Genomic DNA, 243,793 nt, shown 5'->3' with positions numbered 1-243,793 from the left:
AATGACAAAATTATAGAAAAATGGAGGACAGAGTAGTGGCTGCCAGGGGTTAAGGACGAGGGTGTGGAAAGGAGAGACGTGGGTGTAGTTATAAAAAGGCAATGTGACCGATCCTTGTAGTGTTGGAACTGTTCAGTATTTTGAAGGATACATGAACCCACTTGGGTGATTAAATGGTATAGAACAATACACTGTACAAATGACTACAAGTCAGACTGCAAAATCTAAGTAAGATTAGTGAATTGTTATCAAAGTCAATGTCCTGGTTCTGATATCATACTATAGTTTTACAAAATGTTACTTTTGGGGGAAACTGGGCAAGGTGTACAGGGAATCCCTCGGTATCATTTCTCATAACTGTATGTGAATCTCCAATCTTCCCAATAAAAATTTCAATTAAAAAAATCTGAATGTTTACTATATCCCATAACATGAATAATGTCTATCTTACAGATGAGAGAATTGAGGTTGAGGAGGTGGTAACTGAGCTAAGATTACAGAACTGGTAAGAAGATGGGCCCGGATTCAGACTCAGAAGTCTGTCCAGCTCCAAACACCATGAATTTAAGCACAAATCTATTCTATTTGTTAGAATATAATGTAAGTGACTTAAGGGTCCAATTAGTTGATTAAAGTAAAACAAAAAAGTAACTATATGAGGGTACTTCAAAAAATTCATGGAAAAATAGAATTGAAAGATAATAACAAGATTGAAAAATAGAATCTTTCCATGAACTTTTTGAAGTACCCTCATATCACTTCAAGGGTAAGCAAAGTTGTGCTTTCCGCTAAGATGATATAAATTAAAAAGCTTTTGCTTTAGAATGTGATGTCAGAAATTAGGTAACAGAGCACAGTATTAAGACTACTGTAAGTATAAGGGATTTCATTCTCGAGTTCCTAAAAATAAAGTTTTTGTCTAATAACTATAAAATTGAAGTATGTCGTCAACAGAAAACAAACACCATAAAGTGCCCATGCCTGCTTGGTACTGTTGGCTTCAAGCTAAAATAAAAACATCCTAAACCAAGTTTCAGCAAAATAATTTTATTTCTAACACACGATAAACATATACATCCAGTATGTGCTCATCATGCACATCTATTCACAAATGACTTCCAAATTACAGCTGCTTTGATATTTAGGCATGTACTGAAAGTTATCTTATGATAACAGATATGAAAAATGCTTTTACATGGATGACATTTGAATATACTGGACCGGTCACAGCAGAATTTGCTTTAGTTAGATGAGTTCTATAAATTTAAAAGCTTTAAAAAGTGACTACTTTTGCGTCAATTCTTCCAGATGAGTAGGATGCAGCAATATCAGCCTGTATTCCAGAGAGATCTTGTTAGTTTTTCTGATGGTGGAACCATTTATCCACTGTATTCAGAGAAAAGAAACACAGGTTAGAACCGCTGTTAAGAATCAAAATTACACCCAACATGTAACAAAGAATAATATACTTGCTTTAATGGATCCTACTGTGGATTATCTTAAAACGAGCATAGACAAATGCAAAGTTTCACTACTGCAAAAGCAGGCAACTTATCAAAGTATTTTCTTTTGGGCTTCTTCACTCTTAACACTAATTGTATAGTGTGAGTTTTCACAACAGATTTTTAAGTGGCAGAACTCTTTTCTTACCAGAAGGAACTTACAGAGAATTCTAACATCTAAATGGAGAGAGAACAGTTTTCTGGGTGAAGCAGCCTGTGGCCAGATGGGGATATGGAGCCCAGGAGGCTCAGGGTCCCTCGCACAGTGTCTATGAAGCATCTCACAGTGGATCATGGTTTAGAAAACAATGTGATAGAGAGGGCACTAAAGGAGGTATAGAGCAGCCCATCCCTCTCCCCACATACACTACGGAACTCTAATTTTCTCTTCTCCCCTTTCTTTTCTCTCCCCTTATGTATATATGTATATGGTATGTGAAAATAATATATGTAACATGCATGAACCTGCAAAACATTATGCTAAGTGAAATAAACCAGGCACAGGAAGACAAATACTGCATGATCTCACTTACATATGGAATCTAATAAAGCTGAACACACACGAGTAGAGAGTAGAGTGATGGTTACCAGAGGCGGAGGGGGTGGGTAGGGATGGAGGGAACAGGGAGTTGTTGATCAATGCCTCACTAAGGAGGAATAAGCTTATATATAATATATATAATAAATAATACAGCATTGCATATTTCAAAATTGCTAAAAGAGAAGATTTTAAATGTTTTCACCACAAAAAAATAAGTATGTGAGTGATGAATTTGGTAATTAGCCTGATTTAATCATTTCACTTTGTAAACATATATGAAGACATCACATTGTGCCCTATAAATATATACAATTATTTGTCAACTAAAAATAAAATTTATGTATATATATATATATATATATAATTTTCCCATACATACACATAATTCCTTTTTTTTTTGACTGGTAAGGGGATCGTAACCCTCGGCTTGGCATCACCTGCACCACGCTCAGCCAGTGAGCGCACCGGCCATCCCTATATAGGATCCGAACCTGCAGCCTCAGCACAGGCAGCACCACACCCTCCCGAGTGAGCCACGGGGCCGGCCCCATATACATAATTCTTAATGTTATTTTATTGGGATGTAGATCTTACCATCTGTTGGTATTGTGCAGGCAGATTCACATGGTGGTGGTAACTAAAATAAAATATTACAATTAGTCTAATCCCAGGAAAAAAGCTAAAAAAGTATACTGACAAAAATTTAAAAGAATTTGAAAAGAAGACTATCCCAATTTAGGGGCTCTAATAACTTATATAGGAACAATGCAAGGTTTGCTCTACTGCTAAGAGATGCTAACAAATTCAAGCCTCTTGACTTTTAATGACACACAGGAAAATAATTAATAAAAGTAAATGTTTTCTGAAATGAATAAAAACTGACATACATATATAATGACTTTATGTATACATCCATATATAAAATGAGGACAAAATGTTTGAAAAGTTATGATATGAATTTTTCTTATTCATCTCAACTTTGTCAGGATTCATATACAAATAAAAATAAATCTAAACACACTGGTTTCATCATTAAGTTGTCCTTTTACCCTGGACTGCCCCATTAAGGCAGTAAAAAGTCAGACCTCATTTTGTTTTCCTTATTTAATATTGTAAATGAAAATAATTTAGAACGATCTAGTTCAGTCTTTTTGTTAACCCAAATCAGATCATTAAAAACAGTACAAAAAACAAAATTATTGCTTTGATGATGGTTTACTACCTCACAAGAAGCCTCTTCTAGTATTATAAATTATTCTGGCAGTGACACCTAAAATTTGATAACCTAGCAAGAAAGGTTATATTTCCTTGCTATAACCAAGTCAAGTAAATTCCCGTTGGTTCTTTTGTGAAAAATGGTTTACGATAGATAATAGGCACTTAGGTTACGAGGTACATTCTGGAATCATTTTCCTTTTTAAAAGTTATACTACTTTGCTGTCTGTCCAACTTATGCTTGTCTAGGACCCACCTCTCAGCTTCGCCCCTCAGTCAAATGTCTACTTGCACTTGTTCACGGTTTCTAATTTCAAGGCTCCACACAGTAACATGCATGTAGGAGGGACTCAAATATTTGTTGCAAGAAGTACTTCTCCCCATTTAGCACCGTATATTTTAGCCACCAGGTATTTTCTTTTTAAAGGAAAAATATACATACAGCATCCACAATGGCTTTGGCAGCATCAGGATCACACTTGAAAGGGCTCTCAGACACCGTTGTATTCATGCTATTAAATAAAACAAAAGTAGCCATATAACAAAATCACAAAAATTCTCTCAAAAATTAAAAAATAAGTTGAAGATGGTAGACCAGATGACATCCAAGTATGGTTTAAATGAAAGTTTCCTCACCTATGTTAAACATCTTAATTATTTATTTAGGCAAGGTACAGCTATTCTTGTGGTCAGTTTTATTCAAATATCTTAACAAGTTCAGATTTAAGAATCTAAGATGAAATACTTTGTAATTCTCACTGAAATAGCTAAGGAATGCAAATTAAAATGAGAAACATATATTTTCTAATCGGAAAAATGAAACAAACAAGAAATCTCAGTTCTTATCAGTGGTAGAGAAACATCTGAAACAGACACTCCTGGAAGGAGTTCATCATTTCCAAAAAATAATTCGGTAAAATGTATCCAAAACCTTTAAAAAGTTCACAGGCTTTGATAGAGAAATTCCGTCTCTAAGAACCCAGAACAAGATTAAAACAATGATGTACAAAGATGTGCACCATACCCTATTCACGATTAATAATAGTGAAAAATTGGAAGTAATCAATATGACCAATAATAAATGATTAAAAACAGCTATCCACAAAATGGAATATTATACATAGATGGAATGTTATATAATATTATGAAAATATTATATTTTTAATTACATGGGGAAATGCTTATAGTGTTCAATTTTAAAAAATCATAAAACAGTATATATATAATAATATGATCTAATTATTTTTTAAAATATTATATACTTACATAAAGAACTGCAAAAAAAATCCTCCAAATATTAATAGGGGTATTTGGAAAAAGTGTGATTATGGGTGATTTTTAGAAAATATGTTTTCTTTTTGCTTAGCTGTAGTTTAAATTTTCCTATATATTAATTATTGTAGTATTAATATAATACGTGCATAAGCAGAAATATTTTATTAAAATGAAATACCTAGGGTTATCTGCTACTTAACATACATTAAGGCCATTTCCATATAAATAGTAAGATACTACAAAATAGAGAAGTTAACTTAGAAGCTAAGTCTTATGATTGTACACTTTCACACAAAAGTGTAACTCACTCTCCTTGCTTTTTCTCGTTTGTGGAAGGACAATGTTTTCATTTTAGAGGACGTTATCCTGACACAGAATAAAAGATTCCTGAAAGAATTATTTTTATTCATTAGGATGTTCTCACACTCAGAAAAAAAATCTTAACTGCCTAGATAATTTTTGACATTTAAAAAAAACTGAAAGTATTATATAGATAGAAAACTCAAAAAGCACAGCAAGTCACAAAATGAAAGCCTTTCTCTCATCTCCAAAAGGATGTCTCCAAAGGCAACCATTATTGATATTCTTGTGTTTCCCTCCAAAAAAAAACATTAAAAATATAAATAGGTAAATAGATGCTGGGATGTGTGTGAGCGTGTATTTACCTTGCATAAATGGGATCATACTAAATACACTACTATGGACTTTGCTTTTCTCACTTAATATATTTTGGACATCATTCCATGTCAACACACATACAGATTTTTTTTAATGTGCCACATAGTGTTCTACCATATGGATGTACTTAACCATAACAATTTGGTTTTGCTAACTTTCTGCTATTATAAATGATGCTGTATTGAAAATCCTTATACATATACCTTGGTGAAGGTTTTGGAATATATGTATAGGATACATTCATAGCAGTGGTGCTACAAAGAAAAATACCAGTATATGCATTTAAAATTTTTGAACTACATTTGGCAAGTTGCCCTTCACAAAGGTTGTACCCATTTATACTCCCACCAATTATAAATGTTCTTGGCATTCCTGGCTATCATCTATTTTTTTTTTAGTTTTGCAAATCTTATCGGGTATAACATTATCTTGCTGAATTACATTTTAAATTATGAGACTGTACATCTTCTAATTGAACTGCCTCTTCCTGTCTTTTCCCCATCATCTACAGAGTTGTTAGTCTTTTTTTCTCATCAACTTGAAAATGCTATTTATAAATTAAGGAATTTAGCAAATTAACAAATTAAGGAACTGATGCTGGTTTTAAAAAAAAAAAGAAATGGGGAAAAATGGTCTTCTGATACCTAAAAAATAATATTAAATAAAACTTTCTTCTATGCATTTTGAGTTTTGTGCTCTGTTTGGAAAGGCTTTCCCTAATACAAGTTAATAACTACATTCATCTATGCTTTTTCTAGAATTTTTTAACATTAAAAATTTTTCATCTGTCTGGAATTAAATACTAATGTAAGACAAGGGTTGCAAACTCAAATGCCAGCAGAGAGCACCAAATTAACCTAAGGGTGTAAAATGGGCTGTAAAATAGGATGGAAGAAAACCAGCGCTGTGCTTCTTTCTACAGGGAGCACATGAGCCCCTGCCTGGTTATGGTTACAGCATCTTTTTTTTTTTTTCTTAAAAGATGACCAGTAAGGCGATCTTAACACTTGACTTGGTGTTGTCAGCACCATGCTCACCCAGTGAGCTAACCAGCCATCCCTATATGGGATCTGAACCCATGGCCTTGGTGTTATCAGCACCACACTCTCCCGAGTGAGCCACGGGCCAGCCCCTACAGCATCTTTTAAAAACAAAACAAAACAGCCAGAATGTGATGGTGGATGCCAGTATGCATCTCTGGTATAAGGAGTGTATGAGATAAAAAATCTAGTCTTATTTTCTTCCTAAACAGCCAGTTAGTCCAAAACAATTGTTCCATCCCTCCTCCCACAACCAGGCACACTGCCAGCACTGTGGGGCCTGCCTGGGTTCCTGAGGTATGGAGCTGGGAGCCACCAGCAAGTAGGTAAGGAGCATGCCAAAAACATCACCTCTATGTGGGTTGTGGGTGGCCCACCACAACCACCACAATAACCACGGCTGCGGCAAAGGGGCTAGACGCCACAACCACCATGCAGATGGTCTGCCAGCCACTGGAGTGCATTAACACAAGGAGAGCCACCAGCAGAGACCAAAGAAAAGAAGAGGATGTCTCTCTCCACAAAGCCCATTCCAGAGAGACAGAAGAAGCATCTGCTCAATGACAATATTGGGGGACCTGAACACACCTCTCAGCATTGGACAGATCATCTAGGCAACAAATCAACAGAGTAACCATTACTCTTTCAGAAGGAGAGAAGAAATCTAGGGTTATCAGAGGTGGGAGGGGGAGGGAGAGGGCGATGGGGGAGATTGGACAAAGGGCATAAAGAATAAGTACGATTTATAACAATATATATGCAAGTAATATTGATTTGATCAACATATGTCAACATTGAACCCCAAAAATATGTATAATCAAATCAATTATGATTCAATTTTTTTAAAAAAAGGTTAGGATGGTTAAAAAAAAAAAGTGTAACATTCCGTGGCCTACTATACTATTTAAAAGAAAAAAATAAATAAATAAAAACCAACACCAAAATGAAACAAAACAATTGACCCAAAATACCTTCTTTATTATAAACTAAATTCCCATTTATCTTCAGATCTAGTTTAGGTCTACGAAACTCTAACCAAACTCAATAATTGGACTTTCTTCTTTAATACCAAGCTTTTAGTAAAACAATAGAAAGCTACTAAAATAATTAACCCTTCTCTCTACCACCACTACCTTCTTTTTTTTTCAGAATTTTCCTGGCTATTCTCACATGCAAATTTTTTAAGGTGAAACTGAATGTTATTCTTGAACAAAAAGTATATCTTTCTATTTAATATATTTTATATTCCTCAATAGAATCTTAAAGTTTCTTCTCTGGGTCCTACAGATTTATTGTTTATACCTGGGTGTTTTTAAAAACATTCTATGTAGGATCTTTTCTCCATTACAGATTCTGTTATAGTTTATTTAGAAAGCGATCAATATTCATACATACTCATGTTGTCATCAATCACCTTGCTGAATTCTTTATATTTTTTTAGGGCTCGCAATGCACACAATCATATCATCTGCAACAATTTGCTCCTCACTTTCCAATATTCCTACATCTTACTTCTTCCTCTTAATAACTTCATTTACTTTCTCTTATTTACTTCATTCTATTTCCAGAACAACATTAGTTAAGTGATGACAGTGAGCATCTTATAAATCTTTAAATATCTCTTATAAATCTTTAAATACTTAAGAAGTAGTATATCGTATTGATTAAGAACAAGGGTTTGGGGGCCAGACACACTTTGGTGTAAGTCCCATCCCCAACACTTATTATGGGGTGAATATGGTTAAGTTCAGTCTTCCTGTATCTCTGTTACATGCTTAGCAAATATTAACTGCTCAATAAAATCAGCTATTATTGTAAGTAGCAGTAAATCCAGTGTCAATGGTAGATACTGGTTTAGCTGCACCAGAGAATAACAGCCCTTGCACTGAAACTTATTTTATACATTACGGTCCTAGCACCCTGATGCTAGGAGCCTTTCCCAATCACCTCACACAGCTCTGATCTTACTGTCCCCTCTAAAGTTTTAGTTTGTGCTTGTTCAGAGAGTGTCTTATGGATACTGTTCAGCTGTTTATTATATAGTTACCTTCCACTGACTGACAAAACCAGTTATCTCTTTTCTAAGTGAATATAACAGTACAGAGTTTTATGGTTATTAAAATCTTTGGTGCAAGCTGGTGTTAAACATGTAGAAAAGAGTTAACACTTACCAACTGATTCCTTTTCCGTCTGCTTTCTTAGTCACTAATGCTTTCCAATGGTCATGAGTACTTTTAACAATATCAACTGCAAAGTCCTACAATTTGAAGAAACACGCATTAAAATGATAGAAAGGTGTGCTTTTCCTATTATCAACATTTTCCCAAAGCTTGATACTTTGTTTTGAATCACTTCCTTGTGTTAAAAATGGAACAAAACATTTAAATGAACAAATAAACACTAAGACTGTCTTATGTCTTTAGACTTTTATTTTATCAATCTTTAGATGGTAATAATACGATTAAAATTATAAGTCTCAATACAAACAGGCCTAAAGCTATAGTTCCGAATGACACATTACCTTATCTTTAAATTCTGCGTTGAAAGCAAACTCATTTTCTGGTTTTCCATCAGGAACCTTGTACCTTCTAAACCAGTCCACGGTAGCTTCTAGGTAGCCAGGTTTCAGCCGTTTGACATCATTAATATCTGAAAAGAGAATAAGCAGACTGCAAGATACATAAATAATTTTCCATGCATTCAACCAAAATATCAAGTATTTAATTTGAGAAAGCTATGGGATAAACTATCAAGAAAATTCAAGGCTTTATAACACCAAGATCAAGGGTTTGGATCCCCATCCAGGCCAGCTGCAAGAAAAAAAAAAAAAAAGTTCAAGATAATGTTAGAGCTAACCATTTTGTTGAGACCCATACACATTAAAAAGAAATCATCTGGTGTCCTAGAACAGCTCTGACATTAAATACTAAGAGAACGATCAGTACATACTAACTTCTATTAGATAAAAGAGGGAAAATGACCAGGGGCGACGTAATGAAAGAACCAGTTTGGCAGTATGAGTAACTCTATGAGGAGAGTAGAAGATACTAAAAAAAGACAGGTTCAGGCTGTATTTCAGAGAATCACACCCCCATTACATACTAAAAACAAGAAAAATGGATCAGCCTGATATCCACTGATAGGTTACATATTAAATGTGACTAGACTTTGCTTGATAGTACAGGCATTCTACATCATAATGCTTTAGTTCTAGCCAACAGAAAAGTGTACTCCTTAAAAAACTTTTAAAAGTTTCTGTATAGCCATCACCAATGGCTAGCCTCAGTGTCATCAAACTAAACTTTAAATGACCAAACTCTGCGTAAACCCAGCAAATAGAAGATAAAAGTGCTAAAAAGTCAATCAGGAGAAGTATTAGTTGAAAGAGGAACATTCAACAACAGCAGCTTATTTATATCTGTATAAGATAACATTGCTTCAGTCCAATTTATGATCTACTTAAAGAATTATCATGCATTCTATTATCACAGTACCACTAAGAGTACAGAAAGTTTACATAGTAAACTAGGAAATGTTTAAACACTGATAAATTTCAAAGAACTTATAATTAACACAAAATGTATCACCTGACAGTAATAATCTGAAAACCCAGAATTGCTAACCTGTACTAAACTGAGAAACAACTTCATCAATGAGTACGATGCTTATGTGTAGTTTTTTGCCTTTAGTTTTTACTGACTCCACTCATTTCTAAAGTTACTTAGGTCAGTACCTTTCCTCCCCATCCCCTTCAGTAAGGTTATATCATATATTTGTAACACAGTTAGATTCTTTTGTCACAGTCTGCATTCCATCCTGGAATTGAGCTCGTAAGTGATTTTTTTTAATGTGCATACATCAAGATTCACTCCTTGTGGTGTGTATTAGTTATCTATTGCTGCTGTAACAAACTACCACAAACTTAGTGGCTGAAAACACAAATTTATTATCTAACAGTTCTGTGGGTCAGAAGTCCACATGTCTCACCAGCCTAAGATCAAGGTGCCAGCAGCGCTGTGTTCCTTTCTGAGGGCTCCAGGAAGACTCTGTTTCCTTGCCTTTTCCAGCTTTTACAAGCTGCCACCTTTCCTTGGCTTGTGCCACCCCCCACCCCCAACACTTTTAAAGCCAGCATCTTTGCACCTCTCTGACCCTTCTCCTACCATCACATCTCTCTTTGACCGTGGCTGGGAAAGGGTCTGCTTTCAAGGACTCGTGTGACTGAACCGGGCCCACCTGGATCATCCAGGATACCCTCCCTATCTCAAGGTTCTTAACCTTAATGTCTGAAAGTCCACTGGCCACATAAGGTAATATATTCACAGGTTTTAGGGGTTAAGAAGTGGACATCTTTGGGGTGGGGGCATTATTGTGCTATTGAAAAGTTTTATGAGTTTTGACAAATACATAGTATCATGTATTCACCATTAGTGTCATATAGAATAGTTTTCCCTCTTGTGGTGGGCAGAATATGGTCCTCCCAAAGATGTCCATCTCTTAATTCCCAGGATCTGTAAATATGTCATGTGTCATGGCAAGGGGGAATGAAGGTTGCAGATTAAAACTAAGGTTGCCAATCAGCTGACATTAAAATTGGGAGATTGTCCTGGGTTATCTGGATGGGCCCAATGTAATCATAAAGGTCCTTATAATGTGGAAGAGACAGACAGAAAAGTCAGAGTTAGAGAAGGAGCTATGACAAGGAAAGCAAGTTTGGAGCGATACAATATAAAAACCCAACTTGCCAAGGAATGTGGACAGCCTCTAGAAGCTGGAAAAGGCAAGGACATGGATTTTCTCCTAGAGCTCCCAGAGGGACACTTTGATTTCAGCCCAGTGAAACCCATTTGGGACAGGCAAGAGAAGACTAATTCAATAACTAGATAAATGAATTAGATCACAATCTAACTAAAAGCAAGGTTGATATAAAAATAGTCAAGATAAGTTAGACAGAGTAATAAGGTATAGACATTGCTTTGACCAAAAGGACTTCAGACAACCAAATTATAGCATTAGCCCACACATTTATGGTCAACTGATTTTCAACAAGGATGCCAAGACAACTCAATGCAGGAAAAAAAAACTTTTCAACAAATGTTGCTGGGACAACTGGATATCCACACGCAAAAGAATGAGGCTGGACCCCTATTTCACACCATATACAAAAATTAACTCGAAATAAATCAAAGACTTCAATGTAAAAGCTAAATTTATAAAACTCTTAGAATGAAACATAAGGTTGATTTTTTAAAATTTATTTATTTTTTCTTAAAATAAGTCTTAATACATTTAAAAAGATTAAGATCATAGAAAATATGTTCTCTGACCACAATAACAGAAGGAACTTAGAAAACTCACAAATGTGTGGACATTAAAAAACACTCTGCTAATTAAACAATGGGTAAAAAGAAAAATCAAACTTAACCTGTAGGAAATTAGAGAGTACTTTGATATAAAAATCAAAGCACATGTGGAAATGTATAGGATGCAGGATTTATGCAGTGCTTAGAGGAAAATTTATACTTGTAAACACATATATCAAAAACAAGAAAATCTCAAGTCAGTAAGGAAATACAAGTTTAAATCTTTGTGACCTTGAATTAGGCAATAGTTTCTTAGATCTGACATCAAAAGCACAAGCAACAAAAGAAAAAATAGACAGATTGAACTTCATCAAAATTAAAAACTTGAGTACTTCAGAGGATGCTATGTAGATAATGAGATCTACAGAATGGAAGAAAATATGGGCAAATCACCTATCTGATAAAGTCCTACTATCCAGATTATATAAAAATGCTTATAACACAACAATAAAGGCATACCCACTAGGATGGCTATAATCAAAAGGATAAATATAAGTGCTAGTGAGGATGTGGAGAAACTGGAACCTTCATGCACTGCTGGTGAGAACATAAAATGGTACAGCTGCTTTGGAAAAAAGTTTCACAGTTCCTCAAAAGGTTAAACGCAGAGTTACAATAAGACTCAGCAACTCCACTCTTAGATACATACCCAGGAGAATTAAAAACATATATCCAAACAAAAACTTGTACAGGAATGCTCATAGCAGCATTATTCATAATAGCCGAAAACAACCCAAATGTCTATCAACTGATGAATGGATAAACAAAATGTGGTACATCCACACAATGGAATAAAATTCATCCATGAAAAAAAAAGGGAACACTGACACATGCTGCAACATGGATGAACGTAGAAAACATGCTAAATGAAAGAAGCCATGAAACATCTAGAATAGGCAAATCCATAGAGACAAAAAGCAGATTAGTGGTTGGCAGGAGCTGGGAGTAGGAGAGAATAGGAAGTGACCTGAAGAAATGGGGATGGTTGCACAATCTTGTGAATGTATGAAATGCCACTGAATTGTACACTTTAGTTAAAATGATCAATTTTGTGATGTGAATTTTACTGCCAAAAAAAAGGGAATGAAGTGCTGATACATGCTACAATGTGGCTGAACCTAGAAAACACTATGCTAAGTGAAATAAGCCAGACACACAGGCTACCTATTAATGATTCCATTTATATGAAATGTTCAGAACAGGCAAATCCATAGAGACAGAAAGTAGATTAGTAGTTGCCAGGGACTGAGTGCGGGGGATACAGAGTGACTGCCAATGGATACAGGATTTCCTTTTGGGGTGAAGAAAATGTTCTGGAATTAGATGGTGGTAGTGGTTGTACGACTTAGTGAATATAGTATTAAAAACTGCTGAATTGTATTCTAAAATGGTGACTTCTGGGGTGGCTGGTAAGGTCACTTGGTAGAGCGTGGTGCTGATAACACCAAAGTCAAGGGTTTGGATCCCTGTACTGGCCAGCTGCTAAAAAAATTTTTTTTTAAAAGGTGACTTTTATGGTATGTGAATTATACCTCAATTTACATACAATAAACATACTCAACATTTTTTTAAAATAAATAAACATAGCAACTGATTATTAGTGTTTGGGGAAGAAAAGGCAAAAAACATAAACTACCAGATTCTTTCTTTTCTGAATGAAGGAGAAGTGTACCCCAAGTTCAGCAGTAGAAATATCAATGCTTTGTCCAATGTTTTGCTCTGCCGTTCCTTAGCACTTTGAAGGCATAGGCTTACAATTCCATCATTACAGGTTAAGTTTGGCGGTGCTTACGAATTAGTTAGAAAGATTTCACACTCTTCAGTTTCTTTTTTATTTATTTATTTATTTATTTATTTATTTATTTATTTTTTAAAGATGACCGGTAAGGGGATCTTAACCCTTGACTTGGTGTTGGCAGCACCACGCTCAGCCAGTGAGCGAACCGGCAATCCGTATATGGGATCCGAACCCGGGGCCTTGGTGTTATCAGCACCGCACTCTCCCAAGTGAGCCATGGGCCGGCCCTTTTTTTTTTTTTTTTTTTTTTAATTTTTTTTTTTTTTTCACAGTTTCTTACCATTATAATTAGCTGCATCAGGATCATCCACGTTAATGGCAATGACTTTCCAGTCAGTTTCTCCTTCATCAATCATAGCCAATATGCCCAGAATTTTCACCTTGATTATTTCACCTCTTGCACATACCTGAGAGTCAATAACCACAGTCAGGACAACACTACAGAATGAAACATTGGAAGAAAAGTTTTACTTGGTAGATAAGAGGAAATAAGGAAGAAGCCAAGTTTCTGCAAACTTACCTGAAGATTGTTCCTTTAAGCACATTTTTAAAAGCTAGACAAGTAAATGCTTCATCAGTCCTATTAAAGGTGAAAATAGGATGTATATGTCCTGTTTCCTTATAGGTCACAAGAAAACCAGTAACATAGTTCAGGGTAATTAAAGTTTTTTACTATATGATTGGTTGTGGGGAAGAATAAGACCTCCATAATTTGTTTCAAATACATATCTTAATGTACTTCCTTTACCTTTATTTTATAGAAGCCACTGAGTTAGCAAGTCACACAATATGACTTAAAAATTTTATGACAAAAAGATGGAATGACAACTTAGTTTTTAGTTGTTTGTTTCTACTTTCTCTGAGCCTGAGAGAGGTCACAAAGAAATAACTATTATCAGAATCTTAGAGCAACCCACTTGACAGAGGAATCCCTACAAAAAGTCTCCAGCTCATGAGATTATTTGGCTTGGGTCAATTCACTGATCACTCCAAATCATTAGGCAAGGTTTGCCTTAAACTCGTATTGAGACGAAATTTGCTTCCTATCCTTCAACTATTGACTAGTTTTCTGTCTTCTACAGCAATGCAGAACATGTCCACTTCTTCTACATATATGTTCAGTCATACACCCATTATATACACATTTTTTTCCCAGACTAGATTTAAATGTACAGATTATAATATACAAATACTTAGAATGAAATTGAAGCTTTTAATTTAATCACCCAGAGACATCATTATTTCACTAAAATTCATATATTTTATTCACAATATTTTTTAAAGTATGAACTTTGGTATATTTAATTAACATCATCTCAACACTAAAGAAAAACTGTCAGATTTCCTTACCTTGCTTCCAATTTCACACACATCAATTGGATCATTGTCACCACAATAGCCAGTATGTTTGTCATTGTGTCCTGGGTCTTCCCAAGTCTAAAAAAAGAAAAATAAAGTTTAGAATATATCATTCCTACACATGCTGACAAAGTGGTTCATGTTGACACTAACATTCCATGAACATTTCTGCAAAAATATGAATCTTCGGCTATTTTTTTCTCATTTTTTAAGTTCTTTATTCACATTTAAGAACCTTAACTGCACACAATAATTTAAATTAAATGCTGGAACTCCTATTATACATATAATACTAAACTAAAGTTTAAAACAGATAATAATCCTATTTAAAACAAACAAAAATCAACTACTTAATAACTGAGACTAGGCAAACACAAATATAGACCCAAATATTTACTATAAAAATATATCAAAAGAAAATGACTTTGATAAACTCTTCTAGGTACCTACTATCTGCTACTAACTAGATTTCTTTTACAACAACGTTCTAAAACAGAGGTAGGTAGGCATTAACATCAAAATGGAAATGATATGCTCTGATGGTAAAAGTGTCATTGCTAACCAAGAACCAAGGCTGAAAAGTTTAATCGGGATTTTCTGAAACTTTGAATGATTGACTTTCTTTCCTTGCTAAATTGCAAGCCAGAGTCCTTGCAGAGCATCTCACAAGAGAACTGACAGCCTGTGCTTGCCAGAAAGTTAAGTTTAAAATGGAACTTTTTTTGGCACTTTTCTCCCCCAATCAGAACATATTACTTAGATTTGTTTGCCTACTCAACTGGAGTAAAGGCAACAAGATAAAAGCAAAGGGGGATAAAGGAAGACCACATCTAACAAAGCCAACATTAAGAGAGCAAAATCCAACCCACAAAAGAATAAGTATTTCAGTAATGTTTCCCAAAGGGACAATATTTCAAGGCTAAATACTACATCAATTGAAGTACAAAGTAAAGCGCTATAATTACGGCAGACAAATGACTTTGTGATTACCTAATAAACTAGATGAGTTCTAGTAACTTACGGATCGTTTCATAGTAGATTACACTTAATGAACTTAATGGTTAATAAAAACAAACCATCTATCAACAGGAAAAAAAAATCTAAATTAAATATTTAGTAAGTGTCACAGCATTAAATCATAACTGCCACAGTATTAGCCTAGCCAAACCAGAATCAAATATGTCATTTACTCATAACAGGCACGATTCTAGCGATTCTTCATTTGAATATGAAATAACCTATTACATAGTGGCATTGTGCTGGGGATAAATTGGTAAACAATGCAGATACACCCTTTCCTCAAAGGATAGACTGTTTAAGAAAAAAGGATCTCGTCACTACTTTATTACAAAGAGCTTGATCTAAAAAAGAAGGAATTAGGACTCTAAACATAAAAGTCAACAGCTATGAGAACTTGTGGTTGTCAGGTACTAAGGGCTTGATTTCTCATGATAATCATATGAGCTAAGGAATATTAATATCTCAGGGAGGAGGCATTAATGTCTTAAGGAGGAAGAAAGGGAAGCAAGTTAGTTAAGCTAGGAAGTGGCCAACTAGAGATTTGAACCCTGGTCTGTCTGGTGCCAAAAATCAGTGCTTTTAACCACTACCATACATTGTCTGTCTTTACTTAATAGACTTGTCACTCAATCTGTAAAGAAAGAATTTATATAGCTTATAAACAGTCCAGAGAGGAAAAAAACAGTATTTAGAGAGGGAAAAAGAGTATTCTAGAAAAGGATAAACTTTCAAATATGAATTTAAACATTCTAAATATTTACCTTTCAATATTTATCTTGCAAATAAATTCTTCAAGAAAGCATTAAAATGAGTTAATTACCCCTTGTAATGCCTTTAAAATCTACTATAGCAAAAACTTTCTGAAGGTGTTTAAATCTTTTTTTTTTTTACAACACCAGTAAGTTAATTTTTAGTAAGCTTTTTTAAAAAGTACATTTTCAGCAATTGCATGAAGACATACCTGAGGGATGGCACCATAGTTCCAGATATATCCCTTATAAGGGAACAGATTCGCAACATAACGAAGGTTTCCTTTTTTCACGTCTTGTTTAATTGGGTTTAAAGGGTCCTTTGTAGCAATCTGAAATTAAAAATTTCAAATCATTGTATATTTGGAATGTAAAACACTACTCAAATAAGGATTTGAGGAAATGAATTAAGGTATGCATGTGCCCTGATTCCACCTTAATGATAGACTTGATCCCTAACATTTTTATGATTTGAACTAAGAGTGTTACTATAACCATCCATTAACTGGAAATCAGCCATATACTTGAGGTCTATAGGAACTATAGAAGGAAAAAGAACATTTACTAATTCCAGAGAGCAAAAATTTAATTAATTGAAATAAATCCTAACATTTGAAAAATAAAAGTACCACGATTTTAATTAGAAGGGCAAAATAAATATTATCCAACTTCAGTTTTCCTTTAAAGTATTTAAAATTATTCAAATATTTGAATGCTTATTACATGCAGAATGTGGTTACTATAGGAAAGTTTAATTAAGCAATGTGTAATAAATAACCATAATGAAAAGGCAACTATGTTAGGTGTCATCAGAAAGAAATTAACAAAATGCAACAGAAATTCCAATGAGATTATCTGTGGCTGGGATAACTATGAAGGAGTCCGTGATGGATTTAAAGAGAATAAAAGGAGAAAAAGGTAGTTCTAGGCTTTGGGAATGTCAGAAGCAAAGGTGGGGGGAAGAAGAGTTTGGGGCATATTTGCAAATAGTAAATGGTTGGGTCTAGCTAGAGCACAGAGGGAAGTCTGGCAGATGCACTGGGAGATGCAACTGGAAAATAGATTGGAATTAGACCAAGGAAAACCTTGGAGTTTAGATGCTTTATCCTTGAGCAAATCAATGTGGCTAGAGCAAAACAAATATCCTAAGTATGACTGTAGTGGAAAGAGAAACATTACCTCCATCTTTGCATTAGACCAGCGTGGTACTTCAACTACCATGTGGAACACATCCTGAAAAGACAAAGAAAAAGTGAGATGGTTATAGAAGCGAATTTGTTCTTTTACTTCAGGGAGAGAGCCCTATTTCTTCCAAAGTTAATCTATTCGTTGTAGTGGATATTTGAAGTCAATGAACTTTTAACAAAAAGCATCAAAAAAAAAAAAAAAAAAAAGATGGAATGATAGATGAAGAGATAAGGCAAATATAGGAAAATATTAATTGTAGAATCAAGGTGCTGGGTATATGGCTATTCACTGTATAATTCTTTTAACTTTTCTATACGTTTTAAGTTTTTCATAATAAAATATTGGGTGGGAGGGGGGAAAAGAATGTTTCCAGAAAAGAAGGAAACAGTTTTAAACAAACATAACAGAACCTGTATCTCTGAAGAAGGCCATCTTCAAAACAATCATCTAAAAGGGCAGGTGTCATTTCCTCTGGTGACACTGCAATTACTCAAAATGTTCTTGGAACTTCTATCCCAGAGGCAGTTTATAAGACATACCCCAAATTAGCCTAATTACTTGGTTATAGTTTAGTTTTAGCATCAGACAAAATTAATCAGCTCAATACCCACATTAACCTCCCAATTTGGCTGTTTTTAAAAATCAAGTCCCATGGGCTGGCCGGTTTCTCAGATGGTTACAGTGCGGTGTTATAACACCAAGGTCAAAGGTTCAGATCCCTGTACTGGCCAGCCACAAAAAAATAAATAAATAATATACAAATAAAAATCAAGTTCCCCTCAAGAGGGCTAGAAGTTTGACAGTGAAGATAAAAGAATATGTTCCAAAAATATCTTAACCATTGGCAGTTCTACTATAATTAGTTTACGGCTTTAAATTGATTACTGCACTTTAAAGTGGATATATATTCGGGGGGAAAAATTCCCAGATGCTTACAGTTTAAAAACACAATGAAAAAAAAAAAAAGCATACTTTACCATCTCATTTGGCAAACTGGAGTTAAATATGGACTTGACATAGGTTCTGTAATTAAAACTGAGCTTTAAATAGTCAGAGTATTATTCTTACCAAGGAATAAAACTTTAATGCAGTTTTCAGTTCATAGCCTCTAAAAAGGGCACAGATCTGCAATTACTAAATCTACAGTAACTCTTTCATAAAAAGTATAATTTTAAAAGTTGATTTAAAATTAATGTTTTAGAATTAGCTCTTTTCTACTTTGCATCATAAAACAGGAACTGATAAACTACAAGGATATAAGTCAAAGGTTTCAAGCCAATAATTACCTTGCTGCTACTTTTAACCGAGCAGAAAAGCTACATAAATTTATATTCGAAAGTTCTTTCACTTATTTAAGTTCTTCAAACCATGGGAGACTAAAGCATTCCATGGGTTTCTGCTCCAAACCTCCTGACACCTACTTGATATAATATAAAAAACAAAAGAATGGAGATATTACTAAACCGAGGACTACATAAACCACTCCAGCTCTTTAAATAACTAGTTGGTTTAGAAAATGTAATTGTTCATGGGTAGAAAACCTTAGAACCAATCTTCGATCAAAGTTCATTTTGCATTATAAGTTTTCAAGAACAGTGTCTATCTAGTACCACTTCTCAGATATGAAAGATCTGTAGGTCTGTGATACAAGAAGTCAAGGCTTTAAAAAAGTTTTCAGCAGCAATATCCTCAAGGTTCACAAGGTGGAGCTGTTACAACACGGAAGATTAACTGAGACGTGAAAACCAAGGAGACTGGTTAATATTTTAGTTTTTAATGAAAGTTCTATATAAGATTACTTTATTCCTGTCTCTTCTCAATTGTTTCTTTCTTATATTTGAAAAATATGGAACACTTCACGAATTTCCGTGTCATCCTTGTGCAGGGGCCATAGTAATCTCTGTATCTTTCCAATTTTAGTATATGTGCTGCCGAAGTGAGCACTAATTTTTTTTTTTAAAAGAAAATGCCACCAAATGAGTATATTCCTTTAATTAAAAAGCAGGAAATATCAGAGCTCATAGAGCTGAAATCACTAATTCAAAGTATGGAAACTATATTGAACGCTTTAATGGAATTAGATGATAATTATGTAAGCCTCTCAAAACAATCTTACCTAATATTAGAAACCCACATAATTAATAGGGAGGGAAAAAAATATTACAAGGAAGAAAACATCCTTCAGAAAATGGTAAGAGAATTCTACTACAAACAGAACTATGAAAGCGTGAAGGTTTGGTGTTTTTTAGAAATTAGATGGGTCAGAAATAGTAAGGAGTACCTGTAAAACGTCACAGTCAATTCATTCATATTTTTCAGCAAATACTTATTGGGCACCATGACTATATGCCAGATACTTTTCTAGTCTCTGAAGACTAGCTGTGAAGAAAATAAAAGTTCTTTAACTCTGTAAGAGATGGATTTCCAAACCAGGTACTTCCAGCTTGCAGGCCTCAGGCTACAGCTTGGGGTTCACAAACCTAGGGGAGTTATTAGTCTATAAAATCAATGTTTGGCACATTTTCAAATGCACGTAGATGCTGTAGTAATTACTATACTTTTTTTAAGCAATAAATTTGTAGTAGCCTTGAGTCATTCATTACTCCATCAATAATTATCACAAAGGATACTTTTAAATATTTTGATATTTAAAAAAACAGCATTCTCATCTTTTTTTTTTTTTTGCAGCTGGCCAGTATCATCAAACTCTAGAAAGAACTACTTTCAGCAGGAACTACTACTAAGAACAACTAATTTCACCTAGACTTCATAGCTACAATTGAGGGAGTTGCCACTAGGTGAACAGTGTGATATTTTGGATTTTCAGGGCAAGTGATATAAGAAATTCAGCCAATTACTCCATTGCTAAAAAACTTCCATGTTAAAATATTACATATTCTAATATTTCCAATATTTATGCACTTAGAAATACTGAGACAACATTTTAAGAAATTTAATATCACCAGTTACAAATTCATGCCTTCTTTCTCTAATCCCAACTAGTTTATTGTCTTATTATCTTCATTGTTAGGACTGCCTAGAACTCTGTTCCCCACTTCTCCCATGCATTGGATTCTAAATCTTTGCTCTGGTATAAAGGCTCTCAGCTCCCTGTTTGTTTCAGAGAAAGAAAGGAGGAGGTTAGTCTCCTTAGAGGAATAATTTTGATACACCTCTGGCAGGTAGGGAAAAAGGCAAACTATAGCTTTAGCTCTGAATTCCCAAAGTCAGAAACATAAGAGTTAATCTCACTTCCCAAATTTATAATAATTTCATCAAATAGTCAAGAATGTTTTAATGTTAAAGATGTCCAGATTCTAAGGAAATTAGAAACTTAAATCTAAATTATATCATTCCCTGAATCAAAAAGATTTAAAATAAAATTGTTTCAGGGACAGAAGAAATATATTTTATATCTTGGTTAGGCTTATACTTCACTGATTAAACAGGAATATTACCATAGTACGGTCAGGATAAGTCTCACATCTAAACTGACTAGTGTTCTTGCAGGCCAAGTCAGTAGTATGACAAGGCATTTACTAATGAATAGGTGATGGTGATTTGGTAGGTTATTATTACTAATGTAGTTAAGTACATATATATAGGGAACATAGTCTTAATTACATACCATCTCTGAATCTTAGTAGTAAAATTAAATGTGTCTTTACTGAGAGACATGAATGCCTCATGACTTCTGATCTGTTTCCAACACTGGATCTGAAGCCTAGTGAATACGACGTACTGTGCTGCAGAATTACACAAGTGGCTGAAATTAGCATTTTCAAGCTGACTCATCATGTGTTTCTAGATAACTTCAGAAATCAAGTAAATACCAGACTTAGAAAGAAATACAAAGATCACCCTCTGATCCCACTACCCATTTTTTTTCTTGCTGGCTGGTATAGGGATTGAAGTCCAGACCTTGGTGTTATGAGCACCATGCTCTAACCAACTGAGAACCTGCCAGCCCTCACCACCCATGTTTTAATTTAATTGTTTTGCAATAAAACTTGGAGAAAAAGTGTGGTTTAATTTTCTTCTAAATTCATCTAAAGATTAGACATAGAACAAGAAGCTAATATAAAATAAGAATAAGCTCTACCTTTTTTTTTTTCCTGTAACTTCCAGAGTAGATTTGGAGTATAAAATACCTATCAGAAGAGCTCGTGTAATTAAGGAAATGCTCCACTCCCATAGAAGTGACGTGAAAAGGTGCACCAGATTTCATCATTTCCAAGAATATTTTACCTTAATCAGTGCTTACCAAGTGACAATGGCTCTTAACCCTTATTTTTAAGTTTTGGCTTTAAAGTTGGTTATATGATCATAGAAGGATATACTCTAAGATGTTAAAAGTAAATGGATTCCTGAATTATTTCCTTGACAAATGGCCAAAGTCTATTGGAGGAGGTAATAGAAAGAAATATGATGAGCAAAGTTCATCTCTTATACTTCTTATTCATTTAGAATTATAACTTAACAAAGAGAAACATGATTTATACCAACCAAAAAAAAAAAAAAAAAATCTGCTCAACAAATTGTGTTGAGTGTCCAGGGGAAATAGGAAATAGTTAAATCCATCAATGTAAAAAAATTAAAAACACACACACACAACTTTCAGTAATACCATTTTCCAATTACACAGATTTTCTACTTATAGCAGGTCAAACTCCTGTATTTACTAATACACACTGCCATATGTATCTATATAACTTAATAACGTAACTTGCCACGTTATAACTAAGAACAAGCTCCTATTTTTTCTCTTCATATAAGCTTTGAGATGACTAAATTTTGAAAACAGGTATTCTAAACATATTCTGTTTATTTTCTACTCTTTATAAAATCAAGCAAAAGGGTCTGCATTTCCAGTTGTCAAACTTTTCTATGATTTGCAATGATTAAGTAATTTGACCATGAAACCTTTCCCAAGAAAAATGAACACTTATACCAAACTGCAGAAAATATTTCGTTAAGTCTGAAGCATCAATCTGTATGATTAGAAGCCTGACTTTCTTTTAGAAGGGAAGAAAAGAAACACAGTTCCATATTTATATGAGCTCCCAAGAGTCACCAGAAAAATAAATAGAAGCCTACATTGTCACAACAAGTATTTAACATGAAAGTTTAAGACACGGAATAGAGGGCTGGCCAGTTAGCTCAGGTGGCCAGAGCATGGTGTTATAACACCAAGGTCAAGGGTTCAGATCCCTGTACTGGCCAGGTGCCCATGGAATAGAAAAATATTAATCTTCTAAAATTAGCCATGCTATTCAAGCACTTTAAAATTTAGGTAAAGCTTTTATCTACCACTGTTTCATACTGTTTATACTATGTTCTGGATTTTTAAAATTTCTGGTATCACAGAAGTCCAATAGAAGATACTCTTATCTTAAAGTGCTTTTATATTTGATCCCAAATTAGACCCAGAGCAAAGGACATCTGTACAATTAAAAAAAAAAAAAATCCAGTGAGTCCTTGACCTTTGCTTTCTCGACCCACTGGATTTGGAAATAATCCAAGCAAGGTATCCGAATCACAAGAATTTCCAGATCTGATTACCGAATGGCATATATTAAATGTTGTCCACACTGAAAGGTCCTGACATGGAGTAGAATATAAGTCCTTGGACATTTTTCCTTAGGAAAGCTGACTGAGTTGTTTTATCTATTTTATAAAAAGATGACCGGTAAGGGGATCTTAATCCTCGACTTGGTGTTATCAGCACCACATTCAGCCAGTGAGCTAACCGGCCATCCCTATATGGGATCCGAACCCGGGGCCTTTATGTTATCAGCACCACACTCTTCCGAGTGAGCCACGGGCTGGCCCAACTGAGTTGTTTCTAAACATTCTCACTTGACAATGAAATTCCCTTGTTATCACCCCTCAAATGACTGACCATATTAGAGATAAAGTCTATGGCCATGCACACAAAAACGTATTTATGTAAATTTAGTTGCACTGGAATAAAAAAATAAAAATGAAAGAAACTCACACTTCTGTAACAAACTGAATTAATCAGATCTTTTTGGGCTATAATCCAAAATAATTTCTACCACACCGTTGCGTTTTAAATAAATAACTTCCTTGAAAACAAAACAAAAGAACCCTTTCTGGCCTCTCACGCAGGAATCAGAAGCCTGAGGTCTGTTGCAGTCTGGACCACTCGTGAAATCCAGAGTTGTCACAGGGCTTATGCTTTTGAGCTGGAACAGGATGGTATGAGGACAGAGTCTTCAGCTGAGTAATCCACATTATAGACACAAACAGTGCCATACAAGACTTCAGTGTCTCATAGTAATCTGAATGATGATGTTTTACATGACACCAAAATGTAGTCTGTTTCCTATTTTGGAGTAACTTAAAGTAGCAATATGAGTAGTGACCACAACTTCTATGATCATTCTGGTCTTTGGCTAGAATATTGTCCAATTGATAATAAACACGAAAAAAACAGCTTTTCCTTCCTTAACACACCTGTATGCGAGGGTACCACCAATAAATATAAAGTCGTTGTTTTATATCTCTTCATTATTCAAAATATTCTGGGACATTATTATAAAGTACTTTACAGTATGATATCCATACTATTACACAACAAATAATTCAAGCCAACCAAATGAGGCCAATTCAAGAGAAGAGGATTTTGCAGTTCATATTAACTCCCAGGAAATCAGAGGTAACAAATTAGTTTCTGAATAAACACAACCTTGAGACTCCCACAGGGAAACTCATGCCAATTAGAGGTCCCTCCTGTAACTGTGGCACATAATTGGCCTCGGGCTGCTTGCTCCATTGCCTCCAGCTGGAGCCCAGAGCAGGCAGTCTCCTCTGAAGCAATGTGTAAACTGGACTCTCTGCCAGTGTTGGTACAGAACTGCAGCAAACTTCCTGGTAGAAGTACAATGAATTTGTCTATTTCTATCCGATAGTCAAGCCCTTTGTCTATTTCTATCTGATAGTCAAGCCCAGAAAATCAGTAAGACTCTGCACACACAAGGACAAAATTTCATCTTTACTTTTATTCTACACATGCATTGGAATGTGATGTTCACATGTATTATGTATCGACCTCTAGCTAAGGAAGGTCAATAACCTATGTAGCTTTTACAATTCAAAAAGCTTTGTATTCAGTGTGAATCAAACTTCCTTAGTAAAGAAAAAAATATGGAAAGGTGTAAAAAGAATCAGATATTTGTCCTGTGAGAAGTTCCTAAATACAGTACAATCGTTCTCCCATTGGGAAGGAGGTTAAAAAGACCTTTTTTTTTTGGCAGCTGGCTGGTAAGGAGATCCGAACCCTTGACTTTGATGTTATCTACATCATGTTCTCTCAAATGAGCTTATGGGACAGCCCTCAAAATAACCATTTAAAATTGTACAAATAACACATGCTCTTTGTAAAAAGATTAGAACATATAAAAAGGCAAAAATGGAAATAAAACAAAGAGTCACAGGTAATGCCACCTCCCAAGAATCATAAAATATTCTGGTATATATAGCTGTAGACTTTTTTTCCTAGAAAAGTAAAAATTCTTACCAATTTGTGGTCAACCTACCAATCTGCGCTAAAATTAGATTTCTTCAGCTCACGGGTATGTAGGAACAGATGTTTCTTTTTGGAACTCTGTGTACTTACTTTTATTAACACCATTTGCAAATCCTAACTCTATTAGCCTATTAAAAGTACTGAATTTTCCTGTACTCAATGAATAATCTAGTTTATTTTTACTGTTTAATAAACATCCCACAGCCAAAATCCCGTGTTGCCTACCTAGTTTATTTTAAAATCACTAATAAAGTACTAAGATTTTAGTTCCAAATTCATATACAGAAAAGACCAACGTGATTGTTTCAACCAAAGCACCTTTAAAATTTTTGCCTTTATTTTTCTACTCCTTCCTCAACTTACAGTTGCTTCTTTAACCAAATAATCTGGTTTTAAGACTGACTTTTTATTTAGTCAATGAATTTTTAACTCATAGCACAGTGAGACATTTAAAGCACTTTTAAGAGACATGTAAGAAAATTCATATGTAGAACTAGCTGATGTTCAAAAACAGAGATGCCTTACCTTATCTGCATAAATTGGAATATCATGAAAGGGAGATATATACTGTCCTTTTTCATTTTCTGCAAAATAAATTAGAAAAAGTTATTATGATTAATGATATTACCAAATGCATGAAGTACATGATTTTTATACCAAGATTTTATTCCTGAACCAGAGAAACTAGTTGTATATTCCACTTTTCCTGACCCTCCTCCAAGACTGGGTTTAAGTTTTCATTCTATGCACTCCATAGGCATCTAACCGGTAGTAACCCCTATAATGAGAGCAGAGACTGCCTTACACACCTTTGCATCCCCTGAGCCTAACAGTGCCTAGTACACAAAAAGCGATCAAAATGTTTTGGACTGATCTTAGTTAACAGTCTACAGAACTATTATGAAGAACTTGAGGAGAATTGGGGTGGCCAGTTTGCTAAATTATAAACTACGTTGCTTTGAGTCATGATCCAGAAAGATAGAGCCATCTTAGATTCTGATTTTTTCATAAATACAATCAAGTTGCCACAGCACCTTCACAGAGACCCTCTATATTCCAGAGACCTAACTACCAAACCTAAAAAGTAATTTTAAAAGTCGCTCACTATTCTGTAGGAAACCTAAGCGTTCATCCACACTGCAACCCTTCAAATTCAAAAACCAAAGTGGAACAGAAAAAATTGAACAGTGACCACTCCCAATCCCATAAAGGTCCCTTCAGAGTCAATTGTGACTCTGCAGTCTGTCCAACCCTTATCAGTTTTAAGGAGATTGACAAATATAACATTACAAAGGTAAAAAATTTTATTCCTCCTGTTAAGAAAGGATGCTAAGAAACCTGTGATTTAAAAACACACACACACTTAAAACTAGATAATTCTATGGTTGGTTCTAATTATTGGTATTTCTTAAGTCCCATTTGATAAGAAAAAGTTACTTTACCCAGTGACGAAGTCAAGGAGTCCCTTTGGTCTCCCATAATGGCCATCAAATAATGCCAGTACATAACATAAGTAAAAAACGGCGTGTGTGTTCTGCATATACAGCTTGAAGACAGTTACTTAGATGATCTCCTCACTTTCACACTAGAGTCACCTCTCTAAGCCCCTCCTATAGAGAAATTGTGGAGCCAACACTGTTTCCAGAAAACAGTTCCTGCACCGCCCTTGCTGCTTAATCCAAAATTAAATAAAATAGGGAGTCCTACCCTTCCTGCATTTTACCTGGTAATTTAATCTTCAGCTAGATGTGTAAGCTTAGGGTTCACTCCTCTCCTCCCACACCAGCAACTTCTTGCTAGGAGCTTTGTTCATTCGTTCTGTGTTCCATTAGTCCCCTCTCCTCCCGTTCCTTTGCCCTTCATACACAATTCACAGAGTCCGCTGCATCTGCCCATTTCCTTCCAAATAAAACTGCAAGGAGGTTCCACCAGGAGCGCCTTTGGTGACACACTGTCGAATGCCACCTTTATTGTCAATAATCTCGGGGGTGGGGGGTGGAGCCGTGGTAAGAGGGTAAGGATAAACCCCAGGTTGCTTTCCTCCACTTACAAGGCAAAAGTGGAGGGTGCGCCAAGGAACTTGGAGAGCCGCCAGCCTGCAGCCTCCTCGCTTAGGTGCAGCTCTAAGTGCAGGACTGGGGAGAGGTATCCCCTAGACGCCGATTCCTGCACAATGGTAAAAACTTGGCTCTTTCTTACTCATGCGTCCCAGACTGACGTCACCTGTTTGACTGGAGGAGACCAGCTTTCTGTTTCATATGGACCATTCCTAGCATCAGCGCTGACGGGAAAAAGGCGGCAGGAGAGGCAGGACCGCTATTGGACCCCTGAGGATAGGCCCAGCATCTCCACTGCCGGCTCCTGATCCTGGCCTCAGTTTCCCCGTCTGCAGAACGGAGGTGGGGGATGGACCCCGCTCAGCAGCGACAATCCGAGCTTAAGCGGCGGAATTAAGGTCTTAAGGAAGTCACCGCCCCCCCCGTCCTGTCCCCCGTTTCTTCAAACTGAGCAATCCTCTTACTGGGATTATTTTACCTCCAGGCACCTTTCTAGGGTGGCTCTGGTTTTCTTTTCCCGTGAGACCCTGCCAAGCTCGACACCTGCAAAACTAGCGTGGCCCAGGTTCGGTCCTAGCGAGCGTGCGAAAGAGGGTATTCCCCTTCAGCACACAACGATGGCCGGAGGCCGACCCCGCCATCCCGCCCACCGGCGGGAAGTGTGAAATGTGAGGGCCGGCCAGGCCCGGGGACGGGCCCGAGGAGCCCGGCCCATGACGGGGACAAGGGGCCGAGAGCGGGCCGCACCCGCCCGCGGGACGCGAGGAGAGGCGAGGCCCGAGAATGAATGGGCGGACGGGGGAGAGGGGCCGCGGACCGCCGACACTCACTGAGGAAGACTCGGTACTCGAGGGTGAAGGGCGCAGCGCGCTCCTCGCTGCTGAAGCCGCTCATGGTGCCTGAGACGAGCCGCCGCCGCTGCCACAGAGCCACCAGCCCGCACGCGGCGCCGACTGACAAGGACAGAGTACCGCGCCTGCGCACTGCGAGGACAAGACGGGCCGGCCGGGTTGGGATCCGCCTTTAACACCGCTCCGCTCGCCTTCTCATCCCGCGCGCAGGCGCACTCTTCCCGGCCGCGCCTCCGCGCGACCCCGCCCCGCCCCCCCCCCCTCCCCCGGCTCCGAGGCCGGGCCACGTGGCTGGCCGCCGGCTCTGGCTCTGGTCTCCCGAGGCTGCCCCCCGACTTTACGCTCTGACCCGGCTTGGGCTAGGTAAGAGCTGGCCGCTGAGCTCTCCATCACGCACCTAGGGAACTCACCTTTGACTCACACACGCCTCCCGCACAGCAGCTCCTTATCTCAAAAGGCGCCGATAAGTCATCTGCTTCCCCAGACAAGGCCTGCTTGCGGCCTTAAAGGTGAGCGTTTTTCTGATCCGTTTTAGCAAATTGAGGCATATTACTGACCCCCCTTCTCCACTTCCTAGTGTATGACATCGGGCAACTGCTTTTAACCGCCTCGAGTTTCTCATCTGAGAAATGGAGATAATAATAGTAACTATCTCATGGGTTGCTGGGAGGTTAACGGAGTTGATCCACGTCAGGGGCTTGGAGCAGAACCCGGCTCATTGTTGAACGCGGCTCATTGTTAGCACGCAGGAAGTGCAACCTTGTTATTCCCACCCTCCCCAGTGGGGGAGGGTGTACTCTGCCAAACCCACCCCAGGTCCCCAGGGACTTCAGATTGAAGCACTGAGAAGGTCCAGAGCTCCGAGTCCCCTGAGGGCATTTCTCTCAGGGATAGGCTCCTTGGAGCATGTTTTCTTATTTCTGTTCCATCCTGTCAGACCACAGACTCCAGATACTAAAGTCTAACTGAGGCTGTGGGAAGATAGTTGCCTCACTTCCACATTTTGTTGTGGTTGCTGTTGTTTTTGGTGGCTGGCCATTACTGGGATCTGAACCCATGACACCTTGGTGTTACAAGGCCACCTCTAACCAACTGAGATAACCAAATTCCACAATTTTTTTAAAAGTATATTCAAACTCCTAATTATAAATTAAGAAATTATTATTCACATTTCAAAGAATGCTTACTTTTATTTTTTAAAAATCTGATGGATAGGGTTTCTTTTAATACTACTGTTTTTCTAGAGCATTAAAGATAATGTGCCTTAAAGATATTTTGATTAAATTTTTATTTCCAGAACAATGTCTGTTGAACTGTAGAAAATGAGTATTAAATGAAAACCTAGTAAGAAATTTTCTAATCAGTGTCCCTCCCTTTGTCTCCATCCAATTCCCAAACCCCATTGACACCCATTAATTTTCAGAACGCTATGACTCAGTAACTTTTGAACACTGCACCACACTGTTTTACTATACTTAGGACACGAGGGCAGGAAAAAAAATAGTGAAGCAATAGTTTAGTCAGTAGTACAATGTAGGCCTGAAAGTTAAGGGAATCTTTGCAGAGTGAATACTAAGTAGGATCAAGTCTCGAGAATGTCTTAAAGGGGTTCTCTTAATTAAACTGTTCTCTGATTTTTCTGCCTTTGAGCAGATGGAATCCATTTTCTTGGAAAAAACCAGAATCTCATTTCTGACTGACTTATGTACAGACAGAAATGATGCAATAATAATGTGCTACACACACTTTCCCTTTTGCTTCCTGCCAGCTCAGAGCAAGATAATAAAGTCTGGCTGACCTCTAGACTTGCATGCTCTTGTTTCATTGGATGCGTTCAGAGAGCCAATCAGCAGCAAAACCAATAAAACACCCAGCCTTGGTGCTTTATAACTTTCCCTAGCAGGCAAGGGTAGTGAGCCCCACAAGCCTGAGAGGACCTTGTTCTATTCCTCATGTCTCCCTAGGGCCTAGCACAGTACCTGACGTAGAGTAGATGTTTTATGAATCTTTGCTGGACCAATGGATAGAGGAATTAATGAAAAGAGGGAAAAATAACCTTCTTTAAGTATCTTTGTTTGACGAAAGAGAAGTCCAACTGTTCTCAAACATCTTTCTTGCTCTGTAACAAATCCAGTGGCATTTCTGAGTTCATGTCCTGCCCTCTTTGCTGTGGGTAACCCTGTTGGGTACCTCCAGTTTCCTGATGCTCTCTCTTCTTTGGCTTGTGACTACATTTTCTTCTGAGGTTCCTCCTATTTCTTGGGCCACTCATTTCTCATTCTCCTCCTTAGCCTTCTCATCATCTCTTTATGTTAATCATCGGTGTCTGTCTGTCTGTTTTCTCATGTGCTCTCTCTTTCTAGAGATACCTGTGTCTAGATTATCTCACGTATATCTTTGGTGTCACCTACCACCTGGAGGTCTGACAACACAAAAACTTTCAAATCTGTAACTTAGTTTTATTTAACATGTATTGTAGCCATGCTTTCTGCTAGCACTTAGAAAGACAAGACCCTGGCCCTCACAGAATTTATAGTCTAGAAGGGAGACAGACTTCCACAAGTAATTACTATAAATGTGGATGAGCATAGTAATAGAAGAAGTACAGGGCATTGCATTATGGAAACAGAGACCTCTTCAAGGAACTGACCCCTAACCTGTGAACTGAATGAAGAGAAGGATTAATAAGTAAAGGGGGCAAGGCAGAAGCCAGAAAATGATTAGTAAGAGATGAAACCAGAGAAGTAGTCAGGGTCCAATGGTAGAGGGTCTTGGAAGGCATGATATGGGGCTTGAAGTTTCTTATATCTTATAAGGAAACTATATCTTATAGGAAATCTAAGAAGGGTTTTTAATGGGAAAACGACATGATCAGAATTGCTTTAAAAAGAGGCTCTGTCAGCAGTTTGGAGCCTGGATTGAGATTTAGCAAGACTAGAGGCAGGGAAGCTAATGAGAAGTCTGCAGTGGCCCAGGTGCAAGATGATGGTGGTGCCATGGAATTGGGTGGTAAGAAGAAGGCTGATTACAGAATTATGTTCAAGATAGAATCAGTGGAACTGATCATTGATTGGATGTAGTCGAGAAAGAGAGAGATGGAGATTTGAGGATGATTTCCAGGTTTCTGGCTACAACAACTGGTAGAGTGGTGTATCATTTACTGAGATCGTTTGGTTGAGATCGAGCGTGAGTATTATAGCAGACACTACTAGTTGCCTGCCCAACGGCCATATTACCTCTTTCTAACAGAATCCTAATTTTGTTCAGAAAGCTATTCCTCTGTGCACATCCTTGTTGCAGGGCAGCCAGCTCCTTCTCCACCTTCAAGGAATGAGTTTTAAATGAGCTAGGACAATCATGGTTGCCAGTGATTTTTTTAGGCATGTAAATATGAGATAAATCTATCCAATGGGATGAAAGGAAGGCTGCTAGAGCGTTTCTGGAAAAGTTGTTCTTCACCTTAAAAAGCGTATAGTTCTGTATGCTTGTTGATTGAAGCCACAGAGATGTGGGGGGTTATTGCAATAGCATAGTGTAGCAAAAGCTGATTAATGCCAACAGCTAAAGCTGCTGCAGTCTTCTTTTTGTTGTTGTTGTTGTTATTGTTGGCTGGCCAGTAAGGGGATCTGAACCCTTGCCCTTGGTGTTATAACAGCATGCTCTAACCAGCTGAGCTAACTGGCCAGCCCTTGCTGCGTCTTCTTATGAGACATCAGCCATGAAGAGAGTTGGCCTGGGAACCAAGTTGACATGCAAAGATCAGAAGACCGGGTATTTGGAAAGAACCTGAGTTTTTAACATATCTTTGAGCTCCTGATTTTACCAACCCTAGAGCTACTTTGCCTCTGAACTTCTTATTGCATTCCTTATAGTTTAAACCAGTTAAAATGGGAGTTTCTGTTACTTGAAACCAAAAGGGTCTTGGCTATATCAGACTGGTAGACTGAAAAAGGAGTGAAATTGCCACATATGCTACAGCATGGATGAACCTTGAAGACCTTATGCTAAGTGAACTGAGCCGGAAACAAAAGGACAATTATTGTGTGATTCCACTTACATGAGGTAATTTGAATAGTCAAATTCATAGAGACAGAAAGTAGAATGGTGGCTGTCAGGGCCGGAGAGGAGAGAGGGTTGAGGAGTTACTGTTCAATGGATATGGAGTTGCATTTGAGAAGATGAAAAGTTATGGAGATGGGTGGTATGACAGTTGCTCCACAGTGTGAATGTACATAATGCCACTGAACTATATCCTGAAAAATGGTTAGGATGGTTAAAAATTTTTATAAAATCAAATATATCTTTCTTTTCAAACAAAAAACCACAAAGTTTAAGACACCTGTGATCAGTTGTTACTCCTAAAGTTGCAAATAGGGTGTTATATCAGCTAGAGTTAACCAACCAAACAGAATCTACTCAAAGTGTTTAAAACAGAGGGACTTTAATGCAGGGAATCCATCAATAGAAGATAGAATATCTGAGAAAACGAATAGACATTAGCAACAGCAGGAAGCCACTACCATCTCTAGGCCATAAGAGAAGATGCGGTCACCTAGAGGAAATTTACAGAGTTACAAAAAAGCAGAAGGCCTGGAGTAGAACCCCAGAGAATCCCAATATTCCAGGGATGGATGGCAGAAGAGATGCCAACAAAGAGGTCTGAGAAGGAATGCCACAGAGGCAAGAGATAAAACAGGGCAGTATGATGTCTTAGAAGCCAGGGGAAGAAGGGGTTTGGAGAAGGGGGGGGTGGCCATCCCTTATATACAGCTGCCTTCTGGTCTTTGTCTGGCTGGCCCATGAATCCAAAAGTGAGCTTATCATCTCTCCCTAGAGTCTTCTGCCTGAGTTAATGATGCTAAATCTGCACAGTCAGCCAACCTGGAAGTTCCTCTGCAGCAGCCACTGGTAGCTGCCCACCCAACACCTGTTCACTCTCTCTTTCTCCTTTCTGATAGGACTTTGTTCAGACATGCATCCAGCTACCCCTGTATGTCAATGCGCTGTGGGAAACTTGGTGCCATTCTCAGCCCTAGGAAAGAATCCTGATTAGTCTAAGTTAATCACAGTGGTTCCATTCCCCTTGGCAATGACTGGTTTGGTCGTGGGTATGTGACACAGTTCTGGACAAAACAGTATGAGGGGTGTTGTGATAGAGGCTTCTGGGAAAGTTTCTCTTGCTTCTATGAGAGATAAAGGAGGAGGCCGGCTTTTCTTCCATTAGACATTGTCATGGAATTTGCCAACCACTGCTTTACAGTCTGGAGAAGAGGTAGCCTGTAGATAATATTGATACGCCTATAACGAAGATGCAAAGTGGAAAATCCTTGATTTTTGATGATCTCATTGAACTGCTGAATTAATGGGCCCTAGAGCTTCCCTGCGTCAGGTCTCCTTGTTATGTGAGATAATTGACTTCGTTGTTGTGTTTAAACCACTTTGATTCAGAGTATTCTGTTTCTTGCAGCTGAAAAACGTTCTAATGGAGACAGCTTCTCAACAGACACTAAGCTTGTTGAGCAAACACAAGCTAGAATCAAGTTTCATCTAAACTGTTACATATAGTTATAAATGGGGAGTTAACCAAATAGGTAATTTGGTAGAGTGTTAAGAAGTGGACTACAATCCACAAAACCTGAAATTTTGTTTTGATGTCAACACTTATGAGCTGTGGGGACCTCAGCCTCCATGCACCTCAAGTTCCCATCTGCAAAATGGGAATACTGGTTATGTTAGTGGTAACATAGCCTATTGTCCACCTTTTTGGAATGGGTAACTATTTTGCCTGAAAATTTTTCATTTACAGTGAAGAAGCAAAAGTAGAAAAACTACTAATGCAATGGGAATTAAAAAGTAAACACCAAACTCTTTCATAACGAGTTTATTTTCCATAATTTATAGCATATGTAACAGGATTATTTTGCAAAGACATGGACTAGAGGAGAATAAAGGAGGTGATTATTATCATTAGAAGTGGCATCAAAGGACCACCAGTCAGCACTACAAACAAACAAAATACACTAGACAAAGTGCTCCTCCTTGGGGGCAGTCAAAACACATAAATGTAGGTTGCTCAGTCACTAAAACAGATTGACTTGGCTGTTCTAACCTCCACACAGAAAGGAAGACAGAGAGGGTGGTGGTGGGGGAGAGTGATTACTTCTCAAACAGAGAGTGATTTAACACCATCACTGGCTATGTGACAGATAAACTAATTTGCCCAAATCACTAAGCTTGGGTTTTTCCACCACATTAATTTGGTTGCTGGCACATGACAACAGCAGCATTTGTTAGTGACAGGATTCAAAGCATTGCAGCTAGCAAGAGAACACAAACAACTCAAAGCAGGACCCTACAGCCAGTTCAGCACCTTGTGCTCCTTCAGTGACCACAAGGGCAGGAGAGCCCATGGCTGCCTTGAGGGCTTGATGTGTTGTTTGATCAAACTAAATTTATACCTTTTACCTAAGCTGCTGGTATTCCTTCCATCTCAAATCTTTGGAAGCCATTGAATGTGACGGAAATGTGGTCTTATGGCCAAGACAGCAGTCTGGAGCCTGTGGCTGGCTGGTTTTATTTTTAGGATTATAGGAGACCTCCATCAAGACTTTTTCTTTTATTCCAAACCTCAGTTTCCCAGATGTAGGAAGGAGAGGCCACAAGCTTGGGGAATGGCAAAAACCTGGGCTTCGTGGTCATATGGGCCAAGATTTGAGTCTCAGCTTCAGCACCTCCTAGTTATATGACCTTCAGTAAGTTACTTTTTGAGCCTTGCTTTCCTCATCTGCAATATGGGAATAATAACAGATAGTGCTCACTTCGGCAGCACAGATGCTGAAATTGGACTGATACCGAGAAGATTAGCATGGCCCCTGTGCAAGGATGACATGTAAATTCATGAAGTGTTCCATATTTTTTAGTAAATAAAAAAAATTAAACTGAGGGAAGAGGCTGCTTATTAAAATAATAATAAATACCTGATTATTTCATTACTTCATTATTCACCAGACATTTACTGAGTGCCTCTTATGCATCAGGCACTATCCTAGATCTGATTTCACAAAGATAAATGAAATAACTCCTGTCTTCATGAAGCTTATGGTCCACTGTGAGAAAGAAATAACAGGCACAAAGCACTTAGTATTAGGCCAGGCTTTTAACAGGCATTGAATATGTGTTTTGAATTGATTGGAAATTTAATTATTGAAATTCAGTAGCATTTTGATATGTATTAATTTCTTCATTGTTCCCACTCCTACCACAAGGCCTTTGCCTATGATGCTCTCTCTGTCTGGCTTGTTCTTTCTCTAGATAGTCACATTGTTCCCTGTCTCACTTCATTCATATCAGTACTCAGATATCACCTCCTCAGAGAGGCCATTCCTAACCACCTATTCAAATAGCCCTCCCACTTCTGTCACAGTCTGTCCTCTTATCTTACTGTAAACCCATTCTTGATGGATTTAAAAATCATCTGTTAGTGACAAGTACTTCTTAGATTTAGGGCAGTTTTTGTGCTGAAGTCTCTACAATATAATTATATTTTTAAAAGATAGATTTGAAGACACTTTACAAGGAAAGGTATAAGAATGGCCAATAAGCACATGAAAAGATGCCCAGCATCACTAGTCATAAGGGAAACTTTAAATAGACCGATACTACTAAGTATTGGCAAGGATGTGGAACAACTAGAACTCTTATACTCTTCTAATGGGAATGCAAAATGGCACAGCAACTTTGGAAAACATTTTGGCAGTTTCTTATGCAGTTAAACTATACGTTTACCATTCAACCCAGCAGCTTCACTCCTAGGCATTTACCCAAGAGAATTGAAAACATATTATATATATAAGGACTTGTATATGATTTATCATAGCAGCATTATTCATAATAGCCAAACAGTGAAAAGGAATGAACTACTGTTACATGCTACAACATGAATGAATATCAAAAAAGCACATGCTAAGTGAAAGAAGCCAGACTCAAAAGGCTACACACTGTCTGATTCTATGTACATGACATCCTGAAATCAGATGGGTGGTTTTCTGGAATCGGGAGAGGATTGACTATAAATTGGCACAAGAGAACTTTTTAGAATGATGGAAATATCTTGAGTGTGGTGGTGGTTACACAACTGTCTACAGTTGCTAAAACCCATTGAACTATATATTTAGGATGGGTGGATTTGATCATATGCAAATTAAGCCTCAATAATTTCAAATATTACAAAAAGTTTCAAATACACGAGTGTAGATTTATGTGCATAAAAAAGGACTCTATGCTTATCTCTTGTGGTGGGATTTGGGTGCTTTTCATTTTCTTGTCTTTGCTTATCAAAATTTTGTAAAATTTCCACAATGATTATGTAGTGCTTTTGTAGAGAAAGAAAAAAACCAACAATAAAATGCCATAAACGATGTTCATAGTTAGGTTATTCAACAAGGAATCTTGTTGATTCAACATCATTTGCTTGTCATGAAGCCCATTTGGGTCACTTCCTTCTCATCTGTCTTTCCTCAGTGGCACTTCTGAGGGGTGAGCTGAGGAAACGGATGCAAAAAGGTACAGAGCTTAATAGCAATGCTTTGTCCATCCAGCCCTGGTTTGGCTCTCACCTTGATTTTTGGATGAATACACAGTAGGCTAATGATAGGGGGGCTCTCGCCCTACTTTGCCAACTCCACCCTCCATTCCAACCCAAATCAACTCATGCGTCCTCTAGGCCCCAAGAGAAAGTCCTCAGCATAGGGCTGGGCAGACTGTGGTTTGTGGGGGCCGGGCACCCGCCTCAAACTAACATTGGTCCTTTGGGTGCTGCGTGGTCTTGAAGTCAAGAGGAGGATAATGCTATAATTATAAAAATAGCTTCATAAAAATAACATTCCATGGGGGGAACATACAGTTTTCCAGCCACTCTGGTCAAGAAGTGAAGCCCAACAGCAGCTCAGAGCAGTTGAGGTGGGCATGGGGGAGTGAGACAAAGGACAGCTGTCCTTGGAGCCTCTGTTTTGTCACATAAACACTAAGTAAGGAGAGATCCCAGGTTCCCAACCTGGGGTCTCTGTCCCCAGGGTTCACACAGACACTATTTTCAGGAACTACTTCCAGCATCTAAAAACTTCACACCTTATTCACAGTAACCAAAAGATGAAAACAACCCAAGTGTTCATTGATGGATGAACAGGTAAAATGTGGAATATACATGCAACAGAATATTACTCAGCCTTACAAAGGAAGGAAATTCTGACACGTGGTACTATATGGATGAACCTTGAAGACATCATGCTAAGTGAAAGAAACCAGTCACAAAAGGGTAAATATTGTTTGAGTCCACTTGTGTGAGGCACCTAGAGTAACCAGATTCAGAGACAGAAAGTAGAATCGTGGTTGCCTGGGTCTGGGAGGAGGAGGCATGGGGAGTTACTATTTAATGGGTTCAGAGTTGCAGTTTGGGATGATGAAAAAGTTCTGGCTAAAGGTCAGGTAGTCCTAATAAAAAGAAAAGAAGTTCTGGAAATGGATAGTGGTAATGGTTACACCACAATGTGAATGTGTTCAGTGACATTGAACTGTACCCTTAAAAATGGTTAAAATGGTAAATTTTATGTAGTATGTATTTTACCACATACGCAAAGACACAAACTCCACACGTACCCCAAGGCCCCATTGCTTCATTAAAGCATCAAGTTGTGCCTGTTATTCAGATCGAGTTTCTGAACAGGCAGGTATAGCCACTGATTGATTTTTCATTTTTTAATTTTTTTGGCAGCTGGCCAGTACAGGGATTGAACCCTGGATCTTGGTGTTATCAGCACCATGCTCTAACCAACTGAGCTAACCAGCCAGCCTGGACTGACTTTTTAAAGAAGTAAAAATAACAGCAAAATATATGAATTGTGACCTATGCAGTTTTGGGGGTTGGTCACAACCTTCCAAAGCATGGCATCTTTGAGGGAGAAATAAAACTAGGGGACCTTCATGGAAAGGCTGGCTTGGGTGAGTACATTGCTCTGCCCCCACCCCTCGCTGTAAAGGCAGTGATTTTGTGCTTGGAGAAGCCATGCTAAAGGAGAAACACATCCCACTGGAGTAGACCAGATGGTGTCTCCAGACGGATTCCACCCAGCCACAGGGACAGGCATTTTGGGTTTGAAATGGCCCTTCTTCTGGCCTATTTTTAGTGCTTGGAGTCAGAAGTCTTCACAGTAAATAGAACTCTCTGGCCCATGTGACACGTGACACTGATACAGCACCAGAAATGAGGATCGTGCATGGCACCAGCTAATTCCACTGAGGAAAAGGATGGCACACTCTCTTCTTAGACCCTCATCCATCACCACCAAACTCCTAGACCAGGACAGAGTCATGATGGATCTTGGCAGCCTGCTCAGCACATAGGTATAGATATTCACAGAACAGCTCAGGCTGGAAATTACAAGAGTAAACACAGTAGACTCTCAATTCCCAGACCAAGAGCCTGGGCGCCAGGATTCTGGTTCCATGAATATTCTCGTTTGCAGTTGGGCAGAAAACCTTTGGGGGAATTTCCAGCTCTCCTCCCTGCCATGCCCACCTTCCTTGAAAAGCAGGATACAGTGTTCGAGGAACAATCAGAAGACAAATCCTGGCCCTCTGTACTCTGTGACCTTGGCCCCTTTGAGCCTGTTACTTTGTGAAATGGCAATAACAATCTCTTCAACCTCATTTGTATGGATTGAATTATTATCTGGGGACTTCCTTGGAGAACATATTATAAAACTGCTTGGGAATTATCTTCTGCCCCTACACTTTGTACTTAGAGTGGAGTAAACAGGATTCAGTCATTGTGTGTGGAAGGAAGCAATTGAACCTCAGAGCCCTGACCCCTGGGAATGTTTATTTTTTATACACTAATTTCTTAGTGATACTGTTTTCTATAGAGGTGAAGGAAATATCCAGTTAACTGCAGATTATTGGCACTGTGCAAGGATCACCTGAGGCAATCCCATTTCCTCCCATCTCCTGGAGAGGAGTCTCATTTTTTTCAAGGTGAGGCAGGTGTGCTGGGTGACAGTGGCATAAACAAGGGGCCTCGTCCCCATGCCCTTTTCAGGTACATGAGTTATCCCTGCTGGAAGGGGTTTAGTGTTTGTCCTTCAGGAGTCCCCAAAGGGCACCCCAGCTGCAGCTTGGGTTGGCCAGCTTCTCCCTCCCAGGAAGCAAGAAGAGCCCTCGGAGAAGGCTTTGTGCTTGCAGCTCCAGTGAACAGATGTTTCAAATGCAGAAAGTGGGCTCTGTGCTTTCCCTTCCTCCTTGTTCATGAGTAAGTAAACAGACACCTCCATGTGACCTTGCAGTCTAAGTTCTTGCCTGGGTCTGGGTGACAGAGGTGGAGAGAGTCCCCTTCTCCCTTCTCTAGGCTCAGACCCAGAGGGCAAGACCCAGAGTGCCCTGCAACTGAAGCAGGCTCCCCAAGGATCACTCTGCAGCTGCTCAGTTGTGACGTCCTGGAAGAGAATGACCCTGGACACCTCTTGTAAAGAACAAGACAAACCAACACATTAAGAGCTGGCAGGAGGGGCACACTATGTTCTCCTAGGAAAGGGTCAAGGGGAATGGCTTCAGTAACGAACATGAGGGACACAAAGCATCAAAGGACAGGCTGGCTTTGCCCTTTTGCCTCTTCCCAGCTGTCTAATTAGGACTGGCACATTTCACTGTGCTCCACCGTAATGGGTCCTTTTGCAGACAGCAGGCATTGGAGTCAGATGCGGCTTGCATGGGATTTCCAGCCGAGAGACATTGGGCTAGTCACATAGCCTATCCGGGCCTCAGTTTTTGCATCTGTAGAAGGGGCATAAGAAAAACCTATTTGCAAAGCATGCTGAGAATTCAATGAGATGGTGTTTGTCAAGTCTACTACACAGAAGGGTTTCAGGGAAAGTTAGCTCCCCCCACCCCCCATCCCTTCATTTGCCGATGAGGATGAAGGCAGTAGAGAAGACGCATTAGCGGCTGCCCACTGAGAGGGAGGCACCGTGGCACCCCTAACCGCACACTAGGCTGCCACCATGTGCAGACGTCATATGTCCAAGCGGGCCCTCACCACCTCAGACATCCCAGGCTGGTATGGTGAGCGGCAGATGGGAGCAGCCGGGACCCTTCCCGGGCGCGTCATGGTGGGCCACCCGCCCACTCCGCCGCGGGAAGCGGCCAGGCCTGGGCGCGCCACTGCTGGGGCCCGACTCGGAGGGCAGGCCCGAGTCGCTGGGCCGCACCTCCACGAAGACGCGCCGGCGCACGAGCCCGCCGGGCCGCTGCGAGTAGGCCTCCCGGTGGCTGCCGCAGGGCTGCGGGCAGAGCTGGGCGCGGAAGGCGGCCTGGAAGCCGCGGCGGAAGTTCTCGTTGAAGTAGCCGTAGATGATGGGGTTGACGCTGCTGTGGAAGAAGGCAAGCCAGTGGGCGACGGGGAAGGCGTAGGCGGTGACCGGGCGCAGCTGCGGCGCGCTGAGCTGCCCGTAGTCGAGGAGCAGCAGCAGCGCCCAGAGCGGCAGCCAGGACAGCGCGAAGAAGAGCGCCACCACGACCAGCATGTGCACCACCCGGGCCCTGCGCCGCGCCGCGCGCCCGCCCTCCGCCGCCTCCTCGCCGCCGCGGGCCGGGCCCGGGGCCCGGCAGAGCTTGCGGGCGATGCGCGCGTACAGGCCCACGATGAGCGCGAGCGGCGCCAGGTAGATGTGCGAGAAGAGCACGGTGGTGTAGGCCTTGCGCATGCCCTGCTCGGGCCAGGCCTCCCAGCACGAGTAGAGCGGGTAGGAGCGGTTGCGGGCGTCCAGCATGAAGTGGTGCTCCTCGCGCGTGACGGTCAGCGTGACGGCCGAGGGGCACATGATGAGCAGCGCCAGCGCCCACATCCCCGCGATGGTGACCAGCGCCTTCCGCAGGGTCGGCTTCTCGCGGAAAGGGTGCACGATGCAGCGGAACCTGCGGAACCCGGGCGGGCGGGAAGAGAGGCAGGGTCTGCGCGGGGCCCGGGGACGGGGGAGGACCGCGACCCCGGAGGGGGGCGGGGGACGGGGGCTGGACTTTCATCACTGCACCGAAGGCGGCGTCACAGAACAGCCCATTCATCGGGTGAGTCTGCCAGCAAATGCGTTTCTCACCCAGGAGGGAGTCAGCTCAGCCGGCTGAGTAGTCAAAGGATCAAAGGCAACTACAGGATTTACGGGAGAAAGCAGGAGACTGCAGACCGTGTGGGAACAGTGAAGCCCGCGGTGCACTCGCAGCCAGCAGAGCGCTCGGTCTACGCACTCTGTGCTGGAGCATTGGGTACCAAAGAATACAACTTTTAGCATTCTGTATCAAAGAATAGTTTTTAGCTGTAGGCCAATTAGGTGTATCAAAAAACACAATTTTTAACTTTATGGATTCTCCAGAGAGCCTTGGGAGGTCATGTGTGGGGACTACATTACAGGCTATCCCTATGTCATCTTGGCCAGTGTCCTTCCCTCAGTACCTCCACCTTAGGACAAGTCTGCACCTTTATTATTGCCTCCTTAGAATGTCTCAGCCTTATTATTACACCCTTAATTTACAGAGGAGGAAAGTGGGACTCAGAGGTGTTAAGCAACTGGCTCAAGGTTAAGCAACACAGCTAGCAGGTCTCAAGGACCAGCCTTAAACCCAGACTTGACTTGCTCCTCTATGCCACATAAACCAGTAGCTGTAAACTCTCGCTGCACGTTAGAATCTCCTGAAGCATTTTAAAAACTGTATCTCTGCCTGTTTCTCCCAGCCAAAGATTCCAATCTAATTAGTCTGTGAAGGGGCCTTAGCATCATGTTTTTTAAAAGCTTCTGGGTTGTTTCTGGTGTGCAGCCAGGGTTGAGAACTGCTCGGTGGGCAGAGGAGGTGAAAACCTCCCGGCTGCATGTGAATCAAAGGCTACCGCTCAACTGCAAGCTCTTTGAGGGCAGGTGCAATGCCTTTTCATCTCAATATTCCTAGAGTGTGTGCAGATAAAAGCATGAATGAACGACCAGAAGGGCAAATTACTCAAAAATCTTGCTGAGTTTCCTCATCTGTAAAATGGGGCCAATATTATGGCCTACTCTGTGGGGTTGTTGTGAAGATAAAGTGAGGTTACACTTACCACACTTGAGACATTTCCAATAGGGAGAAACAGGAAGGGCTTCTACTTCCCAGAATGTCTTTCCTCATCTACTGATGCCAGAAAATAGAAACCTAAGGACCATCTAGTCAAGCTTGCTTGTTTAATGGAAGGGGAACCTGGCCCAGTGAGGGGAAAGGACTTTCTTATAAGATCACATGATTATTTAAGGGCAGAACCTTCACTAGAACACAGATCAAGAGCTGACTCCCAGCTGAGCACCCCTTCTCATTCACTACACTGTGTCCTGCCCTCCTGCCCGCCCACACTTCCCCTGGCCTGACAGCACCCTTTACCTCTCCCGTGGCCTGACTCAAGCCTTGCTGTCTCTACCTGTATGATATTGACCTACTGGCTTCATAGCAACACACACTCAAGAAGTCTGCAGAGAACAAATAATTCTTAAAGTGCACAGTACCGACTATAAGTGCAATAGGAGTTAATGGGTGGAGGAGAATCCTGGGGCAGTCCAGGAAGGCTTTCTGGAGGAGGTGGGACTTGAAGAATACTGCAAACACCACTGGGAGAGGGTGTATGTTCTCATATCATTCCACCATGATAACAAAACAAAGGTCAGTGAAGGGAAGGGACTTCTCCTAATTACCCAGCTAGTTAGTGGCTTTTTTGAGAGAGGAACCTGGTTCCATCACCCTAGATGGCTACTTCACTGTGTTATAAAATACTGAGTCTGATGTGGGTAGAGGTGGAAAGAGGATAAGAACATTAGATTCTAGAAAGGGCAGGGCTAAGAAGTGCCATGTCGAAGAGGGAACAGAGAGAGCGTTTGAGTGTAAGGAAGAAGTAAAATAATATTAACAGCTGACATCTAGACTCTGTGCCAGATACTGTGCAAAAGCTTTATAAGCAGAAGTTCACTGAAGCCTCCCAACCACCCTGTAGAGTGTTTACCATTTTACAGATAAGAACAGAGGCTCAGAGTAGTTAAGTGACTTACCCAACATCATACAGCTAGGCCGTGACAAGGACAAAAGCCACCTCCAGCTTACCTGCCTGCCTCCCATGCCCTGGGGAAAGCACCCACATGGAGCCCTTACCTTATACCACTAAAGATGCTGGGGGGAGCAGGACTTACTGCAGTGCCATGAGGAAGACTTATTGGTTCAGTGCTTCATTGTTTGCAAAGCCTCCTTGACCCCTGGCTCCATTCCATACCTCTGGCCACATTAGCAGACCCACGTTTATCAGAGAATCTGATGGAATCTGAGGCTGAAAGACCAGAAGTGGCCAGAGATGGGGAGTGAGTAAGACCTGGACTGCCAGGGACCAGCAGGTGATGGGGTGGAGGGAAAGAACAAGAAGTAACCCTTCCTCCCAGCCATACCAAGGCCTACCTTGTGGGTTCGCTCCCCTGCTGGGACTCACACAGGTGGCAGGACTCCTGCCACTCAGGAAACAAGGACTGCTCTCAAGCCCCTGGCAGGCCCCAGGAATCCTTATTAACCTCCTCAGGAGCTGCCTCCAGACCTTCCAGAAGTAAACTGTGGTGTCCTCAATATGCCCCTCAAGTCTAGGGAGCAGCTGGCCCACAACCCTTCACTTTATGGCTCAGGATTCAGCACCACCTACCCCAGAGCAGCCCCAGCCCTTCAGCCAGCCCAGCATTGGAGACAGTGGCTCCTCTTCGTGCCTGGCCCCAGATGGCCCAGGGATAATCCAGCTGGGAAAACTCACCTTTCCACAGCGATGGCCACCAGTGTGAAAATGGAAGCTGACACAGACATGCCTTGCACCAGGCCGCTCATCTTGCATGTGGCATTGTCGAAGGGCCACCCTGCAATGACAGAGGCCCCCACAGAGTGAGAGATGCCCACCAGCCAAAGGCCAAAGACCTCAGCCTGTCTAAGCCAGGTCCACTCTGAAGCTCGGATCTTCCTTCCATGTCCTGCTAAGGGTCACCTGGCCTCAGCTTACACACTTCCAAAAATGAGGAGCTGACCAGCCCATACCAATGTGGACAGTTCTATTAGAGATGTTCTTTGTATTGACCAATGATTTCTCTCCATGAGCTTTAGATCCATCCAGCCCTGCCTGGCTTTCTGCTCCTGTACCCCAGCCCGAGGTTCTAGGCCAGTGGATTTCAACCCTGGCTGCTTATTAGAATCAGCTGGAGAGCTTTGAAAAGAACCAAAATCCAGGCCCATGACAGACCACTTATGATCAGAATCTCTGGGGATGGGACCTAGACATCAGTATTTTTTTAATCTACCCAATGTATTTGAGTGGCAGCCAAAGTTGAGAACCACTAGGACAAATTAATCCTTACTACCAGGAAGGGAGATGTAAAAGCAGCTCCAGCCCCTCCTACCTAGTATCCTCACTCTGATTCCAGGGCTTCTGCTTTGTCAGAAGACCTGGGTCTCACCTGCCCCTAGGACTAGTGCCAGGTCCACATCTAGGTCCCTGAGGCTGTGTGTTGGTAACTGCCTGGTGTCTCTGCCCCTCTAGGCCAGGGGCCCCACCTGATTCTTGTCTGTCGTGCCTGGGCCAGGAGTCCTCTCCCAAGGCTGGGGCCTTCCTTCCGCCAACAGCCTCCTGCATGCTGACTTTCTGCCTACACACTTACTAAGTACCTGGCACTGTCTCATTCAGTCCTCACAACAACCGCTGTCATCGTTCCCTTTTTTATAGATAAGAAAACTGAGGGAGAGATTAACTTACAGTCTGTTTGCCCCTAAATCACTACAGGTTTATGGTGAGAGTCGGGTCCAGATGTTGGGGAGTTTAAGTGTCATGGAAAGTCAACACTGCTATAGAGAGCAGACTGGTTATATTTTGGAAAACTGTGTGCATGCAAACTCTCTGACCCAGCAATTCCTCTCCTGGGTTCATATCCTTAAGACATTCCCTCACAGTCCATAAGGATGTTCACTGTAATATTATTTGTAATGATGGAGAGTTAGAGGCAGTGGTGTACTGGTAAATTACCTCTTCGAAAAAAAAATCCCAAACAAAACCAAAGAAACCCTGGTTTATAGCATTTGCCAATTTCTGTGGTGTAAAACCCCCTGCATGGCAAAGTTCAAACTACCAACTCGACGTCACTGGACACAGAGAGTTGGGAAGAAATGTGCATGACTGGCTCTCAAGAGCTGATATAAGCTGGCTCTAGCTCACCACTCAGTAGAGGCCACCCTGGCGTCCACCAGACCGTAGGGTAAAATGTGGTAGATGCACACTGTGGAGTACCAGGCAGTGATGAGAAGCGACATCAAATGTACACATGGCAACATGGGTAGAAGGCTTAGCAAAAAAATAAGAAATAGAATGAGATCTATAACACAAAAACATTCATTTAAATTAACAATTTATCCAGGCACTGAAAAAACACCAGGGGGAAGTGTGAAACTGTGATCATAACTTATTCCATCTTGAAAGCCCTCCCCACCGTGCTGTGTCCTTTGTGTGAGCCCTGCCCACAGAATTTACATGATAACTAGATAATGAAGTTAGAACCATAGGCAAAAATAGCTTGCTGAGTATAAAGAAGGGACCTAATGATTAAGTACTGGCATGGTAACAGCTGTTCTGGCTACCTGCATCACAAGACCACCAAAGATAATAATCGTTGTCATCAATAGTGAAGTTAGCTTGTATCTTAGTTAACAATTGCTTCTTGGCTTTTTCCACTGCTTTGTGTAAGTTGACTGTATAAACTTGGGCTCAACCAGGGTGGTGTCATGGAGAAACTTTGCATATGCTCCTGGGTCACTGCCCTCCCGATCCATTACCCTATAAGTAAATTACCCTCTTAATTAAAAAATTCTTTTCCTTACTGCATGGACATGCCTGCTTCTTTTTTTGGTCTCAAGATACCCTCTCAGTTTGGTGGGCATTTTGTCTTTGCTCTACCTTTAGACAGGTACCAGCTCTACTAGACATTAAAATATACTATCAAACCTCTGTCATTAAAACAGTGTGCTACTGATATGTGAATAGATACACAGACCAGTAGAATAGCATAGAAAGCCCAGCACTACACCCAGCTACAGTTGAAATTTAATACATGATGAAGGTTCTGAAACCACTGTGGGAAAGAATGACTTTTTAATAAATAGTGCCACATCAACTGGGTAACCATTTGAAAAAATTAGATATATATCACACCATACACAAGAATAAACTCCAAAAGGATTAGAGAGCTAAATGTAAAAAATGAAACCGTACAAGTACTAGGGGGAAAAAAATGAGTCCTTCTTTAAACTATGTATAGGGAAACAAAATCCAGAGGCAATAAAATAAAAGATTGGTAAATCTGACTATATAAACATTTTTTAATTGCATAGCAAAAATTTCTATAAACAAAGTCACAGACACATGACAGAGAGAAATTATTTGCAACATATACCACAAAGTGATTTTACCCAAATATATAAAGAACTCATAAAAATTGAAGAACAAAGGACTAAAAACCTGATAGAAAAGTGTGAAAAGATACAATTTACAAGAGATTTGAAAACTGCCCCTAAACATGAAAAAATGTTCAACCCTCATTCATAATTTAAAAAATGCAAATGACCACAGCAAGGCTGCAGAGAAATAGGTACTCTCAAACACTGCTGGCGGAAATGCAACCTGCCGCAGCCCTTATGGAGGGGAATTAGGCAATACCTAACAACCCACATAGGGACTTACCTTTCGATCCAGCAATCTGACTTCGGTAATCTACCCTAAATATATACCTCCAGCAACACAAAATACATATGCCCAAGGTTATCCATTGTAGCATTGTTTGTAATTGCGAAATATCAGAAACCACCTGAATGTTCATAGGAAGAAGTGGTTGAATAAACTGTGGTATTATACGGCTATAAAAAAGACTGAAGAAGACCTCTATGAGCTGATATGTAATGATTTCCAGCATATATTAACTGGAAAACACAAAGTAGGAAGAGTATCTATAGTATATGACCCTTCATGTAAAAAAGAAGTAAATATGCATTTATCTTCTCATTTGTTCAAAGGAAATACAGGAGGCATAAATCAGATAATAATGAGATTGTCTGCATATATAGGGAGGGGGTAAGAATAGGATGAAAATAATGAAGGAATGTGGTAGTTGAGATGACAAGGGAGTGACACTTCTCTGAGTATATCTTTTTGTGTGGCTCTGACTTCTTAGAACCAGGGCAATATTTCATATGCTCAAAAAATAAATAATTAAAATCTATCAGGATGTGGGAGAACCCAATGTGGAATACAAACAATAACAAGTAAACCTAATTGTATTATAAATGAATAATATAACCACATTGGAGGGGTTGGGGGACCTAAATAACTTTGGAAAACAGTATTTTGACTGTACACTATAAGACTAAAGACAGAAAGAACTATACATAAATTCTGCATTCTCATTTGTGATGTTTTTGACAAAAATACATAAACTGGATCTAATTGTGGGAAAACATCAGGCAAACTCAAATCACAGAAGTCAATGCTTAGCAATCCTTATGTGTATACAAAGATTCAACAAATAAGTAAATATATTTGTGGATAAATAGAGCTAGATTTCTCACTGTCTGAGAAAGAAGTTACAAATAAGAGAAAGGGGAAAGTTAAAATGAATCTTGTGAAATTGGATTGGTATCAGAGGTTATTAGTATGAACTTATGGTTTTTAATATATATACAGATGGACAGATATAGAAATAAAGATATGTGTATTAAATATCTCTTGTTAGTATACATATATTCCCTAGCTCTGTCCCTTGAGAAGGCCTAGAAACAATGACACCCCAGTAGCGATGAGCACAACTAGAACCCAGATCCTGTTTTCTAAATATTATTCCTCATTTTTTACAAAAACCAGGGCTCTTTAGAGAAATCATTAATTCCAGGGCTGGAGCAGGGAAAAATACAAGATGAGCCTGGAACATTTTGTGGTCCCAGAAACTAAGGAAATATTCAAAAAATCATGATAGCATGTTGGAAGGACATAGGAGCCAACTGGAAAGAACTCCCAGTAGTCAAATCTGGGGCAATTTAAGCAAAAAATAATAATAACAATAATAGTATTGTTGGATTATAACCCATGGAGTAATTGTAGAAGGAATGATGCTAATAGAAAATCATCACTGAGGAAACAGGACAGCAATTATTATTGTAAGCAGGAATCATCGAGGGAGTGTAAAATTAGTGGGCAAAGGTGTAATGAGAAACATCTCCTCATAAGATACTTATTAATTACAAAGGGAGAAAAGGTAGCTTTACAGTGGAAAGCCCTGAGAGACAACACCTTAACCAAGTGATCAAAATTATCACCAATATTACTAATACATACAGATATCATGTGTCTCCTCAACATGTCTTCTGTGGTATTCTTGCCAAAAATGTATAAACTGGATCTAATCATGGTAAAACATCGGGAAAACCCGAATTACATGATATTCTGCAAAATAACTGATCAGTACTCTTTAAATATGGAAGACAAAGACTAAGCACCTGTCCCAGATTGGGGGACACTAAGAAAACAACTAAATACAGTGTGTGATCCTGGGTTGGATCCCGAACTAGAAAAGGACATTTGTGGGAAAACTAGTGAAATTCAAATAAAATATGCAGATTAGTTAGTAGTATCATATCAGTGCTAATTTCAGGGTTTGGGTCATTGTATTATGATTATTTAACATATTAACATTAGGGAAAGGTGGGTGAAGAGTACATCGGAACTCTCTGTACTAGTTTTGCGAATTTTCTTTAAATCAAAAATCATTTCAAAGTAAAAAAGGAAAACAAAACAAAAGCCCACCAGAATCAAAAGGCTACATACTGTATGATTCCATTCATATAACATTCTTACAAAGGCAAAACTATGTTTTCTGTCCCTGCAGAAAACAGCTTGATGGTGCCAGGGGTGGAGGGAGGGGCCGGCTACAAAGAAACAAGGGGGAGCTTTTTGGGGTGCTGAAATTGTTCTACATCTTGATTGTGGTGGTAGCTACATGACTGTAGGTGTTCATCAAAATTATGAAACTGTACACTAAAAGAAGGTGAATTTTATGGTTTGTTAAATTATAATACCTTAACAAAAATATTTAAATGTAAAACATTCACACAGTAACAGGACATTTTCTAATGCATACAAACAAAAAGGCACAAATTTAAGGGTCAGAGAGTGGAGAAGGGTACAAATAAATAAAAAAATAAACCAAGGGCTTCACAACACAGTGAACTCACATAGTGCCATGAACTGCGGACATGAATAATTCAATTCTCTGCACCTGAGTTAAAAAAATAAATTAATAAAAGAAAAAGAGAAGAGGTATGAAGTTTTATTTAATTGCAGAAGATTCTATTAGAAACAACCTAAATACCCATTAAAAATAAATTGTGGTACATCCATACAATGGAATTCTAAGCAGTTGCAAAAAGAATGAGAAACTCTTTTATTTATTAGTATGGAATAACTCCGTTTAAATTGATTTTAATAAATCTTACAACATACATGATATGTTTTTAAGCGGTGAAAAACAGTAAAGGTGCAGAACTGACTGGAAAGTTAACATTTCCTTAATTTGCTTGTACTCACCTAAAATATTTTTGGAAAGAGACATAAGAAACTGGCAACACTGGTTGCCTCACAGGAGAGGAGCTGGGAGGCTGGAGGACAGGGCTGGAAGGGAGATTTTTCTCTGGATACTTTTGGTAGCTTTTGACTGCTGAACCATGTGAACATTTTACCTGTCTGAATAATTTTAATATTTAAGTGTGTGAAAAGGACTGGCAGACACCACCCTACCCAACTAGTGACCTCACCATATCACTATTGACTGGTGTGTGTGTGTTGATGTGCATGCACGTGTGTGCATCTCTGCGTGTGTGTGTGTGTGTGTGTGTGTGTGTGTGTGTGTGTGTGTGTGTGTGTTGGGAAGGAGAAGGCTGTGCAGTTTATGTTCAGCATTGCTGAAGGCATCTGGGACTCAGCAGGGAGTAAAGGTTCCACCAGGCAGAGCCACTACTGCCAAGGGGAGCTGACTCCACCCTGGCTCCACTTCCTGGGTCCTAGCACCTGTAGAAACTCGGGCTGCAGCTCCCTCTGCCCAGAGTCAGGTAAGTTACGCCAAATGGGGTTGTTCAGTCTCCAGATTCCGCTGTTGGGAGCTCTGAGCTCAGACTCTGCAGGCTCAGACCTCTAGGGGTCTCCACAGCTCTGGAAACGAGTCCCACCCCACCGGGAGTCTCAGGTGAGGGAGGGAGTCTCAGGTGAGGGGAACCCGGATTCCAAAACAAGAAAGGCCCGATCAGATGAGAGAGAGAGATGACAGTGGTGTCATTCTGACAACTGTAGGATGCACAGGCAGGAATTTAGAGGCCGGGCAGTCTAGCTGTGCTCGAATACCTTCTACCAAATCCCGTCAAGTGCCTGGCCAGTCCCTATTTTAGATAGTACCAGTGACAGGGACCTCATTCCCTACAGGGCAGGATTCTCTCCTGTGGGAGAACAGCTCAAATGAGTGGATTTTTAGGTCCTAGTTCAGAGGAAACCTGCCTCCCTACCACTTATTCCCACTGGTTCTAGAACCGTCTGTGGGAATAACATGGAAGACTGAGGCTGAATGGTACAGTGATTAGAAATATGGGGTGAGAATGTGGACCTTGACACTTATCAGCTGCATAAATTCGAACCAGTCCCTTAACCACTCTGAGCATGTTTCCTCAACCATAAAATGTGGATAATAATAAATCACCCTCCATTGGATTGTTGTGAGGATTAATTAAGATACTGCATGAAGAGTATGTGACATAAGCCTGGCACAAAGAAAATGACCAATTCATTGTATCTATTATTTCTAGTGGACTGTATTGAGAGTTTGAGACAATGGAATCTTGGCCAGCGGCCAGCCCAGCGATGGTTTCCAATTTCCAAGATTCCATTTCAGGCCTTAGCCAAGGAGTGTGGGACACTCCCCATGGCCCACACTCACCAGTGATCAGGTTGTCCACAAGGGTGGTGGGCATGCAGAAGATGCCCACCAGCAGGTCACTGACAGCCAGGTTGAGAATGAACATGTTGGTGACGGTGCGCATGTGCCGGTTCTTGAGCACGATGAAGCAGACCAGGGCATTGCCCACCATGCAGAGGAGGAAGATGAGCACGTAGGCCACAATGATCAGGGCCGCCACCGGGGAGGAGTGCTGGTAGTAGGAGGAGAAGGTGAGGTTCACAGCCAGGGCGGCCTCAGAGCTACTCCCATTCTGACTTGGGAGCCAGCTGTCATTGGGAGGCTGGGAGGGCTCCCCTAGGACCAAGGAAGCATAAGGATCAGGACCCTACCCAAGGAAGAAATGACTAACTTCTCACCACTGGTGAGACCCTTCTGTGTGCCAAACCCTGACCAAATCCTAGGACCTGATCATGTGCCCAACTCCAATTGCAACTGGATGCACTGACCTGAGACTTTCAGCCCACAACCACTCAAACCCCAATCTCACACACCCCATCTTGCCCATGACTCATTCCCCAATGTTGGTTACTTTCCATTAATACCTCCCCAACTCCCCCACCCCCCACTGCCAGGCTCCATCCTTTGTGGCCCTGCTTGGTGCCCCTGAGGCTAACCTCTAAGGACTGCATCACCCATGTTCCCTTTCCTCTGGCTTCTGGCTGAATGGGAGACACTAAAGGAGATGAAAGGGCAGGGGAAGAGCGAGGTCACGTGTTTATCCTCTGACTCCCTCTCTCCCTGGCCCACTTCTGCCAGCAGCTGTTTTCTTCTATGGCCCCAGCTTGATCCTACTGGCTGACTCCTCTTCCATGGCTCTAGCCCTTGACAGGCTACAGTGGCACTGTTCCCTCTCCTTGCACATCAGGCCTGCAGGAGGTAACAGCTTCCTGGGGTTGCTAGTCCCTGGGTATGTCACCATTCCTTGCTGGTTTGCTTACCCCTTCCCTCCCCTCCCCTCTGTAAAGTCTTCCATTAAACTCACTTCAGTTAAACCCTTTCTGAGTGCACCACGGTTTTCTTCTGGGACCTGACTGTTACACCCTCAAAATCTTTGATGTCCCTCCTCCTCACCTCCACAGAACTGTAGTTGGAAAAGGCAAGAAGACAGTAGAGAAAAAAAAAAAAAAAAAAAGAGGAGGATCTGAACCAGGGCTAAGGAGCAGAGGCCCATGAAACTCACCAGAAGAAAATGCAAAGCCAAGACCTGCACCCATCCTTCACCCCCTCTTGTGACCAGCTGCTTCATCTGCATAGCATTGAACAAAGCACTTCCATATCTATTTATTTTATCTCATTTCATTTTATTTATTCTTTTTTTGGCATATGAAAATGTATTACTACTGTGTTTTCACCATCATAATTTATGATCTTGGTCTTTCCTTCTTGCCTTTGTTTAGGGCCAAAAGAGAGACACTGGTTACTCTGACAACCTTAAAGGAGACTCGGGGAATGTCACGAACAGCATGATCTTTTCAACTAAATCCAGCAACCAGAACTTCATTGTTTACCTCAATAAAGTTCAAGCAACCATCATCGGGTACAAAGGCAGTGATTTTCTTGCTGTGCATGGTCAGCTGGGCCCTGACACACTTCCTGATGGTAGAATTTGGCTGTTGGGCTTCAACTCCTCCGTTTTCCAGCACAATTCCCTCTCCGTGGGAAGCACCTCCAAAAGGGCTGGCCTTCAGGGCTGTGCCCAAATGGGCTTTCATGTACTGTTCCTTGTGCCACTTTTGGTCTCACTGGTGACTACAGAGCTTCCTGGCAGTACGAAGATGGAGACACTTGCCCCACCTGCCAGAGTCACGGGCCTGAACTACAGCACTTTATTATTTTATTTAACCCTCCAAGCTACCCCAGGATGTGAGCAGATTGAGCATTAGCCCCATTTGAAATGGGGATCAGAGAGGGCCTGTGACTTGCTCGAGGTGCCACAGCAAGTAGGCAGCAGGGTTGGCCCTGCTCTGTGTCTCTGAATCAGGACCCAGTGGCAGAGTGTGTTTCCCCAGCCATGTTTAGAAGGGAGTGGCACAGCTCTCCTGGGAAGTCATTAGTTGTGGTGACCCACGATGTTGTCTCATAAACTCTCCTCCTGCCTTTCTCTGGGACGGAATGTGATCTGTTCCAGAAGATGAAGAGACTCTGGGGACTATTTTTCTGTCTCACCAGACCTCAGCCACCAGCCTGGAGGCCGGCCAATGAGCTGGCACCATCAGGGTTTGCATTTAAAACACAATCCACGCTCTTTACCATGGCCTCCAAAACGCTGCATGGTCTGACCCCTGTTGACATCTCTGTGGCCTCACCCAGTGCTACTCTCCCCTTGGCCATCCTCTTAGCTTCTCAGGCAGTTTTGCTTTTCCAACCCCAGGGCCTTTGCATTTCCCCTCCATTAGCTCTCAGCTTAAATATTGTCTTCCCAGAGGAGCCCAACCTGATTACTATATTTAAAGTAGGTGCCATCCTATTATCTTTCACAGCATCCTGTTTATGTTCTTTAATGTCAATATTTTGTTTTCAGGTTTATTGTCTTTTTCCCCACACTTGAAAATAAACTCCTGAAGAGCAGAGATTTTTCCCTGTCTTGTTGGTGGCAGTGTCTCCAGCATCTTGTCAATGTCCAAAGTAAATGGTTCAATAAACAATCAGTGGTAATGGAATGAATAAACATTTGTAGGAAGGAAACAAAGAAGGCAGGGTAGATACTGACACTAGGTGACAGGGTCCTGCTTAAAGCAGGCAGTGCTGGGGCTGGAAGGCCTTCTCCAGGCCCCTCCAGTAAGAACCCCCATGAGAGTTTTCACTTGTCACAGTGCCTGTTGGGAGACTCCACAGGCAGCTAATCCCTGATAAGCCTGAAAGTCAACTCTGAACCAGTCCCCATGACTGGGGGAAATCTGTGGGTGTGAGTGGGCAGAAGAAATTGCCAGAACCTTTCAGGCTAGACTCCAGTCTGTCTGTGTCCCCCACTGCCCTTCACTTGGCCCACATGTGAGCTCATATCCCAAAGTCTGTCCCTGGGGAGTGCCTGGGAGCCACCCTGCATATCTCTAGAGACTCAGCTGAGCCTGGGCACCTGTCTCCAGACTCAGCCCAGCTTCCAGCACAGCACAGTCATCTCTTCTTGAGAGGAAAAAACCCTTCCTATTCTTGGCAATTCACTGGGCTGGGGGGAAGGGACGGGTGGAGGGGGGCAGGGTGAGGTGGAGGGGGACAGGTCTCCCACCCCACCTGGCTCCAAGCCAGCAGCCAGAGATCTCATTAACACCCTTGACTTGTCCTTTCTGGGATTCTGACAGGTGCCCTTGTGGTTACATCCTACAAAACTGTAGTCCTCTGAACCCAATTAAGCCATTCCCCTACTCGGGGAGCTTCCCAGAGGTCTCAGAATATAATAATAGTTGTCTCTAGGACACTGTGATGATCTCAGAGATTGGCTCTGAGCCACTGAAAGCCCTGGGCTGGAGATAAGACAGGGGCACACTGGTTTGACTGCACTCAAAGCGTAGTCCCCGGCCAGCAGCATCAGCATCCCTTGGAACTTGTTAGAAAGGCAAATTCTCAGACCTCATCCCTGACCTAGGGAAGCAGAAACCCTTGGGGCTGGGGCCAGCTCTCTCTGTTTTAAATTTCAAAGCATCCTCCTCCAGATGATTCCAATGCGTGCTCCAGTTTGAGAACCATAGAGCTAAAGGACTTTGACTGAAGGCTCCAGTAGTGGATACACAAAGACTGGGCAGTCCCAGCCCTCCTTCCTGCATCCTTACTTCTGTGGGAATTCAGCATTCTCATCTTTAAAATAGAAACACAGCCTGGCTGGTTAGCTCAGTTGGTTAGAGTGCAGCCTTGTAACACTGAAGGTTAAGGGTCTAGATCCTCGTACCAGCCAGTTGCCAAAAAAAAGAATAGAAACTCCAAACATTTCCTGGCTATGACCTAGGGTAGGTCATGTTACCTCTCTGGAAATCAGATTCCTCACTGGTCAAATGAAGATAAGTTACCACATATAAAAGAGGATTCGATGAGATAATGTGTGAAAAGAACTTGGAGCTCTTTGGTGCACACGGCACTCAGTATGAGTTAGCTTAGAAAATTACACAATGGCTGTGCACATAATATTTCTATAATATTCTTGGTTGGGGCCTCCCTACAAGCCTGAAAGATGTGAGAGAGAGAAAACAATGCCAAAATGTATGACTTAGCCCAGAATTGGTATGGGTGTTTCCCTGAGTTCACAGCCTTCCAGCTCATAGTTACCTTCCTGCCTCATTGTTATCGCCAGCTGCCTGTTTGTCCGGGTAACACATGGAGCTCAGCCCAGACTGGAGACCTGGGGCCCACCCATTCACCACCCACTTCCTGAGAGCCTCAGGGTAAACACAGGCCTAGATCGGCTGACATGAGGGACTGCCATGTGCACAAAGCACAAAGGACAAATGGCTATAACCACACGAAACAAAAGCTCAAGTTCATTTGTAACCTAAGAAATGCAATTTTAAATAAAATTTGTGGTTCTCAAACTGGAGCGTACATCAGAATTATCTGGAGAATGCTTTAAACAGGTTAAGCTTTTCCTCAATCAGACTGGCAAAGATGAAAAGTAAGGGCCAGAGCGTGGCTGCGCACTGAGGATGTGAGCACAGACCCGCTCAGCCTTCGCAGCAGAGGCACATCCGTCCAGCACCCTAACAAGGGCCCACTCCCAAATCCAGCCGTTCCACTTCTAGGGCTTTCTCCTAAGGAACAGAGTGAGGTCTAATGGCATGGGGGAAAATATTGAACATGCACTGTAATGCTTACAAAATAGTATGTGCATGCATTATAAATCCATATTCCATTTAAAAAGTGTGTGTGTGTGTGTGTGTGTGTGAACTGTAGATGAATAAAAAAAATTAAGTGCTTGTCAACAGGGGTGGTGTTTCCTCAAGTGATTTTTATTTTCTTTTTTCTTACTTGTATTTAACCTTTCTGATCAGAAGGAAACACTGATACATGTGATAAAATACTGACTACGTCAGTGCTTCTCAACTCTGACTCATATCAAAGTCATGTGGCTTTTAATAATACAGACCACTATGCCACCCGCCCCCCATCCCCACCCCAACTGGATCGGAATCTGGATCAGGGTTGGTTTTCAGGTGCTGGTATTTTTTAAAAAGTTCCCCATATAGCCAGATTTAAGAACCACTGAATTTACAGTCCCTGCTTTTGAGGCACTCACAGTCAGGTTCAGTGGGGCTTCACATTTTGGGGGTCAAAGTCTTTGAGACTCTGATGCATATTAATTCATTTCACAGATGCTACCTTAAAGGTTTTCTGCTGATGTACAAAGAAATGGTCCTTGTCCAAACGAATTTATGGTCTTCAAAAGCATTGGATTCTCTCCCCAAAAGAGCATCAGATGTTTGACATGCACTTTGAGGGGAGTGGTGGGCATTCGGGATTTTGGCTCGGTCTGCATCCATTACCCTCTAGCAAAGTGATTTTTCCCTTGAAAAGTTAGTCCTCCTCCTTGCGTACAATTTTTAAAGGACCATCAATCATGAGTCTGTACCCACCCCTGGCCAAAGGATAGCCAGTCAGACATCTTCTGCTTTGGATTTGACTCTGGGTCCTAGTAACATGATTTTCCTTCCACTGGATGACCTACCCACGTCCTTCCAATAGATTCCCACTGTCGGTTAAGTTAGCCAGCACCAGTTTTTGTTGCTTGTAACCTGTGTCTTGGCTAATATAAAGGGATTAAAGTTAATCATCCTTAGACCTCCAGGGGGTCTGCAGAGTCCAGGTTCAGAATCCCAGGGACAGCAGAAGGGGCAGGGGTGGACAGGGATAGCACCACAGAACCCAAGTTTCCTCCTCCCCAGATTAGATGCTCCCCACCTCCCCACTGCCTCTTAACAGGCCATATTATCTTCCATGGAGACTGATGCACAGGGAATCAGAAAGCTTGACCTTGAGAGTGGCCCAATGGTGGTCACTCACTGCATATAAGAGGGGGTAGGGGAGGGCAACTTGTTTTGAAGGAAAAGCTTGGGACCTTGTCTTAAAGTTGCTTTTGCACAGTTTTTACAGAAAAGTGTATTTAGTTTGGGGTGGCTCAGGGACTGACAATAGGGGACCCTAATCCCCCATGCCACCCCTTAGTACTCCTATGTGAACTGGAGAGAAATCCATTTCATCCCTGTGTCCTTGACTTTCAAACATGGATGACCTGGGCTTCTTGCCCCTCCCCATCTCATGGGGTTGTTACTAGGCTCAGAGAGACACCAGAGTATGTTACAAAGGGCCTCACAGACGTACAAGCTGCTTCTTGACTGCACTATCTGCCAGGCAGTTGTGGGGAACCAAGGGGTCACAGTGAGGAACCAATTCATTTGTGTTTGTTTTCAGAAAAGCAAGCTTGAGCAAGGCCTGACTTAGGGCTGCTCAGGAGAATGAAAGGTGGATGTGTAGCAGGATCCATGAGGAAGGAACTTTCCTGAAACCTATGACCTCCTACTGCCACTCCTGCAGGCTGAGCCAAACCTACCCCATCCAGGTACCCCCACAGCAGCATGGATTCTGCAAGCCCATTCCCTTCTTGGTGAGTAAGAGCAGGTAGGCCTTCCAAGAATCATTCGGTTGGCAAAGGCCAAAGATTCTGAGAGCTGAGTTCCCAGGGTAGCCAAAGGGAGCCTCAAACAAGCTTCTTTTTATACTTCCTCTTCTCCTACTCTGAGGCCTTTTTATTTCTCCTTGCCTCCTCCAGGAGCACTCAGGTTTCACCCATCAAAACCTATATTCAGGAAAGGTTCTGATACAAGTCATTTAACTGTCAGTGAACACTGAACTGCCTTTATCACATATTGAGCCTACCCTCAGCCCATTTAAAGGAATTCCAGGCCTTAGGAAATGGGGGTAGAAGAGATTTAAGGAGGGGAAAAGGATGGGAGTGAGGGATTTTCCTCTCTCATGCTCCTGGTAAGGCTAAACATATGCCCTGGAGCTCCTTTTCTGGGTTCTATTGCTGCCTGTTCAGTCTACCTGCAATGTGGTCACATGTCACTTTGTACTTCACCTATAAGTAGAGTTTTTTGTTTGTTTGTTTGTTTTTTAATTTCCACTAAGCTGGAAATACTTTAGGGACAGAAGCTATGCCTAATTCAGTTTGGAATGCTCCCCACTATCTGGCAAAGGTCCTATTCATGTTGATAATTAATATAGGTACTGAACGCTATGAATTTTCCTTTAAGAACTCCTTTAGCTGTATCCCATAGGCTCTGATAGACACACTATTTTCATTATTGTTCAAATACGTTTTATACAACATCAAGCTATCTCTGACAAGGGAAGGAAAATTATCTGCATTTCTCAGGAAAGTCAAAGCTCAAAGACAAAGAGACTTGCTGTCAGAGTACAGAGTGCAGCAGTGGCAGTGCCCCAGGTTTTGCTTGACTCTAGGATTCAGGGTCCATCAAATAAGCCAGAAGACCTGGTCTGAGTTTGAAAGCTCCTGCTCTGGCTCTGCCACTTCCAACCATTTTCTCATTCTCTCTGGGTATCATCAAGTCACCTACAAAAATCTCCAACATCTATTAGCAGCAACTAGGGATCCTTGATTTGGGGGGAGGGGAAACCTTGGCTCCCTGAGGCTCCTGTTACAACACTGACACCATGAATACTGCAGGTGTCCCCTAAAACCTTTCCCGAAGATGTAGGCACATGGTGGTCAGAGGCAGAACCAGGGCTATTCTGTGCTCAACTGAGAAGTAATGGAAAAGGACACCTGACTCCTTTGGGATTCATTCTTCCTCCACCCAATACTTCCAAAGCAGGCATCACCACCTAAAGTCTTAGCATCTCTGTCCCACGTTACTTGTTTTCTCTCTCCCCATCCCTAGCAGGATCTTCTTTTACAAAAGGTTATGATAAATTTGTTTACATGGATGAGGAAATTATTCACAACACCTTAAGTGTTGTTTCTTTTCAGTGTTTGTGTTTCAAAAGATGTAAACGCTTAAATCAGAAAAAGCAAAGGTCTAATGGTACAATTTCAGTTATTAATAAGAAGGCAACAAAACCTTTTGAGAAGGAGAGACTGAATAATTCTTTCATATTTGTATCTTAAGTAAATCCGGTAAAAATTAGCTGTGTTTTCAGTTCCATTCATGGGGCCTTAGTTTCCTCATTTGTAAAATCAGGGTTGAGCACCTGCTTCCATAGGCCTCTCCCGCCTCTAATAGTCTGGGGTCTGCAATAGAATGGGCCACACATGATTGGAGCAGAAATACTTACTGCATTTCTCCTCAACTCACTGCTGGAAGGATGACAAATGCCATCAGACAGACCATGTCCCAGAGAGAACCAGACTTGCACCCACCTAGCCTCTGCCTTCCCAGAAACAGCTGACACCCTTCCTTTCCCCACTCCCAGCAAGACAGGAAAAAGCAGAAAGTCTTCAGGACGAAACTGGATAGCTGGACTCTGCAGAGGCTGCAGCCCCAGAGTATCCCCAGAATCTAGGCCATTTTGCAGAAAGAGCCAGCAGACCTGCTATAGTTCAAACCAGGGCTAGTTGTACCTTGTGAGCCTCAGTTTCATTATCTGTTAAATGGGGCTGATGCTGTTTCCCTGCCCACCTTTCAGGCTGGTTGGGAAGCTCTCAGATGATGAAGTGCTTTGTAGAAAACAATAAGGCACAGTGACTCTGGCAGCAGCATTTCCAAGGGGCATGAACAAGCAGCAACCCCCTGGACCTCCAAGATGCTACTGTGTCCTGTGCTAGAGAGAGACGGGCTGGCTTGCTCCTCTGCCCTCCTGTCCCCAGTGACCTCTTTCCTCTGCATGGCTCCTTCCCCACAGGTGTGCCCACCTCCAGCCAATGTGGGCACACTCCTTCCCAGCCCATGGGACTCTCTCAGCCACAGAGCTCTCCAGCTGGGGAGATAGCTGTGGAGGCTGCTAAGGGCTCCCAGGAAGCCACTAGACTGGGTTTGGGCTAGGACTGGAATGGGGAGTGGATCTGATTTGCTGACTTATCCCACAGCGTAACACCACAGTTAAGGCCCAGTGGGGAACAGTGGAAGGGGTCACTGCCCAGCTGGCCCAGCAACTCCGCAGGGGGCTCAGCAGACCGAAGCATCTGTCATTAGGTGTTGCGAGAAGGCTCTGGACCCGCAGAGGGCCCTCCAGGCCGTAAGAGGGTACTTCAAAAAGTTCATGAAAAGATTCATATTATCTTTTAATTCTATTTTTCCGTGAACTTTTTAAAGTACCCTCATATTTTTGGTACAGCCACCCCAAAATTCCCCTTTCTGTCCCCCAGTCGTAATCAGTCCCCCTTGCTCAAGTTGGAGAGTGGGAACTGGTGGGGAGACAGATTCCGTGCCAGCTCTGAGTGATAGAAAGTTCTTCCTGATGTCGAGTTGAATTGTCTTACTGCAACTTGTTTCCACCAGTCCCGGTTCTGCTGCCGGGAGCCACACAGAAGAGTGAGCCCCTGTCCCCGGGATCATCCCCCTCTGCCTGCCTTTTCCCACTCCAACATCCCAGGATTCCCAGTGAGAGGGGCTCCGGGCCCATCTTGTCACTCATCAGCTCATTTTGACAGGCCCCTCCCCCCCAGTAATTTTTCTCAAGAATGCAAGCCAGCTCTCCCCATCTGAATGTAAGGCATTGATTTTTAGGACCTAAATTCAGGACATTACATTTCACTTACATTTACATTTCATTTTCTGGATTTAAATCTGTCATTCCAGTATGTTGAGATGACCTTAAATCTTGAACATGTTGCCTTGTGGCTGTTATGGCTCCTGTCCATGGATTTGAAAAGCATGCCTCGTACTTGCCCTCCTAGGAACCTCTAGACATCAAACCTTTAAGGAAAGCCCTGTTGTCAGTCCTCCAGCCTCCTTCCCACTGCTGTCCATCAACTTACAGGTTTTCATGAGAGATCTTTGCAGTGTCCTGCTGAACTGCTGTAGTTCATCTTTTTACCTCTCAGAAACCCAGTCCGAAAGAGGAAATTTGGTACATTTTAGCCTCATTTGTTCTTAGGGAGCACTAATATCAGCTCCTAATGAGCACTATATCTTTCTTTTTTTAAATGTTTTGATTTGTTTTTATTTTAAAAGATGTGCTTATCATAAAATAGTTCAGAGCACCACAAAGGAAAAGAGTAAACATCCCTGAAATCTCATACGCAGAGATAACTGTGTGGCTGATGTGTTTGTGATGCTTCCTGCCATGTCCCGTTGGCCCAAAGATGTCAGCTGGGGCAGGCAGATCCTTGCACCTCCAGCGCACCATCCAGCCTGAACCCAGGGGTCTCTCTGCTTTGCTTTCTCAGAAGCCATGAACAGGAACAACCCAGAACTCCAGCAGCAGAGCAACCCTCAGCTAGTGGGGCGGGGCAAATAGCAGTCGGCGCCCATCTCATGTGGGACAAACCTTGGGTTCATTCTGTACTTTTCCCAAAAAGTCCTCTGCAGGACAGAAACCCCAGTTACCCACAGCTAAAACGAGCCCATTCACACACCCATTTCTTAACCTTTCTCCCTTTTCTATCTTACTGCCCTCTTTTTTCACCATGCTTCCTGTCCTCACCTCCCAAATAAACTCCCTATACCCAAGTCCTTGTCTTAGGGTATGCTTTCAGAAGCAAGAGAATCCAAATGAAGATGTTAGTGACCATCTCTTTGCATATATTATGTATGTATATCTCCAGTAATAAATCTACATAATTTTGCATAAAGGGGATTATACGACAGACATATTCTAAAACCTGCTTTTTTTTTTTTATTACAATAGGCAGTGGACATATTTCCATGTCAATAAACAAAATCCTAAGCACAGTTTTTGCTTTTTCATTGTTTTTGGTGGCTGGACAGTAAGGGGATCCGAACCCTTGACCTTGGTGTTACAACCCTTGACCTTGGTGTTACAACACTGTGCTCTAACCAACTGAGCTAAATGGCCAGCCCCTAAGCACAGTTTTTAATGTCTGCATGACATGCCATTGCAGGCGTGTCTCATCTTTAATTTACTGAATTTATGGACATTTAGATAGTTTCCCATTGTGCACTGTAATAAACACACTCAGGAACACATCTTCGCAAGTGTGAAGGATGACTCCCTTTAAAAAATATTCTAAGGTGTGTGATTGCTTTAGTGTCTCCTAGGCGCGCACTGTATGTTTGATGATTTCTTCTGGAATTTTAACAGCGGTTGATCTCAGCAGTTTAGAAGTTTTTTTTTTAAATCTATCTTTCCTCCCTTTTGAAAATCAGTACATTTGCTCATCTTCAGTTTTCTGGCATTTGCTTTGTTCTCTGTAATTTCCTCTAGAGCAATGATTATATCTGCAAATGCCCCCAGGACTTCGGGCTGTCGTTTGTCTGGGCTTCAAGGGGTGAGTTTATTGGAGGTGGCTCAATGTCTTATTCCTCTCATTCACCTATCTTGGGTTTCACTTTCCTCTGTATGCTCTTCATTCCACAATTTGAAATGAAATTGCCTGAGCCTTGATCTGACTGCCCTTGTGTACCAAACCCTGAGGATATTCTTTCATGTTATCTTTATTTAGACTTGGAAAGCTCTTTGCTCTGTCTTTTCCCCGGCTTCTGTTGACTGGGGCTTTGCTAACACTATTCTTACAGATTTTGCCAGTCTTCCAGATTCCTGCTGGGTTATACATTCCTCGTGCATCTTTTGTGTGTGTACTTTTCAAATCCTAGCTCATTGGAAAGCTACAAATGCAGCCTGCTATGGATTGAATTGTGTCTCCCCCAAATACAATGTGTCAGAAGCTTGGTCCCCACAGTGACAGTGTTAAGAGGGTAGGAAATCCTATTGTGGTCATTGAAAGGTGGGGCCTTGAAGAGGTGATTAGATTGTGAGGACCTTGCCCAAGTAAATGGATTAATCCTTTGATGGTTTAATGGTGGTCGTGGTCATGGTTCTGAGGGCTTTAAAAGGAGGAGAGAGGAGTTAGCTCTGTCTCTCTGCTTCCGCCATGTGACACCTGCTTTGCTGTGAAGAATCACGACACAGCAACAAGGCTTTCACCAGATGTGTTACTTGGACTTTGGACTTCCCAGCCTTCAAAACTGTAGGCAATAAATATTGCTTCATTATACATTACCCGGTTTCGGGTATTTCTGTTATAAGCAACAGAAATGGACTAATACACAGCCTCCCAAGATTTTCTATAAAACTCCCTTTTCTATATTGACAGCCGGGTTTGCAATTACTTATTGGAATTTTAGGGTTTTATTACCTCTTGCAGAAGACTTCTCTTACTGAGATGAATTTGTACATGTCTTATCTTATTTTATCCTCCCAGCCACCCTGTGAAGCCAGTTGAATGCAAGTTCCTCATTCAACAGATGAGTAACCAGTGGCACAGAAAGGTTTAAGCACCATCTCAAAGACATACAGCAAGCCAGTGGACCAGCCCTCAGTCCTCCAGTTTCTTAGCCTAAATGTAGTTCCCTTTGCCCACAATGGCTGAGGGGTCTGGACCCCCACCTAGTAATGTTGGAACAAGCAGCCTTACCTTGGGCCACTATCCCTTAAAGTACTCGAGGTTAGGTCCATAGTTCCCTCCCCTTTCTCTAGGGAGAGAAATTCTCTCTGCATGGAGATCTCTGGAATTCCATCTCCCCCACTACCTCCACCCCTTCAAGTAGGCAGAGTTGGTGACAATTCCTCTAAAGCTAATAGCCATACTGTTCTCACCTGATCTAAAATGATCCTCTGTTCAGGCACAAGGGACGGCGTGGGTGCACACACACACAACACGGGCATGGAGATATCCAGGTCTTTCTCTCCCGGTCTCACAGTGTCTCTGTCTCTGTCACACACTAGAGTTGCACGGTGTCTGGATCTGGACAGCCGTCGTGATCAGCCACCCCTGCCCCCTTCCTCTTCCTTGGCCCACGGCTCCTGTGTCCATATCCCACCCCACGCCCCACCCCCAGCCCCGGGGTCACTCACCCTCCATGCTGCCCACTCCTTCCAGCTCTGAGACGGTGTCCAGTGAGGAGGGGCTGCGAGCCCCTTCAGGCTGGCAGAGGCGAAGGGGCAGTCTGCAGACACTGGGTTGCCCTGCCACACCCCTGCCCCCACGCTGCACAGCCGGCGGTCCGGCGGGGGCGGGCACGGGGCGTGCGCTCCCAGGCCCCGGCTCCCGGCCGGGTCTTGCTCCCCTCGGGGCCCGGGGCTCAAGACTGGCGCGCAGCGCTGGTGGCCACTGGGCTCTGCCGCCCGCCCGCCGCCCTGCGCCTCCGGCCCAGAGAGAGGGAGGGGGCTCGCGCGGCGCCGTCGTCATGGCACCCGGCACACCTGTGCCCGCCAAGCGAGGGCGCCCCCGGCCCGCCTCCCTCGTGGCACACTCGTGCAGGGACCGAGCACCCCTCCAAAGTAGGGGACACACCCCACCGTCCACTGCAGCCTTGGCAGCCACGTCCAATAACCCCGTGCCACTCTCTCCGTGCCCCACATTCCCAGCCTCTGTCCCCGCTGCTCGTCCTTGTTCCACCCCAGCCTGACCCCCAGCCACCCATGCGGGTGTCCAGGACTGTGGGCCCTCCTAACAAGGGGATGAGAAGTAGCTGGGAATACAGGGGAGGGCCATCAGCTCTGAGCTCTCCCAGGAGAACAGGAACAAGGTGTCTAGCAGATGGCCACTGGCTTTGTCATTAACCAGCTTAGGCACTCACGGGACGTGTACCTTTGGGCCAGCTTCTCATCCACACCAGTCTCAGTTTCTGCATTTGTAAAATGGTTTTGAAGGGAGTAAATGTGATGATGTCAAAGTTTCTGCCCAGCACATAAAAGATGCCCCAGAAATGGTCCCTTGAGCTGGATTGGAGACTACTCGCCTCCCACCGTCTCTAGCCGGTCAGGCACCCAAGAGACACCACCATAGATTTTTTTGTCATGTGAATAAAGATCCCAAGTTCGAGGCAGATAGAAGAAAGTGAATGGTCCATTCCTTCCTTTATTGAGAATCAAGGGTTTGTTCCAGGGGACTCTGGGGAAACGGTTCACACCAGGCTTCTTCCTGGTCTCGCTTCTCTCTAGCTCCGTCTCTGTTCTGAGCAGCTGGCAGAGTCTCAGAGCCGAAAAGGCCTTAGAGGTCACTGAGCCTAATCCTGACCCAGGGCAGGTGTCCTAACACACTCCCCAGCAGTGGACACTTCCACCCTCACATCACTCCCTCTTGCCCCAGGGCGAACCTTTGGAGAGCAAGAGGGGGAAGGGTGCCCCTCAGGTTTGCCCTTCTGGGAGAAACACCTGAGTTTTGTTGGGCTTTTTTCCTTTCTATAAGTTGCCTCAGTTTCTTCATCTGTAAAATGGGGATAACAATAGTACCAATCGCCTAGAGTCGTTGTGAAGATTAAAGGAGTTACTATATGTAAAGCACTTGGAGCAGTGTCTGGCACATAGCTAGTATCCAATAAACATTATTCATATCGTCACTTCCTCGAGTACACCTTCCCGTGGAAGTGCCAGCATTTCTTGAAGTTCCTCTGACAGTCAGGACCCAGAACATGACATGTCATATTAAGCCCCCTTAACCAATGCAGAGTTCATGGCACTGTGTTGTAAATTCTGTATGGCCCAGCACTGCCATTTACTGTATGTGTGACTTTGGGAAAGTTATATAACTTCTTTGTGCCTCAGTTTCCTCTCATCTGCCAAATAGGGATAACAGTCCCTACCATGTAGGGTTGTTGTGAGAATTAAATATATGTGAAGCACTTATGACAGTGCCTGGCACTGTAGGTGATCAATAAATATAAGCTGTAATTACTGGGGTGCTAGACTTTGAATAATGCAGTCTCACTTTTTCACTTTTCCCCTCCTTTCTTTCTCCTTCCCTTGCTTCTTTCCTTAGCAGCCACACATTTTAGTACCTTGTGGTCAATACCCCACCCACCCTCCCCTTTTTTTTTTGGCAGCTGGCTGGTACAGGGATCTAAACCCTTGACCTTGACTTTATAACACCACACCCTAACCAACTGAGCTAACCAGCCAGCCCACCACGATCTTTTTTATTTGAATAGTTCCAGATCACAGGGCCTCTTTTTCTTCCTTCTACAGACTTTCTTCTTCCATCATCAGAACCTTTGTACAGTGCCCAGGTACATGTGGCACCATGCAAAACAAATTCAGGGGATCCAGCCTTGGAAAGCAGGAAGGGCAGTGCCATGGATAGAAAGGCCTGGGTACTAATTCTGTCCTCACTATTCATCTGTGTGACCCAGGTAAGTCACCTAAGCCCTGGAACCTCATTTTCCCCACTTATAAAATGGAATTTATAATGTCTCTTCTCAAGGCTGTCATGAGGATTAAAAGTCAAGTGCCGCTAAATACAGTGCCCTTCCTCATTCCCAAGGTTATGACTGAGGCCTAAAAGATACGTTGGGTAAAAGTCTCTCAATGCAGATGAAGAAAAGTCATCCTCTCCTTGTAGACTGTGTTCCCCTTGAAATCCACATGTTGAAGCCCTAACCCCCCATGTGACTGTATTTGGAGATAGAGCCTTTAGGAGGCGATTAAGGTTAAATGAAGTCGAAAAGGTGAAGCCCTAGGTGTATAGGACTGTGTCCTTAAAGGAAGAGGAGGAAAGGTCTTGTGAGGACACAGCAAGAGGATGGCTGTCTGCAAGCCACCCTCTTTCAGCACCTTGATCTTGGACTTCCAGCTCCCAGAAGTATGATAAAATAAATTTCTGTTGTTTAGCCCACCCAGTGTGTGGCATCCCTAGCAAATTAAGACACCTCCCTACCCGGAAGGGTCTCCCAGGCAACCCGAAGCACCATTATGCTCCATCTCAGACCATGCTTTCCTCCCAGGTTCACCCGACTGCAGGGCTGGGCACTTCTCAGGCTTGAACCTGGGATCCAGAGCCCTTCAGTCAAATAAGGCACTAATGCCCCTATTTTATAGATGAAGTCATGGGGACTCATGCCTTACCCTTATTACATAGCTGGACAGTGGAAGATAGAGGCCAAGAACACTCCCCTGGACTTCTTGGGGCACCGGCCTTGCCATGTCTGTCTCCCCCTCAGGGATCTGGTCCTCTGGGAGCATCTGAGAAAGTGAAGGATACAGTCATCCGGGGCATAGAAGCAACCCCTGTCCCTCTTGAGGAGCCCCAGAAGTTCTGTGGCCTACAGGGCTTCCACCTCTGTCCCCTCTGGCAAGCCTTTGGCCTGGCCCTTCATTCTCAGGGAGCTGCTCACCATCCCACCCCACTCCCATGTGCTCGGGACTAGGGAGACTTTTTGCAGAAACCCCCACCATCCTGGAATCTGATTCCCATCTGAAAAGCTGGAAGCCAGGAGGTGGCAGGATGGAAGTGGAATTGAGAAGGTCCTTGAAGGGACAAAAGCCTCCTGTATGGACCATGTACTGTACCATGCCGACACCTGCTTGGAGAAGCGTCTAAGAGGAGCAGGGAGGAGGCAGAGGGTGATCTTCTTAGAATCAAGCTTTCTGGGGGGCAGCAAGGGAGGTCAGAGTGGATGATAGCATGACTGCAGGACTGCCTTTCTTCCTGGAGAAGGCAAAACAGTAACTGCCACCCTAAGGGAGGGAAGGTTTAATGGTCTGTGGTAACTTGGAAGAAACCGAGGCATAGCAAAGGAATCCAGCTGCGGTCCAGAGCTGGCCAGTGGGCCACATGTTGGGCTGTGTGAGGTCATGTCTGGGAGCCTCCGGTTCTAGAACAAGCCCTTCTTATTGAGTAACCTTGGGCAAGTTGTTCATCCTCTCTGGGCATCAGTGTGAAAAGGGAGGTGGGATTAGAATCCAATCATTTGGTGATCACTAATCTGTTCTCATGGGATTCTGTGAATGCCACTCCCACCTTTAGCTTCCAGTGGACACAACCCGGAAGTCAGTGATCCTCCTAAATCATGAATCTCATCGTGACCTTCCCATTTCCATTTTCCTGGTTTAAACCTGAACTCCTCCACAGCCATGCAAGCTGCCCATGACCTTGTCCTTGTCTCCACCCTCAAAGCCTACTGTTTCACCCTCTACAGCCGACACTTTCCTTAGTGCTCCATGTCTTTGCACATGCTGTGCCCTTGCCTGGGTATCTTTTGGTGCTCACACTCCTGTCCACCCTCTTCGCTTGCCCCTCAGCCTGTCCTTTGTCCCATCCTCTCCTCTCTGCTCCCACATCTGTAGAATACCTCTTAGACCCTCAGACCAGCAGTTCCCAAACTTTGCTGCACTTCAGAATTGCTTTGGGAGATTTTAACACTTGCCCCTCCTCCTGCTCAGGTCACACCCCACACCAATAAGATCAGAATGTCTAGGCATGGGAACCAGATCAATAGTTTTTAAAGATCCCCAGGTGATTCCAACGTGCAGCAAAGTTTGAGAACCACTGTCTGTGACATTCCGGTCGTATTTCTCTTCCTATGCCTGTCTCCCCAGCTAGTCTATATCCCTTCCACTGTGTATTAGTTTGTTCAATCTGCTGTAACAAAATGCCACAGTCTGGGTGGCTTAAACAACAGAAATTTTTTTCTCAAAGTTCTGGAGGCTGGGAAGTCCAAAATGAAGGTTCCAGCAAATTGAGTTTCTGGTGAGGGCTCTCTTCCTGGCTTGCAGACACCGCCTTCCCACTGTGCCCCAATATGGCCTTTCCTTGGTGTGTGCACATGAGGGAGGGTGAACCCTATAGTGTCTTTTCTAACAACACTAATCCTAGGAGATCAGGGCCCCACCCTTATGACCTCATTTAACCTTAATTACCTCCTACAGGCCTTATCTCCTAGTATAGTCACATTGGGGCATTAGAGCTTCAACGTATGCATGCATGGGAGACACACTGTCCATGGGCAGAGACCCTTCTCACTTGCTTCAGTGTGTCCATCCTAGTGTCCTTCCTGGCCACAGGCCGTGCTGGCCTCGCACACATGCTCCCTCTCCTCTGAGCAGAGTTGGAGGCATGTTCCGAGATGCCTGAGAGAGTTGGTAGGTGCCCAGGAGAAGGGCTGGTGTGAAGCCAGAGTATCCTATGGGATAACTCCTCTGTGGTGGGAAAGCCAGGTGTCTCTGGTGGGAGGCTTGGTCTATGTTTCCCTGGCTGGAAATGCGCAGCAGCCTTTTGGACAAGAAAGGCCATTGGTGTAGTTGCCATTTTGAAAAGGCTCAGAATCCCCAGGGCAGGAAAAAGGGATCTCAGTGTGATAGAAATATGGCCCCTGGGAATCGGACCTCCAGCACACTGCTGGTGTTCTCAGCATCTGTATGTTGATGGTGGTGGGGGAGGAAAAAGGGATCTCAGTGTGGTGGAAATATGTCCCCTGGGAATCGGACCTCCAGCACACTGCTCATGTTCTCAGCATCTGTATGTTGATGGTGGTGGGGGAGGAGGGACTGTCTCCTTGAAGAGCAAGGCCAGGGGAGCTACAGATAGGAGCAGCTCCCGTGGCCTAGACAGGAGTGGGGTCCCTTCCTGGGAGCCAGGAGGCACTACTACCTCTCCTTAACCAGCCTCTGAGGATCATTTCCTTCAAAATATTTTAAAACACTTACTAGTGAGCTCTCCCCAAAGATGTAGGTCAGTGTTGTTATTTGCATTTATAAACAACAAGCGAGGGGCCCCAATGGCTGACTTGCTCCCACAGCACAGCCCAGCCCAGCCCAGCTAGCACAGCAACGGCCAAGGATTAGCAGCCAAGAGTGCCGGGCAGACGAGCTCCCAAACACCAGCACCCAGCAAGGGCCGCGCAGAGAACCCATGGCAGGCAGCCCCAAAACCTGGGCACCCGTCTGCCCTCTGCCACCGACTCTGGCACATCCTTGGGTAAGGAACTCCACCTGCCCTCTGGAACATTCTGGAACACTCCCTCTGGAACTCAGTGTTCCATCTATAAAGTGGGAGGGGTTTGGGCCAGAAGAACTTTCTTGTGCTGACAGTCTACCTTCTCCTCTGGAGAATGCAGGTGTAAGGAGTCTTCCTGAGGACGCATGCAGAAGGCCCCACTGGCACTGGGGGGACATGCTGAGGAGCTTCCCCTCTCTGGCTGGGGTCCTGCACCCTGGGTGGGGGCAGTGAGGGCTTCTAAGGTGAGCACTAGACCAAAAAGGGTTCAGGCCACTGTGTCAGGAAAAACACATCTCTAGGGAAGCTGGTGAAGCCTCTTTGGAAAAAGTGGGCAGCTCTCCAGGACAGGGAGGGGATGCGGCCCAGAAGCTTCCTCCAGCTTAAGTGGGGCCTTCTGTAATCCATTCCCTGGGCCCTGGACACCGATTCTGAGAGACATGGACTCTGACCAAAAGGCCCGGGTTTGAATCCTGGTTGTCCTGTCCCCACCTCACCCCTGACCTTGTCTGACCTTGGCCAGATTCTCTACCTCCTCCAATCCTCAGTTTCTTCATCTATATAATTGCAATAAAAATAGTAGCTATCTCCTCTGTTGCCGCAAGGGTTAAATGAGATAATAAGTGGAAAGCACTTGGCATAGTCACAGATACATGGTGAGCTTTTCATTTTAACTGCTTTTCACCTCCTCTACCCCTTTTTGCACCTGGGGTTCTTTCCTTTTTCCCCATGCTCTGGGTGGCTCCAGCCCTTTCTCTAGCAAAAAACGGAGATAGAAGCACAGAGCAGCTGGTAAACTTGGTCCCAGGGATGTGAACACTCAAGAGCCACCGTCCTCAGGGCGGCGAGGGGGCGGTCCGTGATTAGGAAATAATACCCCAAACATAGACACGAGCCAAGATGATAACTGCATGGTGAAGCCCTGTGTAACAGGCCCTCCTGTGAAAATGAACCTTTGTTATTTTGTTAGTTACTAGTAGTTAAGGGCACGGACTCTGTGAAGTTACATGATAATTTGTGGATTTGTCTCCAGTAGAAAAGGTAACCCCAAAACTCACCATTTATCACCTGGTAGGACATTCATGCCCACAAATCGCAAGGGGACCTTGTCAAAATGCAATTCCCGATTCAGTAGGTCAGGGAAGGGACCTCAGCTCTGCATTTCTAGCATGCCCCCATGTTCTGTGGATGCTGATTGTCTGAGGACCACTTTGAGTAGTAATGGCCTGGTGCAACCTCTCAACTTTGTCTCTAGGAATCCTCTTCTAAATCCTGACAGGGGTTGAAATAAGAGCTCAGGGAGAGGGCAATGCTTAACCAAAGGTAGTGATCCCATCATGGTGGTATTTCAGGCACAGCAGGCAGGTTGGGGGATCCCCTATCCTCTCCCAGGTCATGCATACGGTCTCCCGGCCACTCAGGAAAAGCCCCAGCCACAATACCATGGCTGGTGAGTGTCTGGAAAGACCAACATGAGAACAACTTCCTACTGTTTTCCAGTCCTACGGAAACAAACTCTCCTGGTGGGGAAGCACAGGTATTTAATATGGGATCTGAACTTGAGCTCGTACATGGCTTGTCAGACAGCAATTGTCTTAAAAGCAGAGGTCCTCAAACATCAGTGTGCCTCAACTATCCATCTATTCAGTCATTCAGTAAATATACATCGTGTATTTACTTAGTGCCAGGCATTGCTGCAGGTGCTAGGGCTATAGCAGAAACCAAGACAACGATCCCTCCGTGAAAATTTTATTGTAGCAGAAGTAGAGAGACTATAGCATATAGAAAATTTGAGCGTTAGATGATAAGCACTATGGATAAAAGAAAAAGTTGAACAGGTTAAGGGAGATAAAAGTGCTGGGGTGGAATGGGGCAGACAGTAGTAGGGTGGTTATGGTAGCTTTGATTTGAGCAAAACTTGAAGGAAATAAGGGAATTGGCCATGGGGATATCTGGGTACGTGGGGAGCAAATGCAAAGACTGAGGCGTGAACACACCAGGGGTGTTGTAGGAACAGCCGGCAGCCAGCATGTCTGGAGTGCAGTGAAAGAGCCAGAGAAGTAACAGGACAGATGACACCAGCCCTTGAAGACCATCATAAGGCTTTGGCTTATATGTTGAACAGACAGCCACTGCAAGATTTGGAACAGATGAGTGACTTAGGAGTTAAAAGGATCCTCTGCAGCTGGCTGGTTGTTTGGTTGGTTAGAGCATGGTACTGATAATACCAAGGTCCAAGATTGGATCCCTGTACTGGCCAGCCACCAAATACATAAATAAAAGGATCTCCTGGATGCTGCGTGGAGGATAAACAGGGACTCTTTAAGATGCAAAGGTGTGTGCCCTACTTCCAGAGTCTGGTTTACTGAGGGATCAGGTGCCTAGGAACCTGCATCTTAAAAAGCCCACAGGGGATTGATCCTTTTGTAGATAGTCAGAGATGCAGTGCCACCCCTTGCACAACTCCAGGGGCCCATTCTCATTGTTTTCTATGTAAATGGTGCTAGTTACCTTGACACATTGTGAATGACACTCCCTGGAGTTGTGCACTGAGGCTGTCCCACAGAGTCCACTCTGGCAGACATCCTAACTCAAGTGCTTCCTATATACAGGAAAGAGGGTGCCCAGGTGCCTCTGCTGGTATGAATTTGAAGGTACACACATAGAATAGCACACACCCCAGCTGGCTGCTGGCCCAGGCCTTGAATGCCTCATCATCCTGCATCATTAGTTATCCTTTGAAGCCTGAGACAGAGCCTTTGGAGAGTACTTTACTATAAACGTGGGTGAGCAGTGAGCTGTCAGTCTTCTCATTCCCTGTGGGACTAAATCTTTCATCAGCATCCAGGTGTGCTCCAGGGACGTGTGGCATGCAGCTCTGCATTGCCCTGGGAGAGGCGAGGTCCTTGTGTGAGGGCCAAAGGCTGAGCCCACACAAAGGCAGGCATAAGCAGATGTAGAAGCACTCCAGTGTGTGAAATGGGTGTAATGCTGATGTGCTTACCTACATCATCTGCTGTTAACCCTCCTAGCATTAGGGAAAGAAGTGCCAGCAACCATTTTATAGATGAGGAAAGAAAGGCCCAGAGAGGCCCTTTTCGCAGGAATATGATGGGAGAAGGAATGTTTCGGGTGGAGAAAGGGATCAATCACTCTGTCCAGGCTGGCCTCCTGAGAGGTCTGGAGCTCACAGCAAAGACCCTGGAGTTTTAGTTGCGAAGAAACCCAGTTTAACCAAAACCCCAGCTCTGCTCCTTTCTAGTCACGTGCTAACCTCCGAAGCTTGTTTCCTCATCCACAGAGTGGGCACCAAGAGAGTGGTTGCTGACAGTAAAGGAGAAAACATACAAGTGCTTGCCTAGTGCTGATAAACACTAGCAGCTCCACGAGTGCTCCTGCCTGGACCTGAAGCAGCTGGGCTTGTAACCCTTTTCTCAAGGATAGGTCCAGTCTGCCCGGCCTTGAGACGCATACACAGGTACTTCAAAAAGCTCATAAAAAGATTTGCATTATCTTCTAATTCTATTTTTCCATGAATTTTTTGAAGTACCCTCATAGTCAGAGCCTGGTCTGGCTGCCCAGCAGCCCGGAGGCACACTCTTCTCCCAGGCCCCCTCTTCCCGGCCTCGGCATCTCTGCCAGGACTCTGCCCTGCTGGAACTGCTCCCGCTCCCTATGGCTGGCTTTCTGAGAAAGGACAGGCATATTTCATGTAAAGAGTAGCTCAAAAGTAGGGCTCTGGGGTACAACATGGTATTTCAGGGAAACTCACAACCAAAACCCTCTAGCCCGCACAGCTCACTGTCCATGTTAACTTCTTTATTCCACTGTCTTCTTCAATATAACCATACTATTCCAGGAAACTCTTGCCCAGGAAATAAAAGTGGTAAATACTTGTAACTTTACTGTTTATTCCAGGAGCTCTCTGAAAGAATCATTTAAAAGGAACAGCAAACTGCTCAACTCTTAGTAGCATCAAAAGAGTTTACACCCCAAGTCTCTTTGAACCCTTTGCCTCAAAATTCCCTCCTTGCTTTGTCGACCCATACTAAACCCTGTCATGATCTGTACCGACTCCTAATCAAGGCTTCCTCCCCTGCACTGAAAGCCCCATCTAAAACCAGATTCTGAAATCTCTAACTTCTCGACTGCCTCCCCTACTCTGACATTCCAAGGAAAGCTCTGTCGAGGTTGAGATCTCCCTCATGGTAAGAAGAGTAGGATCAGCTTTGTCTGAGTAACAGTTTGATCTGGTGATATTTTGGTGAGCCAGCGTTGGACAAGAACCACACAGGTGGCATTCCTCTCCCTGACCTTTGGGGTGGGGGAGGGCAGCAGCCTGAGTCTAGGCTAATCCACAGGGGACACTTAGTTATAAGTGATAGCAGGGCCCTCAGAAATAGTGACAATGTGAGTTCTAGAAGGGGCCTCGGGGATCTCCTGGTGCAGCACCTTCATTTTACAGACAGGAAACACGGCCTGGAGAAAGAAAGAGCTTTGTCCAAATCACAAAGCAAGATAGGATTGTCACAGGGATGAAGTGAGTTAATATCTGTAATGCACTTAGACACAGCCTGGTACCCACTAAGCTGTATGTGCATTTGTTAAATAAAAATAATGGAGTATCTGGCCTAAAACTCAAAGCAAACTCAAGTTGGCCTCTCAGATTTAAAAACAAAGCCTGACTTTAACCTCGAACCCAGCACAGTGGTTCTGCTGATTGAGCATGCATCGGAACTGTCTGGAGGGCTTATTAAAATAGTGCTAGGCCCCAACCCCAGAGCTTCTGATTCAGTAGGGCCGAGAATTTGCATTTCTAACCAGCTTCTTGGTAGTGCTGATGCTGTGGGTCCAGAGACCCCTCTTTGAGAACCATGGACCCAAAGGAACAAATTACTAAGGGAGTCATTTCCAGCGGACTTGGAGACAGCTGGCCTCTTCATCCATCCCCAGGTATGCAGTTTCGCCCAGGGCTGCTTTCTGCTCTGTAGCAGCAGCGCAGCTTTGGGCTGTGCATCAATTCTGCTTGGCTGCACCTGTCCTCACCTGTGACTATTCTGGGTATCACCCAATCTAGCTCCCTTTACCTCGTGCTTTCAACAAGAGCAGCTCCTCTTCGCATGAGGGCTGGCTTGCCACCAAGGTTACACGAGGTCTGTGCAGTAAGAATGAATCAGACACCAAGCAGGCAGATGAAGCCAGTGCATTCTTTATTGCAGACAGAAGCTAAGGGGCTCACTCACACTGTGAGCTCTGATTTGGGGGCTTCTCTGACTTCCCAAGCTTTCCCAGAGAAGCAAGGGCAAATTCTCCAAGCACAGTAGAAAACAACTTCCAGAAGCAGCCTCTTCAAAGGGCTTATGGTGAGGCCCTGAGGAAACAGGCAGCTTGGCATACGGGGGTAACCAGAAAGGCAGGGTCTGAGGGGCCAACAAACCCAACCCTCATTTCCTGATGACCACAGGATGCTTCCACCACTGGGAGTGTCAGGAAGACTCTGGAAAGATCTAAGAGGCCAAAGGTCTCACAGGGCTGGGTTAGGGTGGGGGCTGAGCACAGACTCAGATCCCTGGAGGTAGCAGGGGGAGAACTGAATCTTCACCCTCTACTCAGAGGACATCCCCAGGGTCACCCCTGGTCCCTCTCTTCTCAAACTGTAAAGTGCTTGTAGGAATCAGCTGGAGATCTTGCTAAAATGCAGGCTCTGAGTCGGTAGGTATGGGTGAGGCCTGAGACTCTGCATTTCTAGCAAGCTCCCTGGTGATACTGTTGCTGCTGGTCCACAAACCGCACTCCCAGTTGCAAGGCTCTGATCACACAAAACGCCTTTGTGCTTAGCAGAAAGCATGCCTCTTCTTCCACAAGGAGAAATGCCATTCCAGGACATGGGGTGGGTGAGGCCAGCCCCTCCTGGACTGGACTTCAGTTCCTACTTGCCCCTGACATCCACAGCTGAACTTGGTATCCTTTGAGATCCTGCCTTGATGCCTCATCCTGAAAAGCTCTTCCCTGGAGTTTTGCCAACTAGGCTCTGGGATATGAGCAGAGTGAACAAGGTCTTTCCTGGGATACTGAGTGCTCAGTGACAGGCCAACTATGGTCCAACCTGTCAGCTCCTTGCCAAGAGAGAGGCGGCCTGCAGAGGGGAAGGAAATTGGGATCATGTGAGAAGGAGTGACTCCTCTGAGCAGTGGTAAAGTGGCCACTGGTTCACAGGACACAGGATTTGGGTGGCCATGCTTTGCCCCAAGTCCTAGGGCATCAGGTGCCTCCACAGACTCAGAGGAAGATGCAGACCAGGTGGGGCACGGGGCAGCTCTGAGTCTGCTTATTCCACAGATGAGAAGGTTGGAGGTAGATACCTGGGGGATCAAGAGGTCAGAGGTTCTCCAAACCACAGGTGTTACCAGAAACCAGGAGCCCAGGCCCTCTCCTGGCAGGGAACCAACCATCTCTGCTTGCCTGGTACTGTCCCAGTTTTAGCACTGGAAGTCCCACCTCCTGGGAAACCTCTCAGTCCCAGGCAAATCATGATGGCTGGTCACCCTATTGCTTGGCCATATCCTAGACCCCACATAGATAGCACTGAAATGACTAGGTCATCAGGGCTTTGGGTGGTGGCCAGGGAGCTGGCTGGCTGTAAATGCAGTGGTCCACAGTGCCTTCTTCCCCCAGGGGGGCCATGACAAGGCAGCCAAACTGCTGCTGGAGGGAGACTGCAGCAGTTTGGCTGAACCAGAGCCACAGGCGCAAATGGCTTTGTTTCTCTCTGCGCCTCTTCTCCTGTAGTTCGGGGTGTAATGCCAGGCACACTGGTCACCACCAAGGAGGGATGGAGCACTCAAAACTTCCTACCCCACCAATTTCTTAACCATGAGGAAGGACAGTGCTGCCTTGATTTACTCCCCAGTTCCCTGCCTGATGGTCCTTGGGCTCCTACATAAACGTTCTCACCCTGCTACAGGGCCAAGCCACACTCTCTCTGCAGCTCTCTCAGGACCCCTGGTTCAGGCTCCTGCCAGTCCAGGGACCCACAGGGCTGAGGATGGGGCCCTGCGAAGGGCCTCATCCAGGTTGGTTCTCAGGAAGCAATAAATATTTGGAAGTAGTTTTCTACTCCTCTCAGGGCAGCGACTGGCTCTCAGCACTAGAAACAAGGCCTCAAACCCGCAGGGCCCAGAGAGTGCTAGGTGATGCTCACCTGGGGGGTCAGAAGGTGCGTGATGTAACGAGGCTCAGAGAGGGCAGGAAATCTGCCCAAGTTTGCACAGCAGCGATGAGTGCCCAGAGTCCAGGCTCCAGCCCCCACCTCACCTCCTCCCTCGGGGCGTTCCGGAGCCCACTACTGCTCAAAGCGATCCATCCCGGGCCGGCTGCACCCCTCCCACCACGCGCTGCTCGGCCCACCCACCCCCGCTCCCAAGGGCCCATGGACTCCCTCCCCTCAGCGAGCCAGGCCAGCGGCCTCTGTCCCTTGCCGGGTGGGCACGAGGCGGGGCTTAGGATGGGGAGGGGTGTGCGCCCTCCGGCGACGTGAGCATGTCAAACTTGATGAGCGGCGGGGCGATCACGCGCACGTCGGCGTTGAGCGGGTTGAAGCGGAGGTTGACGCTGCGCAAGGCCGGCATGGCCGCCAGCTTCTCCACCGGCACGTCTGTGGGGAGAGAGGGGACAGGTTAGAGCGCCGCGCCCAGCAGGGGCGGAGGCGGGTGACAGGTTAGAGCGCCGCGCCCAGCAGGGGCGGAGGCGGCTGCACGGGAGGGGAGGCGGGCAGCTCCCCGTCCCTGCTGGGGCCCGCCAGGGTATGACAGCCACACGGAGGGAAGCATCTTTGAAAATAAGGGCCAGGCTTCTCGAAAAGTTACACATAGGCTTGCCGTATAACCCAGCAATTTTACTCCGAGGTCGAAGTGAAAGAATTAAAAGTAGGTACAGTTGTCCCTCGGGGACTGGTTCCAGGACCCCCGAGGATACCAAAATCCACCGGTGCTCAAGTCTCTTATGTAAAATTTCATAGTATTTGCACATTACCTACATACACCTTTCGGTATACTTTAAATCAGCTCTAGATTACTTATAATACCTAATACGATGTAAATGCTATGTAAATAATTGTTATTCTGTATTTCTTATTTGCATTATTTTTATTGTTGTATTGTTATTTTATATTGGGTTTTTTCCCCCGGATATTTTCCATCCGCGGATAATGAGGGCCGACTCTAATACGTTTACATGAATGTTGGCAGCAGCACTATTCACAACAGCCAAATGCCCATCAGTGAATGAATGGATAAACAAAACATGGTATACACGTACAATAAAATGTTATTCAGCCATAAAAAGGAATGAATTCTGCTATGTGCTACAACATGGATGAACCTTGAAAATACCATGCTAAGGAAAGAAGGCAGGCACAGAAGGACAAACACCGCATGACTCCACTTCCAAATTCACAGACATAAAGCAGAATAGCAGCTGCAGGGGTTGGGGAGCGGGGACTAGGAAGCTAGTGCTTCATAGTTAAGAGTTTCTGTTGGGGTAATGAAAAAATTCTGGAAATAGGCAGCGGTGATAGTTGTACAGCACTGTGAATATAGTTCATGCTACTGAGTGGTACACTTCACAATGGTTAAAGTGGCAAATTTTATGTTATATATATATTTATCACAATTTTAAACATTAATGTAATATACCAAAAAACACTGAATTGTATACCTTAAATGGATGAATTGCATAGTATGTGAATTATATCTCAAAAAACCTTTTAAAAAACAAAGATTATGAAGTTAACATTCTAGCTGAGAGAGGAGGAAGCACATAGCAACCCACGGAAATTCTTGCTAACTCTGGGAACGCCACTCTATATCACATCACCTGGTCATCGTGCCCCCGAAGAGTCCCCGAAGGAGGAGGAGGCCTGACTATCCCGGCTCCATCAAAGGGAGTTTAGTGAAAATTTTAACTTATCAAGACTTTTGATAATGTGTCCCTCCCATATCGTAAGAGCTGTCTGGAAAGTTCTAGATTAGATTAATTGAATCATCACCCAGAGATTAAATGGCCTCTGGAATCAAAACAAACTGATTTTTTGATACAGTTCTAGTTTCCAAATTTTAATGTGTAGAAATTAGAAATCAAGTTCCAAATGGTCATCCACTTAATTTATATAAAGATACTAAAGCATTTCCCAAAACTCATTAAAAATGTCACATTGTGGGCCGACCCCGTGGCGCACTTGGGAGAATGCGGCGCTGGGATCCTATATAGGAATGGCCGGTGCGCTCACTGGCTGAGTACCCGTCACGAAAAAGACAAAAAAAAAAAAAAAAAAAAAGTCACATTGTAACAAATATAGAGTTGGTAATGATCTAAATAATTCAAAGTCCAATATACTAAGTTATAAGAGGCAGAGCAGCACAGCATCCCAGACATGGAATTCAACAGACCTAAGCTGAAGTCCCAGCTTAAACACCGACTAACTTAATTACTTCTCTGTACCTTGGTTTCCTAATCTTGAAAATGGAAATAATCTTTTCTCAGACAGGTAGGGAGTGACTACTTAATGGTATGAGGTCTCCTTTGGGGTGACAAAAGTGTTTTGGAACTAGATAGAGGTGATGGTTACACAGCATTGTAAATGTACTGAATGCCACTGAATTGTACACTTTAAATAGTTAATTTAAGTGGTTCATTTTATGTGAATTTCACCTCACTTAAAAAAAGAAAGGACCAGAATAGGCAGCAGCTACATTACCACTTGACAACACTTTATAATCCCTCACACCTAACCTTTAGGATCACTGTCTTCAGGTTAAGTCCCAGGTCTGCCATGTAACAGCTGTGTGGCCTAAAGCAAATTACTAAATTTCATATCAGGGTAAGAACATTATAGTACATACCTTGCAGGGTTGAATGAGATAATATATGTACTCCACACAATATTCAGTGAATGTTAGATATTATTATTAAAGGAAACTGAGGCCCCGAGAACTTAAGTAACTTGCCTAAGGTCACAAGCTCATAATTAGCTGAACCCCGATTTGAATCCAGCTCTCAAAAAGCCTGCAGGAGTTCTGGGGAGGAGTGGCCAGGCTGGACTCAGGGGTGGCAGCTGAGTTAGGCCCTGAAGGATGGACAGCATTTGAATGGTCGAGGTCTTGTGGTTGGAGAGAAGTAGAGGCAAAGTGGAGGCGGGGGGAATGGGCAGGATGCCAGAGAAACAGCAGGAAGGGGAAGGGCTAGAGCGCTGTCTCAATGGCTTCTAGAGCCTTCCAGGTTTAGATCCTGAGGGTGTAGCCCTGCAGGTAGTTTGGAAAGCAAGGACTACGAGATCTCTCAGCCCAGGTTGCCAGGCACTCCCATCTGGTCCCAGGGAGCCCCGAGGACCACTTTGATCTGCTTTTCTGTTCCCCACTTTGGACCACCACGTGAAGGATTCTCTACTTAGAGGATGCATATTGTGGCTTAAAGAATGATTCCAGACCACCCATAATACATCCCAGCTCTGCCATTTTCCAGCTGTGTGCCCCTGAGCAAGTTAATCAAACTCTCTGTGACTCAGTTTCCTCATTTGTGACATGGGGCTACAACAGCACCTATCCAATGGGGTTGCGGTAAGGATTAGAGGACCTAATACAAAGCATTCAGGACAGGGGCTGGAGAACAGACAGTCGATAACCAGGAGTGAATGCTGTGAGATGCAGCCCTGTCCAGGCCTAGGTCCTTGCTGTCTTCCCTCTGTTCTGACCCAGTTCTGTGAGCAGCCAGGTCCCATATAACCTCCCACCCCAGCCCAGCACAGGGCCAGGGTCTCCCTGCCCTGAGTCCCGCACAACTCAGGCCAACAGTGATGGCAAGAGCCAGCTTCTGTCCTCTGCTGGCACCATGTGTCGGCCAGAACCGAGGGATTTTTTGTTTTTGTGGTTGTTCTGTTCTTTAATTTTGGACCACAATGGTGAGTCTTATGCTCATATTTTTAATGTAGGTAAATGGTGTTGTGCTACAGATCTTGTCCCATTTCTATATTTTTTCACTAAGCACCATTAAAAATCTTCGTTTTTTTAAATTTATTTTTAACTTTTGGTTATGGTAAAATAACACATAAAAGTTTACCATCTTAACCATTTTTAAGTGTGCAGCTGAGTAGTGTAAAATACATTCTCACTGTTGTGCAACCAATCTCCAGAACTCTTCATCCTACACAACTGAAACTTTGTACCCATTAAACACTGACTCCGCATCTCTCCCTCCCCCCAGCCTCCAGCAACCACCATTCTACTTTCTGTCTCTATGAATTTAACGACTCTAGATGCCTCATATAAATGGCATTATACAATATTTGTCTTTTTGTGACTGGCTTATTTTACTTATAATGAGTACAATGAATCTTGAGTATAATGTCCTCAAGTTTCATCTATGTTGTAGCATGTGTCAGATTTTCTTTCCTTTTTAAGGCTGAATAATATTCCATCGTATGTGTGTATATACTGTATTCTGTTTATCAGTTCATCTGTTGATGGACACTTGGGTTGCTTCCATCTCTTGGCTATTGTGAATGCTGCTGCTATGAACATGGGTGTACAAATACCTCTTCAAGACCCTGCTTTCCGTTCCTTTGGATGTGTACACAAAAGCGGAGCTGCTGGATTCATATGGTGATTCTATGCTTATTTGTTGAGAAAACACTACACTGTTTCCCACAGTGGCCACATCATTTTACTCTCCCACCAACGTGCACAAGGGACCCAATCTCTCCACATCCTCACCAGCACTTGCTATGTCTGCTTTTCTTTTTTTTTTTAATAGCAGCCATCCTAGTGGGTATGAGGTACTATCTTACTGTGGTTTTGATTTGCATTTCCCTAACGATTAGTGTCATTGAGCATCTTTTCATTTGCTTGTTGGGCTAAAAAAAATTCTAATCTGAGATACACATACAATAAAATGCTTACAGTACAGGTAGGTGTACAGTTTGATTTTTTCCGTATATGTATACACTCATGTGACCTCCAACCAGGTCAAGATATAAAACATTTCAAGACCCCCATAGGGTCACTCACTTCCCCTGTGACCCTTTCCAGTTTCTACCCCCTGATTTTCCTCATCATTAATCTGGCTTGAACCTAATATAAGTGAAGCCATACAGTATGGGTCAGGCTTTCACTCAAACATCTTTAGACTTTCAGTTTAAGAATTTTTTATTTAGAACATTTGAATATTATTTTAAGTCTCTCTCCCCCCTTCCCCTTTTTATTTGGAAATAATTTCTAATTTACAAAAAGCCACAAAACAGCAGCATCTAAAACATCATATACCCTTTACCTAGATTTAGCAATTGTTAACATTTTATTGTATTTGCTTTATCATTTGTGCATGCATTCTCTCCCCACAACCACACGCACTTTTTTCCTCAATCATTTGAGGGTAATATACACACATCACAGCCCTTTCCCCCCACTTCAGTGTGTATTCCCTAAGAATAGGGACATTCTCTTACATAACCACAATTCAGCTATGGATTTCATGAATTTGCATTGACAGAACACTTATCTAACATATGGCCCATGTGTCACTATGGTCAGGTGACCTTATAGCACTTTCCCCCTCTAGTACCAGACCCAGGCTACGATCAGGTATTGCATTTAGTTATCGTGTCTCTTTGGGCCACTTTAATTTGTCTTCTATGACATTGACATTTTGGAAGAATACCACACTACCACCCCTGACTTTTTAATAGAGTCCCTTGTTTTGTGTGTGGCGTTTCCTTGTGTTTCCATTGGGATTATGCATCCTCAGCTGAAAGACTTGCACAGGTGGTGTGTCCTTTTCGGGTATCACATCAGGAGGCACACAAAGTCCATCTTTAATGTTAATTTCGATCACTCGGTCAAGGTGTTACTTGATTTCCCACTGTATAATGACTGCTGTGTTTTTTCTCCCTTGCAACTAACAAGAAGTCTGTGGGATGCACTTTAAGAGCATGCAAATACCCCGCTTCTCATCAACATTTAGTTTCCGCTGCCCCTAGATTTCGCATCTGCTGATGATTCTTGCCTGACCTGCTTGTTATGATTGCTGTGAAATGATTTTCCAATGCCAACAGTCCTCAGCATTCTACTGTGAGTAAGAGCCTTCCCTTCTTGCCCATTTATTTATTACCCACATGGACTCCCATATCTCCAGTAATTTACAACTCATTATTGTATTTAATTACTTTGGTGCTCGAATAGAGCCCCTTCAGTCTGGCTCCTGTGTCTTTTGATACTGCCCAGCATTCTGTGATGTATTTCCTGACTTTCCAGTAAGACTCACTTGAACCTTCCCTGCCTCAGCCCTGGAATCAGCCATTTCTCCAAGAAGTCCTGGTTCCTCTCAGTGGGGAGGGGTGTTAGTGCCCAATAGTATCAGTGCTACTGACTAAGTCATGTTTTGCAATCCATCCACAGGCTGCATACATCTAATCCACCTGCTTTTGACCGCTGCCTGGCATACCATGCCGTGTACCCACCCCACTCTACCTCTTTACTCTGCCCGTGACGCCCGAGGGGGCCCCTGTCTGTACTTAAGGGCTGGTGTGAGAATGTCTTCAGATGTATGCTCAGGAGCAGGAAGCGTTGCTCCGGCAGAGGATGTGTGTTTCCTTCATCTAACTGTTCTCTAGAGCTCCTGCCAAGTCTACCTGAAGCTCTAGTTATCCTGCGCCCCCACCTCCAGGCCAACAGACTCCAAGCCCTTGCTGAACTTCAGCAAGGTTTCTTCAGTCTCCTTCCCTTCCCACGCCTTGAGCCCTGTGGTGAGGGGTGGGCAGGGCCTGGGGCTTCATAACCCAGGAAAGGGTGAGGAACTCCCACTGGGCTCTGCTCTCTACCCTCTGGACAGAGCCCACACAACTGAATCCTCTAAAGACAGATCCCCTCCTCTCCTCTAGGCTTGGAAACTAGGCTTGGAAACTAGGGAGAGCTACCCCCTAGCTCTCCTGGGGAGAAGGAGAAGCGGAAGCCACTCGCTCCCTTAGCTCAGGACAGTTCCTCACGTGCACTCACACACACTTGACTTTATAAAGCACTTCCATGTTCGATCCTCCCCAGATTCATAGGGGGACAGCAGCACAGGTGCCCCTCTGCCCACTTTACAGATGAGGAAACTGAGGTTCAGAAAAGACTGCTGCTCAAGTGCACACAGCTATTAAGCAGAGCTGGGGCCTGAGTTTGCGGCCTTCTGGTTCGCAGCGTGCTCCACAATGTCTATGCCAGCTGGGTGAGGTGGACATGGGAGGGGAGAAAGCAACTCAAAGGCTTCAAACCTGACCAGCAGGAGGCTCAGCACCTGTGTGAATCTCCAGGGGCCTCTCCTCACCAAGGCTGTCGGCACAAAACTGGCAAAGCAGGAGCTTGCAGGGATTTGGGCCCTCAGGATCTCTGTGCCAGGCCAAGTTCTGTTGTTGATGGTGGTTTTTAAATAGCAGGTACTGAGTGTTGATGACTTAAGTCTTTAATTTATTTAATCCTCACAATGGCCATATGAGTGTTGTTATTATCTCCAACTTATAGATGAGGAAGATGACGTGCAGAGAGGTTAAGTAACTTGCCCAAGGACACACAGCTGCTGGAGCCAGGATATGAAGCCAGGCCAGATGGCCCTGGAGCTGGCTCTCATACCACCTCCCATGTTGCCCTCCAGCCTCATGTGCCTTTCCCCATCCTCCCCACCCCTCATTATGAGAGCCCTCCAAAGTGTTCCCTTAGTTAAGGTAGATAGAAAATAGTCTTCCTGCAGGGCTCCCTGGGACCCAACAAGAGTGCCTCCACAGCACAGGGACCCCGCCTCTGACAGAAGGCAGGGGGCACAGGGCAGGAGGCAGAACAGAATCTCCAGGCCCTGTAAGGTCCCCATGGCACGCATTTCCTTGCTGACCTGCCTTGAGAGAAACAGTTTACTGGAGATGTTCTCAAATTGATTCCAGAATCTTCCCTGCCCCCTTATTTTACTCTGGGTCACAGTGCAGAACAAATTTGTCCCTTCTTGTCCATGATGACACTTCTGAAACCTATAGCCTAGCAAACAGCACCACCTTCTTTAGGCAAACACCCCCTGATCTTTCATTTCATATGATACTTGAGGGAGGGAGAGGGGTAGTGGTTTAGATGCACAAGCTTTGGAGTTGAAAAGATAAGACTGGCTTTTCCAGTGACTGACTGCACTCCCTTAGGCAGGATCTCTGAACCGGAGGTTTCTCACCTATAAAAGAGGTCATACTGCCCACCCCGTGCAGTGAGACCACAAAAAACGGACGAAATGCCTGTATGCAGTATGCCAGTACCACGCTCCAGCCACATGCATCCAACAAGCAAAGGACAGGCTCCCTGCTCCCTGTCACTAGTCTGAGACCTGCATCAGCCGAGCACCACCCCAGACCCCTGAGCACAGGCCCACAGAGCTTGGCCGGCAACCTCTCAGCCTGAGTTTGCCAATGAGATCACCTAAGTGTCAGATCATGTGGAAAGGGAAGAGGTGTGGAGCCTCAGACCTCTTCTGAAAGTGCTACAGCTCCCCATGCCCCTCACCAAAAGCCTCAGATTTGGCCTCTACTGAGAGCTGGGAGAACCAACCAGAAAGTTCCTCCAGGCACTCATTTTCATGGGCTGTTAGCCAGGGGCTGTACAGATCATGGCAGAGAGACCATCGGAGTTGGAAGAGCCCTCAAAGTTGACAAAACCGAGGCACAGTGGGAGGAAGCAACTTTGCCCCCGGTCACCAGCCATTGGGTGGCGGGGCTGATGCTGAGACAGAGAAGATTCATTGGACCAGACAGTAGTGATGTGCAGGAGTCCCCAGGTCCTCCCAGGGGGAGCTCGGCCACCCTTAGCCCTTGGGGTGACCCAGCCTCTCAGCTCTCTGAAGGCAGGACTCTGTGTGTAGACAAGGGGCCCAGTCCACAGCCCTGAATGCTATGGGACACAGGAAACTCTTACACCAGGATCTGGTTCCCCAGCAAGAAGACTGGCCACAGGGCAGCCAGTGGGACTGGTCATTACCTGTCTGGCCAGAGGATCTATGTGACAGGTAAGAGGACAGGAGTGAGCCATGAGGAGGGATGGGAAGGGACCCAGAGTCCAAGGCAAACCTGGGGGGCTCTGACAGGGAGAAAAGCAGAGACAAGGCTGTTTCCAGAATGCAGGGTTATGAGCAGGCATTGCTCCTGTGAGAAGCAGAAAGGCAAGATTAACTCATTTGAGCCTCCCCCTCTACTCCCGCTTACTCATTTGGATGTAAATGTCACATTACAAAGCGGCTCACTCCTCCCTGCCCCTTACTGGGTGGCCGCCTTTGGTAGCTCTTGGCTCTCTGCTTTCAAGCTGGGCTCCCATTTTCCCCTACCAATAATGGCTGGGAAGAAAAGGGCTAATTCCAAGGAATCTTCACACAAGTAGCAGCTTTGTAATGGCCACCCCTAACAGCACAGCCAACAGTGTGGGTGGGGGACAGACATCATCCCCTCTGCCCCGACCTCCCAAAATAAGAAAAACCCCTTGGATTTGGCTTTTAAGAGGTAATGTCATGTCATGGGGTTTCAACCTCCACGGGCCACAGAAGGAAATCAAAGCCCTGGGAGGTTCAGCACCTTCTCTAAATGGGCCCAGTAAAAGAGACCACTTCTGGGAACCCATGATTCCTCATAATAACCCATTTTGCAGATAAGGAAACTGATCTTGGTGTCCAAGGTCACCAAACAAATAAGCAGTGGAGGCAGGACAGTTTCTGATTCCAGAGCTCATGTGCTTCACCTACAACATGGAGAGCCAGGGCCAAAGCCAGAACCAAGTCCCCTTGAACTGGCCCCTCAGTCCACATAAGTAATCATGACAAGCAGGTTTTACCCAGCAACTCAGTAAGGAGGACCTGTGCTGAGGGCATCATAACCTTGCTTGTCAAGACATTTCTGCTTCAGAGATGGGGGCTCAGAGCTAACTTACCCCATCTCCTCATCTGCCACTGGGGACTACTGGTACTGCCTCAGTTTCTCCAGAGGAAGCTGAACTAGGGATTGCTATGGGCCCTTCCCACTCCAGACTCTGACTCCCCCATCCCTCAGCCAGGGAAGCCACTGGCTTATACAGCAGCTGGTGGTCCTGAAGGTGGGAAGAGGGTCTCCCTGTAATGCTGTTGCCATAGCTTTGCTGGGCACAGCCCCAAGACAAGCTGCAGCCCAGCACTGGAGCGAATGCCTGCCACCGCAGGCCTAGTGAGAGCAGTGCTACCGGGGTCTCAGCCTGGTGTTTCCATGTCCCCTGCCGAGCTGGCTTCCCTAGGGTCTTCAGCATTCTCCAAACCACCCTGCTAAAAGATAGCGAGAACCTTCACAGGTACAAAACAGGAATTAGGTGCATTTCTTTCCCCTGATTTAACCACTAAAGCCATTACAGCGGCTTAGAGGAAGGAGCAACGCAGCCATCAGACCCTGTCAAAGCTGGCAGAATCAACAAACCGGAGCAGTCAAGCTAGCAAGTGACAAACTCAAGAGGCCAGTGGGGAGTTCCTGGACAAAGCTCAGATCATGTCTGCTCACAACATCCTGATGAGAAGGGGAGATGCCTGGAGGGTGGAGAGGAGGATACGAAATGATCTGCATTTTGTGAATGGGGAAACTGAGGCTTAGAGGAGTTAAATAAGCTTCCCCGGGCCACACAGTTCATTGGCAGCACACTGGTAACAGAAGCCAGGTGTTTGGGCTTTGACACACCTGCAGAGGTAAGCAGCCTCAGCTTTTCCTTCAGCACTGTGGGCCATGCCCTCATGATCACTCACAAATGTCCTGCTGCTCCTCGAATTCCTGCTCAAAGGCGACCTCCTCTGTCCCTCCTCTTGGTCCCCCTCCAAGCTCTCATGACACTTTCTTTATACCATGCAACACGTTATGCAACCTGTGAACAGGTTTGTTCAGTCCTACAAATGTGGTATCTCGTACAGTGCCCAGGGGTGCTCAGCAACTGCTGGATGAATGAATGTTACCTCCTGAGCTAGGTCATAAGTTCCTTCAGACTTAAGACCACCCTGGGCTGGGCACACAGTGGACCCACCAGCAACACTGCTTAATCAACTCCATGTCCACAGCTACATTCAAGAGTTGGAAGTCATCCCCCAGCCTGACCTGTTATGTACACATTTGCCAGTCAGGGCCAGGTCTCTGTGGACCAAGGCTGTGATAAGACTCTGACCCTTTCACACTAGTAATCCGATTCAGAAAAAGAGAAAATAGGGTCACTGCACTCCCTCCCTGCCTCCCACACCCACCAAACTTGATGTGACCCCTGCCCCTCTCACCGCCCCCTGTGCCCCTACCTCCACCCTGTCCCGCACCCCTGGAGCACACCACTCATGGCACTTGCCTTCCTCGTTCCCTCCCTCTTCCTCTGCCAGCGCCACCCCCCTCCCCACACACCAAGAGCAACCTGAAGCTGGACCAAGCTCAGCACCAGCACGGGCACCAGCACAGGCAGGGGCTCCAGTGGAACCCTGGAGGAGGTCCAGATGCTGTTCGTCAGTGGCCTCTCTGTGGACATTAAACCCAGAGAATTCTACCTGCTACTCTGGCCATTCAAGGTGTGTGAAGGGTCCCTGATCCGGCTCACCTTGAGACAGCCTGTTGTTTTGTGATCTTTGACAGCCATGCAGGAGCGGCCAAGACTGCATTGAATGGCATTCCCTTTGATCGCAAGAACCCGCAGGCCCTGAAGCTAGAGTTTGCCAAAGTCAACACCAAGATGGTCAAGAGCAAGGTAATGGCTGCACTGAATCCCACCAATGCTCGCCCTGCCCTAGGAGCACACTTCATCACATTGGACCTCTATGACCTGATCCTTAAGGACCTGCTCTCATCCTTAAGTCCCCAGTGGCCTGGGCCCCTTACCCTCCGTACATCACAGAGCTGACCCCAGCAACTCACATGCTCCATTCACCTACCCAGCTGCTTCTACCACTGTCCTGCATGCTCAGGGGCACTGGCACCCTTCCTCTGATGCCACCCAGCAAGGATAGAAGTATCGGCAGTTCTGTTAGTTCTTCAGTCTTGTCACCGGGATTTGGTTCTGGGAACCTGTGTGATGGCACCCGAATAGAAGCCCTGAGCTTCCACTGCCCCCAGGAGACCTGCACAGAGCTGCCACTTCCCTCCAAGGACTGTCAATCTTAAGCCTGACTCAGTGGACTGCTTCCTGTTTCCTTTCCCTCCCCTTCCTCAGCCCTGTTCCACCCCAAAGCCTTTCTCCAAGGCCTCCCAGGAGGATGTGGGGGATTCCTCTCTGGGGTACCCACACCCAGCACTGAGGCCTCAGTGGGATCTAGCCAGGCCTGACCTCCAACCCAAACTTGCTTCTGCAGCTGTGCCTCAAGGAAACAAGGCATTGAACTCTGCATAGTTTCTGCCATGAATGAAGACACTTGTATATATGTGGGTGTACAGTTTGTTCTCACACTGTGTCACTGTAGCAACAGGTTCCAGCCACTAACGGTTCATCGTGCCTGGTCCCTCTCCACACCCTGCCCCTACATGCCCCCTGCTCAGGGAGGACCTAGCCCTGCAGCTGGTTCTGCCCTGATGGTCCAGCGCCTCCCACAGCCCCCACACACTTGCAGGCTCAACCATAGCCACCATCCAGCAAGTACATAGTGTTTACCTTTTCACTTCAAATAGGGGCCCTCTGCTCCCTTCCCAGATGGGCCGGCAATGGTCAGAAAACCCTTTCTCTGCCTGTTTCGCTTACTTCTCTGCAGCATACCCACCCTGCCATCACTCTTCTTTCTTTCTAAGCCTTGAAACCAACCAAAATGTGAAAAGTATCATTGTACCCTGTGTAATATAATATTTATGCATCATAAAGGACTTTGTGTGTGTCTGTGTGTACCATTATTAAAGAGACCTCGTTTGCCCTGTCAGGCAAGTTTAATGTTTAGTTTGAGGCATGAAGAAGAAAAGCATTTCCACTCTTCAGCAATGAACCTTTGTGTCAGGGGTCAGTTTAAGAAAAATGAAATGAAGGAAAAATTGTGCAATTTAATTTTGTTTTGTGAGCATATCAGTGCTTTACCGTTAGCTGGAGCTGTGGCTGTCTTGCCATTTCAGACTTGGGAGACTCGGTGGCTGTTGGAATTGCTGATCCTGTGAGAATGTGAAACTGGATAACACACGAAATGCAAAATGTAAAAAAATCATTCCCCCCCAAAAATAAGAAAATGAGAAAATACTGATGAGCAAAAATAAAACACGATGTCAATTATATAGAATGTCTCACTGTTAATGTGTTGATATATGTCCTTCCCAACTTTTTTTTTTTTTGGCCGGCCAGTACAGGAATCGAACCCCAGACCTTGGTGTTATCGGCACCATGCTCTAACCAAATGAGCTAAATGGCCATCTCCTTCCCCAACTTTTTAACATGTTTGTGTGGGTGTATTGATATATCTATATATACACACATATATTTCCAAAATCGCCTCTTAGATTCCATGCCATAACATGCTTTTCTTCATGATATGTTGTAAATATCTTTTCAGGTTACAAATTAGTGACATTTTTATGGCTGCATTATAGTGCACGGTATGGATATATCACTTTGGTTCCTGTTTCTGTTGTTGGATTTTCAAGTTATTTACAACTTGAAATATTCCAGATAAAAGGCTATGAGTCTACAAGGCATTCTGGGGTTTTTTCCATCTCTTTCGGCCTATGACTGTAGAATGTAGGATGTGAGGTCCTAGATTCCTTGTATGAAGCCAGAGTAATGTTCCTTTAACTTTCCCATGCCCCCAGGTGTACAGTGGTAGGGATGGTGATAGGCTTCTATTGCAAGGCCTTGTGTCCAGGGTGGAGGCTAAAGCCAAAGACCCAGTGGCCCATGGCAGGGGAGAAGGATCCCAACCAGGATTAAACACTACACCCTGTCTGACACTCCTCTCACCACAGCCAGCCACTCCAGACTCCCACCTACATCTATAAGAGGCTTAGAGTAATCAATAGCAAAGTGGAAGTGGGCAGTATTTACAGAAAATTACTTCCCTGAAGTCAGCTTGACTTCATCCCACTAATCATTAGCATTACTGACTGGTAAACTTCATGCCAGTGGGACCAGCTGTGAGGCAAGATGATTAAAAATGATTGCTCCAGAGCACTTTTCTTCATCTGTGTGGCACCCATGGTTCAAAAGGACATGGAGAGGAGGAGGGGTCGGGGACCTGGGAAGTGACAAAGGGTTAGTGAGCTCCCAGCACAGAGGTCACCCAGCAGACACCAGCGAGCCTCTGATGCCAGCATTTCTTGAGAATCTGGGCCAGTCCTGGGAGCCAGGGCCAGCCCCATCCTCAGCCTAGAAGCAGCTCTTGGTGCCTGGAGACCAAAACAACTAAGATCAAGGATGCTGAGCTGCACTGAACTGAGCTTCACGTCCCCATTCAAAATGCCACAAGACAAGCAGACCAACTACGGTAACCTGGTGGAGACAATGAAGCGTACCTGTAACAAGAACGCACCTGGGCCACCTTGCACACATCCCTCAACTGTACTCGTGGCTGGATGGGAGCCAGATGGGAGCAGTGACTGAGCTTCTCCCACCCCACAGGGCCCTGGACTGAGCATCCTGGCAGGGGTGGGAGCAGGAAGCAAACAGAACCAGAAGGAGCAAGGAGCATGTTGTGCCCCTTGACAGCCCTGCCAGCTGAGTTCCCGGCCCTCAGGGAAGGCTACATGAGACAGCGAGTTCCAAGTCACTGTTGAAGATGAAACAGGCCCCCATAAGAATTTCTTTAAAAATTTTTCCTTGTTCATATACTTAAAGGTTAGTATAAACTTAAAGGTTAAGAGCAAAAGCTGAGTCTCCTTCCAGTTCTTCCTGCTTTCCTTTAATTATTTTGTTTTGTTTTGTGGGGGCTGGCCGGTGCAGGGATTGAACCTAGGACCTTGGTGCTAACCAGCACCATGCTCTAAACAACTGAGCTAACTGAACAGCCCTTTAACTTATTTTTAAAATTATTTTGGGTTTTTGCGGCTGATCATTTTGGGTTTTTTGGGGGTGGTTGGCTGGTACAGGGATCTGAACCCTGACCTTGGTGTTACAAGGTGGCGCTATAACCAACTGAGCTAACTGGCCAGACCTCCTGCTTTATTAATTGACCCTAAGGACAAAGCATTCCACTTAGAAACTAGGGCTGAGTTCTCCCTACGTTTCACAGAGCCTAAGTTTCCTTTCGGCTTTTCACGCTTGCTTAATCAGCCTTTGTGAATAAAGCCTTCTCTAGCTGTTAATCTATAAACTATACCCTTCTCAAAGCATGAACATTTGTTGAGCCAAGTCAGATGCTTTGATGTTACACTGATACATGGCTAAGATTGGTGTTTTTGAGTTTTCTTCCAGGCCAGAACCAGAAACTAATCAGACCACTGGTCACAGATTCCATGACATTAAAGACCCTATGGCGTCAAAGACTCTGTCCATCATGAGCCCCTGACATCTGATTCAACACACCCGTGGATCGTGTGCACCGCCCCCACCCCACTCCGTCCCACTGCTTCCCCACATGCACCCACATTCCTTCCTTCCCTTTAAAAGCCCCAAACTCTGGTCAGTTGGGGAGGCGGTTCCACCTCTCAGCTGATGTCAACCATAATAAAAGGTACCTTCCTGGATATTTTTGTTATCTGAGTATTTTTTTTTTTTTCTTTTCTGCAACAAGCAACCAAACTCAGCTTTAACCAATGCTGTTCTGCAACAAAGACAGGCAATTTGGGAGCATGGACAGGGCCAGAGATCCAGGCCCTAATTTCAGTTCTGCCATTTAAAGCAGTGCAACCTCAGGCAAGGCTCTTAACGTCTCTGAACCTCAACCTCTCATCTTTAAGACAGCCCCTCTGCCTCATGGTCTGTGGGGTGGGGCCACAGGGGACCACAGGTGCTCTCCAAGGAGGACAGGGCTACCAAGGTGCAGGGAGTGTGGTGGATGCCTGTCTAGAGGATGGGAAGCACACAGCATTTTAAGAATCTGCTAACGAACGTAGAAACACTTTTTTCCCTTTAAGTACAGCTGCAGGGAAAAACAGAGTAGAAAAGCCCCTGCCTCAGCTTCGACTTCCTCATCCTCGTCCCAGGCTGACCAGCAAAGGTGGGCTAACGGGCATTGAGGGGGACCGCTGGCCACAGCCTGTCCTTCCAAAGACTCCTTGCACCCAGACCGGACACGTGATCAAAGCCGGATCATAACAATTCTCTTCAGAAATAACACGGTTTTCTTACTGGCTGCTCTAGAAACAACCAAATAAGTAACTCAAATTGCCTGGCCCACGCCTGCTGTTTCTCTTCCCCATCCTCTGTGCACTCCCCCTCCCGATGAGGGCCCTGCTCACCGTCCCTCCCACTCTGCATTCCTGCCACTGGGCTGCTTTGGCAGGAATGGCAATTTTGCTGTCACTTCTCAACTATCTGCCATCCCCTCCCTCCCCCGCAGCTGGTGGTGTGCATGGTCTAGCATTCCACAGAGGACTAGAACTGTTTAATCTGCTGTGTGTATGCCAAGTGCCTGGGACCTGGGGTCGGGGTAGGATGTGGGGGGGCAGGCAGGGGTGGCAGGACTGGCAGGATGGGGGAGTAATACTTCCCCCAAGGTTCTCCCTGCAGTACGCAGGGTACAGATGGCTCCTTTGTAAATTCTTCTCCAGGCTTGGAAATTAAAGTTGCTGATACCAACTGTGCAAATCTTTCTGCTCAGGTTCAATGTTATTGTCAGAGAAATAAAACCTCCCTTACTACTGTAAAAATAAGAAGAAAAGCTCCCAGCATAACCAGCAGGTGGGAATGAGGCAGGCAGGGCACTGCCCAGGGAGACAGCTCCTGGAAAACACAACGAGTTGATGCAGAGGTGTGATGAGTGGGCTGCTGGTTGAGGGCAAGGGGCCAGACACCAACGACGTCAAGAAGCGGCCAGAGAGCTTCTTCCACAGGCAAGGAAGTGGGGAGGGTCTGAGCAAGTGGTATGCTGGCTAATGTCTAACAATCCACTCCCTGGGGGAAAACAAACAAACCCTGATTTGTAGCATGTGCCTACTTTTTAATTTTGTGGTGTAGATACTCCCGTCTTGGCCAATTTCAAGTTACCATTGTGAGGGTACTGAACTTGAGCTAGCCACCTGCGGCACAGCACTGCCTGAGCCAAGGTGTGCAAGTCCAGACAGGACTGCAAGCTCCCAAACAAAAGGTGCCAGAGCTCAGGCCAGCTCTTCCCCACTTACACTAGGATTCTTTGGCATAAACTGGTACTTTGAAATTGACTCCCTGTTTTGCTATCCATATGTTCTCAGCTGCCTTTGGCTTATTGATAAATTTTATTCTGAAAATGCCAGGGAGCAGGCTGTGTTACAGGGAAACCAGAAGAGGGGGTTCTGTGGGTCTAGGGCAGCACAGCACTATGCCCAGGGTCTAGGGGACAGCGGGGCTGAGGGAAAGGTGCAAATCCACAGAGCTGAGCTCTGCCACCCTGCCAGACAACTGTCAGCTCTCATGGCCTGGCTTGTTGCTCCTCTCGTCCTGATGTGGCCACTTGTGCGCATGTGCACATAGGACACTGGAAGAGGAGGAAGATGCAGATTACAGCTTCTTCAGGGCCTAGAATGTGGCTGTGAAGGTGCATGTTTATAGCACTCCCTCCCTCTTGCTTCCAAGTAGAAACGAGGCATTATGGCCCTCTGCCTGGGACAGAAGGGTGCTTGTTGGTCAAAAGCTCTGGTCTAGCTCAGTGGTTCTGTCCTGCCTGCACACTGGAATCATGTGGAGAGTTTTAAAATAATCATGAAGCCCAAACCCCATCATCAGAAATTCTTTTTTTTTTTTTTTTTTAAAAAAAGATGACCGGTAAGGGGATCTTCACCCTTGGCTTGGTGTTGTCAGCACCACGCTCAGCCAGTGAGCTAACCGGCCATCCCTATATAGGATCCGAACCCGGGGCCTTGGTGTTATCAGCACCACACTCTCCCGAGTGAGCCACGGGCCGGCCCCAGAAATTCTAATTTAATTGGCATGTGGTGTGTTTTGGACATAGGGGTTTTTAAAAGCTCACCAGATGATCTGAACATACAGCCAGTTTGAGCACCACTCGTCTTCTTGGTGAGGATTAATGAGAGAATCTGGTATAAATACTAGCATAGTACTTCCATCCTGGAATGCTGACCCCCTGCCTTGTATGTATGGCAGAGCTTGCAGGAGCGAGGCTGCCTACACAGACTAGGGAACTCTGCCTCATTATTTTACATGGCTCTCTCCACCCAAAGGGAACTTCCTTCCAGCCAAAGTTCTGTGTGTCGGCCATAACTTTCCTATGGCTTTCTATTCCTCTATGGCTATGTTCAAAAATCTCTCCCCATGCAGAGCACTGTCCTGAAGAGCTGGGGCTCTGGAGTGAGACTGCTTGGGCTGGAATTATTTAACACTCCTGTGTCTTGGTTTCCTCATCTGGGGAGAGTAACAGGTCCTGCCTCATAAGGTTGTCATGGGGATTAAACAAGAGCATCCTTGAAAAGTGCTTAGAGAAGAGCTGGGTGTGAAGTGAACGTCATTGATTATCAGCTAGTGAAACCGATGATGCCAAGAGCCCCGTGAGAGGCTAATGAAAGAAAATTTCCTAAATGGCTAAATCCATGTCGGTGCCCACATAAGCCTCCTGTTCCCTGAATTAGCATCCTTACATGGCTGGGCTTGAAGATCCAGCATCAGGCTGCTCTGTAGCACCCTGGACAGAGACAGGGACACCAGGCATTGGAGATGGTGGTGACAGAGCATGGAAACATGTTGTTCTGAACAAGCATCAAAGGACTTCTCTTCTTGCAGTTCGCCTGTGTGCTACCAGCAGAGTGCCACAAGTATCCTGGAGAGCTGGAGGTCTGTTCGTCAAGGCTTCACCATGCAGTGGTTGGCACACAGAATGCCATTCGGGCAGAGACCAAGTATGTAAAAGGTCTTTTGCCCAGAGACCCAGCTTGCTAGTTCCCTGTGAGCAGACACATGTGGGGTGGGAGCTGCAAATAGGAGCTTCCCTCACCCTCATGTCTGTGCATCACATCTAATTTGCACTAATTGCTGTTGAAGCCTGTTTGTTTACTCCCAAGCTATCCCTTGGCGTGGAAGCACAGCCAGAAAGCACTTTCTGCACTGTTTAACGATAGCTTCCCCAAGTGCTTCCTAGCACAATTGATGCCTGCATCTACTGCTCACCGCCCATGGGCAAAACTCAGAGCTCTGCAGGTGCTAGGCAAGGGTGTGCACCCAGGCAGCTCCCACCATGGAGGGGAAGTTGTCCTTCCCTGGATCTCAAGACACTCAGCACGTGAGGGTCGGAGCAAGGCTCAGACTCTGGGAAGCTGGCTGTGCTCAGGGGGGAATCCAAATCCCATGTCCAGGGAGGGGACAACTCCATTTTCCCCAATATGGGCTTGGAGCCCCAGGTCCAGGGGCAGGAGAGAAATGCCAGGGGGTTGATTTTGTCCTCCCAGATGCGCGAGCCCAGAAGGTCTCTGCCTAGTAAATCCTTGGAAGTCTCCTCTCAGAGATTAAGTGGCCATCTCAAATCCCTTTTACAGATGTGGTGAGGAAGAAAGGGAGGGAGGGAAGGAGGAAGGAACCCTGCCACCCCAGCACTAACTGTCGGTCCCTTGCAGCCAGGCTGCCATTCTGTACTACTCAGTTACTGGCTTTAATTTTCTCATGCTACACCAAGGTCAGTGAGTGACCATGGGCAACTCACTGAGGTCTTGCCCAGCTCTAACAATCCATGATTATATTCCACAAGCCCTCGCTTGAGCTGCCCTTCATGTTCTCCTTAGACAGCAACCAGCACCCTGTACAGACCGTGCACTGCATGTTAGTGCAGTTCTAAGTGCTCTGCATACACTAACTCACCTAACGCTTGATTCTCCCCATCTCCTAGGGGAGAAAACTGAGACTCTGAGTGACTGGACAACTTGTTTGAAAGATAAGCCCTTATTTGTAGAGGATTCTTAAAGCAAATGTACTTCACAGGGCCTGGTTTTCCAAAGCCTTGCCGTTTCAAATATTGACCTTGTGGAGGACTGGAAATTTTCCTCAGGCTATAAAGTCTCTGGTGTAAGATAAAGATTTGTGGCACAGCAGGTTGCTGGCTCAAGGACAGATTAGTTACTGATTGAAATGTAAAGATACTGGGAAGTTGCTATAAGAAAGAATGTTTGCTAAGATCAAGCTTGTGTTGATAAGATCACTTAATTGCCTTACTGGAATGTCATCTGGCTTGTTTCACTGAAAGTTACCAGCCTGTATTGTTAAACTATAACCCCACCTATGTTCTCTTCCTGTAACTTCCTGGTCTGGAAAATAAAAGCAGGAAGAGAACTACAATTCGGGGTTAATTTCCTGAGGAAGGGATGCCTCTTGCTTGAGCATTCCCAAGAGAAGTTAACCACTTCGGGGCCTCTCACTGCTCAGAAGAGATGGGCTTTGAGTAATCCTTTGCAGCTCCGTTACCCAGGGGAAGAGGGGTGACAAATCCGTGGGCGGTGAAGCAACACAAAGCAAACTTATTTCCTTGATCCCTTGCAGTTAGGGTCAGCCAGTCAGTGCTCCAGTGGTGGCAGGTTGTGGGTTTCTGCATCAGCATCCCAGGGTCCTGGCCCAGTGGCAGCAGCCTCCTGATCCCCATGCAGCAGCCCTGCAGAACGTTCGAGCTCACTAATGCCATTGTGGCCTCCTGTTCTCCACCTTCCTGAGCAAGGAAAGAACTAACTCCTCTAAAGGGTTTAATCAGTGGTGTTCTGGGAGTAATTGCTGGCAGCCCAGCCTGCTGCTTCAGCCTTCGATGCATTTGTAAGCACCTCCATCTCCACAAATCCTTTTCCACCTACAATGCCCACGGTGGTTTCTGTTTCCTGTACTTTCTGATCAGGTGTCTGGGGGATTAGGTGAAACACAGTGGGGGAAACTGCTTTATAACCAGGCGGTATCACGTATGGGAAGGTTAGTCTACCCAACCAGGACTGGTTATCTACCCAACCAGGACTTAAAGGGGCCTCTTTAAATATATGCATACATGGGGGAGGGGTGACAGTCCCCTAGAAGTTCAGGAAGGACTTCACACTTCATAAGTTGCTGTGTGTGCATTAACTTCATCTGCTCCTCCAAAGAGGGCTGTGAGAATATAGAAAAGAACTGTTCTGCCTGTTTTTGAGATGAGAAAACAGTCTCTGCTTTCAGTTAAGTGACCTCACACAGTAAGTGGTAAGGCTGGGACTCAAATATCGACCTTCAGACCCCCCCATCCAGTGTCCTTTCCACCTCCTTGAAGTGGTGAGTGGGTAATTCCCCAACTTCAATTACCTCCTCAGCAGAAATTATTTGGCCCCTTCTGAGAGCCAGCATAAGACCCCAGAGTGGGACCTGGAGAGACTGAGCAGCATGCTTCCAGGTGGGTGTGGGGTGGAAGGGAAGATGGGGGAGAGGCACCGATGGGCCTGGGAGAGTTCTGAAATTCTGCTGGGGGCTGGCCACTCAGAATCATCCAGAAGGACAACCATGGCAAACCTTCCTTGGCCAGATGAGTTCTGCCCTGGATGCTGTGACCCACTGGTTGGCCTCCATCCAACCCTTGAGCAGTGTCCTCTACCCCCTCTGTCCCAGGCCCTGGGCAAGTGCAAGATGTGGCCCTGCAGGCTGGGGGCAGAGAGTGAGCAGGTGGCATGCAGCCAGAATTTGGGGGGTAGGGGGGGTGGAGCTAAGCAGCTGCAGGACCAGCAGATGGTGGAGGTGACCACAGTGAACCTGACTCCAGCCCCAGTGCCAGCAGGTGGAATTGTTCTCCCCACTCTGAAGACAAGAGGTGGAGGCTCACAGAGATGAGGCAGCCTGCTCTCCACGATGTGCAGGGGGCTTCAGACCTGTGCCTTTTCTGCTACAAAACTGAGAAGCCGAGGGCAGGAAAGGAGGGCAGGCGAGAGGTAAACATGGAAAGTGGTCAGGGCTGAGTGGAGTTTGATTCAGAGGCTCTTTACCCTGCAGGGGGACAAACACCATCAGAAGGGCAGACGGAGCGAGCCCTGATTTCTGCTTTTGTTATCACCACGGGGTTCTCCTTTTCCATGCCATCCACCAAAAAGACAAGCAGGAAGGCTGGCCCAGGGGAAACACTAAGAAGCCTTTTCTGCCCATGGTTCAAGCTGCCTTGTGGGTCCAGGGGAAGTTCTGAGGGCAGCAGGCACTGACAGATCAAGGTACCTGCTGGACACGCTGGAAGAACTGAAGCCTCCCACTACACCATTCTTTGGCCCAGCAGGAGGCAGGGCTTTGGGTCCAGAGCTCTTGTGTTGGCCAAAATTCCCTACTTCCTGCTACCCCCATCCTACTGAGGGTGGGTGGGTCTGCAGGATGGGGAGCAGGCCAGACCTCTCAGACCCCTCGAGGCCTGGGCAGTTCTCCCTTTAAGGTGAGATCTCCCTGGGAGGGGGTCTCTCCTGCAAGGCCTGCCATCTTCAACCAACCAGGACAAGGGCTTGGGTAAATCCCAAGCAGTGCAAGGTGGAAAATGGTGCAGTTTGAAAGAAGCCACCAGCCAGATTTCATGAGGTCTTTTATCGATCTGAGCAGAGGTTGCTGACAGCACAGCTGCTGGTGTTGGAGGCTACAAAGAGCACCATTTCCTAATCCACATTCAGATTAGACCAGCCCCACCCCCACCCCCAAAGCAGACTGGCAGCTTCGTGGGGGAAGGGGAAGGAGGGCAAAAGACAAGCTTCCCTGCTTTGACCTTTCTGAAGAGTTGCCAGCCTTGTGTGGCAGGCAGGAAGCTACAGGAAGAAGTTAAGTTTGCTTTTGCCAATCACCCCTTGTAAAATACCAGTCACCAAGGCCTGGCAGTGTGACGCCTCCCAGGGAGTATGGCTTTCCCTGCATCTACATTCTCGGGCCCCACCCCTGACCTACTCAATCAGAAACTTGGGTGGGGGTGGGGGTGGGGGTGGGGGTGGGGGTGGGGGTGGGAGGCAGCAGTCTTTTTTACCAAGCCACCCCCTACCTGGCCAGGACTGAGTGATGCCAGGGTGGGAAAGCCTAGCCCTGTGCAACCTGCCAGCTCAATTGGCAAGCAGCTTTCAGGTACCTACCAGGCACGTGCCTCCCTTGCCTATTTCTCCCTGAAGCCACAGAAATTCTGATTCAGGAGGTGTGAGATGCGACCCAGGAATCTGCATTTTAAACAGACATCGCAGTGGCATTGGATGTGGGCTCTGAGGAGCACACCCTGAGAAATTCTGTGCTTGGAAGGATGTAAGCCCATTACCAGAGTCAGGTACCCCAAGATGGCACCTGGTGCTTTAGGAAAAGGCCCTGGACCAGCTCTTCTCAGACTGTTACACAAGTAAGTCAACTGGGGATTTTGCTCAGGTGCAGATTCTGATTGGGAAGGTAGGAGGTGGAGCCTGAGGTTCTGAATTTCTAACAAGCTCCCAGGGATGCCCACGCTGCTGGCCTATGGATGATACTTGGCACAGTGAGAGACTAGGCAGGAGTCCTCACACTTTTAACATACACATGAATCACCTGGGGCAGGGGTAGCTTGGTAAAAAAGACTGCTGCCTCCCACCCCCACACACACCCCCACCGAAGTTTCTGATTGAGTAGGTCTGGGGTGGGGCCTGAGAATGTGCATTTCTAACCAGTTCTCCAGTAATGCTGCAGCTACTGGTCTCGGGATCACACTTTGAGAAATATGGGCAGGGATAGTGAGAAGCGAAACAGTGCAAGGGCAGATTTAAGTAAACTTTGCCCAAGCATACCTACGTAATACAGGTAAGTTTCTTTTGAAAGGTACTGCTGCTCTGTTTGTTAAATTCTTAGCAAGGACTTGTTTTCCCCTGATCTCTTGCTCTCTCTGGAACGATGGATGCACAGGGGAAAAAACCAGTGAACTGAAGGTTATGGAAAGTTAAATTCTAGCTTAACCTAAATAGTCTGCTTAGTATAATAAAGTCTCCCAAATAAGTGATTTCTCTTCATCCCAGGTGTTCCAGGACTGAATTGCTTTGCAGCATCAAGTACATGTGAGCAGGGAGTGAGGACTAAATGCTGTGCCAACAGCCACCTTCAAGGCATGTGTGTCGGCTACTGGGGTGAAAGAACTGACATCCTCATCTTCACAAGACAGGCGACTCATCATGTCCCCAGTCATCACTCACAATCACACTAAATGCCTCCACCTCCTCAGAAACCCTCCCTGGGTCCTTCTGGGAGGATCCCACCCTACAAGGACACATGGACAGCCACCCTCTGATTTGGGGGCCTCTCTCCGGCATGCCACAGCACATCTGCCCTCCCCTACACTATGACCATGTCCCATCTAGTAGCCTAATATTTGCTTACATCATCACCTGCAAGCAACTTTAGGTCAGGGCCTACAGCTCATTCATCTCCATACCTCCTGCTTCTCCAGAGGCTACATTTGCCCAGGCAGTCTTGTTTGTAAATACTTAAAAGCTGCCATAAACCACTTCCTGACTTGGAAAATATAGGGACTATCCCACAACCCAGAACTTGTAAGTGACTGTTGTCTGAACAAATACTGTAAGCTACAAACCCTTTTCTCCCTCTTGGGAAGTGCCCAGAGCAAACAACCATGTCCTGGCCAGCCAGTCCCCAAGGACCCAGGAAGCCTCCCATCTGGGTATAGGCATCTGCTGCTGTGTGTCTGGGGGAGGGGAGAGGCCCCTTGACCTTCTCTGCTTCCTGTTCATCTGAGTCAGGGCCAGACCTTCAGAATCAGGGAATTTGACCACAGACAGAGAAAACAGCAAGACATGAGGAAGGACTTCCAGACAGAGCACACAGGCTGCGCAGGGTAGGAGAGGTGGCGTAGGCGCAGATGAAAGAGACAGTGGCTGGAGGAGAGAGGAAGGAAGGTTGTACAGTGTGCGCGGGGGCATGAGCTGCAGGGGACAAGTGCTAGGCTGGCCAAGAACAGTCCCCCAGATCACTGCAGGACAACTGATGGGAGTGGCTTTCGATGTTTCATCACAACCCACAACTTTTCGTCATGGCCCAGTATACTCTTGCATGTACATAGTAGAACAGAAATTAAAAGTCATAAAATAGTAATTACCACACTACGTGTGGTGTACTCTGACATTTCTTTCTTTCTTTTTCTTTCTTTTTTTTTTTGACTGACATTTTCTATTCTATTCTATTCCATTAAAAAATTGATGGTCTCAACTGGATAATTTGACTTCACGATTCACCAGTAGGTCTTAACCTGCAACTTGACATAATCTGCCCTGCTGTGTCTCAGTTATTGCAGAGGCGCTTGAAGGCTTTGGAATTCCTGCTCAACTCAGTGCTCTCAACCAACTGAGCACCTGCTGTATGCCAGACACCATGCTAGATGCCATGGGGGTGGGGAACAGGGGGCTCGAGAGGACAGGATGTGTAGACCACCCCCTCAAGGAAAAAAAAGGGTCACACACAGAGCAGAGGGCTGCCTGCCCAAGATATGAGACCTGAGGGCAGTCAGCCACCACCGAGCACCAGGGACAGGCACCACCACCTCCCAGTGGCTGGCATCAGAAAGCAGACAGAAGTGTCCCTGCTTACATATCCTGTTGAGTCCCAGCCTTTCTCTCCTCCACCAAATGGAGCCCCAAGCCCTCTTTCCTCCTGTCCCCCTAGCATGGCCAAGAAGGTGGAGGAAGAACAGGCAGCAGCACTATTCAGAAACAAGAGGATGACCAAGTTAGCCTCCCAGCTCCCAGGATGCTGTGAGCCTCCAGGTCTTCCTGGGGCCAGGCTGGAGATATCTTTGGGGAGGTGCCCTTGAGTAGGTGTCCTTCTGATGCACCCGGGAGCTTGATTCAGAGCTGCCTGCTCCCCACTTACTGAACTAAAGCTTTAAGGCAACTCACGCATCTCAAATTTATTTCTCACAAAAATTTTATTTTTCCAACACCCTCTTAGGGTTCTTATTGGAAAAAATAGGCCACCCTGAAGACATCCAAAGCTCCTTCTACAATTATCCCAGTGAGATCCTGCAGGAGATCAGCTACAATCAGTGAGACTGCAAAGCTATTTCCATAATGAAGGACTGTGCACGCCTTGCCTTCGTCACTGTGATTACAGCCCTCCTCCTCCAGCCCGCCCTTCAGTGCTCGCCTCCCTCACTGTGCTATGAGCGGTGGGCCAGGCCCTCCCACCGATTCGTGAGTTGAGAAGCCACCCAAGTAACTAGAATGGGTCAGGGAGAGGTAGAAAACAGAAGCAGGAGACTCCAGCAAAGGAACAATGGCTGCCTCCATATGACACTTCGCTCCAGCCAGAGGGACGGGGGAAGAACAGCTCAGACCTCCTGCAGTGGGGAGGGCCATGGGATCAGTCGAGCTCCTCCTGGAGCAGCTGGCCCTCTGGGGAAAATGAGGAGCTTCTCCTGGACAGGGGCAGCCGCGGCCATCTCCATACCCCCAGGCCTGGCCCCTGCTAGGCAGCAAGATCTCTGTCACAGGCTAAACGAACTGGGAAACACAGCTACTGATGTCTCTTTTACCTGGCCAGGTATGTGATAAGCACTTGGCCATGAAGGCTTAGAGCCTCAGTCTCTGCATCTGCCAAATGGGGACAATCACGAGTCTTGATAAGCTGTAAGATGCTTCCACATGTAAAGAGTTATTACCGCCACTCTGCGGAAAGGCAGAGACATGTACATGCGAGACCCAAAACAGCCAGTGTTTGCTGTGGGGGCTATTGCTGTCAGCCTTGTGGGAGGGGAAGGATTAGGGGATCTGGACCACTCTGCACTGCCCACCTTGGTGAAAGTCACTTCTTGGACTGCAGCCAGCAAAGATGCCCACTCAGCCCGCTCCCCTGCCTGCACCTTCTTCTCATCTCTGACCTCCTTCTGTAGGCGGGAGTGGGGGGAATAACCTCCATTTGAAAGATGAGAAGCAGCCGAGGCTCAGAAAGCTGATGTGAGTCCTCCAAGGCTGCAGTTAGGAAGTGGGGATGCCAACACCCAGCACTTGTCTTGACCCACTTGCCTACCAGCAACGTGCCCAGCTCTGGCCTTGGCAAGACTGTCATAGCTCTTGCCCCATTTGGATAAGCCGCAGAAGGAAGCAGAGTCATCAGGAAGGGCCTTGATAAAAAAGAGGCAGGGAAGAAGGGACCCAGGCAGGGACAGCCTGGCCAGGAATGCAGGCGACGAAGAACTCAACAGTAAGACCCTGAAGATCTGGGAAGCACAGGAGGCAAAGACTTGTGTCAAAAAGGCACCTTTGGGCGTGCTCTTCCTGCTAATGACTGCACAGTGGCCCAAATGATCGGCAAGCCAACCCAGAGGCAAGCCCTTGGGACCCTGGTCTTGGGAGCCCAAGACTGAACCAGAGCCCATCCCCAGAAGCTTCCCAGAGGCCAGGCAAGGGAACCCCATCCCAGACACAGGGCTGAGTTCTGGAATCATGTATTCTCGCCCTGGCACTTCTGCAGTCTTGCTGTGCAACCCCATGCTCTCTCATAATGTCTTTGACCCTCAGTTTACTCATTTTTCAAAGACCCAGAACCTCAAAGGTCAGCTGGTCACACCTCCCACCCAGCCAGGGCCAGAGTCCTGCAATCAGTGTCCCTAATAGATGGGCACTCACTACCACATGAGGCAGGCTGTTCCTCATCTGACAGGTCCAAACCACTAGAAGGCTCTTGCTTTTAGTAAAATGGCGTAATGGCTGTGAAATGCCTTATAAAAATAAAAGCCTGGATTGAAGGGGGTTATTAACACTGTTGAAATGAGAACTGCAGCAAAACTAGAGGCAACGTGAGAGGATGAGATGGAGCCAAGGCAGCTGAAGGAGGGAGCCAAGGAGCAGAGGGCACAGAGAGGCCCTGCTAAGGGCCCACTTCTCTCTGGGGAGATTAGACTGCTGGCTGGTGAGGTCCCGATGAGACAGATAGGCACATAATTGCTGCAAGAGGAGGGGGACTGCTCCCTGACCTCAGCAGAACCCAGCCCCCTGGGGTCTGCGGCTTGTAGAAGCACACATCAGACCCCCAGTTTACTGGTGGCACAGGGCACTAGGAGGCCAGGCTGACAGGGAGGGAGGAATTCATATTGGAAGGTGCAGGGTGGCTGTTCTGAACATGTTTGCCTGGTGGCCCTGCTCAGTAATGGTGAAGAGCTGACTGTGAAGGCAGGAATCCAGACAGGAGTAAATGTATGGAGGGTCAGAGCTGAGGGTCTAGGCAAACTAAGCTGGCAGATGGAGACCCAGAGAGGGACAGCTGGTGGCCTACGGTGTCCCAGCTAGCTCAGGGCTGCACTATGGGCAAAGCTGAGGCTGTCTACCTACCACGTGAAAGCAAGTGTCCAACCCAGCACCCGGCAGGTGGCAGTGCCTCCTCGTGGCTACCTGCCTAGATCCACCATCCTTTGTTCAGTCACCTCAGACCAGAAAGCCCAACCTCCGCTGCAGGCCTGTGAAAGCCCCATGCTCCAAGAGAGCCTCACGCAGCAGCCCAGGGCCATTCAGGCCAGGTCCACTCACCTACAATCTCGTTCTCCTCCAGGTTGATGGTCTCCAATGCCGGCAGGGTGGTGAGCTGCTCAGGGAAGTCTCGGAACTGGTTCCGGGACAGGTCGATGACCTTGAGGTGCTGCAGGGCACTGACCTCATTGGGGAGGCGATGTAGGAAGTTTCCTTCCAGGCGGAGCTCTGCCATGTGGAGGGGAGAAGAGAGAGGAGCATGAGAAGGGCCACCCAGAGACCACAGTGACTACAGGTCTCACTGCCTGCCTGGGCCAGGAGGCAGCACAGAAGCCCCAAGCCATAAGGAAGTGCCCCAAGAGGATGAAGGGTAATGCTCTGGCCCCCGTCATTCCAGCTAATGGAAGGCTCTTTCTCCCAACAGAAGCCTGGGCCCAGATAAGGGTCAGGATGTGCTGGCTCCTGCTTCAGCAAGGCTTCAACTCCAGGCCTTGCTGGGTGCCTTGGGTTGAATGTCCCCCCAAAACTTAGTCCCTACTGTGACAGTGTAAAGAGGGTGGGAAATCCTATTATGGTAATTGAAAAGTGGGTCCTTGAAGAGGTGATTAGACTGTAGGACCATGTCGTGGTGAATAGATTAATAATAGTGGTCAGAAGCGTGGTTCTGAGGGCTTTAAAGAGATGGTGAATAAGAAGTTTGCTCTCTCTGCTCTGCCACACCATGACGTGATACACTGCATCACTGAAGTCATCGTTAAAGAAAGCCTTCGCCAGATGTGTTCCCTGGACTTTGGACTTCTAGCCTCTGAAACTGTAAGCAATAAATTTCATTTTCTTATAAATTACCCTCTTTTCTGCATTTTGTTGTAAGCAACAGAAATGGACTAATACACTGAGACAGGTCAGGACGGGCAGCCCCTGGGCTCCCTGCACCCCATCCAGGGGCACCACTCTCCTCAGCCCGCCCTACTCTGTGTCCCATGCCCCTGCTCCCCAGTGCAGCCATAGCTGACCAGATGTGGGTGGGCTCCGACCCTAGAGCAGCTGCTCCAGAAGCTGACTGGCAACCCATGCAGCGACCTTAGTGAGAAGGGAGCTGGGCAGTTGGAGTCTCTTTGCTGGGAACCTGGTCAAGGCAGTGCCGAGAGATGGGGCTGGGGTTGGTGGAGGCTGAAGTTGCGTTCTACCAATAGAAGCTGGGGACCCCCCAGGGGCCCTGTGCAGGGAGGAGGGGTGAGGGGCAGGATCAAAACCGACAGGGCAGTGGGAGCACAATGCAGAGCTTATGAGAGGGCATCTGGAGTCCCCACTGCCTGGTGCAGACTCCAGTCGCACCACTGAGAGCAGTGCATTCGGAAAGTTACTAAACCCGTTTAGGCCTTAGTTTCCTCACTTGCAGAAAGAAAATAATAATAATATCTGCCTCATAGGGTTGTCGGAAGATTAAATCTGTTAACACAGGTAAAGCACCATGAAAAGGAGATAAAGAGGTCAGGCCCAGAGGTTTCCCAGTCCCTGTCTAGTGGGCTCCTCCTCTGTTACATGCACCTCCCACCCAGTCTGACCCAAAGGAAACTGAGGCCCAGAAATGTCAGGTGGTCTGAAGAATGTCCTTCCCCAGGCTGGCTCTGTGGGCCTGTGACCTGTGCATTCACACAGGTCCCCTGCTCAGAAGGGCCCCACACTTGGGGTGGAATGTCCTGTGCGGCCGTCTTGGAAGTCTTAATAACTTACCTTCTGACTTCCTCCTCTCCCCTGTGACAACACCTCCCCTAGAGCTGCAGAGAAACCTGGTCTCAGGCCACTGCTCTGGGGCTTGTGCCTCTCCCACCTTCGCTCTCTCTTATGAACACTGGGATATAAGCTTTGTCCCCCACTGGAAGGTTGGGAAACGACTCTCCTGTGATGCCCCCGTGCTTTGCCCCCTCCCAGCACACTAAATAATAACATTTGTTATGCTTTTCATCATATTAATCTAAATTTGTCCGTGATTTTTATTTATGAAGCTTCATGGGTGAAGAGGAAGTTTTCCCTTGGTCCCTACACATGCTGAGAGAGAGACTGCAGAAGAAAGGAAAAAGCTCTCTGTATGCCTTTCAGGGCACTACCCCTGCTTTGTGAGAGCTAGTCCTGCGTCTCCATTTCTCGCTGGGCCCTGCCAACCACGCAGCCGGCCTGCCCCTCCCCCCGTGCCCAGTGCTCTTCCACAGCTTCACCATGCAGCCCGGGGTGTGGGAGACGAGCGCGCTGAGGTCCCAGCAGCCCCTCCCAGGGTTCCCTGCAGCGACAGCAGAGCCCCCGCCCCCCTCCCCTGGGCCTCTGTGCACACACATACATGCACAGGCACCCCTGACGACCAGCCACACTGCAGGTCCCTGCTCCTGGGGCTCTCAGCAGGTGGAAACTACACCTGATTCATCTTCCCTGCATCCAGCTTCTTACAGGGCCCTTTGTGATCACTCAGCAAATACGTGATGAATAACGACTCTTCTTCCCCCAGGAGACAAACATGATGCAGGGGCCTGGACTGCCTCGCCTGTTTTAATATGCAGGGACATCCTTAACCCAAGGATCCATCAGCAGATCCACTGCCTGCTCCACACACACGTGGGCTCCCTCCAGCAGCCAGGTTCTTGGATAGCTACACCATGATCATAAATACCCCATCTGGATCACCATTATAAGGTCAGTGTTGAAGGGACGCTGGACAACACCTAGTCCAGTGTTTCCCAAATGTGCCTTTGCCAAACAACTCCGAGCATGCGGCTGCCCCAGGGCCTTTGCACTTGCTCTTCACCCACACATGTGCAAGGCTTGCTGCCTTACTTCCTTTGTGTCTTTCCTCAAATGTCACCCAATCTAAAATAGGATCCCCTCCCACTGGATTCTGTCCCCTTCCCCTATACTATTTACCTTCATAGCATCCACGGTCACCTAATATGTTGACTTGTTTGTATATTGTCTGCCTCCTCCCATGAGAACGTAAGCTGTACAAGGGTGGGGCTTGGCATCTGTTGTGGGAAAGCGCCACAACACTGCCCATTGCACAGTGGCATTCAAGAAATATTTGATGAGTACACAAACGAATAAATGAATGAACTTGGGCACCACCCTCACAGTTCTGCCAAATTTCTGTTCCACACACACTACTGCTTTTCTTTAAATTGATTTGTTCTTTTTTACTTATATAAAAAGAAAAGTTGTTATTGCTTTCCATAAAAATAATTTTATTCAATTCTTGCTGAACACTATTGCCAGATGAAGAATCTAGGCCCCAGGGGGATTTATACCAGGGGAGCTGGGGTTGGAGAGCACATTGTTTATCTGAAATTCAAATTTAACTAGGTGTCTTGTATTTTTATTTGCTAAATCTGGGAACCCAATGCTGGTGGCCTCATGCCTAAGACTCAGAACTACCTGTCTGGCCCTGCCCCCCCAGCTCTACCTTCTCTAGCCAATCTGGAGTCTTCTATACCCAGGCCTTCCTGAAAATAATAAACAATATTACCAAACACCTTTTAGGGGCAGGAACTGCACTAATTGCCTTTTCTGCTTGGTCTCCTTTAACTCTCACGGCCACCCACAAGGTCAGCACTAGCATCACCCCCATTTTGCAGAAAATAAGGCTGAGGCTTGGGAAGATTCAGGACTTAAGGCCAATCCTGCAGCTGGCAAATGGTAGAACTGGGGTTTGAACCCAGGTATGAGGACTGCAAAGCCCACATGCAGCCCAACCCTGCCTTCTCCCATCCCCTAAGTCACACAGCAAGGCATGGGAGGAACGGGCACAGACCCGAGAGTGGGAAGAAGAGGTCCATCCATCTGTGCCTCTCTTCTCCCACTGCAGTGACTACTCCTCGGTACACACTCAGAAGGTTGCCCCACCTTCATCCCACACGGCCTCTCTTCTGAGCTCCAGGTCCCTCCAGTAAGGGGCAACTGGACATGACCACCCAGACACCTCAGCCAATGACAAACTCAGCAAGACCACAACATAAGCCCTCACCTTCCCCTGCCAGCCCCACCTCCAACCACCACCCCCCACCTCCTGCCTCTCCTATTGGTGGCACCAAACCCACGCCTCTCTCCCCACTTCCAGAATCCTTCTTCTCAAGGGAAGGGTCTTCTGTACCTGCCTCACTCAGGCCCTCAGTCCTCACCTGAACCACTGCCAGCCTCCTCATTGGCCGCCGGTCTCCAGTCCCCTCTCCTCCAATCAATGCTGCATGGGGGCAGGGAGGGTGTCCATTTAACCTCTTAAGTGCAGCCCTGGGCATCTCAGTCCCCTGCTCACAAACCTGCAGAGGCTCCCAAGGCCTCCTTCACCAGGCACTCAAAGCCCTTTGTGGTCAGGTCCCTGAGGCCCTTCCAGCTGCTGCTGCGGGTCCAGCACTCACACCTGGACCCATGCTCCAGGCTGCCCCTGAACACTTTCTGTGAGATCCTGACTGAAAAGACACATCACAAGAGAGGAGAAGATATATTACCTCATCTTGCTGGACTCCAATATAGTCCTGCATCCAGCAATGATACCTTTTTCTTTTCCTTAGGACCTACCATGCGTCCTTCGCGCTGCTAGGAGCTGAGGCTACATTGTCTTGTTTAATCCTCAATATAGCTCTGCAAGATTTGTCCTAACAGAAGTAGGAACTGTGGCTCTGAGAGAGTAAGCAACTTGCCCAAGATCACACAGCTAGTGGCAGAGAAGCCAGGATTGTAATGGCCCTGGATGATCCTATGCTTTTTCCACCAGCCTCATGTTGCACCAGGGAAGGATGTGCCAGTTTTAAAACACAAACCTGAGAACAGAGCAAATGGACTGGGGACAAAGGGGACAGAAGGGACAGGCGTGAATGTTACTGACTGACACTATGTACAAGGCAATGTAGTAGTTGTTCGTGAAATATCATTTAATCCTCCCAACAAATCCCTAACTCAAATTTATGGACTAGGGAACTGAGGCTTACAGGGCCAAGATCGTACACACCTAGCAGATCCATGCCGGGTGGCCAGATGTTCCCCACATTGCTTGGGATTCACAGATAGGGGAAAAAGGAAATGGAATGACAGCCCTATTTCCTCAGAAAGTGGGGTCGGGGAGGAGCCATGCAGACACCAAGACGGGGGTGGACTGGGTGGAACCAAGTGGTGGCAGAGTCACTGGGAGAGGGTGAAGACACTTCCACCATGAAGCCCAAGGCTGCACATCCCCAGGACAGAAGACCAGTGTGAGGCACCTTGCTGGGGAGAGGTGCCGAGACTGGCTAGAGCTTCTCACCTGCATCTCACACTAGGGAGCTGGCAAGCTTTTCATCTGACTGGTATCATTTTAATTGGTGCTCAGCGTGTCCTGCCAGGTCTCTTTTCCTGCCATTTAATAACTTTTCTTTATGTCTCTGTCTTGCTCCAGCCTTGAGTCAAAGGCTCTGCAAATCTCCTTCCCTCGCATGCTGCTAGAAGAAACATCACCCTGATGCTTCTGCATTTCACTAATTCCTCTTAGGGCCAGGGGAGACAGGGGAGGGCAGGGCCCTCTTGACCTAGAACACTCAATCCATGTTCCTTGAGCTGACCTGGAGCTACTGAACGGTGGTTACAGCTTCAGCAGATGAAAAGATTAGCCCCTAATCTAATACCTGCTGTCTCCAGTTCCCGGTCACCCTAGGCAGGCCATCATGCCGCTATGGTCTCGGTTTCCTTGACTGTAAATGGCTTATGTCCTCTTTCCCATACTTTGGGAAAGGGGTTTCCTTGACTGTAAATGGCTTATGTCCTCTTTCCCATACTTCGGGAAAGGAAGGAGTTAAATGTTTATTGAGCACCTCCTTTCTGCCAAGTGCTAAAGCCATATCATCTCCTTTAATTTCCTAATCAGCAGTTAGATTCTGGGGAGCATCCCTGGAGTGGACATGTAGAAAAGGCTCCCAGGTGATACGGAAGGACCCCACCCCCCCACCCCCTGCCGGGAGCCACTGTTTCAGGCACACTCCTTGGAACTGTTGACTCGAGCAAGACTCTCAGAGACCTAAATGAATGAGCCACAGGGCTATGGTTTCTAGAGGAGCTGCGTTGTGACCTCCATTCTGTCATATGCCTTTGGTCTCCACTGAGGGGTCTGAGGAGGAAGAGTCCCAGGCAACGCAATCTTGTATTTACAGCTGCAGCATCATTTGGTTTCTGTGTAGTTGTCAGCCTGTTTACAAATAGGCCACTCTCACCCCTTCCAGACTCCAGAGAGGTTGCCCCTCCCTGTCCATTCATGTGACCGTGTGACTTGCTTTGGTCAATGAAACGTGAGTGGAAGAAACAAATGCCAGGCTTCCAAGGGGAAGCTTTAAGAGCCAGCGCATGCTTTGCCACATCCTATCTTCCCTCTAGCACGGTGACCAGCAGCAATCAGGACGTGGCTGCTTCATCAGCCTGGGTCCCGGAGAGATGAGAACGGGAGAACCCCTGCTGGCCTATGATGAGCGTGTGCCATAAGACATAAACCTTGTTGTTTCAAGCCCCTAAGATTTGGAATCCTTTGTTACTGATGTAAAACCAGCCGATCCTGACTGATATAGTTAATTCTACTTTAAATGCTTTAAATGCATTTTCTGCTTACAAAAGCAGTGCATGCTCATTGTAATGATATAAAAAATCACAAAAATATCCCCAATCATGACATTTCCTTGTTTATCACGCCTCCTGAACTGTGGTTTCCGGTATGTGTTAAATGGATCTCTCCTTCTCCAAGTTCCCCTTATTACTTCCTGCATCGGCCTTATCTTGGACAATGGCCAAGGCGGACTCAGAGGCCCAGACTTACCACAGCAGAGAGGGGAGGCCCACTGATTCCAGTAGGGGACAGACCAGGCTGGCCTGCTGTAATTATGCAGCTGGTCAGTGAGAGACCATGCCGGTTCCAAAAATACCTGCCCACCGAGGACCAATCAGCACTTTGGCCCTGATCCTGTCAATAAGCAACCATTGTCCTGCCTGCAAGGGCCCCCAACAGGCAGAGTCAGATGGTCAGGTAGGGCAGTGAGTGTCCTTCAGCCCATGTTTAGGGCAGAGGAAGTGTCACACAGAGACAGCAGCTGCCCGCGGGGGTCAGAGGGGCAAGCAGACAGGGAAGGAGTGAGAACACTCATTTAACCGGGTCTGGGGCAGACCAAAATAAAGCACAGTAGCCCACCCTTATCCAAAGGGGAATATGTTCCAAAACTCCCCATGGATGCCTGAAACCGCAGATAGTACTGAACCCTATGTAATCGTATACTTTGTTTTTCCTATACATACTTATGTTTACCTATGATAAAATTTAACTTATAAATTAGGCACAGTAAGAGAAAAAACAATAATAAAACAGATCAATTATAACAACATGCTGTAATAAAAGTTATGCAAATGTGGTCTCTCTCTCTCTCAAAATATCTTATTGTACTGCACTCACCCATTTTCAGACTGAGATTTACCGCAAGTAACTAAAACCGTGGAAAGTAAAATCGTGGATAAGGGGGGACTACTGTAAAACATGCTACCCCCATGAAAAGACCAAGGCAGCTCTCACTGTACTGGTGTGAGCCATTTTCTAAAATACATTGCTAAGTAAAAAGAGCAAGACACAAAACAGTGCATATATCCACTCTCGATTAGTTTATAAAGGAGCTTGGGATCTGAAGCCACCGCCCGAATGCGTTATTTCTTATCGTGTGACCTTGGGCAAGTTACTTAGGCTAAGGCTCTACTCTGCCTCAGTTTTCTCACCTGAAAAAAGACATAAGAGTACCCACCTCACAGGGCTGTAAAGATTTAAATAATTTTATACTTGTAAAGTTCTTATAACAGTGCCTGCCCGTGGTGGTGTGTTGCAAATGCTACTAATACTAAACACATTTATATTCACATAGGCACAGACAATCTCTAGAACTGGTAACGGTGGTTGCCTCTGGGCAGGGAACTGAATTGGGGGACAGGTGTAAGAGGGAGACCTCTTTTTACTATTACCTTTTTCAACCCTTGGACTGTTGTACTGTGTGTATCTATTGCCTAGTGAAAAGTAAGTAAACAGGATACCTGATACCTTTCTTCACACGAAGCCCTAGAGCCTTGCAGGAATGCCAGGGACATGAGCAACAAGGAGAGAAATGCACAGGCAGTGGGTAACGGCAGAGGCGGGATGGAAATGGCAGAGCCAGGAGCAAAGGACGGCTGCGCTCAGAGCTCGGAAGACGGAGGTGAAGGGAAACTGCAAAGTCCTTTGTCACAGGGCCTGGGAGGACAGAGGCATCAGAGTTGATTCAGAGTCCCAATGTCCCATGTTGCTGATGTGCCCTCCTCCCCATGTCCACTGGCACTGAGTGGGCAGTGGGGCCACCGGTTGGTTTCCAGAGTTTGTCAAGATGCAGGATGGAGGGATGCTCTCCAGCATGTGTGGCTCCAAGCTGCCACCAACTCCCCTCCAAAGGGAACTGAACTTACTTCCTCCAGCTCTGTGGGTGGCTGGTCTCTGCTGGGTGGTTCATCTGTGCTACATAGTAGAGCCTTAAAATGCTTACACCCTCTGTCCTCAGTAATCCCATCTCTGGGATTCTACTCTGAGGTTGTGGAAGCCCGTGACACTTGGGTTCCTTTAACTCTGCTGGGAGGGCTGACCCACAGAAGCGTGCACACAGGGGTCACAAATAGTTTGGCCTTTGCTCCACTGAGGTCACCCAGGTAACTCCAGGGGCCAGATGCCCTTGAGGACAGAGGGCAAAAACCGATGCAATGGGCTGACCAGTTAGCTCAGTTGATTAGAGCATGATGTTGATAACACCCAGGTCCAGGGTTTGATCCTCATACTGGTCAGCAATTTAAAAAAAAAAAGACTGATGCAAAGGGCCACAACTTTATCACTGCCTCGGTATCAGGTGGAAATTCTTGATTGTCAGCAACTGGGTTTGCCCCTTGTGGTTAACCCAGGGGAGAGGAGCCCTCCCCAACCCCGCTCTTCCTGTAGCAGGCTGTGCAGAAACTGCATGGCCCTGAGAGTAGATCTGCTTAATTCCAAAAAGACCAAGACCAAGACATCTGGGCCCAACTGACCACTGCAAAGCTTCCGTGCCTGCCTAGCTTCCCCAGCACATGTCTGGATCCCCTCTTCTTTTCTCCTTTGTCCACTAAGTGACATCAGCTAAAGAAAAGCAAACCCAGAATGCTGAAGCAAAGTAGGAAGTGGGAGAAGAACAGCATGCTGTGACCCCAACATCTCCCTTTCAGGTCACCAGCTCCTCCTTGCCAGCCTTTCTGAGGATGGCTCCCCAGTTTTGGATCATTTATCATGCACAGGGATTCCCCTTCTCCCTTCCTGAAGCTGCAGGAAATAAGCCCTTCTGGGGCCCTGACACACGTTGTCCACAGGCACACCCCGTCCCTGCCCCTAGTTAGCCACCTGCAGCTTCTCCATGCCAGCAGCCGCCAGTCAGAGCACCTGAAGCCTTCCCTTTTCCACTATAAAGCTTTCCCACTCCCCCAGCTGCCTTTGAGTCTGCCAAAACACAGCCATGGTTTGCTGACTCCCTTGCTATACAGCACACTCAGAATAAACAGCCTTTGCTTTTCTCACTTGGGTGTTCTTCATTTATCCCACTTGGGAGGAAGTGGAAGACAGGGATACAGGAGAAGGGGGAACACATGAACCCACTCTCCACAGAGCCCAACTGCCATTGAGACTGATGCCATGTGTGCCCTTGGCTTTCTCGGGTCTTGCTCTTTCCTTCCATAAAACAGATTAAGGATGTCAAGGGAAAGGAATCACTTAAAGATGACCTGGACCAGAGGGGGCCATGAGCCTCACAGAAGAGTCCCCAGGGAAGCCCCGGGAGACGACTTGGCAGACAGGAAATAAGCACTTCGTTCTCTTCCCTGGCACCAAGGCAGCCCACCTCTGTCATGTACCTGGAAGAGGACACAGCAGGCCTTGCAGAGCCCCACAAAGACTGCTTACGCTTCTTGTTCACACGCAAAAGAAGGGGTTTTTCTATCTGAAAGAGACACCACAGCAGAGGCTCAGGCACAGAGCCACGTCTCGGCGGGGGCCAGATGAGGCACACAACTCCAGCCCCTCCTTGCCAGTGGCCAGAGCACCCCTCAATCCTCTGCCTCCATGAGATCCAATTAGCAGGCAGGCGCACCAGCCTTCCCTTTGTAATCCAAGGTGGTAAGGGAGAGTCAGGTGTGGGGGAGTCAGCGAGGAAGGAAGTCAAACAGCATCCTCAACAGACTTCTCACCAGAATATGACAAGTACATTCTGCAGGCGAGGTCTGGACACATGGAACTCAAAGCGGCATTTTTCTGGCACTGTCTCCGTGCCCCTGGACAGGGCATGCTTACTTATCCCACAAGCCACTCCCCAGATGTCACGTGTGGAATATACTAAAAAGCATATGTACTTCACAGGGCCTGGTTTTCCAAAGTCTTGCAGTTTGAAATATTGACCTTGCAAGGATAGGAAATTTTCCTCAGGCTATAAGTCTCTGTTGCAAGATAAGAATTGTGGCACAGCAGGTTGCTGGCTCAAAGACAGACTAGTTACTGATTGTTATGTAAAGATACTGAGAAATTGCTATAAGAAGGAATGTTTGCTAAGATCAAGCTTTTGTTGATAGCACCACTTAATGGCCTTACTGGAATGTCATCTGGCTTGTTTCACTGAAAGTTACCAGCCTATATTGTTAAACTATAACCCCACCTTTGTTCTCTTCCTGTAACTTCCTGGTCTGAAAAATAAATGCAGGAAGAGAACCCCAATTCAGCGTTAATTTCCCAAGGAAGGGATGCCTCTTGCTTGAGGGTTCCTGTGGGAAATTAACCAGTCCAGGGCCTCTCACTGCTCAGTAGAGATGGGCTTTGAGTAATCCTTTGCATCTCTGTCACCCAGGGAAAGTGGGGTGACAAATCTGTTGGGGGCGAAGCAACGCAAAGCAACAGTCATGTCCTCTGAAAGCTCTTGCTTCTGTACCACCCCCTGCCCACACCTATCTCAGGAAGAATTCATTCCTCTTGCCAGCAGTTCCTTCCAGCACTTCGCCCACACCAGTATCACAGGCCTTGATGGTGAGGATATCTGTCCTGCAACCCTGAGCTCCTGCAGAGAGACCCTGGTATACAGGCCGTCTGTTTCCATGCCTCCAGACATAGGTCTGGAGTATGGCAAGTGCTCGAGAAATAGCCCAATAAAGGAAAGCACAAATAAACTCTCTTCTTACCCAAAAGAAGCCCCCTTGCCTGACTGTGCCCTTCTTGGGGGCCCCAGACAACCCCTACCATCCATTTTCGATCTTTCTATCCTCCACTAGGAAGCAAACATCCAATCCCAATTGGCAGGATACAGCACTGGAAGACCCTTGAGCTAACACAGGTGGCCTGGAAAGGCAGCCCTGGCCTGCAAGGGGGGCATCCTGGGTTCCAGTTCCAGATGCACTGCTCTGAGACCTTGGATAAGTCCCTTCCCTCCCTGACCTTTCTTCCCCATCCATGAAATGAGACAGTACAGGCAGTGCTCATATTTTCCAGGAGTTTCTCTCAATCAGTGGCCCATGGGCTAAATCTAGCTTGCAAATGTGTTTTATTGGCTTCCAGATTATGTAAAACTTGGGAAAATTCACATAAAAATCCATATTCCCAACTTCCATTAAAAGATCAGAAGAATGGACAACACTGGCCCATTTTCTCTTGTGGCACACCAGCTGAGGCTGAGCAGGGCATGTACTAATTTGCCACAGTCCCCACCATCCCCTGTTGTCATATGCACAATCTCAGTCACTCATTACTTACCTGCTAGTCTCTTAGGCACTTGTGTTTACAACCCCTGAACAATGGTTCTCAACCTTGGCTGCCAGCACTTCAGAATGACCAGCACAGGTATTAACAAATGCCTAGGCCCAGGCCCACACCCACACTCAGGCATTCTGATTCCAGTGGTCTTGGGGGAGAGCTGAAGCAAATGTCTGTAGAAAAGCTCCTCAGATGACTCTCATCTCAGCCAGGGTCGAGAACTACTGGTCTAACGGGCCTGCCGGCAATGAGGAACCATCTTGCCTGAGTGAAGAAGCAGCCACTAGGAAAGGCAAGGCAGGAGGATTGGGCCAGGATAAAAGAACCCATAGGCACCTCTGAAGGGACAAGTCTTGCCCTAGAACCCCCACCCCCACCCCAGTGATAGTGGTTCAGCTTTTCAGGCCTGAATGCAATGAGCTCTGTGAGCTTCACTCTGAAATGACTGCACAGACTCACCCCTCCTCCTCACCCTTCCCTTTGCACCTCGACAGTAGCCTTTCCAGGTCCTGCCTGTAGCTCCTTCCTGAGCTACTGTACAAACTTCCTGTCCCTGGACCATGTCTGCCAATTCGTGCCTCCCTCTACCTTCTGGGCATGCCTGATGCCCGCACCTCCTCCAGGAAGCCTGCCCAGCCTAAAACCAGCTCTGTGAGAGAGGCTTGTTAAGGTTCCTCCAGCACCATCAGCATTTTATGTATCTGTTTCTGTGCAAGAGATTATAGGGCCCTTTCATGCCCCATCAGAGAGAGAATTCCAGAAGGCAGGAACCACTTCTCCTAGGCTTCCTGTGGCCTCTGCAATTCTCCCACCCACTGTTTTGCAAACACAAGTGCCAGGTCACAGTTCCTTCCCATGGAACACTGAGCAGCAGTGGCCTCTCGCAGAGGGCTGGAGGGACTGTCCTCTGGAGAGGGTGTGGGCACTGAAGTGCTGGTGGCTCCTGCTCCTCCATCCGGAGGTGCCATTTCAAGAGAACCTACAATGCCCTCCTGCTGGCCTCCCGCCCATCTCCCTGCCAAGCACCCATGTCCACTTGCTTGGTGTGCCCAGTAGAGAAAATGCCAACACTCCAGCACCTGTCACTCCTGAACTGAGAAAGCAGCATGGAAGAACAATGCTAGATTGGAGGATGAGAAGGGGCTCATGCAAAGCTACTGAAAAAGAGCTACTCCTGGGCCTCTGGACCCACATGTCTTGCTGGTCTGTTCAGAACAAGAGAATCACTCCAGCACCCACTCCCCTGGCTCTTGGTCAGTCTGAGTCACAGCCAGCTAGAGGCAGGAGTGACCTAGATTTCCAGGCTGCAGGAAGGACACATGTCCATCTTCAAAGTCTACTCCTGGGAATGAATAGCTGACCAGGGACTGGTGCTGGTGACACTCCCCAGACAAGGTCAGGCCTCCTGGCCTGAGTTGACCAAGGCCTACCTCGGAGTTGACTGAACGTAGTCATGAACTTGCTAGTGAGGGACTTGAGCTCGTTGTTAGCCAGTGTGATGAGGTGGATCTGGTCGGAGACATTCCGCAGAACTTTGTAGATGCCAATGGGGAAGGAAACCAGCTTGCACTCGGCCAGGTCTGCAGCCAGGACAAAGACAGACCAGAGTTATCAGTCATGTCTTCCCCCAAACTTGCAACAGACTCACATGGACCCAATGGGTCTCTCCTCCTAGCCTCCTTGCCCTCCCATTCGCATCCCCTGTACCAGGCTGCAGAACCTGCCCGCCTCTTCCAGAAGCCTTCCTTAACTGCATCAACTCACACCTGTCCCTCCTTCATATCTTGAACCTTAGGATTTATTCTAGTGCCTTCTGTCAGCAAGCCTACTAGCTGGAATGCAGAAGGCAGAACTCTGCCAGTACGATGAAGACCAGCATTCACAGCAGTATACTTGAGGATACTTGAGGCCCTGAAGAATCCACATGAGCCTTTGGAATCACCAAACACTCAACAAAGAAGCCAGTCTTAGAAGTACACAACATTCTACTTCTCTAAAAAAAAGCAATTCGCACCGACTCTGTGGTTTGACCTTCCTCCCAGTCCTGCCTTGCTGCAGGCAAGCCTTGCACAAGAAGCAGCAAAGAAGCCACCATGCAGACCAGTCTGGCAGTTCCTCAAATAGTTACGCACAGAGTTACAATATAACCCAGCAATTCCACTCCTAGGTATGTACCCAAGAAAAATGAAAACAGGCCAGACCTTCATCAAGAATTGCCCCGGTTTTCTGCTTCAACAGTGCTTGGACCTAACCCAGCACTCATCCCCACGATGGCTGGCCCCTCAGAGCCAGCCCTCTGTCACCTCCACATGGCACCCTTGGATTGCCCCAAGCCCCCTGCCGCCACCTCTCCTCAGCCGCCACGACGACGACCATGTCTGCCAGAACTACAAGGTCCACCAGGACTTGGAGGCTGCCATCAACCACCAGATCAACCTGGAGCTCTGCACTTCCTACGTCCACCTCTCCCTGTCTTCCTACTTTCACCATGATATTGTGGCTTTGAAGAACGTTGCCCAGTACTTTCTTCACCAGTCTCATGAGGAGAGGGAACATGCTGAGAAACAGATGAGGCTGAAAGACCAAGGAGGTGGCTGAATCTTCCTCCAGGAGATCAAGAAACCAGACTCTGGAGACTGGGAGAGCGGGCTGAATGCGACGGAGTATGCACTGCACTTGGAAAAAGCATGGATCAGTCACTGCTGGGAGTGCACAAACTGACCACTGACAAACGTGACCCCAACTTGTGTGACTTCATTGAGATGCATCACCTGAATGAGCAGGTGAAATCCATCAAAGAATTGGGTGACCGTGTAACCAACTCGCATAAGATGGGAGCCCCCGAATCTGGCCTAGCAGAATATCTCTTTGAAAAGCACACCCTGGGAGAGAGTGATAACAAGAGCTAAGCCTTAAGCTAACTTCCTCGGAGCCATGGGGTGACCTCCCTGGTCACCAAGGCAGGGTATGCATGTTAGGGTTTCCTTTAACCTTTTCTATAAGCTGTACCAAAACATCCATGTAAGTTCCTTCATTTGTACCATTCCTTCAATAAAGAAATTTGGTATTCCCCCCTGAAAAAGAAAACATATGTCCACACAAAAACACATTACACACTAATGTTCATAGCAGCATTATTCACAATAGCTTAAAAGTGGAAACAATCCAATTGTCCGTCAACTGAGGAATGAATCAACAAAATGTGAAACAACCATAAAAAGGAATATTATTCAGCGATAAAAAGAAATGAAGTACCGATCCATGCTATAACATGGATGGGCCTTGAAAACAAAGCAAGGCTAAAGCAAAAGAAGTCACAAAGGTCCACATATTGTATGGCTCCATTTATATGAAATGTCCAGAATAGGCAAATTCAAAGAGACAAAAAAGATTCGTGGCTGCACTAGGGCTACAGGGGATGGGGGAGTCTGGGGGTGTGACTAAGGGGTGGGGAGCTCTTTGAGGGGGTAATAAAAATGTAAAATTGGATTGTGGTGATAGTTGCACCACTTTGTGAATATATTAAAACCACTGAATTGTACACTTTATATGGATAAACTAGTATGTGTGAATTATATCTCAATAAAGCTGATATATATATATGTATATGCACATACACACACACACACACGTAGCAGCAGGGAGACACTGAAAGCATGAAGGCTCAGAAATTAGGCTGTTCAGCTCATCCAAGTCACTTAAGTTCCCTGAGCCTCAGTTTTCTTATCTGCAAAATGCGAGTAACATCACCTGCCTAGCAGGGATGTTGGGAAAAATTAAATGTAGTAAAATAATGACTAACAAAGTGCCTGGCAGATACATAGCAGGAACACTACAAATGTTGTTTTTTCCATCCCCTTCTACTTTACCCTCCCCTTCCCACCCTATCCAAATCCTCTCTATGCCACAAAGCCAGCTCCCATCCCGCCTCCTCCAGAAGCCTTCCTGGATCACCCGTTTCTGGTGATTGCCTCCCAAGCCCTAAACCCCAGGATCACTCACCAGCTCTGACAGCACAGACCCATCTCTCTCTCAACACTCTTGTCTTTGCCCCAAAGAGGCCGGGCTATCCCAGGCCTCTGATCCTTTGCAGATTGCTCCAAAATAAATATCCAAAATTCAATAATATTCCCATATGTCAGCAATAAAATATAGTTTTTAAAGATCCTATTCCTAACAGAAAGAATAATACAAAATGTATGGAAATAATCATGATTAAAACTGTTTTCCTTTATCTGCCTCACAGAATTTTTACTCTTGCTCCAATACCCAGCTTAAATGTCACCTCCTCCATGAAGCCTTCTCTGACTGTTCTAAGCAGTTAGTTGCTCCAACTGCTGAATCTCATGTAATGTGAATGAGACCTCTTCACCCTGTGTTGTATTAACCTTGCTTCATGTCTGTTTTCCCACTGGACTGGGAAGACCCCAGAGCACAGTGCCAGAAGAAGTCCAACAGGCTCGGGAGCTGGGCAGGGCTGCCAGTGTCCTCGCTGAGGTGGTTTAAGGAAAGAAAGAGGACAGGTAGGAAGAGGGCAAAAGTCCAAATGACAGAGGGTCCACAGGGCTCCTCTGCTGGGCAACCTATCATGAAGTGTCTTTAATACCTCCTCTGGTCCACGGCTGCACTAGGTAACCCCAGGCCCCGCTACCGCCCAGTGTCAAGCATGGCTCTTATAATACCAGCAGGTGGGATTGGCAGAAGAGAGTGTCAAGTCCTGCTGGGGAGGAACAAATCCCCGGAAGTCAGGCTTTCAGAAGAGAGGGATCAATGACTCAGCTGAAAATAGACCAGCACTGCAGGCTCAGAGTTTGGGGCAAGCTGGGGGATTCTAGAAAGACCAATATTTCCAAACAATATATCACCTGGTGCTGTGTGACAGCGTCACAAAGGGCTGGAAAGGAGTTTTTGCTGTGGTTGCTGTGAATTATACCAACTCCTTTGGGTAGCAGCACAGAGATCTTATCATATGAGGGAACTTCAAAAAGTTCATGGAAAAATAGAATTAAAAGATAGCATGAATCTTTCCATTGATTTTTTGAAGACCCCCTCATACATGCCAGGAGCAACATCAATGGAACATCAGAAGCTTTCACTTTAAAACAAAAAGCAAAATAAGGATGCCTTTGATCACCAGTATCCCTAAATATAGTCTTGAAAATTCTGGACAATGGAGAAGAAAGCATAGACATTGAAAAAAGACAGAACAAGTTATTATGTGCATACAAAGACTACATAACCTCAGAAACCCAAAGCAGTCGTCTGACAAACAACATGAATCAAAAAGAGCTCAGCAGAGTGGCTAATCAACAAAATACAGTTTTTGAAGATCCTATTCCAAATGGCAACAATGTAAAACACATAGAGATAATCGTAATGGAAAATGTATCTGACCAATGTAAAGTAGAAAAGTTCACAAAGATATATTTAAAAATAGATTTGGATGTGAAGATATATACCATGTTCATTGATGACAAGTCAAAATACTGAAATGATGTTGTTTTTTTAAAGAAATCAATTTATAGATTGTTCAGTGTAATTCCTACCCAAATCCCCCAAAAGGTTTTTAAAAACTTGATTAGATGGTTTTAAGGTTGCTAGGGGAATAAGCAAGCAAGACTCTCTAAAACAGAAGATAGGATAATAAGCAATGTTATAAGGCCATAATAATTAAAACAGGGCAAAAGGAAAAATAAACCGCAGAAAGAAAATATATAGTCCAGAAATGATGTCATAATTTAATAAATGTTAAAGAGTCCTCACAAATAAATTGGGGAAGGGAAGGATTAATCAACTAATGTCAGAATAAGCATTTTATTATTGTCTCAAAAAAGACATTAGAGACTCAAAATTGGAGTCTCAAAAAAGAGATTCTCGATCCAAGAATCAAAATAAATCCTAGATGGAATTCCACCTTAAATACTTTTAAAAAATCAAACAACAACAAAAAAATCAAAAGTTTAGAGAATTGAACATTTATATAACCTCTTAAGTGAGGATGACTTTCCAACCTTATAGCCATAAAAAAATCACAAAGTAACAGATCAAAAAAACCTAACAGCATAAAAAAATATAAAACACCTGAATGCTTAAAAAAAAAAAAACAGGGCAAGCAACAGATTGTGAAAAAGGATCTATAAATAGGATGAATAGTTATTTTTATTGTTTAAAATGCTCAATAGAATTGAATAAAAAAAATTAAGACCACTCGAGATAGAAAGTACATAACATATTCCACAAAAGAAAAAATGTAATTTAATAAACAAGTATATAGCCCCTGATATGTATTACCAAACTGCTTTCCAAAATATTCATGCCAATTTATATATATCCTGTCCAGCAAGTAACAGGATCATTAAAAAAAACTTTGCTAATATGATCAGGGGAAATGGCATCTTTTGCTTTCATTTGCAATTCTTTCAATAATGAGACTGATTATCGTTCTGGTTAATTAATCATTTTTATTTCCCCTGTGGAAAATCCTGTTTATGTCTCGGCTATTTTTCTATTTGGAGTTCTGACACTTTTTTCTCCCAAAGGTTGGTAGAGCTCCTTAAATGGTATTATCAACCCATGTCTGTTAATTGTTTTTCTTATTCAATAGTTCATGCTATAAAGTTTAAGGTGTTTGTTGTTGTTGTTGTTGTTGTTGTTGTTGTTTTTAAAAAGATGACCGGTAAGGGGATCTTAACCCTTGACTTGGTGTTGTCAGCACCACGCTCTCTCAAGTGAGCCACAGGCTGGCCCTTAAAAAACCTTAAACTTTAAAAGCAGAATATAAAAATTATATGCATACTGTAATTCCAACTAGGTAAAAAAGTATACATGCCTGGGAAAAATAACAGAAAGAAAAAGAAATAATCAAAATGTTAACAGCAGGAATTTCAGAGGATTTGAGCAATTTGTTATTATGTGATAGTCCTAATGTTTGTTTCTTTTATATAAAATAAGTAAAACACCACACTACTTATTTATGTAAAACCATACTAACAGAAAATAACTTTATCATAAAATTAACTTTTATTGGAAAAAATAGCCTGGCAAATTCAAGTAAAAACTGAGGGCAGGGCCAGCCTGTGGCTCACTTGGGAGAGTGTGGTGCTGACAACACCAAGTCAAAGGTTAAGATCCCCTTACCGGTCACCTTTTTAAAAATTTATTTATTTATTTATTTATTTATTTATTTATTTTTGTCTTTTTTTTTTTTTGTGACCAGCACTCAGCCAGTGAGCGCACCGGCCATTCACCATATAGGATCCGAACCCGCGGTGGGAGCATCGCCGCGCTCCCAGCGCCGCACTCTCCCGAGTGCGCCACGGGCTCGGCCCCTGGTCACCTTTTTAAATAAGTAAGTAAGTAAGTAAGTAAGTAATAAATAAACAAACAAACAAACTGAGGGCAACCAGCTCCTCATCAATAAGAGAAACGGTGGGCCAGCCCCGTCTTCGTCCCCATCCCTCCTCCCATCTTCCCCTCCCACTGCTCCACAACATCATCAAATGTAAAATAAATTAATTAATTAATTTTAAAAAACAAAGAAATAAGAGAGACAGAGAAAAGCAGACCAATGAAAGAAAGACAGAAACCCTCTGCACTGAATTGGGGCAGAAACTATGAAATGGAACCTTCAGGACTCAGGCACCACTGAAGAACCATACAATGCACCCTTGCTCCCAAAGTGAAGAGAAAAAGTGCTCACGATGAAGGGAGGAGAGACATAAAGCCATGAATCCGTTCAAGTTATTTCCAAGCGTCCTCAAAGCAGCCTGTCTTCCCTGAGTAGATCAGGCCAGAAATGCCCAGCCCACAGTCTTGTTCCTCCCACTGGGGCCATCCACATGCCATCCCAACCACACGCCATTCTTCCAGTCTCTGGTGCAAGCAATAAACAAGCCCTCTGAGGCTTCATTTGGTCCAACTGACATAAGACACAGGACCACACCTCCTCCCGAATCTGTTTCTTTCATTTGCTCTCCACAAGCAGCTATCGAGGCCCTACTGTGTGCCAAGCACTGATCTGCATTGTGTCCTGTGACTTTCCTGTGATTTTTTTTGTTCCAGGGGATTCCATTTGTCCCCGCCACCCTGTGACCCCATCCTATGTCCAAACAGAGGCTGGTGTGTGTGTAAGAGTGATACACCATGAACCTCCTGCTCAGAACAGTCTGACTGCCACCGACAACAATGCCACCAAGGAATTGGGCAAAAGGGCCCTGATGGGATATGGTGCAAACACCCCTCATCCAGGCCACACCACCAGCCACTAACACAGCACGTGGACTCTCATCTCTGCTGACAGGAGAGGTCCATGATCTGGGGAACAGTTCCCCTTACTCCCTGGGACAAGAATATGGAGATCCAGGTCCTAACCACTCCGTTAAACTACCCCCTTGGGTCAAGAACATGCCTAGGTGCCTGCCTCTAGGCCAGGCTAGAGAAAGGGGAGTCTATGCTGACTTTTCCAATGGGAAACTGGACTTGGCTACAAACTCCTGTAGGCCTTTCCAGTTCAGAGCCCATGATTCTAAGATCTCAATACCTCTGGAGAAAGAGGCCCACAGCCTTCTGCATGAGCCAATCACCCTTTGTTCTCAGTAGATCCCTCTGCAGGTCTAATTCAGAGGATGGGCACCACCTATCCCTACTATACCTGTTTGCAGAAGAGAAAAGCCCCCATTAGCTAAGCCAAGTTCAGTGCTGGGCCCCTGGCTTTAAGGGAGCAGACAGCACTGCTTCCAGAGGACACAACCAGGATGTGGCTAGGGGCCGGGGCCCACTAGGGAAAGGGAGACCCTCTTCCAGGGAAGAGGAGACCCAAACTGCAGAGAGTTGTCCTCAAGGAGCTGTCAGGTGTCAACAAGAAAAGGGTCCTATTCCCTTTGGGTCCTCAGAGCAAACAGCATAGAGAACAGTTCACCAAGTCTAAAGAAAAGGCTCCTGGGTGAGGAAGTGAGTACCACACCACGGGGTGTGATCCCATGGGGTCTGCACAGAAAAGATTCCTGAACCAGATGGGGAGCATGCTGGTGAGCTCAAAGGTCCCAATCAACTAAATAAAACAGAGCTAACAGCACTGAGCATTTACTATGTGCCAGGCACACTTCTAGGCACTTTCAAAAAGTTTTTTTCTTTAATTTAAAAGAGTTTGATTGAGCAAAGAGCAATTTGTGAATCTGGCAGCCACCAGAAACAGAATAGATTCAGAGCGACTTCCTAGGCACTTTTTACATATTAACTCATTGAATTCCCATAAAAACCTATGAGTTACCCTTACGGCTGGAAAATGAGGCCCATGTTGATAGGTAAATGGTCCAAGGTCATTTTGGTAAGACAATGGGGCCAAAGAATCTGAATGCAAAGATTCCAGACCAAATATTCAAGTAGGGGGCCAGTAGGTAGTGTGCTCAGGACTTTCCTAATTTTAGCACTGAGAGTCCAGCATCCTAGGGAGCCCCTCCTCAGTCCTAGACCAGTTGGGACATTTAGGGTCATCCTAGATTCAGGCTGATGGATGAGAGATTTCTACAGAGAGGAGAAAGGGAAGGTAACCTGGGAGGGAACCAGGGCATGTGCACAGGCCCAAAGAACTTTCACTCCTCTGGGACTTTAACCTTGAGCTCTTTTCCTACACTTCCCCACAGTGCTCAGAGAAGAAGTCTCCTGGCATTGGAGTCATTTAGTGCTACCTGGTAGTGCATGTCCACAGACCCCCAACAGGGGCTGGGGTGTAGGATTAGGTAATTAACTGCAAGGGGCAACACCAAGCTCCTCTGTCAACATCTGGACAGCACCTGGACACAAGCGTGTCTTTCCCCATGCATCTGTTAGTACCTGAGCTGCAGCAGAGAACAGAAAGATCCTTGGGGAAAGGCACTATAATAAGCAAAAGGCATAATCATCCTGACAATCATAATTATTATTGCAAGAAGGCCACACTGCATGTCCCCAAACCTCTGATTAGAACAGTACTTTGTGTTAATAAAGAAGCTTTTTATTCAAAACACATGGGTCCTTTGTTAAACGTTATCTCATTAATTTTAATGAATGCCTGATGAAAAGTAACTGGTGGGCAGAACAAGTCATAATAAGCAAAATCCCAGAAGTAAGAAGCACGTTCAGCTGGAAGTCAGGTAGGGTGGGTCAAGCTCGCACTGTGACACAGAACAACAGAACTCTGACCCCTGCCGGCCCTGCCAAGGGGTGACAGGGCCCAACAGCAGGAAGCAGATAGGATCACAGAGCCTCTACCAACCAAGTCACAGGGTGCACAGGCTTGTGGCCCAGCCAAGAAGTAAGGCTCCTCAGGATACAGGAGGAAATCTGCGGCCAGTATGACCCGCTTCCACTGGGAAGCTTTTTTCACGGAATCGCAGGGTTAGATGGAGACAGAAGGTCATTTCACCCATGTTTCCCAAACTTCCCAGTAGGAATCATCTGGAGAGGTTGGTCCTTGGTCCGTTCCCCAGTGATTCTGCTTCAGTGGGTCTGGGGAGGTGCCAGGGAGTCTGTGTTTTAACAAGCATCCCCATGTGATTCTTATCAACAGGCAAACTTGGCAAACACTGAGTAATGCAGCCTCCAATCTGAGACCTGAAGTTCTCTCTCAATGTCTCCACTAGAGGCTATAGAGCTCTTCTTGAACACTGGTGATGGGGAGCTCGCTCCCTCTCCTACAGAATGGTTTGAACTGTTAGAGAGTTCTTCCATGACCTATGAGATGACTGCCATCCTGCCACCACTCACCAGTCATGCTGCCCTCTTGGGTCACATGTATTATATCTGCCCCTCTTCTGCATGACAATCCTTTACATATATGAGGATGAAGGACATTATAAACTTTGTTTCTTTTTAATTGTGGTTAAATACACATAACATAAAAATTCACCATTTTATCAGGATTGCCAGGGACACGGGTAGTGGGAGGGATGAATAGGCAGAGCACAGAGGATTTTTAGGGCAATGAAAATACTATGCACAATACTCTGGGAGTGAGACTTAGGCATCGATCGTCTGTGAAGAGTCTATATACTGGTGGACACATGGCATTAAACATTCGTCCAAACCTGTAGAATATAACTGCATCCACCACTCACTGCTGCTAGTGTGCGCCAGAAACTGTGCTGGGGCTTCAGACCTGTTATTTCCTCTACTCCTCACATCCATCCTATAAGATCGCTACTATGCTTACCCTTATTTAACAGACAAAAAAAACTGAGCTGCAGACAAGTTAAACCATTTGCTCAAAGTTGCATGACTTATTCAAGGTCAACCAATTAATGCAATAATAATGAACATTTACAAAGTGCATCCTACCGGCAAGGTAATGATCTCAAGCACTGTCATGCATTACAACCCCATGAGATGGGTGCTATTATTACCATTCCTGTTTTATAGAGGAGGAATCTGAGGCACAGGGCTACTGGCCTTTGTTAGTAAGCAGTAGAGCTGGGTTTGAGTGCATGCCTCTAACCACTCTGCTACACTGCCTCCCTAGAATCTGTAACTCTCAGGACAGTCCGCTGCTCTGAAACAAAATGGGAGATTATGAGTTCCCAATGGGCAGATAGATCTTCCATGATTTACAGCAGATTCTGGGAACACTGCAGTTACCACGGAGCTATATAAAGTGGGACTTAGAGTTGAAAGAGCTGGGGAAAGAATTATCAGGGTAACAGGAATGTAAATTTGTCACCGATTGGCTGTGGAACCCTGGGCAGGACCCCTCAGCTCTTATGCTGTTTGTTTGCATCTCAGTAAAATGCCAAGGTTGTATCTGATCATCTCCAAGCACCTGCTCCTCCAGAGGCCATTCTGTACTCTAGATGGTGGTATTCAGACTGGGTTACACACTGGAATCACCTGAGAGCTTCATAGACTCTGGATGCATAAGTCTCACTCTCAGAGATTCTGACTTAATTTAGCGGGGGCTGGGACTTGGGAATCAGGGACTTTAAAAGCCCCCCAGGTGATTGTAATGCACAGCCAGGGTGAACTCTGCACCATCGCCTCTCAAACTATAACATGCCAACGAATCACCTAGAAATCTTGCTCATGTGCAGATTCTGATGCAACAGATCTGGGTTAGGGCCTAAGATTCTGCATTTCTACAAAGCAGGTCCAAGGACCATAGTGCATAGCAAGGACTAGTCCAGTGCAGTGTTTTTCACAGTTGGGTCCCCAGACCCACAGCATCAGCATCGCCCCAGAACTTGTTAGAAATGCAAATTCTTTCCACTCGACCCCACAGAATCAGAAACTCTGGGGGTAAGGCCCAGGCATCTGTGTTTTAACACACCCTCCAGGAGATTCTGATGCCCCGCTTGGAGAATCCCTTGCATAAAGGGACTACGCCTCCCTCAGCTGTGGTTACTATGCCCTGACTGATGATGATAATGGGGGTTAATGACAGTAACTCACATTCACTGAGTGCTGGCCACTCCGTGCCTGTGTAAGGGCTTTAGGTTTACTCACGGGAAGTTTTTCTGAACAGACTATTTCAAGACAGAGATGCTGTCTCCTCACTCTTTTCTCTTGCCTTGTTCATGTTTCTGGCTCTCAAAGAGGCACACATGCCCCTCAGTGTGGCAGCAGCCCTAGGCTTGGCCTCAGGAGGCCAAAGTTCCCATCCCGGACCCCCACAATCAGCCATGAGGTCTTGGGATAACTTCTCCATAGGCCTTGTCCCTTCATCTGCAAAGTGAGGGTGTGGACTGTGTGACTTTTGGGGCTTCAACCAGGCTGTGACTCCATGATTCTACTAAGCAAAAGCTCTTTGGACAGTGCTCCTGTCAAGAGGAGCAGCTGCAAGCTGCAGCTGAACATTTCTGAATCGACCGTGCCTCAGTACATGCTAGAACATGCACCATAACGGGGGAGCGGGAGGGGCGGGCGGGCCCCTGAGGCTTAGTGAGGTTAGCTACCTCTGCATCACACTGTTGGTGAGCACATCTGGACCCAGAGTAGTCCAACTCCAAAGCCCCTGGTCATTCCATGGCATTATGGTAGTCTACAGACACACACACCTGCAAAAACAGTATAATAATAGCTTACCCTTGTATGACACTTAATACGTGACAGATTTTCTAAGCACTTTACACATCCTCACAACAACCCCCTGTGGTAGGTACTATTATGGTTACCCATTTTACTGTCGTGGAAACTGAGGCATAGTGGGTAAACAGAAAAGTTGGAATTCGAACCCAGGCAATCTGGCTCCCCACCCAGAGAGAGCTCAGTTTAACAGGGTAAGACTCGGGATCTTGTGAGGGCATCAGAACAGAGCACCTGGGTGGGTCGGGCTCTCATTCAGGAGGCTGGTATAGAGAAAACAGATTTTTCTGGAACATGAAAATGAAAACTGAGAGCTGGGCCTATTGGGAAGAGCCAGGACCTCTTCCAGAAAATGAAACTCCCCAAACCTCCAGTACTGTTCAAGACCTAGGGGCTCAGGGTGGGCATCTCTGTGTAAGAAGCAAAACAGTAACAGCGCCAATGTGCCAAGCTGGCCCCCGTGGCTCAGGCTGCAGACTCTGAAATGCCGCTTGATCTCCAAAGCAGGATCGCACAGGCTGCAGAGAGCAGGCCAAACGACTCATCAGAGGACTGCGCTGCGCACCCCTGAGCACAATTAGGCACTGCTTTCTCAAAGTCGTTTGTGCACAGTGTTTGCAGAGCTGACTAGCTCTAAAAGGCTTAAGGCAGTAAGCAGCCTAAGACCCGCTCCCTCTCAACAAATCCCATTCCCCAGAGACAACTACTTTCAGGTCCTTGGGGGGATTTTTTTGGAGTTTAACTCCCAGTCTCTAGAGCAGTATTTCCCAGCCTGTTCCCCTTGTCATGACACCTGTAGAGAAAAGTCACAGGAAGAGGAGCTCACTGAGAACCGCAGAAGTCCAGAGAGTTCTGCCACAATAGCAATTTTACTAGGGCCGGGAAGATAGTTAGGGAGAGAAGGACAGAAGGGCACTTGGGGAAGGGGCGACTTCTGGGAGGTGGGGAGACCACTATGACAGCTGAAAGCAGCTGGTTAAAAGGACAAATCTCGCAATGACTCCATTTACATGAATGTCCAGAGACGGCAAATCTATAGAGACAGAAAGTAGATTAGTGGTGGCCAGGGGCTGGGGGGAGATAGGGAAATGGGGACTGATTGCTAGTGGGTACGTTTCCTTTTGCGGTGATGAAAATGTTTAGAATTAGACAGTGGTGATGCTTCCACAATCTTGTGAATATACTAAAAACCATCAAATTGAATACTTTAAAATGTGAATTTCATGGTACATGAATACACTTCAAAAAAAAATGGGGACAGGATAAACCAAACTAGCCATGTTGTTCTGAACATGAAATAAAATGTCTGCAAGGTGCTTGGCAGACAGGCTGCACTCAGTAAACAGGAGATGTTGCCATGAGGATACAAAGATGTTTTTACTTGAGAATTCATCACCGAGCTGGGCTTCAGCTCCATCGTCCCCTGAGGGAGTGAGAGGGTCCCAGGCAGTGAACTTATCCTAACAACCTCATGACAGGGAGACAACCATGTGTGCTATCATGGGATCTAGGACTGTCCAAAAAAAAAAAAAATCCCTGCTCCTTCCTGGCAAGCCAGTCAACCACTTTAAGAGCAAAAAAGCCAGAATTTCATTAAAATCGAAAGTAAATCCTACACAGAACACAATCAAATGGTACAGTCACTGATTTAGGATATTAAATTATTTTAATTTAATCAATGATTCATGCAAACACATAGGTACAAAAGGGAATAGAAACAGCAGCCGCGATGATGCTGACAGTGTAGCCACCAACAGCTGTGAGGGGACCACAGCTGGTCTAAGCAGAGGCCACGTGGCCAAGCCAGACCTGGGGGAAGCCTGGGAAGTCCTGAGGTCCTCTACAAGGGTAACAGCAGTCAACACTGACTGAGCATCACCTCATTTAATCCCAACAACAACCTCCGAGGAAGGGGGTTATCCTCTGTCCACTTTAGTAGATAAGGAAACTAAGGCCCAGAGAGGTTAAGAACTTGCTCAAAGTCACACAGTAAGTAAGGGAAGGGTAGAGCTTGACTTCCTCTTGAGGACATTGCCCTACAGAGAAAGTCTAGAGACTTGGATTCTGATCTGTTGCTGCCCTTAATTCATCAAGTGATCTTGAGCAGGTCACTCATGGGGCTTCAAGCTCCCTACCCTGTAAAATGCAGAGAATGAATTCAGCCTGTGTCTCTCCAGGTACAGAATACACACAACTACTCTCAAGGAACAAATAGGCATCTTTGGGTGCAATGAGATGCCAGACAACTCACTTAGATCAGAGCCCACTTCAGAGCAGGGCAGAGGGAGAGGGGCCACAGCTGACAGCTGGGGAGAGCTGCACCTGCCGAACCAAGGCAGCACCCCGGGCACAGCAGGGCTGCGTGGTCACTGACTGGCCAGATGTTTACAACGCCTTTTCTCCTCCTCCAACAATCTTTCAGGGCTTGATATAATAGGGAGTCCAGCCCTTTAAGGAACGGTTTCTGCCCATTGCAGTTTCTGAGCTCACAGATGGATGATAAACACCTCCAACCAGTGTCTTGTGCTCCACTTGGGACCCAGCCACACTCTGCATGCACCCCGTATGCCCCACCTCACCCACCTTGAGTCACCCACCACCCAGACTGGGCTCCCACCATCCCCACAGTCTAAAGCACCCTTCCCTCTCCTCTCAGCTCACCAGCCCAGCCCCACCTCCCCAGAAAGGGCACCCCACCTCAACCCTCAGGACATGTGCCTTAGGCTTGACCTGGACTGTCTTCTCCTGGCTGGCAAATATCTGTAGACTTGCCTCCAGCACACGTGAGAGGGGAACTCAAGCAGAGGAGCGTGCATCCTCCTGCTGGCTGCTCCTCAAACCTAGCACCACAGTGGTCGAAACTTCTGAATGAAATGATACCCCTCACCACCAGGAGGCTTGGTCCCGGCATCCCCTTTGTAAAATGGAGTTCACAGCAAGAACCATGCCATATGCAGCAAAGACGTGATTATTCAATATGGTTTTACTGTAACCTAGAGGAGACCAGCTTCATAACCCTGGAATCCACTTAACAGTGATAGTGGCTGTATCTTCACTGAGGAATCAATCCCTCTCCCTGGTCTCCAAACCCCTCCCACCCTTCCACCTGGAGCACCTAAATACCTCTTCCCATTGCACATTCTCCCACTCAGGAATCTTCAGGGACTCCCTGTGCCTGTTCACAGGGACTGAATCTACTCTGTGTGTCAGTCTAGGGCTCAGACCCTTCAAACCCGTTGAACAAACTGGGTCACAGACCCCTCACGTGCCAGGCTGGGTCACCAGACCCCTCACATACAGACTACAAGCTAGGTAATTGGGGAAACACCTTGGCAGCCGTTGGCAGAGTTGACAGGTTCTTTCCAACGCAAGCTCAGTCCTTAGCTTCCTCAGCAGCAGCAGAAGCAACTTACAGCAGCCTCCAGCAGCAGCAGCCTTCCCGTATCCCCCCACTTCCCTCCGGGGCATCCTGGGGGGCGGGGGACCCTGTGGATCAGAGCCATTCGTCCTTATATCCAAGTCTGATAACCCAGGAATACCTGGGTGCACATGCCCAATTACATCAGACAATAACCAAGGAACACCTGGGCTTATGTGCACAGTTATGTTTACATCAAATGCTTAGCAAGATTCTGAACCCCCCCGAGGGAGCCTGACTATTTACCTTCACTTTCCCCACACCGTGCAGCCCAGCATTCCCACCAAGGGAGCTGGTTCCCCCCTCCATTTCCAGACGACCCTTTTACGTCTCCCCAGCAAGGCCCCCACCCTACAGCTGAGCCAGACTGCTCACTGTTGCCTGCAACTCGCAATCTTTCCACCTCTACATTTCTGCTGGTGCTGTTCTCATTGTCCTCAAAACTCTCACCAACACTATATTACAAGGTCTTGTTTAAATGTCTCCTCTCCACGAAGCCTTTGTTCATGTCCTCAACCAATGGACTCACTCCTGCCCGTGAAGCCCTTGCACTTTGGCTAGCTCTGTCAGGGCCCTAACCTGCTGTATCTTATGTGAAAGTTATTAATGAGTTTGTCTCACTCTTTCTGGCAGGGTGGGGAGCTCCTTCAGGGCAGGAATTACGTCCTGCTGAGACAGTGGCATGTTAAGGAGGACATGGGAAGCCAGCAGACTCAAGTTCAAATTCCAGCACAAGATTTGCTGGCTGTGAGAATCAGGCAAACCACTACAGCTCATGGAACCTCAGTTTCCCCTTTTCTGAGTGACGTGAAAATACTACCTCTCCAGAGCTGTTGAGAAAACCAGATGCAATCATTCATTCCACAAACATTCCCTGAGTAACCACTATGTGCCAGCACAGTCCAAAGACAGAGTGGTGGGCAAGACACAGGCCCTCCTTCAAGGAGCTTAGTCTCTAGCGTGGCAAGAACAGCCGTAAACACAGACAAATACCAGAGAGAATGCATGCAGTAATAACAAAACCGTGTAACGAGAGAGCAGGTAAATGAGGTGTGGGCAGGGCAACCCTCCCTGGTGTGGTCAGAGAGGGCTGCTTAGAAGAAGCGACATTTAGCTGAGACAAGAATAAAAAGGAGGGCATGCAAAGACCTGGGAAAAGAAGGACCCAGGCAGAAATAACAGCAGGTACAACGGCCTGATGGCACACCTGCCAGAGCTCAGTCCTCGGCTCTCTCCTCCCTCTCACCTTCCCATCCCATCCCTTGCAGAGCCACGCACAGCGCGCGTTTGCTGAGTGAACTCTACAAAATAAGGGATCTTGGGAACAAACTGGAGCATGACAAAAATACACTTCTTAGCAAAACACAGCCAACAGAGATGAAGCAGATGTCAATTAAAACCTCATCATCAATAATGACCTTTCGCAGCACCTATCTCCCAGAATAGACTGCAATTTCCTACCTTGAAAGGAAAAAAAGTGATAATTTGCTGTGGCTGTGTCACTATGTTTACAGCACGGAGTTTGTCAGGGGCTCAATTACAGGCCCTGGAATTGAGCTTTGCCAGCCCCTCTGTCATGGAGCTCCGTCCCTGCTGCCTCATGAGCCAGAGTCATGCTTACACTTCTGCAAGTCTTTGATTTTAATAAACTCCTCTGCCTCATTAAATCACATCTCCAAGGCTAACTCTTTCATACCTGAGCAACGCAAGTCACTGATGCCACAAAATTATCTATTTGGTTACCTCTCTGATCTTTCTGGGACATTTTTATTCTTCTGCCAACACAGACTTTTTGAAGTTGCATAATTACCCATGGGGTTTCAAAGAATTTTTTTTTCTTCCTTCAAAAATACTGCTTCAAGTGTCGGTGACAAATAGGGTACATGGACAACGTGGGGTGACCACATGCTTCTTGAGGTGCCTGCTGCTCTGTGCTGAGAGGAGGGGTGAAGGACACATGGGGGCTGTCTGGGACCCAAGAATGGGGGTTGCTGAGAAAGGGCCCCTGTGGGACAATAGCGATTCTGTAGAAATCTCCATCTCCAGCTGGCTGCACCTGAATTTCCAGTCTCCTGCTGTGAATGTCTTTGTGGGTATCCCTGGGCAGGGGGAGTCCCAAATTCATCAGAATGTCTTTATCTACCCCAAACAGCCCAGACTTCCCTATTTTTGTTAAGGCACCATCAGGCTTCAAGCTGCGCGCCCCCATCAGCTGCCCACTCTGTCCATGGCTCCTCTTTCCTCGTATGTGTCCTCCCACTGGCCCCACCTCATGACAAGGCCACACTGGTACAGGCCCTGGCACATAGAAGGCACTTAATCGTTTCTTCCCTGGGTTCCCTGACACTGGTCTCACATATGTCCTATGCCAAGCAGTGATCTTCCCAAACCCAGCCTAGATCACATCACACTCTCCTGCTCAGAAACCACCACACTCCCCATTGCCAGCCAGATCAAGCACAGCAGAGACAGCACATGCACTTACTTACTGAACTCAGATGCCACATGTGACTCTGGTACCTGAAGATACATATTTCCCTACAACATGGGTTTGCTGTCCACCAGGGACTTTGCCTGGTTCCCCACCATCAAAACAACAGTCTAACCCCAGACTGCTGGTTAACAGAGAGGTAGGAATGTGGACTCTGCCATCAGAGTGCCTGGGTTCAAATCTTCTCCTTGCCCCACTTAGTAGGTGTGGACTTGGGGAAGTTGTTTAGCCTTTCTGTGCCTCAGTTTCCTCATCTGTAAAATGGGAATAATAACACCAGCAGCCACTTCATAAGAATGAGTGGTGTTGAAATCACAGGGTTGTTATGAAGATGGGATAAGACAGATGTCTAGCAGTTGGGACAGCTTGATCCATAGTAGGTATTAAATAAAGGTCAGTCCTTATTACTATTCATGGGTCATTTCACTCTATGTGATGTTCACTTTTCAGGCTCTCTTTAGAACCTAACCCCTGTGTAAAACAGGACTTCAATGCACAAACTACTTACAGTGACACCATGGGCCCCCTGAAACCTGGAGCCAACCTCCTCTACCTCCTGCCTCAGCTCCCTTTCCTCTTGCATGTCACAGCCTGGCCAGTCCCAGCACGAGCCACCCTCGTGCAGGCTACTAGGACTTTTCTGACACAGACTCCTCCTGGGATGCCCTCCCCTCACTCCATCCCATGCCCTGACTCATCATTTAAGGATCAACAGAAATGATCCATCTCTGCCATGCAAACCCCTTAGCATGGGTGCTAAGCCAACATCCTGTGTGCATATAACTCAAGATGGTAAAAGCAGCACTCATCCTTATTTAGTACATTTCCTGCTCTGCAAGTACTGTACAACCCATAGAACCATCTCACTGTCCAGCGATGTGTCTCCAGGGCTGGGGCATCTCCACAAGCCACTGCACCATAGGTCTCAGTCTCCTCACTGGGAAAGGAACACCCCCATCCACTGGGCTGCCTTGAAGACAACTTGGACAGTTCTCATGTCTGGGGCAATTTTGACAGAGGATCAGAAGTGGGAAGAACTAAAAGAAGACGGAGTGACGTGTACCCACAGAGAGAGGAATTCATTCACTCCTCCAACAATATACTCTGAGTCCTCTGGTCAGCAGCGTTGCAGTGAATGGTGAACCCAAGGAACAGGTCACCCACCACTGACCTCTTACCCTTCCTCCCTCCAAAAGTCCGAGGTCCACAGCAAAGCTGAACTGGGCTGGGTGGGCTCACAGCCATGGATGCTTAAGAAACCCCAACAGAGAGACCTGGGCCACATCCACTGTAGACTTGGGGTCCTCTCCCACAACTGCTATAAACTGAACAAGCCTCAGGACACCAGCTAACCATCCTCATCCCTAGCAATTCTAGATCAGCCAGCCTAACCCAACAGGGCCTCCTAACTGCTCCTCTACTTCCACAAGACACCGTGCCAGGGAGGAAGGGACCAAGGGACCAGGGACAAGAGGATAGGGTGGCTGGAAGCCTGGCTTCTCCCTGTTTACCCTTCTGTGCCTCACGGTTTGTGTCCTGGGCACATGGACCACCTATTGCTTTTTACTTAGAGGCACATACTTTTTAAAGTTTTCCTCCAAGTGCAGATGCCAGGGCTGGAGGCTTAGAACAAATCTACTCTCTTTCCATCCTCAGAGCTGCCACCCAATGTTGAGCTCCCTCCATGGCCACTCCTGTACCTGGGGATGTGGAGTCCAGACAGGGCCCCACCAAGCCCCATGCCAACCTGGGCACAAAAAGGCTATACTAGACCAAATCATGGTATGGAGGTTTGCCAGAACCCCCACCTGCACCTCTCCTCACCTGCCCCAACAGTGGGCTCAGTCCCCTGCCTGGACACAGCACTCTGTGCCCACCTTTTTGGCATTGGCTGCTCTCAGGGCCAGATGCAGAAGCAGTTGCAGAAGCAGTGAGAGCTCCACGGCCGCCTGGGAGGGCTGACACCAATCACCAGCCTCTCTGCACAAGAGGGCCGCCCCAAGCCCTGCATTTCTGCACCAGAGGCTACTGAGCTGGGCCCATTTGCTGCCAGTAAAGCTGTTCAGCTCTCTGAAAGCTTTATTGATTTTCTTTCCCAAGCTGGTTGTTGCCTTTAAATAACATCCCTAGACACCACTCCCACCGGGGTCTCACTTGAACTACTTTCTCTGCACTGACATCCTGCCAAATGCACAACTGCCTAACCCCCCATATGTATTTATGAACTGCCTCTGCAGCCACGGTCAGCACCCACAACCCACTCTCTCCACAACCCAAGAGCCAGAAAATGTCCATGTCCAGAGGTGCCCTGGAAAGTGGGCTTGCCCTCTAGCACCCCTATGTGACAGGTGAGGAGGCTGAGCCAGGGAGATGTGAAGTGACTGCTAAGGTCACCAAGCAAGTCCATAGCAAGCTGAACTCAAGACTCAAGTCCAGCCCTCCTGCCTCCCAGACCAGGGCTCTTCCTACTACCCCACAGGCCTCTCCTGACATGCATCCAAGGGTCCACAGGTTCCCAGGCATCTGCCACTCACCTGTCACCCAATGCCACAACCAGCCAGTGCCCAGGCTAGCCTGAATGATGCCTTTCTCAGAGGATACTCACACTTAGAAGATGCCCACAGCCTGGGTATGTCCTTAGAGAAGCACATGCACACGTGCACCAGGGATGCATGCAGGAAGGGCCAGGGCAGCACTGCTTGTAAGAGCCCTGCATGTCCACGAACAGCATCCTGGATCAACAAACTGGGGTACACCCATGCAGTGGCGTATTACATAACCACGAAAAAGATCAAACCATGGCTACAAGCAACCACATGGAGGATTCTCACAATCATAAGGCTGAGTAGTCAAAGATTTATACATTACAAATCTATGCATACAAAGTGTAAAAACAAAGCAAACTAAGCTGTCTTGTTTGGATGTGTGTACACAGATGATAAAACTAAAGAAAAGTAAAAATAAGGAAAAATTCATAACAACAGTTAGGATACTGGTTACCTCTAAGGGTAGGAGAGGCTTTGGGGGACTCTGTTAATGTTCTATGTCTAGACCTAGATGGTAGTTCTATGAGCATTTGTTTTATAAATATCTGAACTATACGTCTATTGTTTAATGCACTTTCCTGCATGAATATAAATTTGGTTGTTTTTTTTTTTTTTGGAAGAAAAATGATGGACAAAGTCCACTTAGAAAGGAAGGTCTGGGAGGCCTCTCTAAAGAATAATCTTTAGGCTGAGACTTAAAATATGAGAAGGGCTCGGCCACATGAAGAACAGGAAAGAGCATCCCAGACAAAGAGAACAGCATATGCCAAGCCCTGGGGCTGGAAAGGCTTGGCAGTTCAAAGGACTGTAAGGTGGCCAGTCGGTTGAGACATAATGGGGGAAGCCCCAAGTGGCTCAAAGTGCAGTGGGAGAAGATGGCAAGTGTCAGGTCACCCACAGCTTTGTGGTACGAGCTTGGGTTTACTCTGTGCAAGGAAAGCCAATGAGGGTTTAACAGAGAGAAGAACAAAAGATCAGGGCTGGAGTCCCGCCTTTTACAGATGGAAACCGCGTGCAACAATTAGGAGTTAGGGTGAGGTTCACAACCTCACCTGACTTCTGGATCAGAGCCCTTCCTACAAAACAGAACTCCCATCTCCTTTTCATTAAGTGTATATATACCACATTTTCCTTTTCCAGTTATCCATTGATGGACTTTTAGGTTGGTTCCAACTCTTGGCTGTTGTAAACAGAGCTGCAACAAACATGAGAGTGCAGGTATCCCTTCGACATGATGACTCCCATTCCTTTGGGTATATACTCAGCAGTGGGATGTCTGGATCATATGGCAGTTCCACCTGTAGTTGTTTGAGGAACCTCCATACCAATTTCCATAACGGCTGCACTAATTTACAGTCCTGCCAACAGCGTGGGAGGTCTCCCCTTTCTCCGCATCCTCGCCAGCAATTGTTATTCTCTTTTTGATAATAGCCAGTCTAACTGGGCTGAGATGAAATCTCAATGTAGTTTTGATTTGCATTTCCCCGATGCTGAGTGACGCTGAGCATTTTCTCATGTGTGTGTTGGTCATTTGTAAATCTTCCTTTAAGAAATGCCTATTCAGCTCCTTTGCCCATCTTTTAATCAAGTTACTTGTTTTTTTATTGTTGTTCTGAATTCTTTGTATATTCTGGATATTAGTCCCTTGTCAGATGCATAGTTTGAAATATTTTCCCCATTCTGCAGGTTGTCTTTTCGCTCTGTTAGTTGTTTTGCTGTACGGCTTTTTTCAGCTCACCAAACTCCACTCGGCTCGAGCCCTGCCCTGGCACAGCTGACTGCACCTTACAGGCATAATCTGCACCTTACAGGCATAATCTCCTCCAGCAGGCATCCTCAGCAGGAACCATTTTGCCCCCAGGGGATACTTGGCAATATCTGGAAACAAATCTGGTTGTTGCAACTGGGGGTGGCAGTGGGGGAAAGGGTACTACTAGTGCTATAGACTGAACATTTGTTTTCCCTGCCCAAATTCTCATGTTGAAACCTAATCCACAATGCAATGGCATTTGGAGGTGGGGCCTTTGGAGGTGACTAGGTCATCAAGGTGGAGCCCTCATATATGGGATTAGTACTCTTATCAAAGAGACCCCACAAATGTTCCTCTGCCCTTCCACCACAGGAGGATATAGCAAGAAGACAGCTTTCTATGAACAAGAAAGAGGGCCCTCACCAAACACCAAATCTTTTGGCATCTTGATCTTGGACTTCCCAGCCTCCAGAACTGTAAAAAATAAATTTCTGTTGTTTAGAAGCCATCTGGCCTATGGTATTCTGCCTGATGGACTAAGACAACTAGCAACTAGTGGGCAGAGGCCAAGGATGTTGCTAGACATCCTGCAATGAACGGGACAGTCCCCTCCCCCCACCAACACACACACGCAAATTATCCAGTCCCCAAATTCAATACTGCCGAGATCGAGAAACACTAGCCTCCTTTTCAAACAAGCACTGAGCCCTGAAGAGACAAAAGCCCTCTCTAAGCGCTGTAGGAGAGAAGATACGAAGGGTCATTCTCGCCCTCCCAGGTCCCCCAATCCAGAGACAGCATGTCTAGAGATGGCATCTTAGGCAGAGGCTTCTAGTCACCCTTCACATCACACCACAGAGGAAGCAGAGTTGGGAGAGGCTTTCTCCTTACAAAGGAACTCAGAGTCCCTTGGGAGAGCAGCATGGGCTCAGCATAGCTACCTCTTCCCCAGCTGAGAGGCAGGGAGCCAAGGATAGCAGAGATGAGGCATCAGCCCTAGTGCTGAACAGAGACAGGCAGCCCAAGCCCATCCAAGGGCTGCCCTGTGAGAGCCCATGTCCCGCTCCATGCCCTCGGAGCTGGGCTGCGCTCGGCTGGCCTTCAGCCTCCCCAGGCCAGGGGACATGGCAACAAAGCACACTCCACTTACCCCCACCAGGTGCCACCTTCTCAGCTCTGGGCCAGGAACTGCAGGCCAACCAGCCCCAACTGGCCAAGACCACCACCCCACCAGGCCAGAAAAGCTGCTCCCTCTACAGCTCCTGGCTGCTTGCCTCCCTCAGAGAGAAAGAGAGGTCTGCTTCCCTGCCCCCCAGACTGGGCAATCCCAAGGCACTCGGGCAGGGCACACACAGCAAGTGTTCAGTGTATGTTTGTTGAAAAAAGAGTCAGTGACAGTTTCTGAACCAAGAAAAAACATGATTCTGATTTGGTGAGTATCTATTAAGTACTTCCTGAATACTGCACTTCCTGAGTACCCTTGTTCGAGAAAAAGGTTGCAAAATCAGGTCCCTGCAGGGGTCAGACAGGAGTATAAATATAAGTAGTGAGCTGGGCGGGGAACGGGAGCCCTGGTCAGGACCTGGGGCTCACACCCAGCAATAGCCTGGTCTGCTCCAGGTCTCAGCTTCCTGGCACCTGCTCAGCCCATGACAGGGCGCCATCTGCTGGCGAACACAGGAGACAAAAAGCATTTGGCCAAGGTGCAGTTAAGCCTGGGAGGAGAGAGGGGAGACACATCCCTTCTGTCACTAGCCTTGGTCTTCCTACTTGCTGCTCAGGTCCCTCCCCAGGGACACCTCATATCCATATTAATATTCCCTCTCTCTGTCTCTATCTCTCTCTCTTTCTCACATGCACACACACACATCCAGAGGCCTGTCCAGGCAATGCCCCTGCCCAGCCCCACAAAAGTCACCAGGAAAAGGAAGTTCCAAATTGTAAATAGTAAGCCAGTGATTCTTACTACTTAAGGCAGGGAAGAATCACACGGGATTCATGTTAAAATGCAGAGCACCAGGCCCACCCTCTGAGATTCAACTTTGAAAGTTCTAGAGTGGGGTCCATGAATCTGTATGTTTAACTAATATCCAGATAAGTCTGATAGGAAATCTTTGTGACCTGGGTTAGGAAAAGATTTCCCATAATACCAACAGTACCATCTGTAAAAGAAAAAAAAGTGATAAATTAGACTTCATCAAAGTTAAAAATATCTGTTTCCTAAAAGACACTGTTAAGAGACAAGTCATGAGCTGGAAAACAGACTAGCAAAACACTTATCTGATTAGAAACATGAATTCAGGATATATAAAGAACCTTCAAAATTTAATAAGAAAGCCCAATTTTTAAAAAATGGGCAAAAGACATTAAATAAAATGGGAATAAACATTTTATCAAAGACAGATGGACGGCTAATAAGCACATGTAAAGATGTTCAACATTATTCCTCATCAAAGAACTATAAATTAAAACCACAATGATATACCATTACACTCCTGTAAGAGTCTTTAAGTTTAAAAACCATATCGAGTGTTGAAGAGGATGTGAAGGAATTGGAATTCTCAACCATTTTGGAAAAGCGTGGCAGTTTCTTATACAGTCAAACATACACTTAATACATACAACCCAGCAATCCTACTGCTATGTATTCACCCAAGAGAAATGAAAACTTTGCTTCACACAAAAACCTGTATGTGAAAGTTTAGAGGCTTTCTTTATTGTATTAAAAAACTGGAAACAATCCAAATGTCACTCAACAGATGAAAGTATAAACATATCACAGCACATCCGTATAGTGGAATAATCCTCAGAAATGAAAGGATCGAACTATTACTGATCCACACAAAACACTGATGAATCTCAAATACATGATGCTACAGTTAAAAAAGCCAGCTCAAAAGGTTGTAAACAGTATGATTCCATTTCCATGATAATCTAGAAGAGTCAAAACCATAGCAATGGAAAATAGATCAGTGGCTCCCAGATACTGGGGATCGGGGAAGGGTCTGGCTGCAAAGGAGTATGTGAGAATTTTTGAGGTGATTGAAAGGTTCTGAATCTTCTCGTGGTAATAGTTACATGATTGCATGTGTTTGTCAAAACTAAGAATTATATACTAAAATGTGTAAATTTTATTTATATAAATGATATCTGGATAAAAATAAATAAATTCAAAGCATGGAAGAATCACGTGGGAGTCTTGCTAAAATGCAGACCACCAGGCGCCACCCTCAGAGATTCTATTTTCAAAGCTCTGGGATGGAGGCCATGAATATACATTTTTTTGAATATGCATTTTTAACCTGATGCCCGTTACCCAGGACCCACCCTTTACAAAACCCTGCAGGAATGGAGGAATTGACCAGGGAAGCAGCCAGGGCTGTCCCCACTGTCTCAATTCCCTGAGACATCCTAATAATGATGTAAATATTAGGTACGAAGGTAGATATCAGTCTCTGATTATTTTCCTCTGTTTCCAGGAGCAAGGTGGGCTCTGTGGCTCCAAGGAGGCATGAGAGGAGAGAGGCTAGCACTGAGCTGCTCGGGTCTCTTAGTTCCCCTCTTTATCTCCTACCCCCACCCCTGCAAAGGGGGCAGCTGGGTGCATGAGGAAAGGCAGGGCTATGCACCACACAGACCTCAAAATGGCTGAGTCACCAGCTAGTCACCCCCACCCACACTCAGCCTGGCTCGAACATCTACAAAATGGAGAAGGACTCCTACTTCAAAAGCAACACAGCGGAGGAACACCCTCATGCGACAAAACGCTTAGAAACACTTGATTAAAAAAAAGTCTCGTGCCTTAGTTTCTTCATCTGTAAAATGGGGATATTAATATCACCCCTTTGTAGGCTTGTCATGAGGATTAAAAGAGTCAAAACCAGCAAAGTGTTTACAATGATGCCTGCTGTTCAATAAGAGCAGCTCCAGGGGTCAAAAATAGAGGATTTGGAAGACAGAATGGCAGGTACTGATGCTTTGCTATCTGGGCTCAGGTTCAAAGGCCCAAAGGGTTCGGAAATGCAGCTTTGGGCCTGCTCCAGATGGGAAACCAAAGCCACGACCCCTGCAGAAAATTGGGATTTTGAAGGACTACCTTCAGAGAAAGGGTGAACTAGGGGAAAAATCCACTTTTTGATCATTAGAAAGCTGTTTTGTCTTTGCCTAGGCACTGAATTTAAAAATACAAAAACAAAAATCTCCCCTAAGAATCTGAAATCACAGGCTTGTTCTTACTTGGAGTTTGAATATTTACCTCTGTTAAGGTCCAGAAACCACTAGGACAGAAAAATTAACAGAAGACAATTCTAGGCTGGCCACACTCAGGCATATGACAGAAGCAAACACAACCCTTCTGGAGGACACAGTCCCTCAACCCAGGATTACAGACAGGAACAGAGGGTCCAAAATTATATAAAATCCACCCAGAACAACCTGCTGTGAGGAACAGCAGTCTCAGACCCCCTACGAACATCCTGTTATTTCTATTACAGCAAAGATTAAAAAACAAGGATTGTCACATGATAAAAGAAATTTTAAAATGTTAAAACATAAGAAAGAAATAAGATATTATTTGCTAAAATCAGATTTTTTAGTAAGAGGCAAAAGATTTATTGGAACTGAAGAGAAACCAGAGTACATTAAATCAGATTTTTTAAAGAACCAAATAGAACTTTTGAAAATAAAATAGTCTTAAAAATTAAAAACTCAATCGATGGTTCAACAGATTAAATAAAAGAACACTTAGTGAAATAGAAGGTGGAGCTGAGGAAACTTCTCAGATGTAGCACAGAGAGATAAAGAGAGAGAAAATTTAAAAAGGCGAGGAAGGCATAGAATGAGGAGCCCATGAGGAATTCTAGGCAAGAGACTGGCGGGGGGAGGTGGGAAAGCTGCAGAACTTCCTAGAAATGAACACAGACAAGAATCTGAGTCAGGAAGGGAGAAAGACTCTAAAAAGGATTAGAAAAAATGTTGAATGTGAATGTACCCAGCTCGCAGCCCAACACCCACAGGCCCCAGATAAAGGCCAGTTCTCTCCTTCCTCCCACCTTGCCAATGCCTCCATCCCAGCCAGCTATGCCCTGTCCTGCTGCGCACTACCAGACTTCTCCAAATCCTGCTCCTCTGAGACAACAATTATTATTTAAAGTCAACCCCAAAGCACACAGCAGACCTGGGAGCTCTGCCTGGAGAGGACAAGGGTGCAGAGCAGCCTGGCCTGAGGGTACACTGGCTGGAAAGAAGGGTGAGGTCAGACTGGGGCCCCTCTGGGGTACGAGCTCCCAGGGAGGCCCAGATGGGCACAGGCCTTTACAAAGTGCTCATGTGGGGAGCCAAGGCGGGCAGGGAGGAGAGCCTGATTCAGGGGAGGGAGGCTGAGTACAGTGCTAAGTTCCTGCTTTTTGCCTGCTCAGCTCATTGGAAGGGTCTAGAAGATGATGCTAAGGAGAGATGAGGAACTGGTAGGAAAGTGTCTTCAACTGAAGCTGAGGGCCAGATGGAAAGGAGCCCACTTCTGGGGGATGAAGAGCCTGAGTGGGGCAAGAAGGGCTGGGATCCACAGCTCAGGTTAGAGGGGGAGCAAGCCCTCTGGCTCCGGCTCCGGCTCCGGCTCCGGCTCCAGCTCCGGCTCCAGCTCCGGCTCCGGCTCCAGCTCCAGCTCCGGCTCCAGTGGTGCACCTGGGAGTGCAGGAGGAGCGTGAGCGGTGCTTACTCAGGTTACCTACCTGAGTAAGGTGAGAGCCAGCCCGTAACTAAGTGCTTACCAGCCCAGTCTCCATAGGGGATCTCCCGCTCTGCAGAGAGATACCTGCAGCTTTGAGCAGCCATTCCACTGGGCCTGCACACACAGGGAGGGAACCCAGCAGAAGGGGAGAAGCCAGGGAAGCTCGACCTCTCCCAAGGGCACGGGCCTGGAGAATGAGCTACCCCTGACTTCCTGTCTGTTGCTGTGACGTGTTTTATTCCTATCTTCCGTAGTCGGTGTCCTTTCCCTAAAATCTATTCTTGTCTAATTTGAAGAGTAACATGTTCATCACAGAACATTTAGAAAAAGCAGAATAGTATTTCCTAACTCCCATTTGCATCTTGTTTTATTTCCTTGCATTTACTTTTCAATTTATATACACATGTTTAGCACAATTATATCTTACTATATATACAGTTCAGGATCCTTGTTTTTTTCCAATTTGTGTTATACAAGAGAATGTGCCAGTCTTTATTTAAATGCATAGTGAAATGTTATGCAGCACTGTTAATGGTTCCATAAATGGCATTGTATAGCTATAACAAAATTTAAGCAATTTTCTGGTGCTAGATATTTAGGCTGCTTCAGATTGTTTGCTTTTTTTAAATGAGAACCACACTGAGTCACTTCATCTACCTTTCAAGACCCAGTTCAATTCCCACCTCCTCCAGAAAGACTTCCTGTACTATGTCAACATCCAGCAACATCTCCCACTGAATTACGACAACCTGTGGTCTGTCCAACACAGCTTAGCATGGAACCTATGTGTCGCTCACTGCTCTCTGACTGTCTCACGGGTGGTGGGCTGGTCCCAGATTGAGGATTCTACTGCACGTAACCCCGGGAGCCCCCCAGCACCTTGTACACAGCAGGTGCTCAATATGTGCTGACTGCTTAAACCCCAGACCCTTTATATTGTATGAGCCTAGTCAGCTCTACTTTCAAAGGGTCAGGATTGCAGGCGCCTGCAATGGCCTGTTCTGATATTTTGTTGCTTCTCTGATCACTGTAGTGGTAAAAAGTTCCCCATATTTTTCAACCCTAACTTTAAAGACTAAGTCCCCTCCACATAAAAGTGTCCAGCTTCTGCCGAGACTGCATAACTAAAGCTTCTCCCAAGTTGACTAGAGCTTCACCACACTCATGACCCTGGCTCACAGACCCCAGGTTGTGCAGGTGAGCTGGTCACAGCATGTCCTATCTATCTGCCCTACACACTTCACCCAAGGCAGGGTGTTCACTCTTCAGTTCACAGGAATCTCCACCTGGCAGACATCTGAGTTTGTTATCTCTGATCCACAGAGGTTGAAGTCCAGGCTCCTTAACACGGCCTTCGAGGCTCTCCACCTGCCGAACACCATCGGCACCACCTCCCCCACGCTGTAGCGACAACTCAGTCCCCCAACTCAGGTGCATCCCTACCACTGCCTGGAAAACCTGTCTCCTCACGGTGCCTCCTGAAACATCCTCTCTCAAACAGCACCTCCTCCGAAAGTTTCTCCCCACTCGCCTGTCAGAACTCAGCTCTCCCTCCCCAGTTGCCCCCTACTCTTACCATCTCTGGATGACAGGGAACTGCAGGTGTCCCTCTCCCCCGTGACATTTTAAGGCAGGGGTAGGTTACTGACCTCAGAGATTGTCAATCTGCACTGAGCTCCCCATTGGAAGGCAATGTGAAGCAGGCCCAGCAGACACCTGGCTGGCTGACACCTGGAGGAGGTGTGTTTGAGTGGGGCAGGACTTGGGCCCCACCTCCAGGTTTAGGGAGGAGAAAAAATTAAAAATAATAGCTGTCATTTATTGAGCTCCCTACATGCCAAGCACCTTAAAGACCTAACAATTACTCCTAAGTCCCCTGATGAGGCAGACACACTCACCATTCCCATTTTATAGATGAAGAAACCAAGGCTGAGAGGTTAAACAATCTGCTAAGGTGCCCGGCTAGTAGGTGGCTAGTAGGGGATTCAAATTCAGGCCTGTGGGATAAGCCTGCCTTTCAACAACAGTATTCGTAGTGAAGAATCCTGAACACTGGGGTAAGCACTAGGGACAGGCACAGAATTCCAGAATTCCTCTACTGAGAGCCCACAGCATCACCTCACCAGCTTGAGGCTCTCCCCAGAGACTTCCCTCCAACACCAATGAGAATCTTCAAGTCAGTTTGCTGACAGAGGAGATGCCTCTCTCACCTTAGCTCAGTTCAGCAGATACCTCCACATGCTTACAAAGTGCCTGGCACTGTGCAAGGCTTTAAAACGCAGTGGGGAGAGGGGGTCCCTGCCCTCTAGGGATGTTGAATGGGTGTTACAGAGGAGGAAGGGAGCAAGGGGTGGAGGGCATGGGGCTGAGGGCTTCCTGGAAGAAGCAGTGACCAATCTCATCCTGAAGGCTGAGTGTCCCTCCACTTCCTGGGCCACCACCCCCTGCCTCAGGAGCCTGCACTGCAGCCACACCTGAGTGACTGCTCACAGAAATGCTCTACCTTTCAGTCTCTGAGTCTTTGCTCAGTTACCACCAAGGAAATGCTCCTTTGTGAGACAAACAGGCTGACTCAGACACACACATGCACACACACTCCTACCTGCCTGTGAAATTCCTCTCCACATGCCAAAGGCCTAACTCAAATGCCATCTGTCCATCTGCACAATCATCCCCAATGCAAGACTCTGCTCCAGACCTCTGGGTTCCCACAACATGCTTGTGGCTCTACAGTGGTGCTGACATGCCAGTGGGTGACACACACACAAGCACACAAACATACATGCATACACACAGGTAATTGCACTGTATCCTCTGGTGCCCCTAGCACATGGTGATAGTCAATAAATATCTGATGAATTCAATTAAATGGGATGATTTGCTTAAATGCATGGAGTCTTGGAGTAACTGACAGGCTCATATGCTATGACCAATTCAGAAAATAAATAAGAAAAAAGCAAAAAATAAGTAAGACATGATTCAAGTAAAACAGTGGAGTGCTAAGAGGTCTCCTGGCTGTGCAACCTCAAAAAACCCACCTTGCCGTCACCCCTCCATCTCTTCCTCATCTGAAGACTGAGGCTAGACACTCCTGGAGGGTATTACTCATCACAGGGAAGTTGTGAAGATTCAAGATGACACTCATGAGGCACCCAGCACGGAGCCTGGTACATGGGGCTACTCAGCCAGTGCCAGCTCCGTATTCTCACCAAGGGCACACACACACTCAGAGTCAACGGCATTAAGCAGACTGGCTCTACCACTCTTTGTGTTTGAAACTTATGAGTATCGGGGCCAGCCCGTGGCTCACTTGGGAGAGTGTGGTGCTGATAACACCAAGGCCACGGGTTCAAATCCCTATATACGGATAGCCGGTTAGCTCACTTGGGAGAGCATGGTGCTGACAACACCAAGTCAAGGGTTAAGATCCCCTTACCGGTCATCTTTAAAAAAAAAAAAAAAAAGGAAACTTATGAGTGTCTTTGACCATGACCCATAGTAAGTATGTCTTAGACTGGATCCTGCTATACACAAACTACACACAGTTGCAATAAAAGTTCCAGGAAATAGTTATCCTCATGACAAGGGTGCACACTGATATTCTCTTTCATCTTTCTATTTCATTTCTAAGCTGATTTCACCAACCGCTCATAGGCACTGGAAGAGCCCTGCCCTCACTCACCCAGGGTGTCGGAGCCACTCTCCACCGTCTCGTTGACCTTCCTCGCAACTCTGGCCACAGCCTCACCCATCTTCTTCAGCATGCAGACACAGGTGTCCTGATGCCAGCCCCCAGGCCGGTCTGCTGCTCACAAAGGGGCCCAAGCCTGGGGAAGACACAGGGCCATGAAGCGCCTGCCTGACAGCCGGGATCCCACCAAGCATGCATCCCGAGCATCACCCTCACCAGGGACCCAGGCTGAAGGGAAACCTGCGGGGAGGGCCCCAGGCCACTCACCTCTTCCTGAGGAGCCCAAAGTCAAGGCCACGTCCAGCTTGGCCTTTGCAGGGGCTGATCTGCCTGTCAGAGGGTGAGGGCAGCCGGGCCCTACCAGTTCTCTGGGAGGATCAACATGTGTGACCTCACCAGACATGGAGCCTGGGCCTGACAAGTGGCCAAGCAGGCGTGAAAACTCACGTGTGCACTGGCTTGTGACTCACTCAAGAGGCAGAGCATTGGAGAGGTGGCAGGGTGCAGCCAGCTGCAGGGGAAAGACACTGGTCCCTCCATCCCACAGCCTCTGAGCCAGAGCCCTGTCCACACTTCCTAGGGCAACTACTCCGTCTCCCCTATTCACCCCACCTGTCTCTGCCAGGCTCCTCCTGCCTAGAGAAAAGTGGGGACACAAAGGCAAATCAGAGCCCTTTGAGCTGATTAGAGCTCACTGTCTAGTGGGTGGTCTCTAAGAATTCCCTTCCCATGTGCCAATGTGGAGGGAAGGTTATGGTATTAGCATGCAGACCTGATTATCAGCCTGACGTTGAGTTTATCTATGGGGGGGGGGATGAGAGAAGGGAAATTGGACCACTAGGGAAGAAGAGGCTGAAAGAAGGGTTAGGAAGACAAAATTATAAGGTGTTAAGACATAAAGATATAGAAATGTCCCCAACTCCCTGTTTATTAGAGAAGGAAATGCAGGCATAGAGAGGAGTGAAGTGACCTGGCCAAGGTCAAAGTGAGTAACTGGCAATAATCACATCAGCCCAGTTCCACATCCAGTGTTCTCTTCTTTACAAAGTCCCCCATATCACCACCAGCAGCACCCCACAAAGAGAGGAATAAACTTGGGGCCAAGGTCAGCACCATTCCTTGCCCCCAGACCTGAATCCCAGCTTCCAAGGAACTCCAATGAACTCAATGAAGTTCAATGAACTTCAAGGGTCAAAGGCATAAGAATGTAAAGGGCAGAGAGAAGGGGCATGGAGGCAGTGCTCACAGCTGCTAGCAGACACCAAGAAAAAGTTTCCATGTGCTCAACTGGATAAGCAGGGCAGGCAATGCTGAGCCCACGCATCTCCTTAGGGGAGTTAGTGTGTGTTCTGTACGTGCATGTGTTCCGCCAAGGAGCTTGACACTGAAGGTGTGAGACACATGGTACATTGGGAAAAGACTGTTGTTTAGAGACAGGCCAAATGCCCAACTTTACTATTTATTGGCTGAAAAGGCTTGGGAGTTTCTTAACTACTCTGGGCCCCAGTTTCTTGATCAGAGTAGGAGATCTATTAACACCCATCTTGCTGGGTTAAAACGAAGATTGAACAAAAAATATATACCTGCCTAGCTCAGAGCCCAGCTCAATAAATGCCAGTTTAGAGGATAAAACAGCACATGTGCAGATATGACACTACCATCTAATCCCAGGTTAATACCTATGTGACTCTGAACAAACAACTCAGTAGAACTCGTCTCTAAGGAATGAGTAGAATTTCCATCTCTCCACCTCCAGGAAGCCTTCCCTGAAGGTCCCAGCCCTCAGTATTCTCTCCTCCCTCTGAGGTTTAGCAGCACTTAATGACTTAGCACAAGTCACTTGGGTTGTTCATGAGATTTAAAAATGTTTATACATACTTGTCCCCCTCATTGGCCTGTTAGCAGATTGCTTGGGACAGAGAGTAGATCTATACAGTGCTTCTCCCTGAACTTTATACCACACACTAAATACAGATGTTTAGTTAGTATGCCCAGTGGCGACAATGATGATCAACAGCCATTATTTGAGTTTCAAGAGTCAAATGACTCTTAGGACAAATCTAAGACACTGTTGAAATTGGAAAGGGTCACAAATTCAAATGCTTAAAGGTGCTGGGTAGGCAACCTGCATAAGGTTGGGCCAAGGTAGGACAATAGGCAATAAGAAGGACTGTGACAAACTGGGCCCAACACCTTCACCATGCTGCCATTAAGACCATCCCCCTAAGCCTGAATCACAGCAATGTTGCTAGAATCTTGGTGCCATTTTCTAACTCTTCAAGAATGAGAAAACTGAGGACCCAAGAGGGGAGCAGATCAGCTAGAGGGAAACAAAGAACCCAGGTCTCCTAATTCCCAGCCTCAAACTTTTCCCACCATACCATGCTCCCTCCTTTCCCCACCTCCGATATTCCTCATCAATAATCATAAACATTTATTGAGCATCTACAGGTCATAGGTATAGAACATAAGACTAAAGAGGGAAGAAGGAAATACAGGAAATAGCTCTGATGTGATTCTGATGAGGAAGAGCTTTCTGAAGAACAACACTAAGGCAATGATGCAGAGAGGGAAAGGAAGATAAATCGCCATGCTGCCCAGGGTCTGTGCTGACCCTAGTGGGATCTGCTGAGCTGATTACTTTTCTTTTTTTTTTTTTAAAGATGACTGGTAAGGGGATCTTAACCCTTGACTTGGTGTTGTCAGCACCACGCTCTCCCAGGTGAGCGAACCAGCCATCCCTATATGGGATCCAAACCCGTGGCCTTGGTATTATCAGCACCACACTCTCCCGAGTGAGCCACTGGAGGCCCTTGAGCTGATTACTTTCAATCAGGCACTATGCCTGCAATTCTATGAGCTGCCACCAGGTGGGGCATGTGGTGCCCTAAGCCATTGATGAAAACAAGTCTGATTGAAAACCTCACCACTGGTGGCAAACTCAGACACCCTATAATGTGGGTCAGAGTGGATACAGGAACAAGAACAACATGTAAAGTACAGGTGTCAGAGAAATTCACTAGAAAGTAGGGCCTCTTGTATTCCAGAGGATGCTCTGGGTACAGCATAGATGTGCCCTAGACCTCCAAAAGGTTCCTACTGCCTAAAATCTCCACCCTCATTAACTGGCTCGGAAGCCACCCTCTTTTCACCTAAAACTACCCCTTCCCCACAAGGAAGAATTACTTCATAAAGTCCAGATGACAGTCCCTCTCTCAGGCCAGATGACAGGCACAGGCAGGGCTGTGAGATGGAAGGGTAGCAGGGTCACATGCTGTATTGGTCCCAAGATGGGGTAAGAGGGCCCCAGACTGAAGAAAGAACAAACTTGGAATGACAGGAGGCTGGAGTGGGCTCCTGGGACCACCAAAAGGGCACCGACAAGACTGTCCAACTTCACTTATTATTCCTTTCAGCCCCAAGGCTGGGATTGTTTGACAAAATAGAGAAAGAATTTACTTAGCATGAAACAAGACTCCAGAGAGAAAGGCTGTGGGGCAGGGGGAGGGAAGAAAAAATAAAGAAAGCTGTTCTTTTCTTTTTTGTTTTAAATTGTTTTTGAGAAGATAGAAAATTTTTCATGTCACACAAGTGACAGAGAGCTGTGGACCCACTCTGAGTGTAAGCCCCCAAGGCAGGGCTGCCCCTACAATGTGAGGGGCTCCTGTCTATATCAACAATTTGAGTCAACCCAAAATCACCATGTCAACATCACTCAAGCAATCAGAACATAAGACAGCCCTCCTGGGACCAGAACCTAAGCACAGGGCCCCAGGACAACCAGAGGCCCAAGTTCTAGATTCCTTGAGGCCAACCCCACATGCAGGTGATAAAGAGTCAGAGAATGCCCCAAAGGGGAGAAACAGGAACCATCAGCCCACATGGGCCTGATCTGTGCTTGGGGAACCCTAGCCAGATGGCACTACTAGCTCCAGCCAATCCCAGGCACTGGAAGGGGGACCCTAGAAAATTTCAAGGAATGCACTCCAAATCTCAGCAATCCTTCCACACAGGATTTAACCTGCTACTTACCGCTGTTTCCCCCCATTTCTCTCTCCACACACCCCCAACTCTGCTTTCCTTAGAGTATGCATCATGGTCCTGGGAAATGTTAAAATCCAATAAACATTTCCTGGGCACCTTCTATTAGGCCCACACTGAGGGAGTAAAGGAACAGAGTCGGTATGAACACATTGGGAGGGAGAATGAGCCGGATACCAGTACAGCCAAGACGACAGGCCCAGGGGGCCATGAAGGCACGTGGCATGTCCAGGGGGAAGGAACAGAGACAGGATCTGAGCAGCAGGTGCACAGAGATGCAGAAGAGAGGGAGACAGCAGCCAGCCTGTTCCCAGATTACAGGGGGAGGGAGCTGGTGGCCCTCCTAGAAAGCTGTCTGTTCTCCCTTTCTGTGCAGGGAACCAAGGTTTCTGAGCAGAGAAGCTTAATTCAACCAGAGTTTTGGAAAGCTGTAAGTGTTATGAGCAGCCCCATTTGTAAAATGGAAATATTGCCTTCTTCACTGGGTTGTTGTGAGAAATAACTGACACCTAACTTTTGAGAAAGGACGTTGCAAACCGTTAAGTGCTTCCCACACTAAGGCATTACTGATAAATAGGGGATTAAACAGGTGCACACAGGAAGTGTGGATACAATAGACTGAATGCCAGAAAAAAAGCTGTCCGGCTTTGTGGGAGCGGGCAATACGGTTCACCTGTATGGCCAGACCAGAACCCGGTTTCACCCGGATACAAAGCTGGAGAAAGGGGGATTTTTGCTTAAACCCTGACAGTGGCCCCCGACTCCTGCCCTTAACAGCGAGAACTCTACCTTATCTGCAGTCCCGAGAAGTCTACAAGGAGCCGCCGTGACACCCCGACCGCACCAGCTGCTGCTATATTTAGTTACCGGCGTGGTCAATTGTGAACTTTAGAGCCTGGCGGCCGCTCCGACCAGCAACCCGAGCCTCTTGAGCCATGTGTGCAAGCTGCCCCCACCGCCGGCTCCAGCGGGGCCTCTCGACCATGCCAAGCTGGGGAACGGGTGAGGAGGAGAGGGGCGGGGGTTTCATTGCATCCCCAGATCCCCCAAAGCCCACTCTAGACCTGAACAGAGTTGACCCACTTTCCCACCCAAGGGAGAGAAGCCCGCTGGGGCGTGAGTGGGACGCGCTGGAGCCTTGTTTTTGCGACATGGGGCTCGGGGAGCCGGCGCGTGCTCCCCTACGGGCATCTAGGCATCCACGGGCTGCGCCTCCCGGGACTGTGCGCGGTGGCCAGGCCAGGGTCCCCGCGCACCGCGCGCCAGGGGCCCGCCTCACCCACCCCCGGTGCCCGCAGCCAATGGCTCCTTGTCGCCGGCGCCCCGCTCGCCCGGCAGGCGGGGACTAGAGAGAATAAAGCAGGGCGAGGGCAGAACGCTGGTGATCACAATGGGACGGGGGCCTCCAACGCTGCCCGGAGGCCAAGAGGCCCGCTCTGGGGCAGGCGTCTGCAGTTCCCCAGAGCGGAAGCAAACCCCGAAAGTGTCGCTTCGGGGACGAAATACACAGCAGCCTCTCCTAGCAAGGGCGCCCCCCGCGGGGAATGGAGGCCCGCCCGGGAGCGCTTCCCCCTGCTCCCTATTCCTGGGCACCGCGGCACCCACTCCCGCAAGGCTTCGGGATCCAGCCACAGTGTGCGAGCAAGCACCGCGCGTGCCGAGCCCCTTGGCGCTACAAGAGCCGCCGCTGGTGCGCCGCTGCTCCATTCCGCCGGGTGACCTGGGGGAGGGGAGGGTCCGCTGCAAAAACCGGGACACTTCTCTCCCTTGTTCCCCCAGCCCCTGCAACGCTTAGCCGCAGACCACGTTTACTTTGCGGGGCACGAAGCGTGTGGCCCCGCTCCGGGCCGCTTTCGGCTCCACTTACGGCGACAATGCCTCCTAGCGCCCTGCGCAGCGCAGTCACGCTCCCTCGGCCGCCGGCGGCGCCGCATGCAAGTTCCCAGCCGGGGGGGCGGGGCGCGCGGGGAGGCGGGCTCTGTGCGCACGGCCGCTCAGCCAATCGCCGCGCCAGGACAGGCTCCGGGGCGGGAGCAGGCCCGGGGCCCGGGCCCCGCGCAACCAATCAGCACGCGGCTCCCCCGCCGCGCCCGGGAATGGCGCGCGCTGACAGGCGGCCCGCGCGCTCGCGAAGACAGGGAGGACCCGCTTTGTGTGCGGCTTCTGGAGGCAGAATGCTCGGGAGGGCGGGGGTGTAGACGGGAACGTGCAACACGTCCCAAGATCAATAGAACCGAGGTGCTCGATTTAGTTTTCTCAAGGGAATGGGTGAGTTGAACTAGCCAGATCGGGGTACTTTAAAACGTGAAGAGGGAGAATAGGGAACTTCTCATATGATGCCCTCTGGCTCCCGTTCAGGTTTTTAGAGACAGTCGTTCTGTCTACACTGTTACCTCACCTCTCTAAAGCCCAACGTTCTGGGGCCAGCCCTTGGCTCACTTGGGAGAGCGTGGTGCTGACAACACCAAGTCAGGGGTTAAGATCCCCTTACCGGTCATCTTTTAGGGAAAAAAAAAAAAAAAAAAGCCCAACGTTCTCGTCTATAAAGTAGGGATTGAAGTATATAAATACCTACTTCACAGGGTAATTGAGAAACGCATGGAATGTGTAGCACAGTGTCCATGACGGCCATGATAGGCACTGGGGAAAGGGAGGCGCTTCACAGGCCTCAGTTTATGGAGGATTCACCGTATATCCTTTACTGGACCACGTGGGAAGACAAAAGAGATGAGGCCCCTGCCTCAGCCAGTGATGATTATAAACTTGTCAAATGCTCTAATAAACAGAAGCATGGACTAAGTATGTGAGAGTCCTGACGAAAGAACATTTAATTCTGCCTCTGGGGGGTTAGGCAGTGTCCGACAAGGAACACACATTCCCTTGGGCCTTGGTGGATGTCATGGGGTGAATTGTATCCCCCCAAAAAGATACGTTAAGATCCTAATTCCCAGTACCTCAGAATGTGACCTTATTTGGAAATAGGGTTGTTGCAGGTGTAAGTTGTTAAGTTCACACTGGAGTAGGGTGGGCCACTAACATAGTGTGACTAGAGTTCTCTTAGGAGAAGAGACACAGAGAGAGACACACAGGGAGAACACCACGTGATGATGGAGGCAGAGATAGGAGCGATGTGTTTGTAAGCTGAGCAATACCAAGGAACACCGAGGAACGCCAAGGATTGTTGGCAGGGCCCAGAAGCTAGGAACAGGCAAGAAACAGATTCTCCCTCAGATCCTCCAAAAAGGAACCAACCCTGCTGCACCTTGATTTCGGCCTTCTAGAATTGTTAGAGAATAAATTTCTGTTGTTTTAAGCCACCAGCTTGTGGCAATTTGTTACAGCAGCCCTAGGAAATGAACACAATGGGTGAATAGGAATAAAAGGAATGGGATGAGAAATATCTACAAAGTAAGTCTTTTAAATCCAAATGCCTAGTATAAACAAGGCCCTGTGTCTTAGGGTATACTGGGATGAATCACAGACCCTGCCCTCAAGATGCCTGAGCAACCATGTTTTCTGCCCTCTTCTGCCTTCCCAGGAAGACTGTGAAGGCCTCCCCCAACCTCATCGCCACTGCGTCCCTGCCAGATATAGACCAAGTACCAGATATAAATAACAAATGGGTAGAGTCCCATTGTAACCAAGCCAAGATACATGTTACCTGGACAAAACAGACACAGCTACTTCTGTTTTACTTAAAACCAGCCTTACATTTCTGGCCAACTTTTGCACATGGATGTCTCCTCTCCCCTGCTAGGCCATACACAGACCTGAGATGGCCAGTTCAGTACTTCCATGTACATAGTAAAGGCTCAGTAAGTACTGCTGACTGATACCCCAGCCCAGAGTTCCCCACATTCATGTTTTACCTCACCCAGTCCCTTCTCCCAGGAATTTTATCCTGCACCCTCCAACTCCACATGGATAAAACTCCTCCTCAGCTCAAATGCCACCTCTTCTATTCCTACTGTGTTTGCTTCTCCAGAGCTCTTACTGTGTTATACCCGTGATTGTACCATCTCTGCACAATTCTTTTCTCCCAAGACTCTGCTGATTTCAAATACACCAAAAGAGCTTGGCACTGGTGGGTGCTTGTATTGGTCAGCTTTTGCTGCCTTAAAAAAAAAAAAAAAAACCCATAACTTAGAAGCAGCTTAAAATAGTAACTACTTATTTAGTTCATGGTGTTGTGGGTCAGTATTTTAGGCCGGGCTTAACTGGGCAGTTCTTCTGCTCTCAGCTAGACTCCCTCATTGCCAGGCAACCAGAGGCCTCTGCTTTTGCAGGGTGACTAGCTGTCAACCAAGGCAAGTGGGCCACATGCCTCATCTACCAGCAGGCTAGCCTGAGTTTGTTCACATGAAGCTGCAGGCTTTCAAGAGCAAGAGTGAAATTGTGCAAATTCTCTCAAGGCCTAGACTCAAAGTCAGTACTACTTCACTTCCACAGTTGACAACCAGATTGCAAGGCCGACCCAAATTCAAGGGTGGGGAAACAGACTCCACCTCCTGATGGGAGGAGCAGCAAAGTCATGTTGCAAAGAACATGGGTACAGGGATGAGTAGAGAATTGGGGCTAATTTTACAGTCTACCACAGTGCTCAATAAATATTCCCATAACACCTAGCACATAGAGGGTGCTCGGGAAAGAATTATTGGCAGTACTAAGATTTTCAATAACAGTGTTTACTGACTCCATTCAAGGCAATCAGTTGGCAAAAATTTTATCCCTCATTTCTAGGGGTCTAGAAACCTCAGGGCATTCATTGCCACCTTCAGTTTCAGAATAGCAACTGAAACATCAAGGTCAAGGGTTCAGATCCCCTTACCATCCAGCCTCCAAAAAAATAAATAGATAAATAAATAAACAAACAAACAAATAAATAAATAAAACAAAAACAAGGGCTGGCCAGTTAGCTCAGTTGGTTAGAGCTTGGTGTTTTAACACCAAGATCAAGGGTTTGGATCTCCTACTGACCAGTTGCCAAAAACAAAAACAAAAACAGAACAGCACATGAGAGGATTAGAAAGGTAGAGCTGTGCAAGGGAAGCCCCACCGAGGGTTCTCAGCTGGCCCCAAACAGGTTCCTCTGAAGAGATCCAGAGAGGCCTGGTCCAAGCCCGGCTGTCTGAGTCAGAAGCCATATACTCTCCACCTATGAACAGTGAGACTCAGATGTTTGCCAGGGCCTGGACAGAGCCCCTATTAATGCACAAAAGTCTCGGAAGCTACTTGCAGATAGGAAACCTCTTCTGTAATGACAAAATTATTATATGGTTGTTCCCTGGAGGGTCTGCCCTTCACTGAGCAGGATAAATTCTCAGGGCACTTATGGAAGAGATGCTATTCTATAGACAGAGCCAGCAGCTCAATTGCTATGACTGAAGACCCTGTTGGGGGCCACTTCCCACCAAAGAATTTCCAGAAGCAATCTCAAGGCCTATTATGGGTTGATTTGTGTCCCCCATCCCCACCCAAAAAAGATATGTTGTAGTCCTAACTCTCATCTCCTCAGAATGTGACCTCATTTGGCAATAGGGTCTTTACAGAGGTAATCAATTTGAAGTTGAGACCCTTGGGGTAGGCCCTAATCAATATGACTGTGTCCTTATAAAAAGAGGGCATTTGTGCACAGACAGACATGCATAGAGGGAAGATCAGTGAAGAGACACAGGGAGAAGACGGCCATGCACAAGCTAAGGAGAGAGGCACGGAACAGATCCTTCCCTCACAGCTCTCAGAAGGAGCCAACACTGCCAACACCTTGATTTTGGATTTCTAGCCTCCAGAACTGTGAGTCAATGAATTTCTCACCACAGGATTTGTGGTACATGGTTACCGTAGCTCTAGCAAATTGATACAAGGCGCTAAATCTCTCCTTTTTCATCTGTTCTCATATTAGCCCCACCTCACACCTCTGGAGGGAAAAGCGCATTTGAATGAAAACAAAATGTGAAGTCCCAGTTGATATGTGTGAGAGTCCCCTCCTATCATCCTGTGCCTCCTTGTGTCCTCCACCCAGGGCCACACCCCTGTCTGGAGCTGAGTTACCAACAGACAGGAACTCGAGGTCACTCCAAGTCACTGCCAACCTATGGTAAAGGAGCAGATCACTCAGTCCCTCTCCCAGAAGGTTCAGCCTGGTGAGGGGTGCCCCCCACGAACCCCCCACCAGCTACTGCAGGGTTGCAAAAATGAGTAAGAAGAGGCCAGTACCCTCAAGGCCCTTGCTCTCTACTGTGGGAAATAAGATTCATACAAAAAGTGACTGTAAAAACGGCATTTCTCAAGCTTCGGCCATTGCCTACCACCTTCCTGGTTTTTCCTATATTTGAGCCCCACCCAGTGGTGAACTGGAGCCAGTTGCACAGGCTCAGAGAACTTGCTCATTCTGCATGTCTCTTCCCAGTTCAGCATTCAATGCCAGCACCGAGGTTACTCGAAAGAGGGATGGTGGGAGAATTTACACCATGGAAATCAGCACACACTACAAATCAGGACTTTTTTTTTTCTCAGAGAGATGGTTTACCAGCACATTATACTATTGTTTACTTATTTTTCCTTTAAATTAACTCACTTTTTAACTTAATGTTTATTTTAAAAAGAAACTTTATTATCATTACCATGAATGGAAACCAATATCAGTTGCCATAGATAGAACACAACCTTAAAAATAAATACAGCCTGGCCAGTACCAGCTAGCCAAAAAATAAATAAATAAATACAATGAAAATGAAGCAACTTTATTAAGTCCTAGCAAATTATCGTGGTCTGAAAAAGGGCTGCACCTAAGTTTGTTCTCTGTTATAAAAGGAGTGTAGCAAGTGTTAGTGAGATGGTAGAGACACGCAAGCACCTTGGTTTATTCAAAATGATAGAAAGAGATTTGAAAAGGGAATAAGTCACTCACAGCAATGCCCCTATACACACAGCTGCCACCTTGTATTGCAACAAAGAGAAATATGAGTTCTGAAGTACCAACTGAAGAGTTTCAAGCACAGGTTGCTCCCAATATGCCCAACAATTGTAGGAAGAAATGATACTTGAGTAAGTCTTAAGGGATGGGCTGGATTTCAATAGGCACAGAAGGCCAAGAAGAGGACGAGAGTGGGAAAGGGGTAGGAAGGGAAGACCATCAGGAGGAGGGCTCAGCTGTGCTAAGGCTTGGAAGCAAGAAAGCATGAGGTGTTCCTGAGAACACCAAGTGTTCACGTTTGGCTGAAGGCTGGGGGATAAGGAAGCAGTGGGAATGATATGAAAATGTATATTGAGAGCCTTTTGGTGCTTGATTTACTGGGTGTTTCGATTAACTTTTTCTGTGCAACAAATCACCCCAGAATTTAGTGGCTTACAACAACAAATGTGTTATTTCTCACAGTTCTGTAGGTCAGCTGGGCTAGACAGTTCTTCTGATCTGGGCTGGCTCGGCTGATCTCTGCAGTCAGCTGGCACCTGGCTGGGGCTGGATAGTCACGTCTGGCAGGCTGTTGGTCTGGAGCCTCAGCTAGGCCAGACTGTGCCCTTGCTCCACATGGCCTCTCATCACCCGGGAAGCCGGCCTGGGCAGAAAGGCAAGCCCCAAAACAAAAACACTTTTCAAGCCTCTGTGGCACCAATTTGCTATTACCCCAATAGCCAAAACATGGCCAAGCCCAGAGCCACCCAAAGCTGTAAATACAAGGAGGAGTAAACATATTGGGGACCTGACTGAAACAATTTCCCACACTAGGTAATGAAGAGCTTTGGAAAACCTTTGAGCAAGGGAGTGATGTGATTAGAGAAGTGATTTGAGATGAAGAAATAGAGCATAGTATGACTCAAAATAATAATAATATTGTTTATACCTAAGATAGAATCATCACTTTTTCTTTTCTTTCTTTTCTTTTTTTCTTTTTCTTTTTAATGATTTTTGAGTCACAGTATCTTGTGATGTGGCAGGTATTTGGGAGGCAAGGATTGGATCAGAGAACACTGTTATATCAGCAGGTGAGGCAAGGCCAGGGCAGTGGTTCCCAGACTCTGGTCTTCATGGGCCAGTACAATTCTAAAAGACACAGGGCTCATCAACATAGGATTGTTGATGTTTTATTATAACAAACGAACAAGTAAACTAAAAAAAATTATCTATCATACTTATAGTTTCATTTTATTAAAAAAAATAATAATTTTTAGGGCCGGCCTATGGCTCACTTGGGAGAGTGTGGTGCTGATAACACCAAGGCCACGGGTTCGGATCCCTATATAGGGATGGCCGGTGGTGGTGGTGGTGGTGGAGGAGGAGGAGGAGTAGGAGGATTTTTAAAAAGGATCTGGGCAGGACATAATATAGAAAGAAAGTACAATCTTTTAGATCAAATAAACTTAGCCACATTGTTCTCAATTATTTTTCTCATTTCACCATGTACTGGTAACAATTTCTTCACATTGTGGAGTCATTTGGCATGTTGGCAGCTGAGAGCCACTGCTCTGGTGTATACACAATCGATACATCCTCCAGCAGTATGCTGCTTCTGTGCTTTGTAGGGCCAAGTGGCTCATAAACTGGTTTAAGGACCCTAGTTCTGGCAGTGGTGGCGGGGAAAGCTCTGGGAAGAGTATGTTGATGGTTCTGTAGGCTACAGGGATACCTCATACGATAGAGGATCTGTGAACAACTGTTTGTGAGAACCATCCATCTAGCTGTAAAAGTAGACAGGGGGAACCTGAAAGCCATATGAAAATACTTGAGAGGCTTTCATATATAACAATCCTTGCTGTGCCAGAGGGCTGAGCTAGACCTATTCAAGGAAGTTGCTGGCAGACCCATTTCAGTTTAATGCAAACAAAAGCTTTCCACAATCAGACTTTTCCAATAAAGATTAACAAACTATGCAGAGATGGGATTGCCCCCCTCTGGAAGGGTTCAAAGCAGATCTAAGCAATAATTTATTAGGAATGTGGATAAAGGTATCCAGGCTGAGTTGAAGGTCGGACTAAAACCACTTTTTTCCAATCCTGGCAGGCCTCAGTAACACTTGGGAAGACTTTTAAACAAATACTGATTCCTGGACCTCAGCTTAGATCTGTAGGAATAGAATGTCTATGAACAGGGCTCAGGAATCTATATGTTAAATAAGCCCCAGGAAATTTTGAGTTGTCTGCAACTTGAAAAACAATTAGATGAAGTGAACTTCAACACTTAAAGTATCTGTGGTGAAAGATTCTATAAAATTTGTAAAGAGAGAGCATTTTGTCACGGCATCAGTATTCATGTTTGGGGGGGGTTGGTATCAGTATTTGAATATCCACCTAATATAAAATATTTTATTATTGGTTACTTAAAGTTTGTTTGCAACAATGAGTTATCTGAACATCAACACAAACAAAGCATTTAACTGCTTTTAGAGCGAGGTTTGCTTTGAGCTTGAAAGAAGAATTAGCTTCCCATAAGGAAAACATGTCATGGACTTAATTATGAAATATGTACATATAAAATTACCAAACAGATAACATATTTGTGCCAAAATTGTTTATTTACAAGATCAGTGACTCATTCTTCCCAATCTCAAACCACATATTAGTTTAATGTGGCATTAAATACTTGTTTATTCCTATAAAACAGGACTATTATTAGGTCCTTTGTTATTTTGAAACAATTTTTTATTTTCATGAATGTTTCATTCTGTTATAGCTTGGGCGATGATCACAGTAATTGAATTGTTAGCACAGAATAGCAGAGTAGCCCAAAGAACCATCGTTTTTTCTATGTGGCACTTTATATTATTTAATCTTCACACATGCACATGCACACACATCTGTCAGCAGCCTTATTTTATTGATAAGGAAACTAAAGCGTAGAGAAGTTACAGAGGTCATCAAAGGTCACACAGCTACTAAGCGGTAGAATTAGAATTCTAATTCCATAGTCTAACTCCACAGCCTACACGTACAACCTCCAAGCTATGGAAGGACGCAGGAGAAAGCCCTTTTGGTGGTCTGTGTGAAGAAGACAGGGCCTGACTCAAGGTAGCTGCAGAGGGAAAAGAAAAAATACTAATTCAAGAGGTATCTCTGAAATAGACTCTGCAGAACTTGGAAACTGTTGTGGGGATGAAGAAGAAAAATGTGTGGGAGAAGTGTCAGGTGTGGGGGACACAGCCATGCTCTCTATAGGGATTAAGCTCGCAGGAGGACTTGCTGGGTTAAGGATGAATAAAGAGGAAGAGGATTTAAGATACGTTGGGAGTGATGTTGAGTGCACATCCATTTGGACCTGTCCAACAAAGTCTGGGAAGTAGAGGCGGAGAGAGAGAAAGACAGAGAGAGAGCAAGAGGAAGTGAGAGTGCACAGTGAGAAGTGGCAGGTCTGAGGAGGGAGACTAGAGGAGCATCTGCAGTTTGGAGCAGGAGGCTGAGAGAGGAAAAGTCAGCCAGGCAGAGAGGGCAGGGCTGGCCCCAGGAAGGCAGGGGCCTAGAGAGGTTCAGTGGCTGACTTGGGCAGCAGGGCCAGATGCTGCAGGGAGGTGAGGAGCATGAGGACTGAAAAGAGCCGTGGGACTGGTAATTCAGAAGTTGCAGATGAACACTACTAGGACCAGGACTAAATAACAAAACAACAACACGTAGCACTTCATTTTATACGTGTTTACTCATTTGATACTCACAACAGCCCTCACCATGCTCTCCCTAAACTACTGAGTAATCCTCAAGCTCCAACTACAGTGGGAATTGTGATCTGTGCCCACTTTTTGGTTTTGGGTTTTTTTTTTTTTTTTCCCCAGAGATGTATAGTTTTATTATAGTAACAAATATTTGTTACACTGAGATCTACACACATATATGGAATTATTATATTTAAGTTCATATAGAATGTTTACATTTTTGTTATATTTTTGAAATCAGAAGAAGTACAGCTTGAGTTTTACAGCAAAGAAAAGAGAAATATACAAGACAAGAATAGAGTTAACAGTAAAAATACAGCTATCTGTTCTCTACATAACATGTGGAGACTTTTTGTGAGAAAGCTACATCTTCTTAACCTGATTGTCTAAATCATTAAGATATGGATGATTCAGTATGATTTTGCCTGAAATTCGTTTGGCAGGATCATAGACTAACATTTTTGAGAGTAAATCCAAGCCATTTTCATCCAAGTTTTTGACATGGGATGCGAGGCTTCCTGTTTTCCACTTGGGAAATGTATTCTTATAGTCCTGTAAAGATTCCACTTTTGGCCACACTTCATTATTAGAGTGTGCAAAGCTCTGAAAATCCTAGAGGGGTGATCAATTTCTGAATCCCCATGAAAAAGTGGTTTCTTAGTCTCTAATTCTGCAAATACGGTTCCTATACTCCAAATGTCAACTGGGGTTGAGTAACGAGCTGACCCCAGCAACACTTCTGGAGATCTGTAACACTGTGTATATACTCTAATAGGTATTCCAAAAGCTCTGGCAGGCCAAAATCAGCCAGTTTAATTATTCCTTTGTCATCAGTCAATAAATTTTGAGGCTTTAAGTCTCTATGAAGAACCCTTCTAGAGAGACAAAACACAATCCCCTGCAGAATTTGGTACCCAAACTCAAGGTCAAAGGTTCAGATCTCCATACCAGCCAGCCACTTAACAAATGAAGAATCCATGAACTGACCAGGAGGTATACAATCCCAGTATTTCTTGAGATCCATGGAAAGGAATTCAAAGATGAGATATAACCTGGAATCCTGTATAATGACATCTTGAAGACTGACTATATTTGGATGACGAAGTTCTTTAAAGAAATTTCCCGGGGCTGGCCCGTGGCTCACTTGGGAGAGCGCGGTGCTAACAACACCAAGTCAAGGGTTAAGATCCTCTTACCGGTCATCTTTTAAAAAAAGAAAAAAGAAATTTCCCAAATTGCAGTACTAGGAACCCCTTCCTCTTCACTTTCCAGTCTGATTTTCTTCATGACCACCACTTGACCTGTAGTTTTGTGTCTACCTTTATACACCACTCCATAGGTACCTTCTCCAGTTTTCTCTATTTTGGTATCATCTCTCATAGTTAATCAATAGGTGTAGTAGATCCCAGCTTATTATCCTGCAGCCGCGTCCACATTGCTCCTTCCCTCAACTTCCAAGAGCAGTCTTGCAACTAAGTGCCTCTGTGGCCACTTTGATCCTTCCCTGAGCAGTTCTTCATGGGCTCCTGCTCCCTGTTCTAAGCCTTTCTGGGTGTGGAAACCCCTTTGGGTCCTCCTGTGAAGCCTGTATCTTCCCCAGCAAGGACTCGGCAACTGAGATACCTCAGTGCTTGTCACAATGGTCTATCTCAGCCTGGGTGAACTTTTGTTAGCTTTACTGTAACCTACTAGAACTCTGCCCTAGAAATACATGCATCCTATTAAATGTTTAGATCCTCAAAAGACACTGAAAGCTCTTTGAAGGCAATGTCCAGCTCTTGGTCATCCTTGAATCTCCCTTTCATGCCCAGCACAGAACTTGCCCTTAGAACTAGATCAGTGTTTTTCAATGTATTTCATTACCTATCAATCAATTTAGTGGCTGTATTGGTTATCTATTGCTGCATAACAAGTTACCCCAAAACTTCGTGGCTAAAAACAACAGCATTCACTATATTACAGTTTCTGTGGGTCAGGAACCTGGGAGTGGCTTAGCTGGGTCCTCTGGCTCTGCATCTCCCATTGTCTCTCACAGTCTATCAGATCTACACTGGGAAGAATGCTCTTCCTACCTCACTCACATAACTGCTGGCAGGATTTAGTTCCTTGCCGGCTGTCGGACTAAGACCTCAGCTCCTTATAAGCTTTTGTCAAGAGGCCTCCTGCAGTTCTTTATCACATGGGTCTCTCCGTAGAGCATCCCACAACATGGAAGCTTGCTTTATCAGAGCAAGCAAGCAATCAAGAGGGCAAGAGAGAATGCTGGCAAGAAGTCACAGTCTTTTGCAGCCTAATCCTGGACGTGACATCCCCTCACTTTTACCACATTCAATTCATCAGAAGTAAGTCACTAGGTCCAGCCCACACTCAAGAGGAGTGGATTACACAGGGCATGAATACCAGGAAGTTGGAATCATTAGGAGCCACATCAGTAGCTGCCAGCCACGGGGGCTAACACCAACATTTCTTATAAACAGACGAGAATAGAAAACAACAGGGAGACTCATACCTAAGGGTATTATTTAATCAACATTTTGTTTAAATAAGTTCTTTACAACGTATGTATGTATGTACTGGGTCATGATGTAAGCATATATTTTTGTACTATCGGTCAACGTTAAAAATGCTTGCATTCCAGTGTGCATGTCTGGATGAAAAAAAAGTACTTGCAAGCCACTGTACTAGATGATCTCTAGGTTCTCTCCAACTTTCAATATTTTGAATCAATGTGCATAACAGATGTTGAGCAAGCATTGGGTGAAATGAGGGGTGGAAAGTTGGGCAAGTGGGTGGATGGATGAGTGAATGGGTGGGTAGATGAGTGAATAGATGGATGGCTTACTACTCTTACAAGATGATTTCTTGGGCCAAATGAGCCCAGAATGAGTACTCACTGATCCAAATTCCTATTTTATTTACTGTGAGTTTATATAGCACATATATTTACATTCACAGGTGTTTTATTCTGATACTTAACTAATTCTTCTAACAAAATTCTGATTGAACATGCATTTTGCCTCAGATACTGTGCTAGGTGTTAGGAATATCGTGTTTAGCAAAAGAAACATGGCTGCTGCTTTCCTGGAACTTTTAATTAGGTATTAGAGACAGACATTAAAGGAACATACAGATACATTTTATCATTATAGTTTGTGAAAAGCACCTTGAAAGAAAGTACAGGGAGAGAAAATAACAGGAAGCGCTGATTTAGATTGAGGGGTTGAAGTGCGCTCAGGCTGAGGCCTAGAGAAAGAGTATGAGTGAACCAGAACAAGAGGGGAAGAACAGTGTCCCAGGCAGAGGACATTCAATGCCCCTGATGCTGCAAAGAGCTGGTGTTTGCAAGGATCTAACAGAAAGCCTATGAGACTGGTATGCAGTGAGGGAAGAAAGGGCATGGGATGAGACCGGTTCGGTGAGTGGAGGTCAGACTGGGCTGGTCTTGGTAACCTTGCATCGTTTAAATGCTGTTGGGGGCCAGCCTGTGGCTCACGTGGGAGAGCGTGGTGCTGATAACACCAAATCAAGGGTTAAGATCCCCTTACCGGTCATCTTTAAAAATAATAATAATAATAAATGCAGTTGGAAGTCATTAGGGGTTTTGAACAGAGAAATGACAAGATCTGATTTGTATTTTGAGATCCCCCTGACTGCAACAAGGAGGATTGGAATGGGCCAAGAAGGGCATGGGAAGAGCAATGAGGAGACTCTCTCAGTCTTCCAGGGGACAGGTGATGGCACTAGGAGACAGAGAGACACAAGACAGGGCTTGGCAATGGGTTGGGTTTGGGGGCTGAAAGAGAGAGGTGTTCAGGGTGCCACTCTGGCTTCTCACTTGAGCCTTTACTGGGTGGTGCCATGACCGAAGCCTGGAGAGGAACAGGTTTGGGGAAGGGGGTGATCAGGAGTTCAGCATGTCCAACAACGTGGTTGAAATGATCGTGACCATCCAGGTGGAGTGTCAACAACAATGCCAACACGTACCTGTTTCTGAGTGACCCTGAGCAGGCTGTGATCCACACTTTACAAGCATGTTTTTCTCAGTTCAGAACCCTACCCTATGAGATAACTACTAGTGTTATCTCCATTCTAGGAATGTGAAACTTGAGCATAGAGACCAAACAATTTGCCCAAAGTCATGTGGTTTGTACATGGCAGAGTCAAGATTCAAATGCCATCTATCATACTCCAACCACAAGGGGTCAAGGAGGCTGCACTGCTCCTGGGAATAGTTTGGGAAAGGAGGTGGAAGTTGTGTGGGTACCTTAAAACCATCATATCGGGGCCGACCCCATGGCTCACTCAGGAGAGTGCAGCGCTGGGAGCACAGCAGAGCTCCCGCCGCGGGTTTGGATCTTATATAGGGATGGCCGGTGCACTCACTGGCTGAGTGTGGTGCAGAAGACACCAAGCCAAGGGTACCAATCCCCTTACTGGTCACAAAAACCACCAAGAAAAAAAAAACCCAAAAAAACCCATCATATCCTCTCCCAGTGAAGTTAAAGACTTCGTTAGCAGATCAAAGAGCAAGAATATTTTAAAGTCTTTTAATGAAAATGCCATGGCTTCTGGCTGGGCTGGGACTAGGGAGAGATACCAGAGGCTCCCAAGATACTGTATATATATATATATATTTTTTTTTAAATTAATTTATTATTATTATTATTTTTACATTCTAAGATGTTGTGGAGCTCTTGCGGGGAGGGGAAGGGGAAAAGGGGATGGGAATAGGGTGGGAGGAGGAGGAAGGGGGGGTGTGTGGTTGAAGCCCATGGTACCCCCTCATTCCAGCAGGGGAGTCCAAGGGGCTTCCACTGGAGGCTCGGTGCTGGCCAGCCGAGCTGGATTCACACTTGAGGGGGCGTGGCTGAGTTCCTCAACCCCCTACCACTCTGGCTCAGGAGGCTGGGGCACTTCCAACAGGGTCCTAGTGGTTGTTGCTGGGCTGGATGCAGACATAGGGTAGTGCAGCTGAGGCCATGGGCTCCCTCCACCCTTGTTTGGGGGCTTGGGGGGCTTCCAGTCCTTCTCGGTTTTATAGTTGTTCTTTGGTGGTGTTAGACCTTTACTGGTTAATATCAGAACTTTGTCTCTGATCTGTGGGTTTTTTGTTTTTTCTTTCAGTTCTGTGTTGGATTATTCACTATTCCCACCACTTAAACTCTTCACTGGATCTAATTTGTTGTCCTTCGGTTACTTCTGAAATGGAGGAACTTCCTGTGAGGACCAGCGCTTGAGCCCTGTGGTTGAACTAAATTGCTGCTTTGCTGCTGATTCTCTGGGGAAGGCTTTCTGTGTAGCTCAGGTTTTAATTGTTGACCTTGTAAGCCCAAGGTATAAAACTTAAGGAGGCACTCACTTCTTAGTGCCAACCCCACACTTGCAGGAGCCTGAAACTAAGTGCCCCCTTAAGTTTTGAACTCAGGTGCCTTGCCTGCTTCACTCTAGCCCCGCCCCCAGCTTCTGGGTCCTAGTGAGAAACTGAAAGCCAGAGACAGGTCTGCTGTGTGACTTGGAAACAAAACTTAAGTAAATTGTGTCAGGGCAGAGAGTGTTCCCCTAATAGTCTTAAAGGACAACTACGTCTGCAAGTACACTTGGAACACCTACTTAATTCTCAGGGAGGATATCACTTAGGGTACAGCTAAGCTGCTATAACAAAGTCCCCACAATACTACAGCTTACATAAAATAGTCTGTTTCTCTCATGAAACAGGTGATTTAGGGGAGGCTGACAGCTCTGCTCCAAAAGGTCATTAGAAACAAGATGGCCAGTTACTTGTCATCTTCCAGAGAGATCCTTCCATCTCTGGGTCCAGGCTGCTAGTGCAGTTATAACATTTTTAAGCTGGCAGGATGGGGAAAAGAAAAAGTCCAGAGCAAGCCACTTTGCCTTTGAGGACATGACCCAGATGTTGCACACATCACCTTCATTTAAATCCCATGGGCCTAATTTAATCACGTGACCACACCTGGCTGCAAGGGAGGCTGGGAAATGTGATCTATGGCTGGGTGGTCATGTGCCCAGCTAAAACTTGTAGATTTTTATTACTAAAGGGAAGGGAAAACTGGATACTGTGGGAAAATTAGCAGACTCTGCTGTCAAAAGGAAAAACTTTACACACAGTAAATTTAGCACAGTTTAATTCAGCAAAGATAATTGAGCAAAGAAAAATTTGTGAGTTGGGCAGCCACCAGAACCAGAATAGGTTCAGAGCAACTCCAGGGCTGCCGCGTGGTTGGCTAGATTTATAGGCAGAAAAAGGAAAGTTACATACAGAAAGTGGAAGTGAAATACAGAAACAACTGGATTGGTTACAGCTGGGCATTTGCCTTATTTGCACAGAGGAACAGTTGGATGCCTGTAAATTGGCTGAGACTCGGCTACAGTCTGTCTACACATCAAGTTAGGTTACAGTTCACTATGTCTGAAGAAACCTTTAGGCCAAACTGAATTTAACACTGTCAAAGGAGGGGATTTGGAATAGTTGTTCCTGCAATTCAGTAGGTAGGTACTAAGCCAAAGAAATAAACCTTGTTTTTCACCTTCAGCCTACTGGGGCCCAGGGAAATATGGTTTATAAATACAGATCTTCTGTGCCCATAATTCTAATTACGAGCACTTTGAGGGAAGGACTGAGACTGGCATTGACCTACCTGCTACATGGCACAGGGCTGGAGACCCTACATGCTTAGGAAGTCTTTATTGATCCATTGTTTAGTTATCAGCAGGCCAGTAAATCATCAATTCGTCTATTTTCTTTGCCTTTTCTTGTAGATCAGCCTTTCTAGTCCTTGACTCATCTGGATGTTGGCAGACACTATTGGTTGCTATTCTGATATCCATCCCCCTCTTTCTTCTTACCAATAGAACCCCCATTTCATTTGGAGCAGTAATATGCCAACTAAATACTCACTTTCTCTTCTTCTCGGGAAAGCAGGGGAAATCATGTGTTGTGGTCTGGCCAATTGTATTAGTTTGCTAAGGCTGCCATAATAAAGTACCACAAATGGCAGGGTTTAAGCAATAGAAACTTACTGTTTCATGGTTCTGGAGGCCGGGCATCTGAAACCATGGAAATCAGAGTTGGCTTCTTCTGAGAGCTGCAAGGTCAGGATCTGTTCCTGGCCTTCCTCCTTGGCTCATTGATGACCGTCTTCTTGTGTCTCCCTGCATCGCCCTCCTTCTATGTGTGTCTGCCTCTGTGTCCAAATCTTCTCTTTTTATAAGGACCAGTCCTACTGGACTAGAACCCACCCTAATGAACTCATTTTAAGTTGATTACCTCTGTAAAGATACTTTCTCCAAATACGGTCACATTCCGAGATACTGAGGATTAGGACTCCAACATATCTTTTGCAGGGTTGTGGGAGGGAGGACAGAATTCAACCCATAACACCAATGAAGTAAAAATAGAAATCAGCTGGGGATTTCTGGGCGTATTTATGTTTCTGGTAAAATGGGACAACTTTCTTCCTGCATCAAATGTGAATATGATAGCCACAATTTCAGTTGCCATCCCCTGACCATAAGGGAGAGGCCTTCAACCAACTCCAACAACCTCAGAACTCTGGACATCTTGTTATATGGCTTTTATTCAAGCCATTGAAGGAGAGTTTTCTGTTACCTGCAGCTGAAGGCATTCCCAATGGTCCAGCAGCTCTCTGGACTGTCTTTAGTTTTTCTGCCATCTGTTAGGGAATATTCAGAACCTTATATAAGAACATTCCACTCACCTATCTTCTGATGTCTTATCCTGAAAGTCATGCAAACTGCCAGAGCAATAGCAAGATCAGGCACATGTACTGTTTACTGAAATACCTGAGAAGGCTGAGCTTTGAAGAGACATAGTGTTAGAATAGATGGGCCTCAAAGAGAGCTCAAGACCTGAGCCAGAGGAGTATTAGAAACAGAAAGATGGTTGGGATGGACGGGAAAGGGAAAGTAAGAAGAGAGGCAAAAAGCAGATGGGTTCAATAACACTTCTTATTGGAAGAAACTAGGGAAAGTGGATTTATAAGGATCAGTCAGATGTGGGAACCTAGAGGAAATCCCAAGGATCTTTCCTCCATTGCCTAAGAACAATAGTTTATAAAAATCACAGAGTGGATGAAAATGCGAGCATATCTAGTTCAGGTGTAACAAACTCAGATGCTTCCAGGGTCCAGGTAGTCACATAAATGAATGAGGTTGGCAGGTGAAGAGTGTGGAGAATGGTCCATCTCCACGTCTTCCATGGGGAAGCTCCATGTACTGATGCTGTGCTCTGGGCCAAGAATTACTAAATCTGATTTTTCAAGAAAAGCCAGAAATCCATTTTTCTATATTGAAATCTCCAGGTTTTTTAATGTTGGAATCTCATCGAACCATTTTGAACAATACGTGGGCCAAATACAATGCATCTGTGAACTAGATGTGGTCACCAAAGTGCCACCTCTGGTCCAGTCCCACCTTGTACCTAAAGCAGTATTCCACACTACAGTATCCTACACAAGGGGTCCAAAGCCTCTCCTTGAATGCCTCCAAGAACCGAGAGTTTTTAAAAAATCTACTAAATCCTGATACTCCAGACATCAGCCCACTTTTCTGCTGCAGCTTTAGAAAAAGCAAAAGACCATTTCCTCTCTGCCTGTTAAAAAAAATGCCACAAAGAGACAACGGATACATCACGGTCTTTCAGGCTCTCCATATGGGACTAAGAGGCAGAAAAGATAGAAACAGGCAGATGCTTATAAATAAAGAAAGAAAAGGCAGGTCATTGTGACTGATTAGATATGAGGAGTTAGGAAAAAAGAGGAATCGAGCTTGACCTTTAGTTTTTGGGTGGAGGGATCAGAAGGATGATAGTGCCATGTACCAAGAGAGGGAGTGGGAGGATTTGGAGCAGAGGGGGAGATGACAGGCTTGATTTAGGAGATGCCCAGTTAGATGTGCTTGAGGGATATCTAGGAGGCAGTCAGATGTCTGAGTCAGGAGCTCAGGGAGGAGTCTGGGCTGAACCTACAGATTCGAGAGTCATCAGCTGAAGGAAGCAATAGGAGTGGGCGAGGGAGCTGAGTAGTGAGAAGGGAAGAGAGCCAAGGGCAAAACCTGGGGAACATCAGCATTCATGGGAGGGGCACAAGGGTAGCAGATGGTGGATGGAGCCTGAAAAGGAGATGCAAGGAAGGAATGAAGCAGAGCAGAAGAGAACAGTGTCCAGAAATTTGAGGGAGGAGAAGGGGTCAAGAAAACAGAAGTCAGATGAAGACCAAAAAGTGTCCACTGGATGTGACATGAAAGCAGATTCTGGGCCGGCCCGTGGCTCGCTCGGGAGAGTGTGGTGCTGATAACACCAAGGCCCCGGGTTCGGATCCCATATAGGGATGGCCGGTTCGCTCACTGGCTGAGCGTGGTGCTGACAACACCAAATCAAGGGTTAAGATCCCCTTACCGGTCATCTTTTAAAAAAAAAAAAAAAGAAAGAAAGCAGATTCTGTGCACTGGCTGGGTCGAGGCCAAAACTAAAGTGACTGAAGAGTGAGTGGATGTCATTGGGAAATTGACTGGCAAGTGTAGACAACTCTTTCAGGAAGCTTGGCTACAAGGAAGGGAAGAAAATGTGGTCATAGCTGGGAAGGGCCTCAGGACCTGGGGAGGGATGTTTAAACCTGGAGAGACTTGGGCATGTTTAAACCCTGATGCCAATAAATCAGGGGAAACAGAAAAAGTCCTGTTGGGAACACAGGAGAACAGGAGCCTGAGAACTCTGAAGCCCTTCAAACTTATTTTTATAGAATAAAATGGAGGCTTTTAGATAACCCCCTGTCTTTGTCTGCTCAGGCTATCTTAACAAAATACTGTAGAGGGTGGCTCGAGCAATAGAAATTTATTTCTCACAGTTCTGGAGGCTGGAAGTCCAAGGTCAGGGTGCTGGCTGATTGGGGTTCTGATAAGGGCTCTCTTCCTCACTTGTAGCTGGCTGCCTTCTCGCTGTGTCCTCACATGGAGGAGAGAACTCTAGCATCTCTTCCTGATCTCATAAGGACACCAGCCCTATCAGATTAGGGCTCCAACTTTATGACCTTGTTTAACCTTATTATCTCCTTATAGGCCTCACTTCCAAATACAGTCACTTTGGGTGTTAGGGCTTCAGCATGGAATTTTGAGGGGACACAATTCAGTCATAGCCTCCATGTACTCACCTCTCTATCTATTGGATATTTGGCATTTTGTGGGCCTTCTTAAAACTGCTAAGCTGGAGGGCCCGGCCCGTGGCTCACTTGGGAGAGTGAGGTGTTGATAACACCAAGGCCATGGGTTCGGATCCCTATATAGGGATGGCCAGTTCGCTCACTGGCTGAGCGTGGTGCTGACAACACCAAGTCAAGGGTTAAGATCACCTTACTGGTCATTTAAAAAAAACAAAACAAAACAAAACTGCTAAGCTGGAATTTCCTGCTCCTTGCTGCACCCCTCTCTTCTCCCTCTGCATTTTCTCTCCTCTGACCATGAAGGTGGAAACGCACAAGGAAGATATTGTTAAGAGAGTTTCCTGATGATCAGAATACAAGGTATTTTTCTGGAAGGAGGAAGGAGCCTGGAGCTTCCAAGAGAAACAAATTCATGCCAAGCCCTGGGAGTGGTCTGGTGTGACTGTTGTATGGGAACATATTATTCCCATCAAGGATGTCCCCAAATACAGTTTAGCTGCAGTTGTCCAGGTATGTCACAGTAAAAGTGACTTTTTAGGATACATTATTGAATTTTCCCCCATGCCATCTATCCTGTAACCACTGAACAATCCAGCCCGTCCACACTCCACTTCTCCTCACTCTGAATGCCTATACCGTGGGTTAAATGTCCCTCCAAAACTTAATCCCCACTGTGATGCCGTTAAGAGGGTGTGAAATCCTATTATGATAATTGAAAGGTGGGGCGTTGAAGAGGTGATTAGATTGTAGGACCATGCCATAGTAAATGGATTAAAAATGGTGATCAGGGGTGTGGTTCTGAGGACTTTAAAAGGAGAGAGAATGATGGGCTGACCCTGTGGCTCACTCGGGAGAGTGCGGCCCTGGGAGCGCAGCGGCACTGCCACCACGGGTTCGGATCCTATATGGGGATGGCTGGTGTACTCACTGGCTGAGCACGGTGCAGGCGACACCACGCCAAGGGTTGCGATCCTCTTACTGGTCACAAAAAAAAAAAGAGAGAGAGAGAATGAGGAGCTGAGTCTCTCTCTGCTCTGCCATTTTCACAATGTAATACCCTGCTGTCACTGTTGCTGCCACCAAGACCTTTACCAGCTGTGTTTCCTGGACTTTGGACTTCCAGCCTCTGAAATTGTAAGCGATAAATTTCATTTTAGTACAAATTACCTAGTTTCATGTATTTTGTTATAAGCAACATAAATGGATTAATACAGCCTACAAATCATTTATTTATCAAAAAGATATTTACTGAGCACATACACTGCCAGGCACTGGGCTGGGCCCTGGGGAAAAGCAGAGAATTTGACAGGCTGCTTTCATGGAATGTACAGTTTAGTGGAGGGGCAGATACCAACTAAATACCCAACTATAGTTGTACAGGTCATGTGGAGGGGAGGCACAGTGTGGCATGAGAGGAGATTGGGCAGGACAGAGAGGACAGGGAAGGCTGCCCTGCATGGATGGGAATGATGAGGAGTGAGCAGGAGTGAGTTAGGTGAAGACTGGAGAAGACATTGCTTTTCTATGCTGCATATAGAAAATAGTAACACATTTATGCAGCTTTTTCATTTTAACAGCAAGCTTAGTGGTTTAAAACAACACAATTGTTATCTCACAGTTTCTGCACATCTGTGTCCTCTGCAAGCCTGCAGCTGAGGTGTGAGTCAGGGCTGAGTTCTCACATGGAAGCTTGATAAGAGGAGGATCCATTTCCAGGGACCCTCAGGTTGCTGGCAGAATTCATTATCTTGTGGCTGTAGGAATCATGACAGCCTGCTTCTTCAAAGCCAGCAACACAGAGAGAGAGACAGCCAGCCAGAGAGACTGACTCTTGAGGGAGTCTGCTAGCAAGATGGAGTCTTGTATGACTTAACATAATCACAGGAGTGACATCCCATCACCTTTGCCATGATCTATTGGTTAGAAGCCAGTCACAGGTCCCACCCACAATCAAGGGTAGGAATGCTGGGAAACAGAGATCATGAGGGTCACTTTAAAGTCTATTCACCACAGAGAACAACCAGGCAAAGGAAACAGCATGTACGAAGGCCCTGTGATGGGAGGGGGCATGGCCCATTTGAGGAACAGGCACACAGAAAATGAGAAGAAGGGTGGGAGATGAGGATCTTATTCACAATTCCAAGAGGAACAGGAAGCCATGGAGAGAGGGTGGTGACACCATCCAATATCCACTGCCAGCCGCTGCCACCCAGGACTTCTGAGTCCAGTTCAGTGGGGATGGACAAATAACCCCATCCAAATCCAGCCAGAAGACACATGCAAGAGTTGTCACCAAGGCAACCCTAGGATCCCATAGCTAAATGGGAGATACGTGAGGTCTTCCTTCATTCTCCCCTGAACCCAGAGCCAGGGCCATACCAGGAGCTGAAATAAATACTTCTGAATGAATCAGTTGATGGGCAAATGGAAGCCAGGTAGCTTGTTCAGAGCCTGCGTGGGGAACCAGATCCCCAATAATCAAGTCAGAGTTTTCTGCCCTGAACCCAGCAGGGCCCACCCAGTCATCATAAAAAGATTCCCCCTGAAAACCCCGGGCTCCACCCAAGAGAGGGCAGGAGCTCCCTGTGGCAGAGTACCTCTTGCCTCAACTTGGCGAGCACCACGCTTGGCTCCCAGGCTCTGTCCACAGTGTGCCCTGCCTTTGGGCTGTGGCTGGCACAGGGACTGGCTCTCCTTCACTGTTTGGGTGACAGTGCTTTTCCATTTCAAAAGTGCTCTCTCTGGTTGGAGCTCAAGCTATCAATACCAGCACATGCTACTGGATGTAGTGTGGCATTAAGCATACTGCCCATGCTGACGTTGCTTTTGCCCTGCAGGCAAGGGGTAATGGAGGGAGAATTGTACCCATGAAGAATCTTTTACTAAACGTCAGGATGGAAAGGGAGAAAGACAGGAACGACAGGTGCTGAGCTGTAGTAAACAGGCAGGTAATAAACTGGTTGCAACAGAGAACTTTATTATGCCTAATTACAGCTTTGAACAAGCTGTACCTCATTTTCTGAAGTCTGCAAGTGCAGAGAAAAGGCATCATTTGAAAAGACCTCCAAAGGAGTAAATACTGAGGCCAAAGCATGGCCCCCCCCCTCTGGCAAACCAAATGGACAGACATGTTCCTCTTCAGCCCTAATGGCCCCTGGCACCTTCTTGGATCCAGTCTGGTGCCTGATCACCATTCCCATCAACCACACCTTGGCCAGGCTCAACATTTAATCCTCAGAAGAGCACTCTGTGAATGAGGAGTTACTCCCTCTTCTCTTTCAGACAACAGGCTCCAAGCTCATGGTCATAACGCAAGCTGGGGGTAGAGCCAGCACTTGAACCAAGGCATGCCTGACATCAAAGCCTATACATGGTGAACTGTTTCCAACAAATGTGAGAGGCTAGAGAAGTTTCTAGAGATACAACAGGTCACCTTGGGCGAGCCAGCTCATCTGTAGAACAGGCTGGATAATACCTACCATGTATGGCAGTTGTGAATATTAGAGATAAGATCTCTCAAAGGCACCTAGTAGAGCATCTGACAAATTATCACCTTGTCAACACATTCTATCTCTTATGTTTCAAGAGCTCAGGAAACAGATGCTGTTTGTTCCCCGGTGAGTTCAGTGGAAGTGATGACAAAGGGGGGGGGGTGCCCAAAGGACACTTTGCACCCTAGAAATGTGGCAGGTCAGAGCTGTGGGAGAAAGTCCATGCGACCACCAGCCAGAAGCTGGAGGTCTGGTCCCAGTCCTGGCTGTAGGACTTCAGAGGAGTCACTTAACCTCCATTTCTTCATCTATAAAATGTAGAGAAGAATAATAAGCAGGCTGCCTTGGGCTGTGGCTCAACTCAAATGAGATAAGGGTTGTGAAAGTGCTTTGTAAAGTGGAAAAGTGTTATCCAAACATAAAGGGCTATTATCCTTATGATGATACAGATTTAGCGTGGATGGCTAAATTACAGAGGGTGGGGACAACCTCCTTCTGCCCCTGGGAAAGACAGAACAAGAGGAAACGGGCAATAGAGTGCAGCTGAGTTAGAAGGAATGAATTTTGGGAAGCCAAAGTCACTAAACACTGGAATAGATGACTATGAGAAGGGCACCCCTGAGCTGGGGACACCCAGGTCACTTCTATTTTTTAAAATTCCAGTTATATTAATAAATTTTAGGGCTGGCCTTTTAGCTCAGTTGGTCAGAGCACAGCCTTATAATACTGAGGTCAAGGGTTCAGTTCCCAGTACCAGCCAGCTGCTAAAATAAGTAAATAAATAAATAAATATTTAAAATTCCAAGGCAGTGTCACCCACTTGTGGTATATTTTGCATGTTCGATCTTGGCAATACATCAGATATGGACCTAGAGGGACCTGTCAGCAGCTCCCCAATCCCCAACTATCTAGATAACCTAATTCAGAGATAATGCAGGGTTGGAATACATTTTTCATTTCTTTCTTTCTTTATTTAGCTGTCTGGCCAGCACAGGGATTAAACCCTTGACCTTAGTGTTATCAGCACCATGCTTTTAGCTGTAACCAGCTGAGCTAACCAGCCAGCCTCCCTATTTTTCCTATAAAGTCGTATCTGATGAGCAGACTGTGGTATATCCATAAATGAAATACTATTCAGCTATAAAAAGGGTCAGACTACCAATGACAATAACAGTGACAAGCAATACATTATGCTGAGTGAAGAAGCCAGACATAAAATAGCACATACAGTATGATTCCACTTATATAAAGTTTTAGAACCGATAAAACTAATCAGTAGTGACAGAAAATAGATCAGTGATTGCCTGGGGCCAGGGCTTGGGAGTGAGGGTGGGTGGGGGTTGTTGACTGCAAAGGGGTACAATGAACTTTTGGGTGTGATAAAAATGTTCTCTATCTTGACTCCAGTAGTGTTCACGAGGATGTAAACATTTGTCAAAACTCATCAACATGTACATTTGAAAGGCACCTTAGTGTGTGTAAATTATATCATAATCCAGTTGATAAACAAAAATTGTCATCCGAATAGGAACCTAAAAGGCCTCTTGCCCCGCTCAGACCTCTCTGCCCATGACTGTGTCTCATGTTTATCTCTTAGCCTCCACAAAGTCTTCTTATAGTCAATTCAACAAATACTGACCACAGGCTGGTTCTGTGCCAGGCCCTTTACCCTTGAGGAGTTTTCAGTGCTGCAGGAAATCAGATACATAAGCAGACAACACTTGAGCAACAGGATGATACAAGTGACCACGGTGTGCACGGGGTGCTAGGGGAGCTTGGAGGGAGGGAAACAAATGGCTAGCAAAAAGGAAGTCAAGGAAGGCCAGTCCCGAGTGAATGTTAAATATGAGCATTAGCTAGGCAGGAAAATGGGTAGGGGGTGGGGGTCAACAGGGACACTGTCTTGCTTGTTGCTATAGCCCCCACCCCCAGAACAGTGCTTGACACACAGCAGGTACTCTTACGTATTTGTGGAGTCAATTGATGGTATGAGCAAAGGCAGGGGTCTGCAAACTACAGCCACAGGCCGAGTCCAGCTAGCTGCCTGTTATTGTAAATAAAGTATTACTGGATCCATGCTCATTTCTTTACACACATTGTCTATGGCTGCTTTTGCACCACAGTGACAAAGCTGAATAGTTGTGACAGAAACCATATGGTTCAAAAAGCCTAAGATATTTACCTCTGACCTCTTATAGAAAAAGTCTGCTGACCACTAGCAAAGACAAGAGGGGAATGCTTTTAGAGATTAAGCCTAAAGGCTAGCAAGAAGGAACTTAAATGAGGTGAGAAAGATGGTAGAAGCAAATCCTACTGTCCAGTTAAAAAATGTTCTCCACACGTTTTCTTACCTTTTGTGGTGGATACATAGATTGGTGCACTCAATACCCATTCTAACTTCCTTCTGGTTCTAACCTTCTTATAGTGTAGGGGCTAAAAAGCTAAAAGAAAAAAAAAAAAAACATCACCATGACCCCTTGGAGAAATGTGTTTTGAGGTAAACTAATCAGATGCCCTCACACAAGATTTGAATTCAGAATTGAGTTAAGTGGGGAGAGAAGCAGTGTTGCTCCAGGCATCTATTTGCTGATATGGATCCAGCAGGTTCTGAGTGGCTTTTTTTTTTTTTTTTTTTTTTTTTTTTTTGTCATTTTTTCGTGACCGGCACTCAGCCAGTGAGTGCACTGGTCATTCCTATATAGGATCCGAACCCGGGGCGGGAGCGTCGCCACGCTCCCAGCGCAGCACTCTACCGAGTGCGCCACGGGCTCGGCCCCATTCTTTTTTTTTTTTTTTTTTTTTTATTTTTATTTTATTTTATTTTTTTTTTTTTGTCGTTTTTTCGTGACCGGCACTCAGCCAGTGAGTGCACGGGTCAGTCCTATATAGGATCCGAACCCGCGGCGGGAGCGTCACCGCGCTCCCAGCGCAGCACTCTACCAAGTGCGCCACGGGCTCGGCCCTTCTGAGTGGCTTTGAAGCCAACAATTCTGGCAGCAGCTTTCTGATCTCTGAACTGTGGCTAAGCTGGGGCCAGCAGTTGGGACAGTAGCTTGTGTGTTAGTTTGTTTTTTGTTGCTTATAACAGAATATCTGAAAATGGGTAATTTATAAAGAAAAGGAATTTATTTCTTACAGTTCTGCAGGCTGGGAAGTCTAAGGTTGACAGGGCCCATCTGGTGAGGGCCTCTTGCTGGCAGGGATTCTCTGCAGTGTTGCAAGGCAGAGCAGGTCATCGCATGGTGAAGGGGATGAATGTGTTAGCTCAGGTCTCTCTTCCTCTTCGTGTAAAACCACCTGTCCCACTCCCATGATAAATCATTAATCCATTAACCCATTAATCCATTAATCCATTAACATGAGCTTCAGAGGACACAAACATTCAAACCATAGCAAGCTGCCTATTCCCCAGTTACCTGAGTGTGGTTTAGGTAGCATCTCTCCAGGAGGGTCAGTTCTGCAGTGTTCTGAAGGCCATTCCTGGAGGACCAGCCAGGATCCAATTCCTCTAGTTCATCCAGATTATTTTAAGCACCTACTTCTATGAATAAACATTTTCTGTTATTGGAACTGATTCCTGACTTCTACACTTAAAAAATGTGTTATATACTTTAAGTGAAATAAGGTAGGTTAAACATCTGTATTGATCTCTTCTCTCCCATTAAACCTCTCTAAAATGAGAGTAGAATTTTTTTAAAAGGCATAAACCCAATAAGGACTAAGAAGCTAGCAAAGGGTATGGCAGTGAACCAGTGATGGCAATAAAATTTTGAAAGCTGGGAAGCAGAGAGATAAGTGATAACTGACTTAGAAGACCAAGAAAAGTGGAGGTGGAGCAGCTAACAAGAAAAAGGGCAGTTCATGTCACAGACTCCAGGAAGACCCACAAATCAGAGGCTCAAGGTGACTCTATAGTCAGGGGTGCAAGGCGGGGCTGAAAGAGAAGGACAGGTTCAAAGTCTTTAAGAGGAACCCCAAATCTCCTCCACCATCCTGCCCAGATAGATACCCTTCTGTCCCCAATGCCCACAGTTGGTGGTGAGATAGGAGATGTTTAGTTCCCCCAGGTTTGGGTTTCAGGACACTCCTCTGAGTTTCAAGCTCCTCCCCAAGGTCTCAGTTCCCACCTTTTGGCCCTCCCTAGAGGAGAGTTATTGTTGCTAATTGCATCTATTTTCAGCACCAAGGGGAAATCAAGACCATAAGGGGCCAATTTGTAGCACTTCAATGGCTGAGCATGCCCGGTAAAAAGGAGTTCTATAACCCCAGTGGCTGAGCATGCTCAGTAGACAGGAGCTTAATCCTTTGAATGACTTTCCACTGGAGGCGCTAGAGAGCACCTAGAATATTCTGGGTATATTTGGTGCATCTGATAGAATTTAGCCAGCCAGCATGATCTAAAATAGACCAACTAGGGCCACGCGTGGCTCACTTGGGACAGTGTGATGATGATAACACCAAGGCCAAGGGTTCGGATCCCTATATAGAGATGGCCAGTTAGCTCACTTGGGAGAGTGTGGTGCTGATAACATCAAGTCAAGGATTTAAGAATCCTTACTGGTCACCTTAAAAAATAAAAATAAAAGAGACCAACTGAACACGTGCAAGTCTATGTTACATAACTGGGAACCACCCCCCTTTAATTAAATATTCATTAGACAGTATGAATATGTATTAGATAGCAAAATTATAAAAGTTGAATCCCAGCAGAAGGCAGGGCTCTTGCTCACTCTCCTAGAGGTGTGTATTTCATTCTTTTTGTATCAGAGTTGCCTTTAGCAGGCTGCTGTTCACTCTGAGGCCAGCCTGCACTTTGTCTATGAATGTCTATTTCTTACTTTTGTATCGAACTTGCTGCAGTTGGTTCCTTCTTTTCTTGGGGCCAACCTGCACTTCACAGGGAGAGGTAATACTTTACAATTGTGTTAAACTTATTTCTAAGGGGCAGCTGATTACTCTCTTGGGCCATCCTACACTTTGTGCTAAATATTAAGTGTGCGTTTCTTCCTTTTGTGTTAAACTTGGTGCAGGCCCTGCTCAGTTTCTGGAGCTAGGCCGCAGTTTCTCTGTAAAGCCTATTCTTCTTATCTGTTATAATAAACCTGTTTTCACTTTGTACTGTGACTCTGCCCTTGAATTCTTTCCTGTGGCAAAATGAAGAACCTGCTAGAGGACAGGGTGGGTTGAGGCCAGCTACTGGGCCTTCCCAGAACCTCTCCTCCAATATCAGTGGGAAGTTTGCCTTCTCAGAAGTTGAACAATAGATATAGCATGTCTCAGAGACACATACATCCTCAGAGACACATTCCAGCTGTGGCCTGGGGAAGGTGTGGTGCTGAAAACAAGGGGTCAGTGAAAGTCCATATTCTGAATGGAGAGTCACTGCTTCCTGCTCTTGCCCTAGCTTGGATCTCAGAACCTTGGCACTAACATTTACACTGCCCAGGCAGGAAAATGGAAGATGCTTCCCGGGGAACTTTGATCAGCAAAAGATAAAACATTTACAAGGTACTGACATTTAAGGGTCTCGCAGTGAACTGGCTGGTCTGGATCTGATTACCCTACTGAGAACCACACCCTGAGACAAGCCCTCTCACCTCACCCCCAACTCAGAGCTTCCTTTAAGAAGTGCAGCACTTCTCTAATGTTTAATCATGAACAATCAAAGATTATGAGGCATGTGAGGAACATTTCTAACTTGAAAAACAGGGTGTAAAAACAAGCAGATAAAGCAAACCCAAAGGAATTAGAGACAATGAAAGCTGCAAAAGACAGCTCCAGAAAGACTTGAATATTTCAGGGAGATAAGAGACTGCATTATGGTAGACTGTTATGTTGATGGTCCCCAGTGAACTGGTACTCAGGCTCTTGTCCCCTTCCACATTGATTCTGGACTTGGCCATGTGACTTTCTTTGGCCAGAAGGAAATTAACCAGTGTGGTGCAAGCTGAGTGAGATTCATCAGTGCTTGCACACTGGGCTTCTCTTGGTAAAATGCTTCCAAATCTTATGATCTTAGGTAAGTGTTGTAGCTTTAAAATCTGTCCACAAATTCTCTGATACTTTTCACTTCAAAATGTAGAATCTGATTCCCATCCCATAAAATATGTGCAGTCCTTAGTGACTTATTTCTAATGACAGAACATGGCAGAAGTAACGATGTGATGTATGACTTTCAAGAATAGATCATAAGAGTCATTGTCGCTTATTCCTTGTTCCCTCTCTTGGACTAGTTACTCTGGGAAAAGCCAGCTGCCATATCATGAAGACATTCAAGCAATGCTATGGAGAGATGCACGTGGGGAGGAAGAGGACTCCTGCCCCAGCTATATGAGTGAACTTGGAAGCAAACCCTCCAGCAGCAGCCAGTCCTTCAGAGGATTATAGCCCCGGCAAACATCCTCACTGCAATCTGATGAGAGAGTTGCTTTCACATTCCTGACCCTCAAAGACTGTGGGATAATGAATATTTATTGTTTTGGGCTGCTAACTTTTGGGGATAATTTGTTATATGGCAACAGATAACTAATACAGCAAGTTACTTGACTTCTTTAAGTTTCAGTTCCCCCTCTGTAAAATGGATATAATAATAGAGACCACTGCATAGGGCTGTTGCCAGGGATATATGAAGCAGTGGTGTATATAAAGTGCTTGGAGGAGTGGAACATAGTTGTCACCCTCAGATATTATCTGCCGTGGTGGTTATTGCTCAGTTGATTTTTTTGTTTGTTTGTTTTAAAAGAAGACTGGTAAGGAGATCTTAACCCTTGACTTGTTGTTGTCAGCACCACACTCTCCCAAGTAAGCCAAATGGCCATCCTTATATAGGGATCTGAACCCGTGGCCTTGGTGTTATCAGCACCACACTCTCCCAAATGAGCCACGGGCCAGCCCTGCTCAGTTGATTCTAAAAAGTGCTCTGCTGATCTACCGTGGTCCTATTTCCTTGAGTTCCTCATCTCGAAATACATTTCCCCAAAGAATGTCAGTTTAAGAAGCAAGTCTTTCCCAAAACAGTTTAATCTTGAAATAATTTTTCAACAAATAGTTCCAGGTCAACTGGATACTCACATGCAAAAGAATGAAATTGAACCCTTACCTCACATGATATATAAAAATTAACTCAAAATGAAGCAAAGACCTAAGTGTAAGAGCTAAAACTATAAAACTGTTAGAAGAAAACATAAAATTTTGTGACCTTAGTTAGGCAATGATTTTTTAGTCTTTGCATATTCATCTTTACTCAAATCATTCTCTAAACTCATTAATTATACTTGTTTTTCTCTCTCTTTTTTTTTTTTTTTTTCTGTCTGTCTTTTTCGTGACCGGCACTCAGCCAGTGAGTGCACTGGCCATTCCTATATAGGATCCGAACCTGCGGTGGGAGCGTTGCTGTGCTCCCAGCGCCGCACTCTCCCGAGTGCGCCACAGGCTCGGCCCGGCAATGATTTTTTAGATACTACACCAAAAGCATAAGCAATCAAAGAAAAAATAGATAAATTGGACCTCACTGAAATAAAAAACTTTTGGGGCCGGCCCATGGCTCACTTGGGAGAGTGTGGTGCTGATAACACCAAGGCCACAGGTTCGGATCCCTATATAGGGATGTCCGGTTAGCTCACTTGGGAGAGCATGGTGCTGACAACACCAAGTCAAGGATTAAGATCCCCTTACCCACCATCTTTTTAAAAAAGAAAGAAAGAAAGAAAGAAATTAAAGACTTTTGTGATTTAAAGGACACCATCAAGGAAGTGAAAAGGCAACCCACAGAATAGGAGGAAACATTTTAAAATCATATATCTGATGAGACTCTATATAAAAAACCTCTTAAAATCAAATAATAAAAAGTTAAATAACTCAATTTAAAAATGGGCAAATGATTTGAATAGACATTTCTCTAAAGCAGATATACTTTGGAATGGCCAATAGGCACATGAAGTTGTTTAATATCATTCATCATTAGAGAAATGCAAATCAAAACCACAATGAGATATCACTTCATGCCAAGTAGGGCAGCTATAATAAAAACACAGGTAATTACAAGTGTTGACAAGGATGTGGATAAATTGGAATACTCATACACTGCTGGTGGGAATGTAAAATGGTGCAGCCACCTTGGAAAACAGACTAGCAGTTTCTCAAAAGGTTAAACATAGAGTTACCATTCATCCAGTAATTCCACTCTTAGGTATACACATATGCCCAAAAGAATTGAAAACATATATTCACCCGAAAGCTTGTACATAAATGTTCACAGCAGCATTACTCATAATAGTAAAAAAATGGAAACAACCTAAATGTCCATCAACTGATTAACAAATAAAATGCAGCATATCTATACAATGTAATATTATTCAGCCATAAAAAGTAATGAAGTACTGATACATGCTACAATATAGATGAACCTTGAAAACCTATGCTAAGTCAAAGAAACTAGTCACAAAATACCACATATTTTGTTTCCATTTATATAAAATGCCCAATATAGGCAAGCCCGTAGAGATAGAAAGTAGATTAGTGGTTGTCCATGGGTGAGGAGGTTTGGGGGAAATGCGGGGTGACTACTAATGCATGTGGGGTATATCTTTGGGGCAATGAAAATGTTCTGGAATTAGATAGCAGTGTGATAGATGGACAACTCTGTGAATATACTAAAAACCGTTGAGTTGTACACTTTCGAAAGGTTTGCTTTTAGGTAGATCGATTATATCTCAATAAAGCTGTTGCCAAAAAAATAAACGGTAAGTTTTTAGAAAGAGTGTGAAAAAATTAAATGAGTGAGGGTTTTTAGGGTTTTTTTAGACACATACACAATCACACACATACATGCACACATACGCATTTACAGTAATTTTAAAGGAGCACAAAGGCAATTATGTGGTACTTTTGAAACCATAATAGCTGTCTATGATTCCAATTGGAAGAAAGGGTGAGGGAGATACCAGAGCTTTTAATGGGAAAATCTAAGAGCTCAATTAATTTCCGTATGACTTTGTCCAGAGGCAATCATTTGCTAAATACTTTATATGGTTAACTCACAGGACTACTAGGTGAAGTAACATTGTTATTGCCATATTACAGATGAGGCTCAGAGAGTGTAGGTAACGTGCCTGGGATTATACATGGTTTATAAATGGCAGAGTTGGGATTCAAACCCCGTCTATATGTCTCTCTAAATCCTGTGCTCTGTTCACTTCTCCAGGCTGCCTGACAAAAATGAATAAAAGGCAGGTAACACTGCCCTGTCCCCAAAACTTTGAAATTGTCCTCTGGTTCAGCCTTCATTTATCTCATATCATCCCATCTCTAGTCCCACCCTCTGCATCTAACTTTTTCTACCATCTTCACCCTTTGCTCTGGCCAAAAAGGTCTCCCTGCTCTCCCCAGAACACCTCAAAATCTATAATTAAAGATAGATCAAGGAGGGATGCACTTTGTAAACCACACACTTTATAAATTCTACTCAAATGTAAACTAGTATCCTGCCTTTTTCTTTGTCTAGAAATGCCTCTTTCTCTTGGCACATCCTAAGCCTTAGAGTCTTTTGAGGTTAACTCTGGGAGCCTCCAGACTGCAGGGTAAGTAGGGGATTTTTCTTTCTGAATTCTTGGGACACTAATCACAAAATCAGTACCATGTCATCACCTGGTCAGACCTACACTGTGTAAGTTCCTTTATTTATGTCCTGGTCAAGCACCTGTTTGGCTCTCTGAGCGGGAAATAGTAATTGTTTTACTTGGGCTTAAGCCCTGGACCTCTCTTAGCCTCAATTTCTTCATTTGCAAATGAGAATGATGGTGGTTACGTTGGTCCTACTTATGATTCTCTTCCCAATCCTACCATGGGCGTGTTGTGGGCAGAGGTAGTGCTGCCTAGCACAGCGGTTCTCGGAGTTGGTCTGGAGAGCCCCCGAGGGTCTGCGAGGTCCCTCCTTTTCCAACTCCATACTTGTGTGAGGCTGAGTTTTCTTCATACACTTGAATCAAAACAATACATCACAACAGATTGAATGCAGGCAACACGAGAATCCAGCTGTCTTCTATTAAGCCAGATATTAAAGTGTTTGCAAAAATGTAAAACAATGCCACTAATTTTTCTCACTAATTTTTTTGTTTTGGAAAATGTAATAATTTTAAAAACAAAAGAGATATTATCATGTCAACATGTAATGGGTTATTATTTTATGAATTAATGAACATTTTAAAATGTCTTTTAATTTCTAATACATTAGAAATTAATCATTACAGACAGTAATGATCAAATAGATATAATACACACAAACAAAAGCTCTTTGGGATCCTCAGTAAGTTTTTATAATATAAAGAGGTTTTTATAATATAAAAAAGTTTGAGAACTAGAGGAAAGAACAGCGTTCCAGATCTGGAGTGTCAGGTATCCTGTGGTTTTAACCCTCTCCCGTGCTTCAGTTTATCTCTAATACAACACTCATCCTTGTGACGTTGGTGGCTAACGGTCTCTTCTTCTTCCTAAAATTTATATGTCGCTTTATGTGTGTATACAGGGACGGTCTCTGGAAGGATACACAATAAACTGGTATCAGTGGTTGGACATAGGAAAGGGAATTAGGAAACTAGGGGAAAAGTGGCTCCATAATTCTTTCTGCTCTGTTTGATTTTTTTAATGCATCTTGCATACATTGCCTGTATTTAATAATAATTAATGGACAGGAATGGATAGGAAGCTGAAGTCGGCTCATGTAAAGTAGCGTTGACTGATAAAAACAACAACAGGAAAGCTTCCCTCATCTGCCTTCGCCCGGCTCCTCTCCCGCCCGCGGGGGATTAAGCCCCGCCCCTCCCACGGGCCCGCCCCTAGGCCCCGCCCCCCGTATACGTCACCTCCGGCCGACCCGCTTCTCCGGACTCCCTCCGGCTCCCGCCTTCGCCCGCTTCCGGTCGTCGTCGTCGTCGCCGCTGCTGCCGCTGCTGCTGCTGCTGAGGCTGCAGGCAGAGGCCGGAGGATCGGGCGGCGGCGGCGGCGGCGGCTGAGAGGGCGGCGGCGGGAGCAGAGCGGGACAAGGGAGCGAGAGGAAGCGAGCAAGGAGCGAGCGGAGAGCACCCTTCCGCCCGCCTGAGGAGCCGGAGCAGCCCGGGCCCCGCCGCCGCCGCCGCCGCCGCCACCGCCACCGCCACCGCCACCGCCACCGCCCCCCGCCTTCCCGCCGGACAAAGCCGAGCCCGCGCCCAGAGCCATGTCCTCGTCCGCCGGCAGCGGACACCAGCCCAGCCAGAGCCGCGCCATCCCCACCCGCACCGTGCCCATCAGCGACGCCGCGCAGCTACCTCATGACTATTGCACCACGCCCGGGGGGACGCTCTTCTCCACCACGCCGGGAGGTAAGCGCGGGCCACCCCTCCGCCGCGTCCCGGTCTCCCGCCTCGGCCCTCTCTAATTACTTCTCGGACTGTCCGCGCTGAGCCGCCTCGCCCCCCACCCCCTATCTCTACCCAAGCCCTCGGGGCACTGCCTTCGAGCCGCGCCCGCCCTTTCGGGACCCTTCACTTCGCGCTCTCTCTTTCTTGCAACTCAGTCCGCGCGCGCCCACTCGGGAATGTGACTCTCCGGTCGCGAAAAGAAAGCCGTCGTTCCCGCTTAGTGGCAGGTTTGCTCACTCGACCCAGTTTCTCTCTCCTCCGCCTCCTTGCCAGGCAGACTCGGCTACACTGGCCTTGCATTGCACTCTGCATTACTGTTACCTTTTGCAGATTGTGCATTTGTGCACATTAGTGTATTATTTGGGAGCTGTCTTCCGGGCATTTTTAAAAAGGAAGTTGGGGAGAGGAATTCGGTCCTGGGGCCCTGTGATGACTTGTTTTGCTGCTTTTAGAACATCAGGAGGAGGCTGGAATGCGGAGTCTGGAAGCCTCGCCCAGCGTTATCCTGCTTTGACAGCATTGTTTACTCTGCTGGACGAGGCCCCACGGGTGGGGAGAGGCCCCAGGCCAGGAGGAGAGAGTGATAAAATAATTTTCAAGTAATAGCCAAGGGAAAGGAGGTGGGGGTGGGAGAGAGCTGGCAGCCTTAAGGGCAGGGTTTTGGCGGCGGAACCATTGGAAATGGCTTGAAGGGGGCATTGTCTAGGAGGACACCCTAGTCGGGTAGGGCTGCTTGATTCTGGGAAAGGGGCTTATAGAGAGAGGTGGTGCAGAGGGAGGTTTCCTGGGCATTGCTTTTCAAAGTACGACCAGGAACTGTTTACTAGTAACACTGGAGTAGAGGTGTTGAACTCTCACGGGAAAGGGAGCTCAAAGGTTGTCTGTGCCCTCACTGAGCTGTTCTCCAGAGGGAGGATACTGGAAAGCAATTCTGAGGGGCCTTTATTAAAGGGCTTCCTTTTTTAACTTCAGAACTTTGCCTTCTTTTGGTGGTGGGATGGCCTTTCGCTAGAGGGTTGGGACTTTGCTGGCAGCCCCTGCAGTCTACATGATTGCCTCGTTCCTGTGGGCAGGGCTCACCAGTTGTACTGCAACCAATCCCGTGCAGTTAGGCTTGGGCCATCCTTGAATCGGTTGCACAATAGCAAGGCCTGTAAAGAGACCTCTTTGCCAACTCCATGGGATAAAAATCTGGGACAGAGCTTTACAGAGGAATCCAGCCAGGCCATTCTAGGGGAGGGCTGGCTGCCTTGGAATGCCTGGATATGTATGGAGAGCTGGGTTTAAGGAAGAGTTAACTTTGCAGAACACTGGAGTTCCTAGTAGGGTGGCTTACCTCACTGAAGAAACCTCCCTCCTGATCTCATCTGTTCAAGACCAGCCTCTGTGTTTGAGCGTGCTGAGATCTTACTTTTTATTTTATTTTTATTATTATTTTTGGCGGCTGTCTGGTATGGGGATCCAAACCCTTGACCTTGATGTTATAGCACCATGATCTAACCAACTGAGCTAACCAGCCAGTCCAGATCTTGCTTTTTAATTGTGAAAGATTTTGGCAGACCAAAACCTGCTCCAGATAGAGTTGTCTTGAACTAATAGCTTTTAAGAAATGATATTGTTTTCCAAGGTGATGGAAAGGGATTTATAACTTCTTCCCGAATTCCTTGTTGTATTGGTCAGTAAATGCCTGGGCTTCCAGCGGTTCAGAATGCATGTCATAGTAACAGCTGCACTCAGCTATAATTTATTTGGGTAAGGAACTAAACTTTCAGCTATATATTACGTTATGCCCCTGAAGGAAGAGCCATAGGAAGACATCCTTTTGGCATATTTCAAACAGCCAAACTACCACACTTTTAAAATAAGGGCATAGTCTTTAAGTATTGCTTTAAAGATAGAGGTCTGTCCCATAGCCTGGATTAGTTCCTAAAATGCTTGGAAAGATTCTGCCAGAAATACTGATTCATTTACCCCTCCTCCCAACACACAATCACCTCTGTGTTCTCAAATATCACTTCACCTGCCTCCAAATCGTTTCTACACACAGTTTTTTTTGTTTCAGATTTAAATACTTGTCATCGTGGCTCATCTGTAATATTGAGCCTGTATTTATTGGTAGAGCCCATCATAATCTTAGGATTTTTAACATATTACTTAATAGAAACATATTAGTTAATATATTTATAAGGATATATAGCTCTGTTGCAGTTAGATTTAATCATTATTTTATAGCAATTACTTCAGTGCTGTTTAGATGTTCAGTACTTATTGATTTAATTTCCCCTCTGATGGTTTGTTCGTTTCTCTTGCTACATTCATCTCCTTCTCACCATGTACTTTTATTTCCCTGAATCAGACTGAGATAGTTTGTTGTCATTTGGTCACCACCAGACACCAAAATTAATGTGGTTAAGTATCATTGGTGAGTTTTGTGGGCCCAGTGCAGTGCTTTGCATAAAAGGGGACAACAGACAAAAGTAGGAAATGTCTTTGTTCTGAACAGGCTTAAAATATTTGGGGGAAAGGGGGTCACATAAGATTTTTAGTTCTGGAATAGTATAGAGTCAAGTGCTAACATATGTTTTAGATTTGAAAACATTTAGAAAAATAACAGTCAGTAGGCTTGTATCGGAAATCTCTATTTAGTGGGAAGGGAGAGGATTAGCATTTCTTGCGTCAAACTTCTAGAAACCTTCTGGAGTATCACATGCATATCAGAGCATTCCAGGATAACAGTTGATGAGCTGAATGTCCTGGGCAGGGACATTCACAACATTGTGAACTTACGATTTTTTCCCCCCTTGAAAGTCCTTTATTCATTAAGGATACAGCCTACCCTGGAGGTTTCTCAAAATTGCCTTTCTGTAGTTTGGGAAATGAGAGATGGGTGAAAACACACTTGCTGTAACCTCTTGGAATTCTAGTATTGCTAGGAGAGTACCTTTTTCTCATTATTAAGGAAGAGGAAAAGTTTTGTTGAGTAAATTCCAGGCAAAAATTACCCTTGGGTTTCATTTTTACCTATCTACCTATGGAGGAGTGGCGATGATACTTAGTTCTTCCATTGGGAAGCTACTTCTATTCTTGGTGGAAGGTAAAGTTACTGTAGTTGGCTTCACTTTTATAACACTCTGGTTAGTTCAAAGAGACCTAATGCTTTCATTTTATAGTTGAGAGAAACTGAGACCCAGAGAAATTAAGTACGGTCAGCCCTCCATATCCCTGGGTTTTGACATCTGTGGATTCAACCAAATGCAGATTGAAAATATTCAGGGGGAGGGCCGACCCGTGGCTCACTGGGAGAGTGTGGTGCAGATAACACCAAGGCCACGGGTTCGGATCCCTATATAGGGATGGCCGGTTAGCCACTTGGGGAAGAGCATGGTGCTGACAACACCAAGTCAAGGGTTAAGATCCCCTTACCAGTAATCTTTAAAAAAAAAAAAAGAAAGAAAGAAAGAAAGAAAAAATATTCGGGGGGGGGGGAATTCCACAAAGTTCTCAAAGCAAAACTTATTTTATTTTTTTATTGGAGCATAGTTTATTGTACATATCTGTAGGGTACAGCATTGAATGTCAATACCTGTGTGCAATATGTGATGTTCAATCCACAAAGCAAAACTTGAATTTGCCATTAGGTATTTTGTATTAGGTATTATAAGTAATCTAAAGATTACTTAAAATTTAAAGTAAATTAAAAGTATACAGGAGAATGAGTGTAGATTATATGCAAATATGACTCCATTTTTTATAAGGGACTTGAGCATCCTAGGATTGGGGGGGGGGGCGTGTTCTAGGATCAATCCTCCAGGGATACCAAGGGAGGACTATTGTAACTCGTTAGTACCATACAGCTAATTAATGTCGGTGGGTAGCCTCAAATTTAGTATTGTGATCACTATTGCAGTTTTTGTTTCACTATCTTAAGATGTTTATCTTACTAGTAAAGGAAGTTTGCAAGCATTTACAGAGACTTTTCTACCTCTTGAATGCTATCTGTGTGATTATATCTTTTCTAGGTGCTGAACTGTCTCCTTCTGGGAGAATTCTGTGATTGTTTCTGTGATTATTTCTTTTCTAGGTGCTGAACTGTCTCCTTCTGGGAGAGTTGTGCTCTTGGGAATGAGCAGAACATAGAGACCTCTTTCAGCCTTTCTTTTTCTGCATAACATCCTCATCAGCTCTGCCATAACAAGAGCAACACAGGGGAACTAACTATGATGGTCTGAAATCTTGTTCACATTGTAGCTCTTTCTGTCTGCCAGCTGGATAGTTGCTGCAATTGGTTCACTGGGGCAGAATTACCTGAAGGTCATTGGTAGTGTCTGGAAATAAAGAAGGCAGGAAGAAAGGAAAATAATCTACTTGAGTGAGCTACATCAAAATAAGAATATTTAGGGGCAGACCTGCTTTTTAATCTGGTTCCTTTCTTGGGAGAAATGAATGGCTCTGTGTGAACGTAAGAGGAAGGAAGGCCAGGTTCTGGCCATGTCATAAAATTTCTAATTCAGTGACCTTGGGCTGAGTTTGTTCTAGGCCAGTCACTTCTGAACCAACAAATGTACTTATTTAAACTCTCTAACTTCAGCTGTTAGCCAGAGGGCTTCATTATCACACTTGAGAAGTGCATGAAAAACATAATGAAGGATGTTAATCATTTTGCCTCATGGTTGAGGAAGGTGACATTTACTTATCTCAGAATAACACACATTAAAATGTGTTGTCATTGTGTAGGAGATTCAGCTTTAGCTTTAGTCTGCTATACATCAGCTGCCAAAGTATACATGGAAGAGGATGTACTTCAGTTTTTATGTTGGGTACATTTTTTTCTGGTAAGGGACTGAATTATGAGCCTGGAGAAAGGCAGCAGTCCCCATCTCAAGGCAGTGCACTGTGCGGAAGCCTCTGCCTGACCTAAGTCAGATACAGTCTGAACGTGGGAAGACAGGACTCTTACAGGTTGATAGTGCAGCATGCATGACAAATGTTTGCACAGCTCCCTTCAGCTGGCCCAAGGCCTGGTATATGACATGGGAGGAGGAAAAGTGATGACTGTATAAACTTGCACTACCAAGGTCATTCAACAGAGACCTTTTGAGGATCAGAGTCTTAAAGACAGTTTTGTAGGAGAGATCTTGTGTGGGTTGGAGACACTGTAGGCTTGATTAATAGTGTTTGTGTGTAAAGATTTGCAGATCAGATAGGGTAAGGTTAATGTGGAGAAAGCTAGTTCATCTGGTTAGAGAGGAAAAGAGCCTGTGTAGGAGGACAGTTTGTTGGTGAATGGCAGAACTTTTTCTAGGCTCTCAAGACTTTAGGTCAGCAAATTAATGTTTAAAAGATTTTTGCCGCTCTATTTGTAATAGAACAAAAATCAGTTGAGACTTGCAGTCAATAGGTAAGGACTAGGTATCATTTTCAGATTTGTCCATCATTGTACTTTGCTTTATGATGGCCCCTTAAAACCTGTGTGCTCCTTAACACCCAGCAGCTATCCATTGATGTGTAGCTAGTTTTTTGGGGGGTTTTTTTGGCAGCTGCTGGTATGGGAATCTGGACCTTTGACCTTGGTGTTATAAGGCTAGTTTTTAAAGGTCCTCTTCACCTGGTTTTCAGGCCATAGCTTGAAGCCAAAAGCTCAGAAATCTTTAAGTATTTACCTCTAAATAAATAATCTTTCAGATCTGTAAGACAAATACTTTGACAAACAGAAGCTGTTTATTTCATTGAGTAGTTTAAAAAAGTGAAAACTTCAACAGGCAAGGAAAATACAATTCAATTCTTGTGGTTTCATTGGGATTTTTTTATATACAAGATCATGTCATATTTCTTTTTCTTGACTAATCGCCCTGGTTAGGACCTTCAGTACAGTGTTGACTGAATGTGGCAAGATGTGGGAAGACATCAAGAAAGGACATCCTTTCTTCCTGATCTAAGGGGGAAAGAATCCAGTCTTTCACCATTAAGTGAGATGTTAGATAGATGCCCTTTATCAGGTTGAGTATGTTCCCTTCTGTTCCTTGTTTGTTGGGTGTTTTTATCATGAAAGGGTATTGGACTTTGTCAAGTGCATTTTTTTCGTCTGTTGAGATGATCATGTGGTTTTTGTTTTTTATAATATGATGTATTATATTAATTGATTTCCAGGTGTTGAACTAGCCTTGCATTCATTGGATAAATCTCACTTGGTCATGGTGTATAATCCTTTCTGTATGTTGTTGAATTTGGTTTGCCAGTATTTGGTTGAGGATTTTTCTATCTATATTTATAAGGAATATTAGTCTGTACGTTTATTGTGATTTTGTTGTTTGGATTTCGTATCAAAGTAACATCTCATTCAATTTAAATTTTTTTTAGAAGTAGCCTGCTATTTATAGCAGAAGTTCTGGCAAAAATAGACCATTGCCCTTTAGGTTCTAAGACCTACTTAGAAAGTGTGAAAGGCTCATGATTCTTCATTTTAAGATGTTATGATTAATCATTAGGGCCTCAGTGAAGAGCTCATCTCATCACCAGAGACTGTTTATGTTAGATGTTGGGCTGCTTCTGCATTGAAATAAAACAAGGAAGTAAGAGAGAGGGAGAGGAGAGGTGCCAGGCTCTTTTTAACAACCAGTTCTCCTGGGAACTAAAAGAGTAAGAGAACTCATCCCAGAAGGGAGGGCATTAATCTGTTTATGAGGGATCCACCCCCATGACCCAAACACTGCCCACTAGGCTCCACCTCCAACACTGCCACATTGAGGATCAAATTTCAACATGTGTTTTGGTGGGGATAAACCATATCCAAACCATAGCACTCTGTAAGGCCTTTTCTAAATAACACTGGACCTTCTGAGTAGGAATGTAGTCATTATCAACTTCCCTTTCAGCCTAGGTGTATATTCTATTTAGTAAGTGTGCCAAGTGATAGGACAGGGAACCATCCTTTGACATTAATATCTTGGAAATCTTTGCTCCCAATTATTGAGACTTGGAGTTAATCAAAGGACAGTAGGATGCTTTTCACAAACCTTGGATGTCTTCCATTTTCTGTAATAGTTTAGTCATATTAAGTTATAATGTCCTGAGGCTCCAATTGTGCCTGTCGTTGATGTAAAAATTGTCCCTCTGTTGGTTTCATTAGCACTTCAGGGATTTGATAGTTGTGTATTTTCACTTCATTTTCCCTCATGGGAGTGGGAGGGAGAGACAGGCTCAGACTTCTTTTCAGGGTGTGCTTGTTGCTTGTTCATCTTGTATCTATTTCCCATCCCTTGATGGGCCCTTACCTTACGTGAGACATAACTGGAGAATTATCAAGAATTCCTAATAGAATACTGAGGTTTCTTGCCAAGTGCTTTGTTTCTTTTTTAACTGACTTTCTAGGTTTGAAGGAATCCCTCCTTCTTCATTATCTCTGCTGCCCTAGCAGTGTTGGTGTGTTATTCATAAAATACTTTGCAACCTCCTTATAATGGTTTGTTTTTTTACGTTGTCTCTCGATCTTTCTTAATGTATTTTTTGTGGTACAGCATATATATAACATAACATTTACCATTTTAGCCATTTTTAAGTGTATAGTTCAGTGGCATTAAGTATGTTCAGGGTTTTGCAGTCATCACTATCCATCTCTAGAACTTCATACCAGTTAAACAGTAACTCCCCATTAAACACCACCACCACCCTCAACCTCTAGGAACCATCATCCTCCTTTCTGTTTTCATGAATTTGACTGTTCTAGGTACCTCACGTAAGTGGAATCATATAGTAATTGTCCTTATGTGATTGACTTATTTCATTTAGCATTATATTTTCAAGATTCATGCAATCACTGTTTTATTTTGCCTTTTTTAAAATTCTTTTTTTATACTTCTGAAAGTAACAGTTTTATTTTATTTTATTTATTATTTTATTTTATTTTATTTTATTTTAATTTAATTTTTATAAGAATGACCGGTAAGGGGATCTTAACCCTTGACTTGGTGTTGTCAGCACCATGCTCTCCCAAGTGAGCTAACTGGCCATCCCTATATAGGGATCTGAACCCGTGGCCTTGGTGTTATCGGCACCACACTCTCCCAAGTGAGCCATGGGCCGGCCCAGTAACAAAGTTTTAAAAGCCATATAGTATTATCAGGCTAATAACAAAAAGCAACATTCCCATGTGCCATCTCCTCACCTATAGTTCCATTCCCCAGAGAAACCATTTTAAATTCTTTAAACTAGTTTTTCTAGTGTTTACCTCTGAATTTCTAAATAACATGATTTAATGCTATTTCTTAGTTTTAGACACTAACAGTTAGCTTCTTACTATGAAAGTTGAGGATTTAGTTGCTACGTATACCCTTCTCCCAATATATATACTTCTACCTCCTATCCTCCCAATTTCATTTTTAACCCATTTTAGTTAAATTAATACGAGGGTGCTTCAGAAAGTTTGTGGAAAAGTAGAATTAAAAGATAATAAGAGTCTTTCCATGAGTTTTTTGACGTACCCTCATATTTATGTAGTATTTATTAAATTTAGGTAAATATTAAACACATATGTGGCTGACACTGTTGGTTTCCTTCCCAACAGCCATTTCATCTTCTTCCATACTGTCGTAGATTCTCTCATTTTTTTAAGTGGCTGTGTACCAATTCCCAAGATATACACCATAACTACACAAACCCAGTCATGGCTTCCCCAGTTTGGTCTGGTGGGCATCTAAACCAGTTCTGGCCTAAGGAGATGTGAGGGGAAGTCTGCTAGGGGTTTTCTGAGAAAGATTTTCCTCTTCGATGGAGAAAGTCCCATGAGATCCCCTTCCTGCTTGGAACACTATTATATGAGGGTGTAGGTCCATCTCACACTTGCAGGGTTTTGTCATCAGCTTAATTCAAGCTGTGCAGTTTGGGCAATTACTTAATGTTTCTTTTTACAAGCTGTCTTATTTGCATGAGTAATGCTAAATTCTAATTCTGGAAGCAGCCATAGTTAAACAGAATTTTATGATGGGGGACCCTGTAAAAGTATAGTAACTAACTACCCTATAAGTTAACCATATTACAGTGAACTTTCTCTATGTGGTTTTACTTCAACTTACACAATTTCTTAGGTATAAATAGCTTAATGCACTGATTAATTATTTAAATTAAGCTACTTGGTCTTAAAAGAGGCCTTTAAGTTTGAATGACATTGTTTCTGTACTAGACAGCTTGGCAAGCAGAATTTTGGACCTCATTCACTGGCCTTGTTTTTTTGCCATTTGAGGATCATTGGTTTTTAGATCAAAAGGTAGAAGGTTTTCTCCTCCTCCCTATTGTCTATCAAAGGGACTCAGTTTTACTTCCATGTTTTTCTAGTAATGTCAGCATCAGAAAGTATTAAAAGATATTAAAGTTATCCTAATATCCTAATATGTGGTTGCTATGGATAAAATATATTATATAAATATCTGTTACCCTAGACCTAAAGGTTCCTATTTGTTATGAAATCCTAACATGAAATCTAAGTAATATTTGTGCTTTTTTTTTTTTTTTTTTTTTTAAAGATGACGTGTAAGAGGATCTTAACCCTTGACTTGGTGTTGTCAGCACCATGCTCTCCCAAGTGAGCAAACCGGCCATCCCTATATAGGGATCTGAACCCACGGCCTTGGTGTTATCAGCACCACACTCTTCCGAGTGAGCCACAGGCCGGCCCTATTTGTACATTTTTTAAACAAAAAAGAAAAATAATATAGAGGTGTATAAAATGCAAATTAAAATGCCATTGAACTACCACTTTCAATAGTTTCTGTTTATAATGCTTTTTTTGGTTATCACTATTGCTGTAAATAATGTATATGTACCACAATTTTTTGATTTCTCAACATTAGACAGTACTACTGATTTCCTATTATGAAAGGTGAGGAATCTAGGACACTCATTACTTTCTACTTCTCATATCCCATCCCTTCTCCATTTACTGATTTGTGTAAATTGTATTATCATTTTTGGTTCTTCTTGTAGTTACCTTTAAAACTCTAAATAATATAGTTAAACCTCTGTGTCTCAATCTGTCAACTTTAGCTCTCTACTGTATTAGATTATTCTATCTGCCTGTCCTCCTTCCCTTTACTTCAGCCTTTACATTATTTTTATATCAGGGTTTGTAACATTTGCATGCTCCTACTTAACCATAATTCTTCTATATTTTTACTACAGTTTGACTGTAAACATTGAAAATCAGTAAATAATATAGATTCTTTTTGTGTGTGTGTGTGACTTTCCAATATAAAACTGAGTACAATTATTTTATAGATAAGGAAATGGAAAATTCACAGGAAGGAAAATGTTTCCATTGTCAAGGTTAAGTAGATTGTTTTTTCTTAAACATTCCATCAATTGATCACAATCATGCCCCATTACAATATTGTGTTATATGTGGGTTATGGATTTCTTGTATGATCTTTGTTTTTCTTCCTGAGAAATTTAAAGTTAACTTGTTTCTAGTGACTTGTGGCTGCATTGGTTGACATTGCAGATGCTGCATGTGGTTTGGATGAAATGTGAATTACTAAGAAATTCTTGCTTCAAAAAATGTATGTCTGTGCATGCACCCTGAATATTTTAGGTTTTTTAATAAGCTGTCTTGGGAATTTATATAATTTTACAGTAAACCCAGTATCCGACAAAGAAATATAGCATTTTTTTCTGGAGTTTTATTCATAGTTAAATCTTAATTTTTTATTTGAATAGTTTTGTGGGGGTTTTTTGGCATGATTCGGTCATATTGTCCCTGGTCATTTTTAGGAACATTAACACAAGACCTTAGTTCTTCAGTGTGAAGCACCATTGTATATAAAGAACTATTACATTGAAAAATGGCCATTGGATTTGAATAGACATTTCTTCAAAGAAGATACAAATATTGGCTACAATGTATGGAAATTAGAACCTTCACACTGCTGATGGGAATGTAAAATGGTGTACCACTTTGGAAAACAGGCTGGCAGTTTCTCAAAAGGTTAAATGTAGAGTTACCATATGATCCAGCAATTCCACTCTTAGGTATATACCCAAGAGAATGGAAACATGCCCACACACAAACTTACATATGAACGTTTATAGCAACATTGTTCATAATAGCCTAAAAGTGGAAACAACCCAAATGTCCATCAACTGACAAATAGATAAACAAAATGTTTCAGCTGATGAATTGATAAGCAAAATGTGACATATACATATATACATACAATGAAATATTTGGCAATGAAAAGAAATGAAGTACTGATAAATGCTACAATGTGGATGAAACATACAAATGTTATGCAAATGAAAGAAGCAGTCACAAAAGACAATGTATTCCATTTATATGAAATATCTAATAGGTAAATCTGTGGAGACAGAAAGATTAGTGTTTGCTTGGGTTTGGACAGATGGGGAGATTGGGTGGTGTCTTAAGGGTGGGGTGGGGGTTCTTTGTGAATGAAACTTTTCTAAAAAATTTTTTTTTTAATTTTCTAAAATTGGTCATGTGATGGTTGCACAATTCTGTGGATATGTTAAAAACTGTTAAATTATATGCTTTAAATGGATGAATTGTATATGAATTTTATCTCAGTAAAACTGTAAAAAAAAAATTTATGGGTGGTGCAAAGTCATAGTGGTTCAAAATTTCTCTTACACCTCACACGTTTAGGTGGAATCTCTACTATTTCCTAGTTAGTTCAATTACAATTCTTTGATGCATATGTTGTTGCTAACTTAGAAATATAACTTAGAAAGCTCATTTCTATCCTGTGCTTTTTTCGCCATCTCATTCTTCCCCAGTTTCCAAGCTTGGTGTACTGCGGAAACGAGTATAATCTTGTCCCAACTTGCAAGTTGAATGTTGGTAAGAACATCTCGTGGTGAAACCCCATCCTTTTGAAATCTAGCTGTGACACAGAAGTGCAAGTGACACAACGAATGTGCTAATTCCTTCCACTAAAGCTCCTTCGCTTTGTTTATTGGAAAGCCATCAAGGCCCCTTTCTGCCTATTTGCCCGTATTTTACATAGTATTCTAATAAGCAGATTGCAGATTTCCAAACCTGATAGGTTACAAGAATCAAGTTAGAATGGGTGTAAAGGGTATTATGGGCTCAATTTTGTCTCCCCAAAATTCGTATGTTGAAGCCCTAACTCCCAATGTGTTAGTATTAGGAACTGGGGCCTTTGGGAATTAGTTAGGTTCATATGAGGTCATGAGGTTGGGGCCCTCATAATGGGATTAGTGCTCTTATACAGAGAGACATCAGAGAGCTTGCTCTTCCCTTCCCCCATCATGTGAGGACACAGGGAGAAGGCAGCCACCTACCAGCCAGGAAGAGGGTCCTCACCAGAGACCATCCGTGCTGGCACCTTAATCTTGGACTTCTAGCCTCCAAAACTGAGACAACTTTCTCTTGTTTAAGTCATGTGGTTTGTGGTATTTTGTTATGTCAGACTGAGCTAAGACATGGTAGGAACATGGAATAGGGTAGCTCTTAGCCTAACAGCGAGGAGGAGACAAAGAAACGGGGGGTGAGGTGGCAGGGGGACACAAATACGACTTTTACAGTCTGAATTCTGTATAGTGATTTTCAGCTGTACAGAGCATCAGCTGAGTAGGGCCTGAGACTTCTTAGGTTACAACGTTGGGTTGAATTGCTTTCTGCTTACAAAGGTAAAAAGTTTTAAATTTGTATTAGAAATATTCCCATCCAAAATAATTGATATTGTTCACCTTTTGAAAATTGAACTAAGTTTTCTGCTATCCAGAATGCCTTATTCCTCATAATTTTCAGATGCCTTTTTGAGTTGTTACTCTAGTTCTTATTTTTCAAAGCAAAGAGGGTGAAGGTAAATTTCTACTTTCCATGTCCTAAAATTATATTTGAGACAGGATATAAGGCTTGATTCATCTTTAAACCAGGAGTGAATGATTTCCAGCTTTTCCAAGTGTTCGTAAAGGGAGGCAGGCATGCAAAGCTTTTCTGCCAAGGCCAAGATCATGGTGTTGATACAGTCACAAATGGGTTATGGGCCTTTTTGCCTAAATCCTTCAAACAGTAAAAACAGGAAAAGAATTTCTTAGGTTATAAACTTACCTATTCACATAATACTTAAAAGTATATATTTTTCCATCCTATAAGAAGAAATGTAAGGATTAAGTAACAAAATATACTAGGGTACTTCAAAAAGTTGATGGAAAGATTCATAATTATCTTTTAATTCTATTTTTCCATGAACTTTTTGAAGTACTCTTGTGTAAGTACTCAGGCCTTGCCCAACTAGAAGACTAAAAACCACCCAGAAAGCAAACACCTTCACTCATAACACCACCACCATCACCTGCCGCTACTTCCACTGAAAAGCAGTGCTTTAGGACAAATGTTTGGTGGTCCCTTTTGTATAATCTGCTTGTCATACCATCTTTACCTTGTTATTTTCTATATGAGTAGCAGTTACCTTTCTACTCCTTTCACTTTAGACAGTTCACTCCTTCTCTTGGAGATCATAGAGATTGTGGTTGAATGGAAAGAGTGCTGGACTAGGAGTCAGGAAACCACAAGTTTAGTTCCAGTTTTGCTTCTGATTCGCTCTGAGGTCATTTCTCTGGGTCTCAACATCAACTGCCAAAATGATGTGTATAGCCCCTCCCATCTTCGTCTTACTAATTCTTTGATATTTCACCTATTTTTAAATCACTGTCACCAGGATTTTGGAAAAAGGATAAAGTTGGGTTATTTCTCTTGGTATAGTGTTTCTCAAATTTTAATGAACATAGAATGACCTGGGGAAGTTGAAAATATGGATTTCCAGGTTCTAGTCCCAGGTATCTGAATAATATTTTAACAAGCATCTCAGATGATTCTGATGTAGATCACAACCCCCAAAATACTGTCCTAGTAGGTTCCAAATATGGCCCAATATTTTTCTTAGTTTATTATGGAGAGACTCAGAGCCAGATATTGTATTTTTATTATAAACTAAAAATATGACTGTCATGTAGTTGTAGCAGAAATGGATAGTAAAAATGAAAGTTGATATCCTTTGGAGTTGGCTTGAAAGCCTTAACAGTTTTGTTTTAAAATGCCTGCATGTGCTGATATTCTTAAGTCATTCATTCCTGTGACTAGCTAATTTTATAGTATTGTCTAGAGTAGAATATGATTAGTACTTTATTCTAGGTGTTAAAGCAAGGATGGTGGGGGTGGAGGAGGGTAGAATCCCTATTGGTTTTTTCCTCATCTAGAGAGAAGAGTGCACTAGTTTGACTATTTTCCATTCAGTTGAAAGGAAATTACTTAATAGTATTTGTGTAAAAGTGTCATGGTACCACTGCAGGTATTAATCCCAAGAAAATGATTGAGTTTGAAAACTCATTTTCTAACTACTTAGCTTACTATTGGTATTATTTCTTAAGATTAAATATTCATCCCCTTTCTTCTTTGGGAGGACTGTGGAATTTCCATTCTTGAGGTAAATGCCTTGCTGTTTTCCGTTTGCTTCCTCACATTTCAAATAGATTTGTTAGTTTGTTCTTCTGTTTCCTGGGATGTAGCCTTCACATGTTGTTTGAGGAAATCTGTCTGAGGCAGATTCTCTTTTGGGCGGGGGCGGGGGGGGGGGTGGCAGGTATAGGGATTGAATCCTGGTCTTTGGTGGTGTCAGCACCATGATCTAACCAACTGAACTAACCAGCCAGCCTGACTCTCCTTTTTGTAATATGACAGGCGTATTCTTCCCCCCACCCCCTCCTTTGAGAATCTGAAAGCATTTACTAGCAAGTAGTAGTTAAATTCTTCCTCTTTAAACTGGGTAACTTTGTACATAATTTTCCTTTCACATGTAGTATTGCCTTTGATTTGGATACGCAAACCCTGAAAGCAGGTTTTTCTTCTCTTGAGTTAAGCCCAGTGTGAGCAAGATAGCTCTACATGACTACTTTGTTACTTAGGCAGGGTTGGCAAATATGCTGGGCTGCTGTTCTCTTTCTGTACTGTCACCGCCTTTAGTAGACATCACTAAATGGTCACCACATTCTTACTGAACCAGTCTTAGAATCAGCAGCAGAGCTCTAGGCATCTGCTACATTTGCCCAACATTAGGCATCTCTAATTGTCTATTAGTTGATATCTTTTTTACTCTTTTTTATAACCCATAAACACTGGATATATCTTACTTATAGCCATTAGTTCTTTGGGAAGACCAAGACAAAAGGAATACACAACAGCAGATTTTCTTTTCCTTTTTTTTTTTGCCCCAGTTTTATTGTGGTATGATTGACAAATAGAACTGTATAAATTTAAAGTGTACAATGTGACAATTTTATATATGTATGTATTGTGAAATGATTACCTCAGTCAAGTTAATTAACACAACTGTCATCGCATAGTGACCTTTTTTGTGTGTGTGATGAGAACATTTGATCTACTCTTTTAAGCACATTTCAAGTATGTAACAGTATTGTTAACTATAGTCACCATACAGTACATCAGATCCCCAGAATTTATTCATCTTATAACTGAAAGTTTGTACCCTTAGACCATTATCTCCCCATTTCCCTCTCCCCACAGCTCCTGGTGACCACCATTCTACTCTTAGTTTCTGTGAGTTTGATTTTTTTAGATTCCATATATAAGTGAAAACATGAAGTATTTTTCTTTCTCTATCTGACTTATTTCATTTAGCATAATGCCCTTGGGTTCATCCATCTTGTCACAGATGACAGGATTTCCTTCTTTTTTATGGCTGAATAATATTCATTGACATATACTTAGGTTGTTTCCATGTTTTGGCTGTTGTGAATAATGCTGCAGTGAGCATGGGAGTGTAGATATCTCTCTGATCTACTGATTTTATTTCCTTTGGATATATACCTGGAACTGGGCTATGGTAGTTCTATTTTTAATATTTTGAGGAACCTCCATACTGTTTTCCATAATGGCTGTACCAATTTACATTCCTACCAATAGTGCACAGAGGTTTCATTTTTTCCACGTCCTTGCCAACATTTATTATCTTGATTTGATAATAGCCATCCTAACAGGTATGAGGGGATATCTCACTGTAGTTTTGATTTACATTTCCCTGATTAGTGATGTTGAGCATCTTTTATGTACCTGTTGGCCAGTTATAAACAGCAGTTTTCATAACTGTCAGGTAAAGTGTGCTCTTCAGAACTGTTATTTGTAAAGCATTCAGGTAGCATTTACTGGTAAGCTGATTGTTTTGTAGGATAGAGAGAGACTGCCAGTTCCAGCTTTTGCTATAGCTCTGTCTGGGAAGAATTCCATTCTCACTGCTTCTTTGGAAAGCCTTTAACCTACAGGTGGCTATCTGTTTTTTCACATGCTTTTTATTCCATCATTTAAAACATGTTTTTGAAGATCTTAATGTTAGGACACAGGTCAAGTGTAAATAAGACATAGCCCTGGCATAAGGAACTCAGAGTATATACAGAGAGACAGATAGATAAACGAGTCCTGTAATAGATGATGTGTATTGAGTAAGATGGGGGGAAGGAAGGTTAAAAGGTGCAGGGGGCACAGCTTTGCAAAGGAAGTGATGTTGGTGCTGAATCTTGAAGGATGAGCAGGAGTTCATCATTTTATAGCCTCCACTTCATCACTTCCCCAGTAGAAGAGGAGGAAAGGATGTTCACAGGCAGGATGGTTAGAGCTTAGCCTTTTGGTTTGAATTGTAAAATTCTTAAGGGTTAGGATTACATGGGATTTAAACTAAATTTCTGGGTAGTATTTTATGTTGATAGCACCTTCATTTGTTTTAAACTCTTTTCAACCCTGTTTTTCAGGAACCCGAATCATTTATGATCGAAAGTTTCTGTTGGATCGCCGCAATTCTCCCATGGCTCAGACCCCACCCTGCCATCTGCCCAATATCCCAGGAGTCACTAGCCCTGGCACCTTAATTGAAGACTCCAAAGTAGAAGTAAACAATTTGAACAACTTGAACAATCATGACAGGAAGCATGCAGTTGGTAAGAGAATGCTAGTGTTGGGCACCAAGAGGGTGGCTCTGGGAATTTGAATGTCAGTTTGCTGTAGGTTGAAAAAATGTTGATGCTTCAGTATAAATGAAGTTCTGTTGTATGTCTCTAAGGTTTTTCCTCCCTCTCCAAAAATTTATGGAAATGCTGTAGAAACCCTGAGTTCTAAATCATAATCACATCTAATCTAGTTGGTGGGGGAAAAGAATAAAAAATCAGGGAATGGTAAACTCTGAAGGTGACTCCTTGAACCATTCCTTACGGACTGCCTGATCTACTCTTTATTGGACATAGGATCACGCTCACACACACATGCACACAGAAGACAAAACAGAATTTTATAGCCCCCATTTCCATCACCTTCAGGCAGTAGACCTTTTTTCTTACAAGAAGAATGTCCTTTTATGGTGTGAGGAAAAGCAGTCTGGTTTGTTTCCCCTATTTTTCAGAACTGCCTATAATTATATAAATACTCGCCTACACACACTGAGAGACACACACACGCTGTACTAATGAGTCATCTTTATCTCCGTAGAAGCAGAATAATGAGGTGGAAATGGCCAGCTCTTGAAATACACCTCAGGGGTTGTGCTTGGAGGCCCTTGGATGTGAGCCAGCATTCTGCTTCCTCAAATTCCAAATGAGTTTTTAATGGATAAAGTGTCCATTCAGAGCAGGACCAGAGTTCAAAGTCTCCAGACAAGTGTACTCACCTGAGAGAAGGCAAACAGCTCCCTAGGAGTTGCTGTTTGGTCAACTTGTGGACAAAGAGACCCTGGGAGAGTTTTCACTTGTGTCTTTTTCACCAAAAACTCCTCTCCATGGGTGGTGTGACTTGCATTTTTCTTTTCCAGATTAAAAAGATCAACCAAAGCAAAGCAGAATAATTGTTTCAAGGCAGCAGAGAATGGGACAGTTTAAATTATTTTTTGACCCTTGTGTAGTGGGAATGACACTTAAAACTGTTTTACTTTTCCTTTTTGTGCTGAACTTTTCATTTTATTCAACCTAACCAGGGGATGATGCTCAGTTTGAGATGGACATCTGACTCTCCTGCAAGGATCAGAAGAAAAGCAGCAACGCCGATACCTGTGTGTACCTGATTTGGCCAATAGGATCAACAATGAAAAAACAGAAGAGGCAGTACCAGCAGTCTTCATTGCGGTCTCCACCTTCCCCTTTTCCTTTGGGTGCCAAATAGTGGGAAGAAGAGCTTCATCTGACCATATTTCCTCTCCCTGTTTTCTGTTCTTCTTCCAAGTTAAACAGATTAGATTGATTGAAGGCCCTTGGTGTATTTCTGTAGAGCTAAGCAGCTCATAGAGGAAAACGGTTAAATTCTGGCTTCTCTGATCATTTTTCTATTGAGAACCACCTCTTGCCCCCTCAAATGTATCCCAAATCAAGTGTCAATCTACCAACAACTGCCTGACTGGGAAGTCTGGGGAAGGAATAAGAGGTTTGGTGGGTTCAGCATTGTTCAATTTTTTATCCTCTTTCTCTCCTCCCTTTATCCCACCTGTGGTTAAATGCTGCAAGAGTATGTATTTGGAGTCTTTAAAACCATTGGGGGAAATGATAAACAGAATGAGTTGCTTTCCCTTTTACCTTGAGGTATTTGTCCTTAAGGACAGAGCATAGTTTGTGCAACTCTGGTAGCATTTCCCTATGACACCATTTTGAGGTCTGCTTCCCCTCTTTCCTCTGGGAGGAATGTTTTCTGTCTTTGGTATTATAGTTTATCTTCCCATTCCTTTACTTAGCATGTTTGTGCAGATATTTTTATTTTATTTAATGTTTTTGGTATCTGGCTGACACAGGGATCCGTCAGCACCACGCTCACCCAGTGAGCGAACCGGCCATCCGTATATGGGATCCGAACCTGGGGCCTTGGTGTTATTAGCACCGCACTCTCCCGAGTGAGCCACGGGCCGGCCCCTGGCACAGGGATCCGAACCCTTGACCTTGGTGTTATCAGCACCATGCTCTAACTAACTGAGCTAATCGGCCAGCCCCTGTACAGGTATTTCTAAACTCTCTACATTAGAAGGGAGCCCTCAGTAACCAGCTATTCTTTGCTGTTCTTCTACCATTCCTCCCCGTTTGCATCTTGTTGCTGGCAGAGTCCTCTTGTACTCTGAGATATCCAGGGGATTTTGTCTGCTCCCAGAGTAGGTTCATACTGAGTAATATACACACTTCAGCCTCCACTTGGTGAATAAGGCCTGATCATAGCATTCTGCCAGATAATACCTAAGAATGACCTCTGAAGAGCGTTGATCCATTTGAGTACCCAGTCTCAGTAGTCATTGTTTTTAAATTTAGTGAACATTGTGATATTTGTTGTTTCAGATTGTAGTTTCTTCTATTTTGATTTTAAAGTTGACTTTCAGAATGTTCTTGGAAAAGAACTGCATTTTTTTCCTTTGTGGATCTGCTTTGTTCGGCTGCTGGGATAGATAAACATAGGCTTAAAAATGTGTCCTTCCCAGTTTTCTTGCCTTTCCCATTGTACTATGAATTTTCCCTTTCTTTTCTTCTCTCCTTCCATCTCTCCGTCCTTTTCTTCCTTTTTCTCTGCCAGGCCATTTTTCAAATTTATATCAAAGATAAACTCACGTGTTGGTATCTGATAATATCTGTCAGTCCTCTTATCTGAGGAGTGACTTTTTATTTTTAAGATGACTACAGACCTATTTTTAGATATGTTTTCAGTACAATTTTGAACAGCAACTTTTTAATTAAACATCTTCCAGTGTTAGGAAAGTGAGAAATGTCCGTAGACAGGTCTGCTGTTCTGTGTCACCATCTTTTGTCTCCCCAACTCCTTCCCCCTCTAGTTTTGGGTGTGCATGTTTGGAGTTTGTAGTGGGTGGTTTATAAAACTGGACCATTCTGCCTTGCTATGCATTTTATGAAAGCCTCTTTCTTATCCCTTACCCCTTTGCTTTTTCCTTTGCCCTTCTGCACACCCCACTCTCCTGGAACTATTGACTGGCACAATAATCCCGGGAAAGTGACTCACCTAGTAGAAAGACTAATGCATTCATCCCTCATAGAAAGACAAGTAAAGTAGTCTCTGGCGTCCTGGGAATTTCTGGTTGGATTTGGTGTCCCAAACCCTCTCATTAAGAGATCAGATCCCAGGATGAGAGGAACAGGCCAATTGGCTAAGAAAAAAAGCTGTTTGTTTTTCTTTTGAACTATGAAAAAGACCCTGTTTGTGAATACATTTCAGAAAAAGGAGAGGAAGGATGTCTGTGGAACTTTGTTGTTTTCTGCTACAAAATGTGAATAGTTCAAAGAGTGAAAATCTTTTGTGATGGTTGATGTCTCAGGAATAAGCTGGATCTCCAATGTTTTGGGGATGCTTTGAGTCAAAAATCGATAATCAGAAAAATGTTTGTTTGTTTAATGTATCCCTGTTCTGATTTTAATTAAACTCCAAATTTTGCTTTATAAACTCTTGGGAAAACTTAAGTTGCACTGTAATTTTCCTAAAAAGCTTGTTCAGGACCTCTTTTTACCTTGGGGAGTTTGATTCTTTGGGAGTGAAGCTTTTTAGTCTTCATGCACTGTCCTTGGCATCCTGTGGAATCTGACGCCAAAGAGCAGCTAGTCAGTCTATCAGTGAGCAGAAGAGTGTATGTATGAAAACTTGGCTTCCTCACTGAACAATGAGGAATGGATTTAAAACATGGGAGCTTGAGTAGTATCAAGATACCATTTTACCTTTTTGTTCCATCTTGGGGAACTTCTGCACGGCCTTCTAATCACAGGATGTTTCTAGTTATTTCCTGGTAGTGTCAGCTGTATAATACAGCAGCTGCCCAATCCCTTACTCTTTGCAAGGACCTCCTTACTGCTTGGTGCAGTTCTTTTCTGGAGGTCACTGTTACTAGAGGTAATCAGCATTTTAAAAATAATTTCACAAAGCAAGAGATAAACTTCCAACAGATGACACCTTTGTGTCATGCCTCGCAGAGTTGTTTTCAGAGCAAGCCAGAATCCAGTAGGTGGTTTACCCTTGGATATTTGGAAGGAACCTCGTAGAAGAGAAGCCCCAAATGAATATTGCATCCTGTCTTTTTCTTGGGAAGGAACACCTTTAGTTAACCATTTGAGTAAGTCTGTTCTTAAAATCTTAGTGACTATTTGCAGTTTTTTTTATGAGTAAATCATGTTTCTTTGCTGCTGGAGACAATAAGTTTTAATGAGAGATGATCTCCCTCCATATTACAGCAGGAGACACACATTGTCATGGTTCTCCCTTCTTTATAGTATGGTTTATTGAGTTTACCGTGTCCTATATTCTGTTTAAATAGGTATAATGTTCTCAAGAGCACAGTTGTAGAGAAGCTAGCTTCCAGGAATTGGGCTTCCAAGCCAAGAGTTCTGTCCTTCCACCTGTATTAGTTATCTATTGCTATGTAACAAATTACCCCCAAATTTAATATCTTAAAATAGCAAGCTATCTGTCAGTTGCTGTGGGTTAGGAATTTGGGAGCACTTAGCATGATGGTTCCAACATGGGGTATCATAAAGTCGGTCTGATGTGGGCAGCGGCTTCTGTCATTTGGAGCTGGAGAATCCCCTTCAGGCTTCCTCTTTGTGGCTATAGGCAGGATGCCTCCGTTTCTCCCTACATGGGTATCTCCATAGGGTAGCATGAGTGTCTTCACATGATGGTAGCTGGCTCCCTCTGAGCAACTTATAGAAAGGGGTGCAAGGCGAGGAGAAAGCTGCAGTGCCTTTTATGACATTGTCTCTGAAAGTACACACCATCACTTAACTCTGTTCTTTGGAAGCAAGCCACTTAGCCCAGACTATGTTCAAGGAGAGGAATTACATCTCCTCCCCTCTTGAATGGAGCAGTATCAAAGAATTTGTGGACATATCTTAAAACCACCACATCCCCAACAAAAGATGAAAACAGATGAATAGGGAGGTAGGTTTAATCTAGGTGATATGCTGAGAGATATATTGCTACCAAAACCAATTCTCTATGATGTGCATCACTAGACTGAGAGAGAAGATGGACTTTCTCCCTTTCCCCCAAGCTACCTGATGGTTTTAAGAGGGGTAACAGAAATGGAAATTTCCAGAAGTATATCTATACATCTGCCTGACTACTAGCAGCTAAAAGGATGCTTATTTACAAGTCCTAGACTTGGTGTCTCTAAGACTCAATTACCACTTTTAATTTCTTGACAAAGAAATGGAATTGTGGACTTCCAGCTGAGCCACTAAAGCTGTATTAATTGGAGTGGGGATTGTCAAGCAAAGGGAGCAAACGTGAACTAGATGTTAGGTTGTTGAGCTGAAGACAAGAAAGCAGTTTAGATTCAGGGTGAAATAGATTTTCATGAAGCCAGGTCCCCACAGAGTCAGTGCTTGGTGCCTGGTCTCAGCTACATCAGCATAAACAATCTTGGGTCAGGTTTCTTCCCTAAGAAGCAACTTCTCAATAAAATAGGAAACACCTGAGAATTACAAGTGCCTGTCTGTTTGACTGCTCCTTTAAATCCAGTGTGCAGTTACCTCTGTGTGCCCATCTTGTCCTGGACTTCTCTATGGAAATGTGTTCTTAAGGAGAACCAGTCTTGTCTTCACCCGTCAGTTCAACACATTTTTAGTGAATGGCTGCTGTGGGTTTCTGACACCCATTCCCGATTTCAGACATCGTAAAGATGCAAATTCTTGTTTGAGTTTAAGCTCTGCCCCTTCCCAGTATTTTCATATCAGTAGCCTTGCTTGCTTTAGAGTATAATTGAAGAAGTATTGCTGCTGAGGCAGCTATAAGAAAAGGGTACTTCTTCCAGAAGTAAAGAATTCATCTTTAAAGGACCTTGTTTTTCCTTCTGATTTTGGGGGGGGGGGGGGGGGAGTCAAAATAGATGGTATTTTATTTTTTTGCTTCTTGTATTACCAGCCCTTTAGGACTCTCATACCTTACCTTCCCAGTCCAAACACTGTTAACATCCTCCATTTCCATTTGATTACAACCTGCTAGATGTATGGGTTGCACACTTGCCCGCCTATCCCACCCTTTAGTGCATTGTTCAGTGGGTATATAGAGTGCCACTTTTACGTCAAGGCACCTAGTGTAAGGGGCTCAGCACGTTAGCAGCAGTATCCCAGAGACGGAATCTCTGTTCTCCCAATCTTGTATACCGGCTGCCTGAAGCCAGGACCCTCAACCCTTTGTGCTCCCCTTTACAGAGGGGGCCCCACTGTCTTTGGTTCAAAACTGTCCCTTCTTGGCATGTTTTCTGGACTACATGCACATAGGCAGCTATTAATTAATCTGTGAAACCCAATCACTTACCTACCCATAACATCTGGGAGGGAGCTAGTATTTGTTTTAAAGAAACATTGTATCTTCAGGAGGGAAATTTCTGTCTGGACTTTAAGGGGGATGTAGTTACCCCCACAGTTCTTTACCTCTCAGCTTTTAATAAAAGATGAAATCAGATCCTGATGTAGTTGGGTCACAGTTCTCTAGACTGCTTACACGCAGGGGCATATCTTGTCTTAGCAATGACTTCCAGTTTAGCTGTGGAGTTTCTTTGAGGCTAACTCACAGAATGTCTTACTGAAGACTGTAAGGATGGTTGATACAACTTGTTTTGACAATTAATCATTCAAAACACCTTTCCACCCTCTGGAATTTAAATTTCTTTCTCTAGTTCAGTCCTGGAAGTTGGTACCTTTGGGCGAAGCTTAGATTTAGGAGACCTGAGTCCTTGTTCAGATGGTCTTTGCTTATTAGCTTCTGTCTGCAGCCCTAGCAGTCCAATATTGTATGTCATGGATACCCAATGGAAAATATTAGATGAAACACATTTCCCAGGGTACTTAAACTCTCACTCTGCCACCTTTCTAAGGGTGGGAGGCTGGCAGAGATGCTGCAACGCTTGATAATCATTTGGTCACATTGAAACTTCCAAAGGGCACTCTTGCTGGTGCTTGAAACCAAAATTCCTGGACACTTAAAACTTAGAGAATTTCATGAATCTAGCACAGAATATCTGTTCTTGTAAACCCTTTCCTCTCCATCTTTATCTTTTTGGGAAAAAAAAAAAAAAAAAATCAGCCCAGGCCAAGGGTAATTTTTACGGGAAACCAGGGGACTAGGGGATGAACACTAGTGTGGAGCTGAGGGGTGAGTTGTGTGAGCTGTCCTGCTCCTACTTTGTCCAAATCAGAGTCCCGCACGCCAGTGCCTTTCCTTCACCTGCAGTTGGGGCCCATCGCTTTCCACCTGGGTGAGGAGACCCTCTGCAACCCCAGGGGAAAACCTTAAAGAAGGTGTCTTGAAGAGCCCAGAGGACACTCACATATTCAGATGTCCATTTTAAGCATCTTTAAAATATTTTTAAAAAAGAAATAAGCCCTTCCCTGTCAAGTGCCACCAATGGCCCAGTTCAATCCATTCTGAATGGAAAAGTGGAGACTACCAGCACTTTCCTTGGCCTTTTCTTTTTCTCCCTTCATGTGTTGTTCCCTCACCCCTGCTGTCCATTTCACTGTTGTGGGTGGATAGCAGAGGGTACTGTGCGGTCCTTGAGGCAGTCCTGTGTGATTCCATGATCATTTGTTTTTTAAAACATCCTTCCAAACCAGCAGGTGTTTGGAAATTAGGGAAAAAACTAAATTCTCACCAATGGTTGCTGTTACAGTTAAATCAATAAAGATCTTGAGTATCAACTTGGTGTTTCAATTTTTTAAAAAAGTTTCAGGTGAAATCCTGTTGAGAATTATTCCACATTTGGGAGTCTTGGCTGGTGAGGAAGATGGGCAAAGTAGTTGGCTGCTTCTTTCATCAGTTCTCAACATTTATGGAGCACTTACTTTGTCAATCTGGCCCTGTATATGTAGGGAGATGATGTTACCTTTCCTCAAGAGCAAGACCCTGGTCCTGTGCTAAGGAGCTTGGAGGTGAATGTGTGTATGCTGGGCTGAACACCCAAAGAGGCCCTTCTTAGGTACCAGTCTTGAGGAAGCTCAAACAGCAGCTTTTCCTTTCTGAAGAGGAGCTGTGTGTGCCCCTTGGGAGCACTTGTTAGACACTGTCATGTCTGATGTCTTAAACTAGGCTGTGCCACATGAACATTAGATATCACACTCTTAACTCACCAAGTCTTATATTATTGAGAACAAGAACTCCGCCCTTTCATATTTTAGACATTGTGAAGAGGTCCACAGAATAAGACTGGATTTGAGGAAGTTTTCCCATCAGGAGAGTGTAAAGGTTTAGGGCGCACGCTTTGGAATCAGATGACTTCAATTCCAGCTGTGCTACTTGGTAGCCACAATACCTCCAGAGGGATTCTAAGTCCCTTAGCCTCAGTTGTCTCTAAACCAGGGTTAAGAAATAAATTCTAGGTTGTTGTGAGGCTCCGGTAAGATCATGGAGAGCACTTAGCCCAGTGCCTGATACATCAAGAGTTCAGTAACGGTAGTTCATATTAAAGGGCTCAAGCACAGCCTCTGGTTGTTCAGGTGGGTCTCCTTTTTCCTCAACATGTGCAGTTTTGGGGTAGAGTGGGCTTGACCACTGCAGCTTCCCCCTAGTTATGGGACTGCTAGAAGGTCTAAAGGATCTCTAAGGGAAGATGGGCCAGAACAACCTTGAAAGCACTTTCATACGTCCTTTTCTCTGCCCTAAAGGCAATTTAAGATACAGGGATATGGATCTTACTGCTAATAAAAAGGGAAGTTTTTCAAGAATAGAGATAAACCCAGAGTTATGGTGCTAGCTGAGGGTCACAACCACTTCCCACATATCTATGTATCCTCTGTTTCTGCTTCTCTCCTCTTAACAATGTCTCTTCTTTTCTCCACTCCTACCTACTGCCAGGCCCACCCACTTCCCCAGCCAAGGAAAGTAATGCATCCAACTTTTCCCACTCACAGCTACGACTTAACTTTGAGGAACAAGAGACCTTTGCCTTGAGAGCAAGTTAAATAACTGACTATTCTGTTAAAAACCCAGGTTCAGACAGGGCAAAGTTTTCAGAGGCAGTATTTCCTCTGACTTACAAAGCCTCAGCAAGCACACAGGGTCCAGAGCGTGGAGCTGTTCCTTAGGCTCTTGTAGGTAGGCTTTGCCCCAGTTACTTCTGACCAGGCAGCAGAATGACCCTGCTGCCCATGTAGCAAACAGCTTTAGCAAGGCTCAGCAAAATAGTTTCACTACTTTGTGCCTGCGTCTTCTGCTTGACATGAGGCAATTCCTTGTCATCAGAGAGGTTTGTTCTCTTGAGTCAATAGAGCTACCGAGTATAAACACTCCCACAACTGTGGCCACAAATAACTTGACCTGTCACTTTCCTGGCCCCAGCCATGTAATAACTGTTGAGCACCTACTTAGTAAAGATACTGTAAAGACCTGGGATGGGATTTTCACTTCAGTTCGGTAGTGGGATTGGGTTCAAATGTTTGGTACCATAGCTAAGGTCTTGATCCAAAGCTAGAGAGCAAAAACCTCTAGATGCTATTAACAGTGCTCTGGTGCTCAAGAGACCAGAGCCCAGCTCTTGGCCCTGCTACTTCTAGCTGTGTGGTCAGGCCATGAGGCCTCTCTGGGGTCTCATTTAAGAAAGGGAATCAGACAAGTTAACCTCACAAGGTTACTCCAGCTCTACTGTTTTATCAGTCAGATGCTGAATCCCGTTGTGATTCTGAATTGTGGCTAGACCTGGGCAGGTCTATTTCCAGTCCAGGCAACGAACAGCTGGATCAACTTTGTTGCCAAATCAAGGCATTGAGATTTCTAGGTCCAGGCTTGGCTCTAGCAAATCCAACCCGTCTGGGCCAGGATTGCTGCCTTGATTCAATCAAGGCTGTAGTTGATTCACATCTAAACTCAGCAGGGTTCCCACACAATCATTTTCCCAAGTTGGAGCACAAGTGGATGGGTTTCTTGGGAAAGCAGGGTGGGGGGTAGATTTACCATGGACTCTCACATTCCCAATAAAATAATCCCCTCACCCCGCCAAACAAAAAACAGCCCTTGTTTTGTCAGTGCTCAAAAAGGTCAAATTGGAAACAGAATCGCTACCTTTGGGGTCTTTTCATCTGGAAAGTGAAGACTTGTGCTCAGGCGTTTTTGGTGGTAGAGCTTCCTGCAAATGTGGAACCTGAAACTGAGTCAGTCTTAGAGCCCTGAATTAAAAAACTGCTGATAAAGGTTAGATAAAGGGCATATGACAGAGACTGGGCTTAGCAGGCTTTATAAGCTTTAGAGGGAGATGGGGATGAGGCAGTCTAGGGCTTAAAGCTCATAGCTCCTCTGAGCCTGCTAATAGATATTTAGTATGAATGCAATAGGACCCTCTAGCTTTCATTTTACAGGAGCAGTGAGCTTCTCAGTGCTGAGCTGCAACCGTAATCCAAGTCTCCGGCACCCAAGGTAAGGCCTTCACCCTTGCTGGATAGGAAGCTCAGGGACCTGATTAATAACAAGCATGGAGATTGAGGTGAATTGTCACCTCACCAACTTTAATGGACTCAGGTTACATCTGCCAAAGCACACTGACTCATGGGTGTCTGAGGGCTCCAGCTTCTGTAGTCCAACATGGCCAATACTCTTGGATGAGTTCCTGCCTCTTCCTTCAAAAGCACCAGCTGGCCTAGGAGAACTAGACAATGGCTTTATTGTTTGTGCAACTCATTAGCAGATACCCACTCCAGGGAGCTTCTGAACAGAACAACAGATTGCCCTGGCCAGCCAGAAAGAGATGGGGGGGCTCTCCTAACTCAGCCAAAGGCAACGAGAGCTGACTGTTTTTAATCTATGCAGTGATACTTTGAGGAAAAAGGCAGGTCACAGACCACTTTTGAGAATACATGAAAGCTATAGATGACCTTGTCCCACCTCAAAAATAAATGCACACATGTCCCAACTTTTGCATATGATTTCAGGGGTTCAAAGGTTTAAAAATCTCAGGTAAAGAACTCTTGCACTTGTGCTTTCACTCACCGCTGTCTTAAATAAAGAGAAAACCTAGCAAGCCCCGCACAAGCTTCCTCCTCCTTCTTCCTGACAGCGGCCTCTGTGTTTGGCCAGACTCCACACAGCCCTTCATTTACAGAGTGGGCAGCCCTTCTCCTTCAGTTCTTGTGGGTAGACCCCCTCTTTGTTTCTCCTCACTGGATTAGATGGTCATCGTGTCTTCTGGGAGCTTCCTGACCTTCCAGAGTGCAAGCAAATCCAGCATCCCTCCAGGATCTCATCAGAGGCACCCACATTCTTCCACAACCATGTCTTTATGGTGATCTAGAAGCACTCTGCCATTGTCCACATACAGCATGCTCAGTGGCTTGGTCTTCACTGGGGCACAGCAGGTGGAAGGGACTCGGTGGGGCTGGTAACGTTTCAGCAGACTCTAGAAGGAAGGATGGGAGGGTCAGTTCACATCTCAATGGGCAGGTCAGAATAGTATTTCTGGGTAAAGAGTAAAGAGTTATAGAGTTAAAATCAGTTTCAGGGTGCAAAAATAGAAGAAAATTGTTTTAAAAAATGAATCAGCGTGCCAATATATCATACCTCTAATGTCTAACTTTAGCTCCGTGTTTTTTTTATTTTGCTTTTTAAAACATTTTAAATAACCTTTAAGTAGAAAGATTCTAGATGTTACATGTGTCTGGATAGAACAGTAGCTAATTTATATGTTCTGTTGTTCTAGTATAGAGTGAATAATAATTTTAAAGATATTCCAAGAAGCTCCTAGTTTAGTTCCAGAAATATGAAGCAGAATAGAGAATCATGTGGAAATTCTTGTGGGATTTGTTTTGGTGGCCAGAGAAGGGCAGATAGAGTCAACAGGAGGAAAGGTCACAACACTTTGGCCTTTTGGTACTGGGCCCTGTCCCTGTGGTCTAGCAACATTTTTTCATATCAGAATAGCAGTTGATTGGGACTATCTGCATCTCTGTGGTTCCCTCTGAATGTGCTGTAGGTGGGCTGGTGGAATAAGTGGTGCCTGGGGAGGTTCAGGAGGGCCTTTGCCCAGGACAGTCCTGAGGCCCTGGCCCCACCAAAGCCTCTTTTTCATGAGCTTAGCTCATATGCTCATGCTCCCCAGAGCCCCTGAACCCTGCCTGAGGCTTCGCACAGAAGATTACTGCAGGTCAAAGAGGTCCTCATTTCAGGCTCCAGGGAGGAAAATGAAAACACTTTGGTTTCACATGACCTTTGAAAGCAGGGTAAGGCCACATAATATTGGCACCACCATATGAGGCTCTATTCTGTTTTCTCCTTCTCTTTCTCTTTCCTAACTCACCAGTCCTTCTGTTCTTCTCCCTCCACCATGTCCTAAACCTCAGGCTGCTTAGTAGCCCCTGGTGGCAGCCTTTGGCCTTGTCTACTCCTGTGAAATGTGTAGTCAGCTCCTGTTTTAGGCAGTAATAGTACAGTAGCTGGAACAGCATTATTCCAGCCATGGCCCTGTAAATGCAGCCCCCACTGCATCAGTGAATCCCAGACTTCTAATAGTGATAACACAACATCAAAAATGCCTGTTACCTCCCAACTACTGTGTATGCTGTATGCATATCATCTCATTAACCCTGCTGCATCCCTTTGAAATATGGCATTGCCCTCCCCAATTTACAGGGGGAAAACTGAGGCTTAAGAGGGTAAGCAACTTGACCAATATCACACAGCTGATGAGTACGAGTCAAACGCAGGCCTATCTATCCCCACAGTCCATATTTCTTCCTTTCCTAGAATGTCAGGATAGGAAGGAGCTAAGACCACCTAGTCTACCCCCACCCCCTAATTTTATGAAAGACAAGAAAAAAGTCCCAGGGAAGCAATGTGCTCAAAGTTACCCAATGGGGCACGACTCCATGTAGGCTCTATGAGGATGTTGTGATTGGTCATATACTAGCACAGGATCTGGCATATTGTAGGTGCTTGTACGACTGTGAATGAATGAACACACTAATTTAACAGTAAAGCTGTCCCTCCGATCTAGCAGCACGTCCCCACGGCCTCCTGCCTCCCCTTTCCCCCATGCCTTGGCATCTCACCTGGATGTATGCATGGTTGGTCGGATGAAACTCCTCCCCAACGGGGTTAGGACACTCGCCCTCGCAGCGATAGGCATTGTACTGTTTGGGGTAGATGATCCAGGAGCCCCAGCCAATCAGATTGAAGTCCACCTGGAACTTGACTTTCCGACACAGTTGACTTCTATCTGGCAAGTGATATCGACGATGCCTCCTGCCCCTCTCGCGGGACAGCTGTCCCTCCTGGGCCCGCCAGGAGCTCTCAGCTTCCCACAACAAGGTGGAGCTGCCCAGCCGTCTCTGCTCCTGAGAGAGGTTGGAGTAGAGCACTAGGAGCCCGTCAGTGCTGGGTGGCATCAGGGGCCGCTGCCAGCATTCTCTGGCCAGACTGGACATCTGCTCTTCCAGTTCCCGAGGGTGCTTCAGCCACTTGGAGAGTGGCCTGGTCACCTCTAGGACCATGCTTTCCGAGGAAAAGGTAACCTGGGACAGAGGGACAGTGAACAGGTCCATCCGAAAACGCTCCAGGCAGCCTGCTGTGTTCTGCTCTGAGTCTGGCTTCAGCTGGTGGAAGATCTCAATGGTGAGTGGGCCCTCAACGGGGAGGTCCACAGGGCTGGACAGCTGTAGCCGGAGCTCAGCCCATGCCAGATCCTCTTCTTGGCTCAGGAAGGAGAAGTCAAAAGCAAAGGTCCAGTTTTGCCCATCCACCTCCACATCTGGGTGGGAGAAAACCAGGAAGGAAGCAGGATGAATGGGGGCCTCCCCCAGCCTCAGTCAGTGTGAGGGCCACCAGAGCTCATGCCAGGGCCCTTACCTTGTATGAATCATCCCTTAACCCTCACCCTAACTCTATGAGCTTGTAATATTTTTGAGTCCATTTTAGAGAAGAGGAAAATTGAGGCTCGGAGAAGTTAAAGGACCTGACCACGGTGTCATTCTTGGAAGGTGACAGACCCAAGAGGAAACCTGGATCTGCCCAGCTGCAAAACCCAAATTCCAAATCACTGCTCTGCCAATTCCCCTTCAAGATGCCCTCTGCAGCCAGAGAACAATTGGTAAAGGTTGGTGAATTCCATCTCCCTTTTAGCTCCCTCCCCTTACACATGCAGTCTAAGGCAAACCCTGGGCTTCCACTCACCCTGCGATCCTGGCATAAGCCACCTTCTTGGGGTCTGTTTCCACATTAGAAAAGGTGGCCTGTTTCACAGGCACATTGAGCTAGAAGTGAGTAGCATGGAAAAGCTTGGTGCTCTCAAGGAGGCACAGGCAATAGAAGCCAAAGACTGGCCACCCTCTCTCCCACCAGTTCCTAAAGAGGGAGGCAGAAACTTCAGGAGTTTTTCAGCAACCTTACAGATAGGTTTCTTTTTTATTTTTTTTTTTTCTTTTTTATTTTTTTTTAAAGATGACCGGTAAGGGGATCTTAACCCTTGACTTGGTGTTGTCAGCACCACACTCAACCAGTGAGCGAACCGGCCATCCGTATATGGGATCCGAACCCAGGGCCTTGGTGTTATCAGCACCGCACTCTCCCGAGTGAGCCACGGGCCGGCCCAGATAGGTTTCTGAAGGCATTCTAGGCATGACTTTGCAGGGACCTAGCTGTTTTCCACCCAGTGGTCTTTCCTATCTACCTATGGAGCACTCACCCAATACTGCCCCAGGTCATTCACACACCTGAGGCAGACACACAGATATCACAAACACACACACACCTAGCTCTGTTCCACCCACCCAAGACAACCAAACCCAAACTGATGAGAAGGGGGTTAGCACATTCCATTGATTTTAATCCTGGATTATTTTCATTTTATGGCTGGGAATAGCAAATATTTGTGGACTTTCAGGTCACTTAAAAATCATCTTTAACTTTCTTAAAGCTCAGTTTCCTCTTCTTTGCAATGGGAATAATAATGTATTCCCTGTCTCTGCATTATCACAAGGACCCAGGGAAATAAAGAGGTTTGAAGGTTTATTGCTAAATAAAAGTCATGGGTTATTCATTAGAAATAAAAACAGGCTGGCTGGTTAGCTCAGTTAGTTAGAGCACAGCCTTGTAACACCAAGGTCAAGGGTTCAGATCCCTATACCAGCCAGCCACCAAAAGAATAAAATAAAAATAAAAACTGGGAGTCTGTAACCTTTCTGTGAGTAGATCCCAGGGGTAATGATGATCTCTGATTTAAGTCTGATCTGGGAGGACCACATAACAGATTTTTTTCAATTGTCTCACAGAACATCTTTGGTCTGACAGTAAGTGAATTTCTCTGGGAAATCCAGCCTGTATTATAAAGGGGCAAATCCCAGAATCAGCCTCCTGGCGGCCTCTCCCAGCCCATCTCCAGCTGCTCTTTTTCACTTAGCTTCTACTTCCCTCCTCATTAGCACCCACAGGAGGCAATAACCGGCCCCTGACTAGCAACTCTCCTCAGAGGTGTAGAGAGGAGGCTGACATTGCTCATTACCCACTGTGCATCACCTGACCATCCTGGGCAACTCTTGGCCTTAAAAATATTTTATCTCAAGTGTCTGCAAATGGCATTTTAGAGGAAGGCACTCCTGCTTAATGATTAAGAGCAGGGGCCCCAGAGTCTCCCAGCAATGGCTCAAATTCTGCCACATGCTGTTTGACACTGGTCAGGTTACTTTCCTTCTCTGGGCCACAGTTTCTCTCTTCGTAAAAGGGAGATAGTAACAGTATCTGCCTCACAAGGGTGTTAGATTAACTGAGACAATACATGTAAAGTTTTGCACAACAACCAAAGTTCAATAAACATTGGCTATCATCAACCAAGTCATTATTGCCCAGGTCCAAAAGTTAGAAATGAAGCTGTCAGGCCAGGTGGTGAGAGACCTTTATAGAGGTGCAAATCCTTTGTAAATGGGATGGGGGAGTGTACATGGAGGGGTAGGGAAGAGACTGCTCCTTCCTATTGGAGGAATTCTGTGACTCCATGACACTGCCCCAACCTCACCTTGCCAGGGTTCCTTGAGACACAGTGCCCACAGGTTCTCCTAGACCTGGCTATGGTTCACCTTAGAATAGAGGTTACTAATCTTTTGTTGTAACCACTGATGCCTGATGCAAGGTAAGAATGTTCTCCCCAGAAAAAAATGCATCCACATACTAATACAACAAATGTGATTTTAAGGTGGTTATGAGGAAGGGCTTCATGGACACCCTGAAACCCATCCGTGATCTGAATGCAGCAGACTTGGCCATGCAGGCCCCAGTGATATCCCGAACCACCTCCAGTTCTAAAAAAGGAAGTGGTTGGGCTCATGCCCTCCGGGGCCTCAAACAGGGCGGTGAAGCTGACTGAGGAAGGGTCAGGAACTCTGAATGCCCACTCTACATTATTATAAACTATAAGGATCCTCACCAGTAGTGCTTCCCACGCACCAAGTGTTTTACAAGCAATTGTCTCCTTAAAGCCTCCCCACTCTTATCGCCATTTGCAGATGTGGAAACTGAATTACTTAATGCCACTGCACACTTAGAAATGGTTAAAATGGTAAATTTTTTAATGTATATTTACATACACACGCAAACTCAAAGAGAGTAGTCCCCTTATTTACAAATGGGAAACCAGAGAAGTCAAGTGACGTGCCAGGGACACCCAGGGTTTGAGGAACTAGAGCCCAGTGTTTCAGGTTCCCATTACGTCGAATCACCGCACAAACCTTCGCAAATTTTCCAGAAAGGAGTGAACTGGAAAAGTGCACCCTCGTCCCTTTGCCCCATCCCACCCCGGCTGCTTCTCGCTTTCTGGAGGAGGGGCCGGGCACTCCAGCAAATTTCTTATTGCCCCGCCCCCCGGGGTGTCCCTGTCTGGCTGGTCCCCAGATGACCCTTCCGGAGAAGGTCACCGGCCGTCTGATCCCAGACGCGGGAGCGAGGTGACCCGCCCCCAGGCCACGAGGGGCCAGCGGGCGGCCGGTCGGCAAGATTAGCGGATGTGGATTGCGCCCCAGCCCCGGGGAGGGCCGTCTGGCCCCCGCAGACGGAGGGAGGCGCGGGGTGCAAGGGCTGCCCGGGCGGTGCGATGTGCGCTGTGTTCCCTCCTCAGCACCCACCTGTCCACCGCGCCCGGCACGGGCTGCCACGTCTTCGAGGTCACTGCGGTCCTCAACACCCGCCCCCCTTCAAATTTAGGCCCCGAACCCACGGTCGCGCGGGACACTTGACACCTCCCCAGCCCGGGTTTGAGGACCCAAAGCAGCCTCAATTCCTTAATCCTGGATCTGTGAGCCCTAATCTTTAACGTTACATCCTCAGCCTAAGACACTCCCAAGCCAGACCCCGGGTCCCATTTACCCTCACTCTCAAAAACAGCGACAAAACCCCGACAAAACAATTACGGCAACAATAACGACCCATCATTGCTACGTGTCGGGCTCCCACCCGAGCGTTTTATGTGCGTCGTCACCCAGCCCCCTCCACGGTCTCATAAGGTAAGTACCGTGCTATCACCCCATTCTACAGGTGCGTAAACTGAGGCACCCAGAGGTCACGGAACTTCCAGACCGCAGAGGAGAAGCGGCGCGATCAGGCTCCCACCCTCCAGGACTGCGCTCTGCACTCCCCCAGCCAAGACCCAGGAGGCTGTGGTCCGGGTCGGGACATACCCTGGACGCTGGAATCCCCTGCCTCGTCGACCACGGATACTGCCCAGCCTCCAACCCTGCGCCCTGAGCCTGCAGGAGCGGACCTCGCGGCAGAGCCAGGCCCCGCACGCGCCCCCAGCCGCAGCCTACCTTGCGCCTGCAGGCTGCGGATGATGTCCGCCCGGGGCAACGGGTCGCGGTAGAGGCTCAGCATGTACGCGAGAGGGGACGGCGACGAGGGCTGCCCCCGCAGACTTAGGGGCGCGGTGGCCACCGTCGCGGCGCCCGCCTGGAGCACGGCCCACCAGGCGTGCAGCAGGAAGATCCGCAGGCGGCGGGCGTTCATGGTGGACTGGCTGGGCCTGAAGGCAGCTCCTCGCCCCTTTTATCCTGGGCCTCCGCAGCCGCCCCGCCTCTGCGCTTCCTCCCACCCGGGAAGCTTTAAGGTCACATAACCCGCCCCCCGGGGGGGGGGGACCAGAGGGACTCCTGCTGGGGGCGAGTGAGGCCTCAGTCTGGTGGAGAGGAGGGCTTGGATCTAGAGGCCGGGTCTGGGCACCCCAGCACCCTGCTCCTCTAGGTCCTAGAGACCTTGTGGCTGACGCAGAGCGGGCTCCTCCGGGCAGACTCCCAGGTCGGAATCGTGGCTTCCTTCCTCTGCCTCACCTGCCCTTCCTCTCCGTCGGGGCTCCGAATGGATGTCTGACTCATCAACAAGCAGGGAGGGAACGCTGGGATCCTCGGGCTCTCAGGCAGGCTGTGGCCCCACATTGGGATGCTTTGGTCCAGCCTGGCTGGGTGCAGACTTCCTGGACACTGTGGAGGCGGCCTCTGGGAGCACCCCTGGCCTTCTCTGGCAGGGCCTGTCTGGAGGGCCAGCCTCTGGGAAACTACTGGGTGTACTGGGGGGTTGCTGGACACAGGTGAGCTCAGATGAAGGCTCACAGAGACAAAAACCTGCCTCAAATATTGGCGTGCTTTCCTAGGGAAGACAGGATGGGAGGGACAGGGAGAGACTTCTCTGTCTGAAAAGGGAGCATATAGCAGAAGCTGGAGCCTGGGGCAGATGAAGGGGGTGATCCTGTAGACGTCGGGCTGTCCTCACCCCAGTGATGGGGGGGAGGTGTTGCCCTTTTTGCCTATGTCACCCATGTCCTGCAGTCCCTGCCTGCTGTAGCAGGACCACAGGAGACCTGTGTTTCAGCTTAGGACCACTCCCATCTCTCCGGGCCTGCTTTCCTTATCTGCACAAAAGTGATCCTTGCCTCCTTTCCAGGTGCAAAGTCAAGTCAGGGCTGGAATTACTTTTAAAGAAATGTAAATCCCTGCCCCAGCGTCAGGCTCCACTTGCTCTCCTCAGCTCTGGCTGAGCTCTTTCTCGTCCCATGCTCCCCACCCCCATGTCCTTTTCTAGCCTTGACAAGCACATTAACAGCTGGCTAATTTACTGAACACTTAGTATGTGCCAGGCACAGTGCTAAGTGCCTTCCACACCTCAGCTTCTTTCACAGGATGCCTCCAGCTCCAAAGAACATGGACTCAGACCTGAGCAAATGTTAGAAAAAGGAGGGAGGCCCCCACAGCCTTAGCCAGGAGCTCCAAACCTGTGTCCTCCAGGAGGAGCCTGTCCCACCCAGCTGGAAGGGGACTCACGTAGGAATCAGGAGACCTGGGTTGCAGACCACCATATGCCCTGGGCAATCTGCATGCCCAGTCTGTTAGTTCCTTAATGCTGGGACTGTCTCATTCATCCTGCTCTCCCACAGTACATTATCATAGTTGGGATCCAAAGAATCTTAGTAAAGTAAATGCATCAATGAATGGCACTGTTTTAGGACTTGCATCGCCTGGGGTGGTTGTTAACTATTGATTCTTGAATTCCAATTCAGACCTTCAGATTTTGAATTTGGAGAGACGACTTGGTAATTTACATATTTAACAAACACCCCAGTGATTCTTATCAGATGACTTCGGGAAAACGTGGGTGGGCTAGGGTTCTAGTTGCAGTTTGTAATCTACTTCTCTATGTTGGTTGTTTCCTCATCTGTAAAACATGGCTGGAGATACCTCCTCCCATGCAAATTAAATGAAATCAGTGTAAAATTCTTTGGAAGCTCTAAAACCTGAGTCATTATAAAGGATCATACATACCGGTATTATGGGTGCTCTGTGGTTATCATCTGACTTCCCTAGCCCGGGGGCTCGCTGGCCAGGCTTGTCAGCACCAGCCCTCTGCATCACACTGCTACCCAGAGGCAGAAGGCCCCTCCACCCTGGTTAGACATATATAAGTAAAACAATGATTGATTGTGGTTAGTGGTGTGGGAGCCCCAGACCAGAACACAGGCACCAAGAATGGCAACACGAGGGAGGTAGGAGTCAGCTTCACTGGAGTCAATTCCAGAACCCAGATCTTCCAAATCACCATGTGTCCTAGAATCCAGGGGGTCTCTGTTTAAACAGCGACATTTGCCGCAGAGCAGCCTTAGCCACCAAGATTGGGGAAGGAACAAAAAGATGGTATATCCAATGCATTTAATGCATCAGGCATTCTGCTAATCATTGCATTGATTTTTTTTATCATCATCTCCTCTTCAGAGATGAGAAAACAAGGTAACTTGCTGGAGGCCACACATTTCCTGGTGGCAACAGCTAGTGTGTGAAGGGTAGGTCTGCTTTTAGCCCCTATCGGTTCCCCGTAGATGAGGGGTTGAAAAAATGGGCCTTGTATTAAGGTTTTTTAAAAAGTCCCAAAGTCTTGCCTTTTCCAGGGTCTGGCAGCTGCAGACAGAACTCACTTCTGATGTGTATTGGCCCAGAGCTGTGTGGGAGCCTGGAATTTGTCTGACCAGCTGAGTGACTGACAAAACCTGTTCATCTCTCTCTCTCTCTGCACTTCCTTGGGTTCTGGCACCCCTGAAGAAACCGAATCTCTGCTGCCTCTTCAGGATGGAGGTTAACAGTCTTCCTTCTTACTTTTTAAGGACATTATTTAGTCCAGGATCTCTTTCCTGCAAGAAAGACCAGAGTGTCCTTTTCCCAGGTGGGGAATGACTCCTTCTCACTCCCCTGACGCAGACAGACTGACCGACAGATTACCTGACCTGGGAGATAACCTTTGAAGGACAATCCAGCTGGCTGCATGGTGGGGGCAAAGTTCCTGGAAGTTCTCGAATGCTTTCCATTGCGGACCCTGTCTTGGCATGAGCAGCAATGTGTGGCATGGTTAAGTGGTTGGACTCTGAGGTCGGGCCTCCAGGAGGTAGAATCTGGATCTGTCTCTGTCACTTACTACCTGGATATATTAGAGTAGTTATTTACCATCTTGAAGGCTTCTGCTTGCTCGGCTGTAAAATAGAGATAAATAATATCTACTTGACAGGAATGTTGTAAATAGTAACTGTGTGTAAAGAGCACAGTGCAAGTAGCATTTGGTCATTCATGTATTCATTAATTGAACAAACCTGCTTGTATAGTGAGTAAACTCAAGGCCAGATCCTGAGGAGGGAAGGACACATTTAAATGAGCATTTCCTATATGCCAGGTATGACACTGGTCACCTTCACATATATGTTAGCCATGTAAACCTATGTAATCCTAGTTACACCTTGCTGAGGCTCGTGTGGCAAGGCATTTCAGAGATGGGGAGACTGAGGTACAGAGAAATGAAACAGCATAAGCTCTGTGAGAGTGCAAGGCAGCTGCTCTGTCATGTCTCTCCAGTGCCTAGCACGGCTTCTGGCATGCAGATACTCAGTAAGTACTTGCCAAGTGATTGAATGAGCTCCATATTCCCAAAGCAGGGTCCCAAAACATGCTTGCTTGCCTTTCATGTGCACTTTCCTCCTGCCGTTTCCACTTTATACCCCTGGTAAACTCCTACTCATCTATTAAGATGATTTAAAAGTCCCCTCCTCTATAATCCTGTCACTATTCTGCCCCCACACCCCCACGCCAGCAATTTAGCAGAGCCCTCTTCTAAGTAAAGCATCACAGAGCAGTCCTCTAGCTTCTTTGGTGAGGGCCACCAGACTGTGAGCTCTCTAGAAGCAAGAACAGCTCCTGAGCCACTTCTCTCCAAAGCCCGAGTGCAATTGCTTGCTGTGATCTGCAGCCTAAGTGAATGAATCCAGTCCTGTAAATGGTGGAGGTGGGTCTAAGCACAGGCTTCTTGCTTCCACTTCAGTACATGCCCACCCTTTCTGTTGCCCCATGTTGCTGGTCTTGGCAGTTGACACCCAGAGCTGGAAAGTACTGTCTAGTCATGTCTGCTGGGCACACATGGCTCTCTGTGATCTGGAGACAGGGATAAGCCTCCATCTCCAGCCCTGTTGCCCACAGCCCTTCCCTCCAAACCCTTTGTACCCAAATGCACTCCAGCCTGTGGAAGCACCTGCCTTCCCCAAAGTTCAAGGCTATTCTTCCTCTGCTCCAAATGATCTTGCCCCCCCACCTTCACTCACATAGAACATTCCAATATATCCCACTGAATCCAGCTCAAGGATCTCTTCTTCCAAGAAGCCTTCCTTCCATGGTCTCTCTCCCTCTTCAGGCACTCTCCCGCTGAAACCCTCTCCCCACTCAGGCTCTGATCCCAGCCATTCTTTGTTTATGGGACAATGTCCTTGAGCCCCTAGAGTTTTCCATCCTGGTGCCTTTGGCTGATAGCAGTGTTTTGTCTGCTCCCAACAGTGTTTTGAAAATTTTTATTAAATTGCCAGTAATGAGCATTCTTGAGATTTTGCATAAAATTAATTAATTTTTTTTCATTTGAGAAAATGGAAGGGTCTGGGCACTCATTTCAACATGGCAAATGTTCCCTAAAGCCAATAGTTGCTACTTACTTTAGGCAGGTGTGTTAAGTGTGCCACAGTCCCCACCTCTCCTTAACTTACTACTCTCATTTGCCTGGCCCTAAAAACAAATGGGTTTGAGCCCCTCGCTATATGTTGGATGAGAGAAAGACACTCTGGAGTTAGGAAACGCAGACTTGGGAATGTGTGGATTGGGGCCACCTTATTATCCTTCTCCATAGGGACTAAACCATAGATTGTGGGTAGCTGGTCCAGGCTGAATGAGACAGAAATGATCCATCATTTTATAAGTGCTTACCATAATGTGCTTGCATTATCTAATTTACCCCTCCTGTCAATCCTATGAAGTAGATTGAATGTTTACTTCCATCTTACAGGTGAGGAAACTCAGGCTCAGAGAGGTTAAACAGCTTGCCCAAGGAGGAGCACCTAGCAAGTAGTAATGCTGTCATGGGCCCTAAGTCATTTGACTTGGGAACCCAGACTGGATACTAGTCCCAGCTAGTCACTTATTACCTCCTTGCACAGAGAGGCCTTTACCCACTTACCCCATCTAAATCGACCTCCTATGGTTATTACAGGGGGGAGGGGAGGGAGGGGGAAAAGAGAGAGATAGGAAAAGGGGCATAAAGAATAAGTATGATTTGTAACAATGAATATGCTAATGAAAGATTTTAAAAAGTAAAAAATAAATAAAAGATAAATTGACCTCCTGCACTCTGTCATATCACTCTGTTCACTTTCTCCATGCACTTCCACAGTCGGAAATGTACTTGTTTTGTTTGGTAGTGTTTGTTTATTTTTTATCTGTTCCTGTCCCCTGGTCCAGATAAACCGGATTGTTCGGCTCATCACCAAACCCCCAGCCCTTAGCACACTTCCTGACACATGCAAGTACTTGGTACATATTTGCTGAATGAATACATTGAGCCCTGTGCCTGCACTGGAGGACACAGAGGTAAGAAGGAGAGCACAGAGGAGGCACTTCTTTGTCCAGTGGCCACCAAAAGGACATAAACCCCACAAGTCACCAGCTTCCTCTGGTTTCAAGTTCTTTTCCACCTCACTGGCCTGAGCACATGATGGGGTACACAGTAGGTGCTCAATAAATGCTGAGTACATTTATCTTGACATGCCATACCAACATCTTGACATCAGCAAGACAATGCCTTCCTTCAAGTTCAGATGAGATTGGTGCGTCCAGGGTGGTATGGCTTAGAGGATAACATCTTCGTGCTCCTGTCGCCTTATGAACACGGTGCATGTTATTGCACCTGCTATGTGAATAGCTCATGATACCCTCTCACTTCTGTGTGACCTGAGCGGGGTTGGTTCTACCCCCAGACACTGCGAATGGCCCGAGACTGTCCAGCTGGTAGGGGCCAGGCCTGTCTGACCCTGAGGCTCATGCTCCCCCAGCTCCTCTGGACAGGCTGTCCTCCCCAGCCCCTCCTGGGTGGAGCCCAGGCCCAGACTTGTGCTTCCCACAGGGTCAGGAGGTAAAGGCTTGGCCTGGCCTGGGAACCCTGCGGAATGGGAGGGATTTGTGAAACAAACAAAGAGACCACCAGGAGGATGCCCTCTCCTCCCACCCCGGAAGCTTCTCAGAGATTCCCACAGCACAGCCTGCCACCTCTGCCTCCTGCCTGCACCAGAGTCACTGGTGTAAAGTTGAGCTGGAGTTTGATGACTGAATGCTGGGAGAAGGGCTCACTGTGCATGCACACGCGTGTGTGTGCGTGTACAGGGCATGCATGAGAATCAGAACTAAGAACACACACTTAGGAAGTACTTGCTGTGTGCCAGGCACTGACTGTGCCAAGAGACTTATGTGCACAATTAGCACAGTGTCTCCCAAAATTGCTTGAGGATGGTAATCACCTAGGGCACTTATTAATAATAAAGGGAGTACCAAAAGTCATAGTGCACTTTTTTTAGTGCACATTAAAGCTTTAGTAATTTCAAAAGTATAAATGATAGACACTTACAAAAACATCCTGATAATTTTAATGTATTTTATACTTGTTTAGTTTTGTGATTTTTTTTTTTTTGTGGTAGCTGGTTGATAACAAGGATCAAACCCTGGAACTTGGTGTTATCAGCACCATGCTGTAACCAACTGAGCTAATTGGCCAGCCCCTGATTTTTGAAGAATACATTTTTAATTTTATTTTTTAAAATTTCAATCAACATTTGCTATCTTCAAAAAGCATTTAAATGTAATTAATTCCATGCAATTGTATGTTTAAAAATGCTTAAAATGGCAAACCTTATGTTGTACGTATTTTATCACAATAAAAAAAAATGGCCTATACACCAGTCTCAGGGAAAAAAGTATTTATATTAAAAATATGTTATTCAAAATTCAAAACCACACAAATGTCCATGGATAATTCAAGTTCAAAGGTGAGCACAAGGGCTGGCCGGTTAGCTCACTTGGTTAGAGCACAGTCTTGTAACACCAAGGTCAAGGGTTCAGGTCCCTTACCAGCCAGCTGTCCAAAAAAAAAAAAAAAAACCCAAAAAACAGGTTAATGCAAATGAATTGTGGGAATACTATCTGGTAATGAAAAGGAATGAACTATTGATTACACATGACAAGGATGAGTCTCAGAATAATGATGTTGAATGAAAAAAGCCAGAGGAAAAATAGTACATACTGGATGATTCCATTTATATAAAAATTCTTAAAAAGGCAAATTGATGTATAGTGACAGCAGATCAGTGGTTGCCTGGGGAATAGAGAGAGGGAGGGATAAGAAAGGGGCAGAAGGAAAGTTTTGGGGGTGATAAATACATTTATTATCTTGATTGTGGTGATGGTTGTATACATATGTCATTTTGTATGTATACATTATACACTACCCAAATGCACACTTTACTATTTTCAGTCATGTGTCAATTATGCCTTACTAAAGCTATAACAATGAATTTAAATGTAATAAACTTTACACAATATAAAAATTATTCAAAATTTACAAAACTAAGTGTCAAAGAAATTTAAATTATTAAACTTTGATGTTCTTTTTATGTCTATAGCATACATACTTCTTCTTTTTTTTTTTTTTTAAAGATGACCGGTAAGGGGATCTTAACCCTTGACTTGGTGTTGTCAGCACCACGCTCAGCCAGTGAGCAAACCGGCCATCCCTATATGGGATCCAAACCCGTGGCCTTGGTGTTATCAGCACCGCACTCTCCCGAGTGAGCCACAGGCCGGCCCCAACATACTTCTGAAATAGAAGTATACTTAATAGAATATACTTCTTTTAAAGTTTAAAAGTGCTCTATGACTTTTGGGATACCAAAGTCTTATAGGTCTATAGACTCAGTGGGCCTGGAGAGAAACCAGGAATCCTTGCCCTTCCAGGGAGTCTTATTAGGAAAGATGGAAAACAGAGCATAATCTCTTTCTCTTTTTTTTTTTTCTCTTTCTCTGGCTTTCCACAAACCCATGAGGTAGGTATTTCTAAAGGTGAGGAATCTGAGGCTCAGAGAGGCTGGGTGACTTGCCCAAGGTCACACAGTTACTTATAGCAATGTTGGGTTTGGGGCCCCTGCAGTTGGACTCCAAAACCCACACTTGGGATAACTCAGTTGGGGTGGAGGGACTTGCATCTCAAATTCCCTGGGCCCTGGGCCCTGTTGGCCATTGACCACAGGACTTGTAGGATTCCCAGGCTGGTGCATCCCCCACTCACTTCAAAGAGCTCCAGACTTCAAAGGCAGCTTGGGGTGAGATGCACATACCCGGCTGGGTATGCAGAGAAGCCTGGGAGAGCTAATACGATTAACCAGAGACCCAATGGGGCAGGAAGTATCTTCACTAAGCAGATAATTCACTGCAAGTGGCTTGAATACATTTTCACCCACCAATCATCCTTAAAGCCTTTCATTCTAGGGCTAGTAACAAAACCTCTGGACACCTGGGAATTACGGGTGAGGTAGGGGCTGTGCCAAGTGTGTATTCATTCCATAAATGGAAAAACTTGTTAGAAGCCAGATGTTATCAAATTTGTGCCAGGCATAGTACTGAGAGTTTTGGACATATGCCTTATTTTTATCCTGAAACTAGGTACAGGGTGACCATGCTACTTGCGCAACTTTAAGGAGCTCCTTTCATAGTGTATTCTGTAGTTATAATTATTCCCATTTTACTGATAAGGAAACCGAGGCTTGGGTTGCTTAAATAGCTTCCCAAGGTCAAGTTGGAACTAAGTGGCTGAGCTAGAATTAGAGCCCAGGTCTGTTTTGATTCCAACCTTCATTCCCTGCTGTGCCAGTCAGGTAGGAATGAACAGCATGTTCTTCTGGCCCTTTCCCTTGACTCTGGTTGTGAGGTTGCAGGGGGTCTCTGTGCCTGTTTGATCACTTCTCACCCATACCTCTTTAAGAAATGGGGAATGGGTGATCCAATGCTGAGATAATGTCCCCATGATTGCAGATTTTATAAAACCACAAGCCCCCCCATCCCATTGTTCCCATGTCTATTCCCCTTTACCTCAATCATTCTTTTTTTTTTTTTTTTGTGACCGGCACTCAGCCAGTGGGTGCACCGGTCATTCCTATATAGGATCCGAACCCGCGGCGGGAGCGTCGCTGCGCTCCCAGCGCAGCACTCTACCGAGTGCGCCACGGGCTCGGCCCTACCTCAATCATTCTTCCACCAACCCACTCCCCAAACACCCCCGGACAAGGGCTGCTGCTTCAGAGCCACAGAAGACCCAGGTTATGAGGTCTGAGGGAGGCTCTGAGCTCTGGGCCACGTCCCCCAGCTCCAGTCTTGGCCACACGGGCTTCCCTTCCTGTGGAGGCCCCAGTACCAACCTTTCCAGCCTATTCTGGGCTCCCAGAACCCTTGCCCTCCCACTTCATCTCTCAGCTCCCCTTTTCTGTCCTCTCTGTGGACTGTGCCTCATAGAACCCTGTCGGTAAGATCTAAGATCACACACCCTTTCTCTGCCTGTACCTGCCCCAGGTCCTGAGCTGCCTCAGCAGGGCGTGAGGGGCCAGTAACAGAAATTTGGAGGCACGGCGACCTGCTGGGAAACGCCGCCTTGCTGGGGAACTCCCTGAGGGCAGCAGTGGGGGAGGAGGAAGTGGTGTTTGTTTAAATTAGTAGCTGGTAGGTCTGTGGTATTGAGGAGGGGGGCAGAATACCTAGGTCCTCCTCCCAGTTCAGCCCTCACCAGCATGTGACCTTGCTGAGCCTTGGTTTCCACATCTGCGACGATCCGCAGCACTGCTCCCACACTTGCCTATCCTGTGTATGGCGGAAATCTGGGGCCAGTGGTTGCAAGTGTTTCCTAATACCCAGGTCCTGCTCACGGGCTTTACCGCTTCGTCCTCCTCTGCTCATCCCACCCTCTGATGAAATGCACCCCATTTGCCCCTTAGTTCTTATGTATTATGCTTTTCAGTATACAAAACCAATGTGCATTCACTGTAGAAAATTTGCAGACTATATAACAATACAGAGGAAAAGGAAAATCCCCTATAACCCAGTGAGGTGGATGTGGCCATAATAACCGGACCGGGTTACATCCTTCCTGTTTCCCCCTTTAGGTATTTATGTGCACGGGCATCTTTTACTCAGAAGAATCACACTGTGTAAACTGTTCTGTAAACTGCTTCTTTCATGAAACCTGAACATCTTTCCAGGCCAATAAACATCCGTCTCCACCACCACTTAAAATACTGTAAATGTTACTTATTTTTCAGGACCCCTCCTCCAGGAAGTCAGCCTAGATTTCTCCTGCCCAGCTGCCAGGGCTCTCACACCAAGCCGCCTCCTACCACCTCCTTGCAGACTACGAGCTTCCGGGGCGCAGAAGCCTCCTGCGGACGCAGGCACTCAGCGCCCCGTGTACACAACAGATGCTCAGTAAACGACGCTAGAAAGGGTAGTATTTTGATTGCTGTCATAAGGAGGTGGCCGAGGCAAAGGAAAGGAGCACTGGTCTTGGGGTCAAAGTCGTGCCTCTCAGCGTGTCTGCCGGCCTCTGGCTTTGCTTTCTTGTTTGCAGCTAAGGGGCTTCATGGGACGTGCGTGCTGCGGTGCCGCCCAGTCCCGCGCCTGGCACAGCCGAGTCTCCTGGAATGGCAGGGCCCGGGGAGGTGAGCGCGCCCGGCCGCCCCGCGGGGCTGGGGGCGGAGGCCAGGCGCCCGCCCCCGTGGGAAAGCGCGCGGAGGGCGACCCGGCGGCGACTCTGCCAGCCGGCAGAGCGGGCTGCCGAGCGAGAGGACCGAGGCGGCGGCGGTGAGTGTCCCTGGCCGGGCGGGGGGCGTTGTTTCCTCCAGGGTGGGACCCGCGCCCTCTCCCCTGTCCCCGAACTGAGCGCACTGCGCGTCTAGCCCCCTGCCCCTGTGGGTGCCCCGTCGGGTCAGGGACAGGAGCTCCGCGAAGCAGGGGCATTCTGGAGTCAGCTGGGCCCAGTCGTCGGGCGGGGGGGGGGGGGGGGGGTTTATCCAGGGCTCTGGGTCAGCTGGATGTGTCCCCTCCCATCCGTCCTGTCCCCTTTGGGCCTCTGTCCAGTGGCCTCATTCTCTTGCTGCTGGTGGGGAGGGGTGGGATGCACCCGCTTGGTAAATTGTGAAGGGCCACCAAAAGTGGGGGTGACAGTTCAGGGCCATCAGCAGAGCCCCCACTTGGTGCCAGGCTGCACCTGGGGCAGGGTACAGGAGAGGCGGGGTGGGTCACTCATACCGTCACCCTCTTTCTTGCTGCCCCACTCAAACCAAGGGCTTACTGCTGCCGTGGGCTCTGGGAGAGAGAGGCTTTCCTCCCTCCACTCCCTCCTGCCCCAGGGGAGCCCAGTTTATGAAAAGCCACTGCCACAGGTTGTCCAGACTCCTGGTAAACACTTTGCAGAATTATCTCATTTAGTGCTCGCAAGGACCTCATCTTTACAGATGAGGAATCCAGGCTCAGAGAGGTGATGTCACTTGCTGGAGGTCATGGCAGTCAGAGGCAGAGTTACCCTGAGGCTAATGAAGCTTAAGTTTCAGACCCGTCTGGAGCTCCTGGACCTAATTTCATCTTTGTATTTTTGTGTTCTTTTCCTTTAAGAGCACTACCCCCCACCCCAAGAAGTGATGTCTCTGGCAGTACCTGGCCTGTCTGCCGTCCTCTGTGGTGCTACCCAGGATGCACAGGGGTGAGGGGATTGCTGGGGCTGGGCAGTGCAGACCTGGCAGGGAGGGAAGGTCACCCAGACATGGTCAAGGGGCCACATGACCTCAGCATAATTCTTGGCTTCCCACGGCTCCAAACAGCCTGGTGTGTAAAGGAACCAGCTTAGGCAGAGCCCTCATGTGACATCGGGGCCCTCTCTGGGGCTTCCCTCATCTGAGGAAGGGGTGGTTAATACAGGAGTGACTGCAGAAACCAGGGTGAAAGTGGAAGGAACAGAATAAAGAGACGCTGGAAAGCTGCTGGTCTGCAGCTCTGCCGAAGTCCTCCCATAACCTCCTTTCCCCCAATCATCAATGCACACCACTGCGCCCTGGTACCCCATCTTTACAGCTACCCCCCAATCCCCTTCCAGCTGCTGCATCTTCTCCTTCGCAGCCAAGTCGTTGATGGTGCTGTCTCACCATGCTCCTCACCCCCTACTCGCACTTCACCCAATTCCATTCCGTGTGCCTCCCGTCCCCACCCACCATGGAATCTGCCCTGGCTTGGGTTGTGGGAGACTGTGTGTTGCCAAATTGGTTCTAGCCCTGCTTGGCCTCACAGCAGCCTTTGACATGGTTGAAATGCTCCCCTACCTCTTGGCTTTTGTGCCATCAAGCTTCTCTCCCAGCTTCATGGTGGCTCGGGCTCAGTCCTCTTTGTCTCTTAGTCTCCTCCCTCTTTCCTAGGCCTCCTCTCCCTCCCCCCTCCCCCTCCTCTCCCCTCAGGCTCTGCTTTGAAGTCTTTCCTCCCCTCTCATTACCTGCTTCTCCTGGAGGGTCTCACCCACCCTGAGGCTTAAAACACCACCGATGCCCGTGGAACCCTGCGTTTCCCTATCCCGGATCACTGCTCCAAGCTCTGGACCCTACGACCACCTGCCCACTTGGGCATTTCCCTTGCAGTCAGCCCAGGCTGCACTCTCCTGACTAGACTGAACTCTGCTTCTTCTCCAGCGTTCCCACTTCAGTCAACCCCTGAGTCCTGAGTTCTTCCTCCCCCGAACATCACAACCAACCCAATATAGCCCTGTTAATCCTGCTTCCAAAATTATTCTCTGCAATCCATTGGCTCCTCTTTGGCTTCTCCATTACCACAGTGGTCCCAGCCACCACGTCTTTCTCCTGGACAGCTGCGATGGCCTCCCTGCCTCTGCCCTGGCCCATGTAATCCACTCTCCACAGGAGCTGCTGCACTAGATGGGATTGTGTCACTCCCCTCGCTAAAGCCTTTTGTGCTTCCTGCAGCCTTTAGGATAAAACACAAGCTGCTGAACCCCTGGCCTGCGTGCTCATGCCTCTGGGCTCATTGCTGTCCAGCTGAAGCGGCCTTTTCAGGTCCTGCAATTTGTCGTGCTCCTTCGCAACTTAGGGCCTTTGTCCCTGCTGTCCCCTCTGCCTGGAGTGCCCTTTCTCCCACTCTGCCTGGCAAACATCTATTTAGCCTTCAAGTCTCAGCTCAGACCTCCTTAGAGAGGCCTCCGTCACTACCCTGTGTGGAGATGACCCCCTCTCACACTCCCTAAGAGCACCTGTATATTTCCTATAGTGTACTTACTGTCAGCTGGAACCGTGTCTTTATTTGTGGGCCTGTTGGTTAATGTCTGCCTCCCCCAGCAGACTGCAAGCTCCACGGGGCTGTCTGCTTTACTGTTCGTGTTGCTCTGCATCTCCCACGCACAGCATGGTGACAGGCACACAGCGGGCTCCCAGGAAACACCTGCTATGGAGGCCAGGCTGCCGAGGTTGTCCTGCTGCCTTCCGTCCAGCAGGTGGCCTCCCAGGCCAGAACTTTGCCTTTGGAGGTGGGTACCCACATGAGCCTTCAGATTCCAGAACAGCTCCAACTCCGGTCCCAGGGTCCCTGGTTGAGATCCAAATGGCAGATGCCAGAGCCAGGCTGCCCTCTGTTGCCTTCCTGTCCCAGAGAGCCCTCTGTGCTTCTCTTGCGTCTTTGAGATTTATGACTTGGCATTGTGATTATTTACCTGCATCTTCTGCATGGAGCTTGGGGCACCTCGGAGCCAGAGACCCGATCTAACCTGTTTCTTTTTCCTTGGTGCACACAGAGCTCAGAAAATTGAGTGGCTAGTGGGGAAACCAAATGACTCAGGCCGGTGGAGACTGTGCTCCCGGTGGTTAACATTAAGGCTTTGGAGGCTGTGTGCCTGGGTTCTAATCCTGGCTCAGTGGCTTACTAGTTGTGAGACATTAGGCAGGTTACTTAATCAAACGGTGCCTTATTTTCCTCCTCTGTAAAGTAAGAATAATACCTGCCTCATAGGGTTGTTGCGAGACTAGAATGAGGAAGTACATGAAAAGTATTTGGAATGCCTGGGTGTAATAAATGCTCAGTAAATGAGAGCTTTTATTATTGAACTATTTGTTACCCCCTGCTGGGACCCCCAATCCCTCACACTGTTGCACCAGGCAGAGTTGTGCACCCTTGTACATGGCACCCACATATGGGAAGAAGTGTGGGAACAACATACAACTTTCCCAGCTGCAGCTTGAGTGGCCAACATGCCTCCCTTGCTGGGGTGGGGGAGACTGGCAGATGCATTATTGCCTCTCTGGCCCTGTGCCACTTGCTCCCAGTGCCATTGGCTTGGGCAGAACAGGTTGCCATGGCAGCAGGTGACCGGGCCTGCGGGTGGAGACAGCGGCTGGCCTAGGCTGAGCTCTCTGGCTTTTTAGAAGGGGGTGGCTTCCTGCCAAGGCACAGGCCCTCTTGCTATGTGGCTGCAGCTATGGCCACACCCCAGAGCCCACTTCGGGCTCCTGGCCCTGGGAACTGGGAGACAGCCAACCACTCACTGCTGGGCGTTCCCCCAGCCTTAGGCACAGGCCCCTATTGCCCATCCCTCCCATGCCACTAGAAAGGTCTGACGTGGGCCTTCCTCCTCTAGAAAATGCTCTTCTTGAGAGTCCAGATTACGCCCAGTACATATTAGGCCTCTCTTGAATGTTGGTGGGGCGAATGAAAAAGTAAAAAGTGAATTCCTTCTCACCACTTTGAGGAGGGGAAAGCCTTGAGACATGATCTGACCTGCTGTAGAGAGGCTCTGTGCATCCCACAGGTATTTTTTTAGTAACTACTGTGTGCCTGACATCACTTTAGTGGAGCAGAAATTAGAACCCAGATAGACAAGCTCCTGCTCTTGTGGAGCTGACACCCTAGAGGAGGGGGACAGACAATAAACAAACAAGCAAGCAGAAGGGGGAAGTGGCTGCACTGAGAATCATAATGGGGTGTGGTGGGGAGGCACTGAGCGGCCGCCGCAGGTGGGGCGCAGCGAGGAGGACGTGGAGGAAGAACATTCTGGGAAGAGGGACCTGCAGGTGCAGAGGCCCTGAGGAGGGACCACTCTTGGCCAGTTTGAGGAACCAAGAGCAATGAGTTTGGAACTTAGCAGGTGAAAGGTAAGATGGAAATTGTACTCACGGTAAAGTGCACGCACCTTAAGGTTGCAACTTTGTGAGTTTTCACGTCTGGTAGTTCTGCGCACCCCCACCCGGATCAAGCTATGGAGCATACCCAGCGCCCCAGAATGGTCTCTCGTGCCCCTCCCGGCCAGCATTGCCCCTCACTCACAGGCCACCGTTCCTCTGGCCTCCATCATCATAGCCAGTTTTGCCTGTTCTAGGACTTCATGCAAACCGTGGAATCTCACAATCTCACGCTATGCTATCGTTTGTATCTGGCTTCTTGTACTCCTCGTTAAGTCTGTGATAGTCCGTGATGTCACATATGTTGGTAGTTCACTCATTTTAGTTCACCATTTGCTCATCCATTCTTCTCTCAATGAACATTTGAGTTGTTTCCAAGTCTTGGGCTATTCTGGACAATGCTGGTAGGAACATTCTTGTACATGGGATGCCGTACAAGGTATATTTGCAGTTTTAGTAGATTATACACCCTGGTGAAGTTCAGTATTTCTATTCTTTCATTCTACAGGTGGGGAAACTGAGGCCCAGAGTGGGGGATGAATTTACCCCCCATTATTCAGGCAGTTAGTGGCTGACGGAGGACACTGCTGACTCTTTATACGAGGTGGAAGGCCATGGGTCCCAGGGAGGGAAGAGGGGAAAACAAATAATTATTGAGCACCGAACTATATATCAGGTCCCCTGTAGGTATTCTGTCATTTGCTGTAATCCTCAAAACAACCCTGTCAATTAGGCATTATTATGTGCATTTTACAGGTGAAGGGCCTGAGTCTAAAAAACATATTACTTGACCCCCACCATGACATCACAGAGCCGCCCAGGGAGGACAGAAGGCTCCATGTGCCGGGGCTGCACAGGCCCGGTGCCGAACCCGCCAGAAATGAAGACCTTGAGGGGGCTTCTTGGGTCAGCAGGCAGGTACCCCTGCGGATGGGGAACAGCAGGGAGCAAATGTCCAGTTCACCTGTTATGAGCCCTGCTGGGCCCCACAGGCCCACGCCTCCCCTCTGAGGGCCACTCAAGCCCCAGCTTCATGACTAACTTGCTGTGCGCCCTTGGGCCGGGCACTACGTCTCTGCACCTCCGGTACCTCCTTGCCCTGGCCTTCTGAGTTGGGCTTGGGTGTGGGGGTACTGGCCTTCCTTGGCCTGACAGTATCCCTTGCCACAAGGCTGCCAGGGAGGCTGGAGGGGAGCAGGGGCTTTGGGACTTCCAGGATCACCCCACGGTGCTGTGTGGGGTCTCCACCTCCACACGCTGGTCTTCCTGACTCAGAGCCAGACCTCAGGCCCCCTTGGGAGTTCTTGGGAAGAATTTTTTTGGGGGGGTTGAGGGGGTCGGTTATTTTCTCTCATTATATGAATTGTCTTTTTTGTGTGTGTGTGTGGTAAAATATACCTAACATAAAATTCACCCTTTTAACCATTTTTAATTAAGCACTACAGTGGCATTAAGGACATTCATGCTGTTGTGCAACCATTACCCCCATCCACCTGCAGAACTTTTTTCATCTTCTTAAGCTGAAACTCTGTGCCCTTTAAACAATAACTTGGGGAGGCTTTTTGAATAGTGGTTTTTGAAGGGAGGTGAGAGGCAGCCCTCCCTGAGGGACCTGGGGGAGGTTGTGAAAGGAAGTGAGAGGACGTGGAACACTCTGGGGAGGAAAGACAGGAATGTGAGGGGAAGCTCACCCCCGCCACCCTGCAGCAACCCCTGCAGCAGGTTCCTCCCTCCCTCTCTCCCTCCCTTCCAGCTGGGCTCTGACTGTCCACTGTCATCCTCCTGCTGGCAGCGCCCAGTGCTGCACCCCCCAGTGCTGTACTCCCCAGTGCTGCAACCCCAGTGCTGCACCCCCCGTTCTGCACTCCCCAGTGCTGTACTCCCCAGTGCTGCACCCCCCAGTGCTGCACCCCCCAGTGCTGCACCCCCCAGTGCTGCACTCCCCAGTGCTGCACCCCCCAGTGCTGCACCCCCCAGTGCTGTACTCCCCAGTGCTGCAACCCCAGTGCCGCACCCCCCAGTGCTGCACTCCCCAGTGCTGCAACCCCAGTGCTGCACCCCCCAGTGCTGTACTCCCCAGTGCTGCAACTCCAGTGCTGCACCCCCCAGTGCTGCACTCCCCAGTGCTGCAACCCCAGTGCTGCACCCCCCAGTGCTGCACCCCCAGTGCTGTACTCCCCAGCGCTGCACCCCCCAGTGCTGCACCCCCCAGTGCTGCAACCCCAGTGCTGCACCCCCCAGTGCTGCACCCCCCAGTGCTGCACCCCGCAGTGCTGCACCCCGCAGTGCTGCACCCCCTTCAGAGACTTGAAGTGGGGGATAGCCAGTGACCGGCTGGGAGGTGGGTGGGGCCCAGAAGGGGACTTGTCCACAAGTCTCTAAACGTAAAATGTCAGCTAGGTGTGAAGTCGGAGATAGGAGACCAGCTTCTGGGGGGTATGGGAGGAGCTGAGTATGGAGAGAAAGAAGGGCTTCATGCTCTTCTAGACCCCCTTGGGAAAGAGCCCCTTGGAAAAGCCCCCCAGGGGGAGCTGGAGGTGGAAGAACAAGGCCTCTTCTGGTCCTGAGCTTCCCACCGGCCTTTGAAAGTCCTGGGATGTTTAGCTGGAAAAGTCTGGGGGCGGGGGTATGAGATGGCATTTCTCAAATATTTGAAAGGCAGCCCTGTGGGAGGAGGTACGTGTGCTCTGGTGGTCCCAGTGTGTGTGCGTGTTGGGGGAGGGGAGGGAGGACCAGCTGGGGAGTGAGGGGAGTGACTGGGAAGTAGACGTCAGATTCATGTGAGAAGGATGAAGGATGTCCTAACACCCAGCACAGTTCTGCAGCGAAGCAGGCTGCCTCTGAGGGAGTGAGCTCCCTGTCACTGGGAGGATTCAAGTCAGGCAGCAGTTTAATGGCTGAACACAAGGGCTCTGAGTCAGAGGGGGCTGTAGGACATTGGGCAAGTTTCTCAACTGCTCTGTGCCACCTTTTCTTCATCTGTAAAATGAGGATAGTTATGGAATCTGCTTTAGGGGTTTTGTGAGGCATGAGATCATGACTGTGAAGTCCATTGCAGTAGCCTGCACTTGGGAGGCACCCAGTAAAGGACAGGGTGCTGTGGGGGGACTCTTGCGTGAGGTAGGGAGTTGGGATAAATCCTCGAGAGCCCTTTAGCCCTGATGTCCCATGAAAGGAGAGCCATGAGGCTCATTCTGACAGTGCCTCTGAGTTGTCTGAAGTTTGTCCCCTGCCACCAAATGGTCAATCGGTCCACCCCCCCCCCACAGATGAGAAGGGTACCTTCTGTTTATGTGCAAGACAGGGATTCTTTACCCATTTTATGGATGAGGAGACTGAGGCCCAGAGAGGTTCCTGGACTTGCCTAGTGCAGACATGGTGAGGCAGGAACTCGATTAGGACTCAGATCTCCAGAAGCCTGATCAAGGACCTGCTCTCCTGACCTGTCTGGCCCTGGCCCTTCTCAAGCCTGTCCCTCAGGTCCCTCTCATGTGGAGGGGTTGCCTGACTGTCTCATTGGGAATAAGGTGAGGTGAGGGGCACCAGGCAAGGTTTTTAAGGAAGCTTCCTTTCTCTAGAGCCCAAGTGTGGAGCCCCCTCCCCTGCCTTTGCCCAAGAGGAGCCCCTGCCCAGGACTTCTTGTGGATGTGGTGAACAAAGCACAGCAGGCTTTGGTGTCAGGAGAGCCAGGGACGGAGGTGACAGAGGAAAAAAGTGAGACGCTGAGCATCTCCTCTGCACCGTGGTTTACATGCAGTCATCCACTGCATTCCACCCCCACCGCGTGCGGCAGGACTCTGACCCGCCTTTAGTGGAAGAGGAAACTGAGGCTCAGGGAGCTGGACTACCTGCCACAGGTCA

General features: G+C 45.6%; 5 protein-coding genes, 3 non-coding genes and 4 pseudogenes across 12 annotated transcripts; 4 read left to right on the top strand and 8 right to left on the bottom strand.

Moving 5' to 3' along the window:
• Window positions 1-1,031: 1,031 nt before the first annotated feature.
• PPA1 (inorganic pyrophosphatase 1) lies at window positions 1,032-28,789 on the bottom strand. Of its 2 annotated transcripts, XM_063102972.1 has the most exons (12): window positions 28,599-28,789; window positions 28,168-28,320; window positions 25,806-25,864; window positions 17,720-17,773; window positions 16,753-16,872; window positions 14,763-14,849; window positions 13,693-13,819; window positions 8,773-8,900; window positions 8,423-8,508; window positions 3,701-3,770; window positions 2,638-2,680; window positions 1,032-1,386 (listed from the first exon to the last, which is right to left on the bottom strand). In XM_063102972.1, the coding sequence occupies exons 2-12, from the start codon at window positions 28,229-28,231 to the stop codon at window positions 1,355-1,357; spliced, it is 870 nt and encodes a 289-aa protein (XP_062959042.1). In that variant the 5' UTR covers window positions 28,232-28,320; window positions 28,599-28,789; the 3' UTR covers window positions 1,032-1,354. The 2 variants fall into 2 exon arrangements, with proteins under 2 accessions (XP_062959042.1, XP_062959044.1); XM_063102974.1 differs by lacking the exon at window positions 28,168-28,320 and having other exon boundaries at window positions 28,599-28,788.
• LOC134382830 (U6 spliceosomal RNA) lies at window positions 19,569-19,672 on the bottom strand. Its single transcript, XR_010024099.1, has one exon. It is a non-coding gene; the product is annotated as a U6 spliceosomal RNA (small nuclear RNA).
• A 6,209-nt stretch (window positions 28,790-34,998) lies between the features above and the next one.
• LOC134382916 (U6 spliceosomal RNA) lies at window positions 34,999-35,105 on the top strand. Its single transcript, XR_010024159.1, has one exon. It is a non-coding gene; the product is annotated as a U6 spliceosomal RNA (small nuclear RNA).
• A 2,853-nt stretch (window positions 35,106-37,958) lies between these two features.
• TRNAI-GAU (transfer RNA isoleucine (anticodon GAU)) lies at window positions 37,959-38,032 on the bottom strand. The gene has a single exon. It is a non-coding gene; the product is annotated as a tRNA-Ile (tRNA).
• A 2,245-nt stretch (window positions 38,033-40,277) lies between these two features.
• NPFFR1 (neuropeptide FF receptor 1) lies at window positions 40,278-52,654 on the bottom strand. The gene is made up of 5 exons (XM_063101565.1): window positions 52,641-52,654; window positions 52,340-52,380; window positions 51,279-51,593; window positions 44,030-44,129; window positions 40,278-41,151 (listed from the first exon to the last, which is right to left on the bottom strand). Exons 1-5 carry the CDS (start codon window positions 52,652-52,654, stop codon window positions 40,278-40,280), a joined length of 1,344 nt encoding a protein of 447 aa, XP_062957635.1.
• Window positions 52,655-52,660: 6 nt separating this feature from the next.
• LOC134381694 (small ribosomal subunit protein uS12-like) lies at window positions 52,661-64,611 on the bottom strand (annotated as a pseudogene).
• Window positions 64,612-75,327: 10,716 nt separating this feature from the next.
• Window positions 75,328-156,105, bottom strand: LRRC20 (leucine rich repeat containing 20). Of its 4 annotated transcripts, none has more exons than XM_063103292.1 (5): window positions 156,029-156,105; window positions 150,112-150,256; window positions 118,877-119,026; window positions 105,704-105,871; window positions 75,328-77,788 (listed from the first exon to the last, which is right to left on the bottom strand). In XM_063103292.1, the coding sequence occupies exons 2-5, from the start codon at window positions 150,191-150,193 to the stop codon at window positions 77,634-77,636; spliced, it is 555 nt and encodes a 184-aa protein (XP_062959362.1). In that variant the 5' UTR covers window positions 150,194-150,256; window positions 156,029-156,105; the 3' UTR covers window positions 75,328-77,633. The 4 variants fall into 4 exon arrangements, with proteins under 4 accessions (XP_062959362.1, XP_062959361.1, XP_062959363.1 ...); XM_063103291.1 differs by lacking the exon at window positions 156,029-156,105 and adding an exon at window positions 154,951-155,038; XM_063103293.1 differs by lacking the exon at window positions 150,112-150,256 and having other exon boundaries at window positions 156,029-156,096.
• LOC134382406 (RNA-binding protein with multiple splicing 2-like) lies at window positions 80,712-89,190 on the top strand (annotated as a pseudogene).
• Window positions 119,631-120,355, top strand: LOC134382405 (ferritin heavy chain-like; annotated as a pseudogene).
• A 9,059-nt stretch (window positions 156,106-165,164) lies between the features above and the next one.
• LOC134382729 (cyclin-dependent kinase 1-like) lies at window positions 165,165-166,181 on the bottom strand (annotated as a pseudogene).
• A 23,205-nt stretch (window positions 166,182-189,386) lies between these two features.
• On the top strand, window positions 189,387-214,574 carry EIF4EBP2 (eukaryotic translation initiation factor 4E binding protein 2). The gene is made up of 3 exons (XM_063101786.1): window positions 189,387-189,842; window positions 206,670-206,855; window positions 207,881-214,574. Exons 1-3 carry the CDS (start codon window positions 189,698-189,700, stop codon window positions 207,910-207,912), a joined length of 363 nt encoding a protein of 120 aa, XP_062957856.1. The 5' UTR covers window positions 189,387-189,697; the 3' UTR covers window positions 207,913-214,574.
• A 3,020-nt stretch (window positions 214,575-217,594) lies between these two features.
• On the bottom strand, window positions 217,595-224,938 carry NODAL (nodal growth differentiation factor). Its single transcript, XM_063103447.1, has 3 exons — window positions 224,646-224,938; window positions 219,906-220,603; window positions 217,595-218,257 (listed from the first exon to the last, which is right to left on the bottom strand). Exons 1-3 carry the CDS (start codon window positions 224,839-224,841, stop codon window positions 218,105-218,107), a joined length of 1,047 nt encoding a protein of 348 aa, XP_062959517.1. The 5' UTR covers window positions 224,842-224,938; the 3' UTR covers window positions 217,595-218,104.
• Window positions 224,939-243,793: the final 18,855 nt, after the last annotated feature.

This window comes from Cynocephalus volans, chromosome 7, assembly GCF_027409185.1.
Source record: "Cynocephalus volans isolate mCynVol1 chromosome 7, mCynVol1.pri, whole genome shotgun sequence".
In the NCBI taxonomy this organism is placed as follows: domain Eukaryota; kingdom Metazoa; phylum Chordata; class Mammalia; order Dermoptera; family Cynocephalidae; genus Cynocephalus; species Cynocephalus volans.
Note: the sequence above shows the minus strand (reverse complement) of the source record. Positions and strands in the feature narration are given on the sequence as shown.

What these genes read in the sequence shown, in the direction of transcription:
- EIF4EBP2 (XM_063101786.1), top strand. Translation starts at nt 189,698, where the DNA reads ATGTCCTCGTCCGCCGGCAGCGGACACCAGCCCAGCCAGAGCCGCGCC. An exon ending in CTTCTCCACCACGCCGGGAG is followed by an intron (nt 189,843 to 206,669) that starts GTAAGCGCGGGC and finishes CCTGTTTTTCAG; the next exon opens with GAACCCGAATCATTTATGAT. An exon ending in TGACAGGAAGCATGCAGTTG is followed by an intron (nt 206,856 to 207,880) that starts GTAAGAGAATGC and finishes CAACCTAACCAG; the next exon opens with GGGATGATGCTCAGTTTGAG.
- PPA1 (XM_063102972.1), bottom strand. Translation starts at nt 28,231, where the DNA reads ATGAGCGGCTTCAGCAGCGAGGAGCGCGCTGCGCCCTTCACCCTCGAG. An exon ending in GGTCTAATGCAAAGATGGAG is followed by an intron (nt 16,873 to 17,719) that starts GTAATGTTTCTC and finishes TTTTAATTTCAG; the next exon opens with ATTGCTACAAAGGACCCTTT. An exon ending in CCAAAGCCATTGTGGATGCT is followed by an intron (nt 2,681 to 3,700) that starts GTATGTATATTT and finishes ATTTTATTTTAG; the next exon opens with TTACCACCACCATGTGAATC.
- NPFFR1 (XM_063101565.1), bottom strand. An exon ending in GGACATCAAAGATTTTGAGG is followed by an intron (nt 51,594 to 52,339) that starts GTGTAACAGTCA and finishes CCTTGGTCCTAG; the next exon opens with GGGAGCCCTCCCAGCCTCCC. An exon ending in GTGGCCATCGCTGTGGAAAG is followed by an intron (nt 41,152 to 44,029) that starts GTGAGTTTTCCC and finishes CGGGTTCCGCAG; the next exon opens with GTTCCGCTGCATCGTGCACC.
- NODAL (XM_063103447.1), bottom strand. Translation starts at nt 224,841, where the DNA reads ATGAACGCCCGCCGCCTGCGGATCTTCCTGCTGCACGCCTGGTGGGCC. An exon ending in CCGCAGCCTGCAGGCGCAAG is followed by an intron (nt 220,604 to 224,645) that starts GTAGGCTGCGGC and finishes TCTCCCACCCAG; the next exon opens with ATGTGGAGGTGGATGGGCAA. An exon ending in CCAACCATGCATACATCCAG is followed by an intron (nt 218,258 to 219,905) that starts GTGAGATGCCAA and finishes CCTTCCTTCTAG; the next exon opens with AGTCTGCTGAAACGTTACCA.
- LRRC20 (XM_063103292.1), bottom strand. Translation starts at nt 150,193, where the DNA reads ATGCTGAAGAAGATGGGTGAGGCTGTGGCCAGAGTTGCGAGGAAGGTC. An exon ending in GAGTGGCTCCGACACCCTGG is followed by an intron (nt 119,027 to 150,111) that starts GTGAGTGAGGGC and finishes TCCTGGCTGCAG; the next exon opens with ACCTGGCCGAGTGCAAGCTG. An exon ending in TACGTTCAGTCAACTCCGAG is followed by an intron (nt 105,872 to 118,876) that starts GTAGGCCTTGGT and finishes TCCACATGGCAG; the next exon opens with AGCTCCGCCTGGAAGGAAAC.